This window comes from Mustela erminea, chromosome 13 (genome assembly GCF_009829155.1).
Source record: "Mustela erminea isolate mMusErm1 chromosome 13, mMusErm1.Pri, whole genome shotgun sequence".
Classification (NCBI taxonomy): Eukaryota; Metazoa; Chordata; class Mammalia; order Carnivora; family Mustelidae; genus Mustela; species Mustela erminea.
Window position 1 is genome coordinate 49,323,186 of NC_045626.1, and position 288,358 is coordinate 49,611,543.

Consider the following 288,358-nt stretch of genomic DNA (forward strand, 5'->3'; position numbering starts at 1 on the left):
TCGCCCTGCCCCGCAGAACAGCGCGGCAGCAGCCCTAGTAGCGACGGTACAAAATGGGAGAGTGAGCCTATCCCGCGGGGACCAGCTCTTGGCAGAGTCGGATTGGTGCGTCGGGTCGCGCCAAGGAAAGCCGGGGATGCGGGGCTAGACCGCCTAGAGCGCCTCTGAGCGGAACGGGTCGGGCCCGTGGCCCAAGCGGCGGCTGCAGCTGGCACAGCTCCGCACCCGCCCTTCGCTTTCGCCTTTCCTCTTCTCCCTCCCCTGCTGCCCGGAGCAGTCTCCACCCTGCTTCTCTTTCTCTCCCACCTCCTGCCCATCTCGGGACGGGGAACCCTCCAAGGCGAAGGCGGCTGGGGCCCGCTAGGCTGAAGCACCTCGCCGGAGCAACGAGGCTGGTGGCGACGGCGCTTTCGGCTGTCGTGAGGGGCTACCGGGTGGGATGCGACTTTGGGCGCCGGAGCGGCTGTGGGTCGCCGTTGCCCCCGGCCGGGGGTCTGGAGAGCGGAGATCCCCTCAGTGAGGGGGAGGAGGGGGAACCGGGCGCACCTGGTGACCCTGAGGTTCCGGCTTCACCGCCCCGCGGCCGCGAACCCACCGCCGGAGGAAGTTGGTTGAAATTGCTTTCCGCTGCTGGTGCTGGTGCGAGGGTATTGTCACAGTAGCAGCAACATGTCGACTGGGGACAGTTTTGAGACTCGATTTGAAAAAATCGACAACCTGCTGCGGGATCCCAAATCGGAAGTGAATTCGGATTGTTTGCTGGTGAGTAGCAGTTGTCTTTTGCTTCTCTGGGGTTCTGTATATGCCGTCCTCTTGCTTTCAGTCTAGTTATTTGCAAAAGAAAGTTTCAGGTGTGCATAATCTTGGAAAACACCAGAATCTGCTGGTTTTCCTGAACAGTCCGCTGTCTAAAATCTCATGCCGTGGCCTTATTTATCTTTGGACTGGCCCTGTACTAACTACTCTCTGAACTTTTAGCTCTGACTCAGTTCATTACTCTACAAAAGGTATTTATAAACTTCTGTTGCAGGCATCACGTAAAAAGTTACCACGTCAGTTATTTCTGCATGTATGGTTTGTTGAATGACGGTCTTAGTAGTATTAATCTTTTTGATCGGTTTGACAGTAATACTGGAAAAGCTACTTTCCACCTAGAGCGATTTAGCTCCCGAGGGTTTAGTTTTTAGACTCGGCAGTGATAATGGAGAATCGATATTGAGGAAGTGATTTTTCAGCCAAAATGTCACAGGTGATTTGAGTAGTGGAGGAACTTTTTGCTGGACTGTTAAGTGTAAAGACCTAAGATAATCGTAGGTCACCACATTATTAACTCTTTTACAGTATAGTTGATTACAAGAGTAGCGCACAGATATTTTATCGTAACTGCCCTTTTTGGTGCTGGTGGGCTTACCATTATCATTTTTAAAACATTCTGAGGAGGTTTTTATGAAATGAAAGGCCAAATTCTTAAAGATCTTTAATTGATTACACTTCTGTTAATAATTATAGTTTCTAGGTTTTATCGACTTTCCCTGATACTAATAGTTGCAAACTCTGTAAGCGAGTTTCTCCTTTTACTTTACTGAACAACTAAAAGTTGTATAATAATTCTGTTTTGTCCAAACGAAACCACATAATCTCTAAGGTTACGGGGGTATGTATACGAATAATTATTTACAGCCTCCTCAGAGAATTAATGTTAGATGTATACAATATATGGGATTAAGTGAACAAAACAATGCCATTAAGAGAAATCATATTTAAAAATCTCATCTTGAATCAGGAATATTAATCATTTAAAGTTAACATGCCTTTTAGTTACTGTAAATATCTGTGTATATTTTTAAATGTGTACTCTTTTACCAGAAAATTTCTTTCCAACGCTTTCAGAATTACTTTTAGCATCCTTGATGGTGAAAGGAGAGTCTTGTGGGTTATGTATTTGAAATGTCTCACCTGCATTATGCATGCTTTTCATACTGAGAAACAGGATGGTGGATGCTCAATACAATATCTTATTGAATGAGAGAAGTGGAAGGAATTAGAACACCTCTTTCTACTAAGAATTTGTTTCAAGACGCCCAATTCTTTTAATGTTTACCCAGTTTCCATGTATCTTTGATTCTGTTTTTCTTTTTGATCTCCTCATTCCATGAAATAGTGGTATAGGGAGGGGTTTTTTGGTTTTTCTTTTTAAGTTGTTGGATAGCCTCTTGCCTTAGTTTCATTGGTGGGAACCTCAGAGATTTGTTGAAATGTGGAAGATTCGAAGAAATATAAGGCATGGATTCTTGAAAGTCCAATCTCTCTAGGAAAACTAGACTTAATCTTGCATTTATACACAGAAATAGAGCAGAACACCTTGCAGACTGAAAAAAAATGTGTGACAGAATTCAAATAATTGGTGTAGATGATACATGCTCTTGGTTATTGAAAGGAAGAGTGTGTTGTGAGGGCCAGAGTGTGCTTTATGATAGTGGATAGGATCTATATAGAGGGCATTCAGAGGGTGAGTAGAGAGGATAGCATGAATAGAGGATGTGATTGGCTGTGACATGGTTAGGGAATGAGCTTGGAAACATAGACTAGGGCTAGAATGTGGAGGATTTGATTGCTGGGCTATAGGAGTTTAGGTTTTCTTCATTATGTTGTGGCTATTAAATATTTGTAAACAAGGCTGTGCCAGGATGAATGAAGATGAATCTGGTAGTTGTATGCAGGATGGAGTGTGTAAAAAGAGATCAGAGATAGAGTTAAGATTGGGGACTTTTTAACAAATTAATAGCACAGAAATTATTGAAGTCCCAAATTGGGGCATTAAAATAGGAAAAGAAGAATTGGTAGAACTTGATTTTCCGGGTTGGGGAGAAGAGGGAACCAAAGTGAGAGAAAACAGTTAGATGATGCTAAAAAAACTTTGAGGCTAGGTTATAGGGAGACTGTTGAAAACAAGAAGTGTCAGGTTTGGAAATCTCTTGGGAAGAAAAGGCAACAGTTTGATTTCAGGTTGTGTTTCAAAGGATAGTGGTGGGACAGCCACAGGGAAATGACCTGTAGGCTATTGGAGATAGGAAACTGAGCTCATAATTAAAGATAACAATTTGGAAATCATCTGCACAGAGGTGCAAGTTGAAGTTAATATGATGATAAACGGTTAAGGATGAAAGTTGAACAAAGAGGAAGAGTCAAGAAAGTCGGCAGTCAGGGCCTTTTCAGAGTTAGGACAGCCAGGTATCTTGGAACCTAAGACTTGTGAAAGAACATTTGGAAGAATAGTCAAAAGACAGATCCTCCCCCCCCCCCCACCCCCAAGCCCCTTGTAGTCTTACAGTCTAGATTCTCTTTTCTGTTTGGTTCCATAACTGTTTATTGATACGTGTTGAAATTTTGTTACTCTATTAATCTGGACTTGATAAAGATTGAATTTTTTCTTTGGAGACAAATCCTTTTTTCAGTTTTATAGTGTCTAGCCTGATTTTTTTTTGCATGGTATTTTGTTTGTCATTAAGTATTCATTCATTCTACCATTCAGAATGACCTATCAGATACCTTTTCCTTTTTTTAGTGAGTCTGTTTTTACTCTTTCCTATCTGGACTTTGGACATCTTTTGTAGGGATGATACCACTTTTAAGTTGGTTGCCTTTCTTTATTATTTTGGCCATTGTTGATTTATTTAATTGATACTTATTGAGTATGTATTAACGTGCTATGTGCAGCATTCAATTTCTAGGGTCGTGTGTGTGTGTGTGTGTGTGTGTGTGTGTGTGATATCAAGAAATTGTTCTTCACTTGAGTACATCCACTCTTCAAATGAAAGTTCCCAAAACTTGGTTTCAGAAGAGTCTGCTGGTGGATCTCTCTCCCTTTTTAAAAGTTTTTATTTCCTTATTTTTTGAGAGAGAGAGGAGAGTGTGTGAGCAGGGGGAGGGGCAGAAGGAGAAAGAGAGAGAATCTCAAGTGGGCTCCTTGGTGAGCGGTTGAGATCCTAATGTTGAGTATTAGTAGTTATAAAGTAATATAGCTGGAAGAAGCCCTGGTAAGTGGCTGTCCAATCTTTTCTCATATAATTTATATGCCTGCCTGCCTCTCACCCTGCTTATTTTCTTTCTCTGTGTCTCTGACAAAATCTTTAAACAAAAAAATCCTAAATATCTGATTAAAAAAATCCTAATATCTGACTGCCCACCAGGCATCTGTCCTCGGATATCATGTTACCACTTAAATTTCTCATATACTAAAAGAGCTTTCTTCCATATACTTCCTTATCATTGATACCGCTACTCTACCTGTCACTCACCTGGAATTTTTGTTGTGAACTTTAACAAGTCTTTGCTACATGTTAGATTATTTCAACTGATTTTGGCTAGCATTCCTGATACTAGATTATTGCTGTTTAATCTCTCTGTGTATCGTACTAGTTAAATTGATCACATTTGGGGTTATATTAGTGAAATGAAAAGACCTGAGGTCATTAAATCTTTGAACCTAAAGATGTATGCCTGCCAGTGTTCATAATTTATGAGTTAATGGGTGTTAACCAGTACCAATTGCATACTTGGTTAATTTGGGTATCAGTATGTAATTTTTTTAAACAAATTATTCCATTCATTCATTCAATGAAACTTTATGTAGGCTTTAAACTTGGATTCAAATGTAGTCTCTGCCATGTACTTGCTAGATGATTTTAGATGAGTTACTTTAACCTGTCAAGAGTTTATTTCCTCTTAAGGAAAGTAAGGGAATAATACTACTAGATTGTTGTAAGGATAAAATATTATAGACAAAGCAGTTATCACAGCATATGGCATTTAGTAAGCATTTGTTAATTGGTAATTACTGTCTTTGTCATATTTATAGTATTCCTATTTATGCTAGTGACTGTTTCGGTTGGAAGTTGATATTTATTTTCTTCTGTGAGTGCAGAATAATACTGGCACCTCAAGCCATAAATTAATAATCCAGCTGTATTTTACTGAACTGTCCAAACCAGTTGTAACTAAAAACGGAGACATTTAGTTGGGATTGAGTAGAATGGGGAGGGACTTTTGGAGACTATTAAGTCATGATTTATAACATACATACTTTGTGCCAGGGGTTTATAAGAGAGGCAGTTGGGAGCTGGTTTGCAGATATTTAGTTGTTATCTTGTCCTCTTTCTTTGTGTATCTTTTGTACTTTTCAGTATGCATTCTGTAAATAGGCCCTCTTGCACTACAAGTATCCTGTGGGTGTATAGAGAGGTGGCTCAGAGTAACAGCTGAGACATGAATTGGACCATTCATTAATCTCTTGAGTCAGAAATGTTTTTAATTCAGAAGAAGGAACCACATAAAAAAATTTGTAATGAACAAAGAGTAAATTCTCAATTTTAGATTACTTTTTGCACAACTTTACAGTTTAGTTTTATAATTGTAAGTTTTGCTATGTGTACATACGGTAAAAATGAGATTCTGTTTTCATATATGGCTGAAAACTCCACATGTCAGAAGATGTACATATGGAGTTCTATTGCTGAAGTAGTCAGTTGGCTCTACTTCCCCATTCCCATCCTCACTAAAAAAGAGGTACATCCATTTAGTTTAAGTACAGAGCATAGCTGATGGGTGCCACACTTGTGTGCACAAGGTAAATGGTGGTGCATTTCACAATGAAAAATATTTTTTGAAATATGCCATTTGCATGGTATACTAAAAAAAAAAAGACAACAAAAAAACTTCTGGATTGAAAATTGAGAGCATTGGCATAAACTTGTTTTGCTGTTAATTTCTTTCTGTGACCAAGAGAGGGCTTCAGTTTCCCCCTTTGTAGAATGAAGGGTTGGGCCATATAGTTGCTGATGTCCATTGTGTCTCTAAAAATTCTGTGAGTCTTTGTTTATTATACTTCTTTAAAAACTTAAAAAGTTGTGTCATTGATTCATTACTTAATAGAATTTAAAAGTTAAATGGTGTTGGGGTAGAAGTATAAAAATAGGAATGATCTTTGGTAATCACTATTTTTAGAACTAGTTCTGTATAGCCTTGCAAGATCATCTTAAACTAATTGTTAATTGTTATATTTGGCACTTTTTAATTTTTGCATTTGTGACTTGTGTCCATAACACTTTTTCAACAGAGAAGGTAGTAATTGAGTTACTTATTTGCATATCCATTACAGTGTATACACGTAGTTTACTTCTGTAATACATCTGGCCTGCCTGTTGGAGATTGTGAAATTTAGGAGTACATTTTCATTGCAGTTTCTAAACAGTGAGACATAGATGTTCAAATTTGAACATCCAAAGTTGATATCTCAGAGGGTGAGAGGTTGTCTTAAACTTGTGTCTTCTTTTAAAAGGTATGCTAACCTGTGCTGCCTCTTTATTCCTCGTTTATTTTTATTTTACTGTTTTATTCCCATACTTTATAGACTTTATTCCATACTCCTGTATTGACTTTCGGAAAGAAATTGAAAGTTTATCTCAGAGGAACTAATTTTGAAATAGTGGACCTCATTTAACTCTTCCTTTTTCTCTTTGCTGTTATTCATTAATTCATTAATTCATTCAACAAATGTTTATCTGGTGTGTATTGGGTACTGGGCACTCTGATAGGCCCTGGGGACACTATGTGAGTACAAACAAACATGGGTCTTGGTTTGTAGAATTGGTAGTCTCAGGAAAAGGGTAAATTTTGAGCAGACAGGAGTGGGGTAAGGCTTACAGGGGAGGTAAGATATGATCATGCCTTTCCTTTAAGGTTTGGGATATATTTAAAGACTTGTGGTAAAGTAGTCTAAGTGTATAATTTTCAGCTATGTGTCTGTAGATTCTCTGTATCAGATTCACTTGAGGACTTGTTAAAAATGGAATCTGGACCCATGCCCAGACAAACAAAATCAGAATTTTTTGGGATGAGTCCTAGGATTCTTTGGGATGAGTTGTGGATTCTTAGACATACTCAAGTTTGAAAACTGTAGGAAAGAATATTTTTGTTTAGTTTGATAATTTTGTAAATGAAAAATTTCAAACATACATAGAAGTAGGGAAAATAGTATCATGAACTCCCATTACCTAGATTCTGAAATTTTCAAAATTTTATTAAACTTGCTTCATTTATCACCATTTTTCTTACCAAAGTATTTTAAAGTAAATTCCAGATATTATCATTTCACCCCTACATACATCAGTAAGTATCTCTAAAAAAGAACAGAAAACATTTTCTTCATTCTCACCATAGCCGTTATCACGTCTAACAAAATTAAAGTTGCTTTTTAAAAATCTGGATCCAAAGTCTACATCTTCCTTTTGTTTGTGAGGTCTCTTTTAAGTGTCTTTTTAGTATAGTGCAGTCTTCTCCCTGTATCTTATCTGCCCTTACATTGTCTTGTTGAAAAAACTAGGTTGTTGGTACTATATAGTGTGTCACATCCTGGATTTTTGTTGTTGTTATTTCCTGGTGAAGTCATTTAATTTACTCCTGTATCTTCTATATTTCTTATAATTGGTAGTAAGATCTAAAAGCTTGATTTAATTGCTTCACATTTTTAGTCATAGATTGTGTTTTCTTACCTCATGTCAGGAAGCCTATAATACCTGGCTAGCCCACCCTCAGTGATGTTAAGGTTGATCAGTGCCTTCGGGTGGTAATTGCCTGTAATCATTTGCTTTGTAAAATCCTTCTTCATCCTTTCATCCATCCACTTATAATCTTCATTGAATCAATCATTTCATTAGGGATAGCAAAATAATGACTTTCTAATTCTATTATTCCTTTTACATTTATTAACTATAATTCTTCTATTAAGAGAACTTAAGAATTTAAGAACTTTCACTCAGTCTGTAGGGCTGTTTGCTTACCATGAAATACAATTTATAAAATACAGGATGAATGTTTCAGTTTTTCTCCTTTACTGCCACTTCTCCAAGTAAGGTAATTTGGAGCCTTAGTGTGATAGATGTGGCACAAAGAGGTATTTGAGAGAACTTTAAGGAAGGGACTATTTACAAAGATATAGACAATACTCAAGGAAATCAGTACATTCCCATCTAATTTGTCTATGACTGTAATAATCTTTGATAGAGCTTCCTTGTTTGTTTTTTTGTTTGTTTGTTTTGGGTTTTTTTTTTTTTAAATAAAAGATGCCCAGGCTCATCTTATACATTTCTTGCCCCATTGGAAGCCAGCCATTCCTTTCCTTTTAGTGGGGAATGATTGTCTGAGACCACAATATGAATTCTAGGGATATTCGTCGTTGCTGAGATGAAATTGCTTCTTGTTCTTGTTTAATGAATAGAACAATGAGTTTTTATTTTTGGGAAGAAGAAAAAATACACTGATAATTCCAATTTCAGTTTATCATCACTTTGAGTTTATATTTCTTTTACATGAAAAATCTTAGTTCTAACAACACTCAGAGATTACACTTTTGATTTCTAAGAACGTGGGTATGATATAGTTAAAGAAAAACTGAGCTGATTGGAATGGGGTTGGGGGATCTGAGGCCTTGAATATACTCATCTGATTGACTCTGTAAATTGTAAATTGAAAAATTATCTGGCCTTCTACAGATAATAGCCACTTTCTGAACTTTGGTTTTCTTTAGAAATATAATACAAAGTTCACTAATTAACCATCTTCAGATTAACTTGTCTTTGGATACAAATTTACGTTTCCAACCTTACCAAGAAATTCTGTTTTAGTTATACGTCACCTGTTCTGTCATTAATTGCTTAAATTTTACTACTTCAGCAGTAGTACAAAGAAAATGTTTCTCTGATTTTTATCATCTACTCTAAAAGTGTTTACTCGTATCAGCCTAATTTTATTTCCTTTGCTTATTTCTAGTAATCTGTAATCATAGAGGCAGTATAGTATAGTGGTTACGAACATGCTGTGGAGTGTAACTGTCTGATTTTGAACCTTACCCAGGTCAGCTATTTATAAGCCTGGTGGCTTTTTTTTTTTCAATTTGAGCACAGTTGACGCATAATGTTACATTAGTTTCAGGTGTACAACTTAGTGATTATTGGGTAAAGTTCTTAGTTTTGTTTTGTTTTGTTTTTTTAAGACTCAACACATCATCCTCAAATAAGATTAATCATAGACTTTTACAGGGCTGTTAGTATTAACTGCGATAATGCATGTAACATGCTTTGCATAGTTCCCAGCATTTAGTGGATGTTAGCTATCATTATCATCCTCATTGTCATCATTATATATCTTCGTAATTTGTCCTGGGAAAAAGGACTTTTGTGCTGACCAAGTGTGTTATTATCCACCTCCCCACACCATAGGCCAGCTTTTTATTTAGTTGCGTGATCTTGGGCAAGTTATCTAACTTCTTTGACCCTGAATATATTTAATCTGCCAAATGAGAATCATTATAATATTTACTTCATAGGTTTTAATTATGAGGATAAATGAAATAATTTATATGCAGGTGCTGTAGTTTCATCCAGATAGTGATAGTTACTATTTTCTTTACCTTTATATTACAGATTTGATGAAGGTTCCTCTGTATTTAGCAATACTGCTTAAAAACTTGGGAAAAGAGTAGAATGGGATTCTTCTTTTGAAATATGTTTTTAAACTCTTTTCTTTGTTTTCTGTTATTGCTGCCCTACCCAAGTCCAAATTTTTAACCCAACATTTTTGAATTAGTGGGACATCCTAGCAGTTTGCCAATATAATCCATACTGTGTGTTTCTTTTTCTTAACTTTAGTGCTTTTTGTCAGGTGGTCTTACCTTCCCTATTTACTTAGCCTTACTTCCTGTTACTCTCCAAGGTAGACTGGTCCAGGTGGTTTTTTCAGTTTCTACTTCATGTTGCCTGCTTTTCCTTACCTTTGCTCCTTTGCTGTCACAGTTCCAGGCCTTATTTTTTTTTCCTCTCTCTCTTTCTGAGTTTTCTTCTGTATTCGCCTCACCAATTTCCTTTTTCGTCTGTATATTCTTTTTTTTTTTTTTTTTAAGATTTTATTTATTTATTTGAGAGAGAGGCAGTGAGAGAGAGAGCATGAGCGAGGAGAAGGTCAGAGGGAGAAGCAGACTCCCTGTGGAGCTGGGAGCCCGATGCGGGTCTCGATCCTGGGACTCCGGGATCATGACCTGAGCCAAAGGCAGTCATCCAACCAACTGAGCCACCCAGGCATCCCTCATCTGTATATTCTTAGGTCACAACTGTGTTATACTTTTATTTACTTTTTTGAACTCCTATAATATTTGTAATTGTCTTCTGTAGTTCAGAACTTAACCACCGCTATCTTGTATGAGTCTGTCTTGAGTGTTGTTCTTACCTCTCTAATGAGAATTCCTTGAGGGCTTATTACAGTTTTGGACTTTATTGTTCAAAAATACTTGTCAGTTGTTGTGAATGATTATCACCTCATCCTATACCCCCGTTCTTTTCCTCCAAATTAGTTCGGATTCTTGACAGTTACAGATGATAGAACTCAACTTGAATTTTCCTAGGCAAAAAGAATTTATTGATTCAGGGAAACCTGATCTCAGATTCAGTTGAACTTCAGTAAGAACTAGAGCTTGGGCCTCCAGTGCAAACAAGGCTCTCTCCCTTTATTTTCTTATTCTTTCTTTTCTTTCTTTTATTATCTTTTGTTAGTCGCCATACAGTACATCATTAGTTTTTGATATATTTGTGTTACTCTCTCTCATTGTAGACTGGTTTTAGTCACTTGTGGAAAATATGGCTGCTCAGAGCAGTGGAGCTTTTGTATCTAATAGCTTCAGCTTCAGCCACTGATTTTCAAGTCTTTGAGTCTCAAATTCAGGGAGCTCTGGTGCAAAAGAGTCATTGGTTTGGCTTGGGTCAGGGGCCCATCCTTAATCACTTGTAATCAGGAGGGCAGGATCCCTTGAGAACTATGAGAATGGGGAGGCAGTTTCTGGGAAAACAAGGGCAGTGGGACACGTCAAGCAGTTAAGACATGTTCATTATTCCACCCCTTCTTCCTTTCTTCCTTCTTCCTTTCTTCTTTTCTTTGACCTTGGATAAATCACTTAAACTTTTACAACTCTTTCTTCAAACTATAAAATGGAGTTCAAAATAATTAATAAGATAGTGATGAGCATTACATGTGATGATCTGTAAAACAGAGGTTGAAATCTCACAAAAACAATACTGTAAGCTGATGATAAATGGCTTCCCCTTGGTTCCTTTTGATCTCATGCCCTGTGCTCATCTGGCCTGGCCCCAAAGCTTTTTTGTCTGTAGGTGGGTGTCTTGCCACTCCGGGTTGCTAATTGGCTCTTTTGGTATACCCATATTTAGGTGCATCCCACAACGCTTCTACTATCTTCCTAGTAGAAGGAGGAAGAAGTTATTAACCTCATGTGGGTTTTCTTGGATAGTTTTAGAATAAATTATTTATTATAACTAAATGAATTATAATTATAATTTAAGTAAAAGCAGCTTATTTTGTAATTGTAGCATTCAAGCTCAGTCCCTGCCTCTTTCTTCCTTATAATAGTTGGGGAATAGCCATTAGATTTAGTGACATGAAGGCTAATGCCTGTAAAGGTTTGTATTCCTTTGGGGCACCTGAGGTGGCTCAGTGGGTTAAGCCTCTGCCTTTGGCTCAGGTCACTATCTCAGCGTCCTGGGATGGAGCCTCAAATCGGGCTCTCTGCTCAGCCGGGAGTCTGTTTCCCCCGCGCCCCGCCCCCCCGCTTGCCTCCCTGTCTACTTGTAATCTCTATCAAATAAATAAATAAAATCTTAAAAAAAAAAAAAAAAGATTTGTATTCCTTTTTACCTGTATTAACTAGGAGTCTTTAGGTTGTAAAGGACTAAAAACCCAAACCAAATTAGCTTAAGCAATAAAGAACATTTATTGTATCTGAATACTTTATATATAGGTAGATTCTAGCTTTGGGAATGTCTTTTTTTTTTTTTTTTTTTTTTCAGGGCTTTAAATGATGTGGTTCGTTGCTGGTTTTCCAGATCTGCTTCTTTAGTATTGTCTTTCATCTCAGATAACTTACTGTGATTGTAGGATGATTGCCAGTTTAGCTTCCAACTTGACTTGTTTAGGTACAATGGAAAGAAAAAGCCTTTTCTTCTAACCTTCAAATGAAGTCTCTAACCGATTTGGCCAGCTCAGGTCATGTGCCCATACTTGAACCAATCACGGTAGTTAGAATATGCTTTACTAATAAGCTTTTGCCTTCATCATGTACTCCACTCTCAATACTGAGGGTGAGACACCTTGTACCAAGATATATTAGAGTTGCGTAATGCAGGGGTAGAAATTGGAGTTCAGTTACCACAAGAAAGGGAAATGACATGCTGACACTTCCAAACAACAAGTATCTACCACATTAGGTAGAGACTCCTCATCAGGAGGATCCCAGGTAATGGTAGTTTATTCTTTTTTTTTTTTTGGAAATGAACTTTTTTACTGAAATTAAGTTATCTGACACTAGAATTAGAGTAAGTATTGTCAGCTAGTTTCCAAAGACTGCCAACTCAAGACTATAGCTGGGATAACATCTGATCCTTTAATGGAGGGATGTCTGTGTGGTGCTTTGCCTTTTTTTTTTTTTTTCTTTTTTTCCTTAAAGATTTTATTTATTTGTCAGAGAGAGAGAGAGAGAGAGCAAGAGAGTGAGCACAAGCAGGAAGAACAGCAGGCAGAGGCAGAAGTAGGCTCCTTCCTGAGCAAGGTGCCTGCTGTCGGATCTTGTGAGACTCCATCCCAGGACCCTGGGATCATGATCTGAGCCAAAGGCAGACACTTAACCAACTGAGCCATCCCAGCATCCTGGTGCTTTTCCTGTAATGATAAATCTTCGGGTGACACACTGAAAATTTTCCAAGTGCCTATTCATGAATCAAATACATCAAAACCAAATACAGATTCTTGTAGGCTTAACCACAGCCCTACTATATGAGAATTGGAATTAAGAGATACAAGTATGCTGAAATATGTATTTTCAACAGGGCTTAGGTGATTGCATAGCCAGGTTTGGGAAGGACCGAGTAATTGCCAAGTAGCTAGATATTATGCCTCCTCCATATATCTCATTTTGGAATCTGCTGTGAGGAAAACAAAATCAAGTAGGATTAGGTGGAAAAACAACCTCCAATTTAAGAAATTCTTTTCTTTTCTTTCTTTCTTTCTCCCTCCCTCCCTCCCTCTCTTCCTTTCTTCCTCTCTCCATCCCTCCTTCCCTTCCTTTCTTCTCTCCTCTCCTTTCCTTCCTTTCTCTCTCTCTCTCTTTCTTTCTTTCTTTCTTTCTTCTATTTCTTAAAGATTTTATTTGAGAGAAAGAGAAAGCGTGACCAGAGGGAGAAGCAGACTCCCCACCGTTCACAGAGCCCAACCCTGGGCTCAATCCAGGATCCTGAGATCATGACCTGGGCTGTAGGCAGACACTTAACTGACTGAGCCACCCAGGTGCCCCTGTTTTCTCTTTTTTTAAAGTAAAGTTTAAGGAAGAACAGGTCATATGATAGCATTTTCTGAGAAAGCTGGTTTTGTTTTATTTTGTTTGAGCTGATTTTTGGGGGGTGGAGAGGAGAGTCAAATTTGATAAAGAATCAAATCATCGTTGTACTCCCAGTACCTTGTTCCTTTGCCTGCCAAAAGGAAAGGTCCTGCTGTTTTCTTAGGAACTTATGAAGAAATTGTTTAGATGTGCAGAGGCTATAAAAGAATCATTTACCATATAAAATACAGAATTTTTCTTTTTTACAAATTCAGAAGAGATTGTAAATTTACTGTTCTTATGAGATTAAAATTTTTTTTCCTAAATGAAAACACATTTTGATTTGTGAAAACAAATTTGACTTGATTACTTTTGATTTGATTTGATTACTATTTGATTACTTAAATAGCTCTTGGGCTTCAGAGCTATTATATTTTGAGACATGGATGCTCAACATGTTAGCTCTGTGAGACCTGGTACCTGATTGTCTTGTTTATTGATGTGTTGCTAGTTCTTGGAAGAGTACCTGGCATATTTTAAGTTTTCAATAAATATTTGTTTATTGTTGAATTATTAGAAAATGTTTCTGTGACAAAAGTCAAGAATGACTGACATGATGTTAAGAGATACGGTATAATTGGTAATTTATTTAAATCTAAGCTGTGTCTCTTCTCGGGGCATAACATTTTAAAAACTACAAGTGGTCTGTATAAGATATAGGTGTTTTTTTCCCCTTGATATATGAATTTTGGACGAGGGACCAAAAGCCTGTAATAACTATTTTTATAAGACTTTACAAATTCATAATTTAATGTTTACAGCAATCTCATGTGCTGGGTGAGGGATATATTATTGTCACTGTGTAAATGAAATTAAACCTTAGAAAAGGTAAATGAATTTGCTTAACAGCATATAGCCACTAAGTGGCAGACTTTCTGATACTTAGTCTATAGTATAGTGGAAACACCAGGATTGTAGATACTGTGCTGCAGAGAGAAGTGTTTCCATAGTCTTAAGAGGGTGCTTTGTACACAAAATACACTAAATGAAAAATATTTAAACTGACCGAAAAGTATGGGGATTGGTAAATAATGAAGTGGGGAAAATGAGACATGAAATAGGAGGGGAAATATCTTAATGTGTTAAGTGGGTTGAATGGTAAAGTAAGTCCTATAATATTTTATCTGAGAAGCAGTGATCTGGAACTTGACAGAATGAGGGGTGGGAGCCATTTCTTTGATAGAAGCTGCAGTGGATTGCAAGATTCAAATAGTTGCCTGCTAAAATACATCTTTGTGGAATTTGACATGTTTGGAAAGTGAGTGTTGGTAGGCAGTCTGAGCTATGAAATATTGGTGAGCTGAAGTAGAATAAAATGCATAGTAACAAAACAACATTGTGCACATAATTAACAGTAGACAATAGTAATGTTTTCCTGTATTGGTATGAAATAACATTTGGGATGACTTTGGGAAAATGTTAAAAAGGTTAATATCCTTGTATTTGGATTACTGTCCTGTAGAAGAACTGAACATTGTTCAGGGGCTAGGGATAAAATAGGGGAGGTATGAGAGAATATTTAGGGTGATGCAAGTGTTCGCTATCTTGATTGTGATGATGGTCATGGCAGTTATAGAACTGTGTTTGTCAAGATTCATAGAACTGTAAACCTGAAAAGCATGAATTTTACTTTACATACATTATACCTCAATAAAACTGACTTTTAAAAAAGGAAAAAAAAACCTTAATTGGTAAAGGGATTAACCCATGTCAGAACCGAACATATACTTGGTACTTTCAGTAATATGGTCTTTGAATATGAAGGATGTATCTTTGTGTGGCTTTACTTATGTGTATGTATGTGTTACTGGGGAAGAACCTCTGCTAACTGGATTTTGAAGTATGATGGCTAGAAAACAACTAATAATATTTGTGGCCAGTGATAAAATTAGAGCTTTTAGGTGAAAATTAGAATTTTGGAAAAGTTGTATCTGCCACCCTGACCTCGACATCATCCAGCTCATTCTTCTTCTGTAAGTAATGAGCCATTTTCCTCTGACTGCTCTCAAGGTGTTTTCTTTGTCTTTAGTTTTCAGCAGTTTGATTATAATGTGTCTGGAAGTAGATTCATTTGTATCTATACTGTTGTGGTGTGTTGACCTTCTTGAATTTGTAGGTTTATGCCTTTCTGACAATATGGGAAGTTTTCAACATTTGTTTCCTCAAATATTTTTCCTGCACCATGCTTTCTTCTGTTCTTTTAGGACTCTGATTACATAAATGTTCCCTGTTTTGGTGTATCACCCAGGTTCTAAAGGCTCTGTTCATTTAAAAAATTTCTTTTTCTCGTTGTCGTGGTTAATCAGTCTTCAGGTATAGGGAGTCATCTCCATGTTGCTATCAAGTTTTCAGGTGTGTTTTTTATTTTGGTTATTACATTTTTCCAATCCAAAGTTTCCATTTAGTTCTTTTTGGGTTTTTTTTAAGATTTTATTCATTTATTTGAAAGAGAGAGAACATGTGCACACAAGCGCAGGGAGGGTGAAAGGGAGAAACAGACTCCCAGTTGAACAGGGAGCCTGATGTGGGGCTCAATCCCGGGAATCTGGGATTATGACCTAAGCCAGAGGAGGCTACTTAACCAACTGAGCCACCCAGGTACCCTCCATTTAGTTCTTTATTGACTATACTATCTTCATTAATTCTAATAGTGTTTGCCCTTTTTTTGGGGAGCGTTTTAATAATAGCTGCTCTGAAAATCATTGTGAGATCATTTTAACCTGTGTGTTATTTTGGCATTGGCCCCTGTTGTTTGTATTTTTTTTTTTAACTTTTTGTCTTGAAATAATTACAGATTCATAGGAAGTTGCAGTGGGGTCCAGCATACTCTTCACCTAGTTTCCCACAGTGGTTACATTTTACATATCTGTAGTACAGTATCAAAACCAGGAAATTGCAACTGATTCAGTGTGCTGCGTATGGTTCTGTGTCATTTTTCACATGTGTAGATTTCTATAGCCACGGCTACAATCAAGGTATAGAACTATTCCATTACTGCAAAGATCTCCTTTACACCCTCAGTATTACCCACCCCCCCAGCCACAAACACATCCCTAAACCCTGGCAACTGTTAATCTCTTGTTTTAGAGATGGGGATCCCTAATTTTATTCTTTGACAAATGTTATTAGAATGAAATCATAAGGCATGTGACCTTTGGAGATGAGTATTTTTCGCTCATCATAATGCCCCTGTCATACATTCAAGTTGTTGCATCCTTCAGTTCATTATTTTTAATAATAGTATCATTCCATGGTATGGATAACTATGGCTTGTTTTCTTATTCACCTATTGAAAACACTTTTGTCATTCCTCTTCACTGGCTATTAGAGATAACACTGTTATGAGCATTTATGTACAGGTTTTTGCATGGACAGTGTTTTCATTTTTCTAGGATAAATGCCCATGAGTGCAAATGCCAGGTCATATAATACTTCCTGTGAAACAGTTTTTCAGAGTGGCCCTGCTATTTTAAATAGCCACTTGCAGTGTATGAGAGTTCCAGATGCATCTTCATCAACATTGGAATTGTAATTCTTTTTCCTTTTTTTAAATTTTTAAAATTTATTTTATTTTAATTTTTAAAAAGATTTTATTTATTTATTTGGCATTTCATCTCTGTGGTGAAATGTCTGTTCATATTTTTTGCTCATTTCTTTTTTTTTTTTTTAAGATTTTATGTATTTATTTGAAAGAGAGAGGGAGTATGAGAAAGAGAGCATGAGCAGGTGGGGGGAGCAGAGAGAGAAGGAGAAGCAGACTCCCTGCTGAGCAGGGAGCCTGCCATGGGACTCAGTCCCAGGACCCTGGGATCATGACCTGGGCTGAAGGCAGATGCTTAACCGACTGAGCCACCCAGGGACCCTTTTTTTGCCTTTCTTTCTTTCTTTTTTAAAAAATATTTTATTTGTCTATTTGAAAGAGATCACAAGTAGGCATAGAGGCAGGCAGAGAGAAGGGGTGGGGGATGCAGACTTCCTGCTGAGCAGAGAGCCCTATGCATAGAGGCTCCATCCTAGGACCCTGAGACCATGACCTGAGCTGAAGGCAGAGGCCTGACCTACTGAGCCACCCAGCGCCCCACTTCTGCCCATTTCTGATCAGACTGTTTTTATTGATGAGCTTCAAGAGTTCTTTAAGTGTTCTAGTATATGTGGTTTTCAAATATTTTTTCCCAGTATTTGACTTGTCTTTTTATCCTCTTACCTGGACCTTTTGCAGAGCAAAAGCTGTTAAATTTGGTTAAGTCCAATTTATCAATTTTTTTTAATGGATCATGCTTTTTCTGTCCCGTCTCAGAAGTCTTCAGTAATCTGTGGGTCTCCCACTATTTCACCATGTTTTGTTTTTTTCCCTAAAAAGTTACCTTATAAATCAAAAAGATACATGCACTCCTATGTTCATTGCAGCATTATTTACAGTAGTCAGAATATTGAAGCAACTCAGTATACATCAGTGGATGGATGAAGAAGATGCGTGTGTGTGTGTGTGTGTGTGTGTATTATGTGTAAGGTATATATAACATGTATCCATTTATGTCTATATACATACATACCAGATGGACACATACATATATATACATGCACACAACACATATATATATATACACATGTATTTACCATATATACCATACGTATACACACAGTGGAATGTTATTCAGCCTTAAGAAGAATGAAATTTTGCTTTTTTGCAACAATATGGATCTAGAGGGGATAATGCTGAGTGAAATAAGTTAGTCGTGGAAAGACAAATGCCATATGATTTCACTTATATGTGGAGTTTAAGGAACAGAACAAATGAGCAACAACAAAAAAACAAGAGACAAACCGAAAAATAGACTTTTATCTATAAAGAACAAACTGAGGGTTACCAGGGAGTAGGTGAGTGGGGGGATAGTGGAATAGGTGACGGGGATTAAGAGTATGCTTATCATGATGAGCACTGAATAATGCATAGAATCGTTGAATCACTGTATCGTTCACCTGAGATTAATATAACATTGTATATTAGTATACTGGAGTGGAAATAAAATAAATTGGAAAAAACCTTACTCTTTATTGTTTAAAATCAGTGATCCAGTTTGAGTTAGTTTTTGTATGAGGTAATGAAATTTAGATTGAGATTCGTTTTTATGGATATCCAGTTCTTCAGCAAGATTTGTTGAAAAGGCTCCTTTTCTTTTTTCTTTTCTTTTTTTCTTTCTTTCTTTTTTTTTTTAAAGATTTATTTATTTATTTGACAGATCACAAGTAGGCAGAGAGGCAGGCAGAGAGAGAGGAGGAAGCAGGCTCCCCACTGAGCAGAGAGCCTGATACGGGGCTTGATCCCAGTACCCTGGGATCATGACCTGAGCCGAAGGCAGAGGCTTTAACCCACTGAGCCACCCAGGCGCCCCAAAAAGGCTCCTTTTCAAAAAAAAAAAATTCAATTCTTCCACTGAATTGCTTTTGGCTATACTTGTGTGAATCTATTTCTGGTCTTTCTGTTCTGTTCCATTGATCTACAGGTCTGTCCTTCTGTGAATAGCACATTGTTTTTATTATAGCTGTATAAGTCTTAAACTTGGATGTAGTTGTTCTTCCACATTATTCTTCCTAAAAATTTGTTTTAGCTTTTCTAATAAAAAGAAAAATCATAGAAAAATTTTGCTTATATCTACAAAACTTGCTGGGATTTGATAGGAATTGTGTTAAACCTATGTGTCAGCTTGAGGAAGTTAGATGTCGTAGGATACTGAATTTCCCAATCCATGTCTCTTCATTTATTTAGATCTTTTTTTATTTCTTTCATCAGTGTTTCTTGGTTTTCAGTTAAGTCCTATACATGTTTTGTTAGATTTATACTTAAATATTCCCTTTTTTATTTAACTAAATGTAAATGGAGTTATATTTTAGTTTTGGTTTCATGTTCATTGTTAATAGATAGAAATACTATTAATTTTTGCATGTTGATGTTATGACCTTGTAGAACTTACTTATTAGTTCTAGGCGGTTTTTTTTGTTTTTGTTTTGTTGTATCTTGAGACTTTAATGCATAGGTAATCATATTATCTGTAAATATGGACAGTTATTTTTTTCCTTTCTCATTTGTATGCCTTTTATTTCCCTTATTTGCTTTATTGAACTGGCTATGAGTTTGAGTGCTCTATTGAATAAGAGTGGTAAGATAGGACATCCTTGCCTTGTTCTTGATTTTTGAGGGGAAACATAGTCTTTCACTATTAGGTTTGATATTAGTTTTAAGGTTTTTTTTGTAGATTTTTTTAAAAATATAACTTGAGGTATTCCTAGTTTTCTGAGAGTTTTTCTCATCAGCAAGTATTGGATTTTCTCCAGTACATTTTCTGCATTTGTTGATACATATTTTTCTTTAGTTTTTCATGTGAATTATATTGATTTTAAAAGTTTTTTTAAGTTTGTAATTGACATACATCATTGTTAGTTTGAAGTGCATAACATAATAATTCAATATTTGCCTCCATTGTGAAATGATCACAGTAAGTCTAGTCAACATTCATTACCACATGCAGAATTTTTTTTCTTATGATTAGAATATTTATTTAAGATTTACTCTCTGAGCAACTTTCAAATATACAATACAGTATTATTAATTGTGGTTACCATGCTATATATATTATATCCCCATGATTTATTTCATAACTGGAATTTGTATTATTATTATTATTTTTGCCGCCTTCACCCATTTTGTCCACCCCCTATCTCTTGCCTGTGGCAACCACTGTTTTCTTATCTGTGGGGTCTTGTTTTTTAGATTCCACACATATGTGAGATCATATGGTATTTCTCTTTCTCTGAACTTATTTGACTTAACATAATGCCCTCAAGGTCCATCTATGTTGTCACAAATGGTAAGATTCTGTCCTTTTTTATGGCTGAATTATATTCCTCTGTGTTTGTGTATACATACACCACATTTTCCTCATCCACTCATTCATTGATGGACACTTAGGTTGCTTCCATGTCTTGGCTCTTGTAAATAATGCTGATTGATTTTTGAATACTGAATAATTCTTGTTTCTTTGGGATAAGCCTTTGTTGGTTATGGTGTATGATTTTATATATTACTGAATATATTCATATTCATAAAAGATAATTGGTCTGTATTTTTTGTTCTTAATACTTTGTCTCATTTGGGAGCAGGGTACTATTAGCTGCATAAAATAAGTTTGAAAGTGTTTTCTCCTTTTCTTTTTTCTGAAGGAGACTGCATAGAATTGGTGGTAATTCTCTAAACATTTGGTAGACCTCTCCAGTGAAACCACCTGGCCCTGGAGATTTCTTCTTTGGTTGCTGTTACATTATTAAAACTAATGGTACTATTTAAATTATCTTATTGATATTGGGTTAGTTGTGGTAGTTTGTGTTGTTTAAGGAATTGTCCATTTTATTGAAGTCAGATTTGTATGTGGAGTTGTTCATAATATTTCCTTATTACTCTTTGTATAGCTGCAGGATCTGTATGATAGTGCCTATTGGTACTTTGTGTCTTGTCATTCTTGCTAGAGGGTTGTCAGTTGATTGATCTTGTCAAAGAACTGGCTTTTTGTTTTATTGAATTTTCACTTTTGTTTTTCTATGTTCGGTTTAATTGGTTTTTGTTTTTATCTTTATTGCTTCCTTTTTTATATTTGCTTTAATTTTTTTGTGCTCTTCCAGTTTTTTGAGAAAGGAGCTCAGGTGATTCAAATTCATGCTTTTCTAATGAATGAGTATTTAGTGACAGACATTTTTTTTTCAGCACTCCTTTAGCTGTGTTCCACAAATTTTGGTATGTTGTACTTTGATTTTCATTCAGTTCAGAGTATATTGTTATTTCCCTTGAGACTTTCTTTTGACCATGGATTATTTAGAAACATGTTACTTAGTTTGCAAGTGCTTTCGACTTTCCCTACTATCTTTCTATTGTTTGCTCTAGTTTGATTACATTTTGGTCAGAGAACACACTATATGATTTTAATTCTTAAAAATTTGTTGAGGAGGGGTGCCTGGGTGGCTCAATGGTTTAAAGCCTCTGCCTTCAGCTCAGGTTATGATCCCAGGGTCCTGGGCTCTTTGCTCAGTGGGGAGCCTTCTTCCCCCTCTCTCTGCCTGCCTCTCTGCCTACTTGTGATCTCTGTCTGTCAAATAAATAAAATCTTTAAAAAAAATTTGTTGAGGATTGAGGTATGGTACAGGATTTGGCCTAACTTGGTAGGTTCTGTGACCACTTATAAGGAATGTGTATTTTGCCATTGTTGGATAGAATATTCTGTAAACGTCAATTAGACCCTGTTAGTTCATTGGCGTTGTTGAGTTCTTGCTGATTTTCTGTCTAGTTCTAACAATTGCTGAGAGAGGAGTGTGGTGGTCTCCAATTAAAATTGTGGATTTATATATTTCTTTTCATTTCTATCCATTTTTGCTTCACATATTTTTTACTTCTCTTGTCTAGAACATGCTCATTTAAGTTTCCTGTGCCTTCTTAATGGAGTCACTCTTTTATCATCACATGATTTCCCATTCTGTTCCCAGTAATTCTCTTTGCTCTGAAGTCTGTTTTGTTTCAGAATAATATATCAACTCCAGCTTATTTTTGATTATTGTTTGCATGGTATATTGCTTCTTACCCCTTTATTTTTAATCTACCTATATTGTTACAGTTGAGGTAAGTTTCATTTCTGTAGATTGGTCATGTTTTATTTATCAGCTCTGATAATCTGTCTTTTAACTTGAATTTTGCTTCAGATTATTTACATTTAATGTAATTGTAATTTTAGGGCTTAAACATGCTGTTCTGTTTTTTGTTTAACTTCCCATTTTTTTTGTTTTTCTGGCTCCCTATTCACCTACTTGAACATTTATTATTATTCTGTTTTGATTTATCTACAGTGCTTTTGTGTGTATATACTTCTTTGTATAGCTTTCTCATTGGTTACTCTGGGTATTAAATTAGACATTTGTAACATCACATTTGATTGGTGTTGACATTTTACTAGTTTGAGTGAAGGGTAGAAATCTTACCTAGTTTATGTTAATTTATCCTGTTCATAGTCCTCTTTAATACTACCTTATATACATTGAGAAACAACTAGAGAACATTATCATTTTTGCTTCAGCTTTTAAGAAAATGACAGTGTATTGTATTTTCTCATATTTTTACTCTTTTCATTTGTTCTTTCTTGTATCTTGAGATTCTTTCATATACCATTTTCTTTTTATTTAGAGAATTTCCTTTAACCGTTATTTTAGGTCTGCTCATAACAAATTTCTTAGTTTTCTGTCATCTGACTATATATATATATATATATATATGTATATATATATATATACATATATATATATATAATTTTTTTTTTTAAGATTTTATTTATTTGTGAGAGAGCACATGTGCACAAGAACAGAAGAGTGGGCAGAGGGAGAGGGAGAAGCAGGCTACCTGCTGAGCAGGGATCCCATCTTGGGCTCCATCTCAGAACACAGGGATCATGACCTGAGCCAAAGACAGATACTTAATCCTCTGAGCCTCCTGGGCACCCCTCTTTTTTTTTTCCTTCAAGATTTTATTTATTTTTTAGAGAGAGAGTAACGCAAGTGTGTGCAAGCTGGGGGAGGGGCAGAGGGAGAGAAGCAGACTCCCCACTAAGGTAGAGCCCCATGTGGGGTTCAATTTCATGATCCTGAGATCATGACCTGAATCGAAATCAAGAGTTAGATGCTTAACCGTCAGAGCCATCCAGGCACCCCAACGATATCTCATTTTTTATACATTTTATTAATTGAAGTATAGTTGACTCGCAATGTTAAATTAGTTTCAGGTGTACAGCCCAAGTGGTTAGACATTTATTACCATTTATTACCATACATTACTTTTTTTTTTTTTTACCATGCAGTACTATTACAATACCATTTGACTATATTCCTTATGCTTTACCTTTTATCCCCATGACTTATTCATCCTATTACTGAAAGCCGGTGCCTCCTGCTCCCCTTCTTTGATTTCTCTTTTTGCTGGGTACAGAATTCTAGTCTGACAGTTTTTTATTTGTTTGGATTTATTTGGATAAGTCTTGTTAGTTTCTTCAGTATGTAGGTTTATGTCTTTTGCCAAATGTAGGAAATTTTTAGCCTTCATTTATTTTAATCCTTTTTATATTCTCTTTCTTTTCTGTGATACAAATGTTAAATCTTTTGTTACGATTCCACAGGTCTGAGTCTCAGTTCTTTTTTTCCTCTTATTATTTTTTTAAGATTTATTCATTTATTTATTTTAGAAAGAGAGACAGAAAGAGCAAGTGCACAAGCATGGGTAGGGACAGAGGGAAAGAGAGAGAGAGAGAGAGAATCTACAAGCAGACTCCCTGCTAAGTGTGGAGCCCGACGTGGAGCTTGATCTCAGGACCCTAAGATCATGATCTGAGCTGAATCCAAGAGTCGGCTGCTTAACTGACTGAGCCACCCAGGTGTCCCCATTTATCCCCAAATTATCAAGATGTGGATGGGGTGCCTGGGTGGCTCATTTGGTTAAGTCTCCCAACTCTTGATCTCAGCTCAGGTCTTAATCTCAGAATTGTGAATTCAAGCCCTGTTTGGGGCTTCATGCTGAGCATGGAGCCTTCTTAAAGGAAAAAAAATCTGATTTTATGAAAATTTTCATAGGAACTTTAAGAAGATAACATTTGCTTTTTTAAAAATATTGTTGTACTGCTGCTAACTAAAGAACATATGACATCCATTTATTATTCCCTAAAGAAAAAAATACCCAGTCATTTGAAAGAGTACTTTGAAAAACAACAAACACTCTTTCCCAGAGTAAGATCAAATCATAAGAACTTTTTCATTTATTCATACCAAGAGAAAGTCTAGCTTATGTTCATCTGTGTCTGTACACCTATAAAGTTATAGGGAGGAAAATCAAATTATCTGTGAGTATGTTTCTGTGATTTACTAGGGATATATCAGATTTTTATAACAGCCCTGTATAATAGTTACTGTAGTTATCTTTGCTTTACAAATGAGAGCATTGAGGCTGTGTGGGGCTAATAACTTGCTATTAAGTGTTCTAGATTAGAATATGACTCCTTTTCCTTTTGAGAGGATAATATTTACGTAGAAATATTTTTCTATTTTTCTTTTTTACAAGGTTAATGTCTCATCTTTGTTTCATCATTCTATACTCCTTAATTATTTATCCTTAATCATTTATCTTCTATCAATCTTTATCTATTCTACGTATCAGTATTCCATCAAGTTTAGGTTCTAATCATGCAAGCTTCTAATCTTTCTCCTTTCTTTTGGCCATTATTTGTTCATTTTCCTTTATTTATTTATTTATTTATTTATTTATTTAGGGAGAGAGTGTGCACACTTAGGGAGAGTGCAGGGGGTAGGGAGAGGCAGAGGAAATGTTGAACAGGCTCCATGGCTAGGGTGGAGGCCCAGTCTCAGAACCCTGAGATCATCACCTGAATCAAAATCTGACTGAGTCACCCAGGCCACCCCTCCATTAATTTTTCTGCCCACTAGAAGCTGGTTTATGCCATTCTATTTAAGACTGATAGTGACCTTTTCTTTTTAAATTTCCAAGGAGTTTCATCCCAGTTTCTCTTCCGGGTCTAGACAGTCTGTTGTACATTTCTACTATAATCTCTTGTCACAGGTATCTGTGGTTTATTGTAGTTGTACAGCTTTTATGAGAGTGCCCACTTTTTTTTTTTTTTTTTTTTTGCCTGTGTTCCAAGTTATGCAAAACAGATGATGTTCTTGCCTTAGTCTTTCAGGCATTCCCCAGACAGTTCAGAACAGATATGTATGGTAACTTACCAGTATGGTTTTACTCTGCTTCCTTTGATTGAAGATAAGGGAAGTGGGAACCAATCTGCAGCCTGCTCAAGACTAAGCTCGCTCCCATTCGGCGGAAGTGGGACAAGAGTGACTAAAAATGTCACAAAACTTTCTACCATTTGAAGATTGCTTTTATACTTAATTGGGCATTTGCTTGACTGCTCTAAACCTTTGATTGTTTTTCTAAGTCGCAGAAAAGTTAGTTCAGAGAGCTTCTGGGTGTTTTTTTCATTCTATTTTGTTTCAGTGGGGAATGACAGTTTGGAGCTTACTAGTCCACCATTTTGTTGATGTTCAATAGGACTTTTAAAAAAAATTGTAGTAAAATATATATAACATGAAACTTAGCATTTAAATTATTTGTGAGTTTATACTTCAGTGACATTAAGTATATTCACATTACTGTGCAACCATGTAACCATCTTAAATCATATTTAATTACAAATTACTTGGCTTCTATTGCTTATTTCATTCTGTTTGACTTCTTTTTGGCATTTCAGTCTGCTTTTAAGTTATAGAATTATCTCAGGTTTCGTGATGCTATTATGTTCCTTTCACCTTTCTGACTGCTTGTTAACCATATTTGCCTGCTTACCTCTCAGAAGGTAATGTTCCCCAGGGTGCTATTCTTTACTCTTTTTCCATTCTCCCATTGTTTATACTCACTGGGTAATTGCATCTGTTTTCATGGATTTAAGTGTGTTCTCATTACACACAAATTTGTATCAGTCCAATCACTCTGTTGAACTCCTACTCATTTTCAACTTCCATATCATTTTCCATAAAATGATATTCTACAGGAACCTCAAATTTGTATATCTAAAATATTTATCTTTCCAAAATATATTATCTGCCTCGGTTAATAAAGTCACTACTCACCTAAAATAGAAGATGTAAATAGTTGTTTTTCTAATCACATAATCACTCTTAACCCTTCCTTTTTCTCTTTTGGTCACTCACCAGGTTCTTTTGTTCCTAATGCTCCATACTTTTTGCTCCAACTTATTTTTTTATGATTTAAAAATTTTTTTTTAAGATTTTATCTTTTCATTTTAGAGAGAGTGCGAGAAAGAGTGCATATGTGTAGGAAGGGGCAGAGGGAGAGAGAACCTGAAGCAGACTTTGCACTGAAGATCCCATGACCCTGAGGTCCTGACATGAGCCACATCCAAGAGCCAGATGGTCAACTGACTGAACCACCCAAGCACTCCTTTGTAAATTTTTTTTAAAAGATTTTATTTATTTATGAGAGAGTGAGAGCACGAGTGGGGTGAAGGCAGTGGGAAAGAGAGAAGTAGGTTCCCCCCTGAGCTGGGAGCCCAGTGTGGGGTTAGATCCCAGAACTTTGCGATCATGACCTGTGCTGAAGGTAGATGCGTAACCAACTGAGCCACCCAGGCTCCCCCTTGTTGCTCAAGTTTAGTTCAGACTTTCATTTTCTTGTGCTTTTGTTACCATAGTATCCTCCTTATTCCTCATTTCTATACCTGTCTCTTCCTGTTCAACTTTATCATCTTTATCCTTGCCAGGCTTTAGTAAAATAAAAACCAGTCATGTCACTCACTCTCTTTACCCTCAAAATTCCTGTGGTTCCAAATGGATATCAGAAGATAAATACTCAGATTCTTAGCCTGGTATGTTACACCTTTAATGTACATTCGGTAACCCATCTTCACAGCTTTGTGTCCTGCATTTCCTTCTTTTCACCCTTTTAGGTCCAGAGTATTCTGTTCTCATTTTCTAAATTCTCCTTGCCTTTCCTCTCTCCTAGATTGCCTTGCTTACCTCTGTCTGATTCTTCCTTAATTCTGTTTTTAAGGATCAGCTCAAATTTCATCTCTGCCTTGAAGCCCAGTTTGGTTAAACTGTCCTTTCTCAGTTCATGTAGTACCTAGTTATGACCCTGAGGATCCTGTAATACTTACTTTTTCTACCTAACCAGTGAACTCCCAGATACAGGAAGTATTTATTATTATTGCTGTTATCACTATTACGTCTGTTTTCCTATAGAATAGAAGGGAGGCCTATACATAATTATAACAAATACAACAATTCCTATAATAGGAAGCACATAAGAGGTGATTATTAATATTTTCTTAGCATGTTGGGGAAAGAGCACAAGGTAAGCAACATTTGAGACAGTTTGAATATAAGTACTGTTCACATTCCAGCTGGAGAAAAGAGTAACCGTAAAAGCAGTGGGGTAGAATGAGCGTGACCTATTTGGGAAATAGCTGGAGCACACTGGGCCAAACCTAGATACTTGCATACAGAGAAAATGAGGCTGGAAAGGTATACCTGAAGACTGATTGGAAAGAACCATTGTATGTTTTACTGAGTATTTAGAATACATACTTTTTTTGCACTGTAAATGTTCTAGAAAATATTGGCATGGATGTAGTCATGTCAGACTAGTTAAAAAGATTTTAATTGGGGCGCCTGGGTGGCTCAGTGGGTTAAGGCGCTGCCTTCGGCTCAGGTCATGATCTCGCGGTCCTGGGATCGAGTCCCGCATCAGGCTCTCTGCTCGGCAGGGAGCCTGCTTCCTCCTCTCTCTCTCTCTGCCTCTCTGCCTACTTGTGATTTCTCTCTGTCAAATAAATAAATAAAATCTTTAAAAAAAAAAGATTTTAATCACGTTTAATATCAGAAGTTGTTAAAATTTTCTGAGGAAATTCTGTTTTCATTTTGTATCAGTGCTTAATTTTTGAGAAATTCCTTCCCTCTTTACCTACTTGAAGACATCAAAATATGCTCATTTTCTTTAAATGGTATATTGTCTATTATCAAAACAGCTTTCCATCAAACAAATGGAAAGATATACCATGTTCATGGAATGGAAGAATTAGTATTGTTAAAGTATTCACACTACCTGAAGTGATCTATAGATTCAGTGCAGTCCCTTTCAAAATAGCAATAGCATGGGGCGCCTGGGTGGCTCAGTGGGTTAAAGCCTCTGCCTTCAGCTCAGGTCATGATCTCAGGGTCCTGGGATCGAGCCCCACATCGGGCTCTCTCCTCAGTGGGGAGCCTGCTTCCCCCTTCCCTCTCTGCCTGCCTCTCCGCCTACTTGTGATCTCTGTCAAATAAATAAATAAATAATCTTTAAAAAAATAAAATAGCAATAGCAATTTTTTTTTTCCAGAATTGGTATAAACAATCCAAAAATTTGTATGGAACCACAAAAGACCTCAAATTGCCAAAGCAGTCTCGAGGAAGAAAAACAAAGCTGGAGGTAGTATAATCCTAAATTGCAAGATACTACAAAGCTGTAGTGATCAAAACAGTATGGTACTGGAACAAAAATAGAAAGATCAGTGGAACAGATAGAGAACTCAGAAGTAAGGCCATGCCTGTGTGGTCAGTTAATCAACAACTGAGGAGGCAAGAGTATACACTGGGGGAAAAGAAATTCTTTTTAATAAATGGTGCTGGGGAAACTGGACAGCTAAGGCAAAAGAATGAAACTGTACTTTTCCCTCACACTATACACAAAAATAAATTCAAAATGCATTAAAGACCTAAATGTGAGACATGAAACTATAAAACTCCTAGAAGAAAATATAGGCAGTAATCTCTTGGACATTAGCCTTAGAGTACATTTATGGATATGTCTCCTCAGGCGAGAGAAATAAAAGTAAAAATAAACTATTGGGACTACACCAAAATAAAAAGGAAAGGAAACCATCAGCAAAACAAAAAAGCAAGCTAGTGAATGGGAGAAGACATTCGCAAATGATATATTCAATAAGGAGTTAATATCAAAGAACATAAAACCCAATTTGATTTAAAAGGGGGCATAGGGAGGCGCCTGGGTGGCTCAGTGGGTTAAAGCCTCTGCCTTAGGCTCAGGTCGTGATCTCAAGGTCCTGGGATTGAGCCCCGCATCAGGCTCTCTGCTCAGCAGGGAGCCTGCTTCCTCCTCTCTCTCTGCCTGCCTCTCTGCCTACTTGTGATCTTTGTCTGTCAAATAAATAAATAAAACCTTTAAAAAAAAATAAAAAGGGGCATAGGATATGAATAAACATTCTTTCAAAGAACCCATCCAGATAACCAACAGTCACTAATCATCAGGGAAGTGCAAACCAAAACCACAATGAGATACCACCTCACACTAGTCAGAAGAGCTAGTATCAAATAAAAGAGGAAAAGTAAGTGTTGGCAAGGATGTGGAGAAAAGTGCTCCAACCTGTACTGTTGGTGGGAATGTAAATTGGTGTAGCCACTGTGGAAAATAGTGTGGAAATTCCTCAAAAAATTAAAAATAGAATTACATATGGTCCAGTATTTCTACTACTGGATATTTACCTAAAGAAAATGAGGGTCACCTGGATGGCTCAATCAGTTGAGCATCTGACTCTTGATCTCAGCTCAGGTCTTGATCTCAGGGTCATGAGTTCAAATCCCATGTTGGGCACCATGCTGGGCATGGAGCCTACTTAAAAAAGAAAAAAGAAAATGAAGACATTGTTTTGAAAAGATAAATGTACTCCTGTGTTTATTGCATCATTATTTGTAGTAGGCGTGATATGTTTCCATTGGTAGATGAATGGGTAAAGAAGATATGATCATACACACACAGGCACACATACAGACAGACACACACTAGCACATTACTCAACCATTAAAAAGAATGAGATCTAGCCATGTGTGACAGCATGGATGGACTAGGAGGGTATTATGCTAAGCAAAATAGGTCAAAGACAAATACCTCATGATTTCACTTCTATGTGGAATCTGAAAAATAAAGTAAGTAAAAAAAACAAACTCAAATATACAGGACAAACTACTGCGTGCCAGAGGGAATGCGTGTGGGGCAGTGGGTGAGACAGATGAAGGGGATTAAGAGGCACAGATTTCCAGTTATAAATAAGTCACAGTGATAAAAAGTATAGCATAAGAATTTTTTTTTTAAAGATTTTATTTATTTATTTGACAGACAGCGATCACAAGTGGACAGAGAGGCAGACAGAGAAATGGGGGGAAGCAGGCTCCCTGCCAAGCAGAGAGCCCGATGTGGGGCTCGATCTCAGGATCCCAGGATCATGACCCGAGCCGAAGGCAGAGGCTTTAACCCACTGATCCACCCAGGTGCCCCAGCATAGGAAATTTTTTTTAAAAAGGGTTTGACGTCAGTCTTTTAGTAGCAGGGATAGCCTGTTTTAGAAGTAGTTTGGTTTTCAGAGACCCCTGGTTTTACTGCAATAGTTTTCATGGTGTTTTTGGTAGTTTCTTAAAAAACAAACAAAAAAAAACAAAACAAAGAAGTATATTTAGAACAGTAACCAGTTAGATTTTGAAATTTAACATAAAAATGAGTGTTTTTACATGTAGTATATCTTGCTTTCCTCCTGCCATTATATTCTCCTAGCTTATAACAAATGAATAATACTAATGGACTTGATCCTAAATGATACTTTACATAGAAGAAATAATATTTTATTTACATAGAATTTTGTAATTCAAAATTATCCAGAGAACTAAAGTTTGTAACAGTGTTTAGTTGAGTAATTTTCTCCTACTGGTTCTTTTGCTTAAGTTGTTGTGAGATCTTTTCCTCTTAATATCAGTGCTTCTTAGGAAATGTGAAATGTTTGGTCCTTAGATATTAAATTTGTAATTTGTAATTACAAATTTGTTAAATTTATAATTAATTATGCTTTCCTTTATGTGTTTATGTGAAAGTACTTCTCCAATGTGACTAGTCTCATTCAAAATGATGGTAGACCAGCTATAACTGGTCTATTCTCATTGTTCAACTATGAGTAGTAAAGAATTTAATTATTGTAATTCTTTGACTTTGGTTCCTCTCTATGTATCCTTCTTCTTCAGTTCTTAAATCGATGATAAAACTATAAAACAGGCATGTTGTGAAAGTAGAGGGTAGCTTTCCTTCAGCCTAAATAATACAGTTAAGTGAAGGAGCAGTAGGACTACATGCTTTGTAAATTGTTTTTGCCACCTGGAGGAATGTTAATTTCTGTTAAGATCCTGAGTTCTGGTACTAGAATATGGACTTTAGAAAGTGGGGAAGTCTTACTCATTACTTAAGGAACTTTAGAGTGTTGAATAAAGTCAGAATTCCTTGCCCCAATTTATGGTTGGAAGTAGACATACCTTGTATAATTTATCCACTACTTGATAGTGGAAACCTGTGTCCTTCTCCTCCATCACAGTTTCTTGACTCCCCATAGCCTCTGTTTTGTACATGCTTTAGATTACACTGGATACCTTTTTGTCCTTATTTCTCTGATAAAAGACATAAATTTTGCTTATGGATGATCCTGAAAGCCATACACTATGTCATACTACTATAAATTTAAAGTGTGTGGTTATAGGTCCAGACACCTACTCACCATATACAATTAGTGGAGATATCTGGTTTTCCATTAACAAATGTGTGATTAAATTCTGTAGCCAAGCAAAAGTCAGATACCTGATCTTTAAAAAAAAAAAAATCATAGATGGGGATTACTGTGTTGGAGAAGGGTTTATAGCATAGCGACCTGAGATTTACTCTTAGAGTTTTATGACTGCGTGACTAAGATGTCTATTTTTCTCTTTATGTCATTTCTAGCCATAGTGAGACTAATTTTTAAAACCTGCAGATGTCAGAGAAATAAAGGGAAATGGGACCATTAAGGGTCACTTTACTTACTTCACTCATTTAATTCTCACTAATCCATTATGAGTTGTAGGTAGTTATTATCCTCATTTTACAAAAGAGAAAACCTCAGAAAGGTTATTTGACTTGTCCTCCTAAAAGTAGCATGCAGGTATACTCTGTTTTTTTCTTTAAAATGTTTTTCCTTTATATCTTCATGGTTGAATTCTTTCAACCCATCTGGAATTCATTTTATTATTAAGCATGACTCAAAAATCATTCATCTCCATACTTATGTCCAGTTATACAAACAACATTTACCAAAGAGTGACACTCTTTTTAGCACCATCTTGCCCCTGTAATTACTATTGAATGGGCAATTCTCTCACCTTTTCTTTCAGTGCGACAAATCCCTATAACTTATGCATTGGTTAATGCTGTTTCAGTTCAGTGACATTTATGTATTTTAGTTAGGATGCTTTAAGTTATAAGAAACAGAAAAACCAATGCAGGGGCACCTGGGTGACTCACTCATTAACTGTCTGCTTTCAGCTCAGGTCATGATCCCAGGGTCCTGGGATCGAGCCCCACATTAAGCTTCCTGCTCAGTGGGAAGCCTGCTTCTCCCTCTCCCACTCCCTCTGTTTATATTCCCCCTCTCACTGTCTTTCTCTGTGTCAAATAAATAAATAAATAAAATCTTTAGAAAAAAAAATCCAGTGCAATCGAATCAGACAATTCATTATCTCAGGAATGGGTGGAATTAATTCAGTTATTGAATGAACATCATCAGGGACCCAGGTTCCCTCCATCCTTGGCTCTGTTGCCCTCCTTGTGCTTGGCTTTGTCTTCTACCAACTTCTTTGAGGCTGCAAGATGGCAGCTGTTGTTTTAGGTGTCACATACAGACATGACAATTTCTCTTGAAAGGAAGATATTTCTTACATGTATTACTTTTTAAGAGAGAAGAAACTTTCCCCCACAATCCTTCTGTAGGTTTTCCCTCATGTCTTCTGTGACGGATTATTACCATGTTCCTGTACTTAAAGTGAACACTGGCAAGAGTAATGGGCCATGATGTTGGGTTTAGATTAGATTATTAAGAACCAGCTCTTGAAGCCGAGGAAGGTCTTCCCAATCGTTGGAAACTCATGGAGGAAGTTGGGTGGCTTGAACAAAATCACAGTTAAATTAGGAAGGTGGAAGGGAGAATAATTGTCGAAGTGGGAGAGCCAGCAGTCTTACTACTATATTACAAGTAAAATGTGATGCTCAGTTCTGGGGCTTACCTTACTCAAGGCATTTAAAATCTAGCTTGAAGATTGAAGTAAAAAGTAACTGTAAGACAGGGGAACTGTTAGTTTTTATAGGGTAATTTAAGGAAGGTCATTCACAGGAGTGAGTAGTGGTGTAATAAAGCAAACAGGTTTGGGTCCTAGCCAGTGTCCTTTCTAGTTATAATTAGAAGAATGACTTGTGTATTGTTTTGTTTTGTTTTGTTTTTTGAATAGACATACTTATTTTCAATTCCTAACTTCATTTTTAAGAGGTTCAGGATTTTTTCAATCATCTTTTCATCATGGTCATATTATATCTTTAACTACTGAAGTAAGAGTTAGCATTTTGATTTTGATACAACTTGCTAGCTAGTATTGGGACAAGTCAGTTAATATTTCTAATTGCTACTTGGTAAAGTTGTTTAACAAGGTAATTTTTTGAGGTTCTTCTGTGCTTAACATTTATAATTAAAAAGAAACTTACATGGGATAAGATTGGAAGCAGTTGTTCCCGATATGTTTACCAAAGAGAGCATGTGAGTAAAATTTAATATGTGTTTCTCTTGCTTTTAATGTTTCATTTGATATTAGAAAACAGTTTAAGCTATTATAATTTAATTCTGAATCTTTTAAAATTTGTGTGTGTCTTTGGAAGTAGATGTTTCCTAGGAACTCTTAAAATAACAGTTGTTATAAAATGTAATAACATTGAGATTATTTTCCAGACAACTTTATAGTACCAAAATTTTACCTAAAATTTTTCTTGTGTCGTCAGTAGTACTTGGACTACTCTGTAGTCTAATTTTGGGGAGGGAACTGATGCACTGAAGCTTTAAGAAAAAGATTTCTTAGATAATGTAATGCCATTGCTATTGAGCATAAAAATCACTGGCTTAATGTAAATGTTATACCTTCTTGTCAGTCCTTCTGCAAGGTGCTGTAGGAAAAATTGAGATTTTAACTGTGGTTTCTGCCTTAAAGAATTTAAAGTTCTTTTTTAAAAAATCGTATTTAATTTGTCTTTTACTAGAAAATAGTTCACATGTTTATTGGTTTGATTTTCCTTTTTTTTTTTTTTTTAGTTTATTTGAGAGAGAGTGAAAGAGAGCACAAGAGATGGGAGGGTGAGGGGGGAAACACCCTCTCCATTGAGCAGGGAGTGGGACTTGATCTTGGGACTCCAGGGTCATGACCTGAGCTGCAGGCAGTCGCTTAACCAACTGAGCCAACCAGGCACCCTGGGGTTGGTTTTCCCTTTTGAATAGAGCAAGTATCAGCTGGTCTTTCTAAAAGTAGTGTTTTTGTAAAAAGGTTTTATCTTTTTTCCCGTAAAAAGTATTACCAGAAATACTCAAATTGCTTAGAAGACTCTAGGAAATGTATCTTTTTTTTTTTAAGATTTTATTTATTTATTTGACAGAGATCATAAGTAGGCAGAGAGGCAGGCAGAGAGAAAGAGGGGGAAACAGGCTCCCTGCTGAGCAGAGAGCCCGATGTGGGGCTCGATCCCAGGACCCTGGGATCATGACCTGAGCCGAAGGCAGAGGCTTTAACTCGCTGAGCCACCCAGGCGCCCCTAGGAAATGCATCTTAAAGAAAGATAAATTTGTAGTAACCGAGGAGCTTTTTCTTTAGATCTGTGCAAACTGAATTTTGAAAAACCAGTTATTGGGTGAGTTGGTCTCTTCAGGCAGTCAACAGCATTAGTATTATTACCTATTTTTCCATGTTCAGTTTCCAACTCATGCAATTAAATGTTAAAGCATATGTTCTACTCTTTACTCATAAAAAAGGGAAGTGTTCATAGTGTGATCCAAAAAACTAACTGTTTGTTTGTTTATTTGTTTAGGATGGATTGGATGCTTTGGTATATGATTTGGATTTTCCTGCCTTAAGAAAAAACAAAAATATTGACAACTTTTTAAGCAGATGTAAGTAATTTTTTTGTGGAGGTTAATGACAGACTGTATATAACAGAATCTTCACTTAAATAATTCAAGCCCATCTTTTTAAAATTTTTTTCTTCTGTCTACTCTCGTTATTTCATCTAAAATTCCTATGTAAAGTGAGCAGGAAATAGGAAAGAAACGTTATTAATTAGTTTATTAATTTGAGTTCCTAGCAGGAGAATATTTTATAAAATATTTTGCAGAAAAGGGAATGAAAAGTAATAGCTAAAGTAAGTATGTTCAAATAATAATATACATACATGCACATTGAATTTCAATAGTGTTATATTTATCCTCTATTTTTCTTTTGTAAATTATTAGCCATTATGTTTTAATACCGGCAGTTAAGAACAGATTGCACATGAAAAGCCCTCCTGCCACTGAGAGATACCATTGTTTCTCCATGAAAGCTGGTATATATTTAGGCTTTACAGTTTCTTTTCTAAAAACCTTTTTAGATTTTGATATTTAGATTTTATCACTTAAAATTTGATTAGAGTATTAAGATAGTTTCAAACTTTTTATCTTAAAAAATAATAAAATTTAAATCATAAAATCTTTCCATTCTACTTCTTTATTTTTGTTCCTAAACTGTACATAGTGATATATTTGGGTTGGGCTGGTTTTAGTGTTATCATTCAATTTTGGTCACATATGTTTTGTTAGAAAAATTTCTTTTTCTAGTCAGATCTTTTTACTTTGTTATGTTTATCATTTTTATATTTTGAAATCTTGCCTCAGAATTTTACCTATCAATTTAATTTTTTTAAGTATCTGTTTTTTATAAAAATAATTATTCAGCTGAATTTTGATTTGGAATTGGTGCCAGAACCTGAATTGGGAACTTTTTAACTATAAATTTCTTAATTTCTCACATCTTACTGAAATTACAGGAGAATTTTATTACTGTTTACATTTGTTTACCTTCTACTTAAATATAGAGCAAAGGAATTAAAAAGGTGGAGACGTCTTCTTGACCATTTCTTATTTGATGAGAGGCAAGGAATAAATGTTCATTGGTACAAAGGAGGGGCTGTGTGATTTTGTAAAGTAGGCAACAAGGATTGGGACACGTTTTCTTAATTTATTACTCATTTTACTGTGCACCATTTCTGCTTTCATAATATAAGTATGCCTTTATATTATTACATTTTAAAATAGAAATATCAATAGCCACAGTAGAAATAAGTAAAATAAAATGGAAGTATAAAGCCTAAAGTAAACTTTTAACTGATAAACCTATCTAGTTTTTAAATTGGAGAAAAGTACAGAGAGTAACGTGACAAAATTTTAGCAAATTATATCTAACCATTATGTAAAAATTGTGAAAGAGGGCTATACTAGGATTGCATTGTAAAATTAGTTCAAGTTTCAAAAATCAATTAGTGTAATTTACCATTGTAAAATTAGTTCAAGTTTCAAAAATCAATTAGTGTAATTTACCACATTAACATAATAAAAAAGAAAATCCATAATATCACCGCAGGAAATAAAAAACATTTGATAACATTCAGTATCCATTTTTGATTAAAAAATACATCTCTGCAAACTAGGAATTGAAGGAAACTTCCTTGTAGTGATTAAGAGAATCTACAAAAAACAAGCAGTTAGATTGTATTTAATTGTGTATGACTAAATTCTTTGCCCCTAAAATCAGGAAGAGGCAAATCTGTCTTCTCTTATTATCACATTCATTCAACATTGTTGTGGAGGTTCTAGCTAGTGCAATAAGGTAAAATAAAGAAAAATCATGAAGTAAAAAAATTTGTTTTCAGACACCATGTTTTGTATATACAAAAATCTTTAGATTCTACCCAAAAAGCTTTAGTAAGACTGCAAATTAGAAGATTAATATGCAGAAAGCAATTGTCTTTCTATATATTAGCGACAACCAGTTTGAAGTTGATGTAACAAATGTAGTACCATTTACAAGAGAAGCAAAAACATGACAAATTTAGGGATAAATTTGACAAAAATATGTGTAACACTTACAGGCTGAAAACTACATAATATTACTGAGAAATTACAGAAGATCTGAAAGGAAAAGTGGATATTCAATGTTCATGGATTGGACAGTTCAGTAAAAAAATATTGAGAGTCCCCATATTAACTTATAAATAGAATCCATGTATTCTCATAATGTAAGCAGGTTTTTTTGTTTTGTTTTGTTTTTTTGTATAAAGTGACTGGGAATTCTAAAATTCATATGAGAATGTGAAGGATCTAGAATACTAGCCAAAGCAATTTTGGAAAGTAAGAGCAAAGCTGGAGAACTAACACTATAGAATTTTCCAGATGAAGACAATATAATATTGATGAAAGAATAAACATAAATAAATGGAACAAAATAGAGAATCCAGAAATAGACCCATACATATAGTCAACTTATTTTCAGCAGAGGTGACAAGGTAATTCAGAATTTGGACCTTACTTCATGCCATACAAAAAGCACCTCAAAATTTTTCATAGGCTAGACTTAAGAGCAAAAGTAGGACTTCTAGAAGAAAACACAGAAAATATTTGTGACCATTTAGGCAAGACTTTCTTAGATGGGACACAAATAACACAAACCACTTTTAAAAGAAGATAGATTAGGCTTCAAAATTCAAAAAAAAATTGTTTTAGAAGATACTGCTAGGAAAATGAAAATATGAGCCATAGATTGGGAGAAAATAGTTGCAAAACACATGAAAGGAGAAATAATAGTCTTTCAACAAATGGTGCTCAGACAACTGGGTATCTATATGTAAAAGAATGAAGTTGGATTCCTATCTTACACCATATGCAAAATAAATTCAGAATGTTAGAACCAAGCTATAAAACTTTTAGAAGAAAATGTTGGCATAAATCTTCATGCCCTTGAATTATTCAGTTTCTTAGATATAATACTGAAGGTACAAGCAACAAAAGAAAAGCAAATAAAATGGACATCATTAAAATTAACAACTTTTGTACTTCAAAGGACACTGTCAAGGGAATGAAAAGACAACCCACAATGGGAGAAAATGTTGACATATTGTATACCTGATAAAGGAGTAGTATATAGAATATGTAAGCAAGTCTTACAAGTCAACATTAGAAAGGTAACCCAATTTAAAAATGAACATTTTTGAGTAGACATTTCTCCACAGAAGATGCACAGTTGGCCAATATACAACATGTTTAGTCATTGGATAATTTCAAATTATGGCCACAATGAGATACTGTTACATATCTATTAAAATAACAAAAATTTTTAAAAAACTGACAGTATCAAGTATATGTGAAAATGTGGAGCAGCTGAACTTTAGGACATTGCTGGGTGGTTTATAAAATGGTAAGGCACTCTGGCAAACAATTTGGCGTTTTTCTGATAGAGTTATACATACATTCACCTTATGATCCAGGAATCCCACTTCTGGGTTTTTATCCAAGAGAAACGGAAGCATGTGTCTACACAAAGAGCTCTATGAGAATGTTAAAGGCGGCTTTATTCAAAATTGCTATAGACTGGAAGCTACTTAAATGCCCATCAGTTGGTAGTGGATAAACAAATTTTGGTACATTCATATAATGGAATATTTAACAGTTAAAAGGAATAAATTAACTGATATGTACAAAACATCAATAAATTTCAGAAGCAGTGTGATAAGTGGAAAAAGCCAGGCACCAAAGAGTATATACTATATGATTCTGTTTATATGACATAACATTCCCCTTCAGCTCAAGTTGTATTTATGTAATACTTAACGCAGAGTAATAGATCTTCATAAAATGATAGGATTTTATATTCTGAAATTCAATTATTTGGGTATTTATTGCTTTCATTAGTAAGTACATCACAGTTTTTTTACTGAGGGTGAATGTTTGCTTTGAATTGCTTTTTGTTGACAGATATCAGATATAGTGATATAAGGATACACCTGGAATATGGGATAAAATCTTTCTCTTTAGTAATCCAACTGAAGTCTCACTAGGGTATAACAGCTTTAAAGTATAGCAGTTTGAAATATTTTAAACTTCAGGCCTAACTATATTACAGGTTGTTAATTTTCATCTCTTTGTGTTGAAGAATGTTTACAGACTGTAAGGGAAATGAGAAACTGTGACCATTTGACTGAATAAATAGTTAAATATAAAGATTTGCTTTTCTGGACTCTGGTGTATGATACCCGAATAATAAGGACTACAGAGAAAATGTTTATCATCCTCACATAACTAGTAAAGATTTTAAGGTGAATTTTAAGTAGGCACTAGAGAGAGAGCCAGATAAAATGGTGGGAATTAGTTACATTTTAGAAGAAACGTGTTTGGGGAGTGCATCAGAAGAAAGAGAAAGGGAGTATTTGGAAACTGATTATGACTTTAGTTTGTAAACCATTATGAATGTCACTGAGATTTGAGGCATAGGATTTATAATTATGTTAGTAGAAAGGCAAACTTATTAAACAAATCTAACCAGTCTAAAAGAAGATAATAGAGAGGGAAGAGCATTGTATGAGAAATTCCATGAACCTGAGAGTAAAAATGTGGTAGAGAGCATTTGTTTGTATAAAAAAAATAACCTGGAGATGTTTTTTTTATGGTTGCGTACTATAGCATTCCTCATAGATTACAGAAGTGGCATATTAGCTCTGGTAGTGATGGTGTAGCAGCTGTCTACTTATAAAAGCATATTAACAGTAGATAGACTTTTTATTTTCTTTATCAATTATTTGTTTATTGAGAAAATATGACAATAATTAGCTATTCAGAGTTGTTCCAAAAAGTCTGAAATGGTAGCATTTGGGATTTGACAGAGACTTTGAGACAAAGCATTCAGTTCATTTTAGACCAGATTTTCTCAGAAATGGCACTGTTGACATTTTGGGTCAGATAACTCTATTGTGAGGAGGGGGCTGGTCCTTTACATTGTAGGGTATTTAGTAGCATCCCTGGCCTCTGCCTTCTAGATGCCAGTAGCATACTCATCTCCTTCCTTCGGTTGTGATAACCAAAAATGTCTCAAGACTGCCAAATGTCCCCTGGGCATCAAAATTGCTCTCAGTTGAGAACTACTGTCCAAGACTTTAAATTAATGAAGGAGAAAATGCTGGACATGGTTAGGCACGTGCTCCAAGCTTAGAGATTTTTTTTTTCCCTTAAAGATTTTATTTATTGACAGAGATCACAAGTAGACAGGCAGGCAGAGAAAGAGGAGGAAGCAGGCTCCCTGAGGAGCAGAGAGCCTGATGCGGGGCTCTATCCCAGAACCCTGGGATCATGACCTGAGCTGAAGGCAGAGGCTTTAACCCACTGAGCCACCCAGGCGCCCCTCCAAGCTTAGAGATTTAATCAAACTTATTTAAAAGATATATCCTATTAATAGTGATTCCAGGTGAAGGATGAATTTCAAAAAGGAGTAAATATAAGAAAGTTTTAGCTCAAGAAATCAGGGTTATCCTACAGAAGTTTCTGGGTTTTTGTTGTTGTTGTTGTTGTTGTTAGTTGTTTGTTTTTTTAGATTTTTATTTAAGATTTATTTATTTATTTATTTATTTGACACAGAGAGAGAGAGATCACAAGTAGACAGAGAGAGAGAGAGAGGGAAGCAGGCTCTCCGCTGAGCAGAGAGCCCAATGCGGGACTCGATCCCAGAAACGTGAGATCATGACCTGAGCTGAAGGCAGCGGCTCAACCCACTGAGCCACCCAGGCACCCCTAGATTTTTATTTATTTACTTGACACAGAGAGAGAGAGAGATCATAAGTAGGCAGAGAAGCAGGCAGACAGAGAGGGGGAAGCAGGCTCCCCATTGAGCAGAGAACCTGATGTAGGGCTTGATCTCAGGACCCTGAGATCATGACCTGAACCAAAGGTAGAGACTTAACCCCCTGAGCCACCCAGGTGCCCCTCTACAGAAGTTCTTAGCTCAGATTGGAAACAACCATATCAAGTATGAATACATATCCAGAGATAAATGTGAAAGAGTAGCATAAATCTGTAAAAAATGGGTTAGACCAAAAGCCTGTGATGAGCCAAGACTTGTGAGAAATTCTTCAGACAACAAAAGTAACTTCCCCTGCTCATCCTTCTCCATTTAGAGTAATGGGTTGAAGATGTATGAGAAAGTGATAAATTTACTACACACCACCACCTTTCTCTCTCTCCCTCCCTCCCACTCTCTCTTCCTTCATTTCTCCCATCCATCTTTCCTTCCTTCCTTCCTTTTCAAGAGAGCTGGGGGTGGTGGGAAGGGGCGGAGGGAGAGGGGGAGAGAGAGAATTTCCAGCAGGCTCCACACCCAGTGTGGATCCCAAAGCAGGGCTCCATCCCACGACTCTGAGATCACCACCAGAGTGGAAACCCAAGTGTTGGACACCTGGCAGATTGAGTCACCCCAGCACCCCTGCGACACCATTCATTCTTGAAAATTTTTTTAAAACTGTAGATCTTACCATCTTGTGAAGGGAAATACAGGAGCAAATAGTAACTTTTATATATATACTTTTTATAAATGTGTACTTTTATAATTGAACTCTGTAGAGAATGTAATGATACACAGATCTTGAGGTAGTAAAGAAAGCCTTAATACTACTTAACAAACAAAAGTACTTAATACTACTTAACAAATACTACTTAAGTAGTATTTGAATGGAGTCTTAAAAGACCAGACTAGATTTCTTTTTTTTTCTTTTAAAGATTTATTTGCGATATTAAGACCTGAGCCAAACCAAGAGCCTGCTGCCCAACTGTCTGAGTGACCGAGGTGCCCATTGGCTAGATTTCTTAATTGAGGAAGAACAATTCAGGCAGAGAGGGAATAGCATTTGTTAAGTCAGAGAGCCATCTAAAAATATGTTATCTTTGAGGAAGCAGGAATTTGGTATAAATTGAACTTGGTTGATGATAAGTGGGAAGGGTTAAGGAGGACAGCAGAAAAGACTGAAATGGCAGGTTACACCCCCAGATCTAGGCAGATTACACCCTAGAATAGCGAATGAATGTGCTGATGTGTTGAGGATCTTTAGAAAACCTTTGCAGAATAGTGGAGCTGCCAGAAGATTAAAGATAAACAAATGGTCTTATTTATAAACTGAAGAAAACACCCATGAATGTGGATTTTGGTCAATAGCAGTCTTCACACAGAGGCTTGAACTTTATTTTCTGTTACAGCTGTTCTTGTTCAGACTTCATCATCTCCATTGATTGATCTCAGTTAAATCTTCTCTCTGGTCTCAGTTTCTCTGTTTTCCCCATTTACAGTTGGTTTTCTGCTTTGCTGCCAGAGCATTCTTTTTCAACTGCAAATTGCTTAAGTCAAATATCACTCCCAGCCTTTCGTACAACCTTCTGTATGACTTTTCAAGTTACATTCTTACCTGTACGGCTACTCCTTTGTTTTCTTCTGCCTTCACCACACTGCTTATAGTTCGTTTCTAGAAAACACTCTTATACCTTCTCCACAATACTTTTAGTTGTTGTTTTCCTCTTTCTAAAATTCCTTCTAACCCCATCCAACTTAAAGGAGTTTAAGTTTCAAATAAGCATTTGCTTTCATTTCCTAGCCCCTGGAGCTAGGTCAGATGTACTGTTGCTAGGAATGTACTTTCATGGTCTCTTAGGCACTTATCACAGTTAAGTTATATTTATTTGTGTGATTATCTGATTGATATCCATTGCTCTTCTTTCCTCATCACTAAACTGGAAGTGTCATGAGACCAGGGGCAGTTGTACTTGTGTTGCACAACCTGGCTAAATATTAGGTACACATTAAATATTTGTTAAATGTATTAGAGGTTAAATGTTGACTTGTTAGAGATGATCTAGAAAGTATTCTATTGTTAGTAGAGTTGGGATATGATCATTGTCTTTTTAAATTGTTTTTTATTACCACATATTTCAGATGAATTGATATAACATATATCTGTGTATACATGATCACTGTTAAATTAGTAGTTAATATTTTGCTCTATTTGCTTCTGGTCTTTTGTTCAAAATAAGATGTTAAGTTGCAACCTAGGCCTTGGGCCTCATGTCTTCCTCTTCCAGATGTAATCAGTAGCTTAGAGTTGATGATATACATATTTAGTCATTGTTAAACTGTCTCAGAATAGTGATTTCTAAAAAATCATCAAATCAAGAACAGGCATATAGGTAAATTGACGAATAAGCCACAGTTGGCAAGAACAATATAATTTCAGTTGAGATGTGGAAAATAAGGTTTTTTTCTAAAGTTTCTTTTATCATTTTAAAGGGTAAATCATTGTATCATCATATTAAATTATTATATTAAAGGATTACATTTATCATTGTAAAAGGGTTGTAGCTAAAGTTTTTATTTTTCCAAGTAATTATATTTGGTAACCAATCATATACTATTTTAATGTTTCATAAAATGGAATTTAACCTTTTCTGTAGTGGCTGCTTTCTTAATCTCCTTCCAAAAATGAGATTTTATGGATTACAGACAATTAGGTATTTGTTTTTATGTAAACAGGCAGTAATGGCCATTAGAAAGTTTAGAAAGTTTATTCCTCTTTCCAGGTTTTTAATATGTCACTTTGACAGATTTCAAAACAGAAAATGTTTCTTCTCCGTACTTCTAAAATTTGTAAAATCATGAAACCTTTTTACTTATTAAATGATTATGATAGTTGAATGTTACTATTAGCTTTAAATTAGCTGTTCATTGGTTGGTGATTAAAATTAGTAAGCAGGGGGCGCCTGGGTGCCTCAGTGGGTTAAAGCCTCTGCCTTCGGCTCAGGTCATGATCCCAGGGTCCTGGGATGGAGCCCTACATCGGGCTCTCTGCTTGGCGGGGAACCTGCTTCCCCCTCTCTCTCTGCCTGCCTCTGCTTACTTGTGATTTCTGTCTTTCAGTCAAAAATTAAAATAAATAAACAAATAAATAAAATTAGTAAGCAGTTATCTTGTATTAAAAATGTAAAGGAGAAATACATTATTTTCAGTTCAGCATATTCTGCTGATTCATCAAAGAATCCATTGTTCATCCAGGGAAGCAAAAACAACTTGACTGTGTTTGCCTTAGCCCTTGTAGAATTACACAAAAGGTACATATTGCTCAATAGTAAAGGGAAGACTTTTTCTCTTTAAATTAAGATCATGATAATAATTCAAACGAAACATCACAAGACTTTATGACTTAATAGACTTAATAGAAGAGCCTTTAATGTTTGTGACTAGTTTCTCCTAAGATTGTCTCATTACATACTATAATATTGAAAGTGTGTATTACATTATCTCTAGTAAAACTAAAGATGGTTTCACCTGCTTGGAATATAAAGTTTGATGTAGCTAGAAGTCTATACTTTTTTAGGAATTCTAAGGAGCAACAATTGTAAAAGAATTTATGTATTACCTATATATACTGTTCTACATTTAAAAAGGACAAATTTCGGGGTGTGTGGGTGGCTCAGTCAGTTAAGCATCTGACCTGTGTCAGGCCACCCTCAACAGGAAGTCAGCTTAAAGATTTTCTCCCTCTGCCCCTCCTGCACTCTTGCCTGTATGCTCACTCATTCTCTCTCTCTCTCAAATAAATAAATAAATCTTAAAACAACAACAACAACAAGACTCCTCCGCAGCTTAATATTAAGGTACATATAGGAGTCTGCATAATGTGGGACATATTCCAGCCAGAAAGCATTGAAATGTAGTAAGGTTTCGGCAGACTTAATTTTTTTTGCATATTAGGTCATGAATGGCTTGCATAGTTTGGTAACTCTAGCACTTGAATGGCAAATGTATTACTGTTTCTGGGAGTTGGGGACAGGATTGTAGTCATAATATATTGGGATTAATTCTTGAACTCTCTAGTGAAGTGTAAGAAAAATAGTACTTTCTTGAAGGACATGAAGATCAGTAGATTATCATAGAGGGTGAAGAAGCATACTTTTTTATTATATGAAAATTTGATATAAGCTTAACATGTCATTGGGGAAAAGGTAGCTTATTCAGTAATTCGTATTGGATATCCATATGAAGAGAAAATGAGTTTCATTCTTTATTAGAAATGTAAAGACTAAGGTACTAAATGAAATTAGATAGTCTTCAAGTAGGCATTGTTTTTTTTTAAAAGAAGGGCTCTATGACTAGCATATAACTATAAAGGAAACACTGACAGATTTTTGCCTTTCCAAAACTATATATAAGGAAAGACAGATATATAAAGAACGTAGATGGGCGCCTGGGTGGCTCAGTGGGTTGGGCCTCTGCCTTCGGCTCGGGTCATGATCTCGGGGTCCTGGGATTGAGTCCCGCATCTGGCTCTCTCCTCAGCGGGGAGCCTGCTTCCTCCTCTCTCTCTCTCTCTCTCTCTCTCTGCGTGCCTTTCTGCCTACCTGTGATCTCTCTCTGTCAAATAAATAAATAAAATCTCTTAAAAAATAAATAATGTAGACAAATTGAAAAAAAATGATAGTATATTACCAATATAAGAAGAATCAATAAGAGAAACAATTTTTTTAAATGGACAAAGTAGCTGAATATGTAGTATGAAGGAGAAAAGTTATAAATGGCCATTGAACAGTTAACAGTTGAATAAATATATTACTATCTCAACAAATATGAGTTAAAATAAGAAAAAGACACCCCCCATCTGAATGAGTGAGTGAGAAATGAAAATTAGTGCAGTAATTTGAAGGGCAGTTGGGCAGTATATTTTAAAACTGAAAGAGTTCATGAGCGTAACCTAATCTTTTATTTACTTAAAGAAATGTATCCTGCAAAACAGCTCTGCAAATACACAGGAATGTTCATCATAGTAAATATAAATGATTAGATCAAAAAGTTAGAACACAAATATGAATCAGTAGGAGAAATTTGTCAGCTATCCCACAGTGTGTGCTGTAAAAAGTGAGTTGCAAAATATCTTTTTATGTGAATAAGTATAGATAACATAGTTTAAGAAATGAATATATTCCATTTAGTGTACCTTAATTTAAAAATTTTTCTGTAATGGTGGACACTTAAATTCCTTCCAGTTTTTCACTAGTATAAATAAGGCTGTCATGAACATTTTTGTGTATACAGTTTGGTGTATACTTGCTGCTTCTTTCTTTGGAGTGAATCCAGGAATTGCTGAGTCAAAAGTTGTATCCAATTTACATTTGGTATATAGTGCCAAATGCAGTTTATACCAAAAGGTAGTATAAAAGTTGGGATTTTAAAATGAAGCCATAAAATTGAATGAATTATGTAGTATGACCTAGGATATTACAAAAGCTAGTTTGAAGTTATTACTACTAAATTAGATTTTTTAAAAAAGAAATGTTAAGTAGCCTATTTATTTTATCTATCTATTTTAAAAAGATTTACTTATTTATGTATTTGAAAGGCAGAGATCACTAGTAGGCAGAGAGGCAGGCAGAGGGGGAGGAGGAGCAGGGAGCCTGATGTGGGACTGGATCCTGGGACTCCAGGATCATGGCCTAAGCTGAAGGCAGTCGCTTAACCAACTGAGCCACCCAGGCATCCCCCCCACCTTTATTTATTTTTAAGATAAATCATATTATAAACTTATAGGGAAGTTGCAAGCATAAAGATTCCTGTATGCCCTGTACACAGGTTTACCGAATATTAACATTTTACGTGACATAGCACATTGACAGAACTAACAAATTAAAATTGGCATACTACTGATAACTAATTACATACTTTATTTTTTCCATTAATCTCTTATGGTTTTGGTTCCAGAATCCAGTATAGAATACTGCCTTGTATTCAGCTGTCATTTCTCCTTCTCATCTAGTCTATGATAGTTTCTCAGTCTTTGCATATTTTTTTTAATGACCTTGACAGTTTTGAAGATTACTGATCAGGTATTTTGTTGAATGTCCCACAGTTTATGTCTGATGTTAGACTGGGTTTATAGGTTTATGATACCATGATTATCAGTGGTAATGTTAACTTTTATCACTTGGTTTAAAATAGTAGTCTGCCAGGCTTCTCTCCTAGAAAGTTATTATTTTCCCTTTCCATACCCTATCGTTTGGAATCTGATCACTAGTTCAGCCTTTGTTTAAGGGCAGGGGGATCAATAAGCTCCACCTCCAGATCCAAAAGGTTGTATATACTGTCTTTCACACAGCAGAATTTTTTTATTTTGATAGCCTAATTTATCAGTTATTTCTGTTACAGATTATGCTTTTGGTGTTAATGTAAAGATCATTGCAAACCCAAGACTGATTTGTTAAATAGCTTTGTTGAGATAGAATTTATGTAATATAAAATTCATCCATTTAAAGTATACAATTCATTGTTTTGTGTGTGTGTGTGTGTGTGTGTGTATTTTTAGAGTTGTGCAGCCATTACCAGTCACTTTTAGAACATTTCATTACCTCTTAAAGAAACCCCATTTGCATTAGCAGTCACTCCCATTTTATCCCTAAGCTCCCCAAGTCCTAGCCAATGATTAATCTGTTTTATGTCAGTATAGATTTGCCATACATAATGAACATTACCTATAGATGGAATTATGTATGTAGTCTTTTGTGACTGACTTTTTGAACTTAGTATGGTATATTATTCAAGATTTATCTATGTTGTAGCACATATTCTTTTTAATTGCCAAGCAATATTCCATTGTGTAGATATACTTACCACATATTGTTCATCTCTTGATAAACATTCATATTTTTTCTACTTTCTGGCTGTCATGCATACTGCTGCTATGAACATTTGTGTGCAAGTTTTTCTGTGGACATATGTTTTCATTTCTCTTGGGTAAATAGCTAGAAGTGGAATTGCTGAGTCATATGGTAATTCTATGTTTAGTGTTTTGAAAAATCCAAGATTGGTTTTTAGATATATACTTTCATTGTTTTGGAGTAAATAAAAGTGACTAGCTTTTCTGTTGTTCCTGAATAGGTAAGAGCTGCATGCAGTTGATTTGTCTCCATTTATAAGTAATATCATTAAATGTTTTTAATGTTTCAGTAAGTAGCATTTAATACCATTAAATGTTTTTAATGTTTCAGTAAATAGCATTGAGCATGTAGGTACATCAAGGACATACCCATGAATGAAGTGTGGTCTCTATCCTTAAGGAAATGGGAATGTACTGTATAATAAAGAAACATAACTGTATAAACAATTTCAGTCCAGACTGATAGATGAAATAATAGAGACATTGTGGTATTTCAAAGGAAGAGGGAGTTAGCATGTCTACTTGAGATCAACAATGGCTGAAGAGGAGATAGAGGATTTGATCTTGTTTGATAGTAAGTTGGTCAAATAACGTGAGGCAAGTCATTTTAGACTGATGATCTATATGGTATGGAGATATGAAGGTATGGTAAGGTATGGAGATATGAAGCAGTATGGTAAGGTGAACAATTGTAAATAAGTGGGCATTGGTAGCCTGTTGGGGGGAGTATCTAGAAATAAAAGACTGGAGAACCAGATAGTAACAAGGTCTAAAAGCCCGTTTTATGCTATAAGAATTTGGATTCCTCCCCCTCCCCAATCAGTGTCTTAAACTGGATTACTGTGTGTATGTGTGTCTGTGTGTGTGTACACTGGCAAAACATGGCTCATCTTCCTGGAGTTTGAATTTTATTTGAAGATTTGGGCATAAAATAATTTTTGCATTAAAACAGTCAGATTTTTATGGAATTGAATATTACATTGTACATTTTCTAGGTAAGTTTTATGTAATTTTAGTGCTTTTTAGGGATGCTTTGACTACTCTAAAAGTACACAAGGTACACTAGGTTTCTTTAGGCAAAAAATAGCAGTATTTTGGTCAGTTTATTCATAGCTTTTATTACTGTATTTCATCCTGACATTTAAAAAAACTTACTTAACAATTAGGATGTGTCTCACAGTCTGTAGTGGTACATAAAATTATGGTGCACTTTATATTCTCAGATCTTAGACTAGGTGGATATGTCTTTTTCTCATTAGAAAGCAATAGTCATTATAGAAAATTTGAAATACATAGAAAGTGTGAGGAATAAAATAACTGAAATCCCACTGCACTTAGAAGTGATTACAGATATTTTGCTATATTTCCTTCTGGTCTTTTTCTGTTCACACATGCCAGTATATACTTGTTTATATATTTGTGCAGTTTATTCTGTTTATTTCCTCAACATTATATGTTGAGTATCATTCTATGTGATTATTCTTTTTTATTTAAATTCAATTAACATATAATGTATTATTGGTTTCAGAGGTAGAGGTCAGTGATTCATCAGCCTTATATAATACCCAGTGCTTATTACATCACGTGCCCTCCTTAATGTCCATAACCCAGTTACCCCATCCTCCCACCCCTCTCTCTTCCAGTAACCCTCAGTTTGTTTCCTAAGATTAAAAGTCTCTTACAGTTTGTCTCCCTTTCTGATTCCGTCTTGTTTTATTTTTTTTAACACAGTTTTAAATGTTGCCTAATACTCCATTATATGTATATAAAATTATTTAATCTTTACATTTTAAAAAATATTTTATTGTAAAAATCTTGGTTCCACATTATATCTAACTTCCTTAGGATAAATTTCTAGAAGTAGAATTTATTTGATATGAATTGTGACTTTTTTTTTAGAGATTTTTAAGAAAAATCATCCATTTGATTTCTAGAAAGTGAGATTGAAGAGTCTGATTGAAATCATTTTGAATTGCTGGTAACCCTGAAACTATAAATTCTCAATCTTTCTGCCTCTTTTGCTAACTGGGGATTATTTAGAGACTGATTAGCTAGCTAGTAGCCTTTCAAGACTTACGTTGTCTACTTGTGACTCAGTTTACCCATTTCATGCTTTGCTTACTGTGCTGTGGAGTAATATTTCACATCTCTGAATCTTAGCTTTCAGCCAGCATCACCTAGCTCAACAAAGTAGACAATCAGATATTGGTAAAAGGGTCTAATGGTTGTATAATCCTATTTATTTGTCTTGGAATTAATGAGGGCTTGCCAAATTTATAATTTTGCATGAGACAAATTCTGTAAATAACAAGTTGTTACTTATTATGGGAAGAACATAGAACACTATAAGAAGGATTGGAACTTCTGAGAATTTTACAGTTTTAAATAAGTGACTAGCTTGGGATTCACTGAACATGACATTTGAGAACACTGTTGAAATACTTGAGAGAATTAGCCAAGCAGATGTTTGAGGGAAGGGAATGGCATACAGAGGAGCAGCCAGTGTGAAGGCTTTGGGAGGAATATGTCTGGCATGTTCGAGAGGCAGAGGGAGAAGCCATTGTGGCTGGGGAGGATTGAGCAAGAATAGTAGGATGATGTCAGAGAAGTAAGGAAATAGGCTAGGTCATGTAGAGTCTTGTTGGCCATTGTAAGGTCTTTGACTTTTACTCTGGCTGAGATGGCAAGGCATTAGAGAGTTTTGTGCAGAGGAGTGACATGCTCTGACTTGTGTTTTTAAGATTATCACCTAGGGTTAAGAATAAAGTATGGAGTATGGAGAGTAAAGGATAGACACAGTGAAATCTGTTAAGAAGTGATTGTAGTAATTCTAGGAAGAGGTGATAGTGGCTTGGTCCAGCATATTAGCAGTGTTGAGAGTGGAAAGTCATCAGATTGGAGATAATATAATATTTCAGAAGTAGAGCTAACATGTTTTCCTGAATGATAGGATGTGGTGTGTAAGGGAAAAAAAGGAGTCAAGAATGCTTCCTAAATTTCAGCAAAATTGAACTGTTAACAGAAATACAGGTAGAGGTTTTGGGTGAAACCATCTCTTCAGTTTCATACACATTAAATTTGAGAGGTCTGTTACCCAAGCAGATATATTTTATAAGCAATTGAATATATAAGCCCAAAGCTTTAGAGAGAGATCTGGACTATCCATAAAATTGCTTGACATGTAGATGGCTTTTAAAGGCTACCAAAGAAATAAAAGTAAACAGAGAAGAAAACACTGTGAATGATTAAGACTTGAGATGCTTAGTGTTAACTCTGGGAGAGGAGGAGGAGCCAGCAAAGGCAACTGAGAAATGCTAATGAGGTTGAAAAAAATATCCTTAGCATGGTTGGAAGAATGTGGAAGTCAAGTAAAGAAAGTATACCAGCAGAGACCAAACTGTCAAAAGCTGCTGATATATCAAGATGAGAACTGAGAATTTGTCATTGGATTTAGCAACATGGTGGTAGGTAGCTTGTGACTTTGACAAGCAGCTTTGATAGAAAGGTAGTGGCCAGATCCCTCCTAACTGGATTTAAAAAGCAGACATGTAGAAAGACTTAGAAACTGAGAGGACATTTAAGGGCTTTTGCTGTAGTGAAGTTGAGTAATGGGGCAGAAGAAGCTTGTGAGAGAAGTGGGGTGAAGAGATTTAAGGTGAGAATGAAAATAAGCATGATAGGGGCACCTGGGTGGCTCAGTGGGTTAAGCCGCTGCCTTCGGCTCGGGTCATGGTCTTGGGGTCCTGGGATCGAGTCCCGCGTCGGGCTCTCTGCTCAGCGCGGAGCCTGCTTCCTCCTCTCTCTCTGTGCCTCTCTGCCTACTTGTGATCTTTCTCTGTCAAATAAATAAATAAAATCTTTAAATAAAAATAAAAATAAAAAAAAGAAAATAAGTATGATAGATTCTGGTTAGAAAAGGGTAAAATTAATGATAGAAGAGAAAGAGGATAGTATTGCTGGAGCCAAAACCTTGAACTAGTGAGAAAGGATGTGATACCACTGATGGAAAGATTGTTATAAAAATAACAGTATTCTCCTATAGCAAAGGGTGACCAAATATATACCTGCACATGCTGGCAGTTAAATATATATGCGTGTGTGGTGGTAAATCTGTGGCAGTTTTCTTCTGATTGTTTTATTTGATTCAGGGTAGTAGCCAAAAACATCTTAGCTACAAATGAGGATCAGTGGGAGTGCTGCGCAAGGTTTGGGAAGATGGAAGAAAATGTAAAATACGGTTTCTAGCAGAGTGGAGAGTGAACAGACCGTGAAATATGCCAAGCAGAATTAGGAGCCAGCTTTAGATTTGTGATTGGGAATTTAAAGTGGATCAGTCAACATGATTTTATGTATTTTTCCAGATTTATTTAACTGCATAGGTACTGACAAAGTTAGTTGAAGACTTGGATTTAACTAGAATCATGATTTTGCCAAACTAAGTGTAGTGAAGCAGAAGAGAACCAAGGTGTATGCAAGAGAGTGATTGTAATGACTGTAATTTAATCTGGAGAGAGAAAAAAGAGAAGCAGTCAGTGCAGTGAGGTGTAGTAAGATGGGATAGGGTGAGTGGATTGGAGGTCTTGGTGGGGCTGGGGATTGGGAGTTGAACAGGAAAACTGCTAAGGAGTACTCAAAGAGTGTAAGATTTGAAATTGAAATTATGGGAGGATTATAATTACTGATAATGCAAGAACTAGTATGTGACCATGGAAATGAGTGTCTAAGATAAGGTACAGGATGAGATCATAATGTACAAGAAGAGAAATTAAAGGTATTGAGAGACCAGGTTATTAGAAGTGTCACCCGTGGATATAATAAAAGCTCTAAGAATTTAATAAAGTATAATAAAAACAGGTGAATCCTGGAGAGGTTAGTAAACCAGGAACTAAAATTAAAATAGTCTGACAATGAAATGTTATGACCTGAGAGTCAGTAGGTTACAGCAATAATGAGAGGTAGTGGGAAATGCAGCCTAGTAACATGAAAATCAAAGCTGGCAGATGGGGGTATAGAGATAGTAGTGGAGTTCACCTATCCCACTTTCAGGGCCAGTGGTATAAGGCTTGCGAGTAAATGTAAAGGTCACCACTTGAGAGCTGCAAGGAAATCAGTGTCCTTTGTGGGGAGCTGGGTTTCAATTAGAGCAGGGATTGACAGACTATATAGCCCAAAGGCTAAATCTGGCCCACCACCTGTTTTTGTATGTCTTATGAACAAAGAACGTTTTTTATATTTTTAAAATGATTGATGAAGGGTCAAAAGAAGAAATATATGTCTTGACATGTGAAAGTTATATAAAATTCAGATTTCAGTGTCCATAAATAAAGTTTTATTGGGACATTGCCACATTCATTCTCATGTATTGTCTGTGACTGGTTTTGTGCTCCAGTGGCTGAATTGAGTAGTTGTAACAGAAATCATACAAGACATTGTTACTGGTTCACACTGCTACTCAGCAGTATATTCATTGTTACTGGTTCACACTGCTACAAAGTGGTACAGTTAAATGGAACAGTTTTCATGTATTGTCACCATACCACAGCATTTTATTTTTTATTGCAAGTGCATACCACTTGTGTCAAAAACAAAAAAAGAAAACTGAACTTTGAATGTTGTCATTTTGAGGCACAGTGGACTGTGGATTGTTTTTGTGAAGTTAAAAGGCAAAGCATTGTGTTTATTTTGCAGTGACACTGTACCTGTGCTAGAAAAATATATATTGATGTTACCAGAGTGAGTCCTTATAATATTCCCAACTCACAGGAAAGCAACAGTCAGAAAAAATGGAAAAGTTGAAATGGAATATCTCATCAGAGAATTTTCTTTTTTTAAGATTTATTTATTTATTTATTTGACAGAGAGAGAGAGAGAGAGAGATCACAAGTAGGCAGAGAGGCAGGCAGAAAGAGAGAGAGAGAGAGAGAGAGAAGCAGGCTCTCCGATGAGCAGAGAGCCCGAGGCGGGGCTTGATCCTAGGTCCCTGAGATCATGACCTGAGCTGAAAGCAGTGGCTTAACCCACTGAGCCACCCAGGCGCCCCTCATCAGAGAATTTTCTTCATAAAAATAAAAAAGGAATGGGGCTGTGACCTTACATTATTAGTTCGTGAGTGGCTTATTAGCCAAACAGGGAAAGCCATTCACTAATGGTGAGTGTTTGCTGCAGCAAAAACAAAAACAAACAAAAAAACTGTAGAGAGAAAAATTTCCTTAAGACTGTTAGCTTTTTGGCAAGAACCGTTGCTCAAAGAACTGAGGTCATTGAGAGCAACATCAAGTCAATTAAAAAATAAGATAAACAACTTTGAGTGATTTTCCTTGACTCTTGTTTATTTGAGGAATCAGTGCTAAGTTTGAAGGGGAAGAATTATCCTATGTAGTCTTCATGGAATAAGTACAGGCAAGAATATTTTTAAAGAAGTTGAGAAAATACTAATTGCAGCTTAAAGAGGAGTCTGCTGAGGTGTGTTACAAGTGATAGTAGTTAAAATTATGGATGGTACAGAAAAAGGCTTAGTTGGACAAACTGACAAAGCTTATGAAAACACAAGGCCTTTAAAGCCTACAGTTATTTTGTATTGTATATCAGCAGGTACTTTGTGGAAAATATTTGAATCTATCATGTGTTATTGAACCACAGTGTGGGTAGTACACACATTTACTCTTATGGCCTTACATCATCAGTTCTGTGAATTTTTATCAGAAATTGTAGCTAAACATCCAGTTTATCTCAGTATAAACTAAGTCGATGTCTTAGTGGTGGTGCTGTTTAATTGTGTGTGTGTGTTTTGCTTTTTATTTTTTTAAGGACTGTTATGGGGACTCAATTGTGTGTTGTCCCCTGCACCTACCATTCATATGTTGAAGCCTTAACACCCTAATGACTGTATTTGAAGATAGGGTCAGTAAGGAGGCAGTTAAGGTTAAATGAGGTCATAAGGGTGGGACACTGATCCTTACCTTGTCCCACACCCACACTAGAGGAGGTCAAGTGAACACACAGATGGCAGCTGCCAAGAAGCCAAGAAAAGAGGCATAACAAAATCAAACATGCTGGTCCCCTGCTCTTGGACTTCAGGCTCTAGAACTGTGAAAAAAATGAATGAATATTGTTTAAACCACTCAGTCTGTGGTATTTTTTATGGCAGCACGAGCTAAGATAGAGACCAAGTTGAAGGCTTTTAGAGCCACTCCCAATTGTTAACTGAGTTTTCATTAAATACTAATAGACTTTGGAAGTTATTTCTTGTTAATGTTTCTTAATGAATACAGCCTAAAACTAAAAGGCAAAACAACACTTTGATGCCATACTTAAATGTAATAAAGCCATTTTGACAACTAATGTTGTTTGAATCATGTATCAAGCTGCTTTATATACTTCCTGTGCTGTTAGAAATTAAAACAGGAAGCAAGATCATCATTCCCACATAAATTTGCAGCAGATATATTTTCTGAGCTCAAACAGACTTTTCAGCCTATTTATGGCTCTAAACCTCCCGTAACTAGAGCTAGGGATACTTTCTCAACCTCACAGGCTATTATGTAACACATCCTGGTTCAGGACTTTATAAACTCTCATCTGAAAATTTACAGTACTCCTAAAATTCTCCCCACCCCCAGTCTCGTTCTTATTGAGTTCATCTTTTTAAATATTTCCCAGAGTGGTTTAGCTGAAATGTAAATTTGACTGTTGTTTTTCTGCCTTATTTCTCTTCATGGTGCTTCTCAGTTCCCAGCAGATCCCACAGGACTCGAAGGGGTTGCTTTATGGAACAGTATAAAGTAGATGAAACTCCAGACCCTCTCTGATATCCTGACTACTGCACCACTACCTTCCTGAAGCAGAGCACTTTCTTTTCTATAAAATTGAATTGCTTTAAATTTTATTGTGAGAAAATATTTTTTTCTGATTAAATACTAGTTCTGTAACTGCTGGCCTACAGGTAAAATTCAAGCTTCTTAACCAGTTTGGAGCTCTCCAGCGTCTCCTTTGAACACTTATCACAAACTTGATACTTCTGCAGCACAGAGCTTCTTGTATGTGGTTCCTCCGTGCCTTTGCTTGTATGGCCCATCTGCCTGTAGTATTTTGTTGTCTTCCCCCCACCTGGCTAACTGCTGTGCTTCATTTTAGCTTGTTTCGGGTGTTACCATTTTCAGAAAGCCTTTTCTAGCCACCTCCTTCCCAGGCAGGTTTGGGTTAAGTGTCTTAGTTTTCTACAACTCTGTGCTTATCTTCCTTAGAGCTTTTTTTTTTTTTTTAATACTTTCTTTTTCATTGTTTGTTTCTGTTCCATTTGCTAGAGTTTAAACTCCTTAAGAGGAGAAACTATGTTTTAAAGTTATCTTTATATATAATCTACAGTGATTCTCTAGAGCCTATATGGTAGACACAAATAATTGTGCAGTATATTATTTCTGTATCTTTCTGATGCATCTTCCAGTTGATATGTAACCTAAAGTGTACTTATGTTACCTTTGTGTAAAAATTTGCATTTGCATATGCTTATTGGTCATAAGGCACACAAACACTTGAGTTTAAATGTACTTTTAAAAAGAAAGACACAAATATAATATAGAGTTTTTATTAACAACTAGAACTTCAGTTTAATAGCTGTTCTGTATTTTGTACATTCTGAAATGTGAAGCTTTTCCATGTAATCTCATGCCAGTGTTGACCCATGTGGATTAAAATAGCCCTATTTTAATCTATGACCAAATTAGGAATTAGAATATCTTTCCAGTGGGGATTTGTAAATTATTGTAGTTTGTAGCATGACAGGTTTATATAAATAATTGCAGTGATTTGCACTGTGTGTTTTAAGTTAAAATCTAGGTTCAAATAGAGAAACGTATTGATGCAAGTATTTTTTTAACATTGGATAGCTTCAATTATGTATATTTCTTGAAGAGATTATCAAAACTGACTTGATAAAAAGAAAATTTTATTTCACTAATCTAAAATATGTACCCATGATCCTTCGGTGCAGATTTGCTCTTTACTTAACTGTTGTCCTCCATGTGTGTTAGTAGTGTATTTATTTTCTGAAATATCTATCAAGTTAGATTTTAATGAAAATATTTTATTAGCTAGAGTGAAGTCATCCCAGAATTTATCTAGAACAATTCCTTTTTTCCATTTTGTATTTTATTTCTTCAGTATTCCAGCATTCATTGTTTATACACCACACCCTGTGCTCATGCTTAATGCGTTGAACGTTTCTTTTATAACTGTTTATTATAAAGTAATTCTTAATCAATATTTTTTGTTTTTCAAGAACTTGAATGTAAAATAAACTGTTGTAATGCTTCAATGATTTAAAGTCACACTTTTCTTTTCATACAGATAAAGACACAATAAATAAAATTAGAGATTTACGAATGAAAGCTGAAGACTATGAAGTAGTGAAGGTGATTGGTAGAGGTGCATTTGGAGAAGTACAATTGGTAGGTTATTATAATGAGATTAAAAAGCAATAAAATTAAAAATCCATTTGTGTGTCTAACATAATGTGAGATGATATTGGTTTTTATAAAATTATTGCTTTAAATTGCTCTAGGCAGTCTTGCCAAAGGATGTGAAAGCCTAGAGCCAAATTCAGCAGTAGTATGAAATATTTTCCCCAAGCATCCATGGGAGAGAAGAGGTTTCAAGTGTCAGAAGAAAAATCTTTACTTGTAATATTAGACTTCTAAAATGTTATGGAATCGTAAGCTTTATAAATAGAAAGCACCGTGCATAACAGGGTGGAGAAAGGGGAGTGTGCTATCATATAGGAAATAAAGACTTTTTTCTAACATTACTTGCTTTCTGGTCATTGAAGCCTTGACATCTAATTGGGATAATTCAGCAGAAGAGATTTAAAAAAAAAAAAAAACTAGAACAGTAATGTTATATTTAACAAGGTGTTAAAATCATTTGGTAAATTGTTCTGGTAAACACTGGGCAAAAAGTTCATTATTTTCTGTTTGCAATTTTAAAGGTAAGACATAAATCCACCAGGAAGGTATATGCTATGAAGCTTCTCAGTAAATTTGAAATGATTAAGAGATCCGATTCTGCTTTTTTCTGGGAAGAAAGGGACATCATGGCTTTTGCTAACAGCCCTTGGGTCGTCCAGGTATGATTTTGCTGCTGTTTCATTATTTCTGTAATAATTTGTAACTAAAAATATTGGAGAAGCTTAATTTGTCTTCTAGAACATAATAGAGAGTTTATTTGGCAATTACAGAATTGTCTAACATATTGTTACTTTTTTTAAGTCATAAAATTTAATTTTATTGAATTGTCTCTAGGAGGAGAAAGTAAGGTCAAAGCAAAATAATTCATGTGCCTGTAGACTTTAAATAATAGAAAATTTAAATAATCTGCTTTGATTGAGGGAAGTCATATATTATCATCTTCTGATAGATACTTTATTTAATGTTGAAATTTAAGTTTTTTCCCCAGATATGATATCCTCTTATATTCTGTTTATTTAACCATCTATTCATCTATTTGTCTCATTTGTGGAGAGGAAGGAATGGGAAAATGAAGGAAGAGGGGAGTTAAGGTAATCCTTCAAATAATGTGTTGGCTGTAGGTTTTTCAGTGGGAAGGAGAATACAGTAGAAGTCAGTAGTTTTAAGTTCTAGTCTTAACTGTCAAAAACATCTCCCTTGCTCACAAATGTGGAACTTGGCTTAGATTGGTTATTTTCACCTGTGGAGAATACCTTAGGTGGAATCATTGGGACAAGCAGGAATTTGAGGAGGTTATAATATGGGTTTTCCTTTTCTGCCTCAACTAGAGCAGCTCCATATTTTATGTCTTATGTACTGGGGTTATGTAAGGATGCATATGGGGGAAGTAAATCTTCTGGTTTAAAAAAAAACAGCTGTTGGGTGGACTAGATCATTTCTAAATTCTTAACATGAATTTTATGGCTTACTAATTTACAGGATATAATGAACAGTGTCCTAAATAAAAACAGCAGTAATTGAAATAAAAAGGATATGGAAAATATTTAAGAGTTATGTATGACTTTTTATACTTGAAATGTCAGCTCTGGTTTTTTTGTTTGTTTGTTTTAAGATTTTATTTATTTGACAGAGACACAGCGAGAGAGGGAACACAAGCAGGGGAGGTGAGAGAGGGAGAAGCAGGCTTTCCATTGAGCAGGGAGCCTGATGCAGCACTCAATCCTAGGACCTGGGATCATGACCCAAGCTGAAGGCAGACGCTTTAGGACTGAGCCACCCAAGAGCCCATCTGCTCTGTTTTTATCAGCTGTGTGGAGCAGAGATTTTTCAGGCTTGGTATCACTGACATTTTGGGCTATCACTTTGTTTTGTGGGCTGTCCTATGCATTATCAAATTTTCAGCAGCGTCCCTGACTTCTACAGGGGTGATGCCAGCACCTCTCCACAGGCTGCCTATCATTCATAACAACCAAAACTGTATTTAGACATAGTTGAACATTTACCTGGTGGTGTTGGGACGGGCATGAGTGGTTAGGTGACAGTTATTTCCTCTGGTTAAGAACCAGTGATATATGGGGCGCCTGGATGGCTCATGGGTTAAAGCCTCTGCCTTCGGCTCAGGTCATGATCCCAGGGTCCTGGGATCGAGCCCTGCATCGGGCTCTCTGCTCAGCGGGGAGCCTGCTTCCCCCTCTCTCTCTGCCTGCGCCTCTGCCTACTTGTGATTTCTGTCTGTCAAAAAAATAAATAAAATCTTTAAAAAAAAAAAAGAACCAGTAATACAGAAAATCTTAAGTGTTCTATAGGTGGTTAAAAGACATAGGACATAATTTTAACATTTACAACTTGCTATTTGAAGCTTTGTTTTTCTTGACACATTGTCAAGAAAACTACCACCAAAGCAACATTGTTTCTTTAATTGTGGTACCCAAATGGTAAATTATATACTTTAATCTGGGCTAACCTTGGGATGCCACTTAGTTTCTTATCCATCCCTAAAATATCTTTTTAAAATAACCGAGTCTGTAACTAAAACCATTAAACACTATTTAAAAGTGAAACAAGAAGATTTTAAGACACATGTCTGTGTAAATAAAGTACCATTTTCTCTAGGGCTCTATTTTATTTTAGTTTGATTCTGATCTCATGTTTACTTAAAATGTTCTTTTGTAAATTTGCTTTTTTTTTTTAAACTCAAGCTAGGTCACATAAATACATTTATACCTGGTATTCTGGGCAATTTCCTGTCAATGGATTTTACTCTTCCTGCTTGACTCTAGCTGCTGCCCTCTTCCTGTTACTTATTTTACTGCTCCTCCTCCCATTGACTATTACTTACTGAGCATCTGTTATACCAGGTGCTTTCTACATTCACTGATCTTTTTAACAACTCTGAAAGGCAGTTAATCCTTGGTATATCTCCATTTACAGATTAATTTATGTTTCTCCTGATTAGACATTTTGTGTTTGCAAACTGCCATTACTAGGTCCAGACTCTGACCAAGTAGCCCGTATAAAAGTCAAACAGGGTATAGTCCCTTACATTTTTCTGGAAGGGATTATAGTGACAGGGACTTAGGGAGGTTAAATAAATTGCCCAGTCACATGGCTAATGGACAGCTGAGCATGTAGTCCAGTTTTTCAGACTTCTTGAGAATTATTGTGTAGATATAAATTTAACAGTAGACCTCATAGGAGCATACGTTATATCAGAATTATAATCTCTTTGCTTAGGTCACTTGTATTCTTTGTTGAAGCTACTATAATTTTTAAAAATTCTCACTGTAAAAAATTGAATTAGTGTAGCAATGTGTAGAGAAAACAGTTTTGATCTGACTCCTCAGAAATAACCACAGTTCCTTTGCATATGCAGGGGACTTTGTGATGTTTATGTTTGTGTGTTTTGTTTTTTTAAGAGTACCTTAGTTACTGCAATTTGACTATTTTAATTAAATTTTAACATTAGTATTTTTGTCATTTTTTAAATGAAAGTTTTGCTTAATCTTAATGATTTTCTTGTATTTGTATAGCTTTTTTATGCATTCCAAGATGATCGTTATCTCTACATGGTGATGGAGTACATGCCTGGTGGAGATCTTGTAAACTTAATGAGCAACTATGATGTGCCTGAAAAATGGGCACGATTCTATACTGCAGAAGTAGTTCTTGCATTGGATGCAATCCATTCCATGGGTTTCATTCATAGGTAAAGATAAAAACGCTTTAAGTTTTTTCATTTGTTGGAGGGCAGGGGAAGCTGAAAAGTACTTAAACTTTATTAGGTTGACATTTCCTACTCAAAACCCACCTATTCTCCATGTGAGATAAGTGGTATTTCAGAATTTAAATCGAAATTCAGAGTTTTATTATTTCAGTTTAATGTTGATATAAATGTATTCTTTAATTTCCCTTAATCTGATTATATACTTTTATTTGGTTCTGAAAAATAAAAATTATAGGCTGGTTTTCTGAGGTATGTGCCAGTTAAATACTTTTAATTTTTATATGCAAATTAATTTGCTTTTGGTTAGTTTTTTATATTCAAAATTTTTAATATACACATAAGTTGCTTTTAATTAGTGAATAGATAATATTTATTTGATAAAAGAACAGTTTCATTTGTTTTACAAACATCACTTGAATCCAATGCAGTTGCTGTGCTAAGTGCCAGGGATACAAAAATGAAAGTGATTTAGATCCTGTCCTGGGGTTATTTATGTACTTAAGTAACTTAAGAATGTTTCAGTTATTTTTTTATGTCTGAATATTGTGTTTTTTTATGGTTATTCTCTCTCAAATGGTTTGCTTTCCTCCTTGGAAGAATCAAACTCTTTTTAAAAGAAAGGGGAATATTAAATGCCTTTCTCTAAGGCATTGACATATAAAGGAATTTCCCTGCTGAAATTCAATTTATAGATATGGACAGAGTGAGCACATACGAATCAAAAATGGCCTTATCCACAATGACTGGGGATATAGGGCCTAAAATAACTGCCTCATAGAATTTTTATCAGTGTCTGGTTTTAGAAACACTGTTTTTTTCCTCCCTCAGAGATGTGAAACCTGATAACATGCTGCTGGATAAATCTGGACATTTGAAGTTAGCAGATTTTGGTACTTGTATGAAGATGAATAAGGTTAAATAATTTTGCTAATTCAAGATAACTGCTTTTTAGAAAATGCTGTAAGACTGTACTAATCATAGCTAGACTTGTACAGAATTGATACGACCTGTCTTATTTGTTAAAATAGATGCCAGGATTTCAGTGTTTAATTAGTAACTTGTAAGTGATTTATATTTTCCTCTCTACTTAAGTGTTGATTGCCATATTTATTAAACCTTTTATAACAACTCTAATACATAGTACTGCTGGTAACTAGGAGTGAAACTCATCATTAAATACTAAGACCAGTATTAAAATTAGACTTTCATAAAAACTGGATTTCAGTGATATGTGTATTTTTTAGTGTTTTACTTAGCCTTCTGTTAACATGTAGAAGATCTTATTGCTTATTTTGGGAGTTAATTTTAAAAGATACCATCTGTCCTCATTATTTACAAAATAAATAACATACTTCTAGCTGAAGTGGCAAATATGCTACTTGTTTCAGTTGAAATAGTTAATATTCTTGGAAACTTACCACAGAACAATAGCCAAAAAGTTGTATTTATTATTTTAAAAGGAAAATTATTGCTTAGAAGGAAACACTACATGAGAACTTCTGTGTGAACATCTAATTATAATTCTGTTGCATTAATATCAACGAAAATAAGTAATAGGTATATATAGTCTTTACATTTAGTTTTGGGGTTTTTTTTTTTGGAGAGTTAAATTGCATATTAAGTAGATATTCAGTGTGCTCAGTATTATTACACCCTTTTCCATTACACGTACTTCTGCATTTTTATATTTGTACAGTTGACTCGTATTTTTTTTTACAGTTTCAAGCATGGTTAGATTGAATGACTATTTTAGTTAGAAAAAGTTTAATCAGTATTATATATTAATGTTATCAAGTGATTCATCCTATCAGTCCCTTAATCTGCTTGCATTGGCTTATATACTTGGTCTCTGCAGTTATGATGAGGTCATTATATTGGCACAACTGGGTGGCAGTGTGTCTTTCTAGAGTAATATTACGATGTAAAAATCACTAATGTATCTAGAAACACAAGCACACACATATTTTGAATACATTGTGTATATAATATGTATATGTGATTAGCCTATGTGTTCATTTTTGTCAAGTTTGCATTAGGTTTTGATATATTTTATAGCCCAAAGATGCAGAGTTCTACAGGTTTTATTAGGAAAGTCATTTTAAATAATTCAGAATTTATATTTGTATTCTAGTTCAGAAGTTAACCTGCTTCTTTTTTTTTAGGAAGGTATGGTACGATGTGATACAGCAGTTGGAACACCTGATTACATTTCCCCTGAAGTATTAAAATCTCAAGGTGGTGATGGCTATTATGGACGAGAATGTGACTGGTGGTCAGTTGGGGTATTTTTATATGAAATGCTTGTAGGTAAGTAAAGGAGAATTTTGTATACCTCTAAGATAGTTGTTCATCCCAGAAGTTAGCCATTTGGCTTCTTCTAATAAGGCATTTATTGCATTAAGCAAAGTTAATTTTGTTTGTAGAAAACAAACTAATTGAAACCTGCCTTGTGTGTTTTTAAAAGCTATTTAGAAGATTTAAGCAACTTTGTGATGTTATTTCTTTTTTATATATTAAGTGTATGTCTTTAATGCATATATAGTAATCTTTAAACATGTAACATTGACTCTTTTCCTTTGAAACTGGTTTTTTTAGTGTATCTTATTTTGTTTTCCCTATCAATTTTTTCAGGTGATACACCTTTTTATGCAGATTCTCTGGTTGGAACTTACAGTAAGATTATGAATCATAAAAATTCACTTACTTTTCCTGATGATAATGATATATCAAAAGAAGCAAAAAATCTTATTTGTGCCTTCCTTACTGACAGGTAAACAATCTTAACATTGAACTTTAATTTATTCTAAGGAAATTCTCATTTTGCTGCTCAGTATTTGAGGTGTGTATCTCAGCTCCTGTAGTTGAACTGGTGGAATAAAAATAATACCATTCCCCAAATCATTAATGATAGTGAAATACAGTGTTTTGTGATATTCTGGATGGCTTTCTGGATCTCCAGTCACTTGCGTTACCTAGGAAATTGGGATAATACTCTTTTTTGATGGCTAGATCAGATGATTTTTTTTAAGGTTCATTGTTGAATTTTTAATTTGGTCAAGTATAAAAATTATATTTTCTTGAGTCTGAGGGTTTTTTGACATGTAACATCTCTGAAATTAGAGTGCATCTTATACTACCATGTATTAATTAGTAACATTTTTTTCCTAGTGATGGAAAAATTACGCATTTTCTAATTGATGCCATTTAAGATAATTCAGTATTGTATAGTTGAAATTTGCTACGAGAGTAGAATTTAAATGTTCTTACCAAAAAGAAAGGTAAATAGATGATGTGATAGATGTGTTAATTCTCAGTGGGAGAATCCTTTCACAATGTGCACATATGTCAAAACACTTTTTACACTTTACATATCTTAAGATTTTTGTCAGTTATACCTCAGTAGAGCTGGAAAAAATATTTAATTATATACGATTTTATGTTTGTTGAAATTAAGTAAATAGTGCAAACCTATAAAGATGTATGTATTTCCGACCTCCTTACCTCTAGAGATGGTCATTGGTATGATGTCTTTCAGATTCAGTAAGCATTTTTATAAATGTATATTCATGTATGTGTTTTAGAAACAAAAATAGTATATTATGTGTACCCTTATGGTTTACTTTTTAAATTTAAACATGAACCACATGACTTACTAAAATTATGTTATTAAAATTATTAATATTTATGTTTGTATATTGTATATTGTTAATTTAAAAGGGCCTAGTGCTTTTACATATATTTCAATTTCAGATTCACTTTAATATTAAATGTACTCCCCTACATATGGTCCTTTAGAGCCTGAAATGTATAGTCTTTCATATTTTTACATTTTAGTACATGTGCTTTATAAATATAAGTACTGTGCTGTGTATTAGGTGCTAGGAATATAGAAATGAAAAAGATACACAGCCACTCTTCTCCACTGCCTCATACTCCTTTGAGGGAAACAGACAAGTGAATGAGATGTTTATTGTACAGAAAGTTAAGTACTCTGAGTTAAGTACTGCCTGTCTATCATAGAACCATGGAGAGGTTCCCTGATCCAGTCTGGGAGAGTCAGTGAATGTTTGTTCAGAAGGTGTCACATTATATCAAAAGCAGTTTATCTTTTAACTCATGAAAAGATTTGGAATTCGGGCTATTCTTGTTTATAGGCACTGAAGTAGAAAACAGAAGTTGCTAAGTTCCCTTTCCAAATCTACTAAAGGCATATTTTTAAACATTTTATTTATATGTTTACCTAAGAGGCCAGGAATCCCGTTAAAACTCTGTTTTGTAGTAATGTCAAGAATTAGTTAATCATTGGTTTCTGATAGGTCAGAAATATTTATAATAGCTTATGTACAGGAGATTTTAAATTTAAGATGTCTTTCTGAGTTTTGTTAGCTTTTGATGTGATGTAAAGTTGTTGGTTGCAAAAAATGTCTAACTACCACAATGGTTAAGAGCTGTCAAGAAAATTCATTGTGTTGTATTCATTATGCTAATGAAGCAAAGTGAATGATTATTAGGATTTTCTTTGTCAATAGAAAAGTCATGATGGAGTATCAACAAGTCTGTTTTTCATGTTTTTTAAAAAAATTCTTCAGTATTATCCATAGCTTACTGAAAACCAATATAATTTCAAGGTGATGTAGAACTATTTTTATCATTATGCACAGATTTAACATTGTGCCCATAAGGATATCTGGACAGGTTATAATAATAATATCTTAAATGATTAATAACTTTTCCCCCCTCTCTATTCAGAGAGGTGAGATTAGGGCGAAATGGTGTTGAAGAAATCAAACGACATCTCTTCTTCAAAAATGATCAATGGGCTTGGGAGACACTCAGAGACAGTAAGTTATTTTTTCTCGCACATTACAGTGGATATTTGAAAGTAGTTGTAGTAAATACAGTCTTGTAAATACTGCCTTGCTAATATATGTGTATATTTGATGAAAATCTAAAGTACACAGATGCGGTTATGGACATTATCCTACTCTAATTAAAGAGAGAATATTTGATAATATTGGGAAAATTATGCTGCTACTTCTCTGATACTTCATTTGAGAGACCCAAGATGAACGACCATATACATGAGATGGAATTGGTTTTGGCAGTTATAATTTGATATTTGATCTTTGTTAAATTGCATTGTGTCTTATATTTTGATATCTCAATGTGAAGAAAGTCAGTAAATACAGGGTAATTAAAATATATTTCCTGTGAAGAGATAAGTTATTATCTTTTTTTTACTAGACTTAAAATACAAAATATGTGGTCCTATTATTGATAAATACCAGAATTTAATTAGTCCATCAGACTTGCAGTTTGCAGTTCAGACATGAAAGCATGTAGTATGCAAGAATTTTTTTTCAGTCAGTTGAGAACATTTCCCTATTTCAAAAAGCAGTTAAAATAATGAGATGATTCATAGAAAACCTTGTTCATCATGGCTGAATTAAAATTATAGTGGTACCCAATGTGCCCAACATCTTCATGGATTTGGACGGCCAGTAATTCATCTTTCTCCTGTTGAAGTCTCAAGATTTTTTTTTCCTGTTTTCACAGAAAGGATAATGTATACCACCAGCTCCTAAATTCCTGCTGTACAACAGCAGTAAACCTTAATAATGGAAATTAACTCAGCTGTGTGGTTTAGAAACAGTTACAAATTAAGTAGTTATTATTTGTCTTGAGGTCTGCCTATCTAGTTGAGACTGTGAGGGGAAAGTTCATGGGGGAAAGAATCTTGTTAATTTTAAAGAAACAGATCATAGTTTTTGCCAATTTTAGGGAAGTATCCTAGTTATCAAATATTTTTAAAGAAATCGTTATACTACCTTTGGGTATAGCACATACACTATATACAAGCTATACAATTGACTGAGAAGGGAAAAGGGGAAATAAATTATTGGGAAATTAGGAAATTACACTATTAAGAATGACATTGAATGACCTGCTCTCTGGGAAAGCTATAGGAGCGGCTTGACGTTGAGAGAATTTGTTAGTAGTTATACACTGGGAAATAGAGAATTTCCATGTCAGTAAATGTGACATGATTATTGTCTTCCTGCTCCATGAGAAACTGTTGGCAAAGACAGAGATGAGTATGGTGAGATGATGAATGGTTGCATTGAAAAACTTTGTGGGGTTGGGTTTTTTTTTCCAAGCTGTGCTCTTAGAAGTTGAAGAAAGCTGAAAACAGACAAATATGATTATAATCTGAAGAAAATTTGAAAGGCTACTGAAGAAAATACAAAGTATCTTTTGTATTGGTTTAAATTCTTTCTCAAAGTGAAACAATGTATAAATAACTATAGAATAATCACAGAGTAAATTGCTCAAAAAAGTAGGGAGGACATACTTCCTTTTGTGTATTGAAAAGCTGGTATTAATTAGGAGAGGAGGTAACCTAGTCAACAAACATTGAACACCTGCTGTATATGCTGAGCGCTGTTCTATTTCAAGCACTAGGAAAAACTCCAGTGATCAAAGCTTTTTTACCTTGTGGAGGTCATAGTATCCTGGAACTGGGGAGTCCAAATCAGTGGCATTTTATGATATTGTTATTACCTCTTTAATGTAATTTCATGTTAATTTAAAAACAGTTACAGTGTATTACTTTATTGATTTAAATCAAACAAACTTTCTATTTAAAGAATTTCTAGGGACACCTGGGTGGCTCAGTTGGTTAAGCATCTGCCTTTGGCTCAGGTCATGTTCCCAGAGTCCTAGGATTGAGTCCCGTGTCAGGCTCCTTGCTCTGCAGGGAGCCTGCATCTCTCTCTTCCTGCAGCTCCCCTTGCTTGTGTTCTCATTCTCTCTGATAAATAAATAAATATAATCTAAAAAAAAAAAAAAGTTTCTATAATGAGGTAATTTTATTAGTATTACTGATACTTATGTTTTTGTTTTGTTTTGTTTTGTTTTTTAATCTATATTATCTGGGGCACCTGGGTGGCTCAGTGGGTTAAAGCCTCTGCCTTCGGCTCAGGTCATGATCCCAGTATCCTGGGATCTAGCCCCGCATTGGGCTCTCTGCTCAGCGGGGAGCCTGCTTCCTTCTCTCTCTCTGCCTGCCTCTCTGCCTACTTGTGATCTCTGTCTGTCAAATAAATAAATAAAATCTTTTTAGAAAAATCTGTATTATCTATGATTTTACTGTAGTGTACTTAGATTTAACAGACATAAATATTTTGATATCTTTTCCTAATCCTAATACCTTCTATTTTGTGGTTATTGTTAAAAAAAAAAAAAAAGAAGAAGAAGAAAGAAAGAAAAAAATTGAAGTCAGTAGAACTTACTGTTCTCTTCTTCCCCTTCCCTCTTCCTACCCTTTGTTCACTTCCCACCCCTAAAATACCAAGAATACTTTTACTGTGAACTGACCTCTCTGACCTGCTAAGCTTTTAAAAATTATATAACATTTATAATTCTTTTTAATTTTGACTCTCCAATTTTCTTTGGCAGAATTGCTTAACTTTTCCAAATAATAGTTTTTTTGATATTTTACCACTTACATGTCTATAAGCTATAATGGCAATTAATCTTCACCATCTGTTCCTTGGTGGTGTGGGAGCAGGGTACAAAATAGATTGGTTTTTGGCAGGATTTCCATGAGCTTCCTGATCTTATTCACTCTTAATTTAGCGGCACAGAGTATTAAGATTGTAAAATTACTTTTTTACTCATTTAAAATAGAATTGAAGAAATGACAGGAGTGAGATTGAAGAAAGAAAACAGAAGAAATGAGAAGACCTAAATAACCTGCTACGGGTCACACTGCTAGTAGATGACAGTGTCAGGATTCAAATCTATGTGAATCCAAAAGCCTTAGCTCTTCTGGAATACCATGTGCCATTTAAGTAATACCATTCAGTATTATACAAAGTAGAAATGTAGGGAATCAACATTCTTGGCAGTTAAATTTTGGGGAAAATAATATGGTAACATTTATTACATATAGCAGATACATTATTAGTAATACTGTGTTAAATATAATAATATGGTAATTTGCAAAAACATTTTACCATTCATGGTATCATTTGAGATCAGATATTTTACCTAATCCACCTATAGCTGGTGGGAAATGACACAAGATGGTAACAGGAGTGACTGTCAGCTCATGTGGTAAATTTTCCATTTATTTAAAAACAAATAAAATTTGTTGTTTGTAAGCACATTTATGCTATTCCAGGTTCTGTGGATTAATTAAGTCTAGTGTCCTCTCTTTTAGAGTTGTACATTTTTATGGGAGAAATTATCACTGTAGGCTTCATAGGTAAAGAATCTAGGATCTAGCAAGTTTCAGGGTCATAGGAGTTTAGACTTTCTCAGTATTACGTTGGGGTCATGTTTTAAAAGCATAAACTTTAAGAAAAATTATCTTTTTATTGTGGTAAAGTATATATAACAAAATTTACCATTTTAGCCATTTTTAACAGTATAGTTTGTGGCATTAAGCACCTTCACCTTATTGTGCAGCCATTTCTACTATCCATCTCTGGAACTTTCTTATCATCCCAAGCTAGATTTCTTCACACATTAAACAGTAGTTCTCCATTCTCCTTTAACCCCAGCCCCCAGTAGCCACTATTCTACTTTCTGAGCCTATGAGTTTATTCTGGTTACCTCAAAGTAAAATCCTATAATATTTATTTTTTCGTGGTTGATGTATTTCACTTAGCTTGTCTTCAAGGTTCATCCATGTTACAGGACATACCAGAATTTTGTTCTGTTTTAAGGCTGAATAATATTTTACTGTGCATGTATACCACATTGTAAAAAAAATCTATTCACATATTGACAGACGCTTGAAATGCTTGTACCTTTTAGCTATTGTGAATAATGCTTTTCTGGTCACTGGTATACAAATAAATGTTGGAGTCATTGCCTTCCATTGTTTTGAGTGAATTTTTGTATATGTTGTTAGGTAGAGTCTATCTTCATTGTTTTGCATGTCAATATCCAGTTTTCCTATACTATCATTTGTTGAAAAAACTCCTTTTTTATTAAGTGGTCTTGCACCCTTCTCAAATCATTTGACCACGTATGTGAGGCTTTATTTCTAGTCTTTCTATGATACACCATTGAACTGTCTTCATGCCAGTACTATACTGTTTTGATTGCAATAGATTTCTAGTAGCCTTTGAAATCAGGGCGTGGAAAAGCTCTCTGCTTTTCCAGGATTGTTTTGCCTATTTGGGATCACTTGAGGTTTCCGCATGAGTTTTTTTTTTTTTTTTAAAGATTTTATTTATTTATTTATCAGAGAGAGAGAGAGTGAGAGCGAGCACAGGCAGACAGAGTGGAAGGAAGAGTCAGAGGGAGAAGCAGGCTCCCTGCGGAGCAAGGAGCCCAATGTGGGACTCGATCCCAGGATGCCGGGATCATGACCTGAGCCGAAGGCAGCTGCTTAACCAACTGAGCCACCCAGGCGTCCCCCGCATGAGTTTTAAAGTGGGTTTTTCCAGATGTGTGATAAAGGACATTGGAGTTTTGGGTAATGATTGCATTGATTGTGTTTCCAATGAGGATGCCTTTTGTTTCATGTACTTGCCTAATTGCTCTGATTGGAATTTGTAATACTGTGTTGAATAGAAGTTGTGAGACAGAGTCCTTGTCTTGCTCTTGATCACAGTAGAAAAGCTTTCAGTCTTTCACTAGTGAGTATGACATTGGCTGTGTGTGTGTGTGTGTGTGTGTGTGTGTGTGTGTGGTCTTGATCTGGCTTTGGAGTCAGAATAATTCTGGCCTCATGGAATGAATTTGTGTTCCTTCTGTTTTTTGGAAGAGTTAGAGAAGGATTGGCATTAAACTCCCAAACTATATGTTTGGTAGAATTCGGCTGTGAAACAGTCTTGTCTTGGATTTTTTTTCTTTGTTGGGACATTTTTTGTTATTTATTAAATCTCTTACAGGTTTGTTCAGATTCTCTTTTTCAAATAAGTTTTGGTAGTTCATGTGTTTCTAGGAACTTATCATTTAATCTAGGTTATCTAACATGTTGATGTACAATTGTAGTTTTTTTCTTTTAAAGTTTTTTTGTTTTTTATTTTGTTTGGTTTTTTTAGAGAGAGAGAAAGCAAGCAGGGTTAGAGGCAGAGGGAGAGAGAGAGGGAGAGAGAATCTCCAGCAGACCTCTCTCCCCTTGCTTTAGTGTGGAGCCTGATGCGGGATTGTTCTCACAATCTCGCTATCATGACCCCCCCACAAAATCAGGAGTCAGACACTCAACTGACTGAGCCATCCAGAAGCCCCTGTAGATTTTCCTTTTATTGTTATTTGTAGAAAGTCGGTAGTTATATCCCCACTTTCATTTCTAATTTGTCTTCTCTTTTTTCCACCTTAGTCTAGTAAAAGATTTGTCAATTTTGTTGATCTTTGTCACTTTCACTATTAATTTTGTATTCTATATTTTATCCACAATCTATTCTGTATTGCTCTTCCTTACTATAGCCCTGGGCTTAGTTTGCTCTTCTTTTTCTGGTTCCTTAGTGTGTCAGCTGGGTTATTGATTTGAGATCTTTCTCTCCCTTTTTTTTCATGTAGGCATTTACAACTAAAATTTTTGTGAGTACTGATTTCACTGAATCCCATAAGTTTGGTGTGGTTCTCATTTTCATTTGTTCTCAAAGCATTTTCTCTAATCTCCCTTATGATTCCTTCTTTGACTCATTGGTTTTTTTTAAGAGTATGTTGTTTTCACCACTTTGACATCGGCAACAACTTCTTTCTAGATACATCCCCAGAGGCAAGGGGTATAAAAGCAAAAATGAACTTTAATCAAGATAAAAACCTTCTGTACAGCATAGGAAACAGTCAACAAAACTAAAAGGCAACTTTCAGAATGGGAGATGTTTGCAAATGACATATCTGATGAAGTGTTAGTATCCAAAATCTATAAAGAACTTATCAAACTGAACACCCCAAAAATAAATAATCCAGTTAAGAAATGGGCAGAAGACCTGAATAGGCATTTATCCATAGAAGACATCCAATGTTTAATGGCTACGTGAAAAGATGCTCAATATCACTCATTATCAGGGAAATACAAATCATAACTACAACAAGATACCATTTGACACCTGTCAGAATGGCAAAAATTAACAACACAAGGAAATAACAGGTATTGGTGAGAGTGTGGAGAAAGGGAAACCCTCTTACACTATTGGTAGGAATAATGCATACTAGGGGAGCCACTCTGGAAAACAGTATGGAGGTTCTGCAGAAAGTTAAAAAAGAACTACCCTATGATCCAGCAATGGCACCACTAGATATTTACCCAAAGGATAGAAAAATACTTATTCAAAGGGACACATGCATCCCGATGTTGATAGCAGCATTATCAACAATATCCAAATTATGGAAACAGCCCAATGTCCATCAGCTGATGAATGGATAAAGAAGATGCGAGGTGTATATATACATGTATATGTGTGTGTGTACACACGTGCACATGTGCATGCAGTGGAATATTACTTAGCCATAAAAAAGAAACAAAATCTTGCCATTTGCAATGATATGGGTGGAGTCAGAGTGGGAAAGACAAATACCATATGATTTAACTCGTGGAATTTAAGAAACCAAACAAACAAATGAAGAAAAAAGAGATAAACCAAGAAACAGACTCTTAACTATAGAGAACAAACTGATGCTTCCTGGAGAAGAGGTGGGTTAAATGGGTGATGGGCACTTGTTGTGATGAGCACTGGGTGTTATATGTAAGTGATGAATCACTAAATTCTACTTCTACAACTAATATTACAATATATATTAACTGGAATTTAAATAAAAACTTGCAACAAAAGAGTTTGCTGTTTTCCAGGTATTTGTGAAACTTATAGTCTTCTCTTGTTGATACCTTGTTTTATTCCATCGTGGCTTGGTGAAGATACTTGTATGATTTCAGTCTCTTTAAATTTATTAGGTTGTTTTTTGGCCTAACATATAGTTTGTCCTGGAGAATTTCTCATGTGCAATGTGTATTCTGCTGTTGATGGTGGATTGAGCTTTATATGTCTGTTATATCATGTTGGTTTATGATATTGTTCATGTCCTGCATTTTCTTATTCATCTTTTGTTTAAATGTTCTGTTCATTTATGGAAAGTGGGTTATTGATTACTCCAAGCATTATTTTAGAACTGTTTCTCCATTTATGTAATTTTTTATTACATACATTTTGGAGCTATGTTGTTCATGCATACATGTTTATAATTGTCTTATCTTTTGATTAATTAACCCTTTTATTACTATCGTCATTATGCCCTGTTTTTCCCTATTTTAACAGTCTTAAATGTCTTTTTTGTCTGATATTAGTGTAGGCACCCCAGCTTTTTTTCCCATGGAATATTTTCTTTCATTCTTCTAATGTATTTATGTCATTCAATCTAAAGTGAGTTCTCCATATACTGCGTGTAAATGGATCAGTTTTATTAATCCATTCGTCCAGTCTCTACCTTTTAATTAGTGACTTTAATTCATTTAAAGTAAGTATTATATGTAAAGACTTTTGCCATTGTTCTTTTTTCTGTATTTTTTCTTTCTATTCCTCGGCCCCTGCATTACTGACACCTATTTTGTCTACTGGATTATTTCATAGTGTGCTGTTTTGATTCCCTCTTCAATTCATTTTCTGTATATTATTTAGTCATTTTCTTATGGTGATTATCCTGGAGATTACATTTAGTATCCTAAACTGATAACAGTGTAGGTTGAATTGATACAATTTACTGTCAGAAGCATAAAAAAACTGCTTCTAGGTATGCCTGGGTGGCTCAGTCAGTTAAGCATCTGCCTTCAGCTCAGGTCCTTTCAGGGTCCTAGGATCGAGTTCTGTATCAGGCTCCTTGCTCAGTGGGGAGCCTGCTTCTCCCTCTGCCTGCTCTGCCTGCCAGTCCTCCTGCTTATGCTTGCTTTCTCTCTGACAAATAAAATCTTAAGGGGAAAAAAACCCATTTCTCTACAAATCCTTTTTCTCCCTTTGTGTTGTTATTGTCACAATAACATAAATATAAAGATTACATCTTTATATAGTCTGTGCTCATTAACATAAATTTATAATTGTTTCAGGCATATTTCTTTTAAGCCCTATAGGAGGAAAAGTGGATTTATAAAGAAAAATACGTAATGCTGGCTCTTGCATTTACCTGTGTGGTTACCTTTATTTCTTCACAAAGCTTTGAGTTAATGTCTACTGTCTTTTCATTTCAACCTTAAAAAACTCAACAATTCTTGTAGGATAGGTTTACTAGCAGCAGTCTCTGATCTTTCCCTTACCTGGGGTAATCTCTTTAATTTGTCCTTCTTTTTTTTTTTTTTTTAAAGATTTTATTTATTTATTTGACAGAGAGAGATCACAAGTAGGCAGAGAGGCAGGCAGAGAGAGAGGAAGGGAAGCAGGCTCCCTGCTGAGCAGAGAGCCCGATGCGGGACTCGATCCCAGCACCCTGAGATCATGACCTGAGCCGAAGGCAGCGGCTTAACCCACTGAGCCACCCAGGCGCCCTTGTCCTTCATTTTTAAAGAATAATTTTGCCAGATGTAGAATTCTTGCTGAACCATTGTTTCAGCACTTTAAATATGTTGTTCCACTGCCTTCTGGCCTTCAAGTTTCTGCTTAGACATAGGCTCTTAAGGAGAGCCTGCATGGCTCAGTTGGTTAAGTGTCCGGCTCTTGATCTCAGTGTAGGTCTTGATCTCAGGGCTGTGAGTTCAGGCCCTGAGTTGGGGTTTTGTTAAAAAAAAAAAAAAACAGAAAGAAAGAAAGAAAGAAATGGGCTCTTAATCTAATCGAGGATTCCTTGTGTATGTATGACAAGTCACTTTTCTCTTGCTTTCAAGATTCTATCTTTGTCTTTTCAAAATTTATTATAATGTGTCATGATGTGGATCTGAATTTTTCTTACTTGGAGTTCATTGAGCTTGTTGGTTGTGTGGATTCATGTTTCATCAGATTGGTTAGTTTGGAACCATTATTTCTTTTCTTTTTTAAGATTTTATTTATTTAATTGACATAGAGAGAGACAGCCAGAGAAGGAACACAAGCTGGGGTAGTGGGAGAGGGAGAAGCAGGCCTCCTTCCAAGCAGGGAGCCTGATGTGGGACTCGATCCAGGGATCATGGTCTGAGCCGAAGGCAGATGCTTAATGACTGAGCCACCCAGGCACCCCTGGAGCCATTATTTCTTTAAATATTCTTTCTGCCTCTTACTCTCCTTTCTTGAGAATTTCATAATGTGTATGTTCGTATGCTTTATGGTATCCCAAGAGTTCACTTTTTCGTTGTTTTCTTTTTTTCCCTACACTTGATAATATTAGTGGTCTTACTTAAGTTCCCTGGTTCCTCTGCCTGCTCAGATTTGCTGTTGAACCCTTCTAGTGTATTTGTAGTTTCAGCTGTTGTACTTTTGTAGTTGTTAAGATATCATACTCCTGGTTTCCTTTAGTTCTTTGTCCATAGTTTCCTTTAGCTCTTTGAGAATATTTAAGACTGTTTAAAGTCTGTGTAATAAATCTAATATTGGGTTTCCTCAGTGATGTTTTCTGACATTCTTTATTCTCTGTGAATACTCCATGCTTTTTCTGTTTCTTTACATCCTTTGTAATTTTTTTTTTGAAAACTAGACATGTTGAACAGCATAATATAACTCTGAAAATCAGATTTCCCCCTCCCCAGATTTGCTGTTGTTGCTTATTATGGACTTCAGTCATGCATTTGTTAATAAGTTTTTCAAACTACTTTTACAAAGTCTGTATTCCTTGTCTTGTATGATCACTGAAGACTGTTTTCCATTGTTATGTCACTGGTCAGCCAATGACAATTCCTGAAATGCCAAAATTTAGTAGCTTCTTTCTTTATTAAACATTCCTCTGCTTCTTGTAAGTTTTTTCTTAGATTTCAGAGATCTGAAAAAGTTGCTTATGATAGTTTTTGCCAGCATAATGTCTACTTCAATGAAAAGGTGGTTTCTTAGAGCTTCCTACTCTGCCATTTTTTTTTTTTTTAACATCAGCTAGATTCTTTTTATGGAACATGATTCCTGTATTACCAGTTATTTATGGAAAGGTAAATTTCTATAAATAGATTACTCTATGTATCAATAATAATTCTGTAAAGCTATCTTTATCCTTATTCTTATATGTTAGTTCTGGCATGATTATAGGGTGTTCTATAAAACCTAAATGTTATGCTTTAAATGTAGATGAAGTATTACTTTTGTAATTCTCCCAGAAATTCCCTTACTTGTATCTCAGAATTTAAACAGAATTTGTCTCATTTTAAAACTACTCTGAAATGGTATACAGTCTATAAAAAGACTAGATTCATCTGAAACAGCAAAAGAAAATTCACCAGCCTTCCTCTGTTTCCTTTTAAATCGATCCTATATGATAATTTTAAAGTAGGGCTTTTTACCATGAACACTAGACCAGATAAATCTTTTTTGTGTGGGCTGTCCTGAACTTTCTTGGATCTTTAGCAGTATCCCTGATCTTTACAAACCTCTAGATGCCAGCAGCACATCTCCCCCAGTTATGACAGCCAAAAATGTATTCAGTCATTGCCACATGTCCCCAAGGGGAGCAAGATCGTTTCAGAATTGAGAACCACTGTTTTAAAGTAGAATTTATGCCAAGACTATTACTGATTTATTTACTTCACAAGGAGTGACAACTAGCTTCCCCTCCCCACCTGCCCATTTTACAAATTAGGCAGTTAGTACTATTTGGAAGCTAGAACTGTCTTGTCAGGCTGTTTTCCTGGTCATTAAGAAAAGAGAATGGTGCAAAAGATCTTTCCCTATCCATTGTTAGTATTATAGCTTCTTTGGGTTAATTAAATGTGTTGTTTCATTCCTGAATTCATCAAATAATTCACCATATCTGAGATCCACAACAGTAGTTATTTCTTATCTGGAAAACCCAGAAAAATTACTCCTTTATGTAAGAGATTAATACCATGAAACCAGGTCAGTTATTTTTTGTTGCTCATCTTCCATCTTTTTCTTGGAGGCAATATGATTTGATTGTGTCTAAATTATTTACCATTTTGTTGATATTTCTGTAATGCTTTTGGCAGAGAGAGAGAGAGAACACAAGCAAGGGGGAGTGGCAGGTAGAGGCAGAGGGAGAATCAGACTCCCCACTGAGGAGGGAGCCCAATGTGGGGCTCGATCCCAGGACTCCCAGCATCATGACCTAAGCCGAAGGCCGATGTTTAATCAACAGTGCCACCCATGTTTTCTTAATACTATTATATCTTTAAGTGAAACACATTTTGTTCTAAAATGTATTTTTAGATGGCTCTCTGTAGCATATTCAAGCTCCAAATTAAGATAGTAGTAGTGTTGCTTTCAAATGGTATTTTCTCCCATATTATGAAAACTGAAGCATTGCCATATTTGGTTTTGTTTAATTAAGTATATATGAGCCTTACTTTCCATCAGGTTTATAACTCTTGAAAATTGTATCCGTTTTGTATCTCTGCCCTTTTTTCCTAAATAGCCATTTCATAAATAACTCATTGAGTCATCGCTTAATGACTTAATTCAGGGAAGGTGGCTAGCCTGAAAATGCAGTTCAAAATACATTGCTCCTTGTGACTTAATATTATAGAGATAATCAGTTGGGGAAGTGATTACAGACCATCTGGATTTTAGATGAACAAATATATTTCAATACCAAATAGGTCTATCCAGGGCTATGAAGACATAACCTTAATTTCTGATTTGCTATACAGCAGATTAACAAACAAAATATTATATTTGAAACCAATCAACTTTGAATCTTTGAGTACAATTTAGTATGCTATTTATTTAGTATGTTATTTATTTAGTATGCTATTTCTGAAAATCTTTTCTGTAGTCCTAACTGCTTTTGCATATTTTATATTTTGATGTATTTTAAAACCCCAATACTTGTAATATTCAATTTAAACTTGAAATACAGATAATAATTATAGGTGATTTTGAAGGTAATTGTTTCATAGAATTAGAATGATCAGTATCAGTTGATTAATAATCTAATATAATCAAATAAAATAAGGTTCAACCCATTTGGAATTTGTAGTTTGCAACTTAATTTGTATGTAGGACACTTAGTAGTTGGTATGGAATCTTTGCTTTCCTTTATTTTAATATTAAGTTTGAAGGAACTACTAATTTTCTTTCCATTTTTAGCTGTAGCACCAGTTGTACCTGATTTAAGTAGTGACATTGATACAAGTAATTTTGATGACTTGGAAGAAGATAAAGGAGATGAAGAAACATTCCCCATACCTAAAGCTTTTGTTGGCAATCAATTACCTTTTGTAGGATTTACATATTATAGCAATCGTAGGTGAGTATGCTAAGCATTGATTTCAGGGGTAGGTAATAATTTTGTTGTGGTCTATTATTTTCTTAGGGATATCTAAAAATCACTTCAAGAACATTTAATGGTATATTAAGAGATACCATAATACGCTGTTTTTCAGTGATGCATGATAATTGTATTATTTCATAGTTCATTCCTTTTAGACTTCTCCATTATCAGGATATTGTGTTTCAGAAATTGTTGCTGAATAATGCATTATATATGTGTTCAAGTTAACAGCAATTAATATATTAAAATATTATATCAATACTAATATTTTGGTTAATCTCATCATCCAGAGAGCTCTGGTTTTATAATACATTTCGGAACAACAAATAGTTTTCCAGGGTTACCATTACTATACTGATGTTAACAAAGGCCTATAATTTTTAGTAATGCAAAAATTAAGTGATTCCTCACCAAAAATCACTAAATGAATTTACCATGTGTTTCATGTGAGACCTTGTAACCTTGGGCAAATAATTTCAACCTTTTATGCCTCCATTTCCTCAAAAATAGGGATGATGATGATGATAATACTTGTCTCACAGCATTACTGTAAGGTTTAATTAAAACAGTAGGACGTTTGGAACATTAGCACTCAGTTAATGTTAGCTGTTAATAGTATGAGCTAATGATAGGTTTAGTCTTCAAATGGACGTGAGATATAAATTAAACATTTGACATTATCTCATTCAAGAGCATTCATTCATTCATTCAACAAACATGTTTGCCAACTAAAAATATATTATATGTTTATTAAAAAAAAAAGGATGGGCTTAAAAAAAACCAAAAAACACGTTTACCAACTTATTTTTTGTCAAGTATTTATTAAGCACCAAGGTGCAGGGAGAAAGATGAATAAAATATGGTTAGTACCTTCTCTTAAGATGCTCATATCCTAGTGAGGAAATGGATAATATTTTAAAGTGAAGCATTTTGTCATTTTAGTCAAAACTTTTTTGTAAGAGCCGATTCAAGTTTAGAAAACAGGAATGCAATTTAATCCTGCCTTAGGATATTTCTCCTATAATCCAGCTATAAGACAGTACTGAATACTTTTTGTTGCATCAAGTATTACAGGTAGTACTTGACTTTTGACTCCTAGTAAAGTCCAGTATTTTAATCCTTACCCACCAGCACCCAGGAATATAATATTGTAGCTATTTTATATTGAAATGCAGTGACAAGTTTCAGGGTGAATTTTTATAAAAAAAATGCATCCTTCCTTCCTGTTTTTATCAGTTTTTCTCTGGCTTGATTTCTGAAGCACTTGAAATGTTGATATAAATAACTCTCAATGTTTTTGGATTTTCTGTAGTTCATAGCAGTTAATGACTTTATTTGGGTTTATCTATACAAAAGTAATCTTGAGTTAAATAAACATTATATATACTGTTTGTAACAGTACATTGTCATGTACTTGATTATGCTCTCTGGTTTTTCCTTGTATCTATATGATTGCATATCCCAAACTAATTTCTAAGTTTCTCAGAAGCAGACATTGCATTCTGTTCTTCAGTACCACTGTCTTATTGAATAACATAACGTTGTTTAGTAATTGCCTATTACATGAATGGTTGAAGGTGTGGTTAATCTTTAAGAATCAGCAAAATACTGATTAGCCTTATGATAATATATAAATATGAGTTACTGGCTGAAATAGGAAACTTCTGAAATTCTTGCTTCTGAAATCCAAACATAATTCCAATTACCAAAAGTTAGAGATCTTTATTGTTGAAATAAAGATCTTCCATTCTTCCATAAATGAAGAATGATTTTTAATAGTTTAAAGGTTAAACTTTTAGCTATATTTGTAATAATCTAAAACTTTTCATAAGTTACCTAAATGACCAAATTCTATATGAAAGCAGCAATATAATATATATAACTTTGAAAGAAAAAATAAGACAAAAAGTAGAAGAATGAATGGATGTGTACAAGTAGTAGTGTCCTTAACATTTCCAGTGCTGTATTCAAAGTTATATTATTAACTTTGTAGAGGCCAAATATTAACTTTAGTTTGTATAGTATATCATAATTTAGAAGATCTTAGGGATCAAATGGTCTGTTTTCATATCTAATTCAGGTTTCACTGGTGCTGCTATATGCTTTTATTTACATTACATGTTGTGGAATCCCACACTGAATTTCTGAGACATTTGGTAGTTAATGGAATGAAGTTCTGCTAAACCTAGAATTTGTCATTTTTTAAATGGGACCATTTCTCTACAAATCTGCTACTTAGTGCCTATTACTGCCTCCTCATTATTTGATTCTGTAGTTGATCTAAGTAATTTTCCAAAGAAAACATAAAAAGTGATATATTTTCCTGTTTTGTTTTGTTTTGTTTTAGAGCACTGTAATATGTGTTTAATGGTACTTAAAGGAACTTTTCTTCTTCTTCATTTTTTAATTATTAATGAATGCATTGAATTCATATATAATGAATATGTAGCTGATAATAGCTGCCCTATAACAACTAAGAAGTGTATAGTAGCTATTTGATTTCTTTTTGAGGGTTTTCTCCTAATGAACCAATGTGGTGACTGTAGTGGTGGTTATGATAGAAGAATTAATAGTGGTAGTTGTAGCATGTTAGAGGCAGTAGCAGAAGCAGCCATAGTAACTCACCTATATATAACATTTGGGAGCTTAGAAAATTTTTTTTATATGACCTGTTTAAATGTGTTAATCTCATGTATAAAGACTTCTAAAGGTCACTACTATCTTAGATGTAATTCTGACTTTAGTGGATTTAAAGAAAGAACCCTGTAAGCCTTAGAGTCTCAAAAGATTAGCAGGACATCACCTGAACTTTAGGTTATGTTAACCACTTAAGGCAAAACTCTTTTTTGTCCAGAAAGGCAGTATCATCCTTGGCTGAAGAATAATTGAGGCAGGGAGAGAAGTTCTGTTCATGTCTTTACAAGTCAGCAATTCCTTATCCCCAATCCCTAATCCAAAAATCTCTAAAAACTGGGGGACCTGGGTGGCTCAGTCAGTTAAGTGTCCTGACTCTTGATTTGCCTCAGGTCATGATGTCAGGGTTGTGAGTCCAAGTCCTGGGCATGGAGCCTACTTAAAAAAATAAAAACAAATAAAACCACAGAGCTCTAAAAACTGAAAACATCTTAGTGATTTGTTCGGTGGCAAAAGCTTCCATAAGCTGCTCTCATGGCCAAAAACCTAATTTGAACTAACTGGAGACTCTTGGTTTTTAATTTATCCTACTTGGTATGAATATTCATATGTTTTGCTGCAGGAATAGTAAAGTGTATAATTACAGAGTGCTGCTTCTGACCTAACTGGGGATTTTATTTAACATATGTATCGCTTTTTACTTCCTAAGTAAAGAATTATGAATTTGTACTCAACTTTGAAAAAGCATAGCAAGTACAATACTGCACAAAAAAATAGGCACATAGCATATATTACTGGTTGTTATTGAATATTGAAGAGTTTTTTGGGTTTTTTTTTTTTACTTTTAAAAACTCTTTTCCTCTCAGATACTTATCTTCGGCAAATCCTAATGATAACCGAAGTAGCCCCAATGTGGATAAAAGCTTGGTAGGTATTTTCTTATTACTTTTTAAAAAATTGTTTTGTGGATGGTATATTTTGTGTACATGATATTTAAGTAAGTATGTATTGCTTCTGAATGTGTAGTTAGTGAACTTAAATTTTGATAGCACTTTTTACTTACTGTCTCCTTCCAACTTGATTTCTTGCCTGAATATCAAGGGGAATATTTTATGTGGAGGTCATTAGTAAACTATAAATTGCTACACATATTGACAGTGAAAGTCTTTCTAATCTTTGGAATTAGGAATTTATAATAAATTAGTTTATCAGTAAGGATCTTGACATCAAAAGATTACACATTCAGAAGCCTTAACTAAAGCAAGTTTTGTGTATATGATAAAATATACATAACATAAAATTTAGTTTTTAAGAGTACAATTCATTGTCATTAATCACCTTTACATTATTATATAACTACCACCATCTGTCTCCAGAACTTTTTCTTCATTCCAGAGTAAAACTTCATACACATTAAACTCTTTATTCTACTCCCTGCAGCCCTTAGTAACCACTATCCTACTTTCTCTGTCTCTATGAATTTGATTATGCTAATAGGTACCTCATGTAAGTGGAATCATACAATTTGGACTTTTGGTGATTGGCTTATTTCACTTAGCCATAATATCCTCAGAATTTCTCCATATTGTAACATGTATCAGAATTGATTCCTTTTTAAGACTGAATATATTCTAGTGTATGAATATATCACATTTTGTTTGTTTATTAAGAGAGTTTAACGAAAGGGCTATTTACAGTGCTATGAGCAGGGTCAAGGGGAGCAGTGAATAAAGGATGCAAAAATACCCATTGATTATCAGCAAGGGGAAGTTATTGTCTTCAGTCTAAAGGGACAAAGAGATACAAGTATTGTTACCACAGCTCAGAAAAGTCTACCATCATCAAAGAGGAACATAGAATATGGAATACTGCCAGCACCACAATATGACAAAGGGTGGGGAGAATGATTATTTTCTTCCTCCCACCTTCTGATTTGCTGCTGGTGTCTCTCATATGTTCAAATGAACCCTAAAGTCACAGGGCAGTAAAATCCAGGTAATGAAATCTGTAGATTACAAGACAAAAGTAGGGCAGAGGATGGATTTCATGGCTAGAAAGGAGAGGGAGCAAATGTATAGTACAGTCAAGCATCTGATTTGTCCACTGAAGATTACTGTTGTAAGTAAATACTAGAGACAGGAGTCCTTTTTATTGTCCATATAGCTTATGTTCATGAGACATTAAAAAAAAAAATCTTACTTAGATTTGAGACAAGGTCCTTTTGGGTTGACCAGGACTCTTCTTTAAAATATTAGACATTAATTGTGGTGCTTGGCTGGCTCATTTGGTAGAGTTTGACTCGATCTCGGGGTTGTGAGTTCAAGCCCTATGTTGGGTATAGAGCTTACTTAAAAAAATACTAGAAGTAATTATTTGGCCACTGTTGGAGCATTCTTTAAACTCTTGTACTGTAGCCTACGTATTGGGGGGAGGGGAAGAGGTAGCAATCAGTTTTTAAAAGCTGATGTAATTCTTTCTCCTTGATACATTCATTCTTTAATTAAGAGAACATGCAAGGTGAAGGGAGAGTGGAAGAAAAGGAGAATGGACTGTATGAGGACTTGTTAGCTCTTTTGACGATCTCTCTTTTAAATTCTCATCTCACCAGAGCTATTTCCCAAGCTCAGAAATCTTGAAAGAAACTTGACCTAGGGAGGGTGATGGTAAGGAGCTGCTATAACCCAGCTCTCACTGTATTACTTATCTGTAGGATTAGTAGTACATAGAACTTTAAAAAATATTTAGTGGAATCGTGTTTCTTTGGGCTGATCTTGTTCAGTGGTAATTGCCAGAAGTTCCTGTCACTGGCTGCTGCTATCTTTTATCTTGCTCTGGTAAGATCACAGGGGAAGTAGAAAACTTTGGTGTCTCTTACTGTTTCTGTTAACATGGAGATAAATAGAAAAGTCAACTAATTTAATTTTCAACTCTTCCTTTAAAGCCTTCCAGCAGAGATGCTAATGAACAGCTTTGCAGTTGACAAATAGAATGAATAATTTTCATTCCTGTCTTAAATTTTCTTTTTTACTGCAAATGACACTGATAATCCCTCCTCCTTGGAACTTCCATAACTCTTTGATGTTCCCATTATTTCCTTCCCACCGCTTTAGATTATATTTTCAGTCCTTTTTGCAGGCTCTCTTCCTTCCTCCTCTTCCACCTCCCGGCTCCACCGCGCCGCCTTTAGTTGTTAAATGTTTCTCAGGGTGATTCTGATCTTTGCTTTCTGCTCATTTTCTATAAGTAATCTTGTGTATGTACAGCTTGCTCTTCTAAACTCCAGACCTGTATCTCTCCTCTCTCTCTTTGACTGGATTTCTCTTTTTGTGCTTCTTTCAGGTACCTCAGTCTAGGCCAGAGCTAAATTCAATAGTTCTCTCTCTAACCCTTCCTCAGCAGTTCTTACTGTGTTGCCTATCTTTTGTAGGGTACTCTGTTCCTCTTCTCTTCTTTCTTTTTCCTTCTTTTTCCTTCCTGCCTGCCTGCCTGCCTTTCTTTCGCCTTTCTTTCTTATGTTGACACTTTTTAGAAAATAATCCTACTTTGATCTTTAAAAATTTTTTATTATTGAAGTATAGTTGACATACAGTGATACAGTAGTTCCAGGTATACAACATAGTGACTTGACAATTCTATACATTACACAATGCTCACTGTAACTAAGTGTAGTTGCCAACTGTCACCATACATTTTTATTATAATGTAACTGACTATATTCCCTATGCTGCAGTTATTCATCTCTTTTCTTATTTCTAATCAGTTGTTAGGTTATAAATTCTACCTTCTGACTAACACAGTTATTCATTTCCTCCTCTTCATTCCTGTAGCCTCTGCCTCATGTCAAACGTATGTACTCTTGCCTGAACCATCTCAAAATCCTGTTAACTGGTTACTTTGATTAGAATTTGTCTGCCCTCTACTCTCTTCACCTTATTGTTACTGAAGTGATGGTTCTAAAATGCCAGTACTATGTTGTTTGCCATTTTAAAATTCTTAAAGGTTAAAGTCCCTAACTACTGTTTTTGCCTACAATAATCATAGTCTCGCTCACCTTTTCAGATTTTATGAGACTCATTCTCTGTATTATGTTCTGTGCTCTGCATATACTTGATTTCTTTCTGTATACAAAATATATCTTCTTCTTCTATACTTTTAGACTCATTCATTCTGTCTAAAATGCCTTTTTTTCTACTGCCTTCTCCACTTAGTAAATATCTTTATCTTATAGGTCTGATCTCAAACATTACATTTTCCTGGCAGAATTAGATGTGACCCCTTCCCTCCTTCAGAACACCTTATATATAACCCTGTCATCACCACATTATATTGTAATATTTGTTTGTGTCTTTGGATTATTGTAGGTTCTTTTCACCCTCCTATTCCTTTATGCCCCTCTGTTTAATTCTTAGCCTCTTGAGCACAGGGACCAAATCTTAATTTTTTATATTACTAATGCCTACCACAGTGCCTGACATATTTCTAGGTGTTGAAAAAATGCTTATTAAGTTAATAGCAATTTCAGATAGAAAGGAAAAAGGAATGGTAACATATTTGTTATTTTTAAGTTCTCTATGAATATTCTTAGTAGGATGAGTTTTGTTTTATTTTGTTTTTAATTAAAGCAGGAAAATTTGCAAAAAACAATTTATAAGCTGGAAGAACAGCTGCATAATGAAATGCAATTAAAAGATGAAATGGAGCAGAAGTGCAGGTGAGAAAGTACTTTTTATATTTTTAATACTAAAAATTGTATAGCACATACTTATTTTAAAACTTGCCCTCTATAAAACACTTGAAAAGTAATTGGAAATGAAGTGGAGGTATAAAAGTTGCTGGTTATATTCATTCAATGAAGAATGTCTTGGCTAGAATTGGAAAGTAATATTTAAGTTGGCATTAGTTACAGATATATTGTCCTCATAATATTTAAAGTGCATTTGTTCCTGGCAGTTTTGATTAAAAAACTATAATGCTGATTCACTTAGTGCCTGACTTGTTACTTTTTTCTGCCATTTTAATTATCTGACTGAAAGGGCAAATTAGTTGACATTAAGTAAGGTGCTTCCTAAAATATAAATGTTATTAAATGTAAGATTCATTAAATCTAATAAGAATCTGTATATTTATGAAATATATAATCAAAATTATTTGAAATAACCTAGCAAAATGTTGTTACTTATTAACTACAAACAATAACTTTATATTTTTTGTGGATGGTATTGAACAAATGAAATACAGCAATAACATAGAGATTAATAAGTATTCAACAAATGGAATTGGGGAACTTGCAGTTTTGTGATTGAGCCAAAGAGGAAACAAGTAATATTCTCATTGCAAACTATCCCGGATAGATTAAAAACATAAGTATATAATACAAACTTTTTTCAGAAAAAAAACACAATATAAGTAAATAATTAACTGATCCCAGGATTTGGAAAGAATTCCCAATTATGAAATATGGAAATAAGGGAAGGAAATGGAAATAAATATGACAAGAAGTTTCTTTACCCAAAATTAAACTAGTGATTGTGGCAGTGTAGGGTATCAATTTGAGGAAGAAGTAGGAATGGTCAGAGTGGCCTGCAATGATAGGAAAATGTTGGGGGAAAGGGGGAAGCCTGAGATGGGGGTAGGAAGGTTGACAGAATCTAGGTCTTAGAGGACTTTGTTTTTGACAAGCTAAGGAACTTGGAATATATCCTGAAGATGATGGAAAAATATTGAAAGTCATTCAACTAAGTAAAAAACTGATAAAATTTTACTTTTTAAGAAGAACTTTGGTTAGTTGGCAGCACTTGACATTTATTCAACTAAATGGGAATGAGAGAGGAAGATGAGTCAAGGATGAATCTTAGGTTATGTCTTAGGGATACCTAGAAAAAAACAAAATGATATGGGGTAAGGGTATGGAGCAGAGGGAATAACATTTTGGGCATGCTGAGTGAGGTATTTGATGAAGCATCCATGTGAAACATTGTACATGCAGATTTGAAGCCAAGGGTTGTGTTCAGAGCCAAAGAAAACAAATTGTGGAGATAATACACTTTCGGTTTATCTCAATTTTTTGACTGGGTTGTTCCATGGTACATTTACTCGGTTATATATGCCACGTTGCCCTTCATTATTTAATCTTGTATAAAGCTTAAGTAGCTAATTTTTGTTTATTAGCAAGTACTGTGTGAGGGAGTTCAAGGATCCTTAACTTGGAATCCGTAGACCTCCCCCAGAGGGTGCATGGATAGAATTCAAGTTCTTAAACTTGGATGAGAAAAAGTGTTTTCCATAACTTATAAGGAAAATTCAGCATTTCTTTCTACTATGAACAAAAGCAGTAGTCTACATTTATTAGCAGTAGTTATGAATTTTTTATTACTAATAGATACCATAAATATTTTCATATATTATAGTTGTTATTCCTAAATATCATTTGCGCTTATCACTACTTTGAAATTACTACCACTAGATCTTGTGGTTTAATGTATTAATAAAGAAGCACACATACTATTGAAACATACATTTTATTTATTTATTTAAAGGAGAGACAGAGAGAGAGGGCGCCCATATGCCAGCGAGCATGGAGAGGGGGTGGTCTTAAACAGGGCTCGACCTCTCATGACCCTGAGATCATGACCTGAGCCAAAATTCAAAAGTTGAATGCTTAACTGACTGAGCCACCTAGTCACCCTCATGTATTTTTTTAAACTTAAGACTGAATTTTAATGTATTTTTGGTTTTTTAAAATCCTAGATTTTATTTTATATTTTAAAATACATTATTTTGAGAAAAGGCCACAGGCTTCCCTAGACTGCCAAAGGAATCCACAGCACCAAAGATGTTAAGACATCTTTGTTAAGTGGAAAAGTAATGAATGTGGTATTCCACCACTGGGCAATAAAAAACATATTTCTAATCTTTACTGCTCTTGTTTTTACAGAACTTCAAAGATAAAGCTAGACAAGATAATGAAAGAATTGGATGAAGAGGTACTTTTTGTTTTCTAATCAGAAGTTTTCCTTTTTGAGAGTTTTTTCCTTTTTCAGATTGTTTTGTTTTCTAAGAAAATTGCATTTGAACTTTATACGTTGATGTACAGAAGAGAGTCAAAGAACTCTGATGAAGCGTTACTTAGGAGCTGCAGCTTCAACTGATATAGATTAGATTATACTTCTGTTTCCTTTGTGTATGTACTTTTATTTTAGAACCATGTTAAAATTTTAGTACATAAATTTCATTTCAGTGGTTCTTAACATTTGAAAAGTGAGAAAGGAGCAAGAGAATCAAATGGGATCTGGAGCTACAGCAGAAAGAGACAAATAGAAAAGAGAAAGAGTACAATTTTTAAAAAGTCCTTTTTAAAAGGACTTTAACATAATTTTATGTGATCAAATGGGGAATGTATTGATTTTAGAATTACTCATGTTTTCCATGATCACCTAATAAGAAGTCTTTAGTAGGGAAACATTTCATGAATCAGTCGTTTGTTTGCAAATATATAATACATTGTCTTCCTTTTGATCACCTTATAATGTCTTTTCATTATGTGTATAGAGAGTACCCTAAAAAGAAGTACACTTTTTATAGCCTTATTGATTTCTTCCTTTTTTTTTTTTTCCAGATTTAATCTTTTAATGGTTTTGTGCTGTCTTCATTTTCTCTTTTCTTAAGGAATAGTATTTGTCAGTGGCTTGTTTTTTGTTTTTTTCATTTGTAGCTTTGGATATGCATATACATTTAATACATATATATATATATATATATATATACATACATACATACACATGTAATACAAATGGGTACAATATTTCACCAACTTACATGGGTCAGTGTGTATGTAGCACAATTTATTAAGCTCTAAGTATGTAAGAAATCCATTTTGCAAATCCTCAGCTTTGGATATTTCATTTCTAAAAAACAGATAAAATTCAATCCACTAAGAAGGCATAGCATTCATAAATTTGTATCCACCAAATAACAGAGCTATAAAATATGTGAAATAAAAGCTGATAAAACTGAAAAGATAGACAAGTCCACAATTATGTTGGAGACTCCAGTATCACTGTATAGACCAAAAATCCATGTACAGGAGAACTCAACCACACCATCAGCCAACAAAATCTTTTTAACAGTTCTAGAATCTTGTACCCAACAACAGCAAAATACACATTCTTTTCAAACACTCAATACATATCAACATAGACCATATCCCGAACAAACTTCGACAAATTAAAAAAATTAAAATCATAGAGTGTGTTCTCTGACCAAAATGTAATCAAACTAGAATGACTAACAGATATTGGGCAAATCTGCAAACATATGGAAACTAAACAACACAATTCTAAATAATCCATAGATCAAAGAGTAAGTCTTAATGGGAATGGAAGAATATGTTGGAATGTTAATTATGTCCCATAAAGTTGATGTTTATTTGTTTTGTTTTGTTTTTAAGATTTATTTGTTTATTTGAGAGAGAAAGCACAAGCACGAGAAAGGGCTGAGGGAAAGGGAGAGAGCACCTTCGGAAGCACTGAGCCACCCAGGTGCCCCCTCATAAAGTTATATTGAAGAGTTATAGCTTATAAGAAAAAATGAAATCTTGTCATTTGCAACAAGATAGATGGTCTAAGAGGGTTTTATGCTTAGTGAAATAAGGCAGACAGAGAAAGAGACTATATAATTTCATTTATATGTAGAAACTAGAAAACAAAACAAAAAACAGACTCTTAAATACAGAGAACAAACTGAAGGTTGTTGGGATATGGGTGATGTAGTAGGTGAAGAGGATTAAGAGGTACAAACTTCCAGTTATAAAATAAATAAGTCATGAAGATAAAATGTATGACATAGGGAATATAGCTAGGTATATTGTAATAATGTTATATGGTGACTACACGTACATTGAGAACTGTCAAATTGCTGTGTTGTACTCCTGAAACTAATACAACATTGTGTGTTAACTATACCTCAGTAATAAAATAAGTTATTGTTCTTCATCTTTAAAAAAATACTTGAACAATGAAAATAAAATATCAAAAGTTGTAGGATGCAGCTGACATAGTGCCTAAGGGAGATTTATACACTAAAGGCACACATTTAAAAAGATGAAAAAAATCTCAAATCAGTCATCAGAGCTTCTACCTCAAGAATGTAGACGTGCAAAATAAACCCAAAGCTAGACAGAAGGGGAAATAAAGATAAGAGCAGTGACCAAAGGAATTGAAAATAAAAACAGTAGGGAAAATCAATGAAAACAGAAAGCCAGCTGTTTGGAAAATTGACACACCTCTAGCAAGATTGATAGAGCAAAAAGAGGACACAAATGATCAGTATCAGGAATAAAACAGGGCAGGCATATCACTAGACTCCCTATAGATAATCAAAAGGATTATAAAGGAATGCTACAAACAATCCTAAACATATAAGTGTGAAATTTAGGTAAACTGGACTAGTTCCTCCAAAAGTACAAACTAGAGGGTATAGCTCAGTGGTAGAGCATGTGACTGCAAAAGTATAAACTACCACAGCTCACACAATGTGAAATAGAGTATTTGAATAGCCCTATATAACGATCATGAATTCATAATTTAAAAGTTTCCCAAAAGTTAGGGATTCCTGGGTGGGTCATTTGGTTAAGCATCTGACTCTTGGTTTTGGCTTACGTCATGACCATCTTATGGGTTGTGGGATTGAGCTCCCCATGAGGCTCCATGTTCAGTGGAGAGTCTGCTTGAAGATGCTCTCTCCTCTGCCTCTCCCCCAACTAGGTCACATATGCATGCTCTCTCTCTTTCTCAAATAAGTCTTTAAAAAACATAAAAATAAAAGTTGCCCAAAAAGTAATCTCCAGGACCAGGTGGTTTTACTAGAGAGATCTACCAAATGTTTTAAGGAGAATTAGTACCAGTTCTACACTATCTCTTCCCAAATATATAAAAGAAGGGAACACTCCCCAATGAGTTTTATGAAACTAGAATTACCCAGATAACTAAATCTAACCAAGAGAGTACTACAGAGATAACCACACATTGTTATCTCTTGTTTACAGCCTACTGACTTTTTACAAAGGTTCAAAAGCAATTTTTAACAAGTGGTACAGGAGCAGTTGGATATCCATAGACCAAGATGTGAACCTCAACTTAAGTCTCATATTTTATGTAAAAATTAACTCAAAATGGGTCATACATTTAAAGGTGAACATAAAACTTTTAGGAAAAAAAAGTGAAAATCCTTGGGACTTACAGCTTGGTGAAAAGTTCTTAGACATGACACCACAAACATGATTCACATAAGAATAGTAATTCAACAAATTGGACTTCATCAGGATTTGTTCTGTGAAAGACCATGATAAGAAGATGAAGTGACAAGATACAGATTGGAAACTGTGTATCTCAAAAAGGAATCTGTAGAACATTTAAAGAACTCTAAAGCTTAACAGTAAATAAACAAATATCCCATTTGAAAATTGGCAGAATACATGTATCTTTTCTCAGAGTAGATAACAAACACATGAAAAGATGTTTAACATCATTAACCATGAGGGAAATGCAAATAAAACTACCATGAGATATCATTTTATAATCATAAGAACAAGTAGAATAAAAAATAGTATCAGTACTAAAACTGGCAAGAATACAGGAAAACTGGTTCATTCATACATTATAGATGGGAATGTAAAGTTGTACAGTCAGTCTGGAAAATACTTTGGCAGTTTCCTAAAATACTAAACATGCAACTACCAGGTGACCCAGCAATTGCACTTTTGGGCATATATCCCAGAAAAGCTGAAAACAGATCCTCAAAAAACCTGTGTACTCTTGTTCATAGTAGCCTTATTTGTTAATAGCCAAAAACTAGAAATAATCACAATGTCTTTACCATAGGTGAATGGTTGAACCAACTTTGATATATCTGTATCATGGTGTACTACTCAGCAACAAAAAGGCATGAACTATTGATAACATACAACCCAGATGGATCTCATGGGCATTATATTCACTGTAAAAAGCGAGTCCCAAAAAGTCCATACTGTATGATTCCGTTAATATAACATTCTCAAAAAAAATGACAAAATTAATACAGATGGAGGACCTATTATTGGTTGCCAGGGATATGGGTGGTGGGAGAAGGGTGATGTGTGCAGCTATAAGTAGTGGCTGGCTAGAAGGGGTTGGTTTTGCTGATGGAACAGTTCTCTATCTTGACTGGTGTGGTGGTTACGTGAATCTACACATGAGCTAGAATAACGTAGGACGACACACACTTTAACTGATTATCAATTTCCTGATCTGTTACTGTACTGTTGTTACATAAAATCTATGTTAGGGGAATGAAACTAGAATTTCATGAGTTTCATGAAGTGTTCATGAAACCTCTCAGTACTATTTTTGCAACCTTCTGAAATGTATAATTATTTCAAACTTTAAAAATGAAAAAAATTGAGTTAATCTTCGAATTGGAAAGACCTTGGATGATCTCCTCAAATTTTACTAAATCTAACAGCATTTTACTTAAAATATGAGTTTTGTTTGGTGATGGGGAAGCCCAGAAAAAAACACAAGAAAGGAAGTTACCCCAGTGTGGAGTCTTAAAGATAAAAATGAAGCATCAAAAGCAAGAAATGCTGGAAATGGTAACTCAGAAACAATATGGTGGTGGTTTGGGTATTTTTTTTTTCTTTAACCCTCCCCTCTCGTGTGGTTTCATTTTCTAAAATAAGTATTTCCTTCATTGTTTTTTAACATCCATTAGTATGTAGATACATAGAACATCTTAGAAAAGGTAAATTGTTGAGACAGGAAGAGGATTAAGGGAGACACACTAGCATCTGGTACCATTTGAGTTCTACACCATTTAATTATCAAATGTGTAATTATTATCTTTCATACCTAATGTCTTTAATTTAGAATTGTAAATCAACCAAAATATTGGTAATACAATGCTCTCTGGTCATCTTAAACTAATAAAGCAGCTCTCTGATAAGATTCATTTTTATATTATGGATTTAAAAATCTGAAAAATTTCCATATCTGGTTTGAAAAGGGGGTTCTATCTCTTATAAGGCTAGCTAATTCTGTTCTTAGAAAGTTGTCATTAGCGGTATTTTCTGATTTTGAAACAAAAAATCCGTCTTAAGTCTTTGTGTGTTTTATTTTTAAAAAACACAGTATTTCTCTAAATAAATAGTTTAATTTGCAATGGTGACTTGTATCCTTATGTTTTCAGGGGAATCAAAGAAGAAACCTAGAATCTACAGTTTCTCAGATTGAGAAGGAGAAAATGTTGCTACAGCATAGAATTAATGAGTACCAGAGAAAAGCGGAACAGGAAAATGAGAAAAGGAGGAATGTAGAAAATGAGGGTAAATTGTTACTACTTTTGAAAAGCCCTGGAATTTCTAAGTCTTTGTCATGAGGTTGTCTTAAATTTAGGGCCTATGATATATTTTTGAAGCCACAATCCTAAGACACCTGATGAACTAATTACCCATGTCCCAAGATAAATGTATAACATATCAAAGTCAGTAATAATGTTTTAGCTAGAAGAGTGATTTTCATCCTTGTGTGCATATTGGAATCTCTTGGGAAGCTTTAAAGACTACTGATGCCTAAGCTCCGGAAATTCTAATTTAGTTGATCTAGATATGTGGCCTGGGCCTTGGTTTCTTGTATAAGCTCTCCAGGTACTTCTATCTAACAAGCAGCCATTTGAGAACCATTAACTAAGATTTCATGTGTTTTCATATTAGTATTAGAAATACATTTAAAATAGCTTTTGCTTCTACACCCTTTGATCCAGTGATTTCATTTCTAGGAGTTTATTTTATGTATGCATTTGTGCACACATATGCTGACATATAAACAAGATATTTATATTTATAGCATTATGTCTAAGATGTATCTTTAATCGAAAAAAGTAGTAAAGATTGTTTAAAACGTGAGTGCTTATTTAGAGGGTGCCTGGGTGGCGTAGTGGTTTAAGCCTCTGCCTTCGGCTCAGGTCATGATCTCCGGGTCCTGGGATCCAGCCCCGCATTGGGCTCTCTGCTCAGCAGGGAGCCTGCTTCCCCGCTCTCTCTCTGCCTACTTGTGACCTCTCTCTTTCTGTCAAATAAATAAATAAAATCTTTTTTTTAAAAAAAGCTTATTTAGATATGCTTGAATGGGTGTATAGAAATGCATGCGAAAACATATTAATGTTTGTGTTTTTATGTTTTAGGGTATAGACACTGTCTTAGAAAGAGTATGTAAGAATTAAGTAATAATTGCGTAGGAGGACAGGTAGAGGGACTGAGACCATGGAGGGGGGAAGGCTTATTCTACACCCCAGACCGTTTGGTACCTTTTGAATTTTGACCCATTTTTCAGATATTGAACTATTCAAAGATTTGTGCTATTCAAAAATAAATAATAGAGTTAGGTTTATAACGTTTCACTAAGAGATTGACTTTATTAAGGTATTTAAAAAATTTGAAGTATTACAACAATGGAAACAAATCTGTCACATTCTCTATTGTTGAATTTAAGTATAAATACTTCCATGATGAAAGTTGGCTTTGGGAGTGAGCCTAATATAACTGACTGTGGCCTAAGACTCAGTTTCTTTTTTTTTTTTTTTAAGATTTTATTTATTTGTTTGACAGACAGAGATCACAAGTAGACAGAGAGGTAGGCAGAGAGAGAGGAGGAAACAGCTCCCTGCTGAGCAGAGAGCCAGATGTGGGGCTTGATCCCAGGACCCTGAGATCATGACCTGAGCTGAAGGCAGAGGCTTTAACCCACTGAGCCACCCAGGCGCCCCCTCAGTTTCATTTTTTTAAAGGATTTGTATGTTTCCTCTATGACAACTTTCTAATTATTCTAAATTTTTTCCTTCATTTTCTAGTTTCTACATTAAAGGATCAATTGGAAGACTTAAAGAAAGTCAGTCAAAATTCACAGCTTGCTAATGAGAAGCTGGCACAATTACAAAAGCAGGTGAGCTTTTGGAATAAGATTTTTTAAAATTATGATTAATTAAAATAAGTTGGTATTTTGGTCAAAAACCTATTCTCTTGCTCTTTTTTTTTCCCCCAATAGCTAGAAGAAGCCAATGACTTACTTAGAACAGAATCAGACACAGCTGTCAGATTAAGGAAGAGTCACACAGAGATGAGTAAGTCAGTTAGTCAGCTAGAGTCCCTAAACAGAGAATTGCAGGAGAGAAATAGAATTTTAGAGAATTCCAAGACACAGACGGACAAGGACTATTACCAGCTGCAAGCTGTATTAGAAGCTGAACGAAGAGACAGAGGTCATGATTCTGAGATGATTGGAGACCTTCAAGGTAATATTTTTTTCTTATTATGGTAAAATATACATAACATAAAATTTACTGTTTTAACCATTTTTAAGTGTACAGTTCAGTGGCATAAAGTCCAGTCACATTTTTGTGCAACCATCACTACTCTACATCTCCAAAACCTTTTTATCATCCCAAACTAAAATTCTATGCCAATTAAATCATAACTTCCCATTCTCCCTCCTTCCAGCCCCTGGTAACCACCATTCTACTCTATTAATTTGACTGTCTCATAAAAGGGGAGTCATACAATATTTACCCTTTTGTATCTGTGTTTTTCATCTTAGTGTAATATTCTTAAGATTTATCTGTGTTATAACATGTATCAGAATTTTCTTCTTTTTTAGATATGGAGAAAAAGGATCCCTCCTGTGCGTCTCCCACCTTTGGTGGGAATGCACATTGGTGCAGCCACTGTGGAAAACTGTGGAGGTTTCTCAAAAATTAAAAATAGAATTACTACGGGCACCTGGGTGGCTCAGTCAGTTAAGCATCCAGCTCTTGATTTGACTTAGGTCACGATCTCAGGGTCCTGGGGATTGAGCCAGGGTCAGGCTCCGCACTCAGTGGAGAGTCTGCTGGGGATATTTTCTCTCTGGCTCCCTCTACCCCTCCACCTCCTGTGCTTACTCTCTTTTTCTAAAATAAATAAGTCTTTTTAAAAAAGAAAAAATACAGAATTATTACATGACCCAGTAATTCCACTACTGGTTATTTACCCATAGAATACAAAAACACTAATTTGAAAAAGATACATGTGCCCCTATGTTTATTGCCACATTTACAGTAGCCAAGATATGGAAGTAACCCAAGTGTCCCTCCATAGATGAATGGATATAGAACATGTGGTGTGTGTGTGTATGTATATATATGTATATATATGCACAATGGAATAATTACTCAGCCATAAAAAAGAAGGAGGGTATAATGCTGATTGAAGTAAGTCAGAGAAAGACAAATACTATTTGATTTCACTCATAAGTGGATTTTTTTTTTAAAGATTTTAATTTATTTATTTGACAGACAGAAATCACAAGTGGGCAGAGAGGCAGGCAGAGAGAGAGAGGAGAAAGCAGGCTCCCTGCTGAGCAGAAAGCCCGATGCGGGGCTCGATCCTAGGACCCTGGGATCATGGCCTGAGCCGAAGGCAGAGGTTTTAACCCACTGAGCCACCCAGGCGCCCCTCATAAGTGGAATTTAAGAAACAAAAGAACAAACAAAAAAGACAAAAAATAGGCCTTTAGATATGGAGAACAAACTGGTGGTTGCTAGAGGGATGTGGGTGACATAGGTGGTGAAGGGGATTAAGAGCACACTTAACCAATGAGCACTGAGTAATGTATTGAATTGTAGAATCATTGTATTGTATACCAGGAACTACTATAATACTGTAATTATACTTCAGTTTAAAAAATTCAAATTTAAAAGAGAATTTTTCTTCCATTTTAAGGATGAATAATATTCCACTTTGTGAATGCCACATTTTATCAACGGAAGATAGTTTTTAAATGTTTATTTTTAATTGTGGCTAAAGCATTTACCATATTAATCATTTTTAAGTATAAAGTAACATAGTTTTGATCATATTATTCTCTAAGAAAATGATCTTGGGCACCTGGGTGGCTCAGCTGGTTAAGCATCTGACTCGATTTTGGCACACGTCATGATCTCAGGGACATGAGATCCATCCCTGTGTTGGGCTCTGCGCTGGGCCTAGAGCCTGCCTGAGATTCACATGCACTCTCTCTCCAAAAAAAAAAAAAACAAAAGCGATCTTGAAGTGGTTTCTCTCTCTTTCAGGATAATGCTTACTTTTCTGTCATACTATAATTTGTTCACCGTGACAGGCACCCCTGTGAGGTCAGTAATGTGGTATTTCCAATTTTACAGCTGGATTACCATGAACTTAATTTTAAAATGTACCTAATTTACAAAAGCCTTACTCAAAGTGGGACTAATCCAGAGAGAAGATTATCACTATTAAAACCTGGGAATTCCTTGTGCATTGTTGGCAGAAATAGAAACTCAATTACAGAAACAATCCCACTAAGAATAAAGGATTAGGTTCTTGGGAAGTTTACGACTACAAATATCAGCAGTCTTTATGAATCTAAAAGGAAAAAGATTGAATGTAACTAATAGTAAAGGAACAGTTTTGGTAATGGTAATATAATGAATTCATTTTCAAAAAGATCCCTGCCTCTCCCAACTTCTCACATATTTTTCTATTCCTATTAGCAACAGCATCCATACTACCTAATCAAAACAGATATGCAGGGAAGTTGCCAGATGGCTCAGGGGAAATTTGGGGGAGGGGTAGTCCTTTTAACCTTAGTCACAGGATGGGAACGTAGTTCAGGGTCTCTTGGGGCTTGATATTAGCTATAATTCTGTGGAGAAAGGTTAGGGTCAGTTTTTGTGACTATGGAAACGGAAATTAGGATCTCCCTTTGGTTTTTAGCTGAGTGTTGTGCAATCTTACTTCTCAGGGACTAGGCTTAAAATAGATCTGAATATAAAACTGAGAAAGTAACCTTATATATGTATTTTAAAAACTTCATACTTCACTTTCCTAAATTGCTTCTCTAGGCTTTTCTTTTTCTTTTTAAGATTGATTAATTTGAGAAAGAGGGTGCAGGGACAGGGAGGGGGCATCAGTGGGAGAGAGTTTCCCAGACAGACTCATACAGACTCCACACTGACTACGAAGCTTGAGGCAGGGCTGGATCCTGAGACCCTAAGATCACAACCCCAGTGGAAACCAAGAATCGGACTTTCAACTGACTGCACCACCCAGGTGGCCCTCCCAGCTTTTTTCTATACAACTTACTACCTGTGTAAAAGTCGCTTCACCTGCCTTCTGTATCTACAAACCAGAGAAATTAGAATAGGTGACTCAGATATCATTCCAGTTTTTAAATTCTTTAAGTCTGTGATCTTTTGGGTATGATTGAACTTTGAAGTGCCTTTGCTTTCAAGGAAGAGACCATGATCCATACGTTTATCAACAGTGGTTTTAACTGAATCTGATTTTTAATTTTTAGATGTTGGTGAAGTTAAGGAAAGTTTATAGCATGCTTTATTATTGATGTTTATCCTATTTCAGTGCTCCCTAAACTTCAGTTTAGTTTTTAATTTAAATGTGACTCAGAGCTCATATGCATTTAAAAGTGCACACAATTTACATGAGATTCAACATATATACAAAGATACATCATGGTAAAAAAAGAATTTAGTTTCTATATTAATTCTTTATAGTTCCTAAGGAATTTCAGGTCCCTCAGGTATAAATTTCTCATAGTTTTTGTTTTGTTTTGTTTTTTTAATTTCTCATAGTTTGATGTTGGGCTTCTGACAAGGTCATGATTATTTCTTAGTTGAATGTCTTCCATGTATACATAGTAGGCAGAAGCTTCAATGTATGTATGGGAAATGAATCCTAAAACACAATTGGTTAGTAACTGTTTTAGGCTCTGTAGGCCACATATGTATCTCTGTTATATATTCTTTTTTACCTTTTACAACCCTTTAAAAATGAAAAAGCATTCTTAGCTTCATGTCTATAGAAAAACAGCTTGAGGGCCTGAAGTTTGCCAACACCTGGACTCATATTTCAGAAAGGCTGCTGTAGCAGACAAACGCTGGATTCCAAAAGTTTAGGATTTCAAGGCTTAAACAAAGCAAGTGGACAAAGATTGAAATGTCATGAAGGAATCAAAATTTTAAATGAAATTATAAGCTCTTCATCTAGTAGTTAAGTTATTGCTTCTTAGATTGAAATGCAAAAATATGAATTTTTTAAATTAACCATTTGAAAAAGATTTTTAAAAAACTATTGTTTAGTCAGTTTCTTAACTTTGTAATTTGGAATATTTCAGACATATACCATAGTAGAATATTATAATGACCCAGTGTACTCAACATCCAGCTTCAGTAATCATCTAGCAGCCGGTCTTGTTTTTTTTATACCCCAAACCTCTGAAACTAAATTATTTTGAAGCAAATCTCAGACATTACTTTGTTTAGTTTATAAATATTTCAGTATGTCTTAAAGATTCTTAAAGAAAAAAATAACCACAGTATCATGAAACCTGGAAATAAGGTGACAATATTGTAACGTACCTGGTCATCAGTGCTCACATTCCTCCGGCAGTCCCATAATCTGTTGCTGTTCTTGTATTTATTTTGTTTGAATTTGGATCCTATCAAGGTCTACACATTGCATTTCATTAATGTGTTCCTTAGGCTTCTTTTATCTATAGATTCCCCCTCCCTTTTTTATTCTTTTTAGTTTGTTGTGGCTGTTATGTGAAGAAATTAAGTGTTAAAATTTATTTTATTGAACATCTTCTGAATTTTGCTGATTCTGTCTACTGCTGTCAGTTAACATGTTGCTCTGTCTCTTCTGGTACTCTAAGCTGGAACTTCTGGAGACTTGATCTATTTTAGGTAGGGCTTTGGCAAGAATACTTGTAAGCAATATTATTTAAGCACCAGGAGGCAGATAAAATCTGGCTGTAGGGCGCCTGGGTGGCTCAGTGGGTTAAGCCGCTGCCTTCGGCTCAGGTCATGATCTCAGAGTCCTGGGATCGAGTCCCACATCGGGCTCCCTGCTCAGCAGAGAGCCTGCTTCCCTCTCTCTCTCTCTGCTTGCCTCTCCATCTACTTGTGATTTCTCTCTGTCAAATAAATAAATAAAATCTTTTAAAAAAAAAAAAAAATCTGGCTGTATTATTTTGTGATATTAGTAGCCATTAATGATTGTTGCCTAGATCCTGTGTCTATTTAAGAGTTTTCAGCTGTGATGACCAAATTTTATCATTCCTCATTCATTTGTTACCTGGAATACTGCTAAAAAAAGATAAGCATTTCTCATCATTCATGTAGTACATAGAGGTACAGCTTATAAAAGAAAGATGAAATACATGATTCATTCCTTTTAATAAAGGATTCTCTGTCCTCCAAAGATGCCCAGTGACATTTTTAAATATATTTATGAACTCCTGGATTTTAATATATTTGAAATGTGTTAATCCATTGAAGTATTTTTATTGATGCTCACTTGAGAATAGTGATTGCTTGTTTTTGAACTTTTTATGAATAGAATCATACAGTAAACACTCTTTTGTGTCTGGTTTCTTTGATTACTCCTATGTTTATGAGATTTGTCTGTATTGTTGTATAGGCAATGGTTTGTTCTTCTTGCTGTGTGGTATTCCATTTATTAGGTATGACCACTGCAGTTTATCATTTATTCTATGGTAAAACATGTATACTGCAGTTATTTCCATTTGGGGGCTATTATGAATAGCACTTATAGGAATTTTCTTGTACATGTTTTTTGGTTATCATATCTGTGCGTTTTGTTGGTATACAATTAGGAGTGGCAGAGTCATAGAATGTGTTTAGTTTTAGTAAAAATATCCCAAGTATAGACCTGCTATGTTTATTGCTCTTTGCTTTATAACACTTTGATATAACTGCCTTTTTTAATAAATTGAGCAATTTACAGCAACCCTGCATTGAGGAAGTCTTTTAGCACTATTTTCCAACATCATTTGTTCATGTCTGTGGGTCACATTTTGGTAATTCTTTAAATATTTCCAACTTTTTCATTATTATTACATATATTAAAATGAACTCTGATCAGTGATCTTTGGTGTTACTATTGTGATTGTTTTGGGGTGCCATGAACCACACCCATAAAAGATCACAGATTTAATTGATAAATGTTGTGTGTGTGCTGACTGCTGTACCTGCCAGCCTTTCTCCTGCCTCTCTCTCTCTCTTCTTGGGCCTTTGTTCTTTGAGGCACAACAATACTGAAATGAGGCCAGTTAACAGTTACCAACAATAACTGCTTAAGTATTCAAGGAAAGGAAAGAGTTGCGTGTCTCTTTAACTCAAGAACTAGAAATGATTAAGCTCAGTGAGGAAGGCATGTTGAAAGCCACAATAGGCTGAAAGCTAGGCCTTTGTGTCAAACAGTAAGCCAGGTTGTGAATGCAAAGGAAAAGTTCTTGAAGGAAATTAAAAGTGCTACTTCAGTGAACACATGAATGATAAGAAAGCAAAACAGTCTTAGTGCTGATAGAAGGTTTGAGTTGTCTGGATAGAAGATCAAAGGAACACAACATTCCCTTAAGCCAAAGTTCCATCCAGAGCCAGGCCTAACTTTCTCTCCAAATCTTTGAGGGCTGAGAGAGGTGAGGAAACTGCAGGAGAAAAGTTTGAACCTGGCAGAGGTTTCCTTAAACATCAAAGTGCAAAGTGAAACAAACCACAAGTGGTTCAGAAGATCTAGCTAAGATCATTACTGAAGGTGGCTACACTGAACAACAGATTTTCAATGTGGATAAAATCGCCTTCTTCTGTCGGAAGAAGATGCCGTCTTGGCCTTTCACAATTATAGGGGAGAAGTCAGTGCCTGGCTTCAAAGCTTCAGAGGACAGCCTAGCTCTCCTCTTAGGGACTAATGCAGCTGGTAATTTTAAGTTGAAGCCATTCTGAAGTTGAGCATTCTGAAAATCCTAGGGCCCGGAAGAATTATGCTAAATCTACTCTGCCTGTGCTCTAGAAATGCAACAACAAAGCCTAGATGACACCACGTTTGTTTACAAGTGATTGACTGAATATTTTAATCCCACTGCTGAAACCACTGCTCAGAAAAAAGATTTCTTTCAAAATATTACTGCTCATTGCCAATACACCTGGTCACCCAAGAGCTCTGATGGAGATGTACAAAGAGATCAGTGTGGCTTTCATGCCTGTTAACTTAACATTCCTTCTGTAGCTCATGGATGAAAGGGTAATTTTGTCTTTCAAGTCTTGTGATTTAAGAAATATGTTTCATAAAGCCACAGCTGCCATAGAGAGAATTGTTCTGATGGATCAGAGGAAAGTTGATTGGAAACTTCTAGAAGTGATTCACCATTCTAGATGGCATTAGGAACATTCATGATTCATGGTAAGAAGTCAAAATATTAACATTACCAGAATTTCAGAAATTGATTCCAACACTCACGGGTGACTTTGAGGGGTTCTAGACTTCAGTGGAGGAAGTCACTGCGGATGTGGTAGAAACAGCAAGAGAAGCAGCATTAGAAGTGGAGCCTGAGGGTGTGCAAACTCATGATCAAATTTGAATGGGTGAAGAGTTGCTTCTAATGGATGAGCAAAGAGTGGTTTCTTGAGAGGGGATCTACGCGTGGTGAAAATGCTGTGAAGATTGTTGAGATGACAATAATGGGTTTAGAATCTTTCCTAAACAAAAGCAGTGGTTGGCTTTGAGAGGATTGACTCCAGTTTGGAAAGAAGTTCTATGGGTAAAATGCTGTCCAACAGCATTCATGCTACAGAGAAGTCTTGTGAAAGGAAGAGTCAATCGATATGGCAAACTTCATGGTTGTCGTATTTTAAGAAATTGTCTCAGGCACCCCAAACCTTAGTAACCACCACTGTGATCAGCAGCCAAAACATGGAGGCAAAACCCTCCCCCAGCAAAAAGATTGACTCCTGGAAGCTCAGATAATGGTCAGTATTTTTAGCAAAAAGTATTTTTAAATTAAGGTATGTACATTTTTAAGGCAAAATGCTATTGTGCAATTAATAGGCTCTATAGTGTTGTGTAAGTGTAACTTTTATATGTACCAGGAAACCAAAAAATTAATTCAGTTGACTTCATCGAGATATTCACTTTATTGCTGTGGTCTGAAACTCAACCCACAGTATTTCCGAGTATGCCTGTATATATCAAAGTAGCTACCCTAGTTTACATTCACCAGGGGTGTATGACAGTTCCAGTTGCTCCACTTCCTCATTAAGGACAATATTCATTCCCCACTGAATATGTCAGCATTGATGTTTTAGCCATTCTAATGGGGTGTGATGGTATTTCCTTATGGGTTAATTTGCATTTTCCTGGTGTCTAAAATTGAGCAGCTCTACATGTTTATTGATAGTTTGTGATGTGCTGTTCATGTCTTTTGCCTCTTTTTTTTAATTGGATAGTTTGCCATTATTGTTTTTTATGAGCACTAGGTATTAGTCCTCTATCAAATACATGTATCATAGTTGTTTTCTCCCTCTCTTTGTTTTGCCTTTTCACTTTTAAATGCTGTCTGCTTACGAACAGGAGGTCTTACTTTTTGTTCTTTTCAATGTAGTCCAGTTTGTACTTTTACCTTTATTGTGACCTGTTGAATTGTCTGATTAAATGGTGAAGGTACTCCCTCTTCTCTTCTAGAAGCTTAAATGTTTCAGTCAGTTTGTTATGATACCTGAAATTTTGGTTCTTCCTCCTTTCACAGTATTTTTATAACTTTTATATATGAAGTCTTTTTGTTTTTATGGATTACACAAGTTATATTTTCTTGGCATGTTTTTAAAAATAGAATAAATGAAGAAAAAACTTTTATTTAATATGTCTTTCATAAGCTTATTAGGATTCTATATAGGATTCTTCATCTGTATTTTTCTTTTTCTTCTTAGGAGTTGGTTTATATTAATCTTACTCTACATGAAAAATTCTGTTTCACCTGAAATTGCCATCTTTGTACAGATACTTAAAGCCTATTATTTATTTTAAATACTGAAGGAAGCATTTATTTGCTAGTACTTCAACATTTAAACATACTGCCACCCTAGCTTTTTCTCTGTCCATACAAACACATAAATAATTTTTATTTTTTGCTCAGTCATTTGAAAGAAACTGGCGGGTGTTTCTTTCTTGTACATGAACATAATGCCAGTATTATCTGTAAATTTGTGTTTAAATAAATTTGTTTCATTGCTCTCTCAATCCTAGAACTAGCCCAGCAAAGCATTCAGGTGCCAAAGATGTGATAGTCATTTGTTCATTAAAGAACTAGTTCAGAAACACTAAAATGTAGAGGCAGGTAGAGTACATTGAAATCTTGGCAGGTCCAGCAAGTTAAACACTGAACTTAGAGCAGTATGGGATTTTTCCTGGCTTTTTTGGGGTGCTTTATCCATTTCCTGTTGAATCCTAGGTTGCTTTGAATCACAGAATAAGAAAATAGGTTCTTATAATTATATTCATTAATACTAGATTCTGTGTTAAATCTAGTTAAACTTGTGCATTTATTAAATACTTATGCATTAAAAACATGTAAGGCCTCAAGCATGTTCTAATGAAGAGAGTTACTGAATATTTAAGTTGCCATCATTGCATGGCATGAGCCCCAGGTGGTAGGTTAAAACCAAGTGTCATTTAGAGCACTTGAATTCCTTAAATCTCAGTTTCCTATAAAAAACAGAGTATGGCTTCACTGAGCTTAAAAGTAATTAAAGGCTTTTCAGAATGTCTGGCACATAAAGACTACTGAATACTTGCCTTAATTAACTAAAGGGTCTTACTCTTAATATGATGGAAAAGAACACTTAATAAGGACTCTTGTCTGATTTCTGGACCAAGCTCAGGCTCCATCTCTTTGATCATTTGTGAAATGAAGAATATATACTGGATGATTTCCAATGAGCCTTAACATTTTTATTACTGCACATTGTAGTTATTGTATATATTCCCAAGAAAACATCAAATAAATTAATTATAAATAAAAATATATTTTGATAATTAAAAATTTAATAGTAATTTATAATTTAATAAATTCTACCTAATCAGGAAATTTTAAAACTTTGTCCTTTTTTAAAAGATTTTCTTTCTTATTTTAGAGAGAGAGCATGCGTGAGCTCTAGGGGAAGGTCAGGGGGATCTCAAGCAGGCTCCATGCCGAGTGTGGAGCCCATGTTTGGGCTTGACCCTGAGATCATGACCTGAGCCAAAGCCAAGAGTCCAGTGCTTAACAACTGAGTCATCCAAGTGCCCCTAAAACTTTTTTGTCTTAATGGTCATTCTGAAAAAGAAAAACAAGACTCTTTTTTTGATGACTTTGTGACTTGAACTTTCTTCTCACTTAATAGCTCGAATTACATCTTTACAAGAGGAGGTGAAGCATCTCAAACATAATCTTGAAAGAGTGGAAGGAGAAAGAAAAGAAGCTCAAGACATGCTTAATCACTCAGAAAAGGTAAATGATTTAACATGTGCCAATTATGAGATACTGTGTATTGACTATCAGGTATTACAATGTATTTTTATAAAATAGATTTCATTTTTTTTTCATTCTTAATTCCTAATATTTATAAACTTTCTAAAACTTTTTATAGTTGATGATGGTTTTATGGGGGTGTATGTGTGTTTAGTACTTTTTATTGTGCTATTTTTATTTGTTTTTAACCTTGAAGAGTACTAGATGTTTGATATTATCTGATCATCACAAATTAATTTGGTTTGGAAATATCTTTTCTTTTCTTTTTTTTTAATTTTTTTTTTTTTTTTAATTTGACAGAGATCACAAGTAGGCAGAGAGGCAGGCAGAGAGAGAGAAAGGGAAGCAGGCTCCCTGCTGAGCAGAGAGCCTGATGCGGGGCTTGATCCCAGGACCCTGGGATCATGACCTGAGCTGAAGGCAGAGGCTTTAACCCACTGAGCCACCCAGGTGCCCCTGGAAATATCTTTTCATGTAGAAATTTTCCTCCCATGTTTTTGTACTTGGGTAAGATGAAGGTGCTGAACCTTACTAGCCTTATGAAAAAAGAAAACAAAGGATAGCTATATGGTAGACCACGTGTACTTTTTCCATTCTAATGGTAAAAGTTAGCAAAGTAGTAAAGAGCATATATGTTTGCCCTTTATCTATAGTTTTCTCACTAATCAGAAATATCATTGGTCCTCTGTCCTTACCTTGCTAAGAAAAGGATTAAATAGATAATATGCAGATCTGGCTCTCACATTTTTCAATTCCTCCCTGAAATATAGGTTTACTAGATCCTCAGATAAATGATCAGAAAATGCACCACTTATTTTGTCCTTTGGACATGTTTTGTGATAATCAGAGTAGTACATCTAAGCCTGATGTAAATGTGGATGTAGGATGAAAGATGGAAGAGTAGAAGATGCACCCAAACAAATGGAATACGTTTTGACCTGTCCTTTTGTCAAGGCAATGTAAATCTAAGTGTAGATTTAATTTAATCTTAATTTAATGTAAATTAGTGTAGATTTTAATCTGAATTTAAATTTTTTTAAAGTAGCAGCACATATTTTTTTTAGTGAACCAAAGAATTGTCCTGTTTATTTCTGATCCTAACATTGAGCCCTCTCAATGAATATAACCACCACCACAACTCTTCCGGGAGTGGTGGGGGTGATATTTTGCTTTTACTTGTATGTGCTTATCTTGTTTTTTAAAGTAAGACATTAGAAATAATATGAAATATACAAGAAAGTATGAAAAATAAAATTATGTCCTAAATAAAAATATTTAAGTAAATATGATATCACATTTCAGGCCCATGTGATTCATATATTATCTCTTACAGAATATTAAATAATGTAAGATTTAATAATATGTCTTTTGCATAGTGTATTACATAACTCATTTTCATTTTACAGGAAAAAAATAATTTAGAGATAGATTTAAACTATAAGCTTAAATCATTACAACAACGTTTAGAACAAGAGGTAAATGAACATAAAGTAACTAAAGCTCGTTTAACTGACAAACATCAATCTATTGAAGAGGCAAAGTCTGTTGCAATGTGTGGTAAGTGTCAGTTTTAATATTTTCTACATGATTAATTTTTTTAGTAATGCCTACCAAAAGAATGCATTTAAGATTTCATTTTATAATAGTATAAACACTTAGAAATTATAAATTGTGATCTAGTAAAAAGATACTTCCCTTTTTTTTCTCTTTTGATCCCTTATTTTTTCCTTTTAAAAGATTTATTTATTTATTTATTTTAGTTGCAGGGGTTGTAGAGGTAGAGAGTGTCTGGAACAGACATCCTGCTGAGTATGGGGCCTTATTTCACACTCCTGAGATCATGTTGAAATCAAGACCTGGGACACCCAGCCTGAGCCACCCAGGCACTGCAATACCTTCCATTTTATTAAATTTCTCGTTCTATTCCCCTCATTCTGTTATCCTCCATTTCCTATAAATGTTATTGGAATCTCTCTTAGGTCCTAGTATATTTTAGCCCTTTCCTTCATTTCCTTCCTGATCCATTCTAGAACTCATTGTCTTTTTGTTCCTTTGCTTTCTTGCTTTGTACCCTCAATTTTCTAATTTCTTTGTATTTCCACTGTACTCTGGGTATGCCTCTAAACACAACCTTAGAGCAGAACAACCAACAACTTTCTTCACTTCAAGTAATTCTTTAGATGGGGCTTAGCCCAATGCATTATCTTCAACTTCATTTGAGCTGTCAGTTTTTAGTACATCATTCATTGTCCTTCTCTCAGACTTTTATTTCTGTTCTCAGATGTATATGCCATTTCTTTATCACTCCACTTTTAGTTGAACTTTTATCTCAAAAAGAAATAGTGAAAGCATAGGTGTGAACTCCCAAAGTCCTGTTCTCTTACTTAATTAGCCTGTCTACTTCTTTACTCATCTTCCTTGTCTTTCATCTTAGAAGATACTGATCCTCCTCTTGTTCTGGCTAATCCATGCTAGCTGTACTCAGAGTTAGTCTCTTCCTATCTCATCTTCTGTCTTTCCTCTTCTTTATCCTTAACCCTTTTCCTCTACTGAATCCTTTCTTGTTTGTTTTTTAAGATCTTATTCGTTTATTTGAGATAGAGCAAAAGCGCATGAGCAGTGGGGAGGGGCAGAGAGAGAGAGAAGCAGGCTCTCCACTGAGCAGGGAGCCTGCCATGGGGCTGGATCTGAGGGCCCTGGGATCATGACCTGAGCCAAAGGCAGACTACTTAACCAACTGAGCCATGCAGATGCCCCTGAATCCTTTCTTATGAACATGTGCAAGTCTCTTCCATTTAAAAAGGAAAAAAAGGGTGGGCACCTGGGGGCTCAGTTGGTTAAATGCCTGCCTTAGGTTCAGGTAGGGATTGAGCCCTACATCAGTCCCTGCGCAGCTGGTAGTTTGCTGCTTCTTTGCTTCTGCCCCTCTCCCACTTGAGTGCTCTCTCTCTCTCTCCTCTATCAAATAAAGAACATCTTAAAAAAAAAAGATAAAGTAAAACTCCTGTAATAATACATGATCCTTACTAACTGTCATTGTTTTATTCCCTCCCTTTAGAGCCAGACTTTTAGAAAGAGGCATTTTCTTTTTTCACCTTGCACTTCTTCATAACCAGCTACAATCTGCAAGTGTCACTTGACACTTTAAATTCAGTTTTTTCAAGGGACGCCTGGGTAGGTCAGTCAGTTAAATGTCTGACTCTTGATTTTGGCTCAGGTCATGATCCTCAGGGTCACAAGATTGAGCCCCCATGGCCCCATGTCGGCTCTGCATTCAGTGAGAATATGCTTGAGATTCTGTCCCTCTGCCTCCCCCCCACTTGCACACTCTCTCTCAAAATAAATAAAATCTTTTAAAAATATATTAAATTCAGTTCATTCAAGGGAAAAACATAAGATTTTATTTTAACCTACTCTTATCTCTTATTCTCATGATGCTAGTTGATGGCTGTATAGTTTTTAGCAGTCTAGGCTTCGAATCAATCAAACAAAGCTACTCTGTGACTATTAAAAAGATACTAAGTGAACAAATGCATGTAAAGTGCCTGTACATAGAAAGCTTTCAATAAATGGAGGGATCCCGGGTTACTCAGTTGGTTAAACATCTGACTGACTCTTGATTTCAGCTTAGGTCATGATCTCAGGGTCCTGGGATCGAGCCCAGCATCAAGCTCTGCACTTAGCAGGGAGCCTGCTTAAGGTTTTCTCTCCCTGTCCCCCCTCCCTTCTCCCTCCCCCCACTTGCACACTCTCTCTCTAAAGTAAATAAATAGAAAGAAAAAAGAAAGTTTTCAGTAACCAGGAAATATTATTATTATGGTTAAAGATGGTGATATGCAACATCCAAGAACCCAAGCCAGAAGTCTTAGAATCATTTAGCATTTCTGCTTCCAAGTGATATAAACAATATATTCTTTTCCTTTTCTCTTTTAGTTCATGGGGATGTCATCCCTTTGCTTGATCTGTTGCAGCAAACTTTTAATTATTTCTATGCCAGGAATTGTTCTGCTTGTCAGTCTATTATTCCCACTTAGGAGTGATCACTTTTGAAATTAAAATCTTAACTGAAAAAAAATCTTTTTGAAATTAAAATCTTAACTGTGCTAGTCATTCTTAAAATCCTTTTGTCTTTTCAGTGTTTGCAAGATACATGTCAGACTTCTCATGACATAAAGAATCTTTGGGTTAGCACTTAATCTTTCTTTATAGCCTTGCTGCTCTGCACTTTCTTATGTGTATTTCGTGTTTCAGCCATATTAAACTACTTTTATTTCTTTCACATTTGTTAATTATTGGCTGTCTACTATAGACCAGGCATACCTGGGAGTATATACCACAGAATAAGACTGATAAGAACCCTGTCTCTTAGAGATTATATTCTGATGGTGGAGATAAGCAAAAAAAGCAAATAAATGAAAATAGGTACAGATTGTAATCATTAATATGAAGAAAATGCCATGTGATAGTTTCCAGGAATTGCTATGTTAGATGTGATTTTGAGGAAAGGCCTCTCTGAACTAAATATATGAGTCAAAATGAACCATCTATTGAAAGAGCAGGAGGAAGTATGTTCCAGGTAGAAGAGGTGATAAGTTTAATACTCTTAATCTAAGAATAGTGGATAGCCATTGTAGTGTTTTGAGCTGTGCTGGAATGTGTAATTTATGTCTTTAAAAGACCACTCCTACTACTGTGTGGAAAATGCTTTTGAGAGAGAAAACAGTTTAAAAAGGAGATCAACTAGAAGGCTCTAGTCTGTAGGCATTTGTGGTAGTAGAGTTAGAAAGAAATGGAGATACAGAAGGTAAGAGCTGGTAAAGAATTGGATGGAAAGAGGAAAAAGAAGGAATCAAGACTCAAGCTTTTTAATTTTAACAGCTGGACAGATGTTAATACATTCTGACTTTGAGATGACTTGAGATTGGAGGGGTTTCGGAGGGGAGGGAAATAAAGTTGTTTGTTTAGATATGTTAACTTTGAAAAGCATATTAGATATGTAGGTGGAGACATCAAATAGTCTATGTCTGGAGCTCAGAGGTGAGGTACAGTTCAGGAGCCATACATATAGAGCTATATGGAGAACTTGATGAGATCAGCTAAGGGAAGAAAAAAGGCAGAATAGAAAAGGAATTATAAGGAGCCCTTTAGGTAGTCTAACATTTGGAGGTCAGATAAAAGAGGAAAACCCAGCAAAGGAAGCCAAGAAAGAACAGCCAAAGGGGTCACAGGAATGCCAAAAGAGTATGGTATTAGAACTTGAAGAGTATTAGAAAAGTGAGGAAGTTGTTCAGTATATTGAATTCTGTTAAGGTTGGTAAAGATGAAGACATGAACATTGTGTGTCCTCTGCATTTTACAAGGTGGACGTCGTTGGTTATCATACAAAGCAGTTTCAGTGGAATGCAGGAGATAGAAGCCAAATGGAAAGTAATAAATGGGTAGTAGATGAGGCATTGGAGACAATAAATGTAGATAACTCTTTCAGAGGTTCATGAACAGAGATGGATGGTAGCCGAGAAGGGATATGAGATCAGTAGAGGATATTTTAGGAGGGGAGATAATAAGATTATTCTGTTGATGGCAGTAATTCATTTGGAAGCAGGTAATTGTTGAGGCAGAGAAGAGTTGAAATAATTGAAGGAACAGAGTCCAGAACAGAAGTGGATAGATTTATGTTTGATTAGAGATGGGAATTAAGAGGTGATGATTATTGGTGTGGCTAAGTTGTTGGTAGGTTTGGGGGGAAAGATGAGGAAGTTCTATTCTAATGGTTTCTGTTTTATCACCTTGAGGTCACGCTCTGAGAGTAGAAAAGCAGACTCATTAAGTTTGAGTCATTTGGTGCAACTTAGTAGGTTTAAATGCAACTTAGTAGGTTTAAAACCTTGGAAATTTAACCTCTCAGAACTTTAGTTACCAAATCTCAAAAAAGGAGCCTCACTGTAGGTAATATCTTCTGCTAATGATTAAAGTAGGTATTATTATACTACCATGGAATCTTGTTTATCAGAGATGCATAAATTAGAATTCCTATCGGCCTTAAGTCCACTGTTCTGGAACAATGCAAGGTAGAGATGAATAACCACTGCCTTACTTTTCTGCTTTTATCCGCACTACCCCCATTTTTCTTATTAGTTCACTTTTTTCCCAGCTATATTTTCACCTTCTGGTCTGAAAATGGCTCTGAATAATTTCTCATATCATTGGCATGGGCTGGATTTAGGAGTTTTATTACTTTATTACACTTTATAACTCCCTTCCTTTAAAGATCCTACTATACAAACAATTCAAATAACATTAGGACTTCTATAGTGAATAGCTCTATTAGAATCCCAGGACAAAAACAGTAGGGATTTTTGGCACCAATTTGTTTTATACAGCCCATGAAAATGAAAATATGTATAACTTTTTTTTTTTCCACAGAAATGGAAAAAAAGCTGAAGGAAGAGAGAGAAGCTCGAGAGAAGGCTGAAAATAGAGTTGTTCAGATTGAGAAACAGTGTTCAATGCTAGATGTTGATCTGAAACAATCTCAGCAGAAGCTTGAGCATTTGACTGAAAATAAAGAAAGGATGGAGGATGAAGTAAGAAGAATAGTACTGGTTTTATTCATCTTATAAAAGAGAAACAATCGGGGCGCCTGGGTGGCTCAGTGGTTTAAGCCGCTGCCTTCGGCTCAGGTCATGATCTCAGGGTCCTGGGATCGAGTCCCGCATTGGGCTCTCTGCTCAGCAGGGAGCCTGCTTCCCTCTCTCTCTCTCTGCCTGCCTCTCCATCTACTTGTGATTTCTCTCTGTCAAATAAATAAATAAAATCTTTGAGGAAAAAAAAAAAAAAGAGAGAAACAATCATAAATTATGACTGAAAAGTTATTATCTGTAATTTAAACACCGTCGAGAAGATTTGAGTGAAATAACCTGAATGTATATGTGTTCACTGCTCTGAGGTCACCACTACACCCTTACCTCCTAGGATTTTTCTCTACAAATAGTTTAGTGAACATTCACACATAAGGTCTATGTCATTTTGCACTATGACAGTACTACTCTGTAGAAGTGTTTTAGCTCCTCCCCTGAAGAATCTGACCATCTGCTTTTTTTTTTTTAAGATTTTATTTACTGAGAGAGAGAGAGAGAGAACCCACAGGAGCAGAGGGAGAGAAAGAAGTAGACTCTCCGCTGAACAGGAAGCCCCAGGCAGGTCTCAGTTCCAACCCTGGGACCATGACCTGAGCCAAAGGCAGATGCTTAACCAACTGGGTAGCTCAGTTGGTAGCAGATGCTTAACCAACCATGACCATTCTGCTTTTAAAAAACAAAAACAAAAACAACCTTTACTGTAAAGTTACCTCGTAATCCCAAAGAGGCACAGTTGCTCTTAGATTTCAACAAAAGTATTAAACCACAGAGTTTTGACCAGTTTATATTGATAGGAAGCACAGGGTACACTTTTAGAATGCAGTAAATAAAAAGATAAAATGATATTATATCCTTGTGGTTTATTATAGGAGGGATGAGATATTACCATTATTTAAATATTGAGTAAGACGTCAAAGGTTAATTGTCTGAGAGTCAGAAGCCAGAGTTGGTAAAGGGAACATTATCAGTGGTGATGATAATAAAAGAGTGATTAATGAGCGAAGTGAAGTGTCCTTACCTAAGTGAAGGACAAAAAAGGACTTGATGTATCCAGAGAAGAAAAGACTTACTGAGTAGTAATGGGAAACTTGGGGACCGAAGTATTGATAGTCTTTAAACTTAAAATGGGAGGCTATAGGTGAAAATACTTTTAGAAAATAAAAGTACCTCTCTCCCTTTGCACTCTCCCCTCCTTGCCCCCCATTCTCTCTCTCTCAAATGAATAAGTCTAAATAAATAAATAAATAGTGAAATTTAAGATCCCAATTATTTTTCTCATTCGCAGGTTAAGAATCTGTCCCTTCAACTGGAGCAGGAATCAAACAAGCGGTTGTTATTACAGAATGAATTGAAGACTCAAGCATTTGAAGCAGACAATTTAAAAGGTCAAGAAAAGCAAATGAAACAGGAAATAAATACTTTATTGGAAGCAAAGAGATTATTAGAATTTGAATTAGCTCAGCTTACAAAGTAAGTCTCAAAAATAACATTTTTCTTATTTGTGTTATGTATTTGCTTATGTTTGACATTTTCTGTGTATAGAAATATTGTATTTGGAGTTTGTGAAAGGAAGACTTCAGAAAAATTCATTTAGAGTAGAGATCTTTAAAAGGAGAAAAAAGGAGATTATCAAGAATACTTACTGACTTTACCATAAAACCAAAAGCTACAGATTTGTCATATGATTTTCATACCTACTAGACATGTTTGTTGACACTTGAATTACAAAAATCAGGGACAGGGTTCAATACCTTATGGGAAATGTTCAGTGTTTCTTTATTCTAGAAGCTAGAGTTAGACATGATGACCCTGTATCTGTCTCTTTTTGTTCCTTTGGTTCATCTCCGAATGCAAAGTACCTTTTTTCTTCCACTCTGCGATATGATGTGTTCGTTCGCTTACTTGAAGTGGAGACAAAGCAAGGTGTCATTATTGCTTGCAGAATTTGTATAAAGACATCCTTCAGAAATTTAATGTCAAAGATGTGTGTATCTTATGCCAAGTCATGTGTTTTTATTTCCTCTGGGTTTCTATTAAAATATCTTCCTTTGACACCTTCATTTACAACATAGTAATTCTTGAATAAAATTGTCGTGTTTTGTTTTGTTGCATTTATTTTGGCGAAATTCTTTTCTGCCTTTTAGAGCCATCATTTTTGTGTAATGTGTTTCATAGTTCTCCCAAAATAACTTTCACTCACCATTCAGTGAACATTTATTATGTCCTTTTATCAACCATATGCCTTGGTAGATACAAAGCTATTGCTGTCTAATATGAAAACCTAGCAGATACAGACACAATTGTTTATCCTTGGCAGTGTATATCTGTGGGTTGCATTGTCAGGTAACAGATAACTGTCTTATCTGTTTCTGAGTGAATCATGTTCACGTGTGTATTATATATATGTAGATGTGTCTGTGTTCCTTCTCCTTTATCAGTTATCGTTCTTGCCTCCTTTCTTAGTCCTTACCTGGTTTTTCATTTCCAGCCCCATCCCCATGCTTTTTTGGATATCATGTATAGTACTATATGTATATGTAATGTATAGCATATGTAATATTATTAATATTTATTAAATATTTTCATGTCCCCTCTTTTTATTTGCTTACTTCACTACATAAGACACTTAAAATGTATCCCTAAAGGACACCTGGGTGACTCAGTCAATTAAACTTCTGCCTTCAGCTCCGGTCATGATCCCAGGGCTCTGGGATCGAGTCCCGGGTTGAGCTCCTTACACAATAGGGAGCCTGCTTCTCCCTCTGCCTGCATCTCCCCCTGCTTGTGCTGTGTCTCTCTTTCTGACAAATAAATAAATAAAATCTTCTAAAATTAAAATAAAATATATTCTAAGAATGCTTTTCTCTATAAAAATTTATCATTTTTATAGAAGTATCATTTTTATTGTTGCAACTTGGATTAATCCACAATTAACATTCTCCTAAAAGTCACCTTCAGTAGAAAACAGTTTCCTCTACTTTGCATGGTATCACTTTATAAGGAACAAAATGGAACCAGACAGCATGATCTGACAAATAGAATCATAAAAGTAATACTGTGTAAGGAAATACAGTTTTTAAAAAGTAAAGGTCATTTTAGTAAACATTTTTATTTTTAGCAACTTTAATTAATAGAGAATAATATAAAGCCCAATGTTAATAGCACTCATTTACTGTTTTCTCTTTTACCTGAAGACAGTATAGAGGAAATGAAGGACAGATGCGGGAGCTACAAGATCAGCTTGAAGCTGAGCAATATTTCTCGGTAAGAATCATTTTTAACACTTCGCTTGAAACAAGATATTAAGATTTTTAATGTGAATTGTGACATTTTTTCAAATGACCATGAACTGGTTTTCTCCCCCTTTTAATCTCCCCATCTCTACATTTGATTTCTGAATCTGAGTTCATGGTCTGTGTAAGTTGTAAAGAAATTACCATTTTTGTGAAATATTTCTAGAATTGCTTCAAACTAAAGCTATATATAAGACTTCATTAAGGGGTGGTTGGAGTGTCAGTATTTTCATGCATGGTTCATGTATGCATGTTACATTTGTAGGTATAACTGCATACAGTTATAGGTAGAGTTAATGCTCAACAGCTTTGGTCTTGTTTTAGCTCCCTGTATGCACTTCATGTATCTGTTCTGCTTTTTCCTCTGTAGAAGTCGTTCTAACTCTTACTGGCTGCAGCTTATTTTCACTACTACTTTAACATTTATAGCCAGTGCTTTGAGATTTTATTAAAGCTTCTGCATTTTTTATTTCTTTTGGTTGCCAAGTTTATACTCCACCATTTCAACTTAACATTTACCTAGCTTCTCCATTACTATTAACCCTGGCAGCTGCCTTTTCTACAAGTCTTAGTGCAGTTAAGTGAGAGAGTTTGACTTGTATTGGTGAACATGTCCTAGAAACCAACTGAACAATATTGGAAATAATTATTTCCTTAACAAAGAAACTGAACACTAGTAGAGCTCTACAGAACTTTTCACATGTTCAGAGCTTCATGGTGTACTCTGCTCCTGTCCTAAAAACATGGTGACTGACTTTCTGTTTTTTGCCTGTTTCTTGACTTGTTAGACTATCACTGAAATATGTTTTTAAATTATAAAAAAATTTGGTATTACTGAAAAATTTTTCCTTGGGTAGAGATTAATCTTACTTGTTCAAAGCCACTTGTTCAAAGACCACTTCTGCAGTGGTGTGTAATACCATGCACACTTTCTTGTCCATATACTTTCACAGAATAATCTAATACCTCTTTTATTTACATTCCCATTGAAAAATTTGTACTTTTCTCCTAGAGAAGTGCTATTTCTTAGAGGGATAAGTAAGTTCACAGTTTAAAAGTAATTCTCCAGGGACGCCTGGGTGGCTCAGTTGGTTAAGCAGCTGCCTTCGGCTCAGGTCGTGATCCCAGGGTTCTGGGATCGAGTCCCACATGGGGCTCCTTGCTCGGCAGGGAGCCTGCTTCTCCCTCTGCCTCTGCCTGCCTCTCTGTCTGCCTGTGCTCACTCGCTCTCTCTCCCTCTGTCTTTGAAAAATAAATAAATAAAATCTTTAAAAAAAAAAAAAAAAGTAATTCTCCATAGCTATTTGCTGGTCCTTACTATTTTTTTTCCTTATCTTATATATGAAAAAGGATAGTTTACAAAAAAAGACTGCAGAACTGGAAGTTCCCTTTATAATCACAGCACCTTAACAGAACATGGGTCTAATGCTCCCTCATATCTGTTAAATATTTGTTGTTGGAGTTGGCAAAAGCTGAATGAATTTTATAAGAACCATTGTTCTATAATGTATGTATTACTTGTTAGCAGAATGTTTGATGAATCTTGTTTTGGTATTTTGTTCATGTCTCTCAACCGCCCACTCAATCCCACCTACCCAAAAAGAGAAGTGGTTTTTCTAACATTATTCACTTTAAGAATTGATATAACTTTTAAATGAATAGTGCTTGCTAAGTTTCTTTATAATGTTTTCCCAAATCAATATAATATTTAATGTCCTTGAGATACAATTTCTATACAGTTACTCGTAGCAATTTAAAGTGTATGTTTTGACAAATGTGTATACTATGTGACTACCACCAAAATGAACATGGAAAACCTTCTTTCACCACAAATTCCCAGTGGCCCTTTGCAGTCCCTCTTCCCCACTTACCTCTATTTTCAGGTAACCACTGATTTTGCTTTCTGTCACAATTGACTATTTTTACCTGCTCCAGAATTCCACATACATGGAATCATGCAGTATATAGTCTTTAGCACCTGTTTTTTTTTTTCACTCAGCAAAATATTTTTTAGGTGTATTATGTCATTTGTATCAGCAGGTCATTCCTTTTTATCATTCAGTATGGATACTCCACAATTTTTAAAATTCATCTGTTGATGAACCTGATTGTTTAGAATTTGTGATAAGGCTGCAGTGAAAATTCATGTACAAGATTTTGTGTGGATATATGCTTGCATTTGTCTTGGGTAAATACTTGGGAATAGAATTGTTGGATTGTATGTTGTTTAACTTTATAAGAAACTACCAAACTTTTTAAACTCCTCATAAACATTTCTTTCTCCCAATCACTTATTTTGCAGACACTTTATAAAACCCAGGTAAAGGAACTTAAAGAAGAAATTGAAGAAAAAAACAGAGAAAGTTTAAAGAAAATACAAGAACTACAAAGTGAAAAGTATGTCTATCCATTTTTCTTTAGAACAAGAATCACTATTACATCATAGCATTCTTTAAGTTTAAAAATAGAGAGTAGATTTGCCATTATTCTGATGGGAATGATACAGCAAATCTCATTAGGCTAATTCTGAACAAATCAAACTAAATTTAGACTGATTTTTCTCTTTATGGTGAAGAAGTCCTACATTAACTCTATGGTAATTGTACAGAGATTTGGTAAACTCTAAACATTAAATTGTTTTCAAGGGTCTCTCAATCTTTAAACATCTATTTGTATTTAAATAGTTCATGCTGTACTTGTAAGTCCTTCTTTTATGCTATGTAAAGGTATTTAGGGTCTCCCTTTTAGTTATTAGGCAGGTTAATTTCCATTGCATATCTGCTTAGGGCCTTAGAAGAAGACCTAAAGCTATTTAAGTATAACAACTTCTTATAGCTAGGTGGAACAGATATTAAAACTAGTTTTCTGACATTTTTATATTCTCTTTTCATGTAGAAATTTTAAAAATTTAATCATTTTATTGCTGAAACCAAAAATACATTAAATATTGTAACATGCACAGATCTATGAATTATATGACAGATGTTATTATAATTACCACCCATGAAAGAGAACCTTGCTATCCACTTTAAAAGCCCACTGTAGGGACGCCTGGGTGGCTCAGTTGGTTGGACGACTGCCTTCGGCTCAGGTCATGATCCCGGAGTCCCGGGATCGAGTCCCACATCGGTCTCCCAGCTGCATGGGGAGTCTGCTTCTCCCTCTGACTTTCTCCTCGCTCATGCTCTCTCTCACTGTCTCTCTCTCTCAAATAAATAAATAAAATCTTTATAAAAAATAAATAAAATCTTTTAAAAAAAAAAAAAGCCCACTGTATTGCCTCTTCTTCCCCCACCACTAAATAATCACTATCGTAACACTTATTTGTTGATGGAACTGGGTCATTTTTCCTGTGTATTCCTGTGTTTTCCTCAGGTGCACTGATTTTATTGATTCCATTTCCACAGTTGAACATTCTTATTCTGTGTTTCCTGCAAATCTATGGTTAAATCTAGAACTGTGCTATCCAATATGATAGCCCCTGGTTTTATGTAGCCATTTAAATTTGAACTTATTATTTAATTTTATGTATTATGTATGTATGTATAATATGTAATTTTATGTATTTTATGTAGCCATTTAAATTTAAACTTATTTTGAAAAATTTAAATTTATTTAAATGAAGTTTAAAATTTAGTTTTTCAGGTGTGCTAGCCCCATTTCAGGTGGCCAGCAGTCACATTTAGCTAGTGTCAACCATATTTGACAGCACAGGTGTACAGAACATTTCTATCCTCATAGAAAACTTAATTGGACATCCCTAACTGGGAGTCTTAGTCATATTCAGGTCTGATTTATACAGGGGTGAAGACTGCCTCATACATAATTGTACTGTCTGATTGCTTCTTTGTGTTGTTAACAACCATAGGCACTCAGTGCTTAGATCTTTAATATATTTAGTGGTATCTAAGGTAGGAGCAAAGGTACGTTTTCTGGTTAGTCTCTGTGACAGTGATAGACCCCTCATAGAAAACTTAATTGGACATCCCTAACTGGGAGTCTTAGTCATATTCAGGTCTGATTTATACAGGGGTGAAGACTGCCTCATACATAATTGTACCGTCTGATTGCTTCTTTGTGTTGTTAACAACCATAGGCACTCAGTGCTTAGATCTTTAATATATTTAGTGGTATCTAAGGTAGGAGCAAAGGTACGTTTTCTGGTTAGTCTCTGTGACAGTGATAGTCCCCTGTTATAGTCTACTGCCTATCATTTGTATGGTGTCTGCAGTGTAGTATGCAGTCCCATGTTGTGTGCATTCACTGTGAAGAGAGCACCCAATCTTCCACATACCATATTGTTCTATAGGGTTGATAAGTTTGCCCTTGTTTGATCTATTTAAAAGAAATATACTGATCACCACTAGTGTGGTAAGTACTATGCTTCATGCCAGTGATATGATCATTAGTAAGTTATGGTTCTTACCCTCAAGTACTTCAGAATCTAGTCAGTAGACAAATGTAATTAAGGTAAGTGTCTATAACAAAGTGCTAGGAACTGACAAGGTAGTGTCTTAGAAAGCTTCATTCTTTGAAGTGGAGAATGGATTAGAGGCAGAACTGGTGGATACAGGAAGTTGAATTATGTAACCATTGGAAAATCTAAATGTAAAATTATAGTGGAAGTTGACAGTAAAAGAAGAGGCAAGTATATGGGGAAAATAGGAAGTAGAGGCAATAGGACTTGTAGATTTGGGAGTGTGGGGACAAAAGTTGGGGAAGATTTCAGGTGGGTTCTCAGGTTTTTGACCAGGGAAGTTGGGGTGATGGTAGCACTGGTCCCTGAGTTAAGGAATGCCAAATTTGTGAAACAAGGGGAGACACGATTTTTTCCATTTCAGACCTGTTATAGGCAGTGCCTGTGGGTTGTCCCAAGAGAAATGGTTCTGAAATTGCTTCAGAGCTCAGAGAAAAGATAAGGAAGGACTTGAAGCTGATTTGACAGTCATTGTCATATACTGAAACAGAGATAGATGAGATTTGTTAAGGTGATTATGTACATCAAAGTTTATTAACTCATGAACTTACAGTACCATCCATTTACCTAATTTGAAGCTAGTTGGGTATGTTCAATGTGTAAGTTGTATTATAACAAACTGAGGAATTCATCTCAGTTTTAACCACTTGCTGCCACATGGTAACATTGATTCAGTATTACAAGATCTGATTTTTCAAGAGGAGCCAGAAATCTGAATTTTATGTAAAATGTTGGCCCAAATTTATTTTAATTGTATGTCTGGAGGAACACTTATGTGGACTCATTTTACCCTCTCAGGTAACAAGCTATAATCCCTACTGTAGGATGAGAAGACGTAAAGGCTGATGATAGACTTCTAGCACCTTTACTTCCAAAGAAAGGGGAGAGGAAGGGAATGTAAGAAGTAACCAGTAATACAAGGGGAAAACAGAATAGGATCACAAAATCTAGGAAAATAGAATACTTCAAAGAAGACAAAGTGATTTAAAGTGCCAAATACTCAAAAAGGTCAGGTAAAAAATAAATTGTCCATTATATTTAAGGTTATTAGTTATTTTGTTGAGAACAGTTCCTAAATGGTAATAAGAATGAATATAAGGGTAAGGGTAGAAGTAGAGACCAAGCGTAGACAGTAGCCCTATTTACCTCCTACCGTTCAGCAAACTAATCAGTTACTCTTCTGCCTCAGGGCTTATGGACTTTCCCCTCTTCCTGGAACATTTTTCCTCTGAGTATCCACATGGCATGCTCCTTCACCCTCTTCAGGCCTAGGTCTAAATGTCATCTCAGAGGGGCCTTCCCTGAATATCCTTCCTAAAATTGTGCAAACTTCCCCACCCCACCTTGCTGCCCAGTTTAGTACTTCCTTACATGTTTTGTTTTTCTCTGTAGCACTTTTCCCTTCCCAGTATATTGTAGCATTTGGTGACTTACTTTACTTACTGTTTTTCTCTCTGCTATAACTTAAGCTCAGCAAAGAAAGGAATTTTTAAATGTTTTGTCCTTAACTCTGTTTCACTGTTAAATATGGAGCACCTGGAATTGTACCTAGAACATAGTAGATGGTCAGTAAATATTTCTTAAATTAAAAAATTCAAGAAATATGGTTGTTGAGGCAAGGAGATAGAACAATAGCTAGAGGAGAAGTTGAAAAAGAGCCATTTCTTTTTAAAGATAGCAGAGATTTGAGCATATTTAAATGAGATATGGGAAAGATACCAGAGTGGGGAAAGTTACACATCTATTCATTGAGTGAAACAAAATTTCTGAGCACTTTCTGTGGGCTGGAGACTTCAATACTGCAGTGAACAAGAACAAAGCTCCTGCTTATAATCTTATAACCTAGAAGAAAAAGGAGTCGTTAATAAATTGATTTCATTAAGGAGGCAGGAGAATAAAGGTGACAGATTGGCCTTAGGCATTGGTAAAGACAAGTCTTTTATTTATGGGGAGTTGTGAAGGAAGTTGAATGGCTATAGCTGCAGACAGTTTTACCCTGAACCATCTCATTGTTTCTTTTTTTTCTCTTGCACATATGCATAGCCAGGGATAGAACTGTAATTTGGGATAAATAGGTTTTCTGGCATTTTATATATAACTTAGATACATTTACCTGAATTTGCTACAAAGCAGTAAGCCCAGGTAGGAGTACATTTGTCAGTCTCAAGCCTTGTGTTATAATAGCTCAGAACTACCCCTAGGATCATAGACTTAATTAACATTGGCAGTACTTCCTATCTTTTCCTAACATACTAACTTCTCTGCACTTTGAGATAGCTATTTCATATCTTCTGCTTTCTCCTCAGATCTTCAACAACCTGTCCTCATCCTCACACTCAACAAACGGCCTTGCTTCCTAGAAGTAGAGAACTTCTGCTCTATCCCACCCTAATAGCTACTAACCTGTCTTCCTCTGTAGCTATAAACTCTGCCTTCCTTGACTGATGTAAATAAACAAAATGTGCTTTTAACCACCTCGATCCCATTTTCTGCCTACATAAGAATATGACTTCAGGAATCCTCACCTTTCCTGGGTTCATTTTTTTCCTTCATACAGTCATTTTCATTGTTATGTAAACATACATTAAACATCTTTGTAAAAAATAGCCATCTTCTAAGTGCATTTTACTTCCAGCTGCCATCCTATTTTTCTGCCTCCTTTTGTAGCAGACTTCTTTGAAAGGTGACATACCATTTATATTCAGTTCCTCTTCTCCCTTTCTCTCTCTAGCTCATTCCAGACTTCTGCACTCAAGATGCTACCAAAATAACCCTTCCCATGGTTACTGATGACTTCCTAATAGTTAAAGACAATAGTCAATTCTCAGTCCTTATCTTATTTAACAGTAGCTGTTGACATAGTTGATTACTCTCTCTTGACAAAATTTCTTCAGTTGGCTTCTGTGACATCACATGGCATTTTTTCTTACTGAACTGGCTACTTTTAACCTCCTTTGCTCCTTTGTCCCTTCCCCTCTCTGAGACCTTTAAAGTTTGGAGGGCCCAAGGGATCACTCTTTCCTTGTTCTCATCCAGCCTCATGGCTTTAAATAGCATCAGTGTACAAGCACATTCTCCCCAAATTCCAGACTTGTATGTCCAGCCGTCTGTTTGACTCCACTTGAATGTTTAATAAGCATCTCATTTGTAACATGTCCAGAAAAAACTCCTGATTCCCATACCTTGCCAACCTGCTCCTCCCTGTTTTCCCCATTTCATTTTAGCAATTCCATTATTTCCAGTTGTTTAAATAAAAAAAAAAACTTGAAATTATCCTAAACTTCTTTTTTTTTTTTCTTATACTCTATGTGCAGTCCATTTAAAAGCCTTTTTAGCTGTAATTTAAAAGTATATCCAGCGGCGCCTGAGTGGCCCAGTGGGTTAAAGCCTCTGCCTTCAGCTCAGGTCATGATCCCAGGATACTGGGATCGCGCCCCGCATCGGGCTCTCTGCTTGACGGGGGGCCTGCTTCTTCCTCTCTCTTTCTGCCTGCCTCTCTGCCTACTTGTGATCTCTGTGTGTCAAATAAATAAATAAAATTTAAAAAAAAAAAAAAGTATATCCAGAATCTAATCAGTTCTCACTTGTACCATTTCCCAGCCTGATCCATATTGCCACCGTCTCCAGTTTTGGTACTTTCATTAGCCTCCTAGCTGAGATCCTTGCTTCTGCCATTGTCCCCCAACAGTCTTATCTTAAAACTGCAGCCAGAATGATCTTTTTAAAACCAAATACTCAAAAGTAAGAGCCAAAGTTCCCTATACTGTCATAGAAAGCCTTAAAAGGTCTGTTCTCTCTCCCCACTTCTCTCAATTCATTTCTCACAACTTTCCTTCATCTCTCACCTCACTCACATAAGCTTCTTTCAGACCAAACTTAGGGCATTTGTTATTAGAGATTTCTTCCACCTTAGCCCTGTATTTTCAGATGCCTGCATAGCTCACTCCCTTACTTCCTTCATATCTCTTCTCACATGTCTTCTTAGCAAAGAGGCCTCCTTGATCACCCTGTATAAAATGCACATTCATAGCCTCTTCCACCTTTTTAGTTTTATTTTGTTCTCTGTGGCGTGCTATGTACTGTTCATCTTTTTTAAATTGCTTCTTTCATCCCATTAACATATGCTTCCTCAGGGCAGAGACTTTGTTACTACTATATGTCTTAATTCAGACAGGGGTGTTTGACACATAGTAAACATTTAGGTAAATGCGGACAAATGAATAATTTTTTTTTTTTTTTTTTTTTTTTTTGTAGTTAGTATATGTCTCCCTCCTTAACCTTGAGAAAGAAAATTTCATTTGAGGCGCCTGGGTGGCTCAGTGGGTTAAAGCCTCTGCCTTCAGCTCAGGTCCTGGGATCAAGCCCCACATCGGGCTCTCTGCTCAGTGGGGAGCCTGCCTCTCTGCCTACTTGTGATCTCTGTCAAATAAATAAATAAAATCTTTAAAAAAAAAAAAAAGAAAGAAAGAAAATTTCATTCTTATCATTCCCTTAGTAAAAATAGTTGGAAGTCATTCATTCACTTAGCAAACATTTATTGAGTATCTACTGTATATAGGGAAGATACAGTCATGACTCAGAGAGTTTATTAAACAGAAGTTCTTTAGGAAGAGCAAGCAAACTGGAATGATCTGGTCCTGGTCTGAATGTCAGTTCCAAAAAGCTTTAAAGTATAATTCCCAAGGAGCATTCCTAGAATAGTTTATAGTGCTTTACAAATCTATTTATAAGTCATCATAATCTCATTACATTTCAGAACTGAAAGGATCTCAAAAATCATTTAACCCTCACATTTTACAGGTTTGATTAAATTGAGCTCCAGGAAATATAAGAAATTTGCCCCGTGTCCTTACCCAGTTAGTGAAGAACAGGGATAAGGGTTAAGGTCTGGCCTCCTGGTTTACAAGCCTATTACTTTTCCTCTCTCCTATGCTACCTTCCATTCTAAATCCACAACAAGTTCGTTTTCAAAAGTAGACTGCTTGCCATTGCTTTACTACCTTTTCTTAGTTAAGCACAACAGCAGGTACAGGATTAAAGAGTTCTTTACTTGTACAGTTTTTCAAAATGTTAGAAGTTAAATTTATTACTTTTATAGAATTTTTGCATTGGATTCAATAATGAATTTTATTTTAAGCAATAAAATACTTAATTCTTACTGTTTAAATATAGTTGTCTTCTTTAAGCATATCATTAAGTTGGAAAAATAACTGAATTTCTTTATAACCATTTCTCTTATAAATCTATTGCAGGGAAACTCTTGCTACTCAGCTGGATCTAGCAGAAACAAAAGCTGAGTCTGAGCAGTTGGCTCGAGGGCTTCTAGAAGAACAGTATTTTGAATTAACCCAAGAAAGCAAGAAAGCTGCTTCCAGAAATAGACAAGAGATTACAGATAAAGATCATACTGTTAGTCGGGTAAGTGTGATTGTCAGGTAAGTTTTATGACTGAAATTTATCTAAATCAAAATAAGTCACATCTTAGTGTTAGGGTGAATATGTGTGCATATGTATTTACTTTGACTTATACAGAGTGGTCAATCTGTACTTATGTATAAAATAGTTTATATAATCCAAAACCATTGTTAATGGTTTTTTAATGACTGAAATTCTTATTCAGTGTAATGTGTTTTTTCTCTTTCTAGCTATAGATCTTTTTTTTTTTTTTTTTAATTTATTTTGACAGACAGAGATCACAAATAGGCAGAGAGGCAGGCAGAGAGAGAGAGGAAGGAAAGCAGTCTCCCCGCTGAGCAGAGAGCCCGATGCGGGGCTCGATTCCAGGACCCTGGGATCATGACCTGAGCCGAAAGCAGAGGCTTTAACCCACTGAGCCACCCAGGCGCCCCTCTAGCTATAGATCTTAATATATTTTATGTAAAGAAATCCTTGGGTTAAATTTATTTGTTGTATTATCTTAATACATTGCAACTGACTTTGTGACCACAATTTTATAAAACTCAGAGAAACTGTTTTGGGATGAGAAATTCTTTATGGATATCTACAAATTAATCCCAGAAAACCAGTACTACAATTACTATTCCTGAAATTTACACTATTTTCTATATAGATCATGGAGATTGAAAGGGGAGTTAGATTTTTCTTTTGAAGTTACCATGAAGTGCTCTGGTATTAGTAGTCCTGCGTTCAAAGCGTAGCTCTGCCTCTGAGAAGTTACATGGTCTTGGCAATTTACGTTACTACCTTAAACCTCAGATTCTTCGTCTATAAAATAGAAATAATACCAGGGTGCCTGGCTGCCTCAGTCAGTATATCATGTGACTCTTGATCTTGGAGTTGTGAATTTGAGTCCCATGTTGGGTGTAGAGTCTACTTTTATTAAAAAAAAAAAAGAAGAAGAAAGAAAGAAAGAGGGAAATAATACCTATTCTACAAGATTCTTATGAAGGTTAAATGAAGTATATTTGAATTTAAGTATATCCACTTACGTTAAACCAGAACCCAGGCATTTTTATAACAAAGCAGTATCTGACTCCACATTTAAGGAGAATGCAGTTTTTGTTTTTTTTTAAGGTCATTGTTTTAAATACAAGACTAGCAAAGTGAATGTAACTTAAACCTTTGTGTATTTTGTTAAGCTTGAAGAAACAACCAGCATGTTAACCAAAGATATTGAAGTATTAAGAAAAGAAAATGAAGAGATAACCGATAAAATGAGGAGGGCAGAGGAGGGTACGTAAGGTTTTTTGTTTCTGTTTTTCTTTTTTAATCATAATGTTTCATCCAGTTCAGTGGTAAATCTTGAGCTATTCATATTGTGTGTTAGGTTTTTGAAATTTGTTTTCAAATGTTAAATAACTTTTGTAGCCTTAAGAATTATCTTAGTGGAACTTAAATGTTCTCAGCCCCAAAAATGGTATGTGAGGTGATGGATGTGTTCAGTAACTTGATGGTAGAATCCTTTCATGATGTACACTTGTATCAAATCATGTTGTACAGCTTAAGTATCTTACAGATTTGTCAGTTATAGCTCAGTAAAGCTGAACAAAAAAGAATTATCTTTACGAAGTTACTAAAAGTTGTGTAGTGTATACTAATTTAAGTAAAGAACATTGTTAATTTGGAACACATTTTAATGTCATATAATAACACTTTATATAATTTATTAACAGAATATAAATTGAAGAAGGAGGAGGAGATCAGTAATCTTAAGGCTGCCTTTGAAAAGATTATCAATACAGAAAGAACCCTTAAAACGCAGGTATACATGCTCTCTTAGCCTTTTCCAAATGTTTTATTTGAATATCATATGCTCAGAAATTAATATTTTTTGTGTCTGTACTTATTTCTTAAAACTTAGGTTATAATGTTCAGACTTTTCACTGGAACAAATAATGTAATATTCTTTCTTCATTCAATATAGAAGACTTTTCAGAAAATTGGATTTCAGTTGAGTTAAGAAAGAAGATGTGAGATAGATAGATAGGTGGAATAGTAGCCTTAAAAAAAAAAGAATGAAATCTTACCATTTGCAGCCACAGGGAGAGAACTGTGCTGTATTATGCTAAGCAGAATTAGTCAGAGAAAGACAAAATACCACATGATTTCACTGATGAGTATAATTTAAGAAAACAAATGAATATAGGGGAAAGAAAAAAAAAAAAGAGGGACACAAACCATAAGAGACTCTTAACTATAGAGAACAATCTTAGGGTTGCTGGAGAGGAGGTGGGGGGTAGGCTAAATGGGTGACAGGCATTAAGGAGGACACTTGTGATGAGCACTGGGTTAGTTAATATAAGTGATGAATCATCAATTTCTGTCCAGAAACTAATACTACACTATATGTTAACTAACTAGAATTTTAATAAAGGAAAAAGAAAGTAGCTTTCCTGATCATTTGACTAGTAAGAACATATTTTAGATTGTACAGAAGACCCATAATTGACGGTAGGAAAGCTTAGTGAAAACACTTGACTGAAGCCAAAAGAGAAGAATTAGGAATAAATAAACTATAGGGGTGGCTGTATCATTTTACTGTGTATTTAGTGAAGCAGCTAGATCAGATTTAACTTGATATCTTACATTTTATTAAGTTATCTAGTAGTTTAAATTCTTCATAACATATTGTGTATCTCAGTTGATTTTATGATAAAATAAATTTTTTTACCTTTTTTTTTTTTTTTTAAGATTTTATTTATTTATTCACCAGAGAGAAAGAGAGCATGTATAAGCAGGGGGAGCATCAGGGAGAAAGAGAAACAGGCTTCCCACTGAGCAAGGAACCTGATGCAGGACTCAATCCTAAGACCCTGGTATCATGACCTGAGCCAAAGGCAGGTGCTTAACAGACTGAGCCACCCAGGCGTCCCAGTATTTTTTTACTTTTTTATTAAACATTTGTAATATCCCCTTTACCACTTACCGGGTCTCCATCTCAGCAGTTTTTTATGTTGCAACCAGATTAATCTTTCAAAAATGCACTTAATATCTGTTGAGAATCCTTCCGTGGAAGTTCTGTGTACCTTTATATACAGAGACCATGAAGAAAAAAGATTGACATTTGACGTTTATTACCCAAAAATTCAAGTCTCTGGAATCCAAAACAACATAAGCTGAAAGAAAAAAAACTAAGTAGAATATTTATAGAAAATACAGATAAATATAAAGAGTATCTCCAAATTTTAAAAAGGCAATTTAATGTGGAAAAAAGGAGGGCATTTGAGAGAAAAGGAAACAGTAAAGAATTTTAAGAAGCTCAACCATAACAGTAAGCCAAGAAATAGAAATTAAAGTAATAATGAGGTATGTTTTTGACAAATGGGCACATTTAAATTAGATACAATCCTATTTGGCAAGAACATGTGGAAAGTTTATTTGTATAGTTTTTGAGGGAATAAACTATGAGAATGATTAACACAGACTAACACGTTTTTTTGTTTGTTTTTTTTTTTAAAGATTTTATTTATCTATTTGACAGAGAGAGATCACAAGTAGGCAGAGAGGCAGGCAGAGAGAGAGGGAGGAGGAAGCAGGCTCCCCACTGAGCAGAGAGCCCGATGCGGGACTCGATCCCGGGACGCGAGACCATGACCTGAGCCGAAGGCAGCGGCCCAACCCACTAAGCCACCCAGGCGCCCCCAGACTAACACGTTTTAATGTGCATATTCTTTGACCTAGTAATTGCACATTCGGAATTTATCCTATATTAAAAACTCCACAAATGCTCATAAGAAGTATATACAGATGTAATTATGTAATGACATTTTTAATGGTGAAAAGTAAATTAACCCAACCACCCATCAGCATAGTATTGACAAATCATAATACATCCATGCAATGCAAAGAAGCCATTAAAAATAAATGAAATAGGGGCACTTGGGTGGCTTAGTCGCTTAAGCATCTGCCTTCGTCTTGGGTCATGATCCCAGATTCCTGGGATCAAGTGCCATGTCAGGCTCCGTGCTCAGTGGAGAGTCTGCTTCTCCCTCTCCCTCTGCATCTCCCCCTGCTTCTCTTTCGCTCTGTCAAATACATTTTTTTTTTTAAAAGTAAATGAAATAATACATAATGACATAGGGAAATATTTCCTATGATGTATGATATAAAATCAAATTTTTTGAAAGATTTTATTTATTTATTTGACAGACAGAGATCACAAGTAGGCAGAGAGGCAGACAGAGAGAGAAGGAAGCAGGCTCCCTGCTGAGCAGAGAGCCCGATGCAGGGCTCGATCCCAGGACCCTGGGATTACAACCGGAGCTGAAGGCAGAGGCTTGAACCCACTGAGCCACCCAGGCGCCCCTAAAATCAAATTTAAAAAGCAAGTCGCAGCACAGAATGTACAGCATGATTCTGTTTTTAAATTTAATTAGATTTGTAATCAGCTTATATATGCATAGGGAAAATTTAAATACACACCCAGCAGATTGAAAGAGACTTAAGCAGAGGTGCTCTTGGATGGATGATACCACAAGGGCTTTTCACTTTCTTCATAATACATTTTTGTGTTTGATTTTTTCCTGTAATATGTTAGATTTACTATTGTAAAAAAAAATACTCATTATGAGTTCAGTGAAGTAAGTTTTTACTGCATTAAAAAATTTATGGACTCCTCATCCTAGATAGGACCAAATCTACATGGAAATGATAGTGGCTCAGCTTTTTTTCTATTCTTTTTTTTTTAAGGCATGTTTTCTTAAGATTTTATTCATTTATTTATTTGTCAGAGAGAGAGGGAGAGTGAGCGCATGCACAAGCAGGCAGAGTGGCAGGCAGAGGCGGAGAGAAAAGCAGGCTGCCTGCCAAGCAAGGAGCCTGATGTGGGACTTGATCCCAGAAACCTGGGATCATGAACTGAGCTGAACAGCTTAACGGACTGAGCTACCCAGGCGTCCCCTTTTTTCTATTTTAATGAAAAAAATCTTTTTTTTTTTTTTTATCATTGCTGAAAACACCATGACTTACGTTTTAGTTCATGTAGCTTAATGTTTTTAAGACTTCTGTCTCATTTTGAATATATTCTTTCCTCTGGCAGAGGGGGTTAGCCTCAGCTAACATTTATATTCCCTCTTACATGCAAAGGGGCCTCAGTATGGCCTAGTCTGGTTCCCTGTCTGCTTACTTTTCTCCTTGTCCAGAAGAAAAAAATTATCTTTCATCTGATAGTAATGCCATTCTTGGCTGTCCCTGACTCCCCTCTTTAATATTGTTTCATTTTGCTTATTCAACTCCTGTTTTAAGAAACATATGTGGACACATAGCAGGTACACCAGGAAGCCATCCCTGACCTCCCAAGTTTCAGTTAGGTACTGCTCTCATAGCATCCTTTTGCCTCTTTTCTTTTTACTCACCATTCTCTACTATAATGCTTGCTTGTCTGGCTCCTCCACCAGATTAGGGATGATGGATGTAACTTCGGGGCATAACTGTATATTCTATTTTTTTTAAGATATATTTATTTATTAGAGAGAGAGAGATCATGAGCAGAAGGGGCAGTGGGAGAGAGAATTCCTAGCAGATTCCGCACTGAACACAGAACCTGATCCTGGGCTCTATCCCACTACACTGAGATCACAACCTGAGCAGAAACCAAGAGTCAGAGGCCCAACCAACTGTGCCACCCAGGCGCCCTTGTATATTTTTATATCTAGTACCAATCATAGTGCCTACATTATAACAAGTGCTGGATAATTGTTGAATGATAAATGGATTTTTGCAAGCCTATTTGGTTCTTACATTTGAGTGAGATAAAACAGTAATAGTTACTCTTGCTACCAGTTATCATGTCCCAGCCTTCATTAGGTTCTTATCCTTACACACAGAGTCCTGCTTTCTGATTTTGAAGGAAAGAAAAATATATTTTAGTGGAGATTTAAATTAGGTATAATTAGATTATAGTATATAATTAGATGATATAGACCTTTATTAATATTTTAATATTTTAATAGGCTGTTAACAAATTGGCAGAAATAATGAATCGGAAAGATTTTAAAATTGATAGAAAGAAAGCTAATACACAGGATTTGAGAAAGAAGGAGAAGGAAAATCGAAAGCTACAACTGGAACTCAACCAAGAAAGAGAGAAATTCAACCAGATGGTAGTGAAACATCAGAAGGAACTGAATGACATGCAGGCGGTAAGGTTTGTGTGTGTGTGTGTGTGTGTGTGTGTGTGTGTGTGTTTGCAGGATTATTTTCTTAATTTGTCATTGCTATTTATACCTGTCATATGTTGATCTTATCTAGATTTTTTAGTATAAAAATGCATATTCAGGATTGTAGAGTCCACAGATTGATTTTTATGACTCTGATATGAACTGTGATCTTGAAAAACTAGAAAGATACTCTTATCTATTAACCATGATAATTTGAGTAATTTTTACCCATTAGCATGTGCTTGATTAAAGATGCTGCTTCGAGAGAAACTACCAAGGGTTTGCCTCTTTGACGTTAGACTGAAATAGAGATAGGACTAGGAAAATACTAAGTATAGTTGAGATAGAGGATTTGAAGTATTATAGATTTTTTGTTTTCTCTAATCAGGACTCACTTTTCGGAAATCAAAATTTCAAACTTAATTTTTTGATATTTCCTGGCTTGTTAATAGTACAAAATTAAGAACATGGTCTCTGGACCTAGACTGATTTAGATACAAGCACTGGCTATCATTTGTGGTTTTACTGTCCTGAGCAGCTTTCTGTACCTTTTAAACTATTTCATTTGGAGCCGTAAAAGCATTTCCTGTTGTTTTTAACAGGTGTTTGGTGTTTGGTTTTTGATGCTTTGTATTTATGTATGTATGTATGTATTTATTTATTTATTTTGAGAGAGGGAGGGTGCCCAGCAGACAAAGAGGGCAAGAGAGAATCTTAAGCAGGCTCCCCGCCCAGCACAGAGCCTGATGTGTGAGGCTCAGTCTCAAAAGCCTTCCATCATGACCTAAGCCAAAATCAAGAGTTGGGTGCTTAACCAGCTGAGCTACCCAGGTCCCAGCTGCTTTGTATTTAAAAATTAAAACAAAAGATTTGTTTAAAGCAAGGAGAAAAGGAGGTTACCCAAGCAATTTATTACTGAGGAAGAGAACTTACATTTTTACAATTATATCATAATCTGTAGTATTTAGCATTCATGAAACTTACATTAATTTTTTAGGAAGAGCAACTTTAGATTCTTTAACATTTACAGTTCCATTAATTCTTAATTTTTTAATGCTGGGAATTTGATAGTGATTTTTTGTATTTTTCAAAATAGCAATTGGTAGAAGAATGTGCACATAAGAATGAGCTTCAGATGCAATTGGCTAGCAAAGAGAGTGATATAGAGCAATTGCGTGCTAAACTTTTGGACCTTTCGGATTCTACAAGTGTTGCTAGTTTTCCTAGTGCTGATGAAACTGATGGAAACCTTCCAGGTAAGAATATTCCTGTTCATTCAGGTTTGATTAAAGACATGGAAATTAATGTATGTTTCTTTCATTTAACTTTCTACCCTTTGTCATTTTTTTCCATGGACCTTAAGATATTTCTGTTTCTGATAGCCAAAGTCTGATTATGTCTGCATTTTATAGAATAAGAACAGTCGAAAGGCTATTAAAGTGAATCTAAGAGGCTGTATCTGAATAAAAATCTTGAAGAACCTTATGAACCTATGAACACTTAACTCCATGGTGAAAGTTGAAGCTGCTGCTTTTACCTTTCACTATTTAAAGGAAATTACATGTTTTCATGAGTAACAGCTCTTTAATGTTTATGTTTTTGTTTTTTTGTATTGTTGTACAAAAACTAAGAACTGGGCTTAATAATCAAAACCACAGCAGCCTATAGAGAGAGACCTTTCTAATGTAGTTTTGATAAACTTTGGTCAGACTTTAAGTTTCAAATTTAGAGAAATAGATTTAAAAGGATTGAGAGATGCAGTGAGGGGGTAAGTCAATTGAAGACAAAAGTGAGTATGTAGCATTTCAGACTTTTTTCCTTTGTCTTTTTTTTTCCCCAGTAGAGAGTAAATTTAAAAATAAACATCCATTCTTGGGTTTATTATAGCGTAAGTTATAGTACATTTATATATTTTTTTTTAATTTTTTTTTAAGATTTTATTTATTTATTTGACAGAGAGATCACAAGTAGGCAGAGGAGCAGCAGGCAGAGGGCAGAGCGCGGGTGGTAAGCAGGCTCTCTGCTGAGCAGAGAACCCCTTGCGGGGCTTGATCTTGGGACCCTGGGATCCTGAGCTGAAGGCAGAGCTTTAACCCACTGAGCCACCCAGGCACCCCCGTACATTTATATTTTTTTAACAGAGGTAGGCAATACACATAAGTTCAATTTAGGAATAAATAGGGTATAAATATACACACACATACATTTGACATCTACATATCCTTTGTTCAAGGTTTTAGAAGCTTTGTTCACATGGTCATAAATATGAAAATCGATTTTAATTTATGTGTTTCCTGAATAATGTGTTAGATTTAACTCTTGTATACCATGTCATCCCTGCCCTCTTCCTTTTGTGTCTTTGCTAGCCCCAAATTAGATATCTGAGAAAGGACAGAGAGTGAAATTTCTTATGAAAATGGTCAAGGAGTTCCTTCTGTTTTCCCATTATTAGTTCTCTGAAACCTCCTGCGTCTTGAAAATCTTGTAGGTGCATGTCCTTTATCAGAGGATCACTTTGGATTTAATAAGAACTCTTGCTTCAGCTGTTGTTTGAAAATCTTTCAAAAGTTAGTTTTAATCATCAGAGTATGACTTTTAGGGATGTTTGGCTACATTCTTGAAATTGTTGAAATGAAATTGTAGCTTAGAGTCCCTCTTCATTAATCCCAAGCTGTGTCTTGAATTATTCAGTAAAGGAATTCTTACTCAATTTAGTGGAAGTTAAATAGCCTGACCAGGTTTTTTGTCTTTATTCCACCCATTTACGTTTAACTTTGATTATAATGTCTTATTATGTTTGCCTTGGTTTTCGTTATATTAGGTTAAACATTGCAGAGACTTTATTGATGAATATTACTTAGAATAATTTGAATTGAATGATTAGTTTGGGAGACATCTAAAGAGGAGGAAGGTGACGAGTTTTTGTCTTCCATTCTGGCTTATTCAAGAAAGTTAAACTCAGGATGATCAGATGGTTTGATTGGCAGACTTAAATTAGGGCTCCATTTAAATTTCTGAATCCTGACCTAATCCATTTAGGAATAAGTCGGCAAAGAAACTGTAAAATGTTGCTACTGACTCCATTTTGAGTTATATCACTTAGAATAGCTGTGTATTTTCAGAGATTCTGTTGTAAGGTTTTCAAAATTCAAACCAAGTGAAGGAAAAAATAATACTGGTGGGCATTCTTCCTTGCTATAAAATGAAAAAGTCAGTTATCCCTGTCTCTTATTAGTGCACTCTTAGTCTTGAAACTTTACAAAGATCTCTGTAGTGCTAACTTTCACACTGTACGTAGACAGTAATGGAAAATCTTTATTTTTTTAACCCATTTTTGCATCAGATGTTTTGCTTAGTAAATTAAAAATCTGTTCTAAATCTATTTACTAGAACTTGGGGTGCTTGGATGGCTCAGCCATTACGTGTCTGCCTTCGGCTCAGGTCATGATCACCTAGGGTTCTGGGATCGAGCCCTGCATCAGGTTCCCTGCTCAGTGGGAAACTGCTTCTCCTTCTCCTATTCCCTCTGCTTGTGTTCCCTCTCTTGCTGTGTGTCTGTCAAATAAATAAAATCTTTTAAAAAAAAAAGAAAGTTACCATTAAAAAAAACCAATTTACTAGAACTTAAAAATGGGCATTGGCAAATAAAGTTAAGGTTTTGCTGTCATATCTAGGAAGAACTGTTAAAGAATTGATAGTCGCTCTTAATTTAAGAGAGTTACATATGATTCAAGTATCTAAAATTTTTGAAGATAATGACTAATGATTAATTTTACTTAGTTTAGAAAATTAGTTAATTGAACTACAGGCTGAAAAGGGAGAACTTTGTATGGCATACATTTACTTAACAGTTAAAATAAAGGCCTATTGAAATATGGATCATTTTTTTAGCGCAACAAGATTTTTTTTTTTAAGATTATTTATTTTAGAGAGAGAAAGAACACACATGCTTGTTGTGCATGAGAGGAAGAAGGTCAGAGAGAGAGAAGGAGATTGAGGTGGGGCTCAGTGCCGGGGCCTTGTGATCATGACCTGAGCTGAAACCAAGAGTTGGATGTTTTAACCAGCTAAGCCACGCAAATACCCTGAGATGTTTTTTGTTGTTGTTTTGGGTTTTTTTCCCCCCAAGAAGTTGGGTGGATCGGGGCACCTTTGCCTCAGGTCATGATCCCAGAGTCCTGGAATCTAGCCCCATGTCATGCTCTCTGCTCAGCGGGGAGCTTGCTTCTCCCTCCTGCTCAGCCTGCTGCACCCCTGTTTGAGCTTGCTCGCTCACTTGCTCGCTCTCTCTCTCTCTGTCAAATAAATAAAATCTTTAAAAAAAAAAAATGTTGAGTGGATGAACTGATAATATGACTTAGTAATAGATTTCATCATTCAATATAAAGATTCTCATTTAATTACCATGTATACCTAGGGCTAAGCCTCTATAACCTTAGTGGGCATCTTGTCCTTAACTAGATGATTCCTCTTAAGTTTCCCAATTCTAAAAAAAACTTAGGAAAAAATGATCTGTCGTACAATCCTGTGAAGTTCTTAAAATCACTGTTATTCGCCTGATTCTTTTATGTCTTCACCCTCTTTTTGGTTCTGTAGCAGGTTGTATCTTAGTACAGTATAAATATAAAAGTTACACTTGGGTTAAGATTTTCCCCTTGCCTCCATGATAAAAAGATTAACATGATAACTGCCTCTCCTCCCTTGTTCTTTCTCTTTCCTTCTTTTGGAACCACTGAGCTAATAATCTGAAAACAATGTAAAAGTAGATGAAGCACTAGAGAAAACACTTGATATCAACATTCTATTAATACTCATTGTCTCTTATGGATTATCTGCATCATTCTCTCTCCATCTAGCTTTATCTCAGTCTATGTAATTTAAACCTGTAAATAGTGGATTTCTTAGTGTGTTTCAAGTATTTGAGTATATAACAGCTCCTGATGTGCCCAAATCTTATCAGTGGTTTGGAGATAATACATCTGAAGTCTTGAGCATTGATTAATTTCCTTTTTTATATCACTTATGAATACAATTAAAATATTTTGGGATAGTTCCTTAGCTCTGTTTCTAAAGAACCTACAGCCAAAAGCTATAAATAATTTTGGCATTTATTCTCATAGAGAAATAACTGGGGGATGCGGTATTTTGGCATACACAGTTTTATATAAATGTCAAGGTTTCAGTGACTTTCACATCTTTTTTGTGAGGAATTACTTGATTAAATAGACTTAGGAGGAGTAAGAGCTGCAGTTTGGGACACACTGCAGGGAAATTTTCCTAGCGATAACTTGTTGCTTTTGTAAGATAGAATATTTGTGAGTGACTAGCAACCTTCTGCATATTATTTAATATGAAGCTGCCCTTTGGTTTTTAAATTATAACAATTATTTATGAGAGTGACTGGCTAATTCAGAAAAAAAAAATTGCAAAATAATCAACAAATATCTGTCAAGTACCTATCTACTCTTGTGTGTCAGATATCTTGAGGTGTATAAAAATAGTGTTATGATATGGTCCCTGATCTTACAAAACTTATCAAGGAACTACCTAAGAAGATGAAATAATTATTGCTGAACTAAATTAACAGCAACTGAGAAAAATGTTGGGAGAAGAGGAGGATCATTTTGAGCTCAGGTTTCTCATTATCTTCTCCACCTTTACAACTACAGTTTAGATTAAGGGGAATAACAAAACCAAAGGACATTAGGTGCATGGTAGAAGTTAGAACAAGAAGAATATTACTTCTGATTGAATTAACTGCAAAGCTTTTTAGTTAAAGGACAGAGTAGCATTATGTTCTAGGAACACAAGCTCAGAAATTAGGTTAAACCTACTGTTTTGACAGTTACTGATAGAGTATACTCTTGAGCAAGTCTGTTTCCTTTCTAAACCTTAGTGTCTTCTTTTGTAAATGGAGAATGATAGTAGAAGCTATCCTATCCTGTATTCGTAGGAATGTAATATCATATATTCATGGGATAATAGGTATGAAATGTAGAATATTACTTGGAAAGCACATGTCAAACCATAAATGTTCAGTAAATGTTACCTATTTTAATTACTCTAAGACTCAGATGTTTTACAGTGGTTTATGTGGAGAAAGACATTATATATTCCCATTAGGGTCATGATTTGAGCATTATACTTGAAAATTGACTACTTTTCTGTTCTTTTGTGTCTTAAATATTAAAGATAGGTACAGAAAACAATTAAATGCTCTTATTTCTAACCTAATATAAAATAATCATTTCTAACAGTCTTCTTTTCCTCCAGATATTTCTAATAAGCATTAATTGTATTTAAATAGTAATAATGTTTATTTTTAAATGCCTTGATTGAATTTGTCAAGGAATTTCTAATATGCACAAACTGGTTAAAATATTAGCAGCTAACCAACTCAATTCTATGTTCTTTTGCTGTTGATCAAATTCTGGTATAACATACTTAAAAGACTTCGTTTTTATCTCTTTAGTTTGGTAAGAATTGCATTTGGACTTAACTCTAGGATTAAGTACTCCCCAACCAGATTTGGAAAGTTTTATTGAAATTTTATAGGTGCTTTACCAAAAAGTTTATCAGAATATTGTGCTGAGAAAACAAATAAAATGCTTGTCTCTTATTCTTTATATCTAGTTGATTCTGCCTGCATTCCTTATTTATTTATCTTCTATTCTTATCTTCTGTGAGTAATAGGATACTTCTCTGTACTTTTGCTTGCTCTTTCTTGTGTAAATCATCGCTCTGATTTGTTCCACTTGCTGCATTTTTTTTTTTTTTTTTGCTAAGTATTTTTATGAGTGTTAAATGATATTTAAAGTCTTCTGTATCATGTCCCATTTAAGCTGCAATCCATTCCAGTCTTGCCTGGCTCTTAAGGGTATTGTTTTACCTCATACTTTTATAATTGAGTACTAAATGTTAATTATATGGGAAAAGTGGCTTGGGATTTTTTTCTGCAATATTTGTATGGCCATTAAAGTTGATTTGTGTGATTGAAGCATGGAAGAGCAAATTATAGCACTTATTCATTTAGCTGTGTTCAAATGTCTGTTGCTGCATGCTGTCAGACAACATGTAATAGCTTTTCCTCTTGTTACAACTTAAGACTGAAGACAATATATTCTTTTTCTCCTAGAGTCAAGAATTGAAGGTTGGCTTTCAATACCAAATCGAGGAAATATCAAACGATATGGCTGGAAGAAGCAGGTATTATATTCTTCATTTTTTCTAATTGATATTCTGTTATGTATTTTGCTTTTAAAGCATAGAACTTGTATTAACTGATCTATTTTTAGCATTCATCTCAGATTAGTACAGTACATTTTGGACATAAATGTCAAGTATTGTGCTTATTATTTTAAACCAAGCTAATGTTGCTTGTATATATATTCCCATTTTTTTTCTCATTTCAGTATGTTGTGGTGAGCAGCAAAAAAATTTTGTTCTATAATGATGAACAAGATAAGGAACAATCCAGTCCATCCATGGTATTGGACATAGAGTAAGTTGCCTTTGGTTGAATTTTAAATCCGTTAAATATTAACTTATGATAATTATTTTTATACTTATAATTTAGGTTTTCTTTTTTCAGATTTTATTTATTTGAGAGAGAGAGAGCTCCAGTAGGGGGAGGGGCAAAGGGAGAAGCAGACTCCCCACTGAGCAGGGAGCCCAACATGGGGCTCCATCCCAGAAGCCTAAGGTTATGACCTGAGTTGAAGTCCGCTGCTTAACCAGTTGAGCCACCAGGCACCCCTAGACTTAGAATTTAGTTTATATTTTGTTAAATAATGTTGCATACTTCTGTTAACAAACTTTAAAACTTTGCATTACATCTTTAGCAAAATGTGAGAGGGAAAATTTTGCATAGCTGATTCATGTATTCTAAAGACACATTTTTTATTTCAAGGGTTGACTGGTTTTAGGTTCTAAAAGCATCTCCACAAGTACTATATATAATTATGTAGTCATTGTTAAGGAAATGTAAATATATCTTTTGTTTTTAATAGAGGCCTTTAATAAGCTTAGGCTTTTTCCTTTGTATTCATTCTAAAACCTTTTCTTAAGCACTGCTGCCTCTATCATCATGGGTCTTATAGATTGTACAAAGATGAGTGAGATGGTTCCATTTTTAAGGAGCTTACAGATAGTAAGAAGTAGTAGGTAAAAGAAGTAGTAGAAAAGGGAAAACATACAACAAAATATAAATTCAAAGTGAAATGTGGTGGGTGCTATTCATGAAAAATATAAACTTAAATGAAGTATTGCCATTCCTTTAGAATTAAACATTTGTGAAGTCAGTTATAGCTAGAATATAAAAAGAATTAAGCAACTACCAAAGAGTACTGAAATTTTATTTCTCAATTTTTCTCTCTTTTTCAAGTATAATTAATATATAGTGTTATATTAGTTTCAGGCATATAGCAAAGTGAGTCAACAATTCTGAGCATTCCTCATTACTTAACACAAGAAGTATAATCCTAATCCTCTTCATTTAGTATTTCCCCCACTGTCCCACCCACCTCCCCTCTGGTAACCATCAGTTTAAACGTTCTCTATATTTAAGTCTGGTTTTTTAGTTGTTTTTTTTTCTTTGTTCATTTGTTTGGTTTTTTAAAGTCCATGTATAAGTGAAGTCATGTGGTATTTGTCTTTCTCTGACTTATTTGATTTAGTTTTATACTTTCTTGACTCCACATATATTGCTGCAAATGGCAAGATTTCTTGTTTTGTTTTATTTTGTTATGGCTGAATAACAAAATATTGATTTTTTTTTTTTTTTGCTATGTAAAAAGCCTTTTTTATGTAGTCCAAAGAGTTTAATTTTGCTTTACTTTCCCTGCCAAAGGAGACCTATCTAGAGAAATGTTTCTGTGACTTATGTCAAAGAGATTACTACCTATGTTTTCTTCTAGGAGTTTTATGGTTTCAGGTCTCATATTTAGGTCTTTCCTCCATTCTGAGTTTATTTTTGTGTATGGTAAAAGAAAGTGGTCCGGTTTCATTCTTTTGCATATAGCTGTCCAGTTTTCCCAGCACCATTTGTTGAAGAGACTTTTTCCCATTTTGTTTTCTTGCCTCCTTCGTTGTAGTTTAATTCATCTTAAAAGGCATGTGTTTATTTCTGGGCTCACTATGCTTTTCAGTTGATCTGTGTGTCTGTTCTTGTGCCAGTACAATATTTTCTTTTTTATTTCCTAATGTCTAAAAGATGCGTTAGTTGTGAAAATTTAAATGATCAACTTAGGTGGAATAATACATAAACACTAATATTAAAGATACCGTCTTTCAACTTCAAAAGTTAAGTACTTTCAGATTGATGAAAGTTGGTTATTTTACCTTTTTATTGAGGCAGAATTTTTGTGTAATAAAAATGCATACATCTTAAGTATTGTGTTCACTGATTTTTGACAATTACAAACACCCATGTAAAACAAGATAAAGAATATTTCCATCCCTTAGAAAGCCCACTTTTTTCAGGAGGAAGAAAAAGATCATCTGAATTTTATTATCAAGTTTTGCCCATTCTAGAACTTCATGTAAATTTATATGAAGTTTAAAAGATACCGTAAAGAAATTTATACCATTTTCTTTATGGTATCTTAATGGAAACCAGTTTTAAGAATTACAGCCTTTTGTAGTCTAAGAAATTTTGCCTACCCAAAGGTTGTGATGGTATTCTGTGTTCTCTTTGAGGAATTTTATTGTTCTAGGCTTTATATTTAAGTTATAATTAATCTCAAAATTTACTTTTGTGTTTGGTAAGAGGTTGCAGTTGAGGTTAGTTTTGAATGTGTAGGTGTGTGTTTTTCCATGTAGATATCTAGTTGTTCCAGTACTACTCATTTTTATTTATTGATCTTGAATTCTTTAATCTTGCTGTTTACTTACTAGTTTTGTTGGGATGTTTGGTGGATTCCACAGGACTTTTCTACAAATATAATCATGTGCTTCTTTCTAATCTGTAAGCCTTTATCACATGTATGGATTCATAAGAACACCACCAGTTACAGAACAGTTCCATTACAGGGACCCATCTTGCTACCCTTTTGTAGCCATAACAAGGGCCCTTTCTCCTTCCCACTCTAATCCCAGGCTACCTGTTCTCTGTTCTCCATCTCTGTAGTTTTGTAATTTCAAGAATGTTATATAAATGGAATCAGATAGTATGTAAACTTTGAGATTGGCTCTTTTCACTCAACATAATTCTCTTGAGATTCATCCAAGTTGTTTATTTCTCTTTATTGTTGAGTAGTATTCCATGGTATGAATGTACCACAGTTTGTTTAACCATTCATTTGGGTTATTTTCAGCATTTGGCTATTATAAATCAAGCTGCTGTGAACATTTATGCACAAGTTTTTTTTGTAAATATAAATTTTTTTTTCTCTGGAATGAAGGCCCAGGAGTGCAAATGCTGGGTCATATGTTAAGCATATGTTTGTTTAGTTTTGTAAGAAAGTGCCATCCTGTTTTTCAAAGTGGCTCTGCAGCTTTTACATTTTTGCAATATTTGTGTGAATAGTGTAGTTTCTCTGCATCTTCATCAGCATTTGGCATTATTACTATTTTTACTTTTTAAATTTATCAGGTATATAGTGATACTATAATTTTAATTTGCATTTCTCTGATGACTAATGATGTTGAACATCTTGTAATGTTCTTATTTGCTATCTCTATGTCTTCTTTAATGAAATTTCTGTCTTTTACTGTAGGTGAGTTTTTATAATAGCTTAAATCATACTTATTTTTATTTTAGTAAATTGTTTCACGTTCGACCTGTAACCCAAGGAGATGTTTACAGGGCTGAAACTGAAGAAATTCCTAAAATATTCCAGGTAAAAACCATAATAGATCTTTTACTTAAGTACTAAGTGCATTTTGTGAAGTAAATGCAAATATTACCAATGCTTTTTATACATGTGAAACTTTTATGTACAAATTAAGACTTTTTAAAATCTTTTGTTTTACCATTCCTGAATGTAGATACTATATGCAAATGAAGGTGAATGTAGAAAAGATGTAGAGATGGAACCAGTACAGCAAGCTGAAAAGACTAATTTTCAAAACCACAAAGGCCATGAGTTCATTCCTACGCTCTACCACTTTCCTGCCAACTGTGAGGCCTGTGCCAAACCTCTCTGGCATGTTTTTAAGCCACCTCCTGCCCTAGAATGTCGAAGATGCCATGTTAAGTGCCACAGAGATCACTTAGATAAGAAAGAGGACTTAATTTCTCCCTGTAAAGGTAAGGCATAAAAATTACTTTCACAGTTTATAAAAAATTGGAAAATTAAGTCCCATTTAAATAGCTTCTTCAAGTGTAGCATTTTCTACACCAATTTGAAAAGAGGTTGTAAGAAGTAATATTTTGACTTGGTGGAGCAACATGTGGCTGTTACTTCACAGTTACAGATTTAGCTTTGAACACAATGTTTTTAAAGAGCATTACCCCCTTTATAAAAAATGTACCTCTAAGAAATTACTCTAAATTGGAGAGAAGGACTATAGGTGAGTTCCACTGTATTATTCCTCCATGAGTTTTTTCTTCATACTTGTTTTCTTTTTGTCTGGTTTTCACTGCGTAGACCAACATGCTGGATCATAGACAAAATGGCCTCTAGATTAGCAGAGGTAGCCTGACGGAAAGAATATAGGCAACAGCTATTTTAAGATAAGAAACTTGTGTTCTAAAAATACATTAATTTGTTTCACTTGTGCATTTTTTTTATTTCTGTTTTTATTTTTCTTAATAGTTTGTGACCAATGTTTTCTTTTTAAATGTTAGGCCTTAATTAAGGAAAAAGAGATATTTTCCAAGCTTAATTAAGCATAGTAAATCTTAAAATTTTAAGAACTTACAAAATTATGCTTCAGTAGAGCCATTTTAGGTATTGTATGACTTTGTCTTTTTTTTTTTTAACATAGTAAGTTATGATGTAACATCAGCAAGAGATATGCTGCTGTTAGCATGTTCTCAGGATGAACAAAAAAAATGGGTGACACATTTGGTAAAGAAAATCCCTAAGAATCCACCATCTGGTTTTGTTCGTGCATCCCCTCGAACACTTTCTACAAGATCTACTGCAAATCAGTCTTTCCGAAAAGTGGTCAAAAATACATCCGGAAAAACTAGGTAAGGATTGTAGTGTTAACCTCTGGGACAGTGTCAAAGTGATTAGTATCTATTAAATCTAAAATCTAATTGTTCTTTTCCTTATAGAGGGCATCATTTGTAGCTAAGTATTTATAATATATGACTTAAAATAACTTTACAAACTACTTTGATTCCTGTTTGAAGTTGATAATATTTATAAATGTCATATTTAATTTCACATCTATGTCAGATTTTGCTATCATTGGTTGGTACATATGGCCCATACTTAGACCTTAATTTTTTAAACAACTTGCAGATTGTCACCCTTTTTAAATGTAAATAGATTCATATAAAACTTTGCTCTTCTCTTCTTTAAGTTTAACTATGTTGGCATAGATTTTTTTTTTTTAAGATTTTTTTTATTTCTTTATTTGACAGACAGAGATCACAAGTAGGCAGAGAGGTAGGCAGAGAGAGAGGAGGAAGCAGGCTTCCTGCTGAGCAGAGAGCCCAATGCGAGGCTTGATCCCAGGACCCTGAGATCATGACCTGAGCTGAAGGCAGAAGCTTTAACCCACTGAGCCACCAGGAGCCCCTGGCATAGATTTTTTTTTTAATCAAAATTATTATTTTGGTATCACTGATGATGGTGTTGCAAATAAACTTCCCAGTTAAGTATACACCTCTTTTTTTTAACTGGTTTTGATAGAATTTTTTCAAAAATATTTATATGTTATAATAAACAATTATAGGACATAATTAAGTCCCTTACTCAAGAGAGGTTATAATAGATATCTCATTCAGTTCTCATACATGAATAAATGAGGCCCAGAGGAATTAAGCCACTTGGACAAGATCCCACATCAAGCTAGTGGCATAGTCAGGGTTGAAACCTATTTTTATCCAATTCTAAAGCCTAAATTTTTTCTTCTTTACCAAATACCAACTTACCTAGAGTTTAATCCCTATATAAGAGGAATATTGATTTGAGGAAGCTGAGACCTGACATAGATTTGCCTCTCTGTTAATGTCAAATTCATCCCATTCCTTTACTCCTTATTACCAATAACTGAGTCTGATCCTTTGAAATGAGTGGTAGGTATTACACCATCTGTATTCTTCAGCCACCTTTACTACTCCAGGGTATTATCACCTCACTCCTGACTGACTTCTGTAAAATCCTGTTATCACCTCTCTCCTGTATAAGATAAAGCTGCACCCAAAATTACTTAAAATTGAATTATAGCTTTGTAAAAAACAAAACAAAAAAGGACCATGTGTTTGAAATAGAGTACAAGTAAGAAGAAAATGATGCTAATTATATTTTTCCTTTTCCTGTTATCCAAATTTTGTGTATTTCTTAATCACATATAAAGATAATTTATATTTACCTCTCCCTACAATTTTGTTTCTTTTATTTTTAAACTGAGTATATTTCCTTAATTACATTTTTTTTCTTTTTCTGCCCCCCTTCCCTCTCCAGCACTTAACCATGTGGCCTAACGCCTTGTGGAATCATGTGGAATGCTACCTGATAAACCAGGCTTCTTTAACCATGCAGAGCAGACAGGCTGTTCCTTTGACACAAATATCACAGGCTTCAGGGTTAAGATTGCTGTTATTCTGTTCTTGCTTTGGCACAAAAGCACACTGAGGGTTTTTGTTGTTGTTGTTGTTTTGTTTTGTTCTGTTTTTAATTGCGGGTTTGCCTACAGGTAGATTAGATTAATTATTACTGTGTAATGCAAGTACAATTGGGGGAAAGCTTAGGTAGGTATATTTTTTTAAAAAGGTGCTGCCTTTTTGAATTTCTAAAAAAACGCCTGTCAATCATGATAGAACACAGTTTTCCTCATAGGAGTGAGAGGAAGGGACTTTCACTTTCAAGTGGAATGGCCATCACTATGAAGATCAGCTCATGGAAGGAGTAAAGAAAATATCTCAAAATGAGACAACTGAAATTCTTTTAAATGACTTCAGTCTTTGTGCTCTTGCAAGACTATACAAAACTATTTTAAGAAAGCAGTGACATCACTTGACTTCAGTGCCCTCACTGTAGAATTTAAAAGCCTCACTTTTGATTGCCCGTGGCAGACTTATGGAGAATAATTATTTTACATTATGCTTTACAAAATACTGTATGTGTTTCAGCACGTTTGTAGATTGGGGAAATGGGAGAAGGCAAAAAAATAAAAATTTACATTTAATCTATGCATTTTTGCCAAGCCATATTGAGTTATTTTACTACTAGAGACGTTAGGAACTAACTGTACAAAAGAACCAAGTTTTAAAAGCGTTTTTGTGGGGTACATCATTTCTGTAATTGTATAATGTATTTCTTTGTGGTTTTAAATGACAAAGACATTAAGTTAACAAACATATAAGAAATGTATGCACTGTTTGAAATGTAAATTATTCTTAGAACACTTTCAATGGGAGTTGCATTGCCCTTTTAGTGCCTTAATTTGAAAGAATTATTTTACTGCCATAACTAAATGTAGAAATTTCAAAAGAACGTATTTTCAAGAAATTTTGTGTCAGTGGGTTCTTCATTGATAATTGGTTTAATTTAAAATATTTAGAGTTTTGTTGGACTTTCACAAATTGAGTACAATCTTTGCATTAAACTACCTGCTACAATAATGAATGACTTTATAAAATTCTGCAAGATATGTAGGTTTATGTCAATATAAAAGAAAATTATGGCAATACATCTGTGATGTTTTCCAGTTAACATAGGAATTACCAGATAAATACTGTTAAACTCTTGTCCAATAACAAGAGTTGATTCATACATATGGGCAGTATGATTTATTGTTTATTTTTTTAACCAAATACCTCCTCAGTAATTTATAATGGCTTTGCAGTAATGTGTATCAAATAAGAAGCACTGGAAAACTGATTCGTCTCTAGGATGATATGCATGTTTCAAGTGGTATTGAAAGCCGCACTGATGGATATGTAATAATAAACATATCTGTTATTAATATGCTAATGACTCTGTGCTCATTTAATGAGAAATAAAAGTAATTTATGGATGGATACCTTTAATATGACTGGTGTTTTCTCGTGGCTGAAATGAATAGAAACCATGTTATAAATTAGTCCCTGACTGTAAATAAATGTTCGTTAAAGTCCATGATTAGATTAAAGTGGATTTTTAAAAGAAAATGTGGTTTGGCTCTAAAACTAGTGGCTACAGTTGAAGAGTTGAGTAATGTCTGTTGGAAAACAGTTCTCTGTGGGTCTCTTGCATTTTTCCATGTCCTGTGAGCAGTGGCTCTGGCAGCTTTAGTTCTGGTCTATCTTTACCAAAGAGATTTGTATAATCAACAGGCTTGGACAATATGTCTGCCTCAAAGAAAGGCAAGTTGTTTACTATCCAGTATAATAAAAGATAGTATCTCCCCCTAGAGCAAAAGCTGGCAGATTTGCTTATGTTCCTTATAAAAGATTCAGGTACTCTAAACTTAAGGTTCCTCATCTGTAATGCAAACCCACTGCATGCTCAGCAACCCCTTGGGCCACTGTGCATCTGCATCTCCTTGGAGGGCAAGGAGAACTGACAGGAGTGTGAACCTCGTGCTGCTTGCTATATTGTTAGTATACAGTTGTTTGGTTCTGTACAAGGTCCAGTAAAGTACAGAGAACAGTTAATTCTAATTAGTTTAAGGAGAGGACATTAAAAAGAAAAATTAACCTGAGCATGAAACTCTTTTGAGAACTAACAGATATTTGAGGCATGATTCTAAATGCCACATTGTAGAACCAGGTCAGCCAAGAAGGCTGCTTCTCTTCTAAGTTCAGAAAACCACTTAGGGGTGCCTGGGTGTCTCAGTCAAGTGTCTGCCTTGGGCTCAGGTCATGACCTCAGGACCCTGGGATCTAGCCCCACATTGGGCTCCCTGCTCTGTGGGGAACCTGCTTCTCCCTTTCCCTCTGCCACTTCCCCTGCTTATGATCTTTTACTCTCTCTCTGTTAAATAAATAAAATTTTAAAAAATAGGAAAGAAAACCACTTAATTCCAAAGTATATCAACATGGCAAGGACCAGGAGAGTGCCTTGATCAGGAAGGCACACTACTTCTAGTTCTTGACAGTATTTTTGCTATGCCTGCTGCAATCCACACCAAGTTAGATGATTTCCACTATTCTTCCCACTTACAAACCTTGTGTCTGGACACTGGAATCTCAGCACTGCCGGAAAAATCGTTTTCATCATCTCACTTGTCTTCTGTGGGTACATTTTCTTGTCCAAAACAGTCACATTCAGAACTCCAGCTGCAAGGAATTTGGGGAAATGTACTCTCACTTCCCTGTCCACTTTACTACAGGAAGACATACTAAGAGGTTCAGCATCAAGTGTGCACATTTACCACACCTGCAAATTTGTGCTGAGACCAGGGGCTCTGGGCTAGAAAGAGAACAGCCACTGTCCTTATTTACAGGCTGTTAAGTGTGAGTCACTTTGTCATTATTTGAAGTTACAGCTTAAAATAACCTAACTTTACTTAAAAAAAAAAAAAAAGAAAGAAAAAAAAATGGCAATCAAATTCTGCTTGGTAAAATATGTTCTCATTTTCATATCATTAGATATTCTATAATAACAAGGGCACCTGAGTGACTCAGACAGTTAAGTGTCTGCCTTTGGCTCAGGTCATGATTCCAGGGTCCTTGGATTGAGCCCCATGTTTTACTCCCTCCTTGGGAAACTTCTCTCTCTGTCCTCCATTCCCACTCGTGGCCTCTCTCTGTTAATCTGACAAATAAATACTGGGGGTTGGGGGGAAGGCCCATTTATTTTACTAATTATACTCACAATATTGGTATTTTTAAGTCTGCAAAAGAATGTAAAATGTGGGGCGCCTGGGCGTCTCGGTTGGGTGAATGCCTTCGGCTAGGGTCATGATCCCAGAGTCCCAGGATCTAGTCCAGTGTCGGGCTCCCAGCTCCATGGGGAGTCTGCTTCTCCCTCCAACCTTCTCCCCTCTCATGCTCTCTCTCACTCTCTCTCTCAAATAAATAAAATCATATATATATATATACATATATATATATATAATGTATTTTTATATCTACCATCCAGAATCAGCAAATGTTATATTTGCTTCAAATTGCTCTTAACAGAAAACATTTAATCAAAGATCTTTTAGTTCCTCCTCCCCATTCCTATTCTCTTCCCTTCCTCCACAAAGCAGTAACTGCCATTAATTTGATTTGTATTAGGGGTGCCTGGGTGGCTCAGTGGGTTAAAGCCTCTGCCTTTGGCTAAGGTCATGATCCCAGGGTCCTGGGATCGAGCCTCAAATCGGGCTCTCTGCTCAGCAGAAAGCCGGCTTCCTCTCTCTCTCTCTGCCTACTTGTGATCTCTGTCAAATAAATAAATAAAATCTTTAAAAAAATTTTTTGATACGTATTATTATTCATATCTCAGCCCTTTACTGAATATGTATATATCTGCATATAAAGTTGTATGTGGCTTTACATTTATATAAATGACTATATTTTTCATTTGTAATATTCTATAACTTGTTTATTTCATTCATTATTGCTATTTATGGTGCTTATAATCTATTTCATTATAATCTACTTCATTATAAGAAATAATAGCATTAGAACTTACTATAGTAACAGTTGCCTCCCAAATTTAAACATTTTATTTATGTAAATCTTCATGTAGAAACCCCTGGTAATTAGTTTTAAGTCGGCTTCACTATTTTTTATTTTCTAAGCAGAAAAAATATTTATGCAAAAATAACATTGTTAAACTATAATTAAAATCTTTTCTATTTTAGTGGCATAAACATCCCAGCCAGGCTTTCAAGAAAGTGATTTGATGTAATAGAAAAGTTGGAACATCTTCATAATCATACACTTAAAATTATATTTCTCATTGATTCACATTTTTTTTAATTAGTTAATCCACACTTGCACCACAAATGCTCAAAAAGTTAAAACCACATACTAGCATATCAGCAGTAATTATGATCTTAACCACATAATTTTTACAAATTATTTACATAGTAATTCCTATTTAACTATAAAAGTGGTCCGTCAACTTAGAAAAAACACAATTAACAAGAAACCATCAAACTCCAGAACAAGACTAGGATTCTTACTATTGAACCAAATTCTAAGAATCCTAACAAATAACAGATAAGAAAAAGGTATTACAAATACTGAAAGGAAGAAGTAAATCTGTCTTTATTTGCTAGTTATGTGATTGTTTACCAAAAATGTTCATAAAAATCAACTGGAAAATTACAAGAACAAGAGATCTTAGTAATATTCAGCCTTCATAATTGTTTTGTTAGACTCATACAGCATTTTTAAACTGTTTAGTTGCTAGTTTTTAAATTGGAATATTTCAGTTAAAACCCAATTTCCAGTAATTCTTTGTCAAGAGTAAGTTTGGGTACCACTGGACTTGAATCATGCACAGAAGCAATTGCCTAAGCCATTTGTTTTTTAAAGATTTTATTTACTCATTTTGAGAGAGAGAGAATGAGCAGGGGGAAAGGGAGAGGGAGAAGCAGGCTCCTCACTGAGCCAAGAGCCCAACATGGGGCTTGATCCCAGGACACCAGGATCATGACTGGGTGGAAGGCAGACATTTTAATCTTCTGAGCCACCCAGATGCCCCACCTGACCCATTTTTGATAGGGCATATACTTCCCAGTTCCTCCAGTCCTACCTGGGCCACTTCACCTAGTTGTATTATGCCTAGTATTTAAAACCATCTGAATTTTCAGTGCTGTCAAAAATGTAACATTTAGCATACTTCATATGTAAAAATGTAAAGGTCTATGCCATAAAAGACTCCTGAGGCAAAATTAAACTATAAATGACTGCAAAAATATTTGAAAAATAGATTAAATTTTTTTGAAGATTTTATTTGACACAGAATGAGAGCACAAGCAGGAGGAGTGGCAGGCAGAGGGATAGAGAGAAGGGGCTCCCCTGTGAGCAGGGAACCAGATGCGGGGCTAAATCCCAGGACCCTGAGATCATGACCTGAACCAAAGGCAGACGTTTAACCAACTGAGGCACCCAGGCGCCCCAGAAGATTAAAATTCTAAAAATCCTGCCAGTCCACAGTTTAAAAAAATGAAGGAAAGAAGGAAGGACAGACAGTATGGTGGGGTGGGGTGGCGGAGAAAATCCTATAGAAAAATAAGCTAAAGGTAATGAATAAAAATGTATTTAAATATATAAATGGCTGATAAACTATAGATTAAAACCAACATAGCCATTTTTTGCCCATTAAGTTTATGTTTTTTAATCATTTTAATTAATATCTTCAAGAAATGGGAAAATAGTTGTTAATCAGGTGAAATTTATTTTGGTAGTATTTATAAATACTTAAAAAATATATATGTATATGTCATCATCAAGATGGCACAATAGGAGAACCCAGCCTTCATACCCTGACAAACACCAATTTAACAAATACACATGGATAAAATCACCTTTATGAGACCTCTGGAATCTAGTTGAGAATATCCAGCCTCCCAATGGAGCACAAAATCCAAGAGTGGCTGCATTGAAAAGAGTAAGAATACTTTCTTCTTTTTTTTTTTTTTAATTTTTTAATTTATTTTACAGATCACAAGTAGGCAGAGCAGCAGGCGGTGGGGGGGGTGGGCAACAGACTCCCCGCTGAGCAGAGAGCCCAATGTCAAGCTCAGTCCCAGGACCCGGAGATCAGGACCTGAGCCAAAGGCAGAGGCTTAACCCACTGAGCCACCCAGGTAGCCCAGGTACGAACACTTTCAATTTAACTGTTGTCACCCCTCCTCCAAACTGGCACAGCTTAGCACTGAGAGAGCTGCTTTTGGTGCCTGATTTCTCTCACAGGGGAAACAGAGAATAATGTGAGCATCCAGCTTCCCCAGCCTTTTGGGGCACTGCTCAAGAGGGTGTTTCACCTCACTAAGAATGCTGAGGGAATAGATATAGCTAAATAACATGGGGCAGCTAAGAACAAAGAAGGGGTGAGGGCTCAAAGACTTTGGTCAATGAGACCTTTGGCAGCCCACAGACCCCCGTGCCTGGTGCCCACTGCCCCTGCAGATGGCAGCTCCACATGCTCTCACAGATGGCTCATGGATCTCATAGCCATCAAGGATCTCAGAAGTTGGCTTGACTCTGCAAGACTGGGAGAAGTGCACAACCTTAAGATTGCTCCTTCAGGAGGGAGGGAGAGGCGTGACGCTTGTGCTCATCATCACAGCATCTCAGAGCACAGCCATTAGTAAAAGGAGTGGTTGACTCTTAAGCACGTGGCACAACACTGCAGTGTAGGGAGAAAGCACACAATCCTAAAACTTCCACACCAGCAAATGTGTTCATACATTCTGAGAAACTGCAGAATCTCTAGTTTATTTTGAAAGCAAGTCAATAAAGCCTAGAAGAGATGACTACTTCTTCAAATGCACAGATATTAATACAAGGCTATAAGGGACATGAAGGTTAGGGAAACAACACAACTAAAGGCAGAAAATAAATTTCCAAAAACTAATCCCAAGGAAATAGAGATCTATGAATTGCCTGACAAAGAATTCAAAATAATAATCTTTTTTTTTTAAGATTTTATTTATTTATTTGACAGAGAGAGAGAGAGAGACAGAGATCACAAGCAGGCAGAGAGGCAGGCAGGGGCAGAGAGAGATGCAGGCTCCCCACTGAGCAAGGAGCCCGATGCGGAGCTTGATCCCAGGACCCTGAGATCAGGACCTGAGCCAAAGGCAGTGGCCTAACCCACTGAGCCACCCAGGCCCCCCCAAAATAATAATCTTAGAGAAACTCAATGAACAGCAAAAGAACATAGACACCAAGGGAAACCATAAAATAAGAACTGAACTGAAATTCTAGGGCTGACAAATACAATAAATGAAATGAAAAATGTAACCGAGAGCTCTAAGAGCAGACTCAAGCAAAAGAATCAATGAACTCAAGACTGATTGATTGATTTATATTTTAAAGACATCATCTTAAATTATCCAGTCAGAGGGGCAAAAAGAGGAAAGAATGAAAAAAAAATGAAGAAAGGCTATAGGACTTAAGGCATACTATCAAGAAAAGCAATATATGCATATTGGAATCCCAGAAGAATCAGAGAAAGAGAAAGGAAGAGAAAGCTTATTTAAAGAAATAATGTTGAAAACTCTTCAAATATGGGGAGGGAATGGACATCCAGATGCATGAAGCTCAAAACCCCCAAGACTGGAAAACCTAAAGAGGTCTACACTGAAACACTTGTAATTAAATTGTCAAAAGTGAAACACAAAAAACAAATTTTAAAAAGCAGCAAGAGAAAAGGAGCTCATTGCCTACAAGGAATGCCCAAAAGATTATGAACAGATTTTTCAGCATATAAACCTAGCAGGTCACAAGAGAGTAGGATGATTTATTCAAGGTACACAAACAACAAAAGTAACAGCAAACTGCCAACCAAGAACACTATACCCGGCAAAACTGTTCTTTAAAAAAGGAGGAGAGTTAGACTCCAGACAAGTAACACTAAGGAAGTTTGTCACCACAAGACATGCCTCACAAGAAGTGCTAAAGAAAGTTCCTCAGGTTGAAACGAAAGAATGCTAAACAACACAAAAGCATATGAATGTATAAATCTCACTGGTAGGGACATCCGAGTGTCTCAGTCAGTTAAGCATCTGCCTTCAGCTCAGGTCCTGATCACAGGGTCCTGGGATCTGCTTGCAGGGAGCCTGCTTCTCCATCTCCGCTGCCCCCCCCTTCTCATGTTCTCTCTCTCTCTCTCAAATAAATAAATAAAATCTTAAAAAATAAATCTCACGGGTAAAGGTAAATATATAGATAAACACAGAATAATGTTATACTGTAATGGTGGTGCAAATTTAACCCTAGAATAAGTTAATAGATAAAAGTTTTAAGAATAACTATAACTGAAAAAAATCTGTTAATACATATGTAATATAAAAGATACAAATTATGACATCAATAATACCAATAACATCAATAATGAAGTGTATGTGTATGAGGTAAAAGTGTATTTTTATGCAATTGAAGCTTTAAAATGGACTGTTATGTTTTATGTAAGCATCAGAGCAGTTACAAAGAAAATACCTAAAGAAAATGTACAAAAGAAAAAGGAATCAAAACATAACAATATGAAAACTCATCAAATCACAACAGAAGATAGCAAGAGAGTTAGAAAGGGAAAAATGAACTACAAAACAGAGAATGATTAATGAAATGGCAGTATGATGTCCTTTCCTGACCATCATTACTTTAGATGCAAAGGAATTAAACTCCCCATTTAGAAGACATAGAATGGGGACGCCTGGGTGGCTCAGTTGGTTAAGCAGCTGCCTTCGGCTCAGGTCATGATCCCGGCGTCCTGGGATCAAGTCCCACATCGGGCTCCTTGCTCAGCGGGGAGCCTGCTTCTCCCTCTGCCTCTGCCTGCCATTCTGTCTGCCTGTGCTCGCTCTCTCCCACCCCCCTCTCTGATAAATAAATAAAATCTTTAAAAAAAAAAAAAAAGACATAGAATGGCTGAATGGAGAAAAAAAATTAGATGGAGCTGCATCTGTCTAAAAGGAACTCATTTTAGGGGTGTCTGGGTGGCTGAGTCAGCTGATCGTGGGAGTCTTGATTTCAGCTCTGGTCATGGTCTCAGCGTCAGGGATTGAGCCCCCAGCTGGGGTCTGTGCTCACTTTGGAGTCTGCTCGAGATTCTCTCTCTCCCTCTGCTACTGCCTCCCCTCTATCTCTCTGTCCCTCTCAAGTAAATAAGTAAATCTTTTTTAAAAATTAAAAAAAATAAAAGGAACTCACTTTAGATTCACATATAAGACACACATAGGCTAGGGGCACCTGGGTGACTCAATTGGTTGAGTGACTGACTTTTTTTTTTTTAAGATTTTTATTTATTTATTGACAGACAGAGATCACAAATAGGCAGAGAGGCAGGCAGAGTGGGGGGGGGGGGGGAAGCAGGCTCCTCACTGAGCAGAGAGCCCGATGGGCTCAATCCCAGGACCCTGGGATCATGACCTGTGCGGAAGGCAGAGGCTTTAACCCACTGAGCCTCCCAGGCGCCCCGAGTGGCTGACTCATAATTTCAGCTCAGGTCATGATCTCCCAGTCCCAGAATCAAACCCAGTGTGGGGCTCCACACTCAGCAAGGAGTCAGCCTGAGATTCTCTCTCTCCCTCTGCCCCTCCCCACACTCCTGCTCTCTCTCTCTCAAAATAAATAAATCTTTTTTAAAAAGGCACATATAGGCTAAAAATTAAGGGATGAAAATTTATATTCCATGCAAATAGTAACCAAAAGAGAACAGAGGTGGCTATATTTATAGCAGACAAATAGACTTTAAGTCAAAAACTAACAAGAGACTTGGGGCACCTGGGTGGCTCGGTTGGCCAAAGCCTCTGCCTTTGGCTCAGGTCAATTGATAAAAGGGTCAATTATATTTATAATTATATAATGATACAACAATACATACATATATATACATTATATGTACATATATAATGATATAATGATATTATATAATGATAAAAGGGCCAATTCAACAGGAAAATAGCACAGTTATGAATATGTAGGCACCCAACATCAGAGCTTCTAAATTTATAAAGCAAACATTAACAGATATGAAGGGAGAAATAGATAACAATACAGTAATAGAAGGAGACTTCAATACCCCATTTTCATTTAAGGGTATAACATCTAGACAGGGTGAATGAATAAGCAGAATTGAATAACATTAAAGACCAAATGGGCCTGATAGATATATGCAGAACACTTCATCCAAGAGTAGCACAATACACATTCTTCTCAAGTACACACCCAACATTCTCTAGGATAGATCCTATGTTAAAAGACAAAGCTTAACAAATTTAGCAAGATTGAAATCATCCCAAATATTTTTTCCAAACACAATGGAATTAAACTAGAAATTAATAATGCAAGAAGATGGGAAAATTCATAAATATGTGGAAATTAAATAATACACTCAAGTAACCATTCGGTCAAAGAAGAAATCAAAGGGAAATTAGAAAATATCATGAGAAAACACAACACATGAAAAATTATGGGATGCAATGAAAGCAGTAGTAAGGGAATTTTATGGTGACAAATGCCCACATTAAAAAGAAAGAAAGATCTGAAATAACTAACTTTATAGTTAGTTATTAACTAACTTTATAGTTAGTTATTAAACTTATAAAAAAGGAAGAAACTAAGCCTAATTAGCAGACGAAAAGAAATAAAGATGAGCAGAAATAAATGAAATAGAAACTAGAAAAACAATAGAAAATTTTACAAAACTAAGGGTTAATTTTCTGAAAAGGTTCGTAAATATAAGCCCTTCATGGGACACCTGACTGTATCTGTCAGTAGAGCATGTGACTCTTGATCTTAGGGTTGTGAGTTTGAGCTGCATGTTGGGTGTAAAGATTACTTAAAAATTAAATCTTAAAAACAAATAAACCCTTAGCTAAACTAAGAAAAAAGAGAATACTCAAATAAATAAAATTAGAAATGAAAGAGGATATATTACAACTAATGCCTAAAATTAAAAAATAATCAGGGACTGTTCTGAACAATTATTTGCAAGAAATTGGATGATCTAGAAGAAATCAATAAGTTCTTAGAGACAAACAAAGTGCCAAGGCTGAATCAAGAAGAAATAGTAAGCTGGAAGAGACCAATAACAAAGAAGAAGATGGACTCAATTTAAAAAAAAAAAAAATCCCAAAAAAGGGAAATCCCAGTACCAGATGGCTTCACAGTTGAATTCTACCAAATATTTAAGGAAGAATTAATACTAATCCATCTTAAACTGTTGGTTCCTAAACATTGAAGAGGGGAAAGGCTTCCAAACTTACAAAGCCAGCATCACCCTGATACCAAAACCAGTTAAAGACATCACAATGGAAGAAAAAAGCCAATATCCTTGATGAATATAGATTCAAAAATTCTTAACAAAATATTAGAAAATTGAATTCAATTGCACATTAAAAAGATATACATAACTTATTTTTGGGAATGCAAGGATAGTTCAACATATGCAAATCAATCAGTGTGATCCATTAATTAAAAGAATGAAAGATAAAAATCACATGATCATCTCAACATCTACATTTGATCAATGTAGACAAAGTATTTGACCAAACTAAATATACTTTTATGATAAAAACTGTCACTGAATAGGATATAGAAGATATAAAAGGTCATATATAAAAAAACTACCATTAACATCATACTCAATGGTAAAAAACTGAAAGCTTTTCCTTTAAGATCAAGATAAGACAAAGATGCTCCCTCTTGATACTTCTACTCAACATAGTACTAGAAGTTTTAACCAGATAAGTTAATCAAGAAAAAGACAAGATACCTAAATCAAAACAATCCCATATGCAAACATATAAAAAAGAATAAAATATTTAGGGGATCCCTGGGTGGCTCAGTTGGTTAAGGTCTGCCTTAGCCAACATGACCTCAGCTCAGATCATGATTCCAGGGAGCCAGGATCAAGTCCCACATGTGGCTCCTTGCTCAGTGGGGACTCTGCTTCCCCCTCTGCCTGCTACTCCCCCTGCTTATGCTCTCTCTCTGAGAAATAAATAAAATCTTTAAAAAGTATAAGAATAAAATATTTAGGAATAAACTTGAGGTGGAAGATTGGTACACTGAAAATTATAAAACACTGACAAAAGAAATTTTTTTAAAGATACAAATAAATGGAAGTACATTCTATGTTCATGGATTGGAAGAATTTTTATTATTAAAATGTACATGCAAACCGAAGCAATGTACATATGCAATGTAGGCATTGCAACAGGCAACAAAAGCAAAATAGACAAATGTCGTTACATCAAACTGAACTTCTGCACAGGAAAGGAGAAAATTAACAAACTGAAAGACAACCTCCATAGGTTGCAATATTTGCAAGCCATGTATCTGATGAATGGATAATATTCAAGAAATATTAGGAACTCAAACAATAGTGAAAACAACCAAATAACTTGATTTTAAAAATGGGCAAGGGACCTGAACAGCTGTTTCGCTGAAGAAGATATATAAATGGCCAACAGGTATTTGAAAAGGTATTCAGTATTACTAGTTATCAGGGAAAAACAAATTAAAACCACAATGAGATATCACCTCACATCTGTTAGGATGGCTTTTATTAAAAAAGAAAAAGGTGGGGTGTGCCTGGGTGTCTCAGTTGGTTAAGTATCAGACTTTTAATTTCAGCTCATGTCATGCATATCAGTGAGGCTGTGAGATAGAGCCCCATGTCGGGCTCACTGCTCAGTGCAAAGTCGCTTGAGATTCTCTCTCTCCCTCTTCATTTACCCCTCCCCCTCCTCTCACTGTCTCTATATACAATAAATAAATAAAATATTTTTTTTTAAATATGATTTTTTCATGTCAGTGAGGACATGGAGAAAAGGGAACCTTTGTACACTGTTGGTCAGAGTGTAAATTAGTGAAGTCACTATAAAAATGGTATGGAGGTTTCTAAGAAAAGTAAAAATAGAAATATCATATGATCTATTAATTCTGCTTCAGGATAGCTATCCAAAGGGATTGAAATTAGTACCTTTAAGAGATATCTGCATTCCCATGGTCTCTGTAGCACTGTTTATAATACTGGCGACATGGAAACAACCTAAATGTCCATCTGTGGATGAATGGATAAAGAAAATATAGTATATACTCACAATGGAATATTATTCAGCCATGAAAAAGAAGAAAATCCTGCCACTTGTGATAACAGAATGAGTCTGGTAGATGAAATAAGCCAGACACCAGAGAACAAATACTACATGATCCTATTTATATGAGGAATCTAAAAAATAGTTAAACTCATAGAAGCAGAGAATCTGAGAAGAAGAAATGGAGAGGTATTGGTTGAAGTGTACAAAGTTGCAGTTTTACAGGATGAATATGTCCTAGATATCTACTGTTAAGCATAGTACCTATGGTTAATAACACTGAATTGTATACTTAAAAACTTGCTAAGATGGCAGATCTTACGATGTTCTTATGACACATACAATAAGTAAATAAAGCGGGTGGGAAGACTTCTGAAAGTGAGGGATATGTTTATGACATTATGGCATTAATTGTGGTAATGGTTTCATGTATATGTACTCATCTTCAAATTAATCAAGTTGTATACATTAAATATGTAGAACTTTATCCATGTCAATCATACCTCAATAAAGTGGCTTAAAATATGTATATGCCTTTTGATAAAATATCTATAAATTGGTCCCATTGAAATGCTTGCACATATGCACCAAGATATGCACACATAAGGAAATTTAATGCAGTACATTAAACCTAATGCAGCATTTTACCAAGATATTAGTGTCCCCTCATCATCATATTTGTGCTTCAGGGCCCCCTGGAACATAACTCCAACCCAGGGTTTATCTTGATTGGTCTGCATCCCTAAAGGAGAATTCAGTTGAATGGTTTAAAGGAGAAGCAAAGAATGTTGGTGCTATAAATTAAGGGACATTGGAGGATGGTCCAAACTAATCCAGGATGTGGAAGGAAGGTGGGTGGGGAGGGTGAGAAGGAGCCTATGGAGGGTCCCGGACCCCAGGTGAATTTCATATGGGGATTGTACAGGGCTGGCTGTGTGAGTACCAAGGAAGACTAATCATGAAGAGCCCAGGCTCTGCAGACAGTTTCAATGGTAACATCTAAAGTAGGTAACAGAAGGATTAGCAGTATTAGGGGCAACCTCTGTGGATTAAATTCCAGATGCCTCCCATCTTCCTGGATCAAGATAAGCTCCTGGGTTCCAGTGCCATCTAGTGGAGAAGGGCAAAGACCCCAAATATGAATGACTGGTAGTAGAGTGACTCCATATATTGTCAAGCTGGGATGTTTTGAAAGAGTAAGGGGTTTAGTTATACCAAGACAACCAGTGTAATCTGGGAGAAATGGTCACTGTAATAATAGTAAATGTCTTATCTTCTTTGGAAAACAGGAGAAAATATACAGGCTTCCGTCATGTTATTGCACTTTCTACAAACACTGCATTTTCTACAAATTGAAGGTTTGTGGCAACCCTGCATCAACCAATTCTATCAGTGTCATTTTTCCAACAGCATTTGTTCTCTTCCTTTCTCTGTGTCACATTTTGGTAATTTTCACAATACTTCAAACTTTTTTCATTATTATTATTATATTTGTCATGGTAATCTGTGAAAAGTGATTTTTTTTATGTTACTATTGTAATTGTTTGGGGTCACCATGATCCACCACTGTAATATGGCCAACTTAATCAATAATTGTGGTTGGGTCACCCATCTGGCTCAGTCATTAGAGCTTGTGACTCTTGATCTCAGGGTCATGAGTTCAAGGCCACGCTGGGGGTAGAGTTGTTTAAAGCAATAAATAGATAAAATAAATGTGTGTGCTCTGACTGCTTCACTCACTGGCCTTCCCTTTATCTTCCTCCCTCTTCTCAGACCTCCCTTATCCCTAAGACAGAACAATATTGAAATTAGATCAATTCGTAACCCTCAATGGCCTCTATGTGTTTAAGTGAAAAGAGCCACATGTCTCACACTTCAAATTAAAAGCTAGAAATGATTAAGTTCAATGAGGAAGGCATGTTGCAAGCCACAATAGACTGAAAGCTAGGCCTTTGTGTCAAACAGTAAGCCAGGTTGTGAATGCAAAGGAAAAGTTCTTGAAGGAAATTAAAAGTGCTACTTCAGTGAACACATGAATGATAAGAAAGCAAAACAGTCTTAATGCTGATAGAAAGTTTGAGTTGTCTGGATAGAAGACCAAAGGAGCCACAACATTCCTTTAAGCCAAAACTCAATCCAGAGCCAGGCCTAACTTTCTCTCCAAATCTTTGAGGGCTGAGAGAGGTGAGGAAACTGCAGGAGAAAAGTTTAAACCTGGCAGAGGTTTCCTTAAACATCAAAGTGCAAGGTGAAACAAAGCACAAGTGGTTCAGAAGATCTAGCTAAGATCATTACTGAAGGTGGCTACACTGAACAACAGATTTTCAATGTGGATGAAATCGCCTTCTTCTATCGGAAGAAGATGCCGTCTTGGCCTTTCACAATTACAGGGGAGAAGTCAGTGCCTGGCTTCAAAGCTTCAGAGGACAGCCTAGCTCTCCTCTTAGGGACTAATGCAGCTGGTAATTTTAAGTTGAAGCCATTCTGAAGTTGAGCATTCTGAAAATCCTAGGGCCCGGAAGAATTATGCTAAATCTACTCTGCCTGTGCTCTAGAAATGGAACAACAAAGCCTAGATGACACCACGTTTGTTTACAAGTGATTGACTGAATATTTTAATCCCACTCTGAAACCACTGCTCAGAAAAAAGATTTCTTCAAAATATTACTGCTCATTGCCAATACACCTGGTCATCCAAGAGCTCTGATGGAGATGTACAAAGAGATCAGTGTGGCTTTCATGCCTGTTAACTTAACATTCCTTCTGTAGCTCGTGGATGAAAGGGTAATTTTGTCTTTCAAGTCTTGTGATTTAAGAAATATGTTTCATAAAGCCACAGCTGCCATAGAGAGAATTGTTCTGATGGATCAGAGGAAAGTTGATTGGAAACTTCTAGAAGTGATTCACCATTCTAGATGGCATTAGGAACATTCATGATTCATGGTAAGAAGTCAAAATATTAACATCACCAGAATTTCAGAAATTGATTCCAACACTCACGGGTGACTTTGAGGGGTTCTAGACTTCAGTGGAGGAAGTCACTGCGGATGTGGTGGAAACAGCAAGAGAAGCAGCATTAGAAGTGGAGCCTGAGGGTGTGCAAACTCATGATCAAATTTGAATGGGTGAAGAGTTGCTTCTAATGGATGAGCAAAGAGTGGTTTCTTGAGAGGGGATCTACGCATGGTGAAAATGCTGTGAAGATTGTTGAGATGACAATAATGGGTTTAGAATCTTTCCTAAACAAAAGCAGTGGTTGGCTTTGAGAGGATTGACTCCAGTTTGGAAAGAAGTTCTATGGGTAAAATGCTGTCAAACAGCATTCATGCTACAGAGAAGTCATTTGTGAAAAAAGAGTCAATCGATATGGCAAACTTCATGGTTGTCTTATTTTAAGAAATTGGCCCAGCCACCCCAAACCTGCGCAACCACCACCATGATCAGCAGCCAAAACATGGAGGCAAAACCCTCCCCCAGCAAAAAGATTGACTTCCTGAAGCTCAGATGATGTTTAGTATTTTTAGCAACAACAACATTTAAAATTAAGGTATGTACATTTTTTTCTTTCAGAATAATGTTGTGCATTTAATAGACTATAGTCTAGTGTAAACATAAGTTTTATATGTATGAGTTACCAAAAAATTCATTTGACTTACTCTATGGCAATATCGGTTTTTTTGCAGCATTCTGTCTCTGAGGTATACCTGCATGTAGATGTTATTTTATATAGCAAAACAAAGGCTATATTTCTTATAAGGAGTGTCATGTGACCATTTATATCATTGTCTTTGTCATAATAAAGAATTAAAGTAAAAATATCTGAGTTTATGGGGCGCCTGGGTGGCTCAGTGGGTTAAAGCCTCTGCCTTCGGCTCAGGTCATGATCTCAGCATCCTGGGATCGAGCCCCGCATCGGGCTCTCTGCTCAGCGGGGAGCCTGCTTCCTCCTCTCTCTCTGCCTGCCTCTCTGCCTGCTTGTGATCTCTCTCTGTCAAATAAATAAATAAAATCTTAAAAAAATATATTAAAAAAATATCTGAGTTTATGAACATCTGAATTATAAAATTCTGTATGCACATGATATAAACTGAAATTAGATTTGTATGTACAGACATGGAAAGGTAAGTACGATGTAATAAAAGTCTGAAAAATTCCCTGTGGTTTTTGTGTTGTGTCAACTTGGTTTTATACTAGAACTATGGTTTCCATAATTCCACATCCTTATGATAATAGATTTGAGTTGGCCAAAAGAGAAATGTATTTCAGAGTTAGTTAGGATATGGAAGTAATGCATCAGATATTACTCACTGAAGGTCCTCATGGTTAGATAAGGAGTCTTATCTCATTGTTTCTAATTTTAGGGCTCTAATTTAGAAATCCTAGCCAATCATTAATTATATTTCAATGTTCATGTTATTTTTTTTCAAGGAAAACATTTTCAAAATCACCATTCACAAATGGTGTAAAAAAAAAAAACTTCCTTCATTATGGGATAGTTTCTGTTATTGTATTCAAAGCATTTTTCTTTGCAAGCTCCCTCAGAGTCCTTTTCTTTCTTTTTTTTTTTTTCAGTAGAGTCTACTCCCTACCTCAGAGCATGGCACATAAAATTGTTCACAATCAGTAATTCATCTGTTAATGCCTCATGAACTAGTAATCTCTATTTTTATAGGCCTCATATATATTAATTATTAGTGTTCAATATATTCTTTTAGAATCCAAAAGGAAATTACAATTAAGTTTTATACGTAGTTAGAACACAATTTATTATAATTGCTTCAAGTGTTGCTGTACTTCTGTCTAGATGGCATTTTTAACCTCTTTTCCAACTCCTGAGGGAATGTATATAATCACTTATGATTTAAGTCTCAGGATTTCACAGCTTCCACCTATAAGTCTCACTTTCATTTAAAAAAAATTTTTCAGTCTCGCTTTTAAAATCGTTCTTTCTTCTTTCTTTTCTTTTTTTTTTCATTATTTCTTATTTCGATTGCAATTTCTTTTCACATAAAATCAGTTCACGCTTGAAGAAGCTTCCTGTTACTAAACTTCTATACATGAGGCTCCTTTATAATTCTGGCACTATTGCAGGCCTTATGTTTTTACTATTAAGTAATACAATTGACATCTAATCAACTAAGTTTAGAAAAAAATTTGGAGAAAAAAATGATGGTACAGGTTTTCTGTGTTAATACAGTGCTAGCCTTAGTCTTAGCCTGCATGATGATCCTAATGCAGCTTTGCCTAGTCACCACTGCAACGTCAGTCAGGGGAGGCGGGATTATGCTGCGGTATCAAACAATTCCCCAGATCTCAGTGGCTTACAAACACAAAGGTTTATTTTTCTCTCACAGTGCGAGTCCCTTGGACACAAAGCAGCAGCTTTGTTCCACATCCTATTCAGTCTGGAACCCTGGGTGATGGAGCACAGTCCATCTGGCACATCGAGGATTATCACCGCAAAGGAAAAGAGAACACGTGACCCACGAGTGAACTCTTCTGCCCAGACATCACACGTGTCACTTCCATTCATATCACACGGCCAAAGCAAGTCACAAGGCCAAACCTGCCATTAAGGGGGTGAGGATACATCATAGTCCAATAGGGAAGTGCAAGAAATACCAGAGAACAATAATGATCTTACTACAGTTTTTTCCTTTGACCTAAAATATAAAAGTGTTTATACATGAGCACCTGAAATTAATATCGTTTTACTGAAAGAAAAATGTTTTTGCTTATCTATTACTTCCTATTTAATAGAGTCTCTTCCATTTTCCCGCTCTGGGCTGTATTTCTAAGAGTGACAAAAATTTAATGTTGGAAGTGCTGTACGGACAGTCCAACTCAAGCTACTTACAGTATCAATATCCAGAGAAGACACTGCAACATATCCATGTCCTAAACTGCAGTTAGATACAAAGTAGGATAGAACCCAAGTCTCCCAGCTCATAACTGAATGCTTCTTCTACCACAGATAGTGCTTTGTTTCCAAAATTGAGTTATTAAGATGGTGTGATTTTTAGTAATTTAGAGCACATGGTATCATTCAGTATATAAAACATTTATAGAAAACACTTGTTTTTTAAAGATTTTATTTCCTGTGCCAGAGAGAGCGAGAGAGCATGCATAAGCAGGGGGAATAACAACAGGTAGACGGAGAAGCAGGCTCCCCACAGAGCAGAGAGCCCAATGCAGGACCTGATTTCAGGACCCTGGGATCATGACCTGAGGTGAAGGCAGATGCTAAACTGACTGAGCCTCCCAGGCACCCCTACAGGAAACATTTAACCATGTGTGGGGAAAAAAATGTAAAGACCGAACTTGTGTTAGGATATCATTTTTACAACATATGCTTTTGTATAAGGAATCCTTTGGCTGCAAATAGAGAACCCAACCTAAACTGGTTAAAGAAGAGTAAATTTATTGACTCACATAATTAAAATGTTTAATGGAAAAGTTGACTTTGACCATGAATCCAGGGGCTTAAATGACATTATCAGGATCCTTATGTCTTTGGCTATTTTATCCTCTGGGTCGACCTTCTACTAACACAGTCACTAAAGCACCAGGCTTCCATCCTAGAAGTGTAGTATCAGCCAAAAGCCTAATCAATCCAGGGACCTGGGGAAATCCTCTCGCTGCTTGAGTCATATGTTTATCCTTGAGCCTATCACTATGGCAGAGGGAAGCAGAGTTCTGATTGGTTATGCCAGGTTCACGTGAGGTCAGATCCACATACACTACCTGTACAGAGAGGGGAGGGACAAAGGGTAAGGGAAAAATCAAGAAAAAAATCTTTCCAACCAAGAAAGAAAAATCTTTCCAACCAAGGCAAGAGGAAAAAGCATTACTGTTCCTCAGAGCTACCGGTTGCTCTAGTTCTCCATGGGGAAGACCAGGAAATTTCACAAAATTTTTATTTAAAAAAAAATGAGTAAAAACCATAAAATGGATTTGGTAAATAGGTGTATGGTGGAAAATAACATACAGGAATGATTACTACAAGAAGTTTTAGCATAAACATGATGAACTCTTCCGTGGAATCAAAGAACTCTGAATGTGAGGATGAAAAATAAATTGGGAATGAAAATACATGATTAAAAGAGTCTGTTTTTCTTTGGGAAGTGTCTACATATTTTTCTCCTGTTTCCCTCCCAACCACACCACCCACCACCAATCTTTGTTAACATATGCATAGGTTTCTTAGAGAAGAAAAATTCTAGTTTTGTTGCTATGGTTCCCAGGTGAGTCGCTAGCAGGAAAACAAGAACACCACTGTGATTTTTTGACAGTACATCCTGTCATAACCAAGAAAACACTTGAGAGCAAATGAACAATTTTAAACTACTGCTTTTGTTATTATAACCAGTTTTCCATTTTGATTTTCTGTTTCAGTGTTCCAGAAATTTTCCTCCAAATTACGTGATAGTCAAATCATTATTTACCTTATTGTTGATTTGTCAGAGAGAATACAGTAAAAACTTATACCTTCAAGTGCACTATTCAATCAATAAAATGAACTTCAAGATGTATGTTGATATTTAAAACAGAAAAAAAAATGACTGAAATAAAAGTACCTTATATCTATCTTCCTTCCTTCCTTCCTTCCTTTCTTTCTCTCTCTCTCTCTCTCTCTCTCTCTCCCTTTCTTCCTTTCTTTCCTTTCTTAGTGGGAGGCATGCCCAGCGTGAAGCCCAATGAGGGGATTGAATTCGCAATCCTGAGATCAAGACCTCAGCCGAGATCAAGAATCAGATGCTCAACCAACTGAGCCACTCAGGTGCCCCAGAGAGGGGAATTATTTATTGAGGATACTGGCAACTTAGAAGTTTACAAGAATCTCAGACTTTGATTTCAAATTAGTTTAGAGAGAGGATAGACATTTCTATACTGGATAATGAAATGTTTCTTTCATAGTCACCTGATTTATTTTTCAGAATAGACATACCCCACCTCACTGTAAGAGCTGTGAAAGCAAAGGTCCATTTCAGAAATTTTGTAGATGCCTTTTCACATTTAAAAATCAAGTTATAGGGGTTCCTGGGTGGTCAGAGGATTAAGCCTCTGCCTTAGGCTCAGGTCATGATCTCAGGGTCCTGGGATCGAGCCCTGCATTGGGCTCCCTGCTCGGCAGTAAGCCTGCTTCCCCCAACCCCCTCCGGCCTCTCTGCCTACTTGTGATCTCTGTCTGTCAAATGAATAAATAAAATATTTTTTTAAAAATCAAGTTATACTAGATAGTTTGAAACTTTAATATGTTAAATAAGTAAATATGCATGGGCACCAGTTTAAATAATTTAAAGGGATACCTAAATAATTATACTTGATTAAAACCTTATCAAAAATAGTTTCGCTTATGAGTATAATACCAGATATATCATACATAAAAATTGTTTACATAATTAAAGATGAGTAATGAAGGAACAGGAGCTGGGGTTGTAGTAAGAAGTGATTGAAGGATATTTTACTCATTTCATAAGTAATGGTATTGCTAGACTTGTCTAAAATCAATATCCTTGAATATAACATGCTTTTGACCAATTTTACATGCTTTTGTGGGAAAAAAATTGTTGGTGAAGCTTTGGCATTATTTTACTTATACTGTAAGTTATATTTAGTTATTTTTGTCTCTTTTGATCAAGGCCAAAGACTCACTATAAGGATCATGTGTTAGATGCCACCCTACACCACCCCATAAAGAATCCCACAAATCTAGGCAATGGACCTTAAAACAATGAGAAATGGGACAGGATTAAGCTGGAGTTTTGGAAATGCATAAGCAATCTGGAATAGAAGTTAGCATCAATGTAAATTTCTTGATGGATAAAGAAAGAAAGAATATACAATTGCATATATGTGTATGGACTATTTCACTCCGAGTTCCGCTCAACCAGAACTTCATTCAGACTCCAGAATTCATTTATTTTTACAAAAAATATTAGGTATAGGGGCACCTGGGTGGCTCAGTGGGTTAAAGCCTCTGCCTTCGGTTCAGGTCATGATCCCAGGGTCCTGGGATTGAGCCCCACATCGGGCTCTCTGCTCAGCAGGGAGCCTGCTTCCTCCTCTCTCTTTCTCTCTCTGCCTGCCTCTCTGCCTACTTGTGATCTCTGTCTGTCAAATAAATAAATAAAATCTTTTAAAAAATATTAGGTATAAAGGAAAACAAATGATGCCACTAAGAAGCAAACCAACAACTCTAGAATGTGGGACATTTTATAGAATGGAACAATTTACCTAGCTTTTTAAAAAGTCAATAAAAAATTAAAAATAAAGTGAAGGAGGGAAAAGGGGGAGCTGCTTTATTTTAAAAGAAAACTGGGAGAAATAACATAATGTAATACATGGATTTCATTAAATCCTGATTCTAGAAAGAACCAACCAAACAAACAAACATTTGAAGTCAATTGTAGATATTTCCAAGAAATTATTATTTTGTTAAGTGACATTGTGGCTATATAAGAAAAATCCATATATTTTTAAAGATGCTTACCTGAGGAAATATTTGTTTATTTACTTAAATATTTAATATTTATCTAAGAAAATAAAGAGGGAAAAAGGTAGATGAAGCAATTAAGCAAATGTTGAATTTTGGTTAAGTCTGGATACTGGTAATATAGACGTTCATTGTACTAACTGGCATTATGATTTTATTCTACATTATGATTTATTCTACATTAATTTAATTTTATAAAGAAGCCTTTAAAGACTTTGCAGTTAGGCTGGGTACTTGTTTGGGATCAAAGAGCAAGAAACTAAATGCAATCAATGCATGATCCTGGAGTGGATCCTGGACTAGAAAAGAATTGCCATAAATTGCACAATTTGAGGAATGCCTACATATTAGGTAATAGTGTTATTGTATTAATGTTGAATATCCTGATTTTGGTAATTGTGCTATGGTTATTTAAGTGAGTGTCCCTGTTCCTAGGGAACATGCACCGAAGTCTTTAGGCCTAAAGGGACATTGTATGTGCAACTTACTCTCAAGTGATTCAGAAAAAGCATGAGAGTGTATTTAGATGATTGATGGGTAGAAAAGGCCATATGGCAAAATGTTAACAACTGATGAATCTGAGTGATGGGTAAATAGTTCTTTGTATTATTCTTGCAAATTTACTGTAAATTTGAAATTATTTCAAAACAATAAGTTGTCATTAAAACAGTCATGACAACAAAAGAATTAGTATGAAGGAAAAAATCTGTTTTTTAGGGCACCTGGGTAGCTGAGTCAGTTAAGCGTCTGAGTCTTGATCTCTGCTCAGGTCATGACCTCAGGGTCGTGTGATTGAGTGAGCCCTGTGTTGGGCTCTGCGCTCAGTGCAGAGTCTGCTTCTCCCTCTGCCCCTCCCTCTCTTCTCGTGTTCTCTTTCTCTAAAATAAGTAAATAAATAAAATCTTTAAAATAAAACTTTAAAAAATTCAAATTTCTTTAAAAAGGCCAATAAATTATGAATATACTATAGACAAATATTACACAAATCAAGATTAAAAAATTATGAAAAAAAGCCAATAAGTAATCCTGAAAATGTAAAATATCATTGTTAAAATACAAAAGAATAGATGGGAAAAACTGTAGACTAGGCATAATCAAAGAAAGAATAAATGATACAGAAGATAGTACTGAGCATTCAGATACAGTTTACCACAGGGAGATAAAAAGATTAAAAATATGAAAGATCAGAAAAGAGAAATGAAGGATAAAAAATTTTCAACAAAACTGCTATTGTAATTCCCAAAGAGAGAATAAGTAATATTAAAAAATGTAAGTCCTTAGTTCAAGAGTTTATCCCTTGTATTGAGAAGGATAAATTAAAAGAAATACACACCCAGACATATTCTAAGAGTTACCAGAAAGAAAAGACAATACCTACAAAATAACAAACTAAAAAATAAAGTCACTGGGAGTCTGGGTGGCTCAGTGGGTTAAAGCCTCTGCCTTTGGCTCAGGTCATGATCCCAGGGTCCTGGATTGAATCCTGCATCAGGCTCTCTGCTCAGCGGGGAGCCTGCCTCTCTGTCTACTTGTGGTCTCTGTCTGTCAAATAAATAAAATCTTAAAAAAAAAAAAAAGTTTCAGGGTGTCTGGGTGGCTCAGTGGGTTAAAGCCTCTGCCTTCAGCTCAGGTCATGATCTCAGGGTCCTAGAATCAAGTCCCGCATCAGGCTCTCTGCACAGTGGGAGCCTGCTTCCCCCCCACCCCGCCTGCCTCTCTGCCTACTTGTGATCTCTGTCTGTCAAATAACTAAAGAAAAATTTTAAAAAAAAATAAAGTCTCATCGGCAATACTAGATGATAAAAGACAATGAAAGAATATCTTCAAAGTGCCAAGGGAAAATTAGATCAATTTGCTAATCCCCATTAGTTAAGATAGCATCAAGAATAAGATTAAAATAAAGATATTTGCAGTTAAATATAGAATAAAAGGATTCACCATTTTCAGAAACTCACTAGAAAAAATGTTAAAGTTGTACAGTACTTAAGGAAGAGAGCTCATCACCTATGTAGGGTGGTTTAGGTGATATAGTTTAGTGGAGACTGAAAGGATTCTTAAGTGAGATGATATTAATTGTAGGATGGAAGAATTCACTTATCTAATCAACATCATCCCAAGCAGACTGTCATTGTCATCACCTCCTTCTTGTTTCCTAGCCCCCTGGAGCTACTCTGGTTTTTGTCCATTTCTTGTTGATATCATAATATTCTTAGTTTCTGTTGTTGATAATCATTTAGTTCGTAAGAGTGTTGAATGGCTGGAAGATCCTGGAATGTGGAAGGGGAGATACAAAGGGGTGGGGAAAGCTGTATCCTTATATGATGCAGTTGCAGTCAAGAAACTCCTAAGGTTCAAAGAATGGGAAATGGAGGTTTAAGTAGGTGACCAATTTTAAAGTAACCAATAAAGGAATTATAACTATAAAAATTGGAAGAAGGTGGGCAGACGGGAAGAGGAGGTGGATAGCTCAGAAAAAGCCATATCCTCATATTTTATAAGGGGTATTAATTGATATTGCTTAAACTTGATAAATAAACAAATAGAGTTTTAAGCACATTATTTAGAATTATGAAGGTGACCACAAAGAAGTTCTAAAATCCTAAGAGGTTAAAGTCAGTTGCCTGTGAGAAGTAGGTTTGAGGATGGGATGGGGAGAGAGAGAGTTTCATTTATCTTTAAATATTTTCCTGTTATGTTGGAATTTTAAACCTTGTACGTGTATTACTTTACTAATTGTAAAAGTAGAAAACAGCAAAGTGGCTTTTCTGCTTTGATGAACAGGGATCCCTATGTAAGAATCATTGACAGGTCAGATGATTGCTTTGGAATGAGAGATCATCTGGGAAAATCTAACATATGGAAATTTCAGTATAACTTTTCTTGTTTGTGGTGGCATGTGGCTTTAAGGAGCTAGAAAATCCCACGTAACTGAGATGAAATGTTTTATCCCAGCACCCAGGCTCTATAATCACATCCCATTTTACCCACCCCACGTTATCTACTGCCACAGCCCCGTGTGTGTCTTCTGCTCTATTCTAGTTGGTTTCCTTCCTACCCTCCACATACAGTTATTACCTACCTTAATATTTTTTCTACATTTTCTGGTAGACCATGAACTCCTGCAATGCAAGGCCCATGAGTAGACAATCAACAAGAAATTATTAAATGAATGAATTTGATTGCTTTGAGGTTTTGCTTTTTCTGTTTCTCTAGAATCCTTCTGTCCCCGACTGCCTCCCACTTGCTTCAGTTTCTTTCTGCTTGGAAAGCCTATCACCAACACATGTAATCCACTGTTGAGCAAATATGTAAGATGCCTACTCCTTCCTAGGTCTGTGGCAGACCTTGAGCATACAGAAATGAAAAAGATGGGGGTAGTTGTTGTCTAGATATGAAGTAGATAATACACAGATAGTTAGTGATCTAATTACTTCAGAGTACACTATGATCCTGAATTCTCTAACTGAATTAACTATGAAATATTTCTGAAGGAAGAACAAAGAAGTATTCACAGCCTAGATGGAAGGATGAAATATATCTGCTATATACATACATAGAAAACACAGTAACTATTAAATGTTAAATGAATTATGCAAAAAGCAATTGCTCAGAGGCTTTGCAGTTTGTATTATGGAGGTGAGATGTGAGCAAGTGGAGAGGAAGTGGGGAGAGCTTGATTCCAATATTTAAATCATTAAATTTAAATGATTAGTTGACTTTTGGGGACAAAAAATGGAAGACAAGAAAGCATGATTGAATTTAATGGTGGCAGAATGTATGGGTAGGGAAATGTTGAGCCAGAGAACTGTTTGCATCTGGTTGTGCAGAATTTTGTTTTTGAAAGAAACCTTTTTAAAAAAGATTTTATTTATTTATTTGAGAGGGAGAGCACCAGAGCAGAGGTAGAGGGAGAGGGAGAAGCAGACTCCCTGCTGAGCAGGAGCCTGATACGGGGCTAGATCCCAGGACTTGAGACCATGACCTGAGTCAAAGGTAGACGCTTAACCGACTGAGTCGCCCAGGCACCCTGAAAGAAACTTTTTGACGATGAGGATTACAAATCATTTGCTTCGCCTGTTTTAGGTTCACTAAGTAAAGCTTCTGGAGCTGAACTTAGCCTAGAAGTAGATGTATAAATATATCAGTGCACCTGGTATTTGTTCTGTTCGAGATCAGCTCTATTTGGTCATTATTCCCAACGTATATGTACTCAACTAATGGTTTAAGTCTTATGACAATGATGTAAAAAGAAGGGTCATCTGTACCCCAATGTTTATAGCAGCAATGGCCACGGTCGCCAAACTATGGAAAGAAACAAGATGCCCTTCAACGGACGAATGGATAAAGAAGATGTGGTCCATATACACTATGGAGTATTATGCCTCCATCAGAAAGGATGAATACCCAACTTTTGTAGCAACATGGACGGGACTGGAAGAGATTATGCTGAGTGAAATAAGTCAAGCAGAGAGAGTCAATTATCATATGGTTCCACTTATTTGTGGAGCATAACAAATATCGTGGAGGACAAGGGGTGTTAGGAGAAGGGAGTTGGGGTAAATTGGAAGGGGAGGTGAATCATGAGAGACTATGGACTCTGAAAAACAATCTGAGGGGTTTGAAGTGGCAGGGGAGTGGGGGGTTGGGGTACCAGGTGGTGGGTATTAGAGAGGGCACAGATTGCATGGAGCACTGGGTTTGGTGAAAAAATAATGAATATTGTTTTTCTGAAAATAAATAATTTAATTAAAAAAATTAAAAAATAAATCTTATGACAATGAGCATCCGGAGACAAGTAATATAATTTTCATTTTACAGGTGAGAAAATTAAACACCTAGGAATTTTGTCACATGTTTTAAGAAAACTTCATAAGCTTGAAGATTACTTACAAAGGAATTCAACATTTTTCCACCTAAGTCCATTTTCTCCTTCTTGCATAATGGTAGAGTGTAAGCTTGAGTAATACCCCTGCCCTGTCAGAGACTACATTTCCCAGAACTCCATACAGTTAGGCCATAAAACTGTTTGCACCAATGGAGTGTGAATTGGAAGTGATTTATGCACATCCCTCCCATTACTCTCGCTTAAAAAGAGATTGCTACCCTGTGCTTTTTTTCCCCCTTCCATTTCTTCTTCCTGGGAGCTGAATCTCAGATGTACCTGCAGTCCATCCTCAAACAATTAGAAAAAGACAAGTCCCTCAATGCCTTACCGCTCAAAATAGTGATTTCCTGAGAGTTTGTTAGTATCTTAAATTTCATCGAGGAACAAGGAACTACTGAATCAGAATCTTCATTTTAACAAGCTCTCAGGTGATTCCCATTCACATTAAACTTCGAGAAGTGCTGCTTTTGGAGATAGCAGAAGAACTATATGGTGGAATGTTGGTTTTTGAATAACCTCGTGAAGTATAGCCATTGCTTTCCCCAGGACTCCTCCACAACCTCTTATCTTCTTTGCGCTATTGAATTTTGGGGTCTTTTTGTTATAGTAGCATAAGATTCAGCCTAACAGAATTTACTTCATCTGTTGAGCCAAAAGCAGGGCATGCATTCATTTAGGAATTCATTAGGAAATACTTACTGAACATACTTTATAGGCAAATACTGTTCCAAGATAGATTTATATGTATAAATATATATAAATATAAACAATATTATACATGTATATATATATTTGGTATGTAAAAATTTAGATTTTATGCATATAAATATGTTCTCATAGAAAAATAAGTCATTTGGATAATGTATATTTATTTCCAAATTATTTAAAGCTGGGCTTCTCCCCTCGAGTTTATAATTTAGAAGAAGAAAAAAGACATAAGAATATAAAAATTACAGACACTACCAGAAAATGTATTGGATATTGCTAGTTTGGGTGTTGTTTTTTGTTTGTTTAGTTTTGTTTTCATAGGACAAAATAATGCTCCCCTAAAGATATCTTAATGGCTTAATCTCCTGAACCCATGAATATGTTACCTTGTATGTCAAAAGGAAGTCTGCAGAGTGTGATTAAATTAAGGATTTTAAAATGAGAAGATTACCCTGAGTTATCCAGGTGGAACCAATGTAATATAGCATCCTTATAAAGAGGAAGGCAGAGGATCAGAGTGAGAGGCAGAGTTATGAGGATGGAAGCAGGGCTTGAAGGGATGGCATTGCTGGAAGGGGACAGGGAGACATGGAATGTGGGCATCCTCTAGTATCTGGAAAAGGTAAGAACTGGATTCTCCCCTAGAGCTGGAAAGAGTACAATCTTACCAATGCCTAAAGATTGAGACCACTGTTGAACTCTGTTGGCTGGAGCAGTGAGATGATACATTTGTTTTGTCCAGGCCACTTAGTTTGTGATAATCTGTTACAGTAGCAATAGAAGACAAATACACGGTTATTGCATTTTGGGCATCCCACATCCTGTATCCCAATATGTCTACATGGGAGGCAGAGCCAGACAATCCTTTCCTCATCATTAGCTAATTATATATTGGGTGTTTTTTTTTTAAGATTTTATTTATTTATTTGAGAGAGAGAGGGAGATTGAGAGAAAGAGTGTGAGGAGGGTCAGAGGGAAAAGTAGACTCCCCACCAAGCAGGGAGCCCAATGAGGGACTCAATCCCAGAATCCTGGGATCACGACCTGAGCCGAAAACTGATGTGTAACCGACTGAGCCACTCAGGCACCCTAATTATATATTCTTAATCATGACACAGAATCTTGAGGGATTGAGGTGGAAAAGGAATTAGAAATTACTCATGGAGGTGTTGGCAGAAGTGGCCAGACTGTTTTTGTGACATGACCTTGCCTATGTTCACTGCTACACCTTGGTTCCTATTCATTATCTGTGATTAGTTCACAGGTGTTCCTATTGATTCTGTTAGCTTACCCTATATTCTACCAATCAATTCCTCCCACTGTTTACAGCCAAGAGCTCTAATTCAGAGAGCCATGGAGTTAATTTGTGCACATTTATTTCATTTTAAAAGGCTTTATTTTTTAGTAGTCTTTACACCCAACATGGGGTTTGAACTCATGACCCAAGATCAAGAGTCCCATACTCTACTGACTGAGCCAGCCAAGTGCCCCCCCCAACCTGTGCATATTTCAATATACCTATTAGATTCTCAGTCTTATGAGGGCAAGATCTTTGTTTGATTTCATCTGTGTATTTACAGATTCTGTGTTGAGTGTTCTGCACATAATATGTACTTGTTGAATAAGAGGATCAAACAGTTACAATGTAATACTACTTGATGGAAAGGGGTAATTGTAGGAGGACGCTTTAAGTACAGATGAAAGAATTACCATTAAACGGAGACCTTAAAGTTGGATAGGATTTCCATTAGCTGGATAAGGAGGGGGCATTTTATGCAAGCTACCATAGGTAGTTCACCAATAAAAACTATTCTGCTGGACTATCTGCTCAGCAGGGAGCCTGCTTCCCCCACCCCTGCCTACTCTCTCTCTGTCAAATAAAAAAATAAAATATTTTAAGAAAAACTATACTGATACTTGTCTATATTTCACCATTATTTATTTATTTACAAGCATGCAGGTTAAGATATTACTAATATATTCATTATTTAAAGAGGTCAGTCTTAAGCAGAAGATTCCATCCATTAGACACATAGAGACCAGGGCTTAGTAACAGACGGTATATAGGGTAAATTTACTATCATCTACTGTTCCTGCTGACATCCGGGAAGGCTAGCTATTCAAATTTCCTTTCATGCTTCCTTTTATTTATTTATTTATTTAAAAAGATCTTATTTATTTATTTGACAGATCAAGATCGCAAGTAGGCAGAGAGGCAGGCTCCCTGCTGAGCAGAGAGCCCAATGTGGGGCTCAATCCCAGGTCCTGGGATCTTGACCTGAGCTGAAGGCAGAGGTTTTACCCACTGAGCCACCCAGGCACCCCTCATACTTCCTTTTAGTTGCTAGCACTGGTCCACATCTTTACTCTGTTCCATTTGTCTTAAACTCAGGTTCTTGATCCTGCAACCAGGAAAGAAGTTAGTTTTACTGAAGCGTTGGTCAATGTGAGTGAAAACGGACTTGTTCTGGAAGACTCTCTGGGTGTGTATAGAATGAGTTAAGTTTAAAACTGGTTGCTCTCACATCCAGTTCTCATAGCATCAAATAATTCCAGATTGCCTACAGAACAGCCATGATTTCTGTTCATAGGTTGGTGGGGGAATACAGACATTAAAGAAACATAGGTTTGATGAAAGTTACTGGAGGGAAAACAGGGTACAATGAGAGCACAGTACAGGGAGGATTTGCAGGGTCATCTTTCCATCTTTAGGACCTCCCTTAATGTGAACAACATACAGAGCAACAAAGATTTTTCCCATAAGGGATCTTTCTTATATATATATTAAAAAAAAAGATTTTATTTATTTGACAGAGATATGGCAAGAGAGGGAACACAAGCAGGGTCAGAGGGAGAGGGAGAAGCAGGCTTCCTGCTGAGCAAGGATTCCAATGCAGGGCTCCATCCCAGGACCCTGGGATCATGACCTGAGCCGAAGGCAGTGGCTCAACCGACTGAGCCACCCAGGCACCCCTCCAATATATTTTTAAATATATATTTTAGGAAAAAGAAACAAGCCAAGAACAAGACTCTTAATTATAGGAAGAACAAAGGGATGGTTACCAGAGGGGATGAGGGTCAGGAGTGGGAGAAATAGGTGATGGGGTCAAGAAGTCCACGTGTGATAAGCACTGTGTGTTTGTTGTATGGAATTATTGACTCGCTGTGTTTTATATCCGAAACTAATAGAGCACTGTATGGTAACTACACTGGAATTAAAATTAAATAAAAAGATATATTTTATAGAAGTATATGACTGAACATTTGGGAAATAGAGAATAAAGCTACCCATGGTCTGGTGCTCTAACCATACCCTACAAAATCCCTCTGGAGTTTTTATTGTGTAATCTGTAATCGCTATACTAGGTTCAATGCACTGTGCTAAGCATCTTCTATATGTATCTTACTTAATCTTCAGAAGAATCCTATAATACAGCTATTATTCTTGATTTCAAAGAAGGAAACTGGAGTTGAGAGGTCACACAGCTAGTAATAACTGGATGCAGGCGAGTCTTTATGACTGTTAATTTTAAATTTAGGTACTTGCAATCATAATGCTCAATAAGTTTGATAAACTGTTTCCCCTTAATATTACATCACTTTAGAAGATACTCTAGGGGTGCCTGGGTGGCTCAGTGGGTTAAAGCTTCTGCCTTCAGCTCAGGTCATGATCCCAGGGTTCTGGGATGGAGCCCTGCATCCGGCTCTGTGTGCATCAGGGAGCCTGCTTCCTCCTCTCATTCTGCCTGCCTCTCTGCCTACTTGTGATTTCTGTCTGTCAAATAAATAAATAAAATCTTTTAAAAAAAATTCTATAACATCGTTGTGTTGTTTCCATCACATTTTGGATCCTATGCTCATATGTCTTGATGTAGTGAAGGGTGAATAAGACTCCTGATGTATATTCATAAAATTGGTCTCTGAATGGGTTGTAGCGTTTTGAAATGTGGACAATTTACGTCTTAAATTATGGACAGTTTCAACACTTTTGCAGCATTTAGAATAGTAATAAAGCCTGTATGAGGCAAGAAAGTACCCCAAATTTGACGTGAATTTCCTTGAAATTTCTCCTTTAACTTATAAGCTCTACTTCTCAACTAGAATGCTTGAATTTACCTTTCCCATGACAATTTTGAGTTTGAAGAGGCCTCAGAAACAATCCAGTTGAATTCCCTCTTTTTCCAGATTGGGGAAACCGGTCCAAGACAAGTAAGTGAAAGGCTATGGGCAACTCTCACCATCGTAGGGCATTTTATTTTATAATTTTATTTTTTATTATTTTATTTTAATTTTTTCTTCTCACTGGATTCAACCTGGAGTCCAAACTGGTTTTGAGGAACAACAGTAACACATTACAATCAAGGCAGACCTATCTCTGCAGCATTCAAAGTCTTCTGACACGCATTTTGTCACAAAATCCTAAAAGGGAGAGCGGGGTATTTTTTATTAAGTAGACCCAGGTGACGGGGGTGGAGCAAGGCCTGAGGTATTTTTTTACCGGGTATATTAACAAGAGGAAAGAAATGCCCAGCTCCAATCGAAGCCCTCTTTCGAAAAAGGGGAGAAAGACTTTCTTAAAAGGACAGCTGCGGGGCACACGGCTGGCATCCAGTGGGGGCCAGGAGGACAGGGCCAGCCCACTTTGTGGCGGGCGCGGGCCGCACAGGGCAATGCGCAGGCGTGCACCTGTACTGGCGCAGGGGCCGCGTGCCCGCGCCTGCCCGCCGCCTCGCGCGGCTCCGCTCCCACCTCCCTCAGCTCTCCACCCTGCAGGCCCCGCCTCGCCGGCTCTACGGGCCGGGTCTTCTCCTGCAGTCGCCCTGTGGTTCCGCGGCGGGCGAACTGCGTGTTGCTGCGTCATCGCCAGTGGCCGGTTTGAATGAGACTCTCGTCGCACCCGTGCTGCCGCCACTACCGCGCCTCTGCCTTGGCCGCCGCCACAGCTACATCGCGTTCCTCTCCCTTCGTTGCCCTTGCCAGGCCCAGCCTTCCTGCACCGCCGCCGCCTCTTCCGCCGCCATGCCGCTTTATTCCGGTGAGCTCCTTCCTCGCCCTGCACTTCCGTCCTGCGCTAGGCCTCTGAGTAGGCCGGGCCTGCAGGGCCAGCACCCAGCTGAGCATGGGGCTGGGGAGGGGACGGCCAGGCATTGGCGGGGGCTACTGCGGCGGGCGACGGCCCTGGCCCCTTTCTCTCCATCTGCTGTTTCCGAGCTCTGCAACCTGAGGGATCGCTGTCCCCTCCGGCCCGAGTGGGTGGGTGTGGGGATGGGGAGCGCGAGTCAGCTTCTGGGAGTGGTGACTCTGCAGAATAGTTTTTCTGTCTTGTCCTAGGGAGCCAGGAGAGGGGAGGGTGTGTCCCGAGGCCCCCGGGACCAGACTAGAGGTGTAGTGGGATTTGCTTGGACTCGTCAGTGGTAGCTGCGGAAGGAGAGGGTCGGGAGGAGGAAGCCTGGGGAAAGGGAGGGATGGAAGAACCTCGGATGGACGGTTAGCTTTCAGGGTGCTTCGGGTTTCCCTTAACAGCTTCCGATAGCTTCCCCTTTGCTGCTTTTGGCTCAAACACCCCTTTTGTGCCAATTTCAGTTTTATCCCGAGGTAGATTGTGAACTTACTGTTTTCATCAAACGTTCTATTGGGTTTCTACGTCTGAAGAATGATGTTAAGCTTTGAGAATTAGATGAACACAAATACCCGCAGGCGTCATTTCCTTTTAAGTGGCATTTGGCTTTTTTTTTTTTTTTTTCTTTTAATTTTGCTTGAGGCAGGCCAAGGTATTAGCCAGGGATCACATTTTCACTTAGTTAATGGACCTTGCTGTTCTTAGTCTTTTTCAAAATGGCACCTAAAACGTATGTGGTGACTTCGGTTCGCAGTGAATGTGTGATTCATTGGCCATTCCTAACTCCATCATAATTTCTTTATTAAAGATTCAGCATTTCCAAAGAATGATATGAATCAAAGGAACAATGTTTAATTTCGATGTGGATTCTTGGTGTTCTAGAATCTTAAACCGAACGCTTTAATGATTGCTCAACCTCTTTCTAAAGCCAAGATTAACAGCAGAATGGTACTTGAAATATTCTATTTATGCAATGTAGAATTGAGGGGTTATTAATTAAGTGATGGCGATAAATACCAGTGTATGCTAATACTTAAACACACTGGTAGACTCATACAACACCACCAACCTCTCTTTGTTCCCCTCAAGAAATACTTGTATTCACCAAACCCTGTATCTTAACATTAAGTTCTGTCTTATACATTTTAACCATATCCTTCCTTTATTTCCAAAATGAGAGAATTGAAGTAGGTTTCTAAGGTTTCTTCTTTGACCTCTCCATATTGAGAATTTATATTTTTCAGGTTCTGCCAAAAAACCCTATATTAAAATAAGAATATTTTAAGTACTATTTCATAAGTGTTAGTAGAAAATTAAATAGATTCGTATATGGTTAAGGATAAGTGCTGTTAAAATTAATGGACACCTGTATACCTGGCACAAAGCTAGTATTTTTATACATGTTGCTTTGTTTTAACATTCAGCATAACCTGTGACACCAGTATAATTCTCTTTGATGGATAAACAAAAAGTTTAAGTAACTTGCTCATGGTGACACAGCTAAATTAATTTCAGATAGGTTCCTCCTCATTATTTCTAGTACTGTTTTAGTTTAATCTTTTGCTTGTACATTGTTCTCTGTTCCTCGTTTATTTCAAGATTACAGTTGTGTCCTCTTCAAACCCATTTTTCCCAGCTGCTGCTAGAACATTCTGATGTTCAAACCAGACTAAAGTGGCGTTTATGAAAACCTTTCACAGATACTGCATTTCTCTAACATAAAACCCAAAGCCTGTATGTTTTAGCATGACATGTTATCTTTTGTGACTTTCTCCTTGGTCAGCTTCCAGTTTCAGTTTCCTCCCCCCTCTCTCAGGGAATTACTTAAATCTCAGAGCACAAAATGCAGTTTTATGCTTTTGATGTTTTTCTTATCTTTTCCAGGAATGCTTATCTTTAGGCTAACACTTAATTTTTTCTTTGAGACTCAACTCAGAGAGAAGTTACAGCTTCCTCCAGGCAATCTTTCACTCATGAAGCATTCCTTTGTGATCCTCTAACATTTATTATATTTATATTTATATTTATATTATATTGTTAATTATTTTTACCTTTTCTCCCCCTTTTCTCTCTTTTATTAGATTCTAAGTTCATAGAATCTTCCTAGAGCTTGTTCTGGGGCTTATTGAATGAATGTTAAACACATTAATTGAACTAGTGAAGGAGTTGGGATTTGGAGTAAGGATTAGTTTTTTATATTTTGGTTTTATTGGAAAAACAGACAACTCTTGTGAGATTCTTATTTGAGTAGGTATGAAGTTTTCAGTGGCAAGCTATGTATATTGTGTTTACTTACTTTTATGTTATTTCAAAAGTTAGGTATTTCATGAGGCCAATAGACTTTTTTTTATTATATGGTAAAATATATGTAACCAAAAATGTACTGCTTAAACCATTTTTAAGTGTACATTTTTGGCATTAAGTACATTCATATTGTTGTGTGACTGTCCTCACCATCCACCTTTAGAGCTTTTTCATGTACCTACACTGAAATTCTGTACCCATTGAACAATAACTCTCCATTTCCTCTTCCTTCCAGCCTCCTGGCAACCACCATCCTACTTTCTGTCTATGAATTTGACCACTGTAGGTACCTCACATAAGGGAAATCATAATGTTTGACTTTTGGCATCTGGCTTACTTTGTTTAGCATAATGTCTCCAAGGTTCATCCATGTGATGTATAGTATGTATAAGAATTTCATTACTTTTTAAGGCTGAATAATATCCATTGTAGGTCTGTACCACATTTTGTTCATCTGTTTATCTGTTAATGGACACTTGGTTCACTCACATCTTTGAGTCTTTTGGGAATAATGCACTATGAACAGGGGTATACAGATAGCAGTTTGAGTCCCTGCTTCATACTTTTGAGTATATACTTAGAAATGGAATTCCTGGATCATATGGTAAGTTTAATTTTTTGAGGAACGACCATACTTTTTTCTGCAGTGGCTGTACTGTTTTATATTCCCATCAGGAATGTTCAAGGGTTCTAGTTTTTCTACATTGTCACCAGCACATGATTTTTTCTTCTTTGTTGGCTTCTTTTTTTTAATAGCCACCTAAATGACTGAAGAAAGATTTCTGTATTTTTTTAATTTTGAAATTTCAGCATCTTTTAATTTTTGGATTTTTTTTTTTTTAAGATTTTATTTATTTATTTGACAGACCGAGATCTCAAGTAGGTGGAGAGGCAGGCAGAGAGAGAGAGGAGGAAGCAGGCTCCCCACTGAGCAGAGAGCCCGATGTGGGGCTCGATCCCAGGACCCTGGGATCATGACCTGAGCCGAAGGCAGAGGCTTTAACCCACTGAGCCACCCAGGTGCCCCTAATATTTGACCACCTCTTGCATAGGAACTACACCTTTCAATTCTCCTATGGAACCTTTCTTCTTAAAATTCAGAGTCTGCATTCCTACACCTGTTTTAAATATGCTTTATTTTATTTTATTTTTTAAAATATGCCTTATTTTTATAAATGAAAAAAATAAATTATGGTTTTGTTTGCAGTTACTGTGAAATGGGGAAAGGAGAAATTTGAAGGTGTAGAATTGAACACTGATGAACCTCCGATGGTGTTCAAGGCTCAGCTTTTTGCACTCACTGGTGTCCAGCCGGCCAGACAGAAAGTTATGGTGAAAGGAGGAACATTGAAGGTAAAATTTAGTCCAAATTTTCATTATATACAATTACATAATTAGTGGAAATAAGTACCAGAAAATGTAGCATTTGAGGTATATATATTTTTTAATTTGTTGAGAGTGTATAGTCTGTGAATTTAAAACTTTCTTATTCATGTTTGTGTAGAAAGGAACACTGTAGCCATTTCAAAGCACTATATTATAGAAGCATCATTAAAATTTTTATTTTAAAATGCATTGTATCACTGAATACTCATAGGGGTCAGGGGAGTTGGGAATTTTCCATTTATCTCTGTTGTTTGGATTTTTTTCCTGGTGAGGGTGTGTTAAAAATATTTTATTTTGTTTAGATTAATATAAAAATGTATACACCTTTAGTAGTTTTCTGTTATGGGGTGGAGAAAATTTTATCTCTTAAAAATATGGAACAATATGGTAGATTTAAAAAAAAAAAAGATTACAGAAGGTAATTTTGTACATGCATTCAAATGTTGAAATTCAGAATAGTTCAACATCTTTACCAAAGCCTCGTTTCTGGAATACTGTAAAACTGTTAATTTTTTTTGGCCTGTTTCATATTCTACTCATTGAAAAGGGGCTCTTATCACTTAGGGAGTAATTGCTATGTAGGAGAAAATATTTCTGTTAAAAGAGAGAGCAAACATAATTTTTCCTTTAGTTTCCTTGGGATGGTCATATTGACTACAGTTAGGAGTCTAAGCTTCCTGGTGTCATTGGTGATGGGCCACAAAAACATGCAAGTATTATTATTTGTAAAACTATGGAAGTATAGTTTTAAAAAGACAATACCCTCAAGAGTTAGGTGTGAAATGCCAAGAGCTATAGTTAACTTTAGAGATGTGGCTTGATTGCCCCTGTCAGGTGGGCAGTGAAATTGATGTTGGTGAAGAAAACATTGTTTCCCCTCCAAGTTGCATTATGAGCTTTTTAGTCCTTAGGGGCTTGATAACTGAATTTGTGATGAGCTGTATACTGGTGGTGTGCTATGGAGAATTACAGAGAAATAGTAATTAAATGAAATTGACTACTAATAGTAATCACTTACAGAATAATTATTTTGTGCCAGGCTTTTATTTTCTTTAATTCTCAACTCTGTATATTGGAAAAATGAGAATAAATGTATTTTATAATTTAATAAATGAGAAAACTTAGCATCAGAGAGATTTAAGTAACGTATAGCAGGTTACCAGAAGAGCATGTGATTTACAAGCCAAGCAAATATCGGTTCATTTTTTCAGCTTTGTGTGACCTCAGATAAGGGAACTGAGGGAGCATGTATATAGTTATCATTCCTTTTGATTAATAGAAATGGACCTTAAACTGAGAAGGATATTTAGGAAGTTACTGTTGCACTTTGAAGCATGAAAGAAAAAATTGGCACTACCAAAGGGAAGCATATTGGGTGCCTGGCATTTTGTCTGAAAAAGAAGTTATGTGGAAATGACGTTATTCTGTGAAGGTAAAGAGTTTAGCTGCAGTATGCGGTAGGCCAAGATGTCTGGGGGCCAATCATGGCATTAAAAAAAATTGTTTTAATTGAGTATATTGAAGTGAAAATATTTAATTACTTCAAAATTTGGGACTTGAAAAAAACATTTGTGGACACAGCAGATATCATTAAGGGTAGTTTGCTTCTGGTATTCCTGGTATAATTTTTAATAGCACTTTCATTCTTAAGAATCTGCTTTGAAAAAAAAGAAAAAAAAAGAATCTCCTGCTTTAGACAGTAAATTATATAATCATTGTAATTATATTTAGACCTTATTTCATAAGTTACTCTTAATTCCTGTCACATAAGCTAATTACTAGTTTTGCTGGGTGCATACATATAACAAACATGGAGAAAAATTAGTATCTGTCATCAAGGTTTAGTACAGTCAGGTTTATTGTTTTTTAGATTGTGTCTTTGGTAGTTTAAGCAATTGTTTTTTTGAAATTATTAACAGATAATGTATTATTGGTTTCAGGGGTACAGGTCTGTGAGTCTTCAGTCTTAACACAATTCACAGCACTCACCATAGCATATACCCTCCCCAGTGTCCATATCTTCCCCACTTTGCCACCCCCCAGCAACCCTCAGTTTGTTTCCTGAGATTGAGTCTCCTAAGGTTTGTCTCCCTCTTGGTCCCCTTTTATTTTCATTTTTTCTCTCCCCACCACCCCCCCACAAACCCCCAATGTAGTTAAAGCAATTATAAGACTTACTGACTGTAACACTGCATTTAAAACAAAATACTTTTGATTATAGTAATTTTAAGTAAAAATTACTTTTTTTAATAAGTAATTTTTTAAATAAAATTATTTTTTAAATAAGTAAAAATCTGCAAAAATATTCTATTTTGGAATAGCTTAAAATTCATTGATTATTAGAATATGTTCAGATTGTACAGAGGTGGTTAAATGTTTTTCATTTGTTTTTAAAACAGGATGATGATTGGGGAAACCTCAAAATTAAAAATGTAAGTATTATCCTAAGAGCATTTACTATAATTCAGTTTCTTAATTATTATATACAAATGTGTTGCAGATGCTTTTTTTCCATAGATGTATCCAGTGGAACACCAGCACTATTTATTGAAAATATTCTCTTTTTCCGATTGACTTGTCTTGGGAGAATCCATGGCAGATTTACTTTTGGATTCCTCTTTCATTGATATATTTCATTGATATTGATATATCCTCTTTCATGCTAGTACACATATGTCTTAGTGATTAAAGCTTTTAATAAGTCTTGAAATGAGATAGCATAAGTTCTCCAACTTCTGCAAGAATATTTTAGCTTCTTTGCATTTCCTTTTGATTTTAGAATAAGTCTGTCAGTTTTTACAAATGGACTCTTGGAATTTTAAGATCGTATTGGTTCTTTGTTCAGTTTGGGGAAAATGGCCATCTTAACAGTATTTAGTATAGAATCCTTAAAATGATGTACTCTGTTTAGGTCTTTATATTCTCCTAAACTGAGTTTGTAGCTTCTTAGTGTAGGATCTTCATGGTTTTTGTTAGATTCTTTGGACTTAAGGTTTCGTGGCTGTTAAATGATATTTAAAAAAAAATTTTGTTTTCCAGTGTTCATGGGTAGGTTATAAAAATGTAGTTTATTTTCATCCTGTGACCTTGCTAAATTCACTTAATAGTTTCATTAGTTATTTTCTGGATTCCACTGGGTTTTTTTTATGTACAGGAGCATGTTATCTGCAGATAGAGGTATTTTTACTTCTTCCTTTCCAATCTTTATGACTTTCATTTCTTATTGCCTTATTTCCTAGGCTAGGACTTCTTACAATACAATGTTGAATAGAAAGTGGTGAGAATGGTCATCTTTGTCTTATCCTAACTTGTTCACTAGGACTTTTAAAATTACGAATGGCTGTCGAATTTTGTTAAGTTTTTAAAAAGATCATACGATTTTCCTACTTTATTCTGATAGTCTGGTTAATCTCATTGATTTTTTATTCTTCTTTTTTTTTCTTTTTTAAAGATTGTATTTATTTATTTGACAGGCAGAGAGGCAGGCAGAGAGAGAGGAAGGGAAACAGGAGCCGGATGCGGGGCTCCATCCCAGGACTCTGGGATCATGACCTCAGCCGAAGGCAGAGACTTTAACCCACTGAGCCACTTGGGTACCCCTATTTTTAATTTTTTTAAGTTTGTTTATTTATTTATGTATTTGAGAGACAGCGAGAGAGTGCATGAACGAGAGGGAGAAGCAGACTCCCTACCTAGCGGGGAGCCAGATGTAGGGCTCTATCCCAGGACCTGAGATCATGGCCTGAGCGGAAGGCAGACGCTTAACTGACTGAGCTACTCAGGCACCCCTCATTGATTTTTAATTGTTAAATATTGCATTCCTGGGATATGCAACCCTCAAATTTTTTTTTTTGCCGCCCTAATTGTCCTCTTAAAAATTATTATTTTTAAACCCCAGAGAGTTTCATATATATTAGTTTATATCTATTGGCATTTATCATATTAGAAATTAAAACAAATTTAAAAAGTTTATTTAAACAATTTTTTAAAAAAATTATTTATTTATTTATTTGACAGAGAGAGAGAGAGATCACAAGTAGGCAGAGAGGCAGTCAGAGAGAGAGAGAGAGAGAGAGGAGGAAGCAGGCTCCCTGCTGAGCAGAGAGCCCGATGTGGGACTCGATCCCAGGACCCTGAGATCATGACCCGAGCCGAAGGCAGCGGCTTAACCCACTGAGCCACCCAGGCGCCCTAAAAAGTTCATTTATTACAAACCCATTACATGTTAATTTTGTATTTTTAAATGTTTCCCTAGAAATATTGGGAAGGGACTGGCAGTGCTCTATATTTTCGCAAATCTCTTGAAAATCTGTCTTAATAGAAGATAATCGAATTCTTGTAGTTGCTTTTACATTCAGTCTGCTGAGATAAGTTGTTTTAGTTGAGGTATGTGTAATAAATCTGGCCTCACATAAAATAGTTTCAAAAAGGAGGTATCTTTTCTGATAAAATTGTGAACATTCATCTTTCATAGTATACCCAAACTCAACATGTAATAGCTAATTATTGGTTAGTTTGTGGTAGAAACCACATCAGTGACTTTTTGTGCATAGAAATCTACTTGGCTATAATTCAAAAGGTGCCAAGTATATAGTGATAGATATAAAATTCAAATTTTCACTCGAAAGCTCTAATTTTGTCATTGGCAACTTTATGTAGTCATTTATTTTTCCTAAAGCAGCAAGCTCACTTCATTTATTTGAGAAATATTGGCTAAATACTTGAGTATAAAAACCCATAATTTGTAGTTTTAAGTAAAATGATACTGAAAAAGTAACAAGTCTATTTGCAACTCATACATTTAACATAAGCTATCCTGAAGAAAATGATCATGTTTTTGGTATCAGATGTCTTATTTCTATTGATTATTTTCATATGTGTGTATGTATGTAATTTATTTAGAGAAGGAGTGGGTAGGGGCCGAAAAAGTGAGAAAGAGAATCTTAAGCAGGCTCTATGCCTAGCCAGAGCCTGACAGGTCTCCATCTCAAAACTTTGACATTGTGACCTTAGCCAAAATTGAGTTGGACATCAAGCATTGGATGTTTAACCAACAGAGCTACCCAGGTGCCCCATATATCTTTTATTTTTAAGATTTTATTTATTTGACAGAGAGAGCATAAGTAGGCAGAGCAGCAGGCAGAGGCAGAGGGAGAGGGAGAAGCAGGTTTCTGTGACTGAGCAGGGAGCCTAATGTGGGGCTCAATCCCAGGACCCTGGGATCATGACCTGAGCAGAAGACAGATGCTTAACCGACTAAGCCACCCAGGTGCCCCTCCTCTGATATATTCTTAATAGATTTATTTTGCAGAACAGTTTTAGGTTCACAGCAAAGACTGAGTGGAAGAAACAGAGCTTTCCCATATATCCTCTTCCCCACACAGGCAGAAGCCTCCTCCATTACCAACATCTCCTATCAGGATGGCACATTTGTTACAATTTTTTTTTTTTTAAGATTTTATTTGTCAGAGAGAGAGTGCAGGCACTTGTGTGAGCACACAAGCAGGGGGCACAGCAGGCAGAGGGAGAAGCAGGCTCCCTGCTGAGCAAGGAGCCCCATGTGGGACTTGATCCTGGGTTCCTGCTTCATGACCTGACCTAAAGGCAACTTAACCAACTGAGCCCCCCCAGGCATCCCACATTTGTTACAATTGATGAACTTATATTGACACATCATTGTTGCCCAAAGTCCAGGCTTTACGTGAGGTTTTACTGTTGGTGTTATACATTCTGTGAGTTTGGACAAATGTATAATGACATGTATTCACCAGTATAGTGTCATACAGAGTAGTTTTATTGTCCCCAAAATTCTGTGTGCTCTGCCTTTTCATCCCTTCAACCCCCTGACAACGATTGATATTTTTACTGTCTCCTTTGTTTTGCCTTTTTCCAGAGTGTCATGTATTGGGAATCCTACAAGATGTGACCTTTCTTTCACTTACTAATATGTATTTAAATTTCCTCCATGTCTCTTCATGGCTTTGATAGTATAGTTCTTTTTAGTGCTGAATATAGTCCATTTTATGGATGTACCAGAGTTTTATTCACCTGCTGAAGGAGATCTTGGTTGCCAGGAAAGTAAGTCTTTTTTGAATGGGAAATTCCCATTTCATAACACAGAATATCACAAAGAAATGTATTCAAAGGTCAAGATTTAATAAAATCAGTAATCATTTTTACCAATTTATTTTATATCATTACTTTGATATGTGCTAAACTGTTAAAAATTTTTAGCCTCAAGTGATTTACCACCAGTAGTGCAGATGTCAGCACTGAAAAAGGGACAGTAACGTCGTAGTATTATGAAAATAGTTTTGACCTTGCTGGCTCTGTGAAAGAATCTCAGAGACCAGTAGGGGTTCACAAACACTTTGAGAACTGGGACAAACCCACTGAGTCATGATTTATTTATCTCCTTTATACATTGCTGGATTTAATTTTCTCATTTAAAAAATAAAGATATTTGTGTATATGTTCATGAGAGGTATTAATATTTTTATTTGGGAATGTATTGCCCTTTCTTTTCTAAATGAGTTTGTATAAGATTGGCATTTCTGTAAATACTTGAAATAATTTACTAGTGAATTTTATCTGGACCTGGATTTTCTTTAAGAATTTGATTGATATTTAACTTCTTTAATAGATAAAGGATATTTAGATTTTCTGTTTTTTATGCCAGTTTTGGTGAATTTTCTCTTTGAGAAAATTTGTTTAAATATATTGAATTTATTGGCATGAAGTTGTTCATAATATCCAGACTGTTCATTAATTATTCTTTTATATCTGTTATCTTTATTTCCCATACCTTCCCATACCTGATAAGTCTTTGGTGTTTTGTTTTTGGTCAGTGTTGCTAAGGATTTATCAATTACTCTTTTCAGTTGTTTACTTTGTTTACTTCATATATTATCCATTTTCCACTTTATTGATATTTACTCTACGTTATTTTCTTTTCTACATTTGGTTTAAATTGCTTCATTTTCTTGCTTTTTAAAGTGTGTGCTTAAATCATTTATTTTTTTTTTAATACCTTCTTTCCTTATGTAGACACTTAAAATTATTATTTTCTGTTTAATCACTTGTAGTTGTAGCCACAACTTTTGATGTGCTCTGTTTTTATTATGCAGTTAAATATTTTCTTATGTTATGGGTGTTTTTTTGATTTAGTTTTTTGCTCTTTTACCTATACATTATTTAGAATTATGTTGTTTCATCTCCAATTATTTGGGCCTTTTTCTAATACATTTCTGTTACATATTTCTCATTTGGTTCTGTGTAGTCCCAGAACATACCAATGTAATTTTGGTCATCTGAGTTTATTGCTCATTTTTAATGGACTGTATATAGCCCAGAAAGCCTAAAATGTTTATTATGTGGTCCTTAATAGGAAAAGTTTGCTGACTCTTGGTATAAGGGTACTAAGATGATGACTTTGAGCCACTCCTCTAGGATTTATATTACATATCTTTAATCATCCTCTGCCTTAAATAACAAATGACTTCAGGTATAGTATAAGATTCTTAAAATAGTGTGCTTCCATTTCCCTGGTCCTTGGTGCTATTGTTGTCATACAGTTTACTTCCACATGTTAGAAATCTTATACTTCATTCCTATTTTTGCCTTAAATAGTCATTTATCATTTAAAGAGAGTAAAAATGTTTAAAACTCATTTACCATTTTTGGCATTCTTCCTTTGGATCCAAATATAGATTTCCATCAGATACCATTTTCTTCTGCTTCAAGAACTTACACGTTTCTTACAGAGCATGTCTATGAATTTTCTCTACTTTTGTTTTTCTGAAAAGCTCTTTATTTCACCTTTATTTTTGAAAGACATATTTGATAGGTATAGATTTCAAGATTAACACTTTTTCTTTGAATACATGAAAAATGTCTTCTGATCTGCGTAGTTTTCATTCTTAATTCCTTTACATATAGTATGTCTTGTTCCTCCTGATGCTTTTGAGATTGCTTTTTAGCAATTTAATTACATGTCTTGGAGAGGTTTGCTTATATTTATTCTGTTTGAGTTTCTTGGATTTGTGAGTTTATAGTTTTTATTAAATTTGGAAAATTTTATCTATTTAAGTTTGTTTTCTGTGTGCCCTTCTCTCTCCTCTTTTGAGACTACAATTCCATATGTTGGGTAGTTTTGTCATTGTAAAATTTTGGTCCCTTTTATGTGTGTGTGTGTGCACGCATGTTCATCTGTTGATGGATATTTTTGTTTCTACTTTTTGACTGTTATGAACAGAACTGCTGGGAACCTTCATTTTTGTAGATGCACATTTTCCTTTTCCTTGAGTAAATAACCTGTGAGTGAAATTGCTGTGTCTTATGGTTAAGAATGTGTTTAACTTTGTAAGAAACTGCCAGATACTTTCTAAAGTGATGGTTATACCATTCTACATTCTTATGAATGGTGTATGATAGATCCAGTTGTTCTGCCATCACAGCATTTGACTGTTGTCAGTCATTTTTGTTTTAGTCATTCTGGTGGGTGTGTAGTGATACTTCCTTATGGTTTTAGTTTACATTTATATGATGACTGATGGTATTGAATGCTTTAACCTTATTGGCACCTTTTATATCTTTTTGTGAAACGTCTGTTCAGATCTTTATGTATTTTTAAATGGGTTATTTTCTTACTTGCATATAAAGAATACCTACTGGGATCAAGTCTTTTGTGAGATATATCTGCTGTGATACTTTCTTTCAGTTTCTGATTTTTTTGTCTTTTTAAAAATGTTTTTTTGAGTAGAAATTTTAAATTTTGTTCAAGTATCACTTATCAGGTTTCTTTCTTTTATGGTTTTGACTGTTTGTATCCCATCTAAGAAATCTTTGCCTGTGTCAAGGTCACAAGAGACTTCGGTTTTCTGAAACTTTTACAAGTTTTATCTTTTATACTTAGGTATATCATCTGTTTTGAGCAGACTCTTGTGTTTGTTGTTAAGCAGTGGTTAAGGTTTATTGTTTTCATATGAGTGTTCAGTTGTATGAGCACATGTAAGTCTGTTTCTGGATTTTGTTCTGTTGATTTGTATATGTACCTTTACACCAGTACCCACTCCCCACCATCTTGATTATTCAAGACTTGAAATCAAGCAGTAGGAGTCCAGATTGTTGTTCTTTTCCAACACTTACTGGCCATTCTAAAGTCTTTGCATGTCCTTTGGACATTTTAGATTCAGTTCATTTTCTACAAGAGTCTTCTGGGATTTTGATTGGAATTACATTGATACTATATATCAAACTGGGATGTCTTTAAAAAAAAATTTTTTTTTTAATTTATTTATTTGACAGACAGAGATCACAGGTAGGCACAGAGGCAGGCAGAGAGAGAGAGGAAGGGAAGCAGGCTCCCCGCTGAGCAGAGAGCCCGATATGGGGCTCGATCCCAGGACCCTGGGATCATGACCTGAGCCGAAGGCAGAGGCTTTAACCCACTGAGCCACCAAGGTGCCCCTTTTAAAAAAATTTTTAAACATTTTTCTATTTTGAGAGAGAACTTGTATGCATGAGTGGCGGGGGAGGGGCAGTGGCATTGGGAGAGGGGGAGAGAATCTTAAGCAGGCTTCATCCCCATGTCGGGCTTGATCTCACAACCCTGAGATAGTGACCTGAGCCCAAATCAAGAGTCGGATGCTTAACTGACGGAGAGCCAGCTAGGGACCCCCAAATTGGGACATCTTGAGTCTTCTGAAAAAAATTTCCCACAACAATGTTTTATATATATTTTTTCTTTTGTTTTAAAGATTTTATGTATTGAGAACAGAAGTATGTGCTTGAGTGGGGGGCAGAGGAGAGAGAAGCAGACTCCCTGCCAAGCAGGGAGCCTGATGCAGGGCTTGATCCCAGGACCCTGGGATCATGACCTGAGCCAAAGGCAGACATTTAACGTACTGAACCACCCAGGGGCCCTATTTTTTTTCTTTTCTTTTTTTAAAGATCTTTTTATTTGAGAGAGAGAATATGTATACACATGCATGCGCATCAGGGGAGGGGCAAAGGGAGAAAATCTTCAAGCAGACTCCTTGCTGAGCATGGAGCCCAACAAGGGGCTTGATCTCACAACCCATGAGCTAATGACCTGAGCTGAAACTAAGAGTTGGATGCTTAATTAGCTGAGCCACTCAGGCACCATTTTATTTTCAGTACAGGATCGTACTTTTTTTAAATGTCATAAAGTATTTCATGGTATTTGATGCTATCATAAATGGCATTTTTCAAATATCATTTTCCAGTTACTTATTGCTAACATATACAAATAGAATTAATTATTGTATATTGATCTTGTATCCTGTGATTTTGTTGATTTTTACATATTAGTGTTTAGGATTATGTAGGTAGGATACAATCATCTTGAAATAAGAATGGTTTTATTTTTTCCTTTTTAATCTGCATGCCTTTTATTTCTTTTTTTTTCCCCTTGCTTTATTGCACCGGTTAGGATGTTCAGCACAATGTTGAGTAGAAGTGGTTGACATTGTACACATCATTGTTTTTTTTTCCTGATCCTGAGAGAAAAGTCTCCAGTTTTTATTGGAGTTGTTTTATAGATGTTCATCATTAGTTTGAGGAAGTTCTCTATTTGTAATTTGCTGAGAATTTTTGTTCATGAATAGGAGTTGAATTTTTCAAATACTTTTTCCATATCTATTGCAAGTATCATTTTTTTTCCCTTTAATCTGTTAATGTGGTGAAATAAATACATCGACTCTTAAATAGTAAACCAACCTTTCATTCTTGGGCTAAACCCCACTTAGTCATTATGTATTTTCCTTTTTATATATTGCTGGATTCTATTTGGTGGTATTTTGTAAAGGATTTTTGTGTTTCTAGTTGTGAGAATTACTGGTTTATAGTTTTCTTGATTTGTCTTTGTCTGCTTTTGCTGTCATTGTAATCCTGGCCATATAAAATGGGTTAGGAGGCATCCCCACCTCTTCTGTTTTCTGAAAGAGATTTTCTTTAAATGGTTCACAGAATTTTCCATTGAAGCTTAGAGCTTTCTTTGTGGGAAGACTTTCAGTTAGGAATCTAATGTATTTAATAAATGTAGGACTCTGATGTTATGTTTTCTTTGACATCTGTTATGATAATAGTTAACATCTTTTAAGGAATTGGCCCATTTAATTTACAGCTTAAATTGTCATTCTAGAGTCTCTTAGTGATGTTTTTTCTCTCTCTCTTTTTTTTTCCTGGCATTGGCAAATTGTGGTTTCTCTCTAACTTTCTTCATTATCTACCCAGAGATTTGTCAATTTCATGGATTTACCACCCCCCCAAGAGAATCAACTTTTGTTTATTTATTATTTTATTGATTTCACCTCTTTGCTTTATTTCCTTCTTATACTTTGTATACTTTTTCTAGCTTCTTACAGTAGAAGCTTAATTTATTTTAAGCCCTTTTGTTTATTGTTTATATCTTTTGTCCAGTTTTCTGTTGTTTGCTTTACTGTTTTTTTGTTTTTTTTTTTAATGTGCTTCTATATAGTGTAACCTTTTACCCTTTTTCCTTTTAAATTTCGACTGGTAATGTTTTATAGAAGTTTTCAAGAACTATGTAGTAACATTAGTCCTTTCATCTTTTATGTCACTTTTAGAAAATATTCCAGCAAAGCAAGGTTTTTTAAATTCACTTACATGTTTTTGTAATTATTTGTTTTATTTATTTATTTATTTTAAAAGATTTATGCATTTTAAAGAGAAAGAGCGTGAGCGTGTGCGCTCAGGTTGGGGGAAGGGCTGAGGGAGGGAATCTTCAAGCAGACTCCTGGCTGAGTGTGGAGCCCATCGTTGGCGGGGCTTAATACTCTCTACCCATGAGATCATGACCTGAGCTGAAACCAAGTGTCGGACGCTTAACCCACTGACCCACCCAGGCACCCTTTGTTTTATTTCTTAAGTCTTTTAATTCATTTTGGGTATGGCATACCGTGAGGTGGAGAACTGATGATATTTTTTTTCTAAATTATCCAGTTTTTCTCAACATTCTTCATTGTATAATCTATTTTCTTCTTAAATGGCATTGTTTTAATCTTTATGGTTTAGAAATTTCTTAGCTGTTATTATGGGTATAAACTTGGTATATGAATGAATCATTTTGTAAAGTTTCAAAAAAATTAAATTCATGTAACAATTTAGAATCACATCTTTACAGTGATTTTTCCTGTCTAGAAACTGTTAATGACTTTCAATTTATTGTTTAGGTGTATTTTATATTCCTAAGTAAAGCTTTATAGTTTTCTTCTTAAAATATTACAGGTATATTCTTACGTTTACTGTTATTTACTGATATTCTTTCTCTTCTTTTTTTTTTTTTTTTTTTTTTTGGTAAGATTTTATTTATTTGACAGAGAGAGACATAGCGAGAGTGAGCACACAAGCAGGGGGAGTGGGTGAGGGAGAAGCAGGTTTCCCACTCTGTAGGGAGCCTGATGGGAGATTCGATCCCAGGACTCTGGCATCATGACCTGGGCTGAAGGCAGATGTGTAATGACTGAGCCACCCAGGCACCCCATTTTCTTTATCTTATATCACGTTTATAACAGACTATTTGCTAGTACATCCTTTAAATATTTGGTTTTCCTGAGGGTAGTCTTTGGAAAAAGATTTTTTAGTGATGGTTTAGTATTCCTTCTGCTATCACAGAAAGTTTAAGTTAAAATAATGGGTGGTAGAATGAAGGTTATTGGATTTCAACATAGGTGCTCTCAGGACTGAGTTTGTTATCCTTATTAATTTTCTTTAAAAAAATTTTTTAAGGTTTTATTTTTAAGTAATCTCTGCTCCCAACATGGGGCTCAGACGTACAACCCTGAGATCAAGAGTCACATGCTCTACTGACTAAGCCAGCCAGGTCCCCAAACTTTTGAACTTTCTAATTTAATCCTCATGTGGAAATTTGTATCTTCTCTTACTGTCTTTTTTTCTTCTTAAACCTCCATTTTTGGCTCTTTTTTAAAAAATTTTTTAAACCTCCCTACTCTTTTCTTTGTCTTATGTGTTTGTATCTTCCATAGTAAGATTTTGTTAACATTTTCGGATTTCTTCATTGTTTTCTGTTGTATGGAATGTTACATATGTGTTGAATGTAAATATTCCCTTATATATATTCTATATATAACATATATTCCCTTATATATATTCTATAATGTTAATGTAGAATTATAAAATTGGGTATTTTGAACTAATTTATGTGTTTGGTGTAATGTTTTCCAATAATGGAGGGTTTGGTGCTCTCAAAATAATTCCATTCAATTATAAGTAATTGTTACATTTGTACAATAGACATTCACAAAAAGAATGCTAACTGCACTTTGTTATGGGGAGAAATGATTCCACTAAATGTTAATAATCATTTTGAGAATTCCCTCCCCTCCAGTATTTTAAACAATCTCAACTGTTTTTATGACACTATTTATTTTTCCCTAGCTTCATTGAAGTGTAATTTATCTGGACTAAAATTCACCTATTTTTAGTGTGCAGTTTGAATTTGGGTAGTTCTATACAGTCATGTAACTACCACCACAATCAAGATACAGAAGTTTTATCATTCTGAAAAGTTTCCTTGTGCCCCTTTGGATATAAGCAGGGGAGCTTTGGCTTGAAGCAGCCACCTCAGTACTTTTTTTTTTTTTTTTAAACTGTTGCTGATTTTTAGTATTGACAAGAGTTGTGTAACCTTCACCACAATCTAATTTTAGAACATTTCCATCACCCCAGAAAGAAATAGGTGTCTGTTTAAAGTCACTCCCTCTTCCCACCTTTAGCCTTAGTAATTGCTAGTCTGCCTTGTGTCTGTAGATTTACCCTGGCAAATACAAGCATACAATATGTTTTATTTTTCTGTGTCTGGCTTCTTTCATTGGACATAAGCATTACCAACTTCTGAGCATTTTTATGAAATGAAATTTTTTTTAAAACAGGGTATGACTCTACTAATGATGGGGTCAGCAGATGCTCTTCCTGAGGAACCCTCAGCTAAAACTGTCTTTGTAGAAGACATGACAGAAGAACAGTTAGCATCTGCGGTAAGATATACCACGTTTTGTATAAAAATGATTGCTACAGGTACTAAGATGCCTTTCACAAAGTAGCATCTAAACGTTTTAAAGGTTTGGGACGCCTGGGTAGCTCAGTTGGTTAAGCGTCTGACTCTTGATTTCAGCTCAGGTCATGATATCAGGGTCGTGGAATCAAGCCCTATGATGGGCTCCACCTCTAAGAAGAGTCTGCTTGAGATTCTCTCCCTCTTCCTTTGCCCCTTCCCCTGCTCAAGTGTACACACTGTCTCTCTAAAATAAATAAATCTTTAAAAAAAATAAGTGTTTTGAAGATTTAATTGGTAATATCAAGATATATGTTCTTGTTTATTTTGAAGATCTTATTAGAGCACATGGGTGAGTTGTGTGGGGCAGGGGAGAGGGAGAGAAAATCTCCAGCAGTTTCCACAATGAACGTGGAGCTCCTGGGGCTCCCCAAGATGTATGTTTTTAAAACTAAAAGGTTTTATTTTTGAAATTGGCTTGAGGAGTCCTGATATAATTGGATAATTCAGTGCAAAGTCAATTAGTGTCTTTAATAAATAAGTGTTGGGCAGTGCTAACAGTACTATTATTTTATGGGAAAAGAGGCTTTCAATATTTTTAAGAAGGGAATTAAAACAATGTCAACATAATGCAAGTGAACATTTCTGTTAGGAGTATAAAACTTTTACTTATGGGTAAAGTTGGAATATAAATTGGTATGAGTTGGTAAATTATACTTCAAAGTGTGAACTTTAGTGATTTTATATATGCCCTGTCATTTTATAAAAATGTTTTAATCCATGTCCTTTTCAGATGGAATTACCATGTGGATTGACAAACCTTGGTAACACTTGCTACATGAATGCTACAGTTCAATGTATTCGTTCTGTGCCTGAACTCAAAGATGCCCTTAAAAGGTAAGACAGAAGATAAATGTGAGTCCTTTTGGTGGGTAAGGGACACTCACATTTTGATGAGTAGTGTTTTGTGTATAAATGTGGGTATAATTTTTTAGCAACTTGACTGAGATACTCCTTTATTGTATAGTTCATCCCTTTAAAATATTCAGTTCAATGGTCTTTATTCAGCAGGTTGTACAACCATCACAACAGTCTAATTTTAGGATCTTTTCTTCCCCCCACCCACAAAGAAACCTTATATTCACAGGCAATCACTCATTTTACCATTCTTACCTCCAGCTTTAGGCAACCATTTCCCTACTTTCTATCTTACAGATTTTCTTATTGTGGGCATTTCATATAAATGGAATCATACAATGGGTAACTTTTTGTGACTGGATTCTTTTACTTAGCATAATATTTTCTGGGTTTATTCATATTGTAGTATGTATCAGTACCTTATTCTTTTTTATGTCTGAATTAATAGCCCATTATTAATGAACATACTGCATTTTGTTGATCAGTTCATCTGTTAACATTTGATTTGTTTCTAGTTTGTAGCTCCTTTGAGTAATGCTACCATGAACATTCAAGGACAAGTTTTTGTGCAGACCAGTTTTTTTTTCATTTCTTTTGGTTATGAGTGGCTTGCTTGACCACGTAGTAACTATGTTAAACAACATTTTGAGGAACTATCAAACCTGCTAGGCACCATTTTACCACCAATGTAAGGGAGTTCCAATTTCTCCACCTCCATGCCAATATTGTTATTGTATGTCTTTGATTATAGTCATCCTAAGGGTAAAATCGTCTCTCATTTGTAGTTGTCTTTTGCATTTACATCATAACTAGTGATGTTGAGCATCCTTTCATGTGCTTACTGGCATGTATATCTTTGGAGAGATGTCTGTTTAAATCCTTTGCCTGTGTTTTAAATGGTTCATCTTTTTGTTATTCAGTTCTAAGTGTTCTTTATATATTCTGGATATAAGTCCTTTTTCACATAGATAATTTATAAATTTTTCATTTTGTGAGTTGTTTTCACTTTTTTTTTTTTTAAAAGACTTTATTTATTATTTATTTGACAGACAGAGATCACAAGTAGGCAGAGAGGCAGGTAGAGAGAGAGGAAGGGAAGCAGGCTCGCTGCTGAGCAGAGAACCCGATGCAGGGCTTGATCCCAGGACCCTGGGATCATGACCTGAGCCGAAGGCAGAGGCTTTAACCCACTGAGCCACCCAGGCGCCCCTTGTCTTCACTTTCTTGATGTTGTTTTGTAACACAAAAGTTTTTATTTTTGATTAATTTAATATTTGTGTTTTGTGTGTGTATATCTTACGGGTGAAACTATTGACTAATCCTAGGTCACAAATATTTACTTCTATTTTGTTAAGAGTTTTAAGCTCTTAAATTTAGGTCTCTGAGCCATTTTTATTCTGATCCATTTTCAGTTAATTTTTATGTATAGTCGGGGGTTGGTAGTTGGTATTCCATCCCATTCTTTTGCAAACTGATATCTAGTTTTTCAAGTACCACTTGTTGAAGACTACTCTTTTCCCTGTGGAATTGCGTTAGCACCTTTAAAAATCATTTGATAATTTTTATACATCATAAGATGTATGTGATAAGATTTATTTCTGGACTCTCAGTTCTAGTTTAGAAATAAATACATTGATTTGTCCTAATGCTAGTGAGTAATGATTTTACAAAGAAGTAAAACTTTGTTTTATACCATATATAAAAGTAAAAAGAATAAACAATTATCCATGTTTTGAAAGCCTGTGAAAGTCTATAAATGAGAATCACTTCTTGGTGAGTCTAAATATGTAACTTAAAAATATAGAACTGAATTATGACTTAATTTATTGCAACTGTCTTGATATATACACTGTCACTTCTTAGTGTAAGTTAGAGTTGTAAACTGCAGTTGGATTCTTAGCCACCTTTGTGAATGTTGATTTTTTTTTTTTCTTTAGTGGCTTGGGAAATGCTTTGATAGAACTGAGCAGTCGAGAGGAGAGAGAAGGATTATATAGAAACCTGAGAGTAACTGAAGGTTTTCTGAATTTCTCTAAAGTGAATAGTTGTCAAGTACTTAGGAAATTGCCTAGATTGTAGCTGATGTACTTATTAGTGTACAAGACACAGGACCTGTCTTCCAGGCACTTAACGGTCTTAATTGAGAAAGGCCTTCAAGTTTGGTACTGTTTCAGAACTGCTTTGTTGGGAAATGTTAAAGTCAAAGTTATTTTTCCTCAGGGGTTTGTAGTTATTTCTCCACTATTTTCCTGTGCGGCTAGTTACTGATAAAAGATCTAGTATCAGTTTTATTTCTTATTCTTTTCTGTTAATAACTTTTAGGGTTTTTCCTTTATTTTTGTTTTTCATAGTTTTCCAATAGGGTAGGTGTGGGATTTTCTTTTTTATCTTATTTAGTGCTGAGTGAGCACTTTTTCTTTTTCTTTTCTTTTTTTTTTTTTTTTTTAAAGATTTTTATTTATTTATTTTAGAGAGGGAAAGAGAGAGAGAGTGCGAATGGATGGGCAGGAAAGAGGGGCAGAGAGAGAAGCAGACTCTTCGCGGAGCAGGGAGGCCAATGTGGGACTCTGTCCCAGGACCCTGGGATTGTGATTTGACCCTGACACTTAACTGGCTGAGCTACCTAGGTTCCCTGAGTAAGCCCTTTCATTCTGAGGACTCTTGTCTTAAATTTTGGACATTCTTGATTCTTGTTGAGAGAAAAGCTTCTCTATTTTATATAGCTTCCCTAATATTCTAAATAGTAGAATTTCTGGATCTATTTTTCACATTTCTTTTTTTTCCTTTGCACTTTTATTTTTTTATTTTTATGTGCTGTGTTCCAGAAGAGTGTGTCAGTTCGATTGTACATTTCACTGATTTGTGCATTAGCTTTGTTTCACATCTTCTTATTTATCACAACCTTCTTTTCTTTAATCTCCTGTTCTTAATTTTGGATGATTCCTGCTTTTATTTCTCTGAGGCTCTGAAGTATTCTTCTTACCTCCCTCCTACCCAGCCAATTTGGTCCTTTCGATTTCAGCTGTTCTCTTGAGATGTTAGGGATTGATCTCATATTTGTTTGAAGATTGTGTACTTAGGCAACCATGTCCCAATTGCAAATGATCTAATGAGCAGCTTGTTGGGCCCCTCCCTGCCCTAGAAGGTGGCTACTTGGGAGAGACTAGCCCTTTTTCCAAGACTTCCTCTGTACTTTTTTCACTTGGGATACCTTCTAGCTTCTATTCGAAAGAGAACTCTTCCATGTTTTGGAGTTATTTCTCTGAGTATTGTATAATAATCAGGGGAAATTTCATCCTGTTGATTCAGTGTTCTTGAAACCAGATGAAGTATTTTTTGAATGCTTAGATATTACAAGAGGTTGGAAACCATTGTACTTAACTAACTTAATACAAGAGGACATGGATGGGGTTGTATGTCTTTGGAAAAATGGCACTAACTGATAAAATAGGAATGAAGAAGAGAGGAAAATTTCCATGGAAGATGTTTTACAACTGGTGGTGCTGAAGCTCATGTTTAAATACTTAAGGATTTTTATTTGGCAGGTTCTGGAGAGTAGGATATATGTTATAAAGGCTAGAAAGGAAATAGACTGGGTTAGCTGAAGAGGCAATGATGGCCAGGAACCAGAGCTGCAGGTAAAATCTGATTTGGTTGATGCTGCCCAATAGTGGAACCTCATGATAATGTAGGAGTTCTGAATTTAGAACTTCAAGTGAAAAGTGTATATAATAAAAATTACCCTTAAATTCTGTGAGTTACGAAAAACAGTATCTCGTGGACATTTTTTTATCTTACTGGAGATTGGCAAGCACCTTTTGGGAAGTACCACATAGTTTTTTCATTAGCAATTACTAGGTTGTTATTTTACTTGCATTTTCAGATCTGTATAGGAATGATCTGTTCTTGATAGAACTTAACTATAAAATTGGTTGGACCCAACCTTTTTTTTTTTTTTCTTTTTTTTGCGTTTTAAATGTACATTTTCTGTGTCTTTTAGGGTCAGTTTTTTAAATTTGTTTTCCTATGAATTTGTCCTTAATGTCTTTAAGATATTTTAGCATAAGAGTTCTCTATTTTGGACCTGTATTTTCCCCTATTTTCACTTCTTATTTGCTAGATATATAGAAATTTATACATACAAATTTACCATTGCCAGAGGTTTGTATATTTTATTTTTCACAGAAATCAGTTAGTAGGTTTATTCAGTCAGTTCTTTTCATTGTCTGACTATCCTTTTTTTGTTTGTTTTGATTTATTTGTTTTCCTTAGGCTGTTTTATTTTAAATTGTATGCTTAGATCATTTATTTGTTCTTTTGTACTAATGAAAGTATTTAGTTTTGAGTGTTGGCCTCTATTCCCTATTCATTAGATGAGGCTGTTCAGATATGTTTTTTTTTAAAGACTGTAAAATCTCTTCCTTTTGACCCCCAATTTTCTAATTTAACAGACATTTAATTTAACAGACATTAACATACAAAAAAGAGTACAAACGAACTATCCTAGAGTGAACACATCTGTGTAACCAATACAAACAAAACCCTATCGGCTTCTAAAAATCCCCTCACGACTCTCCCTTCCTGATTGCTACTCCACCTTTCTGTTCAAAATTGTTAATACTAATGTGGCTTTTAACCTCATGGATTAATTTTGCCTGTTTGGAACGCTTTGTGAACAGAAACATAGATTGTGTTCATTTGGGTCTAGCTTATTATTTTTGGGTAACTGTGTGTTTGTAGTTCATTCATATATATGCTGTATAGTATACCATTGTATGCACATACTACCAAATAATTATCCATTTTTCTGTTGATGAATGTTTGGGTTGAGCTGATGTATGATTGATGTGAATATTTCACAGGTGATAGAGGAGTCAAGGCATACTCTTTTTGTAGGTGATAAAGTATTAGTAGACATTAAGTTGATGAATTATATTCAGATTTTCTGTGTCATTACTTAATTTTTATATATTGTTGACTTGATAAAGAGTAGAAAAGGTACTTTTTTTTTAACGTATTTCTGTTACATCTCTCAGTACTCATGTCAGTTCTTTTACTTTCTAACAGTTATTCTTTGTAAAGTTTAATTGTTAATATTATTTGGTTTATTGGATGGTTTTATCTTAATTAGAAATTAAATGTTGGTGTAATGAGAGTTTTTTGTGGGGGAATGCTATTAAATCACTCATGATTTTCCATTCTCAGTTATGAAGAAAAAATTATTAGTGTAGCCTTTGCAATAAATGTAGGAATAGTTACTTAGCAGTGTCACCCTGTAACTAGAAGTAAAATCAGTAACAGCAGCAGTTGTGTCATTACGTACTTCACTGATGTTTTGGAATACACTTGCTTTATTGGTACTTCAACTTCAAAAATGCCTTTTAGGTAGTTGTAAACTGAGTGGGAAACTATTAATGATTTTCCCTTTTTAAAAAGAACATACGTGATTTAGACATGAATTGTATATTAAAAATTAAAAAAAAAGTCACAGCAATTTCTGAAAGATCTAACTAATCAAAAGAGAAAAACAGAACTTCTTAATTGGATATAATTTAACATATTTTCTGTGACCTCTTTCATTCTACTTATGTAGCACAGAGGTTTTTTGTTTTTAAATGGAAATATTTACATATAGTAAATATGAAATATCTTGTGTTTGGTGTGATCAGTTTTGATAAGTGCAAATTCTCTGTAACCCATTTTACAAACTGTAGAACATTTCCCTCATCTCAGGATGTTTTTGTACTTGTATCTTTTCCCAGTCCTCATCCCCTTCACCACCCAGCTCTACAAGCAGCTACTGACCTCTTACTAGTTTTGTGCATTCTGGAAGTTAAATGTACAGAGATTTGGCTTAGTTCACCATCATAGTCTTTGAAGTTTATCCATATTATTGATGGTATGGATAGTTTGGTTGGTCCACATTATTGCCACTCTCGGTTGATTTCAGTCTTTCTCATTTTAGTGCCTCCAGTGGGTGTTTTCTTTTGTTTTGTTTTTTAAGGCTTTATTTATTTATTTGACAGAGAGGCAGCAAGAAAGGGAACAAAAGCCAGGGGAGAGGGAGAAGCAGGCTTCCTGCTACAGGGAGCTCAATGAGGGGCTCGATACCAGGACCATGGGATCATGACCTGAGCCAAAGGCAGATGCTTAACTGACTGAGCCACCCAGGTGCCCCTCCACTGGCTGTTTTAATCATAGTGAATAGGCAGTCATTCCCCTACCTCTCAAGTGTTTGATATTATCTGAATGATAATTTCTGATCCTGTGTCATAAGACATTGTATGAGTGAATACTATTGTTTATTTCCTTTGGATGGCCAGTCCTTTGTGCTGTTCTAAATTAAATGAGGATTATAAATTGAAAGTGAATTTAGAAATCATTTAATAGAAACGCTGCAGTATATAGGTAGCTGATGGACTTGAAAATTAAGTGACTTATTTAAGGTTATATAACAAGTGAATGCTGAATGTAGGTGTATTAATTTTGATTTAATGTTTTTGACCTAAGGTTTTTTTCTTATTTCTGAAAGTGTGTTTTATTTTCTTTGTAATAATGGACATTAAGAATGTACGTTTTGTTTCACATTGTTTTCAGGAAAAAAAACATTTTTTTAAATAAGTTAGGATAAAGAATTTCAAGTAGGCTTCATTCTTCTAAATTCCCTTTTTTCCTAGTGTTCCTTTTTTGACCATATAAGGGTTATAGGAATAAGACCAGAAGGAAAGAAGATAAAAGATGGAAACAACTCAGATTAAGTTGCAGTTGAGGGTGTCATTATAAACTCTTTTAATTAATTTCTTCCCTTTTGAGTTTTAGAGTGAATTGAATCCTATTTAATTCTGCCTTAATGTTCCCAGGTATGCAGGTGCCTTGAGAGCTTCAGGGGAAATGGCTTCAGCACAGTATATTACTGCAGGTCAGTATCTTAAATATATGCCTTTCTGATAGGACAGTGTAGTATACAAGAAATGTTACTTTTCACTCAGTTCGTTTAGTAACTTTCAGTTTACAAAAGATATTTTGTAAAACATCATCTCATTGAAAACTGGAGTACTTATACTTAGTGTTAAGCAACTTAAGGACCCATTTTATTATTCAAATTATAAACCAATGATGTCTGTTTTTTCTGAAAAATAGTCTGGATTTTTTGGATTAAAATTAATTTTGGCTTTAGGTTCTATTAGTAAAATATATCTCTGGGGATATACAGAGAGAGGTTTTATTGTAGATACAGTCATTATAAGAGCGTCTTAGTGGGTGTTAGTGTAAGGAAATAGTATGAAGTATGAGGAAAAACAAATTCTTAAAGGATAGAAATAACTTATTTCTTCATTACATGAGACCATATATTTTGTCCCCATTTGTTCTGGGCTGGTTTTAAAAATGAATACTCTCAAATCATTAGGTTAGGTTGGTATAGGGTATTTTTATAGCCGTGCCTTTCTTGGGGTAGAGGGTAACAGCTTTTTTTTTTTTTTTTTTTAATATTTTATTTATTTATTTGACAGAGATCACAAGTAGGCAGAGAGGCAGGCAGAGAGAGAGGAGGAAGCAGGCTCCCCGCTGAGCAGAGAGCCTGATGTGGGGCTCGATCCCAGGACCCTGGGATCATGACCTGAGCCGAAGGCAGAGACTTAACCCACTGAGCCACCCAGGTGCCCCAAGGGTAACAGCTTTATGGAGATAAAATTCACATCCCATAAAGTTCACCAACTTAAGTGTGCAATTCAGTGTCTTTTAGTATATGCGGAGCTGTGCAGCCATTACCACAATTTTAGAATGTTTTTGTGGTCTTGAAAAAGAAACTATAACATTTAGCACTCAATCTGTTTTCTCCTCACCACTTCCAGCTGTGTGCAACCATTAATCTACTGTCAGTCTCAGTATATTTACCTATTCTGAACTTTTGACATAAATGGAATTATATAGTATGTGGTCTTTTTTGACTGGCTTCTTTCACTTAGAATGTTTTCTAGGTTCATTGACATTTTAGTATGTATTAGTACTTTTTTCCTTTTAATTGCTGAATAAGAGTCCATTGTAGGGATATATCACATTCCATTTGTCCTTCCATCCCTGATAGACATTTGGGTGGTTTCCACTTTTTGACTATTACAAGTATTGCTGAAAATTTTTACAAACTTTCCTATGGACATAATGTTTTTATTTCTCTTGGGTGCATATCTAGGAGTGGAATTGCTGGGTCATATGGTAACTATATTTAACTTTTTGAGGAACTGCCAGCCTGTTTTCCAAAGCAGTTGGCATCATTTTATATTTCTCCCATGAATGAGGGTTCCAATTTCTCTTAATAATACTTGGTATTGTCTGTCTTTGATTATAGCCAGCCTAGGGGTGTGAAGTAGTATCTCATTGTGGTCAGCTGTTCATTTGTAATACTATAAACAGTAGGTTTCTTTGTGTCATTTGGAGTTAGAGATTTTCCTTTGACCTTTTTTTCCCTGAAATTAGATTTATTTGTTGAAATGAGGTTTTTAATGAGAAAAATATGATCACTTACACCTAGTTCACTTGATTGCTTGTGTATCTGAGAGTAACTCAGAATGGCAGCAACTTCTCCAGTATGCTATGAGTCTTTTTTTTTTTTTTTTTTTTTTTTTTTTTTTTTTTTTTTTTTTTTTTTTAAAGATTTTATTTATTTATTTGAGAGAGAGACAGTGGGAGAGAACATGAGCGAGGAGAAGGTCAGAGAGAGAAGCAGACTCCCCGTGGAGCTGGGAGCCCGATGCGGGACTCGATCCCGGGACTCCGGGACCATGACCTGAGCCGAAGGCAGTCGTCCAACCAACTGAGCCACCCAGGCGTCCCTATGCTATGAGTCTTGTAGTGAAGGGATGAAAGATACTGTTCTTCATTTTTAAATTTTATTCTGTGCTAAATTTAAAAATTAGCACAAAGAACAGTTCCAAGAATTTACCAATTACAAACTTTTTTTCACAGCTGGTTCATCATTCTCTGTAACAGTATTCTTTTTTTCTGAGCCATTTGAGAGTAAGGTACAGACATCCTGTCTTATTCCTGAATACTTTAGTATGTATTTCCCAAGAAAAAGGACATTCATAACCACAAGACAATCCCCATTTTTCAAAGTCTAGGTAGGAGTTTAACATGGATAAAGTACTCTAAAATACAAATGACTTAAATTTTGTCAGTTGACCCAATATTGCCCGTTATAAAGTTGTTTTTCTATTTTGCTTCGGGATCCAGTTTAGGATCACATAGTGATTTGCATTTAGTTGTCATGTCCACCTAGTCTCTTAATGTACAGTGAGTGCATTTTTGACTTTTTTATTTCAAACTAATGAAGTACTTTGAGATGCTGTTTATGGTATACATTAAATCTTAAATCATTTTTTATTTTGAGTAATGTGTACCTTAAAGTGTTACTACAATTTGGGCTTTTCTATTTTAAGAAACATTAGATTGGTAGTGATATAGGATTTTAGCTATCCCTCCTCCCGAAAGTTTTTTTAAAGATTTTATTTATTTGTCAGCACACATGTGCACAAGCAGGGGGAGCAGCAGAGGGAGATGGAGAAGCAGACTCTCCTTTAAGCAGGGACCCTGATGCAGAACTTGATCCCAGAAAACTGGGATCGTGACCAGAGCCATTGGCAGATGCTTAACTGACTGAGCCACCGAGGAGTACCCCCAGAATATTTTAAACACCATGTTTAGTTGTCTTATTTGGGAACATTTTATTAAACACTGGCTTTGTGCTGAGATAGTATTTGTGGGTCTTCCATTTATATCATAATGGTAGATAACATTTCGCATATTAGTTAATAAAACAAGTCAGGAGAGGCTAGACTAGAATTTTGCTGTACTTGAAGTAAAGGCAAGGTGTGATAGCTAGGAAGTCAGCAGAGGAAAAGTATTCTCAACTCCCAGAGCAGGGCTGTGACTGACCATGAGATTTATGAAGGTGAGAGAAGATGGTGGAGGAAAGATTTTGAAGAAGGCAAATTAATTTTGGTTTTTAGCTATCAATAGAGTCATGAAGTATGTTTAACAGATTTTAAAATTTAGGAGTTGAGTAGATGGGAACCAAGTACAGGCTTAAAAGGAGGTAGGTTGAGAGTGGTGACCTGATGACCTGATAATGGCATAGTACCAGAACAGTAACATTAGCCTGTTTGATCTCTAGACAGAGGTTATGTGTTTGCTCTAGTGAATGAATATGCCCTGCTTTGTTTGGGAAGACAAAGCCTGGCAAGGAGAGAGAGACTGAGGGGTAGGACTCAGAAGTTGTTTATAGTTAGTCATTACATTATAAAGTCTGGTCAGTTCTTCAAGATTTAAAAACAAATTAAAAAAAAATTTTTTTTTTAATTTATTTTTTTGACAGAGAGCGAGAAACAGCAAGAGAGGGAACACAAGCAGGGGGAGTAGGAGAGGGAGAAGCAGGCTTACTGCTGAGCAGGGAGCCCAATGTGGTGCTGGATCCCAGGACCCTGGGATCATGACCTGAGCCAAAGGCAGACGTTTAGCTACTGAGCCACCCAGGTGCCCCCAAACAAATCTTTTTCTTATTGTGAATTTGACAACTACAGAAGTAGTAGATATACTTAAAAATATCACTCAGCAGTTTTTGTTTGTATTAATCTAGAATTAATATACAGTAACATGTATTACATATGTCATATTAAGTATTAAATATTACATATTAAAGCAGTGTTTGCTTTGTTTTTAAGCCCTTAGAGATTTGTTTGATTCCATGGATAAAACTTCTTCTAGTATTCCACCTATTATTCTACTGCAGTTTTTGCACATGGCTTTTCCACAGTTTGCAGAGAAGGGTGAACAAGGCCAATATCTTCAACAGGTAAAACAGGGCAAGGTTCTGTGGTTTTCATTTTGTAAATGTAAAACTTAGGTGTTGTACATTTACTGTGTTTATTTGTATTTCCAAACATGCTCCAATTTTCAAGTCCTCTGTGGTTCACATCATCCTCATTTCTTGGCTGGAGTGGTCTGTTAACTATTACCTTGCTTCTGTTTTTTGTCCTCCTGCAGTGCTTCTCCACACAGTCTCCAGAGTCTATAAAATGTAAATAGGGTTATCTTGGTCCCTTGTTTGTTACCTCCTAGTGATTTTCTGTTCTAGTCCTGAATAATCGAGGTCCTGTGTCCCTGTCTGAGCTCTCGTCTGCCACTCTCTCTCTCGCTTACTTCTTTTGACTCTCAAACACACTGGCTTCCTACTTACTTTTTTAAACCCTCCAGTACCATCTTTATGCAGGGTCTTTACTCTTATTTCTTTGGCTCAGATAGTGCATGGCTTGCTTCCTCACCTCACTCAGGTCTCATGGCTAAAATGTCAAGGCATCACAGACATTTCCTTGACTTGCCTATTGAAATAGCATACTTCTTTCCCTTCATCATTTTCTGTTCCCATATTGCTTTTTTTATTGTTATTTTTATTATCTTTTTCATACTGCTTTTTTAATTCGTAACTCTTTTCTTTAGGTGAATTTGTTATATTTTGTTTATGTTCCCATTGAGAATGTTTTCTGTTTTGGTTACTGCTGTTTATTCCTGTGTCTAAAACAGTAGTTAGCATAAGGAAGAGCTCAGTAAACATCTCTTGAATAAATGAATATTTTGGAATTCCTCTTTGTTCTGAAGATTGTATAATAATCTAGTTTGACTTAATATTTTTAAATAAAAAACCGCTTTCTTCCCCTTCCCTAAGGAACCAGTAATTCTTTTGGAAGGATTTTGTAGATAAAACATTATCAACAGCCAGGATTATTTACTTTGTCATTCTTTAAATTACAGGATGCTAATGAATGTTGGATACAAATGATGCGAGTATTGCAACAGAAATTGGAAGCCATAGAGGATGATTCTGTTAAAGAGGTAATTGACATGTTTGTGATTATAGATTTTCATCATACCTTGATAATTATACTCCCACCCCCCCCACGCCAAAAGCTTGAAATAAATTTATCCTAATAGACATGTATTTGAATACTTTGGATGCTCAGCCTGTAGTTAGAATTTGAAAGCTTGCATTTGACACTTGAATGCATTGTATTATTTATTAAACTTAATTGATATTACTGAACATCTATAGTCTTTTGGTAGTGTTTTTTGAACAGTAGAAGGATTTCCCAGAAAGGGATTACATTTTTAAAAGCCTAAATATGTATTTACTAAACTGGATTGTGTGGGGAAAATATACATTAGTACCTATATAAAGAAAAATTAGAATTTTTATTTCATTTTAATTTTTGCAGACAGATTCTTCATCTGCATCAGCAGTGACACCTTCTAAAAAGAAAAGCTTAATTGATCAGTTCTTCGGAGTTGAATTTGAAACTACGTATCCTTATGAGCCAAGATTTGTAGAGATGTACTCATAACTTACTAGAAGTGAATTGGTACCAGTAGCCTTGTCGACTCATTGGAGTGGTGGGTGGGGTATATAGATAAATTCCTCAGAGGCTTTTATGCCTAAAAGATATAATGAAACTTAGGAATTTGGAAAAATCCCCCATCAGAGAAATCCTAAAGTTAGAGAAATGTACACTTTTTTTTTTTTTAATTTATTTGTCAGAGAGAGAGCACAGGCAGACAGAGTGGCAGGCAGAGTCAGAGGGAGAAGCAGGCTCCCTGCCGAGCAAGGAGCCCGATGTGGGACTCGATCCCAGGGTGCCGGGATCATGACCTGAGCCGAAGGCAGCTGCTTAGCCAACTGAGCCACCCAGGTGTCCCTAGATAAATGTACACTTTAAGGATATTATTTTTTCCTAAGAATATCTTTAGCAGAGTCAGCCTCATTAATTCACTTCATAGGAAATGAATTTTTTATTGTATGAAACAGTATATCAGCCAGATTATATATATAAAATTGAACTAATTCATAAAACATGAATTCATGAATTCAGGGAAGGACTATTTTCTAGGTCATGGGTGGAAACTTAGATTTCTTTTTACATATTTTTGTGTTAAAACCATTTTAAGGGGCGCCTGGGTGGCTCAGTGGGTTAAAGCCTCTGCCTTCGGCTCAGGTCATGATCCCAGGGTCCTGGGATCGAGCCCCGCATCAGGCTGTCTGCTCTGCGGAGAGCCTGCTTCCTCCTCTCTCTCTCTCTGCCTGCCTCTCTGCCTACTTGTGATCTCTGTCTGTCAAATAAATAAATAAAATCTTTAAAAAAAAAAACAAACCATTTTAAGACTGTATAAGTACCAACTTACATTTGTTTAGTTTATCCTTTTATTACTTTTATTATTCATTACTCATATTGTTAAGTGCATGAAGCACTTTAAAGTATGTTGAAACAAATGTGGGAAAACAAAATGTTTAAAATACCAGTGGATAATGCTATTTTTAAAATTTCAGTATAATTAACATACAGTGTTACATTGGTTTCAGATGTATGATATAGTGATGCAACAATTCTCTACATTACTCAGTGCTCATTACAATAAGTCTTAATCCCTATCAGCTGTTTCATCCAGACCCTCACCCACCTCGTTTATTCTTGTTGAGAGTGAAATAATAGTATTTCTTACTCTGACTGAATTACTTCACTTTTATTATACACCTTTGATCCATCTATGTTGTTGTAAATAGCAAGATTTCATTCTTTTTTATGGCTGAATAATATTCCATTGTAGATACTTCCCACATCCTATTTATCCATTCATCTATTGATAGATAGTTGGGTTGCTTCCATAATTTGGCTATGGTAAATAATACTGCAATAAACATAAGGGTACATATGTCCTTTCAAAGTAGGTTTTTGTATTCTTTGTGCAGATACCTAGTAGTGGAATTACTAGATTAAATGGTAGTTCTATTTTTAATTTTTTGAGGGGGTTCTTTTTTTTTTTTTTTTTTTTTAAGATTTTATTTATTTATTTGACAGACAAGATCACAAGTAGGCAGAGAGGCAGGCAGAGAGAGAGGAGGAAGCAGGTTCCCTGCTGAGCAGTGAGCCTGATGTGGGGCTCTATCCCAGGACCCCGGGATCATGACCTGAGTCAAAGACAGAGGCCTTAACCCACTGAGCCACCCAGGCACCCCAAGGCGGTTCTGTTTTTAATTATTTGAGGAAACTCCATACTGTTTTCCATAGTGGCTACACCAGTTTGCATTCCCACCCACAGATGTGTATGAGAGTTCCTTTTCCTCGCCAACACTTGATTTTTCCGGCCCCCCTCAGAGGGAGAGAGAGAGGTGGGGTGGGGGGAGGGAGAATCTTAAGTAGGCTCCATGTCCAGTGCAGAGTCTGACGTGGGGGTCAATCTCTCAACTCCCAAGATACCACCTAAGATGAAATCAAGAGTCGGATGTTTACAGCTAGCCACACAGTGACCCCAGCATTTGTTTTTCATGTTTTTGATTTTAGCTATTCTGATAAAAGTGTGAGGTGACATTGTGGTTTTGATTTTCATTTCCCTGATGATGAGTGACATTGAGCATCTTTTCATGTGTTGGCCTTCTCTGTGTCTTTGGAGAAATGTCTAATTCTCTTTATATCTTCTGCCCATTTTTAAATTGAATTATTATTTTTGGGTTGTATAAGTTCTTTATATATTTTGGATACTCCCCCTGTATCAGATATCATTTGCAAATATTGATGCTATTAATTTTAATAGCAAGGGGATAATTTATTATGTTCAACATATAATTTATTATATTATAGCAGATTGATTACCTGTTGGGATATTCCTTATCTTATTTCTCAAAGCATGAAATGTACAGAATCAGAAGAAGAAGAGGTCACTAAAGGAAAGGAAAATCAGCTTCAGCTTAGCTGTTTTATCAATCAAGAAGTCAAGTATCTTTTTACAGGACTTAAATTGGTAAGATCAGTTACAGTTGATCCTCATTATAAATGGATTCTGCATTTGCAGATGCACTTACTTGCTAAAATGTATTTGTAACTCTTAACATCAGTACTTGGGTGCTTTCATGGTCATTTGTAGACCTGTTCTGACTGGCAAAAATTTTGGGTTGCCAGACAGTCTCACCTGAGCTCCAAAAAGGTGATGCTTTGCTTTCTTGTTTCAGTTCATACTGTTAACAAGTGTCCTTTTATAGTAATTTTAGTACCTGCATTTTTTTTTTCAATCTTTTGCTTTTTATTGGTGATGTGCTATTTAAAATAGGCCTTCAGCCATATCGCTGAAGTGCTGTCTAGTGTTCTAAGCCCAAGAAGGCTCTGTGTGAATGTTTATTTAGATAAGCCTTAAGGAGAAAATGTTGGATAAGCTTCATTTAGGGATGAGTTATAGTATAGTTGGCTATGAAGACCATGAATTGTCATTAAATAGAAACACACATAACACAAGGTTGTGTATTGTTAGGTCAAACAAAAGCATTGCAGGAGGCCTCTGAGGGTATTTAATGAGGGTTTATTAGTAATGACAAGGTATAAACTGGGATCGTACTGTGTAAATCAGGCCATGTGGGCCCTCTGCCTTTTACCAGTATTGCAGTTGAGGCCCTGGAATGTAAGTGACTTCATTGCTTTGTGGTAGAGCTGGGTCTAGAATTTGATTCTCTGATTCTCCAGTTAGCACTCTTACCCCATTTTCATACTATAGAATGCACTCTAATGAGCAGGTTGACAAAATATAAAAGTTTGGCTTGTGAATTTAGTACTTTGATATGGTTTGGGAAATATGTACATGTTTTGAAGGGTAGGCAATGAATTGGGGCAGGGATTGCATTGATAAACGATAATTTGTCATTAGGGAGTTCCCATCTACAGTTCAGGGTAAGATCAATTAGGGGAGTTGTTGGTAAATGCAGACATAAGAGGCAAATAGAAAGTAATATTCTCTGCCCTGTGATACTGAGGGGGACTGTAGTGAGGCATACTTTTAAGAGAAGTTCATTTTAAAAGTTAATAATAGCTAATCACTAAGAGTACTATAGCAGGTTATAATGTGCAAGTTTCAGGACATCAAAACAAGAAGCATAACTGTAATTGGAGAGTATAGAATGGAATGTTTTGGCAGGGACTCTCCAGGATGATACTTTTCTTCATAATTTTATAAAATCCCAGAAGAAAACTAGATATACTTGGAACTTCTAGATGATAGTGGATTGGTAGTGATTGGGTAGTGGATTGGATCGATAATATGTGTAGCTTACCTGATGAGTAACATCACACCAGATACATGTTCTTGAGAAGCATGTATTTATGAGATGTTATCTTTCCCACTGTTTAGATGCATTGTCATCATTGGTTCTGATTATTCTAGAGTGATTTGACTCCGTATTTCTTTACCTTTTTGTTGCCAAACAGACTTGATTAAATGTTAAAAAGGTACACAGTGATTCCTTTGGTAATGAAATTAGTAATTTTTAAAAATTAATTTTTTATACAAGTAACGTGCTTACAGTGAACATTAACAGTAAATTTTTAACTCTAATTTCTTGTGTATTAATGTTCTTACAAAGCAGAGCACATTAGTAGTGCTTTTTTAAAAATTAGAAATAGTAGCTAGCTTATGTCTGTTGAATATAGAATATATGCCAAATAGTTGTCCATGTTTTTTTTACATGTACCTAACTTATGTCGTTCTAACAACAGCACTATGATATAGGTATTATCATCATTTCCATATGATGCCCAGAGGAGATAACTGTCTTGCTGAGTGTCACACAGGCTGTAAAAAATGGAAAGGCAGACACAATGGTTAAGATATGTATAGTGGCTAAAGTCTTTTCCACATTTGTTAGATTAACAGGTTTTCTGTGTAACTTTTCTCATTTGAGAATAATTGCTTCTAGAAGGCTTTTATACATAAAGAATAAGGAACAGGGGTTTCCCACCTTCTCATAATTGTCCTTCTGTATGAGTATTCTGATAATCTGTATATAGGCAGAAGCCATAAAGGCTTTTTTATGTTATATAAAATACATTGTAAACTCAGAATCTGAATAGCATTTGTGTTTCAATTTAAAACATCAGACATTATTTACATTCTGAGGAGTTCACACCAGTATAAATTGATACCTTTTAAGAACTGACTCATATCTAAAAACTTTCCTACATAGTCTTCATTGAAGTTATTTTTCAGTGGCATGAATCCATCGATGTATGTTGTCTGTTAAGGAATACTAATTTTTAAAAGAACTAAAAGTGTGCTTCTAAGGGTACCTTGCTGGCATTGACTCTTGATTCTTGAGGTCATCAGTTCGAGCCCCACTTTGGGTTTAGAGCTTACTTTAGGGAAAAAAGTGTGATTCTATATTGCAGAAAAATATTCTTTAAAACTAAAAATGTTTGGTCTCCTGTTATGTTCTTTTTCTAGCGACTTCAGGAAGAAATCACTAAACAGTCTCCAACATTGCAAAGAAATGCTTTATATATAAAATCTGTAAGTTGTGCATTCCTTTTGAAATTAAATCCACTTTGATGAAAAATTTCTAAAAAATTTTACCCAGTCTTTGTTTTTGCCAAACCAAGACATTAAAAACTTGTATTGTATTTGCATGTGACAGGATTTCTTGCATTTTTTTTCCCTCAGTCTAAGATCAGCCGACTACCTGCTTACTTGACTATTCAGATGGTTCGATTTTTTTATAAAGAGAAGGAATCTGTGAATGCTAAAGTTCTTAAGGTTAGTAATGAACTTCAGTATAATAAACATTGTAATTCTTTGACAGCAATCCCTAATTCACAATAGATTTCTTTCTTCCTTTAGGGAGAAACTTTCTTTGAAATATTCTAAGTATGGAAGTTATTAACAATAGACAAGTGGTTCTTTTCTTTTTTTAAGATTTTACTTATTTGTTAGAGAGTGAGTGCAGACAGGCAGGGAGAGCAGGAGGTAGAGAGAGAAGCAGACTCCCCACTGAGCAGTGAGCTGATGCTGGACTTGATCCCAGGACCCTGGGATCATGACCTGAGCTGAAGACAGATGAGTAACTGACTAACCCCCCCAGGCGCCCCATCCTTTCTATTTTTAAACATATACATGCCTGACTTTCACCACCAGCCCACCCCTAGTGTTTGATTAGGTAGGGCCTGAGGTCCTAAAAATTGTTCAAAAGATTCCCAATTAGTTCTCATGGATGCCCTCCACTCCCCAGAAATACTGCTCTTGAGCAGATCCTCAACTCCACAGATACTGACCCAGCAGGTTTGGAGGATGGGAGTGTGGGGAAGAAGGCATGCTGCATTCTCTAGTGCAATAATTGTAGTTTCTTGAGTAAGAGCCAACCTTATGATGTAACTGTTTTGTAGAGCTGTAGCTCTGCTAACATATCCATACTCCATGGTCCCTGGGGGAGGTAAATGTAATCCTAACCTCCTGAGCTAAAATTCATAATACAATATCAGATATGCTTACTATTATACAATAAGGCTAAATGTATTTAGAATATTTAATACTGTTAACTTTATGTATTTTTTTTTAAAGATTTTATTTATTTTTTTGACAGAGATCACAAGTAGGCAGAGAGGCAGGCAGAGACAGAGAGAGGGGGAAGCAGGTTCCCCGCTGAGCAGAGAGCCCGATGTGGGGCTCGATCCCAGAACCCTAGGATCATGACCTGAGCCGAAAGCAGAGGCTTTAACCCACTGGGCCACCCAGGCACCCCAGCTTTCTGTATTAATATTAGTTATTGAACCGTATCACTATTTCTGTGTAAAGGTGTATTCACATTACAGAAAGTCATTAAGTGACCCCCATTTGTAAATTGATCCCGTTTTTAGTTGTAGGTATCCATTATTCTCACAGAGGCTGATGTGCTGTATTTCTGAAATGCTTCTTTTGTCATGTATGTTTTGGTAACTCTTCTGTGGTCAGAGTCATGGGTTTAATTGGAAAAAAAGCTAAACAGATTTTTTTAATCTTAAAAAGTTAGGACCAGGAGGTGCCTGGTTAGCTCAGTCAGTAGAGCGTGCGACTCTTGATCTTAGGGTTGTAAATTCAAGCCCCACATTAGGCGTGGAGCTTATTTTTTTAAAAAATTGGTAACTGATTTTGAAAATAGGCACTATGATGTTTTCAGCTGCATAGATTTCCAAGTGATTTTTTAATAAATTTTATTATCAACTTCATTTGAATTGTGTAAGTACTACTGTAAAAGCATGAAGATATTTTAAATAACTACTTTTATAAGGGTGTTGACACATATTTTTTCTTTTTGTATATAGGATGTAAAATTTCCTCTTATGTTGGATGTGTATGAACTGTGTACCCCAGAACTTCAGGAGAAAATGGTCTCTTTTCGATCAAAGTTCAAGGATCTAGAAGATAAAAAAGTGAATCAGCAGCCAAAGACAGTAGGTTCTTTTTGTTGATTTTCTCATCTTAATAGTTTAGTCTTTAATTAATATTCAGCTGTTACCTTGTTAATGTCCGTAATTTGTTAATCTCTTAGTAAAAATGGATGAACCTGTAGTTTACTTAGCACATACACAAAGTTTTAGGTGTATTTTGGTGTAAGAAAAAGGACTCTAGTTATGGTAAATAGGCCCCTTATGGTATAGTAAGGTTAATATTTTCTTTTCTCCTGTAGTCTGTAACCTGTATTCCTTTTATATGTATCTCCTCAGAGCATTTCACATAAAATCTTGCCTAGTATTTTCAGTATATTTTACTGTTTTCCTTGTAAGTTATGGATTTACCTCTATTTTTAGATGGAATTAGAGGTGTAGAATATTGACTCATCTATGCCTATAGTTAAATAAGTGTATCTTTAAATTTTTATTTAAATTCAGGTTAGTTAACAGAGTGCAGTATTGGTTTCAGGAGTAGAACTCAGTGATTCATCACTTGTATATAACACCCAGTGGTCATCATAACAAGTGCTCTTCTTAATGTCCATCATCATCTAGTCCATCTCCCACCTGCCTCCCTCCATCAACCCTCACTTTGTTCTGTATGGTTAAGAGTCTTTTATGGTTTGTTTCTTTTTTTTCCCTCCCTCCCCCTCTGTTTATCCTTTTTGTTTCTTAAATTCCACATGAGTGAGATCATAATGGTGTTTGTCTTTTTCTGATTGACTCATTTCACTTAGTGTAATACACTCTAGCTCCATTCACGTCATTGCAAATGGCAGGATGTCCTTCTTTTTGATGGTCGAGTAATATTCCTGTGCGCATGCGTGTGTGTGTGTATGTACACATATCTTTATCCAGTAGACATTTGGGCTCTTTCCATAGTTTGACTGTTGTTGATAATGCTGCTGTCAACATCAGGATGTATGTGCCCCTTCAAATCGAATCTATCTTTTTGTATTCTTTTGGTAAATACTTACTTGTGCAATTACTGGATTGTAGGGTATTTCTATTTTTAACTTTTTAAGGAACTTCGATACTGTTTTCCAGAGTGGCTTCCCACCAGCAGTGCAAGATGGGTTCCCCTTTTCTCTGCATCCTCACCAACAACTGTTGTTTTGTGTTGTTAATTTTAGCCATTCTGACAGGTGTGATAAATTGTATCTTTTAATAAGTGCTGATTGTATGCCTGCCTGTAACTGCTAAAATCACAACCTTAAGAAACTTTAATAAGTTGTAATACTTTAGGGTACAGCTGAACCGTGTTGGATTTTTTTCCCCCCCACGGTAAAAAAGATCTTTCTGGAAACTAGAAATATTTCCAGTGTGATACTGTATATATTTATGTTCTTCTGCAGTTTCTGTATGTGTGTGTTAATTGCTTTTTTAAAAAACATTAAATTTTATTTTGAGATAATTGTGGAATCACATGCATTTATAAGAAATAATATGAAGAGGGGTACCTGGGTGGCTCAGTTAGTTAAGTGACCGCCCTCAACTCAGGTCATGATCCCAGGGTCCTGCCCTTGAGCCTTGCATTGGGCTCCCTGCTCAGCTCCCTGCTTCTTCTCCCTCTGCCTGCCACTCCCCCTTCTTGTGCACATGTTCTCTCTCTCTGTCAAATAAATGAATATTTAAAAAGAAAAAAAAAGTAGAGATCCAGGTATCTTTTACCAAGTTTATCCTATGGTAATATCTTGCAAAACAGTAATACAGTATCATGATTTGGACATTAACTTTGATGCAGTCTAGATACAGTACATTCCCATCCCTACAAAGATTCCACATACTGCCCCTTAGTAGCCACACCCACTTTCCTTTGGCCCCTGCCGCCTCCTCAATTCCTAGCAACTACTCATTTGTTCTCCATTTCTATAGTTTCGTCATTTTAAGATATGAAATGGGGTATCTGTATATCTATATCTATATATCCATTATATATATATATATAATATATATATATCCATTTTCTATATATATTATATATATATAACACTATATAAATGAAATCATATAGTATGTAACCTTTTGGGATTTTTTTCTCAGCATACGTAATTCTCACGAAATTAGCCCAGGTCATTTTGTATAGCAGCAGGTCCTTTTTTGTTGCTGAGGAGTATTCCATGGTATGCATATACCATATCTTGCTTAATCATTCAGCTGTTGAAGGAGAGCTGGATTCTTTCTAGTTTCATTTATTTTGCATAAAGCTACTGTAAGTATTCAGGTACCATTTTAAAAAAAGATTATTTATTTATTTGAGAGCCTGAGCAGGGGTAGGGGCAGAGAGGGAGAAGCAAACTCCGGGCTGAGCAGAGAGCCCGATGCGGGGCTCAATCCCAGGACTTTGGGATCATGACCTGAGCTGAAGCAGTTAATCGACATAGCCACTCAGGCACCCCTCATGTACCAGTTTTAGTGTAAACATAACCTTTCATTTCTCTGGGAATAGATACCCAGTAGTAAAATTGCTAGATAGCATGGTAGTTGTACATTTAATTTTTTTTTTTTTTTTAAGATTTTATTCATTTGACAGAGATCACAAGTAGGCAGAGAGGCAGGCAGAGAGAGGAGGAAGCAGGCTTCCCACTAAGCAGAGAGCCCGACGCGGGGCTCGATCCCGGGACCCTGAGACCATGACCTGAGCTGAAGGCAGAGGCCTCAACCCACTAAGCCACCCAGGCGCCCCTCTACATTTTATTTTTGAAGAAAGTGTCAAAGATTTTCCATAGGGACTATACCATTTTAGATGCTCATTAGCAGTATATGACTGATCCACATTGTGCATTCTTGCTAGAATTTGGTGGTGTCAATATTCTTTATTTTAGTCATTTGGTTAGGTTTGCAGTGATATATCATTGTGGTTTTTAATTTGCTTTTTCCTAATGGCTAATGATGTTCAGTGTGTCTTCATGTGTTTATTTGCCATCTGTGTATCCTTTTTGGTGAAATAGTTCTTTATATTCTATTATTTTCTATTTTTCACTCTTAAATTTTGAGAGTTCTTTATATTATAAATACTAATCCTTTGTCAGATACATGGCTTTCGTGTATTTTCTCCTTGTCTTTGTCTTTTCATCTTCTTAAGGGTCTTTTGCAAAGGAAAAGTTTTTCATTTTAGGTAATCCAGTGTATTGTTAATTCTTTGGTGGTTCTTGCTTTTGGTGTCATATCTAAGAAACCATTGCCTAGTAAAAGGCAAAGATATATATATGTTTTTCTTTTAAGAGTTTTGTAGTTTTAGTTCTTCCCATTTAGGTTTTTGATCCATTCTGGCTTAATTTTTGTATGTGGGGTGAGGTACATATCCACATTCATTCCATTGCGTGTGAGTAGCCTGTTCTTTCCCCACTGAATGCTGTTGGGGCCCTTGTAAAAACAATCAGTTGACTATAGATACATATATTGCTGGAATCTCAGTTTTATTTCACAGGTCTTTGTGTCTTTCCTTATGCCAGTACCACAGTCTTGATTACTATAATTTTGCAGTAAGGATGCAGCAAAATCCGACACTTTCAGCTTTTCTTCTTTTCAAGATTGTTTTGGCTTTATGAATCTCTTGTATTTCTATAATTTTAGGATCAGCGTGTCTGTTACTTCAAAAAAAAAAAACAGTTGTAATTTTGATGGGATTGCATTGAATCTGTAGATCAATTTGGGAAGGATTCCTATTTTAACAGCATTAAGTCTTGGCAGTCCATGAATTTGATATGTATTTATTTGCATGTTCATTAATTTTTCTCAACATGTCTTATAGTTTATAGTTTATAGTCTATAAATCTTATACTTTGGCTAACATTATTCTTAAGTATTTTATTCTTTTTTGATGTTTGAGTAAGTGGCATTGCTTAATTTCATTTTGGGATTATTTGTAATTGCTTATTGTATATTGATCTCGTATCCTCTCCTTTGCTGAATTGGTTTATTGTTTCTTTTTTACCTCTTTTATTTTTTGAAAGAGATTGTGTAGAATTAGTGTTCATTCTTTTTTTTAAAGATTTGGTAGAACATTCGTGAAAAAGCCTGGAGATTTTTTCCCCCCCAGACTTTTTTTTAAAAAGATTTTATTTATTTATTTATTTATTTATTTACTTATTTGACAGAGATCACAGGTAGCTAGAGAGGCAGGCGGTTGGGGGAGGCGGGTCACTGAGCAGAGATCCCGATGTGGGGCTCGATCCCAGGACCCTGGGATTATGACCTGAGCCGAAGGCAGAGACTTTAACACACTGAGCCAGGTGCCCCTCCCAGACATTTTTAAATTAAATATATACCTTCCTTTGTAGTTATGGGCTATTCAAATGATGTGTTTTGTATTAGGTTTGTTTTGGTCACTTTGTTTTCTTGGAATTGATTCATTTTATATAACTTGTCAATTTTGTGTTGTAGTTGTTAATTGTATTTATTTATTTATTTATTTATTGAAAGATTTTATTTATTCATTAGACAGATAGAGATTACAAGTAGGCAGAGAAGCAGGCAGAGAGAGGAGGAAGCAGGCTCCCTGCTGAGCAGAGAGCCTGATGTGAGGCTCAATCCCAGGATCCTGGGATCATGACCTGAGCCGAAGACAGAGGCTTTAACCCACTGAGCCACCCAGGCGGCCTGTTTATTTATTTTTGATGTCTACAGGGTCTGTAATGATATATCTGTCCTCTGTTTTATTTCTGATACTAGTAATTTGTCTTTTTTTCTTTTTCCTTTGTCAGTTTTGTTAGAGGATTGTCAGTTTTATGATCTTTTCAAAGAACTGGCTAAATGGATTTATCTCTGTTTTTCTGTAATATTAATAATCTCTACTCTTCTTCTGCTTGTTTGGGTTTTATTTTGTTTTCTTTTTTCTAGGTTCTTAAATTGTGAGAGCTTAGGTTTTTTACTTCAAACTTTCCCCTAATGTATTTATTTAGTGCTGTAAAGTTTGTCTCAGCAGTGCTTTCACGGTGTCCTATAAATTGTTACATTGTATTTGCATTTTCATTCTGTTCCTTGTTTTTTTTTTTAGGGTTTTACTGATTTATTACAGAGGGCACAAGAACGAGAGAGAGCATTTGCAGGGGCTGGGGTGGGGCTGACGTAGAGGAAGAAGCAGACTTCCCGAATCGGGGCGCCCTATGTGGGGCATTGATCGGGACCTGAGCTGCTTACCCAGCTGAGCCACCCAGGCACCTCTCTACTCCTTGTATTTTTAAAAAATCTCCCTTGAGACTTCTCTTCGACCTTGGATTATTCATAAGTGTCTGGTTTAGTTTCCAAATATTTGGAAATTTATCTATTATCTTGCTGTTACTGCTTCTAGTTTGATTTCATTGTGAGAGAAAGCACTTGTGTGATTTAGATTCCTTTAAATTTGTTCAAGTTTGCTTTATGGCTTAGGATGTGCTCTATCTTGGTATATGTTCCGTGGGTACTTGGGGGGGAAAATTGTATTCTACTGTTGTTGAATGGAATGAATTTTCTATAGATGTTGATTAGATCCAGGTGGTTGATGGTGGTCTTGCATGTTCTGTAATGATGCTGTTTTTCTGTCTAGTTGTTCTATTAGTTTTTATGAGATGAGTGAGGAAGCTGAAATTGTGACTTTTATGTGTTTCTCCATTCAGTTCTGTCAGCTTTTGCTTTGCATGTTTTGTAATTCTTTTATTTGGTGTATACATCTTTAAGATTGCTAAGTATTCTTGGTGGAGTGACCTTTTTATATTATGCAATGTCCCTCTCTGTCCTTGGTAATTTTCTTTATTCTGAAGTTTACTTTTCTGATATTAATATTGTCAGTGCTGCTTTGTTTCTGTTAATGTTTGCATGATGTCTTTCTGTATTCTTTCATTTTAAATTTGCCTATATTACTATATTTGAAGAGTTTCTTATATACAGCATAGAGTTGGTCATGTTTTTTAATATACTGTTATATCTTTTATTGGTATATTTAGACCATTTACATTTAATATAACTTGATTTGTTAGTTTAATCTGTTATATTTTGCTTTCTCTTCTGTTTTTCACTTCTCCCCATTGCCTTGTAGGTTTACTTGAACATATAATAGAAATCTAATTTGACTTCTCTTCAATTTTTTAAAAAAATATTTTTCTCTGTATACCTTTTTCTATGGTTGCCCTAGGTGTGAAATTTTAAGACAAAAAGGAATGGTATCTTCGTTGACTTAATTGCCATTTTTTTGTTGTAGGAGCCTTTAACTTGTCACTCCAGCTATCTTTAATCTACTTGCATTGTGTTCATCGCAATTGTAGTTTTTAATAACTTTGTGTCCATATGCCTAGATAAGTTTAATATTTTCATATTAAACTGAACTGGGTTGAGGCAGGGAATTCCCACCAAAAATCTTTGTCTAAAATAGTAAATCTTGTCTCTTTCAGTACTCATTTCATTTGAGCAGGCGGCCATGTCTTAGTAGGTTTAACGTTTTTTGCAGTAATTTGACTTTTGTTTCGTTGTGGTACTTTTTTTTTTTTTTAAATCCTTTGTGGTTTATGATAGTATTTTGGTAAAAATATAGAGTTGGGTTTTCCTTTCCTACCCTAGAGAGCTGTTTATCTGTACTGCTATATTCACTGGTATGCTATAGGTTTAGCAGCTCATAGTTTGTCTTAGAATCAGAGGGTCTGTTACCATGCATACAAGACTGTATATTAAGTGTAGCTTCTTTGGGTTTATAGTTTTAACTATAGTTATATCGTTTTAGTAATTTTGTAAGGTAGTGTTTTGCATTGTAGCCAGTAAATATTTGTGGAAATGAATACTTACTGAGAATAAAAATTTTATTTCCAGTGTCATGATTTAAAATTAAATTTTTTCCCTTCAGAGTGACAAAAAGAATAGTCCCCAGAAAGAAGTTAAATATGAGCCTTTTTCTTTTGCTGATGGTAAGTGGAAAAAAATCATTTCAGTTGAGTTACTCTGTGTGTGTGTATTTGTGTGTTTAAGGTAAAATTACTGTCTTGACAAACTTACCTATTTTTTTTGATATCATGCTTTTTTTTTAAAAAGAAAGATTTCTTAAAATACGTTACCTTAAATTAGACATGCAGTAAAAATCAGTCTTTATAGTTCTGTGAATACCATACTTCTTAAAATACCTTCCATAAATCCTTAACTTTGAACTGTAGTATCTTATTGAATTCTAATAATAGGCTAACCTTCAGACTTCTTGCTTGCTACCTAGCTGGAGAAAGCACATCTCTTCATTGTCTAATATTGTGGGATTTACATCTTTCTTTAGACATTGGCTCCAATAATTGTGGATACTATGACTTACAAGCAGTGTTAACACATCAGGGAAGGTCTAGCTCTTCTGGCCATTATGTATCATGGGTGAAAAGGAAACAAGGTAAGGATTCTGCTTTTTGTTTCTGGTTTGTTTTGTTTTGTTTTGTTTCCCCAATTGTTATTTATTTTAGCAGTTTAGTACAAATTTTATAGCACAGCGGTTTTCAAACTTTTTAGTGTCAGAACCTCTTTACATTCTTAATTGTTGAGATCCACAAAGAGCTTTTGTTTGAGGATTCTCTTTAATATTTACTATAATAGAAATTAAAATTCAGAAATTAACTCATTGGAAACTGGCAGTAATAAACCCATTACATACCACATAAGTAACAAAGATAACAGTATTTTCCAAAAACAAAAAAACAGCAAGAAATAGTATTGATTTGTTTTTGTAGGCCTGCTTTGTCTGGCTTATTAGGAGACAGCTGGATCCTCCTGTTTCTGCATTTAGTCTCTTGCTTTATCACACATCCTGTTTCTTCTGGAAAATTCCAAAGCACACTTGAAAGAATGAGGGGATAAAGGCAAATAATGCTCTAGTGGTGATAAAAAAAATTGTGACCTTCATGGTACCCCTGAAATGGTTTTGAAAACCTGAGTGGCATCTGGATCACACTTTGAAAACCATTAGTATGGCAGGTGGAATACTGCTGTGCATAATAAAATTACTCAGTACCTTTTTTGGAATGGAACTGAGAAAACCATGTAATAAAATATTAATTTCATTTTCTTCTCTTGCTCTTTAGATGAATGGATTAAGTTTGATGATGATAAGGTCAGCATCGTGACACCAGAGGATATCTTACGGCTTTCTGGTGGTGGAGACTGGCACATAGCATATGTTTTACTCTATGGGCCTCGCAGAGTTGAAATAATGGAAGAGGAAAGTGAACAGTAATCTTCATTTTAGCTATTTATGTTTAGGTGTGAAATAAATGTTATTTGTTGATCATTTCTATAATCCAGAGCTGTAGAGGAAGATATTTAGGTGGTGTTATGTGTTTCCCCTCTCATGTGGAACAAAAGAGGGTAAAGCAGGCCACTCTGGATCAACCTAAAAAAATTACAGAAAAAAGGAAATTGCCTTTGGGACTGTGTTGCCCTGTACAAAGGTTGCAGGAAGACATTTTAAAAAAGCTTATTTCTTGCATTAATCTTTAAAAATTCTGATTTGAAATGCCTTTCAGCCATTACCTTCTGTGATAAATTTTTTCCCCCTGCCTTTTCAGCCCAGGATTCAGCAATCAGATGTTTATTGCACACCTGTTACTCTTTTTGTTGTTGTTGTTCTTGCATGGTTCAAACCACCAGTGATTCATAGCTGCCCATCCTTTGCCTTATCTAACAAAAATTTTGCCAGGAAGGTGGAAAGGAAGTAAGTGTTGCTCTCATTGTGTTACTCAGTGCTGCTGCCCACACCCATGGAAACATGGGTACAATCAAGTATTTGTCCAGCCTGACTGTTGCTGGCTTTTCATGACTTTAAAATAAATTGTGATCAGTAATAGTACATTTGATTATACATTCATTATTGTGTCTCTCTGATGTACTATGGTTTGTATATTTAACTTGGCAATGGTTTTGTAGTAATCAACCTTAAAAAACGTTGACAAGCTCTGGTTGCTTATTTTTAGAAAATGAGGATATTTAATAAAAAAAAAAAAAAAAAAGAGGGACTAACAGCTTCTGACCTCAAGTCTTTTGTCTGAGTGTTGGAGCTTGGCTTGTTTAGGTGTATTTAATAGCAAGCAGTTGCTGCACATGGTTAGTTTTACTCTGCTGTTAAGCATCCATTTAAAAATGTTCTCTTCTGCCTTCTCACATTATGTTCTGTTTAAAAGAAATATAAAGTTGTAAAATTAATGGAGTTCTTTGGATGCTGAATGCAACGATGTTTATTGGTCTCTTTTCTTTGGCTCAGTTGATGTCTTTACTCTCGTCTAGTCCCCAAATCTTAATGTCTTATCTCAGAATTGAATTAACAGCAATGATTTTTAAAGTGATGGTGAAAGTGCCAAGAGTAAGTGATGTTTCAGTGTGGTAGGTTTCTTATATTTTAATACATTCTAATTAATTAATTCCTCACCTTTGTTTCAAGGGCCTTGATTGCTAGACAGAGGATAGGAAATTAGCTACTTGTCTCTGATTTTGAGTGAGGTGTATAAAATGAAGTTTGGGGATTATCATGAAATCTTATGCTTATACTTATGCTGTCCTCATGCTCTGCAGAGCATAGCACTGGTAACTATTAGATTCCTAGAGAATAGTGGCCATTTTCCTCTCAACTTTGAACAATGTGATAATATCTGAGAACACTAGGGGATAAAATGATTTAGGGGAAACTTATTTGTATGTAGCTTCTTCAGCTAAATGGTAGTACTGGTAATCAGTACTCCCTTTGCCTTGGTGGAGAGTGCAGATTAGAATGGGGAGGAGGAGACCCTGAGAAGTGTAATGATTCTTAGATATTGTTATGATGCTTGTGACTCTGACTTTCTTATTCAGTCTTACTTGGTCTGAACAATTCTGAGGACATAAATTTAGCAATTAGAATTCTAGTTTCTGATTTGCAGGATGCTGTAGTTGGTAGATAGATGAGGTAGGTTTAGAACAAAGTATATGCCTTGAATGGAATTAAAATTTTAAAATTGTAATTCCTTATAAAAATTGATTTCATTTTATTTGATCCAAATAAGCATTATTCCAAAGATTTTTTTTTTTTTAAAGAAATTGGACCTATACTGTGTTTTAAATTTTATACCTTTAAGTAAGGCTGTTTTAGAGTTCAGCCTTGCATATAAGTTCTTTGAGAAGGGAAAGTGGTTGAGAAAATGTCGATTCCTGAGTGTGCCTTCTGTGCTGTGCCATGAGCACTGAGGCCCTTCTGCTTTTAGAGCAGTGGGGTATCACTGTTGACTAGCCAGTGAGGTTACACCTAAGTGAGAACATTTATGGTAGAATATCCACTTAGTAGGCTTTCAGGATACAAAACAATAATGCCCTAATGTTAGAGCCCTTTAATTACACTTAAGTGGGAACAAGAAAAGTAGATGGTACTGTTTCCAGCCATTATTACATAGTGCTTTGCTGTTTATAGATTGCTTTTACCTACATCTCAAACTTCACATCAGTCCTGGGAGTATGCAGCCCTATTTTAAGGACTTGGGATTTTTTAGACTTCATCCTATTTCCTCTAAAGTTGGGGGCCGGCACACATTTTCTGTAGTGGGTGGGGTGGATAGTAAATATTTCCAGTTCCGCAGACCCTATCTTTGACATAACTAACTTCAGCTGTTGTAGCGTAAACGGAGCTGTACTTAAGTCAGCAGAGTTGTGTGCTGCTAAAATTTTACTTGTAAAAATAAGTGGGAAATGGGCTGTCGTTTGCTGATCCTCTGCTTTAAAGCAAAAATAAGACTAGAGCGGTCATATGATTTCAGAAAGTCATTCTGGGATTTCCAGAAGAGCAAGTTATATTTTGTAACTACTAATGGCATGTAGGAAACGCAGTTGGCATGGTGTATCTTAGGAAACACCATGCTCCCTAAAGATTGCTTAGTGACTTTCATTATATTTTAACAAAAATATGTGACCTTGAAGTCACTTTATTTAGTCCACTTTCCCAGCCTATTCCCTTCTCCTGAAACCCTGAGATCAGTTATCAAGATACACATTCTGTTATTCTTGGAGCACCAGGCAACTGTACAACAACTGTTACAAAAATGTTTATTGTTTACCAAAACCATTGGACCTCTTATCAAATGCTGCTTGGTAACAAAATCTTATCACAGTTTTAATAAAAAAAAAAAAAAAAAGAAAGAAAGAAAGAAGCTAACTATTTGTCTCATTGTCATTAGTTAGACTTTCTGCAAGGTCACTTAATCCGGACTTATTCAGTGCGTTCATCAGATTCTCAGGTGTTGCATGTACTCCCTCCTGATCTTGCCAGGCGACCAGTAGCTGCTTAGCTCTCATCTTCATGTCTTCGCTGTCACACTCAATTTGTCTAATTTCCGAGTCTTTCATTTCCAAGTAGGGAGCCAGGATCTTCCACTGCTCGCCCAGTTTACTGGCAAACGCCTCTATTTGTTCCCCTGTTACAGGTTTGTCTCGTCGAACATCAGGGCCTAGGAAACACAGGAGATGTGAATTATGTACAAAGTGTGAGGACATGTACAGTTCAAAATATACAACAGAACTGGGAAGATACAGGGCCACTGAACTATTAATCACCTTTCATAAGCTTTATTTTAGAAGTAGAATAATTCCTTTCTGTATTTTCCATGGGGTAAATACTGTTCTAACAGACATGATCACTAGGTAGCAGTACTTTTAAAATGAAAGCTGTTGCCTTTATTTTAATAACGAACGCCTCCCCTGAAAAGCAGCTAACTGCCCCCCTCCATTAACAGGTGAGTCGCCTTCAAATGTAAATACTTCCCTTCCCATCACTTCTAAATTTTATTGCATAAAGTGAAATATTTTAGAAGTTGTCAAGCAATGTTTAAAATTCCTCACTATAAGAAACAGCTGAGATAAATGTTAGAAGTTGAGAAGTAGATCAAATAACGTACCTCTCAACAAAGAACCCCAATCTTTTCCAATTTTGTAAAATAGCCAAGAAAATTCAATTCTTACTTTCATTTTCCTTCAGTAAAGCATCATTATCTTCCTCATCTTCATCCTCACCTGTTTTTATTTCTTCAGAAGGAGGCTAAAATGAGGAAGAAGAAAGTTTAAAAGAATGCCAGCTTGTAAAATAACTGGGGGATACTACTGGTTTAGACATGAGTGGCTGAGATTCCACATACAGGGCCCAGAACTTTATCCTTGAGCATGATACATGTGAATGTCTGGTAAGGATCACGAATGTGGGATGGTGTTAACCTGGAGAAGGAGTGGATGGGAAAGACTCCTCTTCCCCCACACCTGGGAAAAAGGGAGCCACTAAGGAGTATGGGAAGATGAAAGATGATTTGCAAACATCTAGTGTACAGTAACAATGGACTAGAGAAAACTAGGGAAGCAACCAGGTCCTTAAAAATTGAGAAATTCTGCAGGGTAGTTTTACCATATTGTAGTAATACAATGAGAAAATTGTATTGGAAAAGAGAACAGAGTAGAAAGGTCAAGGTGCCTACTGCTACCCGTAATAGATCCTGTTTGATAAAAGACAACACACTGGCAGACAGGAGAAATTCATGTCTGAGTTTACAGGTGAGATAACTATTTAACCAAAATACTGTGAGCTTTAAAATTAAATTACATGCTTTATAAAAAAATTTATCAATTTATGTACTCCTATAAATGTACACCAAAATGCATTTTTCCTTATTCTTAAATATGAAGGTTTATAGGTGGTTTTTTTCCCATACGATGAACTATAAATTCAGCTTCTTAGCGATAGTACTTTTAAGTAAGATAACAACTAAAGACTATGAAAACGCTGATGGATATTACTTACTGGTAATTCCTTTGCTAGCTTTATTACCATGTTTTCGAGATACTCTGGCAAACTTTTAAATTGCTGGTTGGTTGGCTGGAAGAAGTGAGGGCTTCTCCGTGCTAATAGTCTCAGGGCTCTCCAACCATAATTTGAATTGTTCACAGCCCTAGGAAAAGAAATGTCAGTCTTGTAATTTTTGTTTTTTTTTTTATTTCTATATGCCTTCCAGTTTAGAATATAGAATGTCCCACAGTAAATTAGGTTAAGTAGCTGAAGGCACCATTCTCTTTATTCTGATCTTATTCCTAAAGAGCCTCTAAGGGTGCAGTACACTTACAAATGAACATTAGAAATCAGAATCTGATGAGGCAGGTTCTTATGCAACAAACACATCTGAAAAGTTTATATACATTTTACTTTAAAAAGCTGGTATGTGATAGTAATGAGGTTCTGTGTGCAGGACAGTAATCATCTACCTCTGGAAAAAATAGGTTTACTATATTCAGTGAGTTGATATACTGGCAATGCCATCTAAAGGTTTTGACCATATTCAATATGTCATTTTCCATTTATATAAACATCTTATTTTAATTTGCTCAATACCAAACTCAATGAATAAAAATGGTTCCAAAACCAAAAGGGGGAAACCTGGAATAGCCACCCCAGTGAGCAGTGATGACAGAGTCCACGAACTGTTCCCTAATGAAGCACTGCAGTGCTGCACAGGGAGAATGGAAACCTCACAAATGCTAAAAATAATGTTCCAGAACCAGCCACGCTGCAGAAGAATCCAGAGCACAAATTGTGAAGATCCCCCTAAGTTCTTAAGGATAGCAGCTGGTTTATTTAGTCCTCTCTTACAAATGAGCCTCTAATTTTAACAAGTGCTAAACTTGCAAAACTACTCTTACACTGTGGTCTTGCCAACTTAATGTCATAGTATAAGGCTTTGCCTGATCAGTTAACCAGCCTATCTCTCTGACAACTTTCCATTTAAGCAGTTTCAGTCTTTTTAAGCATTTTCAAAATTCCCCACCAGTTATACATACAAACTTTCTTACTCTCCAGGAATCCATAACACTCAGGTTCTGAAACCAAGGTTCGTGGAGAACTATCTAACCTTCATTCACTCAACAACACTCAGACCTTATGGGTACCCTGAACACTTGAGACACTATAATCTTGCAGTCAGAAGCAGGGCCTTGAGGCCAGAGTGATTTCCTGGCTCTGGCATTTACTAGATGAGAACTTCAACACATGATTCATTCTCTGCCTCACTTTGTTTAACTGTAAAATGGAGATCGGGGCAGTTTCTACCATAGAGGTAAATATGGTAAGTGCTCAGGGAGTCCCTGACAGACAGTGAATGTGTAAATGTACTGGCAAGTATCACTGCTATTGATAAACACAAGGTATAAGAATTTCATACAGTGGTAAGGATGAGAACATAAATGAAAATTTCAGGTGAGGAGCTTTCGGCCCAGGAAAAACTGCCCTTAGGCACTATCTCCAAGGAGAGATGAAGTGAGCCCATACCACAGGAATAGCCTGGGCAGAAGTTTCAAGTAAACATAATAGCAAATGCCAAGGTCCTGAAGTGGAACGACCTTTTTGAGTTGAAGAACAGAAACCTGGCTGGTGTAACAAGAGCAGAGAGAAAATGAATAAAGGAAATGTGGTTCAAAGTTGGCAGCAGCCAAACTGAGGTCTTTTAGGCTCCAGTAAGGAGTTTGGGTTTATTCCAGGCAGTCACTGAAACAGTTTAAGCAGGAGACCAGACTTTTTGAGTTTAAAGATCACAATTCTCATGCTGGAGAACTGACCAGAGCATCCTTCATTAAGAGATCATAGTAACTAACTCATAACTAGTCACAAGGTCACACTGGTAACAGCCCTCTATTTACTGTGTGCTAACTACATGTCCTATGTGGTTCAAAGTGAATCATCTTATTTAATCCTCAGAATAACCCCCTGAAATGGGTGTTATTACTACATAGCAATGAGAGAACAAGCAGAAAGGGGTTATAGTTGCCCTAGCAGTCTAGCCAGTGAGTGACAAAAGTGTCTTGGATTGGAACCCAGGCAATCTGACAAAGCCCTTGCCCTTAAAATATGATACCACAATGCCTATTTAAAACCATGGGGCTGGGGAACCTGGGTGGTTCAGTCAGTTAAGCATCTTCCTTCGGCTAAGGTCATGATCCCAGCTCAGCAGGGAGCCTGCTTCTCTCTCTCTGCTTGTGCTCATTCTCTCAAATAAAATCTTAAAATTAAAATTTAAAAAAATTAAAAAAAAGAAAGAAAGAAAGAAATAGCCATGGGGCTAGGTACATGGGTAGCTCAGTTAGTTGAGGGCCCAGCTCTTAGTTTCTGTTCAGGTCATGATCTCAGGGTTGTGAGATCAAGCCCCACGTAGGGCTCCACCCTCACCATGGAGTCTGTTTGAGAGTCTCTCCCTTTGCCCCTCACCTTGGTTGTAAACTCTCTCTAAAGTAAGTAAATAAACAAACTCTTAAAAAAAAAATCTTTAAAAACGGCTATGTGGTGTTGCCTAGATTAGATGAAAAACCCGAGACTGAGCCCTAAGTTTACTCCAAAATCTGGGAGTTAGGCAGAGTGGATGGGGAGCCAGCTCTTACGCAGTGAGGCAGGAGTGTAGTTTAGTGGGTGTCAAGAGAATACATTATGGAAGGAGAGAAAAGTGGGAAATGCTGGGAGGTTGGAAAAAAGATGCTATGATCTTGACAACCGCTACCTCAGTGGAGGGACAGGGAGACTACCCAGTGGCAGTGAGCTGACAAGGGAATGGGGGGTGAGGAAATGAAGGCAACAGCTATCAGCATGTCTCAGGAGGCACTGATTTGAAGGGGAAAAGAGGATTATTCGCGGGAAGGTAGAGGCCCAAGGGGATTGTTCTTAATTTTCAAAACAAGTGTGATTCTGTCATGCTGGTCAGTGGGCATGGCCACTGAAATCAGGAATGTGTACCTACATGAACCTGGTGCATAAATTCACCTAGGAGGAAAAGTACTCACCTATCAATGGTCTCCCTTGATTAGTGTTCTAATGTACATACAATTCCTAAAAAAATATTGTAGAATGTTAGCTCATAATAAATACTACTTACTTGTATTCATTTTCAACCATGTTCTCAGGGTCTGCCTGTTCAATGGCTTCTTCAAAAAATTCCTCCAAAGTTGGCATGTATTCCCTGAGTGTTAAAAAAACAACTAGTGAGGATCATACATGTTTGTTCTTAATAAGTACTCCTAAAATAGTGGCAATGAAAGATTCTAATATTACCCACACTTGAGTTATGTTACTTAGGAACTCCCGATTTTTTAAGGAGGTAAATGACTCAGAATGGAACTTCTCAAAGAGGACAACAGTCAGTGCGGTCCTGCATCATGTCATATACTACACTCCATGTAATGTCTCACTAACAGTCACTGGGCTCTATCCTGTAATATTACTTGGTCAGGGCAGCTGGGGCTTTCACAGCATTTGAATTTCCCCAGCAAGGAGGAAAATGTCACATCCAGTGTCCGTATTCAAGGACTTTTTTTCTTTAAGCCAGAATTCATAAAACCTACACTAATACCCAGGCCACACTGAGATTTATTTAACTGTGAGCTTATTTTAGGTCATTCCCATGAAAGTGTGGTTGGTTTTTAATTGTATCTTTCCGGAATTTGGTTTTAGAAATAAGATTTTGATACAAGCAAATAAATAAGACCCAAGGGTCTGATTATAAGACATTTTTGACTAAAAACTAGAAAAATGGGCTCTGTAAGGAAAGCTCAAGCACCCAATCTTAGAACTTTCATTACAATAACACACTCTCTAACTGGTAAACATTAAGAGGACTGGAAGGTTTCCTTGGAGTTGACCACCACTCTTATGTATCACACTAGACAAAGCAAGGGGACACTAAAATCCCAACCAGACTATCATTGATCAGTGTTTGGAACCATTTACTAGTTTAAAAATTACAATTGATCCTTGAACATCACTGAGTTTGAATTGTGTGGGTCCACTTATTTGTGGATTTAAAAAAAATAAATACAGTACTCTAAATGTGTTTTTTCTTCCTTAATATTTTAGTATTTTTTTCTCCAGCTTCCCTTACCTTAAGAATACAGTATTTAAGAATACAGTATATAATACATATAACATACAAAATGTATTCATGTTTTGTATATCAATATATCACCTGTACATGTTATGAGTAAGGCTTCCAATCAACAGTAGGCTACTGAAGTTTTGAGGGAATCAAAAGTTACTTATGCATTTTTTACTGTGTGGGGGTTGGCACCCTAACCCCTGTTCGAGGGTCAACTATACCACGAGCAATCAAGACTAAAAACAGAACAAACCTCCCAGGCACTGCCATATATATGTATGTGTTTTACAAATACAAATATATAAAAATAACTACAAATATATATATGCAGTTAAAATATATACAAATAAAAATAAATACAAATAAAAAAATCTACCAGTATTTATGTAGTGTTTTACAGACACTACAAATACAACTCCCCTTTCTGATCTCGTTCTCTTTCCCCAGAGGTGGCCGCACTTCAGAATCTGATATTTATCACTTAGTTTTTTTTTTTTTTTTAAATTGAGTGTATACTGTTTTGAAGCTTTTCAAACTTCTAACCCTGACTTTTCTGAAGTATGTCTATCGGATGCAATAGTCCTCAACCTCATTCTGATGCCCGACGTACAGCAGTCCCCTACACAAACATATCACACATTATCCATTCTCCCTTTGATATTTAGGTGGTTCCCCATTTTTGCTATGACATTGCTAAATGAACATCCTGGTACCAGTCTCATTTGTGCAGGTGAACGAGTTTCTTTAGACACTATGGTCTTCAAACCTCCCCTACAACCCACAGTAAGGAATTAACTTGATATTACAACCCAAAACACAAATGCAAGTATGTGTATCATAATATGTAAGTAAAACTAATGTTTCACAAAAATGTATTTTGTTCCACTAAGAAAAATGCCAGTAGCAACTAATAAACTGACCTCACAAATCAGCAATTCTCAACTTGCAGTTTTAAAAGAACTACTTTAAGATCAACCAACCCAGGAGTGGAATTGTCAGGATGTATGGTATGCACATCTTTAATTTCTAGTTACTTCCAAATTGTTTTCCAAAGTGGCAGTACCAATTTAGGCTCCTACCAGCATCACTGGCATATGATTTTTTTTTTTTTAAAGAATTTATTTATTTGGCAGAGAGAGATCACAAGTAGGCAGAGAAGCAGGTAGAGAGAGAGGGGGAAGCAGGCTCCCCGCCGAGCAGAAAGCCTGATGTGGGCTCCATCCCAGGATTCCAGGATTATGACCAGAGCCAAAGGCAGACACTTTACCGACTGAGCCATCTAGGGGCCCCATAGGATTTCTTTGATTCTGGCGTTACTTAGAAGTATCTGAAAGCTTTTAAAATATATTTTGTTACTCACGTAGAATTTAAATGCATTTCTGGGAGTGCCTAGGTGGCTCAGTTAAGCGTCTGCCTTCGGCTCAGGTCATGATCCCAGGGTCCTGGACTGAGCCCTGCATTGGGCTCCCTGCTCAGTGGGAAGCCTGCTTCTCCCTCTCCCACTACCCCCTGCTTGTGTTCTCTCTCTTGCTGTCAAATAAATAAAGTCATAAAAAAAAAATGCATTTCTGTTTTCTGTAAGACTGAAGTCTGTTAATCATCTTGTTAAATCCTAAGTTTTTTTGAGCAAACTTTCTAAATACTGAAAGTACTGAGTGTCAAAATTCTAGTAAAACATTTTGCAGATGTGTCAAAATGAAGTGTCAGGATGATGGATTGGTTAATTTCTCATTCTAATTCTGTCAGTTTCTTGAAACTATATTTTTTAGAAACAAGGCTTAGAATATCTATTTCTGACACATTTTTTTCTTGTATCTTTCTGCACTGACTGTATTTTTAGTAATGCTTTCTGCCTTTAAGACTCTTCTGTCTGATATCAATATAACTATCCTTCCTATATCATTTTTTTTTTAGTTTCAGCCTTTCCATATCCTTAAGGTGTTTCTTACAAATAACATATAGATGGGCTTTTATTTATTTATTTATTTTTAAAGACTTTATCTACTTGACAGAGATCACAAGTAGGCAGAGAGGCAGGCAGAGAGAGAAAGAGGGAAGCAGGCTCCCCGCTGAGCAGAGAGCCCGATGCGGGGCTTGATCCCAAGACCCTGGGATCATGACCTGAGCCGAAGGCAGAGGCTTTAACCCACTGAGCCACCCAGGTGCCCCATCAATGGGCTTTTAAAATAGAATACCAACTTCTATCTTTGAACTAGAAAGTCCATTTCCCTTTACTGTTGTACCTGAATTTCTTTTACCTATATTTGTTTTATGCCTAAGTTCCACCACTTGTTTGTTATGTACGTCTTTCTCCTTGCCTATTTTTATTTGCTTGCTTGAGTTTTCTTACTTCCTTTTGTTCTCATCTAAAAGCTATATATTCTGTTTCTTTTACATACTTAGCAAGCATGCTTAATAGAAGTTGTTATTCATTATCTCTATCTTCATATGTAACATTCTAGTCTAATATTTAACATGCCTATTAAATCTTAAAATTTCAATGACTTTTTTATTGCTAGAATTTTTTTTTTCAAATTTATTTGCTCCTGAAAGTGTCCTGTTCCTTTTTAAGTTTCAATTCCTTCTTTTATATCTTTAACTGTCTTAAACATACTTATTTTGAGCTGTATTTACTGGATGTTTTCATTATCTGACGTGGTTGTCTAACTTCTGTTGTTTGTTTTGTTTGTTCCACCTGCTGATTCTTTCTCATGGTACATTGTTTTCTTGAATGTTTTAAGTTCAGATGCTTGAGTATCTTCAGACTTTTATCTGTAGGATCCTTGTATGGCTTAGGTTGAAGGTATGACCTCCAGAAAGCTTTGTAACATCAGACTGAGACATCTGAATTCACCCCCTCAGCTAGGGCGTTCTTTTACAGGCCAGTGGTATAAATTCAAACTGGAGGACTGCATGACAGCAGACCTGTGGTTATTGTTTCTCCAGGTGGACTGTTTTTCTTTTCACCCACACCTCAGCTAGAAATGGACAAGCTTATTTCCCGGCCCAGTGAACACGTCCCACCTCCCCAGTCTGCTCTTCCTTTATGTTTAGTGCAGTGCTTCAAGGGCCTCAGCTTTATTCAAAGGAAACTCAGTAACAACTCTGTGCAGGCTGAAGGCCCTACTTTCTGTCTTTCATGGCTCTTAAAACCCAAGCTCCCTGGCTCCCCAAAGTGGGATGCATCTGCAAGCTTTCCAGCTAGAAACACCCATATTGGCTCATACTTTGGTTTTCGGTTCCCTAACCTTCTTCTTTTGTGAATTTGTATTTTCCTGTGATTTCTAAAAGTATTTTATCCACACTTCTAGGTGTTTCATGGTGGGAAGCCATACTCTGCTATGCCAGAATCAACCATAACAAATTAATTTCATTCACTTAACATTTGAGAAAAGCAGTACCTCATGTGAAACATGTTAAACTTGCCTTGTCTCTGATTTGCAAGCTTCCATATTATCAGGACAGAGATTCCAAAGCCTTGTTAACTCCTCACTGCAAAACAGACACATAAAAACATTTTTAATGGACATCATCCTCATATACCTTAAGGTTGCAAAAATACTTAAACAGTGAATTTTTAGGGGGTGACAGAATGAGCTTTAACTTTCTTCATTAATTTTTGGTATTTGGCAAACTTTCTACATATGCTTGTCTTTAATGATAACAATCATTTGTTCTAAAAATATTCAAGCAGAATATAAAGCAATGAATAATTAACTGGAAGGTAACAGAAATTGAAGGATCATGGTACCTTGCAGCAACTGGAAGTGAGCTGGATCAATCTAATAGCAAATATACTGTCTGTGACATGGAAAAAATAGAACAGTCTAGAGCCATGGATTTGGGAAGCGGGAGACAAAATGGAAGCTTATCTATCTATGTGAATCCATGTAAAGGGCCCTTGAGATTGAGAGCGTGTGGTCTGTTTCAGTCATCTATGTATGTATCAAACACACAAAAAATGTGAAAAACACAGAAACTGGGGAGGGTCTTACACTAACATCTTAAAAAATAAAATACCATCCTACATATGGAGACAGGTAAACCTACTTTCCCATCAAAATCTTTTTGTTGGGTCCTTTCCCTAGGAAGTCTTCTGGTGCTGTTCTCTTGCGAGCTACTCTTGTTGGCTTGGTGTCTGACGTTCTGTGGTGAATAAAACACACTGGAATTACAAATGGATAGCACACATAAAAAGTGTTTAATGTAAAAGAAAATTCAATTATTGTTTTCTTCCCATAAAAACATAAATGTATTCTATTATTATAGAACACTCATCAGAAGACAAAAATGCCACATCCAGGGACAAATTACAAGGAGTGGGTATATACCATTTTTTCCCAATAATAATAGATTAATCTGTTCTGGAAACTTAATGACAAGAAATCTGAGGTGAAAGATTCAACTAGAAGTAAAAACGGTTGTATTCTTACAGAGTTAAACATTTGCTTTTTACTATGAAATACATATATACATCTGTACATGATGTAAAATAATCACGTCAAACTATATTTTGAAATGTCTTTCTTCTCATAGTGCTTGAGATGAGTATATATTTACCTTTCTTTCAGTATATATTTACCTTTCTTTCACAAAACTTGGGCAGCCTTCATTTTTCCATGAGTTCCAGTTTTCTTCAGTATTTAATATATGCTGGGAAAAACACAGAAATTAATTTGTGTAATGAAGGCCTTTGAAATTCTATTTGGTGCTAAGAATACTATGTAAATATAAAACACATACCTCTACCATCTTTGAAAATCTTTCTCCATCGGGGGGGTTTTCAGATAGTAGCTGTGATTAGAAAGAATATACTAAGCTTTCATCAACTTTCTGCATCATAGGAGTGGTTTGTAGGCAGAGGACCAAGAAGTGTTTGTGGTCTTGTACCTGAGCTTAACTTTATCCTTATTTTCCTATTTGGGGCTGAAACAAAGAAAATTCTAAATTTCCATTTTGTTCAATCATGGGTTTGTTGCATGTTGAACTTACTTGATACACTGATTTTGTAGTATCTTCAATCCAGAGTGATTGCTCATCAGTTAAAACATAGTTTGAACTAGGGAACAAAGCAACAAAAGCGGGCTTGAGTTACAGCAATCTATATTCAATTTTAAGGCTTATATACGGTCTTATAAAAACCCAAGGCATATAATAGGTAAGTTAACCAAAAGTGTCAAATAGTGTCAAAAATTACCAAGATAAGAACAATCACAAATGAGAGGATTATAAGAGAAAATTCTTGCATTTCATTTAAGATGGTTAGAATTTAAGACACAAAGGTATATGAAGGAGGATGACAATCAGTCTGATTAACTATGAACAGAGCAATGAGTGTTTCCTAAAATAAGAAATTTAATACGGAATGAAAACCTCAGAGAGAATAATAACATATTACTCTCCATGTTGTACATTCAGATACACTGCTCCAAAAGGCAATCAAAAGACAAGAACAGAGGGGCGCCTGGGTGGCTCAGTGGGTTAAGCCTCTGCCTTCGGCTCAGGTCATGATCTCAGGGTCCTGGGATCGAGCCCACATTGGGCTCTACTCAGCAGTGAGCCTGCCCCCTCCCCCAACCCCCGCCTGCCGGTCTGCCTACTTGTGATCTCTCTCTGTCAAATGGATAAATAAAATCTTAAAACAATAACAACAACAAAAAAGACAGGAATAGAAAACCTTAGAGAAAGCTGAAGGCAGACCCAAAGTGTTAATGGGGGCTATTACTCCAGCTTTCACTAGCACCGAATGCTTTATAGCCAGGCAGTAAACGGTGACAAACTACTGTGCCAGGATGAGCACTTTAGATGAGTTATTCATTTACTTCTCGGAATGAGAATGTATGCTTATTAAACAGAGACCATACAGATAAAGCTTGAATTCAAACCTAGGTCTGGCTCCAAAGTCCCTCCTCCTCCTGCCCTGCTATATTGAAACTCAACAACAGAAGGATAAGAAATAACATATTGAGTACTTGCTATGTGTCATCTTAAAATCACAAGTCTGAAAGCTGAACTGCACCCACTGTGTCATGAAAGTAGGACTCAAAGCTAGCAGGTAGTAAAGGCACGTTTTTCACACAACTAAAAATGCAACATTGCTTTGCAAACTTAAAAACACCATCAAGTAATGATTAACTCGACTTCAATTATGGGTAGGTTAAGAGGCAGTGGTCTGTGCTGCAGGTGGAGGTACTTAGGAAGCCGAGGAGCTGATTAGGGTTTCTAAAACCCCAAAGAAACTGGAACTCCTCTGTTCTTCAAAGATTTACTTCACTTTTTTTGAGTTCTGATGTCTTAGACCGTTTCACACCTCATGAAAGTATTACAGGCTTAGTCTTCCCATCAGGTTTGGAGATGCCTGAGTGAGGTGAGAGGTGAATGGTGGAAGTCGGGCACAGAGATGCACCCACACAGCAGAGGACCCCAGCAACCTCAGTGCTCAGCACGTCTGACTGCCACTGACAGCAGATCTAATCAACACCTTTCTCTGAAACAACAATCCTCACATCCAGAATCTCTAAGAAAAGCCTCTGACTATCCAGAGTTGCTGCAAAAGGAGATTTCAGGGATGTGACCCTCACGCATTAAATGTGTCTGATACATAAGAAAAATATATCAGTATGTGAGTCCTCTTTCAGAGAGGGCTGTTCAGAAATCATTTACTACCCACCCATATGAACTTACCTTTTGAATTTGACCTGCCCCTTGAGATACTGGAATAAAATGAGATATTGCAACAGGATGTGTCGACGAAAGTTACTGTCACTCAGTTGTAAATCCATCAACTAGTTGAAAAATAGGCACACAAACACAAAACACATTAAATTCAAGTTTTGCATAAAGGTATAGGTTATGCTATTGTAAAAATGAAAGATTTTAATTAAAAAAACATTTGCTGAGGGCTCACTGAGTATGAGGCATTACCACACAAGCCCTGAGACAGAGGAACAAAGGCTTGAGTTTTTTTTATGCCATGAGATATTTATGTTGGTACATAGCACTATTACATCTGTGGTTCCGAAGTCAAGATGAAGCAGAGCAGAAACAGACATAGGTCAAAGCATGGCTGCCACGTGCTCATATATAAAGAAACGATGGCTAGACAGTGGTCCATACATAGATAACACCAAGGGATGCTCATTTTTGTAGCCCTACGAAGTGCCTGCAACAGAGCTAGCTGGTGCTTAGTAATAAACAAGGAATTACAAGTGAAAAATCATCTGTGAATTAAGTGGGCTATTTCCTTATATTTTAGAGAAAATTGTATCATATTTGTATTATCACAGACTCGGCATCAGAAAGGACTTGAAGGTCCCTTATGAGAAAGTCGTTCAACAACCCTGCCCCTAGGTGGTCAATAAGAATGGCTTCCAGCATGAAGGCAGTCAGGCTGATTATGTCCCTAGAGCACTGAGGAACGCTGAAGTCTATTATCCACAAAGATGCCCTGCTTTGGCCTTCCTGAGCTAGAGCAACAATGGAAAGGTGACTTATTTTAAATGAATGACCAACCCGTAAGACACCTGAAAGCCCTAGGAATGGAATCCAGTTGAACGTCCTAAGTTCCTTTGGCTATATGCTTCCATTACCTAACATTCACTAGCCACTCCCACCTTTTTCTCCCCACATTTCATTCATTATTTATTTTTTTTTCAGTGTTCCAAAATTCATTATTTATGCACCACACCCAGTGCTCCCTATAATACATGCCCTCCATAATACCCACCACCAGGTTCACCCACCCCGAACCCCCTCCCCTCCAAAACCCTCAGTTTGTTTCTTAGAGTCCACAGTCTCTCATGGTTTGTCTCCCCCTCCAATTTCCCGCAACTCACTTCTCCTCTCCATTTCCCAATGTCCTCTGTGTTATTCCTTATGCTCCACAAGTTAAGTGAAACCATATGATAGACTCTCTATGCTTGACTTTCACCTTTTTAAACATCACTGGCCTTCTAGTCTGGTGTGCCTCCCCTTTAGAGACTGACTCTTTGATTTTGTTATTTATCAGATTAACTACCTCATCCCAATCTGAATGGCACAATTCCCAGACCTTTCCTACAACTCCTGGGTGACTTCATCATCCCCACCCAGGCTCTCAAGTTCCATGACAATTCCATGGATAGCCATGGCCTCTACTGTGGTCCTACTACCATGGCCAAAAGCTCAAGCACAGCTAGCTGCCCCAGCTCTGAAACCTTGAACTCACAATCCTCTCACTACAGCCTCCTATTCTTAGTCTCCTATTCTCAGCTATCCCAAGATACTGACTGAGACCTTCAGTCCCCGAACCCTCTATGTCCACCTGTCAGTCCCATTCTGTTTTTACTGTAACCCTATTTTGGTTGAGATAAGGGATCAGCAAACTTTTCTTGGTACATATTTTAGTCTAGGTGAGCCAAGGGGGCATATTATAAGATATTACACAGGAACTTTTATAAACATTTAAAATGAAAAAAACAAAACAAGCAGTCAGATTTAGCCTGTGGCTGCAGGTGGCTGAGCCCTGGTCCTGCCTTTTTGGTTTATCTATTCAACTACCTTGTTGCCAACTTCCTCAACACCTTTGTGCCACACTTCTGTCACATCTACGGTGCAAAATGGTAACCCCAGATCAGACTAAGTTACTCACCCTCTATCCACACTAAGACTTCCCATGCAGGATGTGGGTGGACTGCCTGAAAGAAAATACAAACCACACAGCTCTGCAGATGGTAGCACAGCTGTGCTCTTGCCTCTACCTTAAAACTGGTCTCTAATCAGCGATCTTCTTTACTCTCCAAGGCTATTATTCTCTCCTCTTCTCCACAACAAATCCTTTCGACTTATCAGAAGCATTACTTCACCACCCTCTCACTCTCAGTACATTAACTACTGACACCTTCAATGAAAAAAATATATTAAACTGGAAGCTTTAGCTTCACGCACATCTGGACATCCCAATCTCCCTAAATTAACTGAGTTTCAATGAGACTCTCAAAGAGCTCCTCAGCCTCTCCCCATCCTCACTGAACAGCCAAACTTCTTCAAAAAATTGGCTACATTCACTGTTTCAACTCACCCCTCCACTTGCCATATCTGTGGCTTCCTAGTTCACCAATTCACTGACAGTGTTTTTGCCAAGATCACCAATGACTTATTGTTAGATTCAGTGAACACCCCTTCCTTGACCCCCTACCCTGGCCCCATGAACGCTTTTTTTCCCTCCACAAGTCCTCATCCTACTCTATGTACTTGGCTTCCATGAGGACATACTTTCCCAGTTTTCCTCCAATCTCACTGGCTACTCTTCAACCTTCTTCCTCTTCCCTAACTATCCCACCCCTTAAATTTAATTGGTTTTCTTCAGGACTCAGTATGATGTTTTCTTTTCTTTTCAGTCTATATTTTTCCTTGAATTACCATACATAAGCTGGTAACTACACTATATAACAAATCTACACTTTCAACCTAGACTGTGTTCCTAATCTCCACATCTGTATACTTAAAGAAGCTACTATTATCTCTATTTGAATATTCAACTGACACTGGATCAGATTTCATGTTCAAAGGAAAACACAGCAATTTTCCCCACAAAGCCTGCTCTTCTCCATTGTTGGCTAATTCAGTAAGAGGCTCCACTATCCATTTGCCTAGGCAACTCTAGGAAAACCATCGGGTAAAAACACAACTATAAAGCACAGGGGCAAATCTCTAGTTGGAGTATGCAAGGAGGTACCAAGACTCTGAGCCCAGTAAGAGACTGGCCTGTTCGAAGACCTTAAGTAGTTCACTAAGGAGTGAGGACAGACAAGCCACCTGGCTTGAAGAAATGCGCTGGAGTGGCTAGGTGCTGTGTACGAACTCTTCATCTACCTCAGGCTTTAAGTCCCCCACATTTGTTTCTGTTGGAAGGTATTTTTTGATCGGAACAAAGGACTGAAAACCGGAGTCAACAAGACACTGAATCTGAGGCGGGAGGGGACAAGTGTGCTCATTCAAGCTAACTGCTTCACATTATGCTTCTGAAAACCAGGACCTCTGCAAGATCACACAGCTAGTTAGTGACAGAGCTGAGACAAACTGACACACTCAACTGTACTCTTTCTTCCATAATATGTATTTTCTAATTTCTAATTTTCTTTAGCTATTTAAAAAATTACACCAGTTACATCATGGGTCAAATATTTCTTTGTTGTCTTTGTTTCTTGAACAAAGGGCCTTTTATTGTCCTTAGCTTTACTGCATATCTCAGCTCAGGCCTCAGCATTCCTGATTATTACTCTAAACCTAAATAAGGGTCATGCTATTCTTCTTAGTCTTTCTGTGCCTTTCTGTCAATAAACTGTATATGTAAATAATATTCCTGGTAAAATTAAAATATGAAATTTTTCCTTCCTATCACTTTACAGAAAGTAAAATCTGTACTAGAAAAAATACTAAGCGCATTCTCATTAAAATATTACTGACTTGTCATTAACACATTAGCTGTATCAAATTATTTAATTTTCAAATTATGAAAAATTTTAAATTTCAAAATAGTACAGGTAAGTTATGTAATTTTCATGTCCCCCTATCGAGTAATGTATCAAATCCTAACATTTTCACCTGTTCCATGTTTGTTAAACAAAGAGTTATTACTGAAACTGGTGAAGCCTCCTTGGTAACCTCCCTTTTCTGCCCCCCATCTTTCCTTCTACTGTGGTAAATGCTACCGTGCATTTGGTGTTTATGATTGTCATGAACATTTATACTAATACTACATAAGTAGTATCCATAAATAATACACTGAGATATTTTGCATGTGTTCAAACTCTATCTGATACATATTATTCTGCAATAAGCTATTTTCACATGACATTATGTTTGAAATTTATACAACTTAATACATGTAGCACTAGTGCGGGGGTTGGCAAATTCCTGCAAAGGGCCAGTTAGTAAATTATTTTAGGCTCTGTGGGTCCTACAGTCTCCATCACAACCACTGCCTTCTGCTGTGCCCGTGCAGAAGCAGCCACTGACAACATGCAGATAAATAGAAAGCCGCTGTGGGCTCCACTAAAACTCACTTATAAAAACAGGTAGGAAGGGTGCCTGGGTGGCTCGGTGGGTTGAGTCTTGCCTTTGGCTCAGGTCATGATCTCAGGGTCCTGGGATCAAGCCCCGTGTCGGGCCCCCTGCTCAGCAGGGAGCCTGCTTCTCTCTCTCTCTCTCTCACTGCCTGCCTGTGATCTCTCTTTCTCTGTCAAATAAATAAATAAAATCTTTTAAAAAACCAACAACCAAAAAAACCCAAACAGGTGGGAAACCAGATTTGCCGACCCCTGCTCCAGTGAATTCACTCTCAGCACTCTGTAGCTTATATTGAAATGACTAGGTCCACCACTATTACGTTGAACAGAAATATTGTTAGTAGACATCCATGCCTTGTTCTTGAGTTTACTAGGAATATTTCTCAAAGTTTGATCATTATGTATGATACTTGCCACAGAGTTTTTATTAACCCCCTTAAGTTAGGAATATCCCCTTCTACTTCTGATTTGTTTTTGTACTGAACATTAGATTTTACTGTAAGAATTTCTTGTCATATGAGATATAATATAGTTTTAAAATATTTAAACCTTTAAACCTTAAGGCTGTTAATTTGGTATTAATATTTCTGATGTTGAACTTACATTCCTGGGATAAATCCTATTTAGCCTATACTTAAATAAAATAATTACTTTTGATTTATTGAGTTAAATTTTTTTCATCTCTATTTGTGAGACTGATATATATATACTTTCCTGTTCTATCCTTACTGGGATTTTATTTAAAAGTTACATCAATCTCATATTAAGGACCTGGTTGCTTTTCTTCTTCTTCTTACCTCTGAAAATTTTCACTTACATCTATTCCTCGAAGAGCTGATAGTATGAGAGTAAAAAAATCAGCCTGATGTCATTCAAAAGGTATCATTTTCTGACTACAATTTCTCTAATAATTACTTGTTTATTCAAGTTTTCTATTTCTTTCTGAGTCTATTTGGTGATTAGATTTTTCTACAGAGTTACTATTTCTTTAGATTTAAAAAGATATCAGCAGAAGTTGTTCAGAATATATTATCTTACATATATTCACTATTTCTATGTTTTCAATTATGCCCATTTTTGTTATTTATTCATCTTATTGTTTACTGGTACCTTTTCACCTTTTTTCCTTTCAGACCTGCTCTATAAAATTTTTTATAAATTGTTTCTATATAAATTTTCTTTAAAAAGAAACAGATTTTGGTTTTACTGAAGTCCTATATTTTCCTTGCTCTACTTCATCAATTTGTATAATTATTATTTACTTCTACTTTCTTAAGATTCTGTACCTAGCTTCTTGAATGGTATTTCAATTCGTCATTCTTAAATTTTTCATTAATGTAGTTAAACGTGTACTTTTCTCTTTACTTCTCACTGTATTTGTAACCCACACATCTGACATTATAATACAGTTCTGCTATACAATATCTTCACAGCAAATTTAGAGCTTCCATTTTTGATTTCCTCTTTAATTCCTAGGGAAAGCTTTTCAACTTGGTAAGTTACCTCCTTTAAGCCATCCTTTTTATAGTTCTAATTTAATTGCACTGTGGCCAGAGAATGTGCTCTGCATGATATAGAATCTTTCAAATTTGCTAAGATTTCCTGTATGGCCTAGTACACAGTCAAATTTTGTGAATGTTCCATATGTATTAAAACAGAATAATTATCTCTATTTCTTGTGTACAAGTTTCCATATATACTACAATAGGCTTATTACTTTTATTGTTCAAATCTATCATATACTTCTTAATACTGGTCTGCTTTATCCATCAGTAAATCAAGATTATTTTTGTTGTTCAAATCTTCCATATACTTACTAATCATCCCATCAGTTTTGATTAAGGCACTTGAAAATAACTCATTAAAATTTATGATCTGCCAACTTCTCATAATTTTATAAATTTTTTCTTTTAGCTTTTAAATAGAAACAAGTTAGAGCCACAACAGACAGCCTCCAGAACAGAAATATGACAGTCCTAAGACAACAGAGTGTAAAATCGTAGAGAAAGGCTAATACCCTCCTCTCCCTCAGCACTAACCTCTCCAACCTCCTCAGAATCCCTCTCAAGAGCAGTCATGTCCTCACGGGCCTCAGAAAACTCTCCTTCCTCCATGCCCTCCCACACATACCAGTGAACAAAGGCATGCTTGTTCAAAGAACCTCAGGTCAACCTTACAGTCCAGGTGAGCCCAGGCCTCAGCAATGGCTGTGGCGTTGCTCAGCATGCACACAGCTCGCTGTACTTTGGCCAGGTCTTCACCGAGCACCACAGTGGGAGACTGCTTTTTTTCTTAATAGATTTTGAATGCATAGGAGTTCACGACATCTTGGTGACTCGTTAATGCAGTATCCTTTATCCTACTTAAGCTTTGTGCCTTAAATTCTATTTTATTTGGTATTTATGTAGCTGTTTTGTTGTTAATTCTAGCTTCATGTGTCTCTTTTCATCCTGTGTTCTTTTCCACATAAGCTACTTAGGTCTATTTTTCTTCATTCTTTTGTTTTTTTCCTCTAAAGATTTTATTCATTCACTTGACAGACAGAGATCACAAGTAGGCAGAGAGGCAGGCAGAGAGATAGGAGGAAGCAGGCTCCCCGCTGAGCAGAGAGCCCTACGTGGGGCTTGATCCCAGGACCCTGAGATCACTACCTGAGCCGAAGGCAGAGGCCTCAACCCATTGAGCCACCCAGGCGCCTCTATTTTTCTTCGTTCTTAATGTAACCCTTTGGAATTACAAAGCTTAGTTATGTACTGCACATGAACTGGGAAGGGTACAATTCTAAGACACAAAACTCTTTAAAAGGAAACTGCTGCTCCCTGGAAGACAAATAAACCAATGACAACTGAGTACATGGGAAGCTGAAAGCATCTGTATAGATATGAGTCTGTGTTTTACTCTTGAGCCCTCAGTGAAATGGGTTTCTACATGCCTTTTTTGAGCAGTGAGAATGTTTCCTTTCCTTGGTAAATAAGTGTCCTGTATAATCTCTAGTTTGCCTAATAACTTCTGATAAAAAGCTATCAATTTTAATATTAATAATTTCTTCTGTTGACTGAGTATTAGGCTCTTTTTTTGTTTGTTTGTTTTTGTGAAAGCCCACTGAATTATGGGTCAGGGAGTAGGAATCAGGCAGCAGTCTTTCTGATGCCTAAGTAGTATGGCTGTAGGAGTTGCAGATTTCGCCAAAAAGTAATGAGTATATTAGTATGAGGCATAAAATTTAAGTCAACTGCGTGTCTTGAGAGATTCTAGGAAAGTATAAAATCTCTCAAGTATATTAGAGTCCTTCTTAAATTGTTTAAAGACACCACTAAATTCCTTTTTTTTTTTTTTTGAGAGCACATACACACTGTTGGGGGTGGTTGTGGCGGTAAGTGTGGAGGGACAGAGGGAGAGAGAGAGACTCTTAAGCAGACTCCCAGCTGAGCATGGAGTCTGACCCAGGGCTCAATCTCAGGACCCTGAGATAATGATCTGAGCCAAAATCAAGAGCTGGGATGCTTGGGCACCTGGGTGGCTCGGAGGGTTAAGCCTCTGCCTTCGGCTCAGGTCATGATTTCAGGGTTGTGGGATTGAGCCCCCCATCAGGCTCTCTGCTCAGCAGGGAGTCTGCTTTCCTCTCTCTCTCTGCCTGCCTCTCTGCCTACTTGTATTCTCTGTCTGTTAAATAAATAAATAAAATCTTAAAAAAAAAAAAAGAGTTGGGACGTTTAACCAACTAACTGAGTCACCCAGGTGCCCCAGCATCACTAAGTTCTTATATTTCTGGGAGAGCTGTGAAAAACTCTTTTTGGACAATTAAGAAAGAAATAAGCCACAACTCCAAATGCTTTGAATATAACCATTTTCTCCCCAAACTGGGAGAAATACAGGTTCCAGAGTTATTACTTTAAAAAAGTGCCATCATTTAAACTTTTAATTTTCACAAATGTTGGATATTGAATTAGGGTTTAGCAGACTAAACTGTAAAGCAGTTTTCTACCTGGAATAGGTTCATATATCTTATTCAACTAAATTATCAGACATCTGGTTTCTGAAGAAAAAGAATATATAACCTAGTACATAAAAACTAACAGACTTACATAGTACTCCTATTTACTAATAATTTTTTAAAAACTTTCCTTCAGAAAAAAAAAGTTAAAAAGAAAAGAATCTAATTTTAAGGATCTCAGTGTCCCAGCTGAGTTACAGGACAAAGAAAGTATGTCCACAGCAAAGCAGAGATATTACCTGTCAGCTCTTTTGCTTTAGTTAAAAAGGTTACTTACAGCTATGGTTATAAATTAAAAGATAGTAAGAAAACCTTCTGTACTCATACTTTTAAGGAGATTTAGAGGACTTAATATCCTTCAGTAAAATAAATACCAAAAATTTACATTTTAAATCTCTTTTCCCTAATACATCTAATTAATGTAAAATACAAATTATTTATTTTAGTAAATGCAAGACTTCTTTTTGGCCTACAAAAGCCTAAATTAACTGGAATTTCCTAACCAATACAGGTTATGTTGTTACCCCTACAAAGATTTAGGATTACTTAAACAAACACAGGTGAACTAAATCAAGTTGTGATTAAATAGCCAATGTCTCTCTCTCTCTATATTTAAACCTCAGACAATACTGCAAATTATGTGACTCTACTGAATACTCCTATGCTACTTGGTAAAGTTTCAATAATCTGTAGTTTCCTTAAGAAACTTCTAAAGACATTAAAATTCAGATATGGAAAGAAATAAGAAGTACCTAACCACTATATCATTCCTATGTATGTGTGTGTGTTTTGAAGATTTTATTTATTTATTTATTTAACAGACAGAGATCACAAGTAGGCAGAGAGGCAGGCAGGGTGGGGGAGCAGGTTCCCTGCTGAGCAGAGAGCCCGATGCAGGGCTCAATCCAAGGACCCTGAGATCATGACCTGAGCCGAAGGCAGAGGCTTAACCCACTGAGCCATCCAATTCCTATGTGTTTTCAACCTAAGTCTCTCTCACTATATATAAACACATTTATCCTTCAGAACACTCAAATTAGGATGATGAAATCAGTGTGTACTTTTAAAGTACTTGATAAAATTATTTTAAAGACTAGTTTTAAAACATTAATACTGCCATTAAACATACTATTTGAGGGGTGCCTGGGTGGCTCAGAGGTTAAGCCTCTGCCTTCGGCTCAGGTCATGATCTCAGGGTCCTGAGATTGAGCCCCGCGTTGGGCTGTCTGCTCAGCAGGGAGCCTGCTTCCCCCTCTCTCTTTGCCTGCCTCTCTGCCTACTTGTGATCTTTCTCTCTGTCAAATAAATAAAATCTTTAAATAAAATAAAAATACAAATGCTTGGGTTTAACCCAGCATTTCTGATTTAAAAAAAATAAACATACTATTTGATATATTAAAACATAAATATTAACGTATATTTAAAGTTTAAAAACATTTAAGAGGAGGGAACTTGATTAACTCAGAAAGACAAAATTAAGTTCCTGGGATTCAGTCCGTTCTCAAGGGTAGGAAAATGTTCTTTGCCTTCCATACATTCTGTCAGGTGGTAATAATCACTGCCCTCATCAAAGCACATTTTCTCTTTAAAGAACTGTTTACATTTATGAATATACTGACTATTTTATGCTTTTGTGTAAATCTTGACCACATAAAATGAGATGAGAGCTGTCGTTTCTAAAGGAGCAAAGATTTTAATGTTATTAATAATTAACAGAAATGATTATTAGTTTCTATGACTCTGGATAATGACACAGAAAGGTTAGGCCATTTTTCATTCTATCTTTGCTCTTATCTTTATCTTATCAATTAACCAGTCTCCTGGGCAACTCTTTTAGACTTTGTCCTTCTTCAGAATCAGGCTCCAAATCCATGGCCTATGGGTACTTTTTGTACCATTTCTGCAGTCCTTCCTAGATCGCTGCCTTGCAGCACCAGAGATTAGACTTTTTTTAATCTTGCTTGCATAACATAACCATGGCTAGAATCACAAACAGAGGGGATTCTAAAAACAACAGAGTGATGAGTATGCTCTAAATTTTCCAATATGCTCAATGATATTTAAAGAGCTGCCCTATTTGTCAGGCCCACAAAGTACAAAGTGTCACAATTAAGAGCACAGCTCATGCCTTTGAGGACCACTTCAGCAGATTTTTTCACATAAAAAAAGTTAATCATATTGAAAACTCTTAGTCTTGGGGCACCTGGGTGGCTCAGTGGGTTAAAGCCTTTGCGTTCAGCTCAGGTCATGATCCCAGCCTCCTGGGATCGAGCCCTGCAGCGGGCTCCCTGCTCAGCGGGGAGCCTGCATCCCTCCTCTCTCTCTGCCTGCCTCTCTGCCTACTTGTGATCTCTGTCAAATAAATAAATAAAATCTTAAAAAAAATGTTATTACGTTCCTTTCTAAAACAAAACAAAACTCTTAGTCTTATGCATTTATCTTTTCAGATGGGTGGGTACATACCCACATGCTAAAACTGACATAGGTGTAGGCGAAACACTTCAAACTGCAAAGTTTGTAAAGCTCTGAAGATTCATCAATGCCTTCACTGCCCATAGCAGAGATAGGCAAACAACCAAATAAAACTCTGAAAACTAAAGTAACCCAAAAGTCTGTACATAATTCAAGTGACAAGTCTAGACACATTATCTATAGCTTATACAACAGTGAGATCTCTAACCTGCTCTCTCTCAAGAAATATTAATGGTAGGCCAATACAGTTTCCATTTACTTTCCATTTCTCAGTGGCCACACAAGGCCCAATATAAATGGGCCTTACGTTCAATTATATCAAAGCCCAAATCAAGTCTATCAAACCATTTCTTTTTTTTTTTTTTAAGATTTTATTTATTTATTTGACAGAGAGAGATCACAAGTAGGCAGAGAGGCAGGCAGAGAAAGGAGGAAGCAGGCTCCCTGCTGAGCAGAGAGCCCGATGTGGGACTCCATCCCAGGTCCCTGGGATCATAACCTGAGCCGAAGGCAGTGGCTTAACCCACTGAGCCACCCAGGCGCCCCCTGTCAAACCATTTCAATCAGAGCTGTGAGAAGTCCTATCAGCTGACTCAGATGGGCAGTGTCAAGACGTAAAGCTCAATGACTGATTTACGTTAAGGTTCACTAGTAGAAAATATCAATTAGTAAAAAATATCACTCCAGTTCTGCTAGGAGTTGCTGAGTCCTTATATGATTTTTAAAATAAGAACTTCTTCCATCTTGGAACCAAAAGAAAATTTTAGGGGCACCTGGGTAGCTCAGTGGGTTAAGCCACTGCCTTCGGCTCAGGTCATCATCTCAGAGTCCTGGGATCGAGCCCCACATCGGGCTCTCCACTCAGCAGGGAGCCTGCTTCCTCCTCTCTCTCTGCCTGCCTCTATGCCTGCTTGTGATCTCTCTCTGTCAAATAAATAAAAAAAAAAAAAGAAAAGAAAATGTTAGCCTCTGCCTATTTAACAGCTTTTGCTATTAACTGTTTTGTCTCAAGGCACAGGGACCAACAATCTAGCTTCTATTTAAATTTCAGACCTTGATAATGACCTACAAGAACCTCACAATAAAGTCCTGGAATTTGCTGGAGGGCTGGCTCTATCTCTGGCCTGCAGACAAAGAAAACTCAAACCATGTTCTAGAGCTTTCCAAAAAACCTCCCAGACCAGTTTAAAGGGAGGCTCCCATGAAACGACTAATGAGACAAAATTATAGGATACAGATTAGCCTGTCTGTTCCTAACTAAGCTGTAATATGTGTCATAAAGGAACAGACCTATCTTCGCCTTCACTGCGAAGATTTCAACTTCAGATACTTCTCAAATGGATACAGAAAGTATAAAACATTTAAGGCAGAACAACTTTCTACCAGGAATTCTCTTTTTTTAAATGACTAAAAAGTCTTTACTTGAGAGTTCTGCACACAATGCAGAGTCTGGGCAGGCTGCTATTCGCCCCCCCCCCCGCCCCCAAACAAGAATGGCGTTAATGCGCACACTAAGATCAATATTGTGGGACTGGTGGCTATTCTGGTAACTGCTGGCTGCCAAGTATTCTACCTCATCTTTTCCATTTGGACAGAGTCTCAACTCTCCAGGAAACAAGAGTTAGTACTGTGAAGAACTGGGCAATCCTGATGTCTACACCTAGTTATTAGTAGTACTCTTTGCTTTGAGAACTCAGATTCCAGAATACGTTCCTTTTAATATTATGTTAACTATCGTGTTAATATCATGGTACTTAAATACTTTAAAATGTTGGTTCTGCTTTTACATGCTACATAGTGCCGAAGGAGGGATCTCTACAATACCAGTGACTTTCATGTAGGTTTGATAAATTAGATAATTAGAGGTGAAATTCTCCCTTAAAAATTTCTGAGTATGACTCTGGACTAACCTGAAGGAACAGGTACTTCTCCACCAAAAAACCCAAAAAGAAACAAAAAGCCCCAAATTCCTCAGCACTACATTCAGTGACTGCTATTGAATTATTTTACTATGCTAATAAGAAAACTGTAGTTAGAACTTAGTGTTCACAAAGCAGCATAAAAAAGGGGCCCTTGAAAAATACAATACCACTCTGTTTCTAGAAGAAATATTCCATTTTGAGAAAGAAGGTATGATAAGTTACCAAAACACCTATTTTATTTGTAGAACCCACGCCTACCTGTGGTTACCATATAAATGCCTGTTTATAACTACAAAGGTTGTGTCATCCTTTCTGTGCACTGATATTGATTCTCCTTCCCTAAGGACAAGTATGATCACATTCATGTAAGCAAAACACAATGTTTCTGGGTAATAACATTCCCATTAGATGTGCAAGTGTATCAAATGGGTTTAAATGTATCAAATGGGTTTAAAACATTGTGTAAAGTATTGCAGAGATGTGGAAGGCTTCTTTCAGAGAACAGTAAAACTTACAATATGGTGCATACTTTTAATGCTATAGGTAATGCACTACACATATTTTCATTTTGATACTGAATAGTAAACACCACAAATATACTGTAAAAATAGGAAGAATGTATAAGAAGGGTTCTTATACAGATCTAAGTTTAAGAAAACTGAAGATACAAAACATTACATGCTTCACATTCTCTTTGTTACAATTCTCTGTGCCTTTTCTCTTTTCCATATTATAAAGTATGAAGCTTCTCAAAGCTGCTTTTACCCCTCATGGTATTAAGTAATAGAATTCCAGAGCTTAACCCTGGAAAGCTCACGCTCTCCTAACTGCTGGTGAAAGAAAGCTCACAAAGAATCAATAAAGAAACTACTGAGAGAGCCAGTTCTGAGAAAGTGGTACATAGAAACCAGTACAAAGATATAGAATTAATACTCCACTGTAGAAATGTCTCTGAAAGGTGTATATTGTCATTGTTTTCTATTGTTAAAATGTCCTTAGAAATGTTATTTATTCAAAGAACTTTTAACAATATCCAGAGTTTTGAAACAGTTGTCATATCCTGAAAAATGTAACTTGTAACTCCTAAAAGGATACAGAAATTTTACTGGTTTTATTTTGGAAGTATTTTGCCCTAGTTATTATTTAAATAGACATCTAAGCTTTCTGAAGTGTGTCTTTAGGAAGGTCCTCTGTTAAAGCTAGAAGGGCTTTGGGATTTTCTTCCCCTCTTCTAAATAGGGTAAAGTAAAACTTTTGAATTCTTTATTCAACCAAAGAGTTTTTATATATTTCTGTTAACAAATATGGCCAGAGTTTCAAAAGAAATCCATTCTGATAAATCATTTGTCTTAAATCTGTTTATACTTCCTATTATTGATATAGTTGGATTTACTTCTACCTACTTTTTTGTATTTTTTTCTCCCTTCCTGCCATGAGTTGGGTTTACAAAATTGTCTATATTCCTTCCTGTGCCCCCTTTAGCTTTTTGCTGTTTAGGAACCACAAGTTGTTTTCCTTTGGTTTTTAAGTTTTTCTCTTTATCCCTGAAATTATAGCATGATGTACTGAAGTATGGATTTAACTTTCTTTATCCTGCTGGATAAAGTTGTAGCATACAACTTGTATGCTGTAGTATACTTTTAATCTGAGAACTTGGTTATTACCTTTAATTCTTTTCAATATAGTTTCCCTACCATTCCCTCTATTTTGTTCTTTAAAAATCCTATTGGATATTTGCCGCAATTTCTCAATTGACCATGCCTTGCTCTTAACTGCTCCTTCCAAGTTAACAAAAACCTCCCACCTCTCCACACCCCACACCCCGTATCGGATGTTCTGGGTGAACTTATTATTATTATCTTCCAGTCACTAGTTCTCTTTTCCTCTGTGTTCAATCTATAGTTTAATTCTGTATGTTCTGCTTTGGTTTAGATGATCACATTTTTCATTTCCAAGTCTCTCAATTAGTTGTCATAGTCAGTCATTCTATTTCATTTCTGCCTGTTTCAGTTTCACAATTTTTTACTCATTCTCAGTGGATGCTATATCATCAATTATCTCTGTGAATGATTTTAAAGTTTTTTAAAAGTCATAGCCAAGCCGTGTATCTGAAATAAATACATGTATATCCCAATAATTGATTTGGTTAGTGACCTTTCCTAGTATTGAATTTCTTTATGAATTTTGAAATTGCAATGTATCAGAGTTTTGAATGAGAGGCTTTTGTTTTGTTTACTTCTCCTTCTTTCTCCCTGTGTACATCCTTTCTTGTCAGTAGTTTTGCATTTGCTTCCACCAGGACCTCTGGAGTCAAGTTTGGGAAAGGCCTTATGATGAATTTCTGGAGCCAACTATTTCATTAGTATATTGCAGATATCATACATCCCGTACAGAGCAAACCAACACAAAGATGGACCCAGAGCTTCCTACGAATCCACAGCCCTGGGCAGAAAGAAGATTGGTAATATTTTTTCTTAGCTTCTTTTCAAAGGTAAGTGAAGTTCCCCCCAAGATCTTGGCTTCAAGCAGTGAATCTGGCTCTGGTCGCTGGACCCACATGAAGGACACCGGGTGTCTATCACTTGTAGACAAACTCCTGGGTGTCACCTCCTGCTTGGGATGAGGCCAGCAGGCCTGAGACTTCAGTGTCACTTACTACTTGGTGTTTCTGGTCCATTAAGATACTTTTCTTGTTTCTGGAAGGCCAGCTTTGTCTTTTGGTTTTCTCCTTTCATATTTTACCTATCATTTCTATGTGTTTGGAGCTAAGGAAGTTAAGTCAAAACATACACTTAATGTGTCATCTTGACTAGAAAATTTACATAATCCCTTAGCACTGTATCTGAACAAAATTTACTGCAGGGAATGTTTACACCCCTTATTTGTTCTTAAATGACAAACTTATTATAAAATATTGTTTTCATAAATGCAAATTAAATCCTAACTTGAGGTTCAAAATATATACACCTGAAAATTAAACTGTAAAATAAGCCTACAAAACAGACAATGCAGAACAACTTCTTTTACCTCTGAAATCAAATTACTCTTACTTGTGCAAGGAATTCACAGGACTCTCAAACTAATACTTACCAGATTTCTATGAAACTTAACTTAAAAAGAGTATCAGCTAAATAGAAAAAAAAAAAAAAGACCATTACTTATTATGCTTAGCAAAAAAGAAAAATTTATACCTTTTCACTTGTTAAAAATTTTGCAAAATATACATGTTCTCCTCCTGTTTTTAATTCTTCCATCTTTTTCCTGGAGGCCTGAGTATCATCTAATTTATAACTCTTAAAGACAGCTAGAACTTCTTCAGAATACTGCAAAGTAAAAATACCAATTAGTTTGATTTGGCATTATTGCCCAATAATTTTTTTAGTGCTTTTCTATATCAAAATACTTAAAATTTACTCATAGTTAATCATGTATGCACACTGTAAAGCACATTAAATAAGAAAAACTATGATGGCAAATGGGATTAAAACTACTTGGTATGAAGAGTTCGTGTATTGTCAAAACAAGAATAAACTCTCTACTAAAGAAATGTAATTTCTTATGCAGTTTGTTTAAGGGGCAAACACAGAAAGTAATGCTTTGAAAGTATACAGAAATTTAAAAGTGAAATTAGATGTTTAACCGGTTGTGGAAAACGCTCAAGCATTTCTTGGGCTAAACACTGTGACCAATAAAACAATGATGTCAAATCCTATCCAGCTGGGGAATAATCCCACATGATTTCTCACTCACCACTTAATCTGAATACATACCAAGCTACTTTTAGGGAGCTACCTATTTACCTTAGATTTTGATTACAACCAAAAAATGACAACTGATATTTAAGTAGCTAAATAAAAGAAATAAAGAGAATTACTACAAAACAAGAATCACCCATTTTTTTCTAATAATAAGTATGTTAGGCTTGTTAACCTTTTCTTCCTTTTTTTTTTTGTTTTTGTTTTTAAGATTTTATTTTTAAGGAATCTCTACACCCCAAGTGTGACCTGAACTTACAACCCTGAAATCAAGAGTAGCATGTTCTACTGACTGAGACTGCAAGGTAACCCATAGGCTTGTTAACCTTCAAAATGAAACCACCAAAGGTGGCCTGGGTGCCACAGCTGGTTAAGTGTCTGGCTCTTTGTTTTAGTTCAGGTCAGGATCTCAGGGTCCTTATATCAGGCCCCACATCAGGCTCTGTGCTCAGGGTGGAGTCTGCCTGAGGTTCTTTCTCACTCTCCCTTAGCCTCTCCTGCTCATATTCTCTAAAATAAATAATTCCTCAAAATAAACTTAAATTATTATTTTACCAGCAAAAAAAAAAAAAAGGGGGTTTATTTGGGAACAGCTAAGAACTGTAATCTGGGACAAGCAAGCTCCAGGTCTGAGAGAACAAAGAGGAATGCTCTTTTATAGCAGAAAGGAGGAATCAGTAGGGGCTATTATAAACTACAAGTCCATTGGACTAAACTGGGAGTTCCAAGTATAGTGGCTTCTCATTGGCTGAGCTGTGACTGCCTCTCATTGTCTGGACTGTTGCTGGGAGAGGAAGAAATCTTCTTCCTTCTGTTGGGATAGTAAAGTACTTTGACTGGCAAGGTCCATCTCTTCCAGTTGGCTCTGCAAATGACAACTAGTGCAGAATATGAGAGTCCCTCTACTGGCTACCTGATTCCATTTTAAATGAGGTTTCCTTCTATTAATTTTCACAGGCTATATGGCTGATATGGTCCCAGTCACACTACTCAAGTCTGCCATTACAGCACACAAACAGCTGCAAGTATTAGCATGGCTGTGTGCCAATATCTCTGTCTAGGAAAACAGGCAGGAGCCTGGATTTGGCCTATAGCCATTAATTTGCAACCCCTGTTCTAACAGGATACTTGAAATAATTTTGTGCAAAGTAAAGACACTATATTTGACAAAAATTCATCAGTTCATGTTGATAATACTATGTAGAAACAAACAAAAAAACCCAAGTCTGTAATTAGGAGCTTTTAAATCCCTAAGTCATTTACAAACTACTCCACAAAATCAGTGATTTAACAATATGAAATAGGCATAAAAATGTAAGAAATAAAATTATATAATAAAAAGTATGCTGGATATGAGACAAGTTTTGCTTCTGCCATTAACTGTAGAATATAGGGTTTTGGGTAGTCTATGATTGAACTCACCTTAAGAAAAGTTTTCCATGAAATCTTCTCATAGCATTGCACAGGGTTCCTGAAGTAATCCTGAAGTGACCAGAATTTTCGATACAGGTTGTAATCAATTGGAATGGAGCTAATAAAATAAATGTTATGTTAAATAAATCACTTAAGTTCTTTTAGAAATAATCTAAGTGCTCCTAACTTTAGGTCATACACCCCTCGAAGAAGCTGACGAAAGCTACAGCTCCTTTCCCCAGAGAAGCGCACTTAAACAGACTTTTATAAACAATTTCAGGGGATTCATAGACCCTAACAGACCCACTTTATCTATAGTGGTAGAACCCTTGAACTGTGCCCCAGTACATGTTTATTCAGAGCTAAAGACTATCTTTCTCAACCTCTCTTGCAACTAGGTGTGGCCCTGTGGTTAAGTTCTGGCTAGTTGGGAGTAAAAGTCATATGTGCAAATTTTGGGCCATGTTTTATCATTTTCCTTTTCCCCTTTCTGCTGGCCAGAATGCAGATATGATGATGAGTCACATGGACTACAGACAAAAAAACACACACCAAGAAAAGGTGGGAAAAGAAGTTAGGAGGAACATAGGTCCCTAGGCGATCTCCCAGCTCTGAAATGCCTGTCTCCAGACTTTTCCATAAGAAAGATATCAACTTCCACATTGTTTAAGCTAATATCACCTTGAACCTAAGCTAAAAGCCATAGCATGAGACAAATATGTAAAATACATATCAACTGTATATATATATAAACTTATATTTATATATACATATATAAATAAATTGCCTCCTGTTTAGTGTCTTTATTACAGCATTACTAATTCAATTTGCAATTTCACTGCTACAAATCTGCAGTATCAATGCATTCTTTTAATTTTTAAATTTACCAAAATCGTTATACTATGTTTTAATTTTAAAAGTTAAAACATTTTAGACTTTTTTACCCAAGAGATTTTTGTTTTTGACAAAATCTGTATCAGTCCAAACAGCCATTATCAAAAATGCTTTAGGTACTGACTATCTCATATCCTCAAATATCCACAAAAATTTTCAACATCACCTTTGTAAAATTAATTTTACTTGTAAACACAATTATGTACTACCTTCTATTCTTTCTAAATAAACTTAATAAACTGAATCTATGGATTACCATTAGCATTTTTTCTAAGCATCACAGCCATACAAGTGTTCTAAGGAAGACTGTAATTTTATGTGGGAAACAGGAAGGGGGTTTAGTGATCCCAGAAGATATTAAGGGTCTTAACTACTGGTCAGTAATAGGAAATAAGTAATCGTCCACTCTTCACCTTTGAGCTGGGTATATTTAAAATTACTTTAGTGACTATGGAGTATCATGGGCCATATCATAATGCATTTTAAAGGATTATAGTAAATTAAACAAGTATAATTTTTGTCATGTACTTTTTAAGATTTCTTGGATGGGAGTGTAAAGTTTAAAAGACTGAAAAATGCCTTACTTTATATATATATGTAAAGGAAGGTTAGAGTAGAAAAGTAAAAAATAATTTGCTAGTGTAAAAAATCAGTTTTCTACAAAAATGTCTTAAAAGGCATTTGTTAAGAATGACAAAGGGAAAAGTAGTTTAGTATAACATATGGAAGCACATCTTACAAAGATTCTCACCATAACTCTAATTCACATACGGTTAAGATTACAACTACTAGTTGGTATCATAAAATGCCTGCTTAAAGAATTTTATTAAATTTATATTAACTGGCATATCAATTAAAAAACCCTCACACATCTACAGACACAGTAACAGATCACTTATCTTACATTCACACTTCTGACAACTGTTAACTGTCTGGAACTAAGCTATGAACTTGGCAATAATTGAAAAAGTCCTTGGTCTGCAAGGAAATAGCAGTATAGATTGCATGCATTTTATTTTACACAAGAGGCTTGAAGTTATGCTTAGGTACTTACCCAGATTACGATCGCTCTGAATTATGTATAAAGGTAAATAATTAAGCAAGCTAGCTAATTTTGATAAAAGAACGCTAACTTTGCTAGACCAATTACTAGTATTTGAAACATGTGGATCTTCCTTCAAATCAATAATGAAGAGTACTGACAACTTTTAATTGACCAAAATCCAGCTCCTGCCAGAACTTTGATCAAGAACCAACAGTATTTGAAAGAATCTAATGGGTATGTTAACTTTCACTCTTTCTACACTCTTTCCTAGTAACAACTCTGAAAACAGGAAAATAATTATCTGAACATCAACTGACATAAACTATTTTCTATAACTGAAGTGATTTTATTCATTTATAACAATAAGGTTGTAAGTTTGGGTTTTCTACAGATCAAGCTAAAAAAAAAAAAGCCACACACACCAGAAAACCAAAGCCACAAAAGGAACATTTTCCAAAATGTGTAAGTGAATTGGAAAAAAGAAAAAGCCACATATAAAATGATTTACACCCATGAAATAGTACTATGTCTATTATTTGTGTAGTTCCATACACTTAATAAAGGATGAAACAAAACTGCTTTTGAAGATTTTATATAGTTTTATACATATAGTTATATGCACACACATAAAATGTTAATCAGTTACCACATATAAGAATATAATAAATACCTCTTGAATTGTAGTATAAGGAAAGTTGGCCTGTTAAGAAATGGGACACTACCTCTAATCAGAGAATGAGAATTATGTAACCATTGTATGGTCCACTACTGTTCTGGTTGCCAGAAAACTCACATTTTAATTTAATGTTCGATACTAACAATAATCTAAGGTGTTAATTATCATCTCCTACTTGTAAAAGCTTCTGATATCTCTCTTTTTATTTTTAGTTGGCCTAGTATTTATTTGAGATGCCTCATAGAAGAAATTTGAAAGTAGTATTAATATATGACTACCAGGAAACTTTTCTAGTTGAGACACTAACATTTTTTCCTCTGAAAGTTCCAATCCATGCTGTGCCTCCATGGCTATTCCTTCATATCTAAACATCTTGAAAGAGTTGTCTACACTCAATGTCAACACTTCTTTACCCTCCTTCAATGTTTGGACTTACTGCAATGTGCCTTCTTTTTTTTTTTTTTTAAGATTTTATTTATTTATTTGTCAGAGAGAGAGAGAGGGAGAGCGAGCACAAGCAGACAGAGTGGAAGGCAGAGTCAGAGGGAGAAGCAGGCTCCCTGCGGAGCAAGGAGCCCGATGTGGGACTCGATCCCAGGATGCTAGGATCATGACCTGAGCCGAAGGCAGCCGCTTAACCAACTGAGCCACCCAGGCGTCCCTGCAATGTGCCTTCTAACTTCACCATTCCACAGATACATTTGGATTCTGTATTTATCTGCACAAAGCAAATGTTACTACTTATTGTATATGCAAGCCATAACAAATTAAGGTGAAAGTTAATGTAAAAGTAAAATGTTTTATAACTATTTTAACCAAGATGTTCTGCAACTTGACATGTTTTTTTAGATGTTCAATTAGTGATTTTAGATTATATTAGAATTTTTTTAATATAAAATTTTTTGCTGGTATATTTGAGCCAAATCTGAAATGGGCTTCATACCATAGATATATGGGTAATATGTTCTTTGTAAATTACAGTGTCTAAAATACTCTGGTGATACAGTTGGTCACACTGCTTTGTCACAAAGTAATTTCCCAATCTCTTCCTCCATTCAAAAAATAGTGAAGGGGATTAAAGGTAAAACTTGCAGTTTTGAAACAAGTAAGTCACTCGAATGTAAAGTATAGCATAGGGAATACAGTCAACAATACAACAATATTGTAATTGTATGGTTGACAGATGGTAGCTAGACTTATCCTGGTGATCACTTCCTAATGTGTATAAACGTTGAATCACTGTGTTGTATACCTGAAACTAATGTAATATTGTATGTCGACTTCATTTCAATAAAAAAAGGAAAAAAAATATAATGATTGTGACAGACTGAGAGGCAGCTGAATGTTGAATCCTGTTTAAGTGATTTTTCTGCCACTGGGACCAGCTAATAAACAATCAATGGGGCTGACATATCTATAAAGGCTTCAGCAGAGTCCAATTAGACAAAACCCCATTGGACAGTTTGTCTTTGGTGGCTCTTTTTAACATTTCAGGTGACCTGTTATGTTGGAGCTTACTACCTTAGTCCTTTATGTTGCTCAGGTTAGACCCCAAAAGTATACTCTATTCATAATGTACATGAACAAACAAGTCTTCCAAAAAAAAAAAAAACCAAAAAACACCAAACCCAAAACACAGAACTATAGCTAGTAATAATGGCAACTGAATAAACACTAAGTGCTTTCCATATATCATTATATATAACATCAACAACTATGGTAATAATAAGGATAACTATGTTGTACCTTAACAGACCATGTCCAAGCAGCATCTCATCTAATAATCTCAACAAGCAGGTAGGTGGCATTACTACATTTTAAAGACCCTGAAACTGAGTTTCAGGGAAGTTAGGTAATTTGCTTAAGGTTACACGACTAGGACTGGAATTCAGCCTGGAGGCACACTACTCTCAAAGTTTCTTGGAGATAATGTGTTTGAATCTGAAACCTGGGATGCCAGGAATACATCTCCCTGTGCAGATATTGGAAACTCTTCTTGATCCTCCAGAAATTCAACTGCAACTGATAACTTTTGTTAACCTCAGACACCTGGAAGTAAAAACTTTCCTTCATATCTCCCTTTTTCTCTTCCTCATTCCTTCTAATCAGCATTAGGAAGAAATTATTTGGAAAGAAAGCACAGAGTTAGCAGATGAGATAGGAAACAAGAGACGAGAGTGGGGAGGGGAGAAGACGGAAAGGAGGTTACTAATTCCTTCCACTTCATTAAGAAGTCAGCTCATTATCCACAGGCACGAAGTCCATCAAGTTAAATGGAAGGAAAAAGGGAAAAAGTATCTAGGTTGCCTATGGTTGGCTTTCCAAATATTAGGAATATGCAAACAATAGACCATGTAAACAATGAACTGTCAGCATGTAATTTAGAAACCAACTAAAGAGCATATTAATGATTTAGGATTTATAATTTTAAGTAATATACATAAAAAATACAAATAAATCTGAAGCATGATTTCTTCCTCTTTGTGTATATCCTGACACTAGTACTTGATAAGTTTTTAAGTTTTAGTTTTGTAAATCACGAAATCTGAACTTCTAAAACTCACCAAGTTGTTGGAGCTTCATCGTCTCCCATCTCCCCTTCTTCTACATCCATTCCTTCTTCTCTATCCTCAGTGTGCTAAATTTTAAAAAATGTACAGTCTGTCACAAAGCAGTTGTCAGCCAGAAGACATGCTGGAATAACATCATTCACACATCGCTAGACAAACACTGTTAAGAGAATCTAGTTGCACTTCTGTCTAGACAGTTAATCTTTAAGGCAATGGCAATTCTATGTGACAAGGATCTGAGAACTCAAGAGCAGTACAACGATGATATAAGATAGCCATGAAGATATGCAGAAAGTTTTAAATCAGTATTTCTTCAAACATGGTCTGTAGATTCTCTATGGGAATAAAGGGTCTATGGCAAAATACATTTTAGAAATATATATGATGATCTTTTAGACAGAAGTGTATTATATACTTATATATAGTATATTAAGAACTCTGAAGAACTGCAGTAAATAACTTGAAGTATACCTAAGTAGTTTTGTCCCCAATTTTAATTGGACCATAAAAACTCTCCCCAACCCCACAGAGAACTCTTATTATTGGGGAACACTTAAGGATATGCTGAGTGTCTAGCTCTACAGTGAGAAATTCAAAAGAACAAGTTTATATGATATTGTCCAAGAAGCACCAAAAGATACATAAAAGTGAAAGACAAAATTAAAAAAAATTTTTTTAAATTAACATATAATGTATTATTTCCATCAGGGGTACAGATCTTTGAATCATCAGTCTTACACACTTCACAGCACTCACCATAGCACATACCCCCCACAATGTCCATAACCCAGCCACCCTATCCCAACCCCTCCACCTCCCAGCAAACCTCAGTTCATTTCCTGAGATTAAGAGTCCCTTATGGTATGTCTCCCTCCTGATTCTCCACCTTGTTTCATTTTCATCCCTCCCTGGCCACTAAGACCCTTACCCTGCCTCTAAAATTTAAAAAAATCTTAAGTCAACATCACTTCCAAATTCATAATCATTACATTTTAAGGAACAAATTATGTAAAATAATCTAATTTACTATGAGATATTAGCTAGATCTAATTAATAATTTTTCAAACTTCATAACTTGTTCCTAAGTGCAGAACAAGTGCTAAATGTCCAGAAATTTGCCAACTATGGACTGTCTTTTGGATATATCATAAATAATCTTTAAAAATAAAGTTGATTATAGCTGATGTCCTTTTAAAAATCAGTGGGCAAATACGGATTATTTATTTAACAAATGGTCCTGAGTTAACTGGCTCACTGTTTGGAAAAAATAAAATCTTAACACAACCTATTTCATATACCAACATTCATGCTGGATTAAAGATTTATTTAAAAAATAAATCACAAAAGCATCAAAAGAAAAAAACAATAACTTATTCTTCTGGAGTGGAAGCCTTTAGCATGACACAAGACCAGAAACAACTAAACAGAAGACCAACAAACATTAATATTATATCCAAACTTAAAAGTTCTATACAGTAAAGTAACCATAAATAAAGTTATAAGAAAAACTACAAACTGAGAAAAAAATCAACAAAATGGTAGGCAATGAATTAATAATATTCAATATGAGTTTCTACACATCAGTAAGAAAAAAGACATTTCAAAAGTAAAATGGGCACATGGCATGAATAAGTTATCCTCTTTCTCACTGTTTCTAATGGCGCAGAAGAAAAATAAGTTCCAATATATATATAGTAGGTCCCTCAATTTCACTAATAACCAAGGAAACATAGTTTAAAACAAACATTTACTTTTCAAGTGTATATCAATTAAGCAAAGATTTTTAAAAATTGGTAATTCCCAGGATGAGGCTGTGGGAAAATGGACAGATATTCTCCAAGTGCCACTGGTGATGATATAAAAGGTATAAACTTTTTGAGAAGTAATTGGTCAACAGCTATCAAAATCTGATATATGCATACATTCGACACAACAATTTCATTTACTGGACTTTATCCTAAGGCAACACCTGCATAATTTAGCAATGCTATATACAGTATTATTCACTGTAATGCTGTTAACCATTTTTCACATTAGAAATTATCTAAATGCCCACAGAAAGGATTATGATAAATATCCACTTAGAAGACTTAATATGAACCATTAAAACACTAAGATCTAAATGTACTCATACAGAAATGCATCCATTTTATAATGTTAAAAGAAGGGGTGCCTGAGTGGCTCAGTGGGTTAAAGCCTCTGCCTTCAGCTCAGGTCATGATCCCAGGGTCCTGGGATCGAGCCCCACATTGGGCTTTCTGCTCAGCAGGGAGCCTGCTTCCTTTCCTGTCTCTCTGCCTGCCTCTCTGCCTACTTGTGATCTCTGTCAAATAAATAAATAAAATCTAAAAACAAAACAAAACAAAAAAAACTTTATTGTTAAAAGAAGAAAGTGAATTTCAGAACAATATGTATTGTATGACCTCAGTTTTAGAATAAAACTATACACACAGTAGTAGGACTTTATAAGTCCTATAAAGAAAGACATGCTAAGAGTGGTTATCTTTGGGGCCTTGGATTAGGGATAGTTGTACTTTCTTTTTTAAATATTTCTGTTTTGTCTGCATTTTCTACAAAGAATACAAATTATTTCTATAAATTAGAAAAAAAGGTTTCAAAATTTTTGGTGACTTAGAATACCCATTCACAGGAGTTATCTTAGAACATACTTAAAATATTATTAGATTTTATAAGTTTTGATTTATAAGGTAAGATTTCTTATCAGCCTCACCTTCTGACCCAGGGTGCTTTCCTGCTCATTGGTATTGAAAACAGTAACATTTTCCAGATTAAACTGACTCTGCAAGTTAAGACCTATTAAAGAGAAGAAAAGATTTTCAAAGCAATTCACCAAACAACTAGACTTAAGACTGTAACTCTGTTGCCATATAACCAAAACATATAAAATGATAAATCCATAATGAAACAAAAGATCAAGTCAGAAATAACACCACACTTGATTTCCAAATCCTAAGAAAATATCTCAAAATGCCAACCTAGCTTATGTTAGGGTGGTAGGATTAATTATAAACAAGTTTTTTTCCTTCATCTTCCAAATTTCCTGAAATAGGTTTTGTTATTTTTATAATTTAGAAATTAAATTTAAAAATATTTATTAAAGGATATATATTGTTTAAAGCTACTCTTAGCAACATATTATTAGTTTTTCAAAGAGTCAATAAGAGAAAGAAAAAATGGTTTCTCTCTGTCTTGCCAAATTAGTAATGCTGTACATTGAAAGAGAGGTCTAAAATGTTAAGGGGCGCCTGGGTGGCTCAGTGGGTTAAGCCACTGCCTTCAGCTCAGGTCATGATCTCAGGGTCCTGGGATCGAGCCCCGCACCGGGCTCTCTGCTCGGCAGCGAGCCTGCTTCCTCCTCTCTCTCTGCCTGCCTCTCTGAATAGTTCCAAATCTGTTACATAAATCAAATCCATAGCCACAAAACTTTATTGTGGCTTTTCTACTCATAAATTCTACCAAGCATTCACGAAAGAAATAATACACAATTACTCCAACTCATCCAGAAAAGAAGAAAATGTGAAAACTTTAAATTCATTTTATAAAAGTAGTTTAATCCGCTACAAAAAATCTAACAAGATCATTATAGGAAAGGAAATTTACAGGCCACTCTCCTTCCTGAACTAAACTCACATATCCCTAAAAAAATTAACATTCTAAATCCAGCTACATTTTATGAGGCCATATCACAACCAAATTTAGATTATGCATTAAAAAAAAAAAAGCTGAGAATTGAAATCTTGTTCTTATTCTTCTATCTTCTGTAGCTTCCAGAAAAGAAACTACAAATTAGTACTTAGGAAGGGGCACATTTAGTTTCACAAAACACAGCCTTCATTTATCACAGATTTAAATGGCAACTAGGTATCCGGCACTGTTCTAGGCATAGAGATCACAGAAGTAAAAAACACAAATACACTGAAAATGCCAGATGGAAGAGATCTGAAATCAGGTGGTGATAATGGGTAACTGCGGTGGCAGGTTTAGATTAGATGCTGAAAGAGAGGCTTCCTGAGGAAGTAAAATTGAGACCAACAGCAAGAGTCAGTAGTATGGGGGCGCCTGGGTGGCTCAGTGGGTTAGAGCCTCTGCCTTCGGCTCTGGTCCCAATCCCAGGGTCCTGGGATTGAGCCCCATATTGGGCTCTCTGCTCAGCAGGAAGCCTGCTTCCTCCTCTCTCTGCCTACTTGTGATCTCTCTGTCAAATAAATAAATAAAATCTTTAAAAAAAAAAGTCAGTAGTGTGACACTAAAGAACAAAAAGGTTTACAGAGGGAAGAGTTAGAGTCAACACCCTAAGGTTCTACTGACCCTGGGATTTTGAAGGCCTAAAGAAGGTGAGATGCCAATTCAATAGGGAAAGAATGGTTTTTTCAACAAATGATGCTGGGACAACTGGGTGTTAACACACAGAAGAATGAAACGGGACTCCCACCTCAGACCATACACAAAAATTAACTCAAAATGGACCACAGAGCTACATCTCTTATAAGAAAACACAAGAATAAATATTTTAGACCTTAGGTTAGACAGTGATTTCTTAGATATGATACTAAGAGCACAGGCAACAAAGGAAGAGATAGATATATCAAACTTCATCAAAATAAAAAACTTCTCTGCTGCAAACAATACTATCAAAAAGTGAAAGGAAATACACAGAATGGGAGAAATTATCTGCAAATTACATATCTGATGAGTGTACTACCTACAATAGAAAGAGAACTCATACAACTGATTAAGAAAAAGACAATCCAGTTTTAAAAATGGAAAATAGCCATTTCTTCAAGGAAGACATACAAATGACCAGTAAGCACATGAAAAGATGCTTAACATCTCTAGTCATTAGGAAAATGCCAATCAAAAGCACAAGATACCACTTCATATCAACTAAGATGGCTATAATAAAAAAAATTAAGATAACAGTAAGTGTTAACAAGGATGTGGAAAAATTGGAACCCAAATGCATTGATGACAGAATTGTAAAATGGTGCAGCTTCTTTGCAAAACAGTTTGGTAGTTCATCAAGAATTTAAATACAGAGTTACCACATGACATACTAATTTCACTCTAGGTATATGCGAAAGAGAAATGAAAATATATGTCCACATAAAATCTTATAAACAAAAGTTCACAGCAGCATTATTCATAATAGGCAAAAAGGGCAGAAACCACCCAAATGTCCATCAACTGAATGGAAAAACAAAATGTGACATATCCATATTGAGAATATTGAAAAAAATGAAATCCTGATACATGCTATAACACAGATAAATCTTAAAAATGTTATGCCAAGTTAAAAAAGCCAGTCAAGGGGCCCCTGGGTGGATCAGTGGGTTAAAGCCTCTGCCTTTGGCTCAGGTCATGATCCCAGGGTCCTGGAATCAAGCCCCACATCGAGCTCTATGCTCAGCAGGGAGCCTGCTTCCTCCTCTCCCTGCCTGCCTCTCCACCTACTTCAGATCTCTGACAAATAAATAAATAAAATCTTAAAAAAAAAAAACCCAGTCAATAAAAGACCACATATTTCATTATTCCATTTTTAAAATGTCCAGAATCTATAGAGAACAAGCAAATTCATGGTTGTTTAGGGCCTGAGGAGAGGATAAGAATGACGATGAGTGGGGAGTGACAGTTACTAGGTACAGGGTAGGAAAAATGTTTAAAAATTAGACTGTAGTCATTGTTGTACAACCCTGTCAATATGCTAAAAAAAACAATGAATTACACACTTTAAATGGTGATTTGTATGATATGTGGACTCACATGTTGAAAGCTTTTAAAAAAATTAAAAAGGTGAGTTTCCAGAAACAAAAGGCCAAATTAGCTAATTAATTCAGATCAACACTACTAAAACAACTAAAAACTTGGATAAATTACATTAATTCCATGAAAATTCACAGGGTATAAACCATGTTCACATCCTGTTCAAGGCAATGAAGTAAAAAATGCTGTTTTGTTTTGGTTTTTTTTAAACAGTAAAGAGCTGACAATGTGGAAAGGAATATGTGGCAAACATCCAGAAGGCAAGTAAGATAAGCAATGCATCATCAATACTTAAAGCCACTTCTATCTTAAGTACATCTACCAAACAGAGAAGAATCAGTTGTAAAACTGAGCTACCCTTTTTGTAGCTTTCCAGAAGCTAGAATTTTAAAAACAAATCTGGGCCCAAAAAAGGTAGGGAATCTAATAAATCCCACCCTAGCCATCTTCAATGCTAGGAACCTGTAGGGTTATAAGTATCAGGTTAAAATAAACCAAACTATAGTTCAGTGCCAAGTCTTCTCAATGTTTGAAAGACTGGTGATAGCCTCCTTCTAAAGGTGCCTGGCAGAAGCAATGAGAACTCTATCTGGAGAAAAGTATCTATCCGAGACCTTAAAACTAATCCCTCAATATTATCTCAAATGTAACATCCAACACTCACCAGATACTCAAACAGATAAGACATCCTGAGGAACAGCAGAAACAAACCCACAAAGCCTGAAGGTACTAGAATGATCAGATACATAACAATGCTTATCCTGGTTAAAAAACTAAAGAATAAGTTTGAAAATACGAGTGGGGAATAAGAAACTAGAAACTGACACAGCACACTTAAAAAAGACCTTCAACAAGTGAAAAATAAAAATAAAATACAATGAAAACAACAAAAACTAAAATTAAAAATTCATTTAGCAGCTGATCACCCATAGCTTAAGAAAGATTGAACTGGAAAACCATTCTGAAGAAACTATTCAGAAGTGACAATTAGAGATAAATAGATGAAAATATAGAAAAAATAAGAGACAGAGAATATGGGACAAGGTATAATAATGTTTACTAGAATTCCAGAAAGAAAAGAAAAGAAAGAGGCATACACAATATTTGACAAAATAATGGCTAAAATTTTACAAACTGGATGAGACACTAATCCACAGATTTAAGATTCCCACAAATCTCAAACATGATAAAGAAATCCACAGTAAGATACCTCATAGTACAACTGGAAAAAAAACCCCAAAGAACCCAAAACCAAGAAAAAAAATCTTAAGAGTAAAGAGAGAAAAAAAAAAATCTAGATTACCTTCCAAGAGGTTACACTGATATTTGTGTTGACTACAGAACAAGAGAAGACAGAAGGCAGGATTATCTCACACACCATGAAATCCTCTATCTAGTGCCAACCTACAATCCTTTGTATTGAAATCACTCTATGTATTGAAATCACTCTTCAAGAATAAAGATTTTCAGACAAAACATAGACCTGCACTAAAGAAAAGTCTAAGGGGGAGATTTTTCACAACTAGAAGATCAGAAATACAAGCAGTAAGTACCTTAGTAATCTAAATTAATCTTGATCACATTAAATAAGTAGGAAAGGAAAAAAAGAACAAAGATCTGGTGTGACAAAAAAGGAAACATACAGAAACCACTGCCAGCATATACTGTGGGTATCACTACATGCATGCGCTGTTGTAAGCTAGTCATGTATTTTAATTCATTTAGTCCTCACAACAACTGAAGTAGGTGGTGTATTAGCCGGATATTAAGGAAAGGAAGACTAAAGGAAAGAGATATTAAATCTGGCATATGTGAACAGAATGTGGAGAGCTCTGGAGAACTAGTTATATTCCATTTCTGGAGTTTGACAGTGGTTACAGAAGGATCTAATTCAGAATAATTACAGTATACATTTATTTTATGCATTTTTCTATATGAATGCTATATTTCACAATAAAAAATGGTAAAAGAAATGAAAGGAAATAAGTGTGCCTAAATAGTGACTGTGAGGGAGAAAATGGAAGCAGAACAATCAGCATACATTATAATATAAATAGAGACCTGACAGTTCATATCTACATATGTGTTACTCAACTACACATTTTTATTATTAATAAGCTTGGAACCTGAAAAGAATCAACTGTTAAATTACTGTGTTGTACATTTGAAACTAATACATGTCAACTATACTTCCAAAAAAAAAAAATCAGTGACTTTAAAGGTTACCTGTATTGTATCATCACATATAATCACACATCATTGTATCATCAGAGCAGCTTCCAATCCATTAAAAACTGAAATAGATTTTCCTTCAAAGCATTAGTTAATGTATAAAAGCTTACCTGATTTCTCAGATAAAGGGAAAAGCCTGGCCAAAAAGAGCTGAATTCGTCCACAGAAGACTGTATTCTGGGATTTTGATAATCTTCTCAGGAGGTCTAACAATATATGGAAATGAAGGTTATAGGAAATCATTCTGTTTATTATAACTATACCCAGATTTGTTAGTCTTTCAAGAGTATTTTCCTAAAGCAGTCATCAAAATTGGTAGTACAAACTATTGTTCCAAAAAAGCATTAAAAAAAATCAGGAATTAAAAAAAAAAAATCAGGGGGACGCCTGGGTGGCTCAGTTGGTTAATAAGCCGCTGCCTTCGGCTCAGGTCATGATCCCAGGGTCCTGGGATCGAGTCCCGCATTGGGCTCCTTGCTCAGTGGGAGCCTGCTTTTCTCTTTGCCTCTGCCTGCCGCTCTGCCTGCTTATGTTCTCCCTCTCTCTCTCTCTCTGACAAATAAATAAATAAATAAAATCTTTAAAAAAAAAAAAATCAGGAATAAAATGAATTTAGCATGGGCAAGATAAACTTTACTAAATTTTATTTTGGTTTTAAGTTTACACCCACAACAGGAACAGTTTAATTTTTTTTTAAGATTTTATTTATTTATTTGACACAGAGAGAGAGATCACAAGCAGGCAGAGAGAGAGGGGGAAGCAGGCTCCCTGTTGAGCAGAGAGCCCGACGTGGGGCTCGATCCAAGGACCCTAAGACCATGACCTGACCCAACCATAACTGAGCTGAAGGCAGAGGCTCAACCCACTGAGCCACCCAGGCACCCCAGGAACAGTTCAACTTAAAGGGAATGATGAGTTGTAATAAATCAGTCCATTATTTAAAAATGAAGACATTTTTAAAATTTAAAAAATTTTTAAATTTAAAAATTTTATCACTTGTGTTTAATTCAACCACCTGTTTTTTTTTTTTTTTAACACATAAACAATGAATTTTGGAACACACACAAAAAAATAAAATTAAATTAAAAAAAAAACATGTTTTAAAAAACAATCATTTACAACTGAATTACTTACCATTGCACATACGTAGTAAATAGTTTTTCCCAGCAGAATAGAATGTGTTCTGAAATTAAGACAGAAAGTACTATTACCATTCAGAAGTTTTGAACTCTTCAATAAGTCACAGCAAGTACGATATTAAATAATGACATACACTGAGTCTACTATCCCACTTTCACTATTTTCCCCACAAATAGCATTTTCTATTAAATACATTTGCATGTATATAACAAAACATGATACTAAATAACTGTTTTAAACACGTGAAAGTGTGCATTTTCAAATTAATTGTTCTACTCAGTCAAATTTTACACTTCAACTTTTTCTACACCATGACTCTTCACTTGGCCCCTCAAGACAGCAATAGAATTCCCTCAGAAGGACAAATTTTTGGCAGTGAGCAATACTAAAATATAAGCAAAAAAAAATCTATCTTCTGAACTCTGGATCTACAGAAAGATGTTAGCAGAAAAAGAAACGAAGGCACTTACTGATTTCCAAGTAGCAACATTTTTTTCCACAAAAGTGAATATAGTGTCACACTGATCCAAAGGAAGACAATCCAAAACATCTCCCAACAACACAAAAGGTGTAGAGGCGGTACAAATACCTTCAAGTGGAGCACAAGCCAATTTAAAAGTTTAAAAAAAAACTGTACAGTAAAATAGCCCATGCAAAATAATTCTGAAAAATATCTTAATAGTACACTTAGTCACTCCTAACAAATTTTTAAGAGAAAAGAAATGGAAGCAACCTAAAAGTCCCCAAATGGGACATACTTAGGTAAATTTTGGTATGTGCACTCAATAATAATGATGATGATAATTCTTGATTAATACTTCTAGAGCATTTACTATATGTCAGGCACACTAAGTGCTTTACTTATACTAACATATTTAATCCTTATAACCTTATGAGGCAGATAATATCACCTCCAGTTTACAGAATGGGAAAACTGAGACACAGAGAAGTTAAATAACTTGCCCAAGGCCATAGAGCCAGTAAGTGGTAGAGCTGGGATACGAACCCAGGCAGTCTGGCTCCACAGTCTGTTTTCTTCACCACTAAGCTATTCAAAAGAATATAATGCAGCCAATTAAAAACGATGGTTATGACGACTATAATAACTTGGAAAATGCTTATGATATAATGTTAAGTGAAAAAGGCAGGATTCAAAACTGTACGTATATTATGGTTACAACAATAATAAAAGTAATTTTTAAAAAGACTAGAGAAACTAAAAACATATACCAAAATGAATGGTAGTTTTTTAAAGTAGAGGAATTATGAATCATATTTTTCCTTTGCTCATTTCCAAATTTCCCTAATGTTGCTAAATATCTTTGTGATTTACCTTCAAAAAAGATAATAAAAAAGTCTGATACTGATTTCAACTAATAAACATTTTAAAATAAAAGCACTGTTTCAGGGGAAAGAATGGTATAGTAAAAAGTTGTATTTCCAAAGTCATTAAAGCAATAAATTAAACATTTTTTAAAGAAAAGGTCATTTGGACTAGCTAAACATATTTTCATCTCCCTGCTTATTCTATTTAAAGGTAACACTAACACTTCATTAAGTGTTTAAGAAAAGTAGCCTTTTAAGCGTGGTATGCAAAGAAAATATCTGGGGAGCACTGTAAGCCCCAAACACTGCAGTTAATATAGTATGTTCAAAAAAGGGAAGTAATATATCCAGCTCCACTCTGCACTGGTATGATCACATCTGGAATGTGATGTGAGGGAATTGCCAAGAACCAGTGGGTGGCATAAAGAAGCAGACTGCAACTTAGTTTAAGGGAAACCTGACAAGATTATCTAATAGAAATCAAAACAGTACGCCCCATCAATTGGCATAGATGCTAGATGACCACCTGCCACGGACATTACAGAGGGGAGAAGGAAAACCAGAGATGAGAGCAGACATCTGCTGAACTCCCTCACCACTGAAGGTTCTGAGATACTATATGCCCTGTTTGACCTAATGCCTGCTTTGAGAGGTATACTCCTGCCTGTAGTTGCAGCATAGTTTGACGTAAATTAACTCATGTTTAATTATATAAATTAAGAAAATTAGCTAGATTCCACTGCCAAGATTCTGATTCAGTAAAACTAAGCTCAGGCTTTGCAATCTCATTTAAAACAGAGATTCATGGATGACTCCGATGAACTGGACTATAGTGTGATTTCCCCAGCATTTTCACAACCTGCATGCACCCCAGCCTCTGCATGCCCTCTTTGCTTCACCTTAACCTTGTCCACAGATACTCTCTTCAGTTCCCAAGCACCCTGCTATGTTGATACTTCCATGGTTTTGTATACAATGCTTTTTTCTGTCTATTCAGTCTTCTTCCTATCACATGGCAAATTCCTGCTCCATCTTTCAAAGCACACAGTAAGTATCAGTATATCTAAAAAAAACTCCTGATACTTTTCAACAGGCCAGCCCATCTACACTTCTGAAAAGCACAGTATAAATAAATTATAGCATTTATCATGTCTTGTTTATTTTTAGGTAGATAATGAGCTTTCTGAGAGCAGGCATTTTTATACTTTTTAACCAGGAGAGTGTCTGACACTAAACAGAAGCTCAATAAATATCTGCTGGGTTGAATTCAACAAAACATATTTATGGATAATTTGAAAACATGTCACATAAAGAATACAATAATAATCTCTCTCCAGGGCGCCTGTGTGGCTCAGTGGATTAAGCCGCTGCCTTCGGCTCAGGTCATGATCCCAGGGTCCTGGGATCGAGTCCCGCATCGGGCTCTCTGCTCAGCAGGGAGCCTGCTTCCCTCTCTCTCTCTCTGCCTGCCTCTCTGTCTACTGTGATCTCTCTCTGTCAAATAAATAAATAAAATCTCTAAAAAAAAAAAATCTCTCTCCAGAAGGACTTTTTCCCATCCAATTAAAAGAAAAAAGCATCTAAGCTTTAATCAGAAATCCTTATCTTTCTCAACTAACATAAACGTTCTAAAAGTAGACTGTACAAATTCAAGAGTTAAAAATATTACAAGTCTACAAGAGTAACACATCAAGGTAATCAATGAACTAAGCAGACTGCTGTTTGACAGAAACTGGGCAAGGAACCATCCACTGCAGCACCCATTCAAGTATGCTGAATGAATGAACATCTTGTATAAAAGTTTAATGTGTGAAGTTAGAACTTATGAATTATGCTTAAGTTCACAGAATGGCTTGCTGCTACACCAGCAAACCATTTTTACCTTGAATGGTCTAGTTTTTGTAGGAAGAGGTATCAAAATAATAAATACATAAGCAATGCTTTACACGTCACTGCTTCTTTCTGCAAATATTTAATGAGCTCCTACAATGTGTTAGGCACTGTGTGCTTCCTATATGCCTTTTTTATTCTTGAAATTATCCTCCACTGCCACTGCAGCCATTTTAACCATTCCCCTACCTAGTATTTCTGCCAACAGTCTCTCCCAATCTTCCTCCACAGCTCCCTGTGTGCATGGGATGAACTGGACTATAGTGTGATTCCCCCAGCATTTTCACAACCTGGGTGCACCCCAGCCATTTGCATGGTATACAAAGCCCTTCGCAAATGACCCTAAGCTACCTCCCCTGTTTCCTTCCTCACCACAGTCATCATCCTCTCACCCTTCTGCTCCATCCCACTCTTCAGCCAGGCTGAACTCAACTTTACATAGCTATGTATTTCCTTCCCTTTCTGCCTGACAAATCCATCAATCCTCACATCCCAGTTCCTGTTACAGCTTTCCTGATTCCTTTAGAGTTTAGAAACTTCAACCACACTTCACAGTAATCATACCTCAGTAAAAAATTTACACATCCATTTCCTCCATTAGCCACTGAGCTCCTTATAGGCAGGGATGTGTTTTCTTTACCATTGAATCTTTTAGTTCTACCTCAGTACCAGGCACATAGTAGATGCTCAATAAATATTTACTGAATGAATGAAACAACTGGAGAACAAAGAAAGTGCCAAAATGTGTGCAGTATACTAGAGATGAGGAAGTGTGAGCTAATTTCATTGGGACAACTTCCTGGCAAAGGTGGTAGGCAGAACTTGAAAAATGAACAAAATCAAATAGATGGAGAGGTATAGGGAGAATAAGTTCTAAATAAAGCATGTCACGTCCGTGATTACTTTAGAAAAACAACACTGAACTTACCTTCAGTTACTCCCCCAATAGCAAGAGAAATAATAGCTAAAACGTTTTCACATGATGAATGATTTATCTACCAACAGAGGAAAAAACAATTTGATTTAGGGGCCAGAGTCAAGACTAGTTTGGTAACAATACAAACACATCCTCTGACATTAAAGCACAAGAAATAGAAGATAAACATATTTCTTATAGAAAACAAAATTACTTTCTAAGATGAAAATACAAAAAATTACTAATAGTAATAGAATCATTAATTGTTAAAATAGATCCAGTAAATAATAAGAGTGATTATAAATAAAAGGTGATTCACTTAAAATCCATTGGTCTTAGGAAGACGGTTACATTAGCATGATGATGGCTACAAGCTAATCAAGTACAGAAGTGCTGAGGCCATATCAATCAATGGCACAGGGCAAAGGCAGGGGCAGGGGAATTAATTGTACTGGTGCATCAATATGTCTAAGTAAAGGTTTTAATAGACGGGAGGTAGTACTTAGATTCTATAACATTATAGAAACTAGCATTTTTTGAGTTCATTATGTGTTGTTTTATACAACCTTGAAAGAATGTTATATTCCCTCTTAGAAAGGAGACTGAGGCTCAGAAAAGCAAAGTAACTTGCCCACATTAAGGCCTTACAACATGTAAGTGCCTAGGTCTGAAGAGGACGACAAAAATAAGTTTTGATACAGAACTGTTCAAAAGAAAGGAACGTTGTATTTGGCCATTAAAAAAGGATCTAACTTCTTGGGACACAACCTTCACTTAACCAAGAATAAACTGCTGAAAGTTTTCCTTCCTTTGGGTGCCCCTCAAATGGTAAATAAATTCAGAATTTTCATGTTTATGTTAAATTTTTCTACTCGAGTTGGATAGACTCTGGTTATTTTTGTATGCTAACTGATGAGGCTACCATAGGAAAATGAGGACATAGAATCCCAGCTCCCTTGATGAACATCCTTGGACTAGACCTTTGATGCTACCAAAAAAATGTGTCACTGTGCATACAGCAATGTGAGAGTGCCCACCTTCAAATACAGTTCTTGCTCAGGAAAATCTCATAACAACTTTTCTTATATTCACTTGGAGAGAGCTCATTCATTAAACCAAACCCTTAAATTATACTTGTGCTGTCAAAATCTTAACTATTACATAATTCCTATGCTATGAGCAAATCAGCTTTCACAAAGTAGCAAGCTCACTGTAGAAAAAATAATCTTGTATAAATATCCACTCTGAGGATAAAAGCAACTTAAAAAATAACATTGATTAATTTGGCAACAAAATTTTAACAGTAAAGAAAAACATACTTACAATTTCTTCTTCTAGAACACCTCTGAAAGCTTGGTCAAGGGTACATTTTTTTTCATTTTCACTATTAAAAACAAAAGACACCTGCATTTTTCAAACAGCTTAAGGTAACGTATAAAGATCTCAGCAAGTGTACTTTATGGATATCAATGCCTTACCTGCCAGGTAATTGGCTGAAGGTACTCAACAATGGCTTGATATTTTTGTTGTTTAGAGCCTCTCTGGTAGACTTCTAGAAAAATAAAAATAGCATGTAAGTGGAAAGATTTTTGCTCATTATTTACTGAAAAACATCACTAATCAACAGTATGTCTAACTGGAAACACTTATACTTGGGAAAAAACTACCTATCATTCTCTTGGTAGTTCTTATTCAAATGCCACTTAATGATACAGACTCTCATCACTTTAAACTTGATGAGAGCTTGCCAACGAGACTTTCTCATTTCAGGCTTTCCCTCCTACCATTTCTTTAAATATCAAATTCATGAGTGTATTCTACCTCCCCCCCCCCACCCAAGTGCTCTTATTTATAAGCTTTGGTTTTAAAAGGCGAAAGATTTATGCGATCTGAAGAGAAACCAGAGTATAATAAGCTTTGGTTTTAAAATGTCATAGCTCCCTCTCAATATCCTTGACGTTATATCCCTCAGTCTATCCACCCTTATTTCCCACTACCACCTAACACAGTCTCCACTAAGGTCTACCTACTTTTTTCATTATCAAGTATTCACTCATTGTTCTTCCCATGCTCGTGAAAATTCTATCCATTCTTCAAGACCCACTGCAAGCCCTTCCTTCTCTAGTTTGATCAACCCAGTCCCTGACACATAGTCAACAAGGTATACTTGCTAATTGTCTTAGTCATAACCTTAAGCCAAAACAATAAAAAGGAGGTTTTGGCCTAGGTAGAGCATGTCACTCTTGACACGGGGGTTGTAAGTTCAACCCCCCCTTCAGGTGTAGGAATTATTTGAAAATAAAACCTTAAAAAAGAAATAGGAAAGACAAAAATATTGCAAAGTAATTCATTCTGCAAAAATTCACATACACTTGGAAAGCCATCTCATTACTCCCATGAGTTTGATTTACACTGGAAATGTCCATTCCTGACTCTGCCAAGAGCAGACTGTGTCATCTTGGGCATATCTCCTTACTTCCTTGTGCTTCAGTTTCTTCTTAAATAAGGGGGCTATGGTAGATGCTTATTACTAACAGCAGCAGTGGCATTACCTGGAAACTTAGGAGAAATGCAGGGTTCAGGCTCCATTCCAGACCTACTGAACCAGAATCTCCAAGTGATTCCATTGCACACTGAACCTTAAGAGCCACTGCACCAGCTAATCTCAAATCCCCTCGGGGACTAATATAATACTGGATATTTCTAGTAGTTACTTAGCAGAATTTCAGAGCACCAGGGATTACAGCAAAATACACAGAAAAAAAAAAGACTCTGAAGGCATAAACAAAATATAACCTGGTTAACAAACAAACAAACCCTCATTGTATGGAATTTAAAAATAACCTGCACACAAGAAAACTTTTTATTCTGGTGTTACTAGAACTAGGTAAGCACAATTAAATATTTGAGTAGTTGAATCATGACTCGAAATACTGGTGCAAATTCTGAAAAGAAATACAGGCAACCAACTCAGAACAGGGTTCTTCATGCTCTGATGGGCAACACAAGAATACTGGGCCTGAAGTCAGAAACACCAGCGAAGTTCATCACCTTACTTTTTGGGGTGTGTGTGTATGTGGTCTCAAGTTCTATCTCAACCACCAGGGTTAACAGAACTTCACCTACTTCACTGTGCTATTCTGAGTTAAATAAGCTAACATGAAAACGCTGTGCAAGGCGTTTCCCCAAACGCTCAAACTACTCTTCCTCATTGTGTAAGAATAAAATGACAGCCGGCCACAATTCCCAAGCTGATTTGTTTGCCTCTTCCTACTCAGGAGCTCCTTGTTAATCTCTTAGGGAGTGAGATATGGAGGTTTAAAGGGTGGTGAGTAAGGGGCCGGGACCACCGCCTGGCAGATTAAGAGGCGGAGCAGGAGCCAATTCTCTGGGCTAAAACCACTGGCGTCCTGACCCTCAGGCAATTCTGGAGACACCTGTCCGGCTAAGCGAGCACTGCAGAAGAGCTCGACCGCACCGGAGGCAGTCTGCGGATGAGTCCTCAGACGCCGGTCACAAAGGTGCTCAGAACTCCGGGTTCAGAGACCTGCGAGCAGAAGGACGGCGGCAGACAGCACAGGACGCACGGAAGAGGCAAGTAATGCGTCTTTCCCACCTCCCAGCCCCCGACGGGGCCAGGAGCCTACACCGCGCCGTACACACCTCAGTTCCCGTTTTACCCCAGGACAAAATTCGGGTATTTTTCTGGGAGAGGAGGAAAAAGATAGAGCCGGGTTAGAGCCCCACCCGCCCCCCGTGCGCTCACCGTAAACCGCGTCCGCGCTTCGGGCAAACTAAAAAGCGGCGGCGTCGGAGACATCTTCTCGGCTGCGCGTGCCCGCCACCGCGCTGCGGCGCCCGCGGATGACGTCAAGCGGGAGCAACGAGATTGTGTCTCCGTGAGCGGCTAGAGCGGCCGTTGAGCCAAGGGGTGGGCCGGTGGGGGCTGGGAGCTACTATGGGGAGAGTTCAGCCGCCGTTGGAAGACTGAGTCAGCCACAATGTGGGATTCGTGGAGAACCTTTGGGGTGACGGCATAGGGGCGTCTTCGCCCTGTAAGCTCAGTGCTGCCTGGCGGGGACTAGGCCGGGGGGACTAGGCCGGGACGCGCACCTGCAGTGATTTTCCTGATTGGGGAAGCTGGGTGAATGACGGCTAGTAAGGCTTACGGAGCCTCTCGGGAAGCTAACCGCCGCCTGGGAATCCGGGGCAGGTGGTTTATCAGGGAGTGCGTCAGGCTGGGGAAGTGATGGCAGTGCCCGTGATCTCCGGACTGCAGTCGTTCTCCCCGACGGAGTGGTCTTAGCTGCTGCCTTGCTGAGCAGTTACTTAATGGACCGTGTAGCTCACCGGGCTCTGTAGCTGAGGAGCAGTTCCCTCCTCTGTGAAATAGAACGAATGCCTGTTTCACGGGACTGTCGGAAAGCGCACATGAAACACTGAGAACAAATGTGGCTTCAGTGAGAGTATGAGTATCAGTATCTTGGTACCAGCAGTAACTTTGCTGCACATAGAGGACTCGGCTGAAAGCGAAAGACCGAAGAGGAATGCAGTGCTCGGTGTTTTTAAAAAATGGGTGGCACTGCGTCCAGGGTAGAGGCACCGGTTCCAAAATCCTTTCTCCTCGGCAACTTCCTCCCTTGTCTCCGCGCTGGAAAGGCTTGACCGATGAAAAGCCAAGCGGCAGTTAATTTTCTCCGTTGGAATTATGCTGTGGGAAAAGCAACACTGACCTAAACGCTCTTATTCCCTTCCGTGTGTACCTTCTCCCTTCGCTGACGTCGAACAAGAATACAGGAAGCTTAACCAAAAGATAACTTTGCATAGTCTTGCCCTTAAGTGGGAATTGTGAACGATGGTGGCTACCTGAAGCATTACAGTCTTCTTTAGAATCAACAGAATCATTCAAGTTTGTATGACTTAAATTCCAAATTGGCTGAAAAACCTGGTATTAATTGATTTAATAGGTAGATGATGAAATAGGATTATTATTATATTACAGATGACTATTAACTATCTGGATCACAACTAAGACCTGAAAGGTAAATAAATTTGTCTTTTTTTTTTTTTTAACAAGAATTCAAACAGAAGAAGAGCTGGAATTTCTTGAATCATTCATCAAAGCCCAGTGACTTAGAATTCTATTTGCTTATTCAGCAAACATCTGTTAGGCACTTTGTACACAGTGGATACTATTTGTTGAATGAATAACAAATATTTGAACAAATAATGGAATGAACAGAGTACTATAGCTTAATTCTTTTTTGAGGAACTCCAGTTGACCCAAAAGAAATAACTAAGGTTATTATCATGACTAATTTAGATAATAGCTCCTATAAGTGATCAAAAGAGAGAATCAATACCATATGTAGTGGTCAAGGAGGCTTTGCAGAGAAGATAGACTGGATGAATTGGACCTTGAAGGATTCCAATGGACGTAGGTGTGAGTAGCAAAGAATAAATAGGAGAAAGCTTCCCAATGGAAGGAATGGTATGAGTAGAAGTGTGGAAGAGAGAAGGTACAGTGAAAGATAGCCATTCATTTTGACTGTAATATTGGGTTCTGCACGGAAAGAGGGCTGAAGAGTCCAGCTGAAACTCAATTGTATTAATGTTTGAGGCCAAAGAATGTTATGGGGTTGAAAATGGCTTCTATGGGGCACCTGGGTGGCTCAGTGGGTTAAGGCCTCTGCCTTCAGCTCAGGTCATGGTCTGGGGGTCCCGGGATCGAGCCCCACATCACGCTCTCTGCTCAACGGAGAGCCTGCTTCTTACCACCCCACCCCTGCTCTCTCTGCCTGCCTCTCTGCCTACTTGTGATCTTTCTGTCAAATTAATAAATAAAATCTTTTTTAAAAAATTGGCTTTTATAGGGTGTGCCTGGATGGCTCACTTGGTTAAGTGTCTGCCTTTGGCTCAGGTCATGATTCCAGGGTCCTGGAATTGAGCCCCGCATTGGGCTTCCTGCTCTGCAAAGAGCCTACTTCTCCCTCTCCCTACTGCTCCCCATGCTTGTGCTCTGTCAAATAAGTAAAAATCTTTTTTAAAAACAGCTTTTATAGCAAGTTATTACTGGCAGTAAATTTTGGAGTGGAGAGAAATGAACATGTTTTTCTGCTAAAGAGTGAAGCAACAGCAGATGAAAGAGTATGGGAAAAAAGTAATCAGGTGACAATGGAGACTTACTGTTTAATGGGTGCAGATTTTAGCTTGGGATGACAAAGTTCTAGAGATGGATAGTCATAATGATTACACAACAATCTGAATTACTTAATGCCACTGAATTGTACACTTAAAAATGATTAAAATACTAAATTTTATGTATATTGTACAACAGTGAAAATTTAAAAAGAAAACCTGTTTTTAAAAATGTGCCATTTGGGGGGCGCCTGGGTGGCTCAGTGGGTTAAAGCCTCTGCCTTCAGCTCAGGTCATGATCTGAGGGTCCTGGGATCGAGCCCCATGTCGGGCTCTCTGCTCAGCAGGGAGCCTACTTCCTCCTCTCTCTGCCTGTCTCTCTGCCTGCTTGTGATCTCTGTCAAATAGATAAATAAAATCTTTAAAAAAAATAAATAAAAATGTACCATTATGGCACTAGATAGCTTAAAAAAAGGCAGAAACATAAAAAACATTGGTATGATCTTGAAAATTCAGAATAAGATTATATTCAATAAGGCCAAGAAGTAGAGAATGCATTTTTGAAAGGTATGCATCAAAAACCACTATAGTATGCTGTGAAGTGTGTAAACCTGGCGATTCAGACCTGTACCCCTGGGGATAAAAATATATGTTTTTTAAAAATAAATAATCCATTAGTTCCATTATGATAAAAAAAACACTATAGTAAAAATATTGTAGCATTTAGATCATGTAAATAAATGTTTTATAATTCCAAATGCACTTGACTGTATTACCGCATTTGATCCTCTATATGATATTTTGAGGTGGGTAATACAATTATCCTACAATTAATTCATCCATGAGGAAGCAAACTTAAGGGTTCTTGATAGTCAGTTAGCAAAATAAGACTACCCAGGAGTTTTGATTTCAAGTTTCATGCTCATTACACTATATTATATTGTCACAGATAATGCTCAAGTTTTATGACAATTTCTTGTGGTATTTCTACTCTTTATAACCATATTCCATGTAATTATATAATAGGAAAGAGGTTCCTCTGTCGTAGCTCACATGGCTAGAGAAAGCTAATTTGGGAATTGGGCCTAGCTTTATTTCCAGAGCCTGTATTCTTCTCAAGTCTTAACTCTTGGATCATTACCAAGCCACAGGCCTAATTATTGTCCCATAAATTATTTCCTTATAGTCCACTAAGGATGTGGATCATATAGTCATAACAAAACATTATGAGTTTTCAAAAGTATGTAGTAACACTCAAAGGGCAGACATCCAGTGACACATAGCTACCTCACTTATAGTTAATGAGCACCTGTTTCTCTTAGCAAGGTAAGGTGGAACAGGGACTGCCTCCCTTAGCAAATACCCTCCAATGAGAATTGTAGGCTTGGTGGCTTAGATAAATTCGAAGCATTCACATCATGATTCCCCTTCTTTTCTTTGGTGTCCTTTCACTGGGATTCAATTTACTGTTGGGATGATGACAGAAAAGGACCAACGAGATAGCTTAGTCTTTTGTTCTCTTTATCCTCTAGTCTGGGCCTAAGGAAATGCTCACCAGCTACATGAGGATGTTGGATTGCCGCTTTTGCTGGTTCATGTTCTGGACCCTAGCCATCTTTCCTTTTCTATTTGTAACTTGAGTGGATTGAAACAGAACCGATGTTTGAGAGGAAAAGTTGAGCAAAAAGAATGAGATTCCTGCATTTGGAGAGGAGTAGAACTGTAAAGTATAAAAATGGAAGAGGGATAGCACTTTGTACATATTTGGGACTTAATTTTTGTGGAAAAAGGAATTATATGGAAACTATATGTGGCTACTCTATTTCTTAATAGGGTGTTGGCAGTTTTCAAGCATTTTGTATTGTTACTATTGTACTAGTCATTCAATACATATTTATTGTGTGCCTACTATCCACCAGGCACAAATACAATATTATTGATTATATATGTAGTATTTTATTACATTTTAAGTACTGTAAATGTCATTATCTAGTGTACATTATAAAATCCTGTGTGGTAAGCTTGGTTGAAACACACGGATGAGCATAATTTGAGTTGAGAATAGAAGTCACAGAAATGGAGAATGGATGTCTTCCTTGCCCTGGCAAGCCTACCTTCCCTCCAGGATTAGGCAGAGATTTTGCATGATAGTACCATTGTTTGACTTGTTCCCCTTTCTTGTCCTGATTCTTTCTCTCCCTCCCTTACTGGCTTCTCCCAACAACAGTTAAATGATTTGCTCACAAATTCTCACCTCAGGGTGTACTTCGGAAGGTTCTGACTGTGGTAGTTTGGGTCTACCAAGAAGCAGACACCAGCACAGGATTAACGTGCAAGCATTTGTTATGAAGCGAGCAGGGGCAGGCAGAAAAGCCTCTGGACCACAATGTGGGACTGATACCTGTGGAAGGAAAAAGGGAAGGAGGGAGGCATAGGTAGGAAGTTTCTGAGTGAAGTGCAGCTCCAAGAAAGGTCTGACTTTGCCGATGAGGAGTCCTCACATCAAACTTCTTGTCAGAAGAGTCTTGCAGTTTTCTGGAATGAGCCTGCACTAGGACCTCTGCCATGCTCAGTCATTGACTAGAAGCAGCCCTCAGAAAGTCTGGCCTCCATGCCAGTGTGGTGGATCCAGACATTAGCAGCGAGGGCTGTCAGTCATGTGTGCTCCCTACAGCAAAAACATCTGAGTGGAATATTTCCAGGGCCACAACCGTACCTTGGGTACTCAGATAATCATGTTTTATTCATTCATTTTTGGAAAATATTTTCATTTGTTTATTCTCAACAAGTAAGTATGAACAAGGCACTGTGAACAAAACAGAGTTATTGCCCTCATGGAGCTGTGATGCTGCAGAAGAGCAGATTTTTTAAAAAAGTAAATAAAAATGTAACAATTTCACTGTGTGATAAATGCCATGCAGGGAATTCTAGCATCTACTGAGTGTGGTTGTGTGCTCCAGTTCTAAGTGCTTTGCATCGTGAACTCTCGTAATTTTCCCAGCAAACTTAGGAGGTTTACTCTTTATTATTCCCAGTCTATAGGTGAAGAGCTTGAACGGCGCTGAAGTAACTTAGCCCATGGTCACTCAGAATCAAAGGAGTGTGAGACTCAGGCAGATCGTGCTTGAGCAGGATATAAATAGAGTTGTCAAAAAAGGCTTCTCTGAGGGAGTCATATGAAAGCCAAAACTTAAAGGATGGAAAGGCATTAGTTGTATTTTTGAGAGTGGGACTTGGAAGGGGAAGGTAAGAAAGATCATCCCAGGTAGAAGGAGCAGTGTGCACAATGGCCTCGTGTTAGGAAGGAGGTTAGCGTATTTGAGAACCGAAAAGCAGCATCGTGGGAGCAGGATGGAAAGCAGTGGACAACGAGGTTGGAGACATGGTCAGGGCCAGATTGTTCAGGACCTTGTATTTCACTGGAGTTTCATTCTCCTCTATGGTATACTCTAGCCTTCTGGAATCTCACTGAACACACAAAAGTTTGTTTTGAAAGTTCTCTATTATTTGCATTAATTGTTTCAGAGAGTCCTTTGCTTTCATTGACCACATTGCTTTCACTCTGTGAAGCATCTGATTTCCTTCATGTTACTGGTGATTTTTCATTATGGATTCATGTTTATAAATGAAGGTCAAGATGGCTCAGTTCTAAGAACTATTGCAGGGGCTGTTCAGCCCCTATGTTTCCCATTTGACTTGCCATTCCCACCCCCCTTCACCCCATTCTTTTAACAGACAAAACAGTGGTGGGCGTATGATGGCTTAGCTAGTAGCAACTCTTTAAAATTTTTCTTCTGTGTCTGGAAAATATGTCTGTCATTAAGAGTTTTATAAACAGCAGGGAAACATACTCTGGTTAGTGTTTCATCAAGTAATTTTTTGGAAGGGTATCCAGAAGTTAATACAACAAAGACTAGAGATGAAGCTTGGGCAGGCCTCAATGGAAGCAAGACATACCATCAGTCTTAGGCACCTGGGTGTCTGAGTTGGTTAAGCATCTGCCTTCAGCTTTGGTTGTGATCTTGGGTCCGGGGATTAAGCCCTACCCCAAGTTGGGCTTCCTGGCTGGGGCGGGGTGGAGGCACTGCTTCTCCCTCTCCCTCTGCCCTTCCTTTCTGCTACTGCTTGCTCTCTCTCTCAAAGAAATAAAATCTTAAAATATATATATACCATCAGTCTTAAGATGCCCCTACTAATTCCACCTTCAGTGGTTTGGCTCTGTTCCTGGTTTCTGTGGTCGGTAGACACTTGCCATCACATCACAGAGCACTCACCACCACATCATTGCGCTGCAGCTGTCCTGCATCACCTCTAGTCCTCAAACTCTGCACCTCTTCCTCTAGGTCTGAGATCATGGCTGGGAGTATTTGAGTGGCTCTTCTGTTCATGTTCTAGCTTCCAGAGAAGAGGAAAAGTGATACCTGGCCCTCCTTGCTTTCAGCTTCAGTAGTAAACCCCAATTGGGATTTCCCTTCAATTGGAAAGGGTCTTTGGATGCCAGACAGCCAGTGGGATGATATCCATTGGCCCTTCTGGCTGTCCAGTACAATTTCTGTCACCTCAGGGGCTGTGGTGAATTTTGAGCTACTGTTGCCATCTTCCTTATCGCTTGGACTGAGCCCATCCGCCAAAAGAGCAAATGAGGCCAACACACAGAAACAGTGCTGAAAGCTGGGCTATAGGAAATGGAAAGAGGAGGAAAAAGATGTTAGTTGGGAAGGAGAGATGCAGTGAGAAGAGAGGATGGGAAAGTGTTGGGAAAAGATTAATTGCAGAAGAGTCAGAGCACTGCTCTTTTTCATGTCAGATGACTGATTCAGTACCGTCTTCACACAAATAATTTCCTTTTATAATAGTTTAAGGCTGTTTGGAGTTGTATTTCTTTTATTTGCTGTCAGAGAGACTGCAGGAACTGAGGTAGGTCTCATCTACAACAGTTATTTTTTAGTTTTCTTTTTATTTCTCAATCCCACAAAGAGTAGGCAGGGCCACCCCTCGGATGTTGTGAATAGGGTGGATTGACTCTTAAAGGATCCAGTGCACTGGAGATTATGGTCTAGCACGTGTGTGCCTTACTTGCCTCCCACGAGGTACAGGTGAAGTCTGTATTTGGATTTTTACCTCAGAGTGGTAGTAGATCTTTTTTCTGGTTGCCCAGGCAAGTAGTAGGCATGCCCCTTCTTAGGTAAGGCATGACCTGAATGGCTGTAGACGTGAATAGGAGCCTATCATTATGTGAGCAGTAAGTGTTCTCATAAATAGGATTCCTTTTCTGTGGTATTGGTGATGCTAAGACCTCAGTTTATTTTAACAGAGCTTGGGAAGTTTGGGAGAGGGATAGAAAAAGAGTGTTTTGGTTTGGCTTCACCCCCAAAGTAAGCCAACTCCTGTCCATATAAATTATTTGAAATACGATCCACGGAAGCAGTTGAAGTAGGGAGACTCAAACAGAGGAGGAAAAGGCCATCACAAAGCTACCTTATAGTATCATCAGTCACTGCTGTAGGCGAATGGAGGTCCATGGTGCTGGAATCTTTTGAGAAGCTGTATATAATGTGCCTCCAAATTGCCTGCCCCCCAAAAATGGGTGGAAGGCATTTATGCACTGACTTCGAATCTCTAGTCATCAAAGGCTGACTTATAGGCCATTGCTGTTGTGTATGCAGGAGCATATAGAGTGTTCCCACAGGGTTTCTTGAAATAGCGCAATACTGGAGAAACCTTGAGGCAGAAAAAGAAGATGTATGATGCAGCCGAGGTGAATCACTGTGTGGAGCTGGCTGTCAGCAGTGACGAGAGTAAAAAGCAGGTCCAGGGGACAGGAGGCAGGACCAAGGATGTCCATATAAGGGAGAAAATGTGCTGAATTCTTACTCATACATAAGGGGAACCAAAATAAAACTATTTAGTTGGGTCTTAGCCAAGTTAAAAAAAATACATTAAATTATA

General features: G+C 36.0%; 3 protein-coding genes and 1 long non-coding RNA gene across 8 annotated transcripts; 2 read left to right on the forward strand and 2 right to left on the reverse strand.

Annotated features, from left to right (window-relative positions):
- Positions 1-640: 640 nt before the first annotated feature.
- ROCK1 (Rho associated coiled-coil containing protein kinase 1) lies at positions 641-146,532 on the forward strand. Of its 3 annotated transcripts, none has more exons than XM_032311480.1 (33): positions 641-762; positions 35,058-35,139; positions 57,132-57,232; positions 57,769-57,906; positions 60,778-60,953; positions 61,800-61,884; positions 63,134-63,278; positions 63,603-63,741; positions 65,721-65,812; positions 78,137-78,296; positions 81,821-81,881; positions 85,577-85,665; positions 87,889-87,937; positions 93,174-93,309; positions 94,833-94,924; positions 95,027-95,273; positions 105,231-105,337; positions 106,765-106,915; positions 111,782-111,942; positions 113,282-113,466; positions 115,191-115,260; positions 117,592-117,686; positions 125,019-125,184; positions 126,366-126,459; positions 126,900-126,988; positions 131,178-131,366; positions 132,481-132,640; positions 138,520-138,590; positions 138,797-138,885; positions 142,144-142,222; positions 142,371-142,632; positions 143,313-143,520; positions 144,965-146,532. In XM_032311480.1, the coding sequence occupies exons 1-33, from the start codon at positions 670-672 to the stop codon at positions 144,969-144,971; spliced, it is 4,068 nt and encodes a 1,355-aa protein (XP_032167371.1). In that variant the 5' UTR covers positions 641-669; the 3' UTR covers positions 144,972-146,532. The 3 variants fall into 3 exon arrangements, with proteins under 3 accessions (XP_032167371.1, XP_032167373.1, XP_032167372.1); XM_032311482.1 differs by having other exon boundaries at positions 85,580-85,665; XM_032311481.1 differs by having other exon boundaries at positions 670-762; positions 144,968-146,532.
- LOC116572433 lies at positions 88,744-99,671 on the reverse strand. Its single transcript, XR_004278317.1, has 3 exons — positions 99,411-99,671; positions 91,191-91,280; positions 88,744-88,858 (listed from the first exon to the last, which is right to left on the reverse strand). It is a non-coding gene; the product is annotated as an uncharacterized LOC116572433 (long non-coding RNA).
- Positions 146,533-178,405: 31,873 nt separating the features above from the next.
- USP14 (ubiquitin specific peptidase 14) lies at positions 178,406-225,537 on the forward strand. Of its 3 annotated transcripts, XM_032310197.1 has the most exons (16): positions 178,406-178,533; positions 181,915-182,060; positions 184,493-184,525; positions 196,028-196,132; positions 196,943-197,046; positions 203,928-203,986; positions 207,786-207,916; positions 208,873-208,953; positions 209,334-209,419; positions 211,794-211,908; positions 214,372-214,437; positions 214,588-214,680; positions 216,222-216,350; positions 223,165-223,225; positions 223,582-223,689; positions 224,375-225,517. In XM_032310197.1, the coding sequence occupies exons 2-16, from the start codon at positions 181,977-181,979 to the stop codon at positions 224,524-224,526; spliced, it is 1,407 nt and encodes a 468-aa protein (XP_032166088.1). In that variant the 5' UTR covers positions 178,406-178,533; positions 181,915-181,976; the 3' UTR covers positions 224,527-225,517. The 3 variants fall into 3 exon arrangements, with proteins under 3 accessions (XP_032166088.1, XP_032166087.1, XP_032166089.1); XM_032310196.1 differs by lacking the exon at positions 178,406-178,533 and having other exon boundaries at positions 181,899-182,060; positions 224,375-225,537; XM_032310198.1 differs by lacking the exons at positions 178,406-178,533; positions 196,028-196,132 and having other exon boundaries at positions 181,899-182,060; positions 224,375-225,537.
- A 1,008-nt stretch (positions 225,538-226,545) lies between these two features.
- On the reverse strand, positions 226,546-280,146 carry THOC1 (THO complex 1). The gene is made up of 21 exons (XM_032310195.1): positions 280,038-280,146; positions 277,750-277,823; positions 277,595-277,655; positions 276,284-276,350; positions 272,610-272,728; positions 272,134-272,182; positions 271,110-271,205; positions 265,718-265,800; positions 262,981-263,054; positions 257,811-257,919; positions 255,825-255,956; positions 239,882-239,982; positions 238,190-238,256; positions 237,941-237,991; positions 237,780-237,850; positions 237,248-237,343; positions 236,624-236,689; positions 232,202-232,285; positions 229,093-229,240; positions 228,267-228,342; positions 226,546-227,755 (listed from the first exon to the last, which is right to left on the reverse strand). Exons 1-21 carry the CDS (start codon positions 280,089-280,091, stop codon positions 227,460-227,462), a joined length of 1,974 nt encoding a protein of 657 aa, XP_032166086.1. The 5' UTR covers positions 280,092-280,146; the 3' UTR covers positions 226,546-227,459.
- Between the last annotated feature and the right edge of the window lie 8,212 nt (positions 280,147-288,358).

What these genes read in the sequence shown, in the direction of transcription:
- USP14 (XM_032310196.1), top strand. Translation starts at nt 181,899, where the DNA reads ATGGTTTTGTTTGCAGTTACTGTGAAATGGGGAAAGGAGAAATTTGAA. An exon ending in GGAGTTGAATTTGAAACTAC is followed by an intron (nt 209,420 to 211,793) that starts GTATCCTTATGA and finishes TATTTCTCAAAG; the next exon opens with CATGAAATGTACAGAATCAG. An exon ending in ATGCTTTATATATAAAATCT is followed by an intron (nt 214,438 to 214,587) that starts GTAAGTTGTGCA and finishes TTTTTCCCTCAG; the next exon opens with TCTAAGATCAGCCGACTACC.
- ROCK1 (XM_032311480.1), top strand. Translation starts at nt 670, where the DNA reads ATGTCGACTGGGGACAGTTTTGAGACTCGATTTGAAAAAATCGACAAC. An exon ending in CCAATGTGGATAAAAGCTTG is followed by an intron (nt 81,882 to 85,576) that starts GTAGGTATTTTC and finishes TTTTAATTAAAG; the next exon opens with CAGGAAAATTTGCAAAAAAC. An exon ending in GAGGAATGTAGAAAATGAGG is followed by an intron (nt 93,310 to 94,832) that starts GTAAATTGTTAC and finishes TTCATTTTCTAG; the next exon opens with TTTCTACATTAAAGGATCAA.
- THOC1 (XM_032310195.1), bottom strand. Translation starts at nt 280,091, where the DNA reads ATGTCTCCGACGCCGCCGCTTTTTAGTTTGCCCGAAGCGCGGACGCGG. An exon ending in CATGGAAAACTTTTCTTAAG is followed by an intron (nt 255,957 to 257,810) that starts GTGAGTTCAATC and finishes TTTACTTTGCAG; the next exon opens with TATTCTGAAGAAGTTCTAGC. An exon ending in AAAAAGATTTTGATGGGAAA is followed by an intron (nt 236,690 to 237,247) that starts GTAGGTTTACCT and finishes TCTGTTTTGCAG; the next exon opens with TGAGGAGTTAACAAGGCTTT.